Source organism: Dasypus novemcinctus, chromosome 13 (genome assembly GCF_030445035.2).
Source record: "Dasypus novemcinctus isolate mDasNov1 chromosome 13, mDasNov1.1.hap2, whole genome shotgun sequence".
In the NCBI taxonomy this organism is placed as follows: domain Eukaryota; kingdom Metazoa; phylum Chordata; class Mammalia; order Cingulata; family Dasypodidae; genus Dasypus; species Dasypus novemcinctus.
The window spans coordinates 40,175,766-40,464,123 of NC_080685.1; the positions used below are offsets into that span (position 1 = coordinate 40,175,766).

The window sequence follows — 288,358 nt, forward strand, 5'->3', positions numbered from 1 at the left end:
ATTTAATTTGCCTAAATACCTATTCTTAAATGAAATAACAACAACATGGGACAAACTAAGTGCAAACACAGCAGCATTTGGGGAGAAGTTGAAACTCTTCTTTTGTGAAATACAATTTTGAATTTTGTGATGGCAGTTTTATGCTGCCCTATTTAGGGGTCACAAGATTATAACTGTGATATATAATGTATTTATTTTCATCAACACATACCTTATATCCTTTAAAGTTCCTGGCACATAGAGAGGACCTGACAAATATTTGCTGAGGTTTGTTGAATAAATAAAAAGTGGAAATAAAATCTTGTCCTCCAGCATAACTGGGATGAATTTAGAAAGAAGTACTTTGCTGAAAGATAGAGCTGGCTTACTTTCAAATGAAGAGAAAGGAAAAAGTGCCCTAACTGGTGGTGCCTACTGGAGTGCATCTTCCATGTGTGTATTTCCTGATGCTAAAATCAGTTTATGGCCATGCTCCTTTCTTTGAGGTATTTAGAAAGCAAGGCAAGGTGTTTCTTAACAGGGCACCCCATCAAGACTAGGGGCCAGATCCTGACCCTAAAACCAACCCATTTGAAACAAGTGAGCCGGTTTCTCCAATAGACAACTTGTCAACCACTTCATGGGCTTCTCCAGGAGAAGAACAAGAGTCTCAAATTAGTCTGTGGTCATCCACTTTCACAAGTGCATATAAAGGAAGAATTTGCAAAGAGACTTGTGGGAAAGCACAATGGGATAAGGGAATTGCTTTCAGTTAAAAACTGTTTTCCTGAAAAGAGATTTAGAAACAAATGAGAGTTGGGAGGATTCCTGCAAACACACCAGGAGTTTGTAATCTTGTCTATCTATTTTATGCCCTTTACTCTTCATGATAGTCTATTCTTCTGCCCTATTGTTAGGAACTTCTGAGGGTTGAGTTTCTGCAGCTGTGTGGTACACCCTCATGATGATGAGGAAACGTCTGGGTCTTTCTGCAGGCTTTGGAGGATGATGTGTCCTGTGAAAGGATAAATAGCAAACTGATTTCATTTCTGCTTGAAGCTATCATAGCCATTTCAAAATGGAATACATACAAATTCTCTGCATTAGAAAAAGAAATGTGGTGCCAATTGTATATTTTCTTTTCTTTATTTATTCTCTGTAAGTCTGTCAGATGATAAATTGTAAATAACAATGATTTAAAAAAGCATACGACTGATGGAGCCTTCTTTCTGTGCAAACAGTACCAGCTCTGGGCTTTGTCACCCTTACTGGCTACATTTTAGGAGGAAAACGGACTCTGGGGACAAAGCCAGGGTGCGTGTGGTATGGATGCTGTTGGAAATTTGGACCCGAAGGGTATTGGGAATGAAAGTAAGAGGAAGAAAGACAGAGAGAGAGAGAAAGAAAGACCAAGAGAGCTAGAATCAGGGGCTCTGCGAATAATAACTCCTCAGACAACTTTATTGTTTACAAGGGGCTTTCTGTATACCCCAGTCTACGTGACAACAAGCAGCAACATGCAGTTATCTATCAGCATTACTCAAAGTCTAAGGAATTCAAAAAAACCTTATCTCAAGGTAGAAAGTCTAAGTGTTCTTTTTACTATACAAAGTATGTGCTCATCTTTTCTTTTAGCCTTTAACAGCTTCATCCCATTTGCCAGGAAATTATCGCATTCCTTAGGTTGCAAGCGTAGCCATGGAGATAGCACATCTCTCCTTGTGAGGCCACTGTGCCTCAGTTTCCAACAGGATGGCTGTTTCTTGGAGATAGCTAACAAAGGATTATTTACAAAAACCTCTCCCATATTAGTTTATTAGAAGAAAAGTCTATCCAAACACACTGGAGACTGAGATTTTATGTCCTCCATTTGTGCGTTATGAGAAATGTATCCAGAGGTAATTGGATATCCTTTATTGTTGTTGCTCTCAACAGAGTTGTCTTGGTTGATACACAGAAATCCCTTCTAAATCCAAATGTGTTCTGTCTTAGACCGTCCACATGTACCCAGAGCAACAAAAACTATGAACGACCAATACAGAACCAGTCTTCATAATAGAGATTAGGATTAAAACCACCTAAAATATCACTTCTTACTTGGTTCCTGACAAATAACTTTATATTCTTGATTTTCTGAGCAATATGAACATATATATTTTTCCAGCCATGACCACAATGGATAAAGGAATGGATATACACTCTCAGGGAATAACCATTCTTGGGGTGCACTCTCACCCCAAAAGTATCTGGTTCGACTCCAGAAGTAAAAGCCAGGGGTTTGAGTAGCTGTATGGTGGGAGTGAGAATGGGGGTGAAGGAAGAAAAAAGTGAAACAGGAAAATAAAGGAACATAGACAGCAGAGATGTTCAAAGAGGGAGAATTCTCCTGTTAACACCTATTGTCAAATTTTAAAGTTGGTTATCAGTGGCATAAATTGGTACACACATGATATGGCACTGATATATTATGCATATATCTGAATATAACATTTATTCTGAGGCCAGAGATTATGTCTGCTCCTTTACAGTTTAACTAACAATGGGCAGGACTCATCTTAAGTGTGGGAGAATAGCAGATGGATTTTGTCTCCATTTATAATGTCATATTTATTTTGTAATTGAAAAACAGAAATTTACACATCATGTGTTCTGGTCCTTGAGCCCTACAGAACAGTAATTTCTTATGTGTAGGCAACCTATGATCTCTTATCATCTAATGAAATAAATGGTTTTTGGTAGTTTGAGGCCAACCTGGATGTATAATGACTTGAAGAGAAGAGGAATAAAGGATGTGGACAAGACCAGGAGGCTACCGGCTCCACTCGTGGCTGTTCTTTTGCTCCAGTTTGCAAAATGAGCAAGTTAATTCTGGAGAGGTTTATAGGGGCCCAGAATAGAGATTTGTTATGGGGGCTAGAGATACCTTTACTCATTTTCGTCTACTGAAGGACTGATTTAGGCACCATAAAAAGGAATCAAAGCTGGGTTTCAGTGTTTAGGGTAGAGAGAAATATTTTATCTGAAGTAGTAACTAAACAGTCAGGTACAGTTGCCATGTTTACTGATTTGATCAGTGGGCCAAGAGCTGTCAGGGATAGATGTGGTCGTTGAGTACCATGAAAACAGAAAGGGCCTTGAACAATATAAACTCAAGGCAAACATCTGGGGATCATACAAAGCACACTTAACCACTCACCCATCAACAAAAATATATTGTGAGAGAGGCGGCAAGATGGCATCGGTTTAAGTGTGTACTCTCTTGCAAAAATAGCTGAGTGAGGGTGAGATCCTTCCTGAGTGAGCTGTTTTTTGGGAACCGAATGAGGCAGGAGCGAGCTGGACAAAGAGATAAATTGCTCAAGGTAAAACCACGAGTTTCTTACCCTTGAGGCTGGAAACTGTGGGACAGCTAAGCTCCACCCTGAAGGCAAAAAGCCACTGAGAGCTCCCCGACAACTCCCGGCCACCCAGTGGGAGGAAGTGTTCTTCAAGAGTGGAAGGGTTCTGGCACAGGGTGGAGAGGGGTTTTCTTTCTGTGGGTTTGGTTGCCTGGACCCCTTTTGAACTTTGAGGAACATACCAGCTGACTTGAGGTGGCACCAGGAAGAGGGGAGAGGCAAGTCTGCTGAGGCAGCCTGATTCACCTAACTGCCCTGGGATAGCGAAACTTGGCCTGGGAGATGGCAGAGTCAAGCAATTGACTAGTTCATGTGCTGGAAACTACCAAAATTTCAACTCCCCTAAGGAAGGCAGCCAGTAGGAAGTGCCCTGGGAGGAGGGGGTGGTCTGGAAGAGGGTTGAGAGTCATTTTTCTGTGGTGAGTTCAGTCACCAGGGTCCCATTTTAATTTCAAAAGGGAACTCTATCTGACCGGGAGAGGTAAGGGGGAAACTGCTCACACAGGCTATTGTGTCCTGCTGCCCTGGGAGAGAGCAATAAAAATAGAAAGGGGGCAGGGACTGATTCCTAATCAGCCTGAATTTGTCCAACTGCAGAGTCAAACCTGCCTGAGGGAAAGTGAGTAGATAGCTTTCTGAAGAGCCCACTGACCCAATGAGAAAGTTTAGTTCCATAGAGAAGTTTACACCTTGAACATACAAGGGCTCTGGTTCAATTCTCAGCTCCTCTTAGAGTAGTGATCCCCTGAGATATCAGACATCCAACTGATAATTTTGGACAGGGGAAATTATTTTTGTACTAGCTTCTCTTGGGTTTTTATTTTTCCTAAAAAAAAGTTAATTTATTTTTAATTTAACTTAGTTTACTTGCTAAAACCCACTTCAAACCTGCAGAAAGAAGGCTGTAGGGTAATTGACTGATGAACACCAGCAGCCTGAGAAGCTCCACAGGGGCCTAAGAAGAAAGGTTGTTCTGCCTTAGTTTTTGTTTGACTGCTTGCTTGTGTGTTTGTTTGTGTTGTTTTCTTGTCGCCCCCCCCCTTTTTTCCTTTTCAGTTAGATGTTGCTGGCTTGTTTCTTGTTTGCTCTGTATCCTCTTCCTTGATTTTCCCTTTCCTGTGTATACCAATTTTGTCTACCAACACTCTTTTCCTTCCTTCGTCTTTATCTTCTGCTCTCTGTTGTTCTTACATTCCACCTCTTTCTGTAGTCTACAATTTTCCTGATTTTTATTTCTCTCTCAGATACTCTGTTTTCTTTCTTTTACCAACTTTTTTCTTTTTTTTTGTCCTTTCTTTTCTCTTTCCCTCTCTCCTCATCATTCTGGCCTTCTAATTCATTCTACATATTCTTCTACGTTTTGTTTACCATTTCATTGTCGGTATTCTACCTTTTAAATTCCTATTACTCTACACTGCTTACATGAGTTAAATATTCATTTTCCTAAGTCTTATGTGGTTCCTCTTCTAACTTTTACTATTATTATTATTACTATTATCCTTTTTCTTTTCTTACCTCTTTGGCTTTCTCTGATTCTAATTTTTTTTAAGGTCAAGGAAATAGAACAAGAAGAACAAAGTGTCAAAGTGAAAACTTACCATACACACAAAAACAGCAGCTAAATAAAACCCTAGAGTAGCAAGAGAAGGAAGTCAACTGAATAAAATCAAGATAAAAATCTGACCAGACAGCACCAAAAACTTACAAACCATACCAAGAAACAAGAAGACATGGCTGGTCCCAATAAACAAACTAAAAACCAGGAAGAAATGCAGAACAGCAAACAACTAATAAAAGCTGTTTAAACAAGTATCATTGACCAACTTAATGAAGTGAAGGAAGAGATTAAGAATATTAAGAAGACACTGGGAGAACATACTGAAGAAATTGTAAAAATACATAAAAAACAAACAAACAAACAATGGATATGATGTTGATGAATGGCACAATCCAAGAAATAAAAAATGAATACATTGGAAGCACATAATAGCAGATTTGAACAGGCAGAGGAAAGAATTAGTGATGTGGAAGACAGTACATCTGAAATCAAACAGATAGTACAAGAGATAAATAAAAAGAGAAAAAGCCAGCAGACTTAGGGATTTGAACAACACAAAAGTGCACAAGCATATGCATTATAGGCATCCCAGAAGGAGAAGAAGGGAAAGAGGACAGAAGGAGTGTTGGGAACAAATAATAGCTGAAAACTTCCCAACCCTATTGAGGGAGATGGATGTATTTGTCTAGAAAGTGCAGTGCATACCAAACGGTATAAATCCCAACAGGCCTACTCCAAGACATAAACTTGTCAAACTGTCCAATGCTCAAGTCAAAGAAAAATACTGAAGGCAGCAAGAGAAAAGAAAACCATCACATACAAGGGAAACTCAATAAGATTAAGTGCTGATTTCTCATCTGAAACCATGGAGGCAAGAAAGCAGTGGTATGACATAGTTAAGGTACTAAAAGAAAAAAAAAACTTCCAGTCACAAATTCTCTGTCCAGCAAAGCTGACATTCAAAATAGATGGAGAGTTCCAGATATTCACAGATAAACAGAAATTAAGAGAGTATGCCTATCAGAAACCTGCCCCTCAGGAAATACTAAAGGAGTTCTGCAGACTGAAAGGAAAAAAAAAACAGAAGAGAGAGAGTTGGAAGAGAGAGTAGGAACAACTAAAAAGACAAAAAGAGAAATAAAAACAATATATGACATACATAAACCCAAAGAAAATATGGCTAGTGTAAGTAATTCCTTAAGAGTAATAACATGGAATGTTAATGGATTAAACTCACCAGTCAAGAGATGCAGATTGCAGAATGGATAAGGAAATATGACCCATCTATATGCTGTCTACAGGAAACCCACGTTAGACCCAGGGATTCAAGGAGGCTTAAAGTCAATGGCTGGGAAACAATCTTACAAACAAACAATAGCCAAAGAGGGTGGGAGTAGCTGTACTAATATCAGACAAAATAGACTTTAACTGTAAAACTATTGTAAAAGACAAAGATGGACACTATATATTAGTAAAAGTGGTAATCTTTCAAGAAGGAAGAACAATCATACATTTATGCACCTAACCAGGATGTCTCAAAATACATGAGGGAAGTGGACTTGGCCCAGTGGTTAGGGCATCCATTTACCACATGGGAGGTCCGCGGTTCAAACCCTGGGCCTCCTTGACCCGTGTGGATCTGGCCCATGTGCAGTGCTGATGCGCACAAGGAGTGCCATGCCACGCAGGGGTTTCCCTGCGTAGGGGAGCCCCACATGCAAGGAGTGCACCCTGTAAGGAGAGCCACCCAGCACGAAAGAAAGTGCAGCCTGCCCAGGAATGGCACTGTACACACAGAGAGTTGACACAACAAGATGAAGCAACACAAAGAAACACAGATTCCCGTTCCGCTGACAACAACAGAAGTGGACAAAGAAGAAGATGCAGCAAAAAGACACAGAGAACAGATAACTGGGGTGGGGGGAAGGGGAGAGAAATAAATAAATAAATGAATCTTTTAAAAAAATACATGAGGTAAACACTGGAAAAAATAAGTGGAGAAATAGATACATCTACAGTTATACTGGGAGACTTTATTACACCATTATCACCATTAGACAGAACATTTCAACAGAGAATCAATAAAGAAACAAAGAGATTGAATAATACATTAAAGGATCTGGGCCTAATAGACTTATACAGAACACTACTCCCAAATACAGTGGGATATATATTCTTCTCTAGTGCACATGGATCATTCTCCAAAACAGACAATATGCTAGGCCAAAGAAAAATTCTCAATGAACTCAGAAAGAATTTCTCTGACCACAATGTGATGAAGCTGGAAATTAGTAAGGGCCAGGGAACCAGATGAGGCACAAAGATATGGAAGTTCAACAACATACTCTTAGACAAACAGTGAGTCAAGGAGGAAATTTCAAAAGAAATCAAGGGAGAGGGGAAAAAGAGGTGTGATGTGGGGGCATTTTCAGGACTTGCAGTTGTCCTGAATGATATTGCAGGGACACATGCAGGACACTATATATCCTGCCATAACCCACTGACTGGAATGCATATGTAAACTATAATCCATGCTGTGTAGCAGTACTCCAAAATGTATTCATCAAATGTAATGAATGTGCCACACTAATGAAAGAAATTGCTAATGTGGGAGGAGTGGTGTGAGAAGTGGGGTATATGGAAACCTCTTATATTTTTTAATGTATCATTTTGTGTGATCTATGTATCTTTAAAATAAAATAAAATGATGAAAAGAGAAAAAAAAGAAATCGGTAACTACCTTGAAATGAACGAAAATGACAACACAGCATATCAAAACCTATGGGATAGAACAAAAGCTGTACTGAGAAGGAAATTCATAGTCATAAATTCATATATCAAACAAGAAGAAAGAGCTAAATTTGAATCCTAAGCATACACCTGGATGAATTAGAAAAAGAACAATGAACTAAGCCCAAAGGAAATAGAGAGAAAGAAGGAAATAAAGATTAGGGCAGAACTAAATGAAATAGAAAATAAGAAAGGACTAGAAAAAATAAACAAATCTAAAAGCTGGTTCTTCAAGAAGATCAATAAAATTGACAAACCCTTAGCTAGACTAACAAAAAAAAAAAAAAAAAAGAGGGAAGATGCAAATACACAAAATAAGAAATGAGAAAGGATATATCACCACTGATCCCACAGAAATAGAGTATCATAAGATGATACTTTGAAAAATTATATGCCAACAAGAAGGATAATTTAGGGGAAATGGACAAATTCCTGAAACACACAAGCACCCTACATTGATGGAAGAAGAAATTGATAAATTCAACAGACCAATGACAAGTAAAGAGGTAGAATCAAAAGCCTCCCAACTAAGAAGAGCCCTGGGCCAGATGGTTTCACAGGTGAATTCTACCAAATATTCCAGGAAGAACTAACACCAATCTTGCTTAAACTCTTCCAAAAAATCAAAATAGAAGGAACATTGCCTAACTCATTTTATGATGCCAACATTACCCTAATACCAAAGTCAAACACTGACACCACAAGAAAGGAAAATTATAGACCAATCTCTCTAATGAACTTAGATGCAAAAAATCCTCAACAAAATACTTGCCAATTGTATTCAACAACACATTAAATGAATTATACACCATGACCAAGTGGGTTTCATCCTGGGTATATGTATGGATGTGTCAGCATTAAAAAATCAATCAATGTTATACACCACATAAACAGACTGAAAGAAAAAAAATCACATAATCATTTCTATAGACACAGGAAAACATTTCAACAAAATATAGCACCCTTTTCTGATAAAAACACTGCAAAAGATAGGACTAGAAGGAAACTTTCTCAACATGATAAAGGGTATAAATGAAAAACCCACAGCTAACATCATATACTATGATGAAATCCTAAAAGCTTTCCCCTAAGATCAGGAATAAGACAAGGATGCTCACTATCCCAGTTACTATTTAATATTGTGATACAAGTACTTGCTCAAGCACTGAGGCAGGAAAAAGATATAAAATGCATCCAAATTGGACAGGAAGAAGTAAAAATCTCACTATTTGCAGATGACATGATTCTATACGTAGAAAGCCCTGAGAAATCTACAGCAAAGCTTCTAGAACTTATAAGTGAGTTCAATAAAGTCACAGGTTATAAGATCAATGTGAAAAAATCAGTAGCATTTCTGTACATAAATAATAAGTAAAAATACCAGTTATAATAGTAACTAAAAAAAATAAATACCCAAGAATAAATTTACCTAAGATGTAAATGACTCATACGCAGAAAACTACACAACACTGTTAAGGGAAATCAAAGAAGACTTAAATAAATGGAAGAATACTCCCTGTTCATGGATAGGAAGACCAGATATCTTTAAAACATCTATCCTACTCAAACTGATCAACAGATTTAATGCAATCCCAATAAAAATCAGCAGAGCATTTTTTACTGAATTGGAAAAACTAACTATGACATTTATTTGGAAGGGCAAGAGGCCCCAAATAGCCAAAAAATTATTGAAAATGAAAAATGAAATCAAATGAATCACTCTACCTGACTTTAAAACATACTACAAAGCTATATAACTGCATGGTACTGTCACAAGGATAGATACACTGACCAACGGAACCAAGTTGAGAGTTCTGATATAGATCCTTATGTAAACAGTCATCTGATATTCAACAAGGCCACCAAGCCCACTCAACTGGGAGAATGGCCTCTTCAACAAATGGTACTTAGAGAACTGGATATCCATATCCAAAAGAATGAGAGAGGAACACATCTCACACCTTATACAAAAATCAACCCAAGATGGATCAAAGAACTAAATATAAGAACCAAGACCAAAAAGACCATGGAAGATAATGTACAGAAGCATCTATAGGACCTTGTAATAGGAATGGCTTCATGAACTTCATACCCAAAGCAAGAGCAGTGAAAGAAAAGAAAAGATAAATGGGGCCTCCTCAAAATTAAAACCTTTTGCACCTCAAAGGAATTTGTCAAGAAAGTAAAAAGACAGCCTACCCAATGGGAGAAAATATTTGGTAACCATATTTCTGATAGGAGCATATATAAAGAAATCCTATATCTCGAAAATAAAAAGACAATTAACCCATTTAAAAAATAGGCAAGTGATTTGAACCAACACTTCTCTAAAGAAGAAATACAAATGACTAAAAAGCACATGAAAAGATGCTCACCATCACTACCTATTAGGGAAATGCAAATTAAAACTACAATGAGATACCATCTTATACCCATTAGACCTGTGGCCAATAACAAAAGAGTGGACTACAAGTCTTGGAGAGGATGTGGAGGAATGGGAACCCTCATCCTCTGCTAGTGGGACTGGAGAATGGTCCAACCATTGTGGAGGACAGTTTGGCAGTTCCTCAAAAAACTAACTATAGATCTGCCATATATATGACCCAGCAATTCCACTGTGGGATATATACCCAGAAGAATTCAAAGAAAGGACACAAACAGATATATGCACAGCCATGTTCATAGCAGCATTATTCACTATTGCCAAAAGTTGGAGTCAACCCAAATACCCATCAACAGATGAATGGATAAACAAAATGTGATATTATATACAACGGAATATTACTCAGTTGTAAGAAGGAATACAGTACCAACACATGGGAATACATGGATGAATTTTGAAGACCTTGGGTTGAGCAGGGCAAGCCAGGCATTAAAGGACAAATATTACATGACCTCTTTGATATGAATTAAACAGATCCAGCTCACTTAGAGAACTAAAGTCTGGAAGACAGGTTTACAGGAAATAGAACGGAAGAAGAAGATTGTGAACCAACACTCACATGGGTGAAATCTGTCATAAATTGAAAGTGAGTAGATTGCAGTGAAGGGATGTGACAGTAGTGTAGTGATACTGTTGGGTTGGGCGGTGCAAGCTTGACAGGGGCGTATGGTGGGGAGGATGGTTTGGATGGTCCGTGGAACTGGGGGAAGGGTTGAGGAAGGGAGCAGGTGAACACTGGGGATCGGTGGGTACATGGTTGAAACTAAAATGTTTTTTTAAAAAGATTTATTTATTTATTTCTCTCCCCTCCCCCCCACCCCTGCTGTCTGTTCTCCGTGTCTATTTGCTGCATCTTTGTCCGCTTCTGTTGTTGTCAGCGGCACAGAAATCTGTGTTTCTTTTTGTTGCGTCACCTTGTTGTGTCAGCTCTCCGTGTGTGCGGCGCCATTCCTGGGCAGGCTGCACTTTCTTTTGCACTGGGTGGCTCTCCTTACGGGGTGCACTCCTTGAGCGTGGGGCTCCCCTATGCGGGGGACACTCCTGGGTGGCACGGCACTCCTTGCGCACATCAGCACTGCGCATTGGCCAGCTCCACACGGGTCAAGGAGACCCAGGGTATGAACCGCGGACCTCCCATGTGAGTAGACGGACGCCCTAACCACTGGGCCATGTCCGCCGCCCGAAACTAAAATGTTGAGAAAACTCTTTCGGCAATATGACAAGGAAGGTTTACTGGTTTAGGTGTTGGATGGAGGCAGCATTGGGGACAGGGTGCACTTGGGACAGTCTTCTAGAGAATGTCCAAGTGATCATTTCATCATAGTGTATTGTATCAGAGGGGGGAGACCCATATAATAAGTGAGGAGGAGTTAGAATCCCATACTGGGGAGACCCAATATGTCCTCAAAGAGAAGGGTGGGTGTCTCTCCAGAATGTGGGCGGTTCCTAATAGGGGAGGGCAGACTAGTGTGTCAAGCTCTCAGCATTGTTGCAAGTATCTAGAAATCTTGTCCTTCAAGGAGTGAAGCCTGGTGGTTTCTGTGGGTCCTGAGGGGAGGGGGAAAGAGGAATAGAATAAATGGGAGAGGGAGTAGTTAAGAGGCAAAGGAAATGTTCTGCATGATCATGCAATGATGGATACAGGTCATGTTAAATTTCATCAAAAATTAGTAAAAGTATAAGTCTAAAGTGTAGACCATAATGTAAACCATTGACCATGGTTAGTAGCTATGTTTCAATATTTGTACATCAGTTAAAACAAATGTGCCATCCAAATGTAAAAAGGTTATTAATAAGGAAGGGGGAAAAGCGGGAGCATGTTGGGTATAAAGGGAGTCCCTATATTCTATATGTGACTTTACTGTGACCTAAAACTTCTTTGAAGACAAAATGAAAAAAGTAAGACACAGGGAAAGAATTGGAAGAAAATGCCATGCTATGTACAGGACAAGAGTTATTACAGTGATGAAAGTCAAAAACGCCAAAAATTTTTAAGAAATATTTTTCTTTTTTTAAATTTATTTTAGTTTCAGTTTTTCTAAATTATTATGTATTTTATATATTTCTTTGTTTAAACCTGTCATTACTATCTCATTTTCCTATTAATTGAATTTAGCAATATTCTTGTCTTCATATTTGAAGACATTTTGGATTACAGGTTTACAACTATGATAGGGAAGGATCATTGGTTTGGGGTGTCAGTAATGGGGGATACATGGGAGGAAGTTCACCTGGGTATACATATAAGGTATATAAATATGTTCAAATGTTCATGTTGCAGTGGGTAGAGAGTCACACAACAACTGAAAGAATATTGAATTCCCATCTTGGGGAGCTCTGCCACATTCTTTTACGGACAGCAACAATCCCCCAAATACAGGGGCAATGACTAGTGAAGAAGGAAAACCTACTGATGGGTCCTTGATATTGATGACCATGTTTATGCATCTTTTGCTCTTGAAATTGCAACTTAGCCTAGTGGTGTAGGGTGCCTAAGAGTTACCTCCTGAGACCCTCCATGTTAAATGTGGCCACTCTCTAAGTCAAATTCAGCATATAAATACATTACCTTTCCCCCAATATGGGACATGACCTCCAGGGATGAGCCTCATGGCACTGAGGGATTACTACCAAGCACTGGCTGGTGAAGTAACTGGAAAAAGACCTTGAATAAAAGAGGGAAATGGTAAAGACAAATGAGTTTATATGGCTAAGAGACTCAAAGTGAGTCAGGAGGTCATCAGAGAGGTAACGCTTATGCACGTCTCAGCAAGATCTCATAGGCAGCCAAAGTAGATACCATCCCTAATAGTAGGGCTCCTGAGGGCTCCGGAGACACCCAGGTCCTATGGTCGTGGCAGATAGTTCTTGCCAGTGGTTCCCACTTTGGAGTTTGTGCCCCTGAGTGTGACAGAGTTGGACTTAGATGTGACTTCTCTACAAATACCTGTTCTGTCCCTTTTATTTGAACCTATAGTTGATGCTGGAGTTGGTAGGTGTATGTCCAAGAGACTTGAATCTCTGAGCTGTGCTTGTGCCAGCTGGGCCTTGAGCCTCAACAGAGTTGCAACACTTACTCTCCAGTTCATTGGACTCACCCAGGACAAGTAACGAGGAGGTGAGGATGGACAACCACCACACCGAGAAACAAGAGAGTCTATAACTGCAAGCAGGACAGTCCAATTCATCAGCCATATGGGATCAAAGCCTCCTCTCAATTAGAGGGGAGTTGTTGGAGATTTGGACCCGAAGGGTATCAGGAATGAAAGAAAGAGAAAAGGGAGAAGGAAACAAAGAGAAAGAACGAGAGAGCTGGGATCAGGGAGTCTGTGAGTAATGACTCCTCAGACAACTTTATTGTTTACAAGGAGCTCTTTATATACGTGCCAGTGTACGTGCCAAGAAGCAGGCATACGTAGCCTACGTGCCAATAAGCATAAACACATAGCCTACGTGTCATCAAGCAGCAACACGTATTAACTCTCAGCATTACCCATAGTCTAAGAAACTTTAAAAAATCTTATCTCAAGGTACAAAGTCTAAGTGTTCTATTCACTACAAAAGGAATGTGCTCATCTCTTTTCTTTCAGCCTTTTACAGCTTCATCGCATTTGCCTGGGAACTCTTAATTACCACATTGCTTAGGTTGCAAGCGTAGCCATGGAGACAGCACTAGCATGGAGACAGCACATCTCTCCTTGAGAGGCCACTGTGCCTCAGTTTCCAACAGGAGTGGGCATCACCACCCCAGAATCCTCAGGAATGGGGAATAAAATATGGACTAGAGTAGATGTACTGGCATTCTACTATAGAGTTATTGTGATTCCAGCAATGAAAGAAATTATATTGATGTGGAGACAGTGGCCACTGGAGGTGCTGAGGTCAGGGAGAGGGAAAAACATTGGGGGCAATTTTGGGACTTGGAATTGTCCTGAATGACATTGCAATGACAGATACAGGCCATTATACATCCTGCCATAACCTACAGAATTGAGTGGGAGAGAGTGTAAACTACAATGTAAACTATAATCCATGCTGAGTGGCAATACTCCAAAATGTGTTCATCATTTGCAATGAATGTACCACACAATGAAACAAGTTGTCACTGTGGGGAAAAGTGGGAGGTGTGGGGAGTGGGGAATATGGGAATTCTTTATATTTTTTATGTATCATTTTATGTAACCTAAGTATCTTTTTAAAATAAATAAAAAATATATTAAAAATACATTTTGTGACCATTATTAAGCTGTGTCCTACAGATGATAAAATATTTTTAAAATCCAAAATTAAATTCTATCTGGCATCAGCAGAGCTTTGTTCTCCTGGTCTCAGTTAGCTCTAGCAGTCCAGCTTGTCTTTCAAAGGTTGCAGCACCTTGAAAGCAGCAACTTTAGTTGAAACGGTCAAGACGAGACCAGGGTTTCCTTACATGGCTTGGATGGAAACCATGGTGGGAGGGAGAGCCTGCCGGGTTTGCTCTGAGGACTTCCTGCCTTCACCTTCCTCAGAGTCAGTCTTATACTGGTTGCCACCTCCATATTGTGGTAACACAGAATCTCCAGTTAGATTCTTCTTTTGGGGATGAGTTTTTCATGACATGGTTACACAATTCTGTCTCCCCTCTCTTATTCTCTATACATGTCACTTCTGAGTTCCAGGATATTTCAAAAGGAGCTTTTCCTTTTCCTTTTCTAAAGGCTAATTTTCCTCCAGGACTTTTAGAAAATATTGCCCAATTGTGGTCTCTTACCTTATAATAGTTGAAAGTATGATAAGGGTGGGAGCTGAGTTCCACCGAAATAATAAAGAATTTTTATTTAGACACATAATGTTCAAATAAACAGATGTACTCATTCAATCAAATTTTATTAGTATTTGATAAATGTTTCTCTGGGATATTCAAAGGCCAGTATAGATGATCTCAGTCTCAGATCTTTCAGGGATCATTGCTGCTCATAAATAATTGAAACTCTGAAAAGAGGTCACGGAGTAGATTAAATTATATCCAGTAGCCTTGAGGAGTGTTACTCAAAGCATGGATTGGGTGACTGCCGGATTATTGTCAGTCCACGGTAAGTACAGAAATTTAAGAGTAAGCATTAGAAACTTCCACAGCATTAGAAACTTTAACAGCAGTTTGGCAGAGTACTTTTATGTGTGATGAACCCAGTAATAAAAATTGGGTACTGTTTTTGTATGCCTTTTGCTTTTCACGTCAATTTTCTAGTAAACGACTTTTATTGTATTTTCCAAAAGTGCCTTTCTGGGATGGCTGGAGAAAAAACAAAACTTGTCCTTTACCACTGAGCGTTTGAGATGCAGTGCTGCAGGGGTAACAGTACAAGACCTGTAAAATCCTATGAGGTTCTGAGAATCTCTGATTCCACGCCATATTCCAGATTTTGAAGGTTGTAATTCATGCATGATTCTACATAGAATTCTTAATACAGGCACTTCTCATTTTCCCAAACGTGATTCTCCAGACAAGAAGATCTGGGACCAGAACCTGTGCTGAACAGTGCCTAGGTCTTTTGGGATTTGCTTCCAAAAGGGAGTGGAAAACTAAGTAGATAATAATCCCAAAACTTTGGTTCTTAAACCCAAACCTTTCCCCTGAAACATAAAGCTTTGGTGCAAACACCCTGAGGAATTCCTGCAATGTAGTATCAACCAGGGACATCATGGAAACCGTTCCCGCGTGTTCCCCACAGATCCTGGACCTGAATGTCCTGGAGGGAGCGAGATCACCGGGACAAAAGGCGTGCGCAGCCACAGCCCTAGCACGGGACAACAGAGAGCGAGCAGGGCGGGAGCCGGGATTGGCGGCGGACGTGCGTCACGCGGCCCCGCCCCTCAGCCTACCTCACCCCACCGCGGCCGGGGGGGCGGGGGCCAGGCGCCAGGCTGCCTGCGATTGGTCGGCCGCGAGCCGAGGCGGTGACCCAGGGGGAGGTGGAGTCGCGCGGGGCCCGCCTGGGAGCGCGGGTCGCGGTTGTGGAGCCCCGGAACCTCGAGTCAGGAGTTCCCGACAGCTGTGGCGGTCACGGGCTTAGCTGCTCCGCGTTCGGGTGCAGGACGATGAGGAAGGTGGTTTTGATCACCGGGGCGAGTAGGTGAGGCCTCCCTGGCTTAGCGGAGGAGGCGGCGGATCAGGGGCCTGAGGGCCGGGACATCTGGGGCAGGCGACCCGCCACGGACCACCCTGGGGACGCCGCCCCGCATTTGCCTGCGTGGGGACGCGGCCGAGACCCTGGCTGGCTCTTTTGGGTTCCCCGCTGCGCGAAGAACGAGGCGTGGCGACCCCTTAGAGCCCTCAATAACTAGTGTTTTGAATGAAACATGACAGTGGAAAGCAAATGTAGAGCACCAGTCAGTGATGAGCGCCGCAGTGCTTTGGTCATCGAGGGAAAGGGGGCTCCCCACGAGCATCCCGCGCGCTCGCCACCTTTCCACTCCTCTACAGCAGATAGTCGGATAAATTCTATATTAGAAATGCTAATGGACAACTCATGTTTAGTCCAGTTATTGCGTCACTGAACTTTTGCAGACTGGGAGGAATACAAACTGGACAGCATCCTCATAAGTGACTAACAAGTCTCTAAAGAGTGGAGCTTCTCCCCTTTTAAAAATAAGTTAGGATCTTTTCTTCTGCCTGGGCTTCTGATCAGAGCTAGAATTGACAGAATCAGTTTTTTATTTTTGACCAGAGAGAAGTGTTTCTACCTGACTTCATGCCAAATAATGCATCTCCTGTGTGTGTCTTGCTCTCAGTGGCATTGGCCTGGCCCTGTGCAAGCGGCTGCTGGAGGAGGACGAGGAGCTTCACCTGTGTTTGGCGTGCAGGAACATGGGCAAAGCTGAAGCTGTCCGAGCTGCACTGCTGGCCGCTCACCCCACGGCCGAGGTCACCACCGTGCAGGTAGATGTTAGCAACATACCGTCAGTGTTGGAGGCCTCCAGGGAGCTCAAGCAAAGGTATGTCTCTTGTTGGCAGCTTTGCTCTCATGTGATTGTGCAACGTAATGTAGAATGGAATAAGAAAGGGTCGGAAAGCCTAAAAAGGACCAGGCACAGTGTAAGAAATTGTGCTGAGGAAATCCGTATGGAGTGAGTCCATTAGTTCTTAGTACCACATTCTCATTCATGATCATGGTCATTTTCTCTAATATTTATGAGTACACCCTGTCATGTGGTCAATTATAAGTCCTTAGTTAATGCAACCCCTTTCATATTTCACTGAGATTTTTATGTCTTTCCTCTGCTTAACAGCTTCATTAAATAGGTTGCTATTTAACAAGTGAAGAAACTGAGACCAGAGATACAATAATTTGCCTTTAAAGGTCATCCAACTTTATCTTGATTGGGTTAGGCCTAGAACCAAGGTATCTTTCCTGCTTCAGGGATTTTTCTCCAGGCCAATAAAGATTTGTGCACATTTGCACAGTAATTGTCATATAATAGGCATTTGATAAATATTTGGCATATGAAGGAATGGAGTCTTTGGATATATAACCCTCCCTGCAGAAAAGATTATGAAGTCTGTACTAGTCCATGTTAGGAACCAACATTGAATGTTTTTGTGATTATAGCCTTTAAGAAACAAGGAACTACTTTATGTCCCTAGACAGTAAAATGAAGTACAATAGTAAGGCCCTATCTTCTCGATAAAGGCATTTACTGACAATGATACTTTGTCTACATTTTATTTGTGAAACGATAGTTATTTGCATCTCCCTGTTCCAAATGCACAAGTTGCCAAACTAAGATGAAAGCTAGTTTCCTCCACTTCAACTCCTTTTGTTGGCCACAGTCCTTTGTGATTGTGATTTCTCTCTTCTTTCCTGGTGAGCTCTTAGAGTTTTTTTTGCCACATTATTCTTCTAAACAACTGAGGACATTTTCTAGATTTCACTTTCAAATAAATTTTGATATGTTCCACATTCACTGCTCCATCATAACTTAAAAGAGTCTCCAAGTATGTGAAACTGCACACAAAATGTCATTCAGATTCAAAATCTTTGAGTCAGGAGAGAAGTTGTGATAAGTTTGCAAGCATTTTTCTCCCAAACCTTAGCTAGCTGAGTTAGCTAGTTATATCTGTTAGGTATAGATTTCATTATATTTCCTTATTTAGAAGAAAAGAACCCTTATCCTTAATTAGTAATAGCCCATCCCAATATAGTTGACTTTTGAGATTTTTTTTGTTTTGACACTTTTGATATTAGCTACTCTGAATTATCCTCAAAGGTTCAAGATATTTAGTAATTTATCATTTCTATATAGCACAGATTTAAGGGAGTATGGCTGGTAGGTAGAAGGGAGCACTAAGGTAATAAGTGAGTTGTCCCGGCAGCCTCTCATCAGGATTTTAGTGCAGCTTTGATGTACTTATTCAGTCCTCAAAACAGCTTTCTCTGAGATGGGTAGAATTATCCAAATTTAAGAAATGTCTGTAGTGACATTCACAAAGTTGAGAATATGTGAATGTGTCCAGCTAGATCCTTTGCTTATATCAAGGATCTGCTGCACTTAATTGTCCAAATAGTTACTTTGCTTGTAGACCCGAAATAAATTAGAGTTGGGAGAGAGCTTGAAGAAGATCCCTTCCAGTTGGCTAAAAGTACCGTCCCTGACACATGGTTTTTTTATCTGTAATACTCTGTTCTAGTAGATATGTGCAAATGAAACCAAATAAAAAATAGTGGTTCTCTTTTATTTCAAACCGAGCAAATTACACAAACCATTTAATCTTTAAGAGTCATATGTTTTACTGAAACCAGACCTTAATATGGTATTCTGCTGCAATTTCCATTCATTGGTAAGCATTTTTCTCTCTTCTTAGTAAAATATGTTAATACTCTTAAATGAAAATTTGCAAATTACATAATGAAACAAGCGACAATAGATGGACCCACTTTGTTTTTTGTGGCACTAATATGGACCAGATGGCATCAATATCAGCATTTTAAACAGTTTAGTATCAGAGTCATCTGGCTGTCAGTTATTTATAGGATGATCAAGAAATGTTTGAGTGTAGTCTCTAGTAGGAACCATGTATGTATTTCAAGTCCCTTGATTTCCTGGATTATACAGGAGTCACAGAGACCTGAGTGATGGAAAGGATCCTAGGAGATATTCTGAATAATTATGATGTCCTGTGGTTATGAAGACAGGCTCTACTTGTCTTGAACCTAGTTCAAAGGGCTATATAGTTTGATTAAGGTTTATATAAATTTGAAAATGAGAAAGCTTTCTCAAGTCAGCATTTCACAATACCCTCCTTTATAGGTGGCCTGGAGGGAGCCTACCAAGAGTACCTTACTCTCATTCAGCTTCTATAACCCTGTTGTAGTCTTGTGAATTTTCATCATATTACAATTCCTAGCAGCTGCCCATAAGGTTATCTTAACATTCAGGTCCAGCATTAATAATTAATTGATACCAGATGATTATCAATATTTTTACATGTCAACTAGGAGAGATGTAAACTAAAAAACAAAACGATAAAGCTAAGAATTTTCTAAGACCAGAGGAGAATGAATTTGATAGGTATAGGGTTGCCCCAGTACCTAATTTGGACAGAAAATGTCATTACATTTCTGGAAAGGAGTATTGACCAGAGAGACGTGACTCCAGAGCTCATTGTAACTCCCCAAATTCTGTTTGAAGCCACCCTCAAAAAGGAAAAAAACCCAATATGCAAATCTTTACCCTGGCCAAAGAAAAACTGTAGAGAGAAAGTAGTAGTATAACACTGATGTGTTATATATTCTCTGTAGTTTGTTGTGGCTACCTTTTTAGTTCAGAAAGCATTTTTAAAATTCTAGTCATTCTAGAGATAACTCACAGTCTTGTCTTGGTGTTTTCCTTACAGGTTTCAGAGATTAGACCATGTATATCTAAATGCTGGGGTCATGCCTAATCCACGGCTGAATATCAGAGCACTTTTCTCTGGTCTCTTTTCAAGGTAACTTCCATATTCTAGATGAACTGACTGGAGGAGGGTCTTTGTTTTTTTGCCTAGTTTTACCCTGGCTGTGTTAAGTTGGGAGAATGAAAGGTGAGGGAATGTTGAGAAGTATGAAGACATAGAAAGATGGTGTTACTGCCACATCATGAAAAAGAGCATTTATCTGTTATGGGGAATGTTGCAAGTCATGACTTACAGAGTATTCTAGGTTTCCAGGACATTCAAATGAGTTGGACTTTTTAGAAGGTCAGTTTCCGGTCTGCCTAAATGTGTCTATGAGCAAGAACATTTCAGAATTAGGCAGAGTTCCCAGTGAGACTGAGGCTCCTTCAGACAGCATTTCCCAGCTATATGCCAGATGCTCTGACTGGGAAATGCAGAGAACTAAATACCTTCCTGGGAGATCCTCAATACATGTTAGTATAGTCACTTTCAAAAATTTTAACCACAACCCACGGTAAGAAATAAATTTTTATTTTGTGACCCAGTGCACTTATCAATAGTCTTGCTCTTACTACATCCTCTTGCTACATGCTACTTAGCACCATTACCTCCATTAAAAAAAAATAAAGCAGTGCTGATCTCAGCCTACCAAATTGCTCTCACAGCAGCACAATAAATTAATAAGTTTGATATTCTAAGGAGACCCAGTAGAAAAGCAATGTGTTTAACTTTGTTCAGCAATTATGAGTATATGCAGATGAAGCTCCCCAGCAGCATAATTATTTCCTCAGAACAGTTTACCTTTAAGCTGATTTGGAAAGAGGTTAAAGGGTGTGAGTAGAGGGTTTTGGGGAGACTCTGGCTCCTGTTAATAGTTTGAACTCTAAATGTATAATCCTAGGAACTGGGATGAAAGAAGCATTTCTTGAACACCTGCAAAATGATAAGCACAGTGTGAGGCAAAATACACAGATCTCTTTTAATACTTACAATAATTTGGCCTGGGAAATAGGTATTTTTATTCCTGTCATTGTAGAATCAAGGAAAGTATAGTATGCTGTGGTTTGGGTGGGTGTCTCTTCATAGTCTTCAAAGAACATAAATCACACAATTGTCTTTTGCTGTTTCAGAAAAGTGATTCATATGTTCTCCACAGCTGAAGGACTGCTGACCCAGACTGAGAAGATCACTGCTGATGGACTCCAGGAAGTGTTTGAAACCAATGTTTTTGGCCACTTCATCCTGGTAAAAAGGCTGTGGGCTTAATAAATTGACAGTGCCATGGCCCCGAAGGCCTGCATGGACACATTACAGCATTGTTTTGTTAAGCTTGTTCGTTTAGGGCTAGCATTACATCTTTGAATATTAAATAGTTTGCTCATTCTACTCTTAAAACATTTCTCACCTAAGTTGCTTGAAAGAGCAGCTTATATTTTTAATTTACAACATAAAAAATGGAGACTTCTAGTGACACTATTGTGCATCCCCAATAATGTTAGAAATAAGATGAAAGTTGCCATTTTCATCACTCATATTTAATATCATTTTAGAAGTCCTGGCCGTGTATTTAGAAAGGAGAAGTTATAGGTGGAGGAAGTAAAATGAATGTTATATGTATAGATGATGTGATTATATACCTAGAAAACCCAAGAGAAACAACTATTAAAAATAATAGGAGAATTTGGTAAAGTGGATGGTTACAAAAGGAATATGCAAAATTTGTGGTTTTTATATATAAAAATGATTTAGGGAATATGATAGAAGAAAAGATGCATTTTACAATAAAAATACAAATTACATGGAAATAAGCATAATTGTTTAAGAACTCTAGAAAGAAAACTTTGAAATTCTCTGAAGGTACACAGGAGTAGATTTCACATGAATCAATGGGAAAGGCATGCCCTGTTCTTAGGAAAAGTCAGTATGTTAATTCTCCGTAAATTAATCTAAAAATCTAAATTCCAGTGGGGTTACAGAGGAAGAATTAAAGGTGTTTTTTAAATGCATATGGGGGAAACGTATTTGGCTCAATGGATAGAGCATCCACCTACCACATGGGAGGTCCAGGGTTCAAACCCAGGGCCTCCAGACCTGTGTGGTGAGCTGGCCCACGTGCAGTGCTGATACACGCAAGGAGTGCCATGCCATGCAGGGGAGTTGTCCGCCATGTAGGGGAGCCCCACGCGCAAGGAGTGCACCCTATAAGAAGAGCTTCCCAGTGTGAAAATAGTACATCCTGCCCAGGAGTGGCACTGTACACATGGAGAGCTGATGCAACAAGATGACGCAACAAAAAGAGACACGGATTTCTGGTTCCACGGATAAGAATCTAAGCAGACACAGAAGAATACACAGTGATTGGGCACAGAGAGCAGACAACTGGGGGAGGAGGGGGGTGGGAAGGGAAGGAGAGAAATTAAAAACAAACAAACAAAAAAACAAAAGGAACAATCCTAAAAATAAAAAAATGCGTATGGAAAAATAAACATAACAAAATAGCGAAGAAAATACTGAAAAAGAAAAATTACATGGATGACTTGTCCTACAAAATATTTTAAAAATATTTTATTTTTAAAATACATTAAAATTGTTTGGCACTGGTGCTTGGAGAGTGATAGATTAATGAGACACAAAAGAGTGCTGAAATAGTCCTGGAAATACATTTGGTAACTTGACATGATAAAGTTGAAAGATTAGTGGGGAAAGGGCAAATTATTTAATAAAAGATTCTAGAAACTCTCCAAAGCATTCCTATTAAATAACTTCATGTCCATTCCAAAATAATCAATAGCTAGATGTTTATATTTAAGTATGAAAAGAAATCATACCTTAAAAATACCATAAGAAAAAAAAAATAGTACCTTGAAAAAGATCTTTCAGAACAACACAAGTAAAGGATGATACATTTGGCTATTTGCAAAATATGTACACATTAATATAAAATAGACCAGTAAGTTAGTAGAAAAATGGGCAAATAACATAGATTGACAAAAGAAAAAGATATACAGATTACTTATATGAAAAGATGTACATCTTTGTTGGTAATCTAAAAATGCAAATGAGACATTTTCTGTGTATTGGCAATTATTAAAGAAAAATGGTATTGGCTAGGGTGTGAGAAAATACTTAAATATTTTGTTGGTAAGAATTTAAATTGTAGCACCCTTTTGGGAGGGTAATGTGGCAATATCTGTCAGCACTTTTAATGCAAGTAAAATACTGATTATTTTAGGAATGTCTCTTACAGATATAATCTCACATGGTCCCAAAATACTTGTGTAAGAATGCTCTTTGCAAGTTAGCGAAAGTAAAAGCCTGGAAATACCTGTCTTCTCAATAGGGAAGCTGTATAATAAATTGAGATATCCATACATGGGAATATTATTAATAGGAAACCATGAATCGAATTCTATGGGACAGTCTCCAGTATTTTATTATTAGGAGGAAATAGCAGGGTATAAGATGTATGTGCTTTCACTTGTGTAAACAAAACAAAAAGATTTAGGCATGTAATATTTCTAGAATGATAGAGATGAAACTGAGAATGTGTGTTGCCTCTGGTGAGAGGAACTGGGGTACTAGGGTTCCAGAGATAGGAAGATTCATGCTTCCTTCTATATCCTTTGGTACTGTTTCTTTTAATGAGAGGCAGTATTTTTCAATGAAAAAAGATAATTAAAATATAAAATAGGATGGGATATAATTTTTACCTGATCTTTTTTTATAACCTTACAGAGATGCACTATTTAATATCTCCTTTTTCTTCTCATAATCTTATTCTATGTCTTTGCCTTCCTTTTGAGTTATTAAATTAATTGGTAATGATAGAGGATACTTTAATTAATAATATTATTGTTCCACGAATTTTTGATGAATGCTACAGTTTAAAAAGTTAAGTTATGAAGAAAATCACATATTTGGGTGGTGTGTTTAGGGTAGAAGAAATGACATGGCAGAGGAGAGTTGTCATAGGTACACTTACCACGGTGTCCTGGTGACATGACTTACCTTGGGTGTTCTATAGGCAGCCTTATCAGCATGGGTTCTGGAATCAAATAAAATAATGCCAAGGTTTATCATGCTTTCTACCCACTTCAAATTAGGCTTAAGAATGTTCACACTAAAAAATGAACTTGGACTCCAGGCTCAGGGGTAAATGCATTTTATAATTGAACCCATTCCCAATTTAATTATATATAAAATGACTAAACTTTTAGGGTTGTTACAGAGAGTAGAGATCATTTCTGTGATGCTCCAGGCACAGTGCAGTATTGCAGTTGATGAACAGTTAACTGATTTAGTGTTGTGTTTATGAATTGAGTTTTTTTTTAAATTTCTCTCCTCTTCCCCCTCTGCCCCAGTTGTCTGTTCTCTGTGCCCATTGGCTGCGTGTTCTTCCTTGTCCGCTTCTGTTGTTGTCAGTGGCACGGGAATCTGTGTTTCTTTTTGTTGCATCACCTTGTTGTGTCAGCTCTCTGTGTGTGTGGCACCATTCCTGGGCAGGCTGAACTTTCCTTTTGTGCTGGGCGGCTCTTCTTACGGGGTGCACTCCTTGTGCGTGGGGCTCCCCTACGCGGGGACACCCCTGCGTAGCATGGCACTCCTTGCGCGCATCAGCACTGCACGTGGGCCAGCTCCATACGGGTCAAGGAGGCCTCGGGTTTGAACCGTGGACCTCCCATGTGGTAGTCGGACGCCCTAACCACTCGGCCAACTCCACTTCCCATATGAATTGAGTCTTGATTGCACTGGGCTTATTTATTCATTGCAAGCATGTAGCACATCTGCAAGCTTTCCCAGTAAGTTAAAATCTTTTTATTTTAGAACAGTTTCAAATTTACCGAATTATTGCAGAGATAGTACAGAGAGTTCCTGTATAACTTCTACCCAGTTTTCCCTATTATTAACAGCTTACTTTAGTGTGGTACATTTGTCACAATAAATGAATCAACATTGCTAAGTTACCATGAACTAGTGTCCATATTTATTCAGATTTTGTCAGTTTTTACCTAACATCCTTCTTCATTCTAGGGTCCCATCCAGGGTACAGCATTATGTTTAATAGTCCTGTTTCCTTAGGCTCCTCTTGGTTGTGTCAGTTTCTTGGACTTTCATTGGTTTTGGTGATCTTGACAATCTTGAGGATTACCAGTCAGGCATCCTACAAGGATCCTTGTAAGCTATCCTTCAATTGAGGTATGTCGGATGTTTCTCTCATGGTTAGAGTCAGGTAATGTAATGTATTTTGAGGAAGAAGACTGCGGAGGTAAAGTGCTGTTCTCACCACATAATATTGAGGCTACTTAATTTCAGTGTGACATTGCTGATGTTAACCTTGAAAAGCTGACTTGAGGTAGTGTTTCTCAGGTTTCTTCACTGTGAAGTTACTCTTCCCCCCCCCTCACTTTTCATACTGTACTCTTTGGGGAAAAAAGTCACTATGCACTGCCTACACTTAAGGAGCAAGGAGTTGTGCTCCATCTCCTTGATGGAATATTTGCATAAATTATTTGGAATTCTTCTACCTGGGCGATTTGTCTAGGATCCTTCATATGTTTCTTTATTTTATTTGTATTTCAATCATTTGCTTATTTATTTCCATATGGTCTCATAGATATTTGTTTTCTACTTTGGGCTGTGAATACTACTTTATCTGGTTGCTCATACTGTTCCAGCTTTGGCTGTTGGGTGTTCTTTCAGTTTACTCCTGTATCCCTTTGATATATCCCATCATTGTGGTTTTTTGCTTTTATTTTAGTTTTTGTTTTGATCAATTTCTTACTCTATAGCTCTATAAGATGTTCCAGGCTCATCTTGTATATTTCCTGACTCAATCCTAGAATTAGTCATTTTTCCAAGGAGCTCTGGATCCTATTATTGGGGAATGATATTAGAGATCAAAATCCAGGTGTTAGGTATGTGTTTATTACTACTGAGATGTTAGTTGCTTTTAGTCCCCAGCAGACAGGGCAAGGAGATAAATGTGTACGTACTACCCATGTATGCATACATAGCTATAAATATTTTTGTATTTAATCTGCATTTGCATTAAGCTAAACATGTTCATATTGATGTCTCTAATCTAGTATCAAATGGATCATTCTAGCTTCCTGCTTTGCTTATCTGTAACTTCATACTCCAACAGTGAAAAACCTGGCTACTACCATTCTCCATTCATTTATTTCCTTGTTCAAATCCGGGATACATGCATAGTGGTTTTTAAATTGTTATTGCATACTCCCCCAATAGATTTTTTATTTTTTATTTTTTAATTTCTCTCCCCTTCTCCGCCCTCCCCGCCCTCCCCTCCCCCCGAGTAGTCTACTCTCTGTGTCCATTTGCTGTGTGCTCTTCTGTGTCCGCTTGGATTCTTGTCAGCAGCACTGGGAATCTGTGTCTCTTTTTGTTGCATCATCTTGCTGCATCAGCTCTCCGTGTGTGCGGTGCCACACCTGGGCAGGCAGTACTTTCTTTGCACAGGGAGGCTCTCCTTATGGGGTGCTCTCCTTGTGTGTGGGGCTGCTCTACGTGGGGGACACCCCTGCATGGCAGGGCGCTCCTTGTGCACATCAGCACTGTGTGTGGGCCAGCTCATCACATGGGTCAGAAGGCCCTGGGTTTGAACCCTGGACCTCCCATGTGGTAGGCGGATGCTCTATCCATTGAGCCAAATCTGCTTCCCAATTCCCTAATAGATTTTGATACGTTTTTTTTTGTTTCTCCTTCCTCCCCTCAGATTCGTGAACTGGAACCTCTTCTCTGTCATAGTGACAATCCATCCCGACTCATCTGGACATCATCTCGCAATGCAAGGAAATCTAACTTCAGCCTTGAGGACTTCCAGCACAGCAAAGGCCAGGAACCCTACAGCTCTTCCAAATATGCCACTGACCTCTTGAGTGTAGCTTTGAACAGGAACTTCAACCAACAGGTGAACCCATCTCCATGATACAGAAATGCCAGGGCAGTGGTTTCTTAATTACAGTTGATTTACTGATAACATGGCTGGCTTTCTTGCTAGGTCTTATAGTTTTAGCAGGTGGAATATTGTTTCCTGAACAGGATTGCTACGAGGACAAGATAAGGCATATATAAAATTGATAGAGTATATGAGTTTCAGGGCAGAGATAATTAGCTCGTGGATATTTAGTTATATGTGTTCATTCACCATTCTGTAGCTCTTGAAGGCAAATAATTTAATAAAATGATACTGATGACAATAATAGCTACCCTTTAAGTGATTGCTATGTCTCAGGTGCTGTACTAGACTTTTCAAAGATGTCATTTAATACCTCCCCCATCCCAGGGAGGTAGGACTGAGTATTCCCATTTTGACAAGATACTAATGTTCAGAAAGGTTAAGTAATTTACGAATGCCACAAACTAAGATGGTATTGTCAGAGGAGCCCAAATCTATCTGACTTTATAGCTTGTATTTTTTTCCACAAAACCATACTGTCTCCTAGAGTTTATCATACCAGATGCTATAGGGCAGTTATGAAGCCTCCTGTACAGTAGTGATTTGTGGTGAGACTCCAGAACTCTGTCTCTATGAGGATCATGGTTATGGTTTAGAGGATGTTTCTTGGAGAAGCTGACCCTTGTCAGTGATGCTGGCTCCTTGTGGCCATGTGGTCTGGAATGTAATGCCTCTTTGTATAACTTTGTTGCCTAGCTCTAAAATTTCAGCTGCAAATCTCAGTGGCTCAGGGATTACTAAAAATTACACAAAGCTCTTTCTTTTAAGAAAAGCTCTCTGTAAATTGGGGCTCTCTTTAGAACTTTATAAAATGGTGAGTCCTAGGTGGGGGACTTGATTTAGAGGTTTTCAGATAGAGAAGGTCTCTGTGGAAACACAACCAGTCCTTTGTTCCTCTGATACCAGGAGCTCCCACCTAAGCTAGAGGTAGGGGTCTTAAGTACCTGCAAGGAAACAAACACATGCTTTAGGTTTAGCTGTCTGTGTTTACTAGGCCAGAAACTACTTGAACTGCAAGGACAGAAACGTATATGTCTTTTTATCTTCAGTGCTCATTATGGTTGATGAACTGATCTCTGATTAAACCAATTATCTGGAAAACTCAGGGTAAAACGGGCCCCACTTTTCTCCCCCAGTTTCAAACTTAGTTGCCCATGTTGTTTAAACTGTGAGTTTCTTGAGAAAAGAGACTTTGTCTTACTAATTTTTTGCACCCTTAGTGTCTCTTGTGGTAGGTTCTCAGTGCACGATTCTTAAACTGAAATGGTTGACCCAGCTTTACAGACAACTCAGAGCATAAATCCTTCATTTCCTGGCTTGCTGGCTCATCTGTGTTATCTCCTTTATCAGCTAGGCTTTAGCTAGGAGTCAGTCATTATACATTGAACTAGAATCTTATTGCTGCCCCTCTCTGTGCTTCCAGGGTCTATATTCCAGTGTGGTGTGCCCAGGTACAGTATTGACCAAAATGACTTATGGAATTCTGCCTTCCTTTATATGGACACTACTGATGCCACTAATATGGCTGGTGAGTTTACTGTATCTGTTCAGTTTAGGGCCAAAAATAAGAGTTTAATGGTTGGTAAATGATTTAAGAAATTGAACCCCAAGGTGGTAGAATTCCATTTAACTTGAGACTTTTAAAGTTTACTAAGCATGTAACTTGTAACTTCTGTTTCATACTCTGTGATAGAGCTGAGTGTCCTCTTTATAGCACTGTTTCTTTTTTTTTTTTTTTTTAAGATTTTTAAAAAAAATTTATTCCCCCCCCGCAACTGTCTGCTCTCTGTGCCCATTCGCTGTGTGTTCTTCTATGTCTGCTTATATTCTTGTCAGCAGCACCAGGAGTCTGTGTCTGCTTTTGTTGCATCATCTTGCTGTGTCAGCTCTCCATGTGTGTGGCGCCACTCCTGGGCAGGCTGCACGTTTTTTGCGCAGGATGGCTCTCCTCTTGGGGTGCATTCCTTGTGTGTGGGGCTCCTCTACGTGGGGGACATCCCCGCATAGCAGTGCGCATTAGCACTGCACATGGGCCAGCTTCACATGGGTCAGGAGGCCCTGGGTTTGAACATTGAACCTCCCATGTTTTAGGTGGATGCTCTATCCATTGAGCCAAATCCGCTTCCCAGGGCACTACTTCTTTACTCACATGCTGTATTAGTAAGGGTTCTCTAGGGAAACAGAATCAACAGGATATATCTGTCCATAGTATAAGATTTTATAAGAGTCTCTTACGTGACCATGGGGATGCACAAGTCCAGGTTCTGCAGGCAGGCTGCAAACCAGGGTTTCTGATGAAGGTCCTTGATGAGTTTACGGGAGACGTTGGCTGTCCAAAGACGGGCTGGGAAATTCTCTCTGAATGGAAATTACTTCCCCTTTTAAAGCATTCAACTGATTGGATAAAGCTCATTGCTGATGGCAATCTCCCTGATTGATGTAGATGTAATCAGCTGTCTATGAAGTAAACCCACTGGTGACTAAAGTCCATAAATGTCCTTGTATTACAATTAGCCCAGTACTTGCTTGACCAAACAACTGGGTACAATTACTGGGCGGAGTTGACACATTAGCCTAACTAACTATCACACATGCCATAGGTCCCAAGGAGTCAGTGATCATATAATTTTGGAAAATCCATGTTAAACAATGTTAAGCTGTGTTCTCTGGGCTTTTGATGTGGTAGCATGTGTTGTTTTTTTTTAATATTTAAGACTATGTACTTTTTTTTTTTAAGATTTATTTGTTTATTTATTTCTCTCCCTTTCCCCCCCTCACCCCAGTTGTCTGTTCTCTGTGTCTATTTGCTGCGTCTTCTTTGTCTACTTCTGTTGTTGTCAGTGGCACGGGAATCTGTTTTTCTCTTTGTTGCGTCATCTTGTTGTGTCAGCTCTCCCTGTGTGCGGCACCATTCCTGGGCAGGCTGCACTTTCATTCACTCTGGGTGGCTCTCCTTATGGGTGTTGCTCCTTGCGTGTGGGGCTCCCCTACGCGGGGAACACCCCTGCGTGGCACGGCACTCCCTGTGCGCATTAGCACCGTGCATGGGCCAGCTCCACAGGGTCAGGAGGCCCGGGGTTTGAACCGCGGACCTCCCATGTGGTAGACGGACGCCCTAACCACTGGGCCAAGTCTGCCACCAGCATGTGTTAAAAGTTCCCAATAAGGGGAGGAAGCCTGTGCATTTTATAACCATAGAACCATGTGTTTTTTTTGGTAGTTTGTTTTTGTTTTTGTTTTTTTTTTGGCATGTTGCAGCACACATTGGAAAATGCTACTTTTAGGAAATGTCTTTCCCTTTTAGGGCTCAGGAAGAGATAGCCTCTCTGTTCTTTTTAATATCTCTCCCTTATGGCAGACATAGACAAAAGAAGGAAAGGAGGTATGTCTCCATGTTAACTGATTGAGTGTTGGCATTAAGTGACATTTCTTTTTTAGATGCCTTTATTTTTTGATACTTGAAAAAGTTATATAATTAGAAATGCATGTTTTCTTTTTTAATATTTAAATGAATAATGCTTTGGCAATTCTGTTCCAAACTAACAGAGATAAGTGGTTATCAAATGACTATTGTTTTTTTCCCCCTCAGCTTCGGTTTTTTGCAAATGCGTTCACTTTGACACCCTACAATGGAACAGAAGCACTGGTATGTTCTTAGAGTTTCAATAGCTTATATAGTGGCTTAGCAGATGTGAATTTTAAGTGCCCTGGTGGCAGAAACAGTTTCAACAGAAAATATAGAACAAGCTTTGAGAATAATTGAGATCCTGTTCAGAACTAAGTTACACTTCTAAGGCTAAATGCAGAGCATTAGGAGGGATGTTCGAAGTTTAGTATCTACACTGAATAGCATGATTGTAGGAAAAGTACTTCTTTAGAAGTAAGATATATCAGTAGCTAGAAGAGAGACATAGCAGTGGAATACAAGAGAGGTGGGAAATCAAGATGGTGATAAGGAAATCATTGAGAGATTCTCCCATCGAGAAGGTGCATCTTGCAGTTTGAGAGTAGGGGCTACAAAGTCCAGCTCCACTGCCCTGTTATGAAGATTCTCTTTCCTCTGCTAATATTAGAGGGTCAGGTTGTTTCTTTATTAAGAAACCATTGGGTTTCTCTAAATTATACATGGCAAGTGGATTGCATGCGTTTCCTCATCAAGGATCATCATACTTTTTTCTGCCGTACTTATGTGGTGTCTGAATATTTTTCATCTCATGCTCCAAAGGTAGCCTCTCCTAATGGATCAGAATTGTCATACAAGATGAAAGTTGCCATCCAGTCTTTCCACCATCTGGTTGAAATCCCATTGTATTAGAGTCAATTCCTTTTGTGTTTGTCTCCCTCACTCTGCTGAGCTACTTCAGGATTTTTGCAATTCATCTTTGAAACTTGAGGCCCTAGCACTGTAGTGCCTACACCCAGCAGGTTCTTAATTGAAACTAAGGTAAACAGTAAGGGAAATGACTTGAAGTACTTCTTTTGGTAAATGTTAGAGAAATAAATACATTTATTGTAGGGACACAAATTGATGATAGAATCTAGTGCTTTAGACTATTTTGAATTAGTTCTTTTTTTAAATAACTTTTTTTAATTCATTATTTTTAAAGAAGGTTTAGATTACATAAATGTTACATAAACAATATAGGGGATTCCCATGTGCCCCCCCACACTTTCTTTGATCAATAAAACCAAACAAAACATTAGAAATACTAATCCATAGTCCTTTAAGGATTACTCTTGTACAGTCTATAGCACTGAAATTTAAGCGAAGACGTCAAGTATATACTGTGTGGGGAAAAGTTAGAAGATAAGATCCCACTATCACTTATTAAGGAACTTAGAATCATTTTTAGAAAAAAGAACAAACATATAAAATAAAAAAATAAGACCTTCTTTAATCATGTGGTAACTACTCAGAATGGAGGAGGAGTGGGGAGCTGGAGTACTTGGAGCAGGTTTTGCTTACTAAGGAGGACTTGATCTGGGCTCTGAAAGATAGATGGAATTTAGATAGGATGCTCAGTATGACCTTAGTATCATAGTTTAAAAATATTTTTGTTATTGTGACCCTCCTATTGTTTCCTCAAATCAGCATGGGCAGGAGCCTATCACCTGAAGGTATAATGTCATTTACTATACACTGATGGTTGTAGATGCTGGTGAGTGTGGATGAGGATTTGAGCACATGGTATGTGGAGTTTGCTGCCCTTTCAGTCTTTGAATAATTTTTTTCTCCTTAAATGGGCTCAGCTTGAGTGGCCTAAGGCATAATGGTTAAGAGTGTGGGCTCTAGAACTGTGTTCTAGAAATTCATTCTCCAGTTCCTGGTTGTAAACTCTTGACACTTATTTTTTTTAAACACCCACCTAAACCTTTTATTATCTGTAAAATAGGCATTGTATAAAAGTAAATGAGAGAAGGCATATAAATTGTATAGTACAGAGTATAGCACATTGTAAAGGATTCAGTTTGTTTTAGCATTTACTATTTTAAGGAAAACTGTCTTAATATCCATCTTAATTAAAACAGCATAGTTCTGGCATGTGAATTGACAGATTAATGGAACAGAGGGTAGAGGGTCAAAAAATACACCCATAAACAAGTAGGAATTTAGTATTTTTATAAATATGGCATGCCAAATCAATGGGGAAAAGATGAATTATTCAGAAAATGAAAAAAATAGAATGTGATCTTTTTTTTATACCTTCCATCAACATAAAATTCCAGATGAATTAAAAGATCTATACAAAAAAATTAAGGTAAAAAATTACTAGAAGAAAATTTGGGGAAATTTTAAAAGTTTTGAGTGTGGAGGCTTATCTAAGTATTTCATGAATCCCGAAAACCTTAAAGACTGAAAATTTTGACTAAATAAAAATCCCAAAACCCTATTATAAATAAAACCCTAAGACTAATTACAAAGCAGAAGAAAACTTTTTTGCCACTTATATCATAGCCTAAGGGCTAATTTTCTTAATATAAATATATATGGAGCTTTAACAAATCAGTAAGAAAAATAGTAACCCATTAGAACAATGGGCAAAGGACATGAAAGGAAAGGGTTCTTAAACTGTCTTAATCATATGAAAAAACTTTCAACCTCACACATGATAAGAAAAATGCAAATTAAAGCTACAATGAAAAGTTATTTTCAACCCCAATTAGACAAGATTAGAAAGTTTGATAATACACTACATTGTCAAAGATGTAGGGACACTGGCCCTCTTCTGCATTTCTAGGGGGAAGATAAATTGATATAGTTTCTATTAAGAACTCCTTGGCAAGAGCAAACAAAATGCTAAATGCCCCTTAACCCAGCAATTCCATCCTCAGTATTTATCTTACAGATGTGCTCAAACATGTATGAAATGATATATTCATTATTCATTACAGCTTGGCTTGTAATAGCAAAGACTGGAAACAACCTCTGTGTCCAACAATTGGAGACTACTTATATAAACCATGGTACATCTATAAAATGGAATACTTTGCTCCCTTAAAAAAAGAAACAGCTCTACATGTACTGATATGGAAAAGTCTCTAAGGCACTTTGTTTATATGAAAACTGCAGAGTGTGGAATGGTGTATATAATATACTTACATTTGAGTGAGAAAAGAGAATGTGTATGTTTTTAAGAGAACAGATTTTTTTGGGAAGACTTCACAAGATACTAGTTAGCATGATTGCTTCCAGAAAGAAGTAGTTGGCTGGAAAATTGTTCACCTTTTGAATGCATGCCTGTTTATATTAATTAAATATGTACTGGGTTAATATCTATGCTTTACTCTGGCCTGAGCTGAATATCAACTCTGAATAAGCTAGCTATGAACTAAGCATGCTGTGAACTTTAGTCTGGGGATTAAAGATGAAATAGCTTTGTTTTGCTTTAAATGATTGCCTTACCTTCTTCCTTCAAGTTACAGTAGTGGTTCATGAAGACATCACAGGTAGCTAAAGACAATTGAGAGGCTTTGTAGAATTTTGGAGGCGGGGAGGTGCTCTGTAAAGTGCTGGTTGTTAATCCCCACTAGCCTCACTTGCTTTGGGCAGAAAAAAAATTTTTACATATTCTTTTCCTTTTCAGGTATGGATTTTTCACCAAAAGCCTGAATCTCTCAATCCTCTGACCAAATATATGAGTGCTACTACTGGCTTTGGAAGTAATTATGTAACATCTCAAAAGGTAAATCTGCTTACATTGTGACTTTGAGCTTTTGCTACTGGGCTGATGAACTGGTCCCTGCTTTCCTGACCCGCCAGCCCACCAGCATCTTGTCTTCTCTTCCCTGGGTCTTTGCTCTCCATTCACTGACATAACACCGGATTTTTATGTTTCTTTCTGCTTGTGAGCCTGGCACATCTTGTTCTCTCTACTCAGACTTCTCTGGCCCTTCCTCTCTCAACTGGTTGTTGCTTTGCTCATTCTTAAGATCTCAGCCTTCTGGGTCCTTTAGACCAGGTCATGTGTTGCTGTTACAGACTTTCTTGACATTTTGTTCTGTTTGATTTAGCATTCATCCACTCTTGAGCTCCCTTATTAGAAAATAGACTTCATGAAAATGAGAATTCCACCCTCTTTTCTTAGCAGGGTGCCTTGCACATGGTAGGGGCTCAATAAATGTGTTACAAGTTGGTTAAAATATGAAGTGCCTTTCTATGTAAAGCTCACTTCGTTTTGAGTGTTCCAGCACCAGTTTTGCTTGTGACAATTACAAGCTTTAACCGATTGCAGCAATTTTGAAGAGTCAAGGAATGAAGAACAGGAAAAAAAAATCAGTACTGTGTATATACAGATGCTGTATAATCTTCTAAGAAGAAATCAAACATAAAGTTATATATTAGAAAATGAGAAAATTTGTTTTGAACCTCAAGAACTCTTGTATTTTTATCATGCATCTGATTTTACTTCAGCCTCCATTTTTCACTAGAAAATGGAACTAGATTTTGGCAAATGAGTTATCTCAGTGAAGTCAAATAATTGGCACTGATGTCAGTCTGTAGTCAGTAGCATGAGCTGTCAGGGGAGCTGTGCTCTCTGTTTCCCCTGGTACCTGTTTACAAAAAATGAATTTCTACTGTTTTCCAAAGTGTGTTTTGTGGAATACTAGTTCCTTGAGAAGATTTGCAAAAAGGGGTTCCTCAGATAAGTTAAGTTTGGGTAATACTTAATATATAATAACTTCCTATTTTAGGGACACGTGCAACATATATATTACTGTAGTAAAGGCTTTGAGAAGTTGGTACAGTTAAAAGGTTCATGTGACATTGTTTAATCTTGGCTTTTTGTTTTTTGATTATATAACCTTTTTGTTTTTTAATTTCACAATACCTAATAACATCCCAAAGGTCAAACTCAGAAAGACTACTCAAAGTTAATAAGCTTAGTTTTAAGCCCTCAGAATTTGTTTGGACTTGCTATCTATTGATCCTAGAAGGAATAATTTGGTTATGGAAGAAAATGTTTAATTCTATAAATTATTTTATTAGCATTTTAAAGAAATGCATTGAAGAAAGTGTTTTAATCATAGATTAATTTGGGGAAGTCAGCTTTCCTCTCTATGGAAAGAAGGACAAAACTAGAAGATCTCTAGTGCTTCTTCCAGCTCCAATATGGAAAAACTCTAAGGCAGTTGAATGAATATTAATATTATTTCCCAAATGTTAAAAATTTTCTCTTTCCCTGTCTCTGTCTGTGTCCAAATTTCCCCTCCCACAAAGATACCAGTCATGTTGGACTAGGGCCCTCTCCAGTCCAGCTTGACTTCATCTCAACCAGGAATATCCTCAAAGATCCTATTTACAAATAAGTTCACATTCACAGGACTAGGGGTTAGAATCTGAACATGTCTTTTGGGGGAAAGGGGGGCACAGTTCAATCCATAATAGCCACACAACACTTCTACTTTCAGTCCATTGGCCAGAGCTTGATACTCACTAGCCTCAATGGAAGCTACACTGGAAAGTGTAATCTTTTATCCGGAAGGCAGTGTATGAAACCAGGCTCCTTAAGGAAAAAGGTCAAATGGAAGTAGAAAGGTAGAGCAATTGGAATTTCTAAAACCTCTTGATTTTCCTCTTTTGCTCTTTCTTATATCACATCTGGTTGGTATGTTCTATCCCTGAGTTATATAGGTGTTAGGTGGGACAGCAAAACTCAAATATCTTATTTTTTCTATTTAGGAGAAGTATCAATAGGTTGGGTAAGGGTTGAGTTTGGACTGAGGGTTAATATAGCCTCAAGTTCTCAGGGTTTCCTAATAGTCTACAAGCCTGCCACTGCAGCCCTTCCTGCTGACACCTTTCTTTTTCTTTAGTTCTCTTACACAGGTGGAATGCCTTCCTTTTATGGAAATGCTATTCATTTCCCATTTCCTTTTTAGTCATTCCTATTTTTGCTTCTTTCTCAGATGGATCTAGATGAAGACACTGCTGCAAAGTTTTATCAAAACTTGCTGGAACTGGAGAAACACATTAGGGCCACCATTCCAAAATCAGATAACCAGGGCTGATGACACTGAAACATTGCCTACCTCCTGTGCTTTCTGGAGCAAGCAGGCTTCCATTGAATTGGATGATGTGCATTTGTAGTGAACTATAAGCCGTAATTATCTCTTTTCCTTCCTTCAAGAATTATCTCAAAGACTGTATGTGTGTGCACATGAGAAAAAAGATTGATAAATTGAAGTATCAATTAGATATTCTCCATAATGTCACTTCAAAGTTAGTGGAGTCATCCAACAGAGTATCTGTTTATATCGCTGTACTGACTGGAGCCCTCACTAGACCATGAGATGAGGTATAGACTTGAAAAATGGACACACAAGCCCACACGGCCCGTTCCTTTTGGCCTGCCCATGGATGAAAGACTCTGAGTGGCACCCTTAGTTTTGTTCCTATTTCTTAGTCTTTTGTCTTTTTCTCCCTCCACATGCTGCTGCTAACGATTGTAAGGGCAGAGATAGCCATGTACTTAATCACAGGAGCAACAGTATATATGTGCTTGGGCCACTTGAATTATTTACTTTTAAAGCATCTTTAATTGATGTGCTAATATTGGGACTGGCTTTTACCACCATTGGACATTTATTCCAATATATGTCTGCTCTTTTCGTGATATTATTTTAATGGATGTAAACTTAACAGCACAAAAATTATTTACTCACATTAAGTTTCAATAAAATTTTCTAATCAAATCCTGGCTGCTGGTAGGATATCTGTTGCTATCAGGCATACTACAGCAGTGGAAGTGGCTAGGACTTCAGTAATTAGGCGAAACTTTTCCTATTAAATCATAAGGGATCACACTCAAGTCTTCATTTGATATGAGGACAAAATATTAAATGCCTAGATAATTTTCCTAAATATAACTAACCCATCACCTGGAACTTAACAAACAGTAGTTTTTTGGAATGCATTAATAAAAGTTATATATATATAGATGTATATATATATAATTTCCCCACTGGGTAGTTTGAATTTTTAAAAATTACAATTTCTCTAATTTTCTTGTTAGAGAATTTATCTTTTAGAGTTAAACATTATTCTAACTGAAATTGAGGACTGAGAGCCACTGGAACCTTCCATTGGAGTGAAAAAGTAGATTTGGAGAACTGAAAGTAAAGCTGTTTTTTGTTGTTGTTGTCGCACCATTCAGTCATAACATATGTGGAAGTAATACTTTCTTGTGTGTCTCAAGTTTCTCATCTATAAAATGGAGCAATTATTTTTCTGCTTCCTCTACTCATGGTAATGGGGTGAGGATTTAATGCAATAAAGCAGTAACATATAAGCCTTTCTGAGAATGATGACAAAGTTTTCATTAGAGATTAATGAGCCAGATTGGTTCAAATGCTGCAGTGTAAGGCACCGAGTGACCACTTCCTCTCTGAGAATTGGTTCTGGTTTCTAAGTGTTAAGACTTTATGCAGGAGGCAGGATCATGCTAGGTGAGGAGGTTGCAACATGGGCTCTCATATTGAGCAGATACTTGATCAAATTTGGGGTCAGCCATTAATGGTACAACTTTGGGGAGGTTACTTCAATATTTATGATCTCAGTGTAATTAAAAAATGTTGGTCACAGTGCCTACTTTACAGAATTGAGATTATATTCTAATAGATGCACAGTCATTGTGAACTGTTATTTATTCTGTTCTTCATTATGTACCCCAAAGTAGACTTTAAACACCTGAACTAAATTCTGACTGCATGCCTTTTATGATATATCTGTAGGTTGGTATGCTGCATATTTTCTGAGTTGGTGTATCCATTTTCCTCAAAATAGAAAAGAAATCATAGTCAACTTCCTTCCTGGGTGGTGTACCTCAAAAATTGATTCCTGCCATTACATGATCCCAGATTTCACTATTTATTGTCTGAGTTTGGCTACAAGATTGAAGATCTGTAGTTGGGACTCCAGGAGATGCCTGATTGCTTTTCTGTGAGGCCTTGGACAAGCACATTTTTAATGATATCCATGGTGGCTCAGTATAAATAATTACTTTGTTCCACAATTATGTAGTGAGCACCACTGTATGCCAAGCACTATTGCCTTTAAAGGATATAGAAGTGAATATGTGGGTGATACAGTGAGACATTCCAAAATCCATCTATTAGTGCCGGAATGAAAGAATTGAGAAAATTGGGAAGAGGCATTACTTGAAGAGAGAATAGCTGATTGTTTTTTGAGAATTGATAAAGCCATAATCATCAGATTCAGGAAAAAAAGACAAGTCCTAAATGAGGTAAACACAAACAAAAGCCTACACATATTGAAACTGCAGAGAATGAAAGAAACTGACTTGTCAAAGCAGAGAAAATAGATTACTAATGAAAGATTGACAGTTAGACTAGTAACAGACTTCTGGCTTCCAATATTGGTATTGAGAAGATAAGAAAATAATAACTTCAAAATACTAAGGGGAAATAAACCTACCTAAAATATAATTCAGGAGTGAGAGCAAAAAATATTTTCACTCAACAGTTGAAGGTTTATCTCTAATAAACCCTTACTAAGAATTTACCTTTGACATTCCTTTAAAAAATAAAAATAAAAGAAGACTTCCAGAAAATGTATTTGAAGAAGAAAATTGAACCCTATATAGGGAAGAAGTGAATGCAAGAAGGAATAGTGAGTAAGGAAATTTGCAAACATGTGGGCAAGTACTAAACATTGGCTTTATAAAGCAATAATAAAAATGACTTGTTTCAAGTATAAAAGCAAGGCCGCAATATGCAAGATGGGAGAAATGTTCAGAGTTAAGAAATTCTAAGTACTCATAAGATCAATTAATTTTAGTTGTTACCATTTCTCATGTGCTTATTAAAATTTTACTGGTAATCTTATGAACTAGAAATAAATATACAGTTTCCAAACCAATAGCTTTAAAAAAGGAGGAGAGAGAAAACCATCCAAAAAAAGAAAAGGGTAAAGAAGAGGAAATCCAGGGGAAAAAAAAAACCCCAAATAAACAAATATCCAATCTAGATTTTAAAATATCAAAACAAAATGAATGTAAATGAAATAAACATGCCAATTAAAATATGATAACAAGAGTGGATTTTAAAAAAATACCTGTTTTTTAAAGAAGGCTACTAAAACATGAACATAGAAAGATTGAAAGCGAAAGGATGAGAAAATATATTCCTAGTGTTTTAAGTGTCCTGGGCTGCTTAGGCAAATACCATGAAATGGGTTGGGTTAAAAATGGGAATTTATTATCTCATAGTTTTGAGGCTAAGAAGTTCAACAAGCCATCAAGATGATGCTTTCTCCTCAGACTGGCATTCTGGGGCTGGCTGCTGGCAATCCTTGGCCCTTAGCTTGTCACATGGCAAAGCACATGGCGGTGCCTCCTGGTCTCTCCCTTCTCTTCTGGGTTCCACTGATATCAGCTTCTGGCTGCTGGCAATCCTTGGTCCTTAGCTTGTCACATGGCAAAGCACATGGCGGTGCCTCCTGGTCTCTCCCTTCTCTTCTGGGTTCCACTGATATCAGCTTCTGGCTGCTGGCAATCCTTGGTCCTTAGCTTGTCACATGGCAAAGCACATGGCGGTGCCTCCTGGTCTCTCCCTTCTCTTCTGGGTTCCACTGATATCAGCTTCTGGCTGCTTCCTCGGTAGCTTTCTCTTTCTGCTTGAATTTCATTCTGCTTGTAAAGGACTCTAGTAATAGGATTAAGACCCAACCTGGGCCACACCTTCAATGAAGTAACCTTATCAAAAGGTCCTATTTACAATGGATTCATGAATGGATCAAGCTTAAGAACATGTTTTCTGGGGCACACACAGCTCCAAATCACCTCACCTGGCAAATACTAATGAAAAGAAAGTGAGTAAGGCCATATAATTATATCAATACTAGATAAAATAGACTTTAAAGCAAAAACATTTTTAGGGATTAAGAAAGTCCATATATAATGGTAAAGTCACCATGAAGGAATTATAAACTTCTATGTACTGCTGAAGCTTAAAAAAAATCCAAAAACCAGATGTTTACAGAATTTGAAATAGAAAATTCCTCAATTTCAATAGACCTCACTTAGTGATTAATTAATCACACAAAAAATTGGTAAGCATGTGGAAGAATGCAATAAGCTTCATCTAATCAATATATATCCTGAGTCGTATTCTTTTAAAGTCTACATGTGGCAATTTTAATATCTAACTGAATTTGTAGATGAACATATCAGAAAACAAAAGACTGAAAATTAATGAGTTAAATATCCTATTCAAGAAGTAAAGGGAATGGCCCAACCCTACTTTGGCATTTGTGGTCCTGAGTGTGATGGAGTTGGACTCAGGTGTGATCTTTGTTCACAAGCCTCTCCTGTCACTTTTACCGAACCTGTGGTTGGTGTTGGGGTTTAGTGTATACTCTGGGGACCAGAATCTCTGGACTCTCCATGTGATAGCCAGCCCTTGAGCCTCAACAGACTTGCAACTCCTATCCTCTGGTTTTTTGGACTTACCCCAGCCAGCTAACAGGGAGGTGAAAGTCAGCCACCACACCAGGGAGCCAAGAGTGCCTACAATTGCAAACAGGAGAATTGCATCCATCATCCAATTGGAATCAAAGCACCCTCTCGATACAGAGGTGGAGTGGACATAACCATCCCAGGGTCCACAGAATGGAGGAATAGAGTATAGATTAGAGTGGACTTACTGATACTCTGTTCTGGAACTAATGTGATTAGTAATGGAAGTAAATGTAGCACTGAAATGGAGAAAGTGGCCATGGTAGCTGCTGAGGGTGGGAATGGGAAGAAGAGATGTGATGTGGGGCATTTTCAGGACTTGGAGGTGTCCTGGGTGGTACTGCAGGGACAGTTACTGGACATTGTATGTCCTCCCATGGCCCACTGGGTGGAATGGGGGGAGAGTGTAAACTGTAATGTGGACCATTGACCATGAGGGGCAGCACTGTTCAGAGATGTATTCACCAAGTGCAACGAATGTCCTCTGATGATGGAGGAGGTTGTGGTTATGGGAGGAGTGGGGTGAGGGGGGTGGGGGGAATATGGGGACCTCGTATTTTTTTTAATGTAACATTAAAAATAAATAAATTAATTTAAAAAATTAAGTGATTTAACAAAACAAAACAAAAAAATAGATTGGAGGACCACCTGTGAATCAAGAAAAAAAAAATAAAGGGAATGGCCCAAGTCATGGGTGGGTTCCTTAGTTCTCCTGGACTGATGATGCCTTTGCCCCTGCAGAAGTTCTCAAGTTTGAATCTCAGCCCAAGACAGGCTTTTTGACATTCTTTTATCATTCTTCAATATACACCACACATTCCTTAGATAAATCAACAGATTTCTAAGTAAATCAGGTGGTCTCTGTCAGGGTTTTCTATACAATATTCTTTAGCTAGTACTTCCCTGATCTAGTTCCAAATTGGCCAATAACTGCAAGCTAAACCTTGACTATATAACTGCATTGCCAGCCAGTTTTTTTTCATCTGTAAAGTGGAATTAACACTTCATTGCAAGAATCATACTAATAATGCCATTTGTACCTATTACAATGCCTGGCCCACCCAAATATTATTTTGTCACTCCTTTGGTTCTATCTACCCATAAAGGTTAGAAAGAAAGGAAATGAGTCTATAGTGCTTTCAGTTACCAATAAGGAATTTAGTGTCATAGTCACTTGGTCTGAATTTGAATTCTGATTGCTCAGCTTATTAGCTCAGTGAACTCTTAAGTGTTTTCATTTGTTAAATGGTGATAGTAATAGCTGTTTAAGCGAGTTAATATATGTAATATATTTTGTACAGGATTTGATTAAGCATTCAAGTAAAAAAAAAAAGGAAGAACTTAGAGGGAAAACAAGCAAATCCAAAGAAAAGAAAAATAAGCAAATCCAAAGAAAGGAAGATAAAGATAAATACAAAAAATAATGTATTAAATAAAAATACAATAAAAAAACAATTAGTTAAGAGCTGGTTCTTTAAAAAAAGAGGCAAAATTCTGTTGAGATGAATGTAAGAAAAAAAAGAAAAGATACTGGGAGCAGAGGTGGCTCCAGTGATTAGGAGCCTCCTTCCCATATGGGAGGTCCCAGGTTTGGTTCCTGGTGCCTCCTAAAAAAAAAGAAGACCAGCACACAACAAACAGACAGCAAATGCAAACAAGGGGGTGGGGAGAAATTTAAAAAAAAAAGATACTAGTAATATTAAGAACAAAAAGAAGGACATTTAACTATGGAAGTAGAGATTTTAAAAATGAGAGGAAACTGAACATACCAATTTGAAATATGTAGCAAAATATTGTTTCCTAGAATAAAATGTGCTTTACAGATATCTCTGTATTTGCATTATATTAACATTGCATGTGAATCTATGATTCTTTCAATAATATTTTCAATTTAAAATATACTCCCTCTCCATATTTCCAGATTTCCCTCTGAACATTAAAAACAACAAACAAAAAAATCGCCACACAAATCATCTTAATCCTATAGAAACTGTTCCAAATATTTGTTTCCAAGATCATTTTATGAAGCTAGCATATCATTTATAGCAAAATCAGATAAAGACAACACTTGAAAGGAAAATTGCAAACAAATTCACATAGATACAAGGATCTTAAAACTGAATATAGCAATGTATTAATAAAACGAAACATGATGAAGTTGTCCTGGTACTAAGAATGCAAGGCTAGTTTAACACAAGAAGAGCTAATAATGTAATTCATTACGTTAAAGAAATAAGGAAGAAAAGTAATATGATCCCCTCAGAACATGTGGAAATAGACTTAATGAAATTCAACCCTCATTTATGACAAAAACATCATAACAAACAGTAATAGAAGGGAATCTCCTTAACCTGACATCACTAGCAAATACCTGTAACAACATCACAGCTGATGAAATATTAAAAGAATTTCTTTTAAAGATAGGAAGAAAATAAATATGCCTGTTATCCCCATTTATTTTCATTATTATGCTAGGATTTTTAATGTGAAGAGTGAAACAAGACGAAGAACTAAAATATCTAAGGATGGGAAAGGAAGAAACAAATGATTATGTGCAGATGACCTGATTGTCTTTGTTGAAAATTAAACTAATAAATAGGTAAGGATGCAAAATTATTTTTTAAAATCAATTGCTTTCTTGTCTATTAGAAAGAAGCAATTAAAAGACCAGTAACGAAAGAATAGATGGTCATACCATGAACTTCTATACAGCAGTTAAAAATTGATGACCTAGAGAAATTTCTGTCAATAGGGGTAAATCTAAAGGTATATAATGTTGAATGAAAACAAGTTTCAGAAGGATGCACCAGTTTGATTCACTCATAATTTAGAGCTATATTTTTATGTAAAAAGATCAAAACTTACAGAAATGATAAACATCAAATTAAAGAGAGTAGTTACTTTGAATGGGAGGTAAAGGAAAGTAGAGGAGAAACATTACATGGGATTTGCATGAGTGTCTATAAGTTATATTTGTTAAGTTGGATTGTGTTTATGTGTATGGTTATGTGGAACTTGATCCCATGTATAGATTCATGTTACCACCACCCTAATGAAGACACGAACTTTTCCATTACCACAAAGGAATTCCATTTTGCTACTTCTTTATAGTACCACCCACCCACCTGACCCATACTGTTGCTCTGGCAACTACTAATCTTTTCCCTATATCTGTATTTTTGTCATTTCGAGAATATTATATAATAGAATATAGTTTATAATATATAATATAACGTAAATATATAATACCTAACTATAAATACATAAATATTATATAAGTGGGATCATAATGCCCAAGAATACGTTGAGTCATAATATATGTTTAGTTTTGTAAGAAGCTGACAAACTATTTTTCAGAGTAGCTGTACCACTTTATAGCCCCCAACCCCCACAGCCTCCAGCATTTGGCACAATTACAGTTGTTTTGTTGTTGTTTTGTTTTGTTTTAATTTAGCCATTATAATAGGTGAGTACTGATGATATTTCACTGGGTTTTTTATTTTCATTTCCCTGATGTCTAATGATGTTGAACATCTATTTGTGTGCTTATTTGTCATCTGTAGCAGTTTGATATTGTTTATGAATTCCAAAAATAGATATTGGATTATATTTGTAAACTGTTCTGCTCCTCTGGGCATATTAGATTGTATTAACTTCAGGGGTTTTACTTTTACTTGATTAAATTATGATTAGGGCCTTGATTGGGCCATGTCAGTAAGTGGGCAGGGACTCACAAAATAAATGACAGGGCAGAGGAGAGAGTTGAAGTTTTGATGCTAGAGCGCCAGGAAGTAAACACACAGGAGAAGAATATAGATAGCTTCATAGACATGGCCGAGGCCCTGGGAAAAGAGAGAGCCTGATAGTCTGCAGCTGACCTTGTGGTGAGACCAAAGCAACTGAGCCCAGAGAGGAATGAGCATTGGCAGAGAGAATAAACTTATCCCAGCCTACAGCTGATACTGGAAGAAGCTGGGACCATGGAGCCTGAACCCTTGCAGACTTTGGCAGCCATCTTGCTCCAACATGTGGAAACAGGCTTTGGTGAGGGAAGTAACTTATGCTTTATGGCCTGGTAACTATAAGCTTCTACCCCAATTAAATACCCTTTATAAACACCAACAGATTTTTGGTATTTTGCATCAGCACCCCTTTGGCTGACTAAACCATCTGTATATACTTTTCTGAGAAATGTCCAGAAATGTCTGTTCATGTATTTTGTCCAATTTCTAATTGGAATGTTTGGTGATTTTATTGTTGAGTTTTGAGAGTTTATCACATATTTTAGATACAAGCCCTTTGTCAGAATTGTGGTTTGCAAATATTTTCTCCCAGTCTGCAGCTTACCTTTTCATCCTCTTGAAAAGGACTTTCAAAGAGAAGTTTTTAATTTTGACGAAGTCCTACTTATCAATTTTTTCTTTTATAGATAATGCCTTGGTGTCATATCTAAGAACTGTCTCATAGCCCTAGGTCACAAAGATTACCTCCTGTCTGGTTCTTTTAAAACTTTTACAGTTTTGCATTTTATGTTTAAATCCATGATCCATTTGATAAGGTATGATGATTTGGTTGAAGTTCTTTAAAACAAACAAACAAACAAAACTATAGTTGTCAACTTTTTTCAAGTTGTCAAATTTTATGAGCAAAAATTGTCCATAGTATTTTGTATCATCTTTTTAATGACTACAAGGTCTGTGGTGACATTTCCGATTTCATTCCTGGTAATGATATTTCTCTTTTAATTTCTATCAGTCTTGTAAATTTCTCAATTACATTGATTTTTTTTTTTGAAGAACAGTTTTTCATTTCATTGATTTTCTCAACCGTTTTCCTAATTTCAATTTCTTTGATTTCTGCTTAGATCTTTATTAATTCCTTCCTTCTATTTTCTTTTTTTGCTTTCTTGAGGTAGGAACTTAGATTATTGATTTGAAGATTTTCTTCATTACTAATGTAACTATTTAACACTATAAATTTTCCACTTAGAACAGCATTAGCGGCATTACATATATATTTTTTTAATTAGGGAAGTTGTAGTTTTACAGAAAAACCATGCAGATAATACCCCCTTAAACACACACTTTTCATGAATATTAATGCTTTGCTTTAGTGTGGTAACTTTGTTCCAATTGATGAAACAGTATTATTATAATTATATTATTAAATTAGCCCATAATTTACATTAGGGTTCACTTTTTTGCATGGTACAGTCTTAGGGTTTTTAAAATCTTTTAATCTAGTAGTGTGTATACAGCCTAAAATTTCCCTACATTCAAATATATAATTTAGTGAAGTTAGTTACATTTACAATGTTGTGCTACTATTACCACCATTCATTATCAAAACTTTTCCATCCATGAACAGAAACTCTGTACCAATTAAGCATTAACTCCCCATCCCCTACCTCCATCCCAGTGCCTGGTTACCTGTCTTTTAGTTTCTGATTCTGTGATTTTGATTATTTTAATTATTTCATATCAGTGAGATCATATGATATTTATCTTTTTTGTGGCTTGCTTATTTCATTCCACATTTCTTTACGTTCATTCATGTTGTCTTATGTTTCAGTAATGCATTCCTTTTCATGGATGATTAATATTTCATTGTATGTCTATACCACACTTTGTTTCTCTGTTCATGTGTTGGTGGGCATTTGGGCTGCATCCATCTTTTAATAATTGTGAATAATGATGCTATGAACTTTTGTGTGCAAATATCTGAGTCCTTTCCTTTGGATATATGCCTAGAGGTAGGATTATTGGGACATAATGGTAATACTTAAATTTTTGAGGAAATGCCAAACTGTTTTCTACAGTGGAGGCACCATTTCCCATTCCCACTAACAGAGGATGAGTGTTCCTACTTCTCCATATCCTCTCCAATACTTGTTATTTTCTGATTTTTTTAAAAATAATAGCCATTTTTTAGTGGGTGTGAAATGGTGTCTCATGTTGGTTTTCATGCACATTGCCCTGATGACCAATGATGTTGAGCATGTTTTCATGTGCTTACTGGCCATTTGTATATCTTTTTTGGAGAAATGTCTATTCAGGTCTCTTGCCCATTAAAAATTGAGTAATTTGTCTTTTTTTTTTCTGAGTTGTAGGATTTCTTTATATATTCTGGATATTACACCCTTATTGGATATGTGCTTTCCAAATATTTTCTTCCATTATGTAGGTTGTCTTTTTCATTTTCATGATGAAGTCCTTTGATGCACAAAAGTTTTAAATTTTGAGAGGCCCCATTTATTTAATTTTTCTTTTGTTGCTCATGTATTTGCTGTAAAGCCTAAGAAACCATGGCCTAACACAAGGTCCTGAAGATGCTTCCCTCCATTTTCTTCTAGGTGTTTTAATATATTGGTTCTTCTATTTAGATATTTGATCCATTTTGTGTTTGAGTTTTATATGTGGTATGAGGTACAGGTCTATCTTCATTCTTTGGCATGTGGATATCCAGTTTTCCTGGCACCATTTGTTGATGAGACTATTCTTTTCCTATCGAGTGGACTTGGCACTCTTGTCAAAAATCATTTGGCCATAGATATGAGGATTTATTTCTAAACTCTCCATTTTATTCCATTGAAATAAATCTGTCCTTGCGCTAGTACCATGCTGTTTTTATTACTGTAATTTTGTAATAAGTTTTAAGACCAGGAAATGTAAGTCCTCCAACTTTATTCTTCTTTATCAAGAGGGTTTTGGCTATTTGGGGCCCCTTATCCCTCCATATAAATTTGATGATTGGCTTTTCCATTTCTGTAAAGAAGGCTGTTGGGATTTTGGTAGGGATTGCATTGAATTTGTAAATTACTTTGGGTAGAATTGACATCTTGACAATATTTAGTCTTGCAATCCATGGGCATAGGATGCTCTTCCATTTATTTAGATCTTCTTGACTTATTTCAACAATATTTTGTAAATTTTGTGTACAAAGTCATTTTCAGCCTTGGTTAAATTTATTCCTAGACATTGATTCTTTTAGTTGCTATTGTAGAAGAAATTTAAAAAAAAAATTTCCTCTCTAGATTGTTCGTTGGTGCATAGAAACACTACTGATTTTTGCATGTGACTCATATCCCACTGTTTTGGCTGAATTAATTTAAATAGCTCTAGTAACTGTGTTGTGGAATTTATTGGATTTTCTCTATATAGGATCATGTCATCTGCAAAAGGGAAAGTTTTGCTTCTTCCTTTCTGATCTGGATGCCTTTTATTTAGTTTTCTTGCCTAATTGCTCTGGCTAGAATGCATTCTGTTTTTTTAACATGCTGGGCTTTTGTTTTCAGTGCTGTGTATTTTTTAAAATTTCCTTTAAAATTTCCTTTCCTCTTTTATTCATGAATTATTTAGAAGCATGTTGTTTAATGTCCACAAAATGATGATATTTTAATTTTTAATAATTTTTTATTTTATTTTATTATGCTCAGAGAATACACTCTGACATCAATTCTTTTAAATTTGTTGAGGTTTGCTTTTATAGTTCAGGACATGCTCTACTTTGGCAAATGTTTCATAGGCTCTCCTTCATAATATGCCTGCTTTTATTTATTCTTCAGAATCCTGTATTTGAAAAATAGTTTAATTGCAAAAACCCATTTTCTCATTCCTGTGACCTTTAATAAGGAACAATGATTTCATACTTGTGGTCTATAAGTAAAAATTCATTTCTTATCATGTACAACAATATAAAAAATCCTGTCTTCTATATTAATTCTCAGTCAGGCTGTATGTATGGGGATTTAAAAAGAATAGATATGGGACAAAGGAGGAAAAGGAAAGGAAAGCAGCAAGTATTTGATACCAAGACAGCACTTCTTTTCCCTCAGCTTACAACTGGAGGCAAGTTTGTTCCAGAGAGATTTATAGAGATATAGAAGTTCTATTGTAGAAGGGACTAAGGACAATTCATTCTATTCTTGGCCATCCTAGCCTTAATTCAGTCATTTGAAGGGACTTGCAGCTAGATTTTAGAGCCCAGGGTAGAAGTGGGTGAGAAAGTAGCAAAAAACCAGCCACGATAGAATTAGCAGATTATTATTGAAAGGATGCATTTTTCAACAGTTATCCAGGAATAAGGTGATAATATACTTGGTTGATATACTTAGAGGCATCAACAAAATGGTAATATTATGACAATTATGTATACTGTACATAATGTACATTTTAACAGCTCGAATAAGTGACTTCAATCATCCAGAGTTCTTTCTTCCAGTCATCTCTGTCACCTTCATCAGTTTAGCTAGTTTTTCAAAGGTTGTAGCAGCTAATTGAAAAGTGTCAGATTTCTGGAAATGTAAGTAACAAGGACTTCCTAATTTGGATGGAGTTGGTGGTGGGAAGAAGGAGCTTCTGGCCTTGACCCAGTGCTTTAAGCCTTCCTGGAGCTCACAGCTGTTTTGTTTGTCATTCCCAGGTTATAATGAGCACTGAACCTCCAAGACCCCGACCCTGCCCTGGTCTTTACAGGACTGAGCTTTTCATAGGACAGCTGTACACCAGGACCTCCACTCACTTTCTTCCCTCGTTTGGCACTGCCGAGCCCATGACCCTTCATATTGAGCCTATGTTTCCAGTCCAGGGATGGGACTATTTTTATTTCTAAGTCTTAAAGTTGTCAAGTACTGATCTCTTGTCCTTAGAAGGGTTGCAGTGGGAGAAGTGTAGAGGCTGAGTTCCATTCAAATCATGGAAATATCTTAACTATTCAGAATTCTAAATTTCAAAGAACCAAACATATTGATATCAGAGATTTATTTAGAAATTCTTGGTCCAATTGGCCAGCAATCTGAAAAAAAAAAAAAAATAGTTGGCTTCCTTTTTCATTCCTGAATGGGTGGAATTAAAAATGTCCCCTGATCTTTGCTCAGTGTTACTTCTATGATCATGTTATATACTATGTGTCATATATGTTAATCTCCCTTAAAATAGGGGAGATTATCCTGGATTATTCAGGTGGGTTTAATGAAATTACTTGAGTCATTAACAGCATCAGAAAAGCATCAGAAGTCAAGTTAGAGAGAATTGAGGTTTTAACATATGCTCTCCCGTGGGCCCTGAGGGAGGAAACTACTCTATTGTAGAGAACCACTTGGTAAGAATGGTGAGTGGCTTCTGGAATCAGAGGATGGCCCCTGGCTGACAGATATGAAATAGGAGCTAAGACCTATAGTACAAAGAGCTGGATTCTGCCATGGCTGTGAATGACCTTAAGAGTGAACTTTGTCCAGAGTTTCCAACCTGACTGATACCTTGAGACCCGAAGAAGAAACTCCCGTCACACTGAGTAGGACTTCTAGGACCTATAGTAATGTGAGATGATAAATTTGTGCTGTTGTAAGCTGTTTATATAATTTGTTATGATAGCAATAGAAAACTAAGACAATTCCTTACATCAAAATTAATTGAAGATGGATCAATAAAGAAAAAAAATTAAACTTTCTGCACAATGATAGATACCAGCCATTATGCATTTCGTCAAAGTCTGTAAGATTATATAGTGCAAAATGTAAACCATAATGAAAACTCTTGACAATGCTTCAATATTTGTTCGTTATTTGTAACAAATGTACCATTATTATGTAAGATGTTATTAATAGGGGGAAATGTGAGAGTGGAAAAATGTGGATATATGAGACTCCCCTATATGTTTGATGTGACTATTCTATAACCTAAAGTTTCTTCAAAAATAAAATATTCATTAAAAAAAAAGAAGACATGTATGTTTACATACATAAAAGATTATAAATCTTACTGTGATGAAAGGGCCAGTGCAAGAAATTTATTTTTGGCTCTGTTTTGGGGGAGGTTTTGGATTACAGAAAAGTTACAGCTATGGCAGGAGAGGAGCACTGGTGCAGTCTGTCAGTGGTAAGGGAATGTGTGGGGAAGGTTACACCCAAGGGCATGCCAATATGGAAAATGAATGTGTTCATGTGGTCATGTAGTGTTATCTCAGTGAGTGGAGACCCACACAATAACCAACATAATATTAAATTTCCATCTTGGGGAGGCCTGCTACATTCTGCAATAGAGCAGCAAGACTCTAGAGTCCATAGGCGGTGCCTAGTGAAAGAAGACAGACCAATACACCAGGACCTTGATACTAATGCTTTTAGTTATGAACCTTATTCTTGTAAAATCAAAACTTAGCCTAGTAATATATATTGCCTAAGAGCTGCCTCCTGAAAACCTCCTTGTTACTCATATGTGGCCTCTCTCCAAGTGAAACTCATCATACAAGCTTACTGCCTTCCCCCCCAGCATGGAAATTACTCCTGGGTTTAGCCTCCCTGGCACCAAGGGATTATTACCAAGCACCAACTAGTGATGCATTTGGAAAAAGACCTAGACCAGAAGGAGGAAATAAAAATGAGATTTCAAACTGAGTCAGGAGGTCATTCCAGAGGTTAGGTTTATGCATGTCTCAGGTGTATCTTGCTAACTGCCACAGTAAATGATGCCTCAAGCATGGGGGCTTCTGAGGGCTCTAGAGACATCTGGACACTATAGACAGTGCACACAATGCCAGGAAATTGCCACCCTATCAGTGGGCCTATGTCAACCAAGTTCCCCAATATAACAGAATTAGACTCATTTATAATTTTCCTAAACATGGCTTTTACACCCCTTTTATTCAAACCTATAAATAGGTTCAATATATGTCTCAGAGACGTATATCTTCAATCTTCATATGCTAGTTGAGCCCTGATTCTCAGCAGAGTTGTAGCCAACACCTACTCTCCAGGTTATTGGACTAACCTAGGATAACTATCAAGATGATGGTGATGGACAACACCCATCCCAAAAAACAAAGAGCTTCTACAAATGTAAGTGGGACAGTGCCAACTGTCTGTGCCATGGAATCTAAGCCCCGTCTCAATCTGAAGCAGAGTGGGCATCACCATCACCAAATCCTCAAGACTGAGGAATGAACAAACATAAGGCAGAAATGCAACTATGGACCAAAGTGGATGTATTATTCTAGTAATGGAAGTACTTGTAACATTAATATAAAGAAAGTGGTCCCCAGAGGTTCTGAGGGGAGGAGGGGGGAAGAATAGGTATAATATAGGGCATTTTGGGAATATTGGAATTGTCTGCATAATATTGCTATGATGGATAAAGGCCATTATACATTTTGTCAAAACCTATAAAATTGTGTAGTGTGAAGTGTAAACCATAATGTAAGCTATAGATCATGGTCAATAATAAGGCTTCAATATTTGTACATCAATTGTAACAAATGTACCACACTAATGAAAGATTTTATTAATAGGGGAAAATGTGAGAGGGGGAGGGGTGGGGCATATGGGAATCCCCTCTAATTTTGATGTAACTTTTGGGTAATCTAAAACTCCTTCAAATATAAAGTTAAAAATAAAAGTCTTGAAAGAAAAAAAAAGACTTTCTGCACAATAAATTTTCATAAATAAAATAAAATTCAAAAACAAACTGAGGAAAATATTTGTAACATATATAAGAGCCATTGGGTTAATTTGCCTAATATTTCAATAATGCATATAAATCAACAGAAAATATTTAAAGATTCCTAATGTCACCAAATGCCAGAAATTAAAATTAAAATTACAATGAGTTATCACCTTTCATTAATCATATTAGCAATATCAAAAGGTTTGTTCAGGGTGTGAAAGTACAGGCACTTTTATTTAATATTGTTTTGTTAAAAATTGTTTACTTCTTTGGAGATCAATTTGCCAATATCTATCAAAATTTAAAATACAGGTACCCTTAGCAGTTCTACTTTTTCAAGTTTATCGTACAGATATGCCTCAAAATATGTACAAAGATATCTACACTGATCCACTATCCCAAATCTAAAACCCTTAGTACTAAATGTGCTTCAGAACCTAAAATTGCTTGGATCTCAGAAAGATAAGATGGTACAAACAATACAGTATATTTTTTAACAACTCTCTTAGGAGCTAGGATATCACTTTGTAATCAAACCCAGTAATGTGGCAGTGAAAAACTTACGAAATCCCACTAAATTGCCTCACATTCCTTCAGCTAAAGTTTTGCTGCCAAATGATTATGAAAATACTCAGTTTTCTAAGCCTTTTTGGCTTTGGAATTTCAGATGAGTGATTTAAACCTATAAGAGAACACAGTCATCACAGTTTTTTTTTTTCTTTGTAAAAGCAAAAAAGAGTAAAAAGAACTCAAACATCTCTGGCGATAAAATTTAACACTATACTGGTATTTAAAAAGAATAAAGCAGGTATATATGGACTGATATTATTATGTGCAATGAAGTGTGTTTATTTTGTTTTCATTTGTATTGTACATACATATTAATACATATACACGTTTACACACGTGCATATATATATATATATACATACATACATATACATGGAATCTCTGGAAGGACACATAAAAAACCAGTGACAGTGGTTGTCCTGGGAAGATAAGACTAGACAAGAGGACTAGCACATGGACTTTTTATTGCATATCTTTTGTACTGAAGTTTTAGTTTATATATTTTGTTTTATAAAATATTTATTTATTTCTACCCCTCTCATTGTTTTGCAATTGCTGTCTGCTTTCTGTGTCCATTCACTGTGTGTTCTGTGCCTGCTTGTCTTCTCTTTAGGTGGCACCGGGAACCAATCCTGGGACCTCCCAGAGTGGGAGAGAGGCACTCTATCTCTTGCGTCACCTCAGCTCTCTGGTCTACTGCATCTCTTATTGTCTCTCCTTTGTGTCTCTTTTTGTTGTGTCATCTTACTGCACCAGGTCTCTACATGGGCCAGCACTCCATATGGGCCAGCACTTTGTGTGGGCCAGCTTGCCGCATGGGCCAGCTTGCCTTCAACAGGAGGCAATTGAACCCTGGACCTCCTATATTGTAGATGGGAGCCCAGTCGCTTGAGCCACATCCACTTCCCTTATTTTATTTTTAATGGACAGCATGTATTTCCTAAAAAGAAAAAGAAAAATTATAGGAAATCACAGGTTCAGATTTAGCTCTGTCTCCAGGGCTCCTCCACTGAGTTGCTACCTTCCAGGATGGTGAATGTTTGGAAAGACTGTCCTGAGAAACAGAGACAATGTGATAGAGAGAAATGGATTGAAATATTTTTTTAAAGGTTCAGGTTTAAGTGTAGGCAGATGGGGTGGATGACCTCTTCCACCATCAAATTATGTACATATTGTGTCAGTTCATAAAATTCCTTATTAATACCCAGATCATTTTCCCTTTCAGCCTGTAAACAAAGATATCATGAGAAATGAGCAATTTTCTGAAAGATGACTGCAAATGAGTACAGTGGGCTCAGTGCACTGTCAGTGCACTGACAGTGCAGCAGCCCCCAGCCTCAGCCAAGGAGCCCCAGCCATTTTCGGTGGAGGAGCAGCCTGGTGACCACAGGCTCAACACGGTCACAGCTGCCACCATCTGCACCATCACAGCCACCACGGCCTGCACCATCATAGCCACTACCATCTGTACCATCATCTGCAGCAGCACCTGCACCACTACCACCTTTATTAGTTCTACAACCACAGCCACAGCCACCACCACCTCTAGCACCAGCAGCAGCCTCACCAGTATCTGCGTGGAGCTCAGGGCAGCTCCAAGGCCGAGCCAAAGCGTCTGAAACAAGAGCAGAAACATGCCCTCCAGCAGGACGTGGAAACACTGAAGAAGCAAAAAGGTGATAGTGAACTACATGGTAATGCTGCAGAAAGAGAAATATCTCTACAGAGTCTGGCTTCTGATGATGCTAACAACCCTATTTCCAGGGTCCTCACGGGTAACCAGCAAATTGTAGGCACTAACCTGAAGCAGACTGTGAAGGCTGGCACCTTTGGGAAAGCAGGAATTAAAACCGAGAATTTCAGTCAGAAAAATTGTATGGACAAAAAAGAAGGGGAATCTTATGAAAATAAATCTGGAAAGAACCAATCCGTAGACAAGACCAATGTTGTAGCAATTCCAAATGGTGTTGTGACAAATAATTCTGATTATATTACTAATGGTTATATGGGCAAAGAAGGAAGTAATGATGGTAGTGGACCTGTGAGTGGAAGGAAAAGAAAGAAAGAAAAGGAAGCAAGCTAACTAGATATAGACAAATGATAGGATGATATAGAAAATGTAGCAAAATGTTAAAAGTTAGTGAACGTTGGTATCTGGGTGGGGGTATGTTGGGATTCTCTGTATGAATTTTATATTATTTTGGCAACCATGCTGTAAGTTTGAAATTCTTTCAAAATTAAAATTTCTTTAAAAAATGAAATGTGGGATCCTAGATTGCATGTTGAAACAGAATAAAGACAGTGGAAAAATGTAAAATCCAAATAAAGCCTGTTGTTTAGTTAATAACATTGTAGCAATATTAATTTCTTCATTTTGATATTTGTACTGTGGTTATGTAAGATGTTAATATTTAGAGAAGCTTGGTGAAGGACAAAAGGAAAGTCTGTACTATCTTTGCAACTCTTCGGCAAGTCTAAAATCATTTCAAAATAGATGATTTTTAAAGTCTGCTAAACTTTAAAAAAAAAAAGAATGAAAGAAATTCTAGAGCAAGGGGCACTGAAAAAAGCTAGAGCAAAATTGTCTGGACCCATGTTAAGAGGGAGTGATTCACAGAAAAAGCAAGAGATCTGGACTTGGAAAAGGCTAGGCAATGAGCTATGTGTTTGGGACCTGTCTGCCACCAATGTGTCACTAGGGGGCACAGGACTTACAGGGGAAAAGAAACTTAAAGGTCAGGGAGGTGAAGAGGGTCAACCACCACACCAGGGAGCCAAGAGTGCCTACAGCTGCAAGCAGGAGAATTGCATTAATCATCCATGTGGAATCTAAACGCCCTCTTGATGTAGAGGGGGACTGGACATAACCATCCCAGGATCCACAAGATGGAGAAATAGAGTATGGATTAGAGTGGACTTACTAGTGTTCTGCTGGGGAACTATTGTGATTAGTAAGGGAAGAAATTGTAGTAGTGATGTGGAGAGGGTGGCCACAGTGACTGCTGATGGTAGGGAGAGGGAAGAAGAGATATGGTGTGGGGGCATTTTCAGGATTTGGAGTTGTCCTGGGTGCTTCAGAGATGGATGCTAGACATTGTGTGTCCTGTCATGGCCCACTAGGTGAACTGGGGGAGAGTGTGGACTACAATGTGGACCACAGTCCATGTGCTGCAGCGGTGCTCCAGAATGTATTTGCCAGGTGCAGTGGATGTGCTGCAATGATGGAAGAGGTTGTTAATGTGGGAGGGGTGGGGTGGGTTGGGGGGTACATGGGGACCTCATATTTTTTGAATGTAACATTTAAAAGAAAATAAGAATTAAGAAAAAACAAACAAACAGAAGGACAGAGTAAAACTTCAAGCAAAGAACTGGTGACTGGCCACTATAATTTTTTTTTTTTAATTTGCAAGAAGAAATGCCTCAAATGTTGTTTTCTGAAGGAAAATATGCTTGGATGTATTTTCCTCCAAATATGATGAAGTGATTTAATGACTCTCATGATGGGTGATCTCTTGCATAGGTAAAAGAATCTCTCAACAGCTACACAGACTGACTGGCATTCAGGTCAAGCTGAAACCCAGAAAATTTCCCCTTTTCTCTCAAAATTGTGTTGTCTGATCTCTTCTCCCCGATACTACAAAGTCTCTGCTTTAGTCTTTAATGGACCTAGCAAAGCGGGGCTTGAAGTTTGCTTAGGATAACTGCTACAGGGGCTCAGGATTTGTAGTTTCTAAATTTGGTGGGTCTGGGGCTAGTAATGCTAAAATCTTCTGTGTCTTGCTCATATTATAGATTCTTTACAGAGGGAACCTTGAGAGAATCGAGATTAGATTCATTCAACCAGAGTTCAAAGGGAACAATGTCCATTTCAGCAGGGACAGATGAGGATAAAGCTGTTGAGGAGACCCTTACACATCCTAAACATGCTAGAAGGAAGATTTGAGGACTTTAACATATTGGGACTTTAACTTAGAGAAAGGAGATGCAATCTTTGCACTTTAAAAATGGATGAGGTACTTGTTCAAATTTAGGGATTTTGTGCATTTAAACTTGTTGCTTAACCTCTAGAGAGCTATAATGGTTGACGGGCCAGACAACTAAAGAACTGAGATAGGAAAGAGTTGAGAATGAATTTTTACTTTAGATATAGTGTGACAGTTAATTTCATTAATGACATGTTCTGGCCCATTCCAGAATCTTCTGGGAGGAAAAGTTTACCTGGTGAACATGGAATGAACACAGAGAGCAGTAGTTGTATCAGAGCAGTGATTCTTCAAGTGTGGAAACTTGGGGAGTCCCCAAAACTCTTTCAGAGGGCCCATGAGATTAAGAATATTTTCATGATAATGCTGAGACATTATTGCCTTTTTCCGTCTCATCTGTCATGAGTGGTTCTGTGGACTTTTCCAGAGGCTCCAGGGCACATGACAGCATCATCACTCTTAGAGCTAATGGGATGTGTGCTTGTACACTCTTGGGTTTCAAAAATTCTGTTTTAATATCTAATATGATAAATATAGATAGATATAACCCGCATAAACCACAGCTCTTTAGAGCCCTTGATAATTTTTAAGAATATAGAGTGATCTTGAAATGAAGAGTTTGGTGACAGCTGTATTAGTGGAACAATTCATTAGCTACTAGAGGAGCGGGAGCAGGACTGCCCTGAGAAGCTGTGGCCTCCTCCCCAGGCGCACAGTCACTCCTCTGGGAAACCACTGCTTTGGTTGTCAGGTCAAGAGGTTTAAAAGAAGAAAGGGGCTGTAAGTGCTAGAGGAGTTGTTCCCTGCCTCTCCCACCTCCAAGAAACCTCACCTGACCCTTACCAGAGTTATGAATTACTTGATTCAGATATTAAAGTAGTGTTATTTATGACATATGTGGGTCAGGAAGGAGCAGAAAATGTTACTGAGGCCAGAAAAATCTCTACATTTGGAGACAATAAAACTAAAGTTTTGAAGACATATCTAACCTTTGCTTAATGTTCTTCATCAGTACCTGCCACTGTTACACATAAAATAAGTCTAATGCAGATGTCAGTACTAACACATGTAACACATGGGTATGAAGAACTGCCTTCAATTCATCTACTTTTCTTCCCTAGTTGGGGATATACCTAGGATGGACAACATTCTTAAGGGGGCCAGTCTAAACCCCTTCTTGTCTGTTTGGTGTACAGTTTCTTTTTGGTTTATAGTTTTTCTCTTTCAGATTTTACTCTTTACAATTGTAGAAGAAGAAATAGGCTGATAAATATAATATTAGCCCAAAACTTACTTTAATGGAATAATATTGCCATTAAATTGTTGTGCTGAGTACATGAGCCTAAAAGCTCAAAACACTTTCACCAGGAAAAAGTGGCCAAAACATCTACATCCCATCAGCAGTGATCGCGTCATCCTGAGTCAGTGGTTCTTCAGCTGTAGAGAACATATGAGTCACTTTTCTGAAAGACGAAAAGATTTTAAAAAAGAAAAGAAACAGAAGAAGGCTTACTGAGTATGCTATCTAGTTAGAAAGCAGAAAGTTATTCCTTTCCTAGAGAGTGGTTTATGAGAGTTTAATGCAGTATGTGCCCGTCTCAATGCATGATACCAAAGGTGCTAAAACATATCACTCCTTTACCCCTTCTCTCATCATGTTTCTTGAAGGGTAATGGCTCAAATTTCCAAACTCCCAAAGAGTAACTCAAATTCTCAAATTGATATTTAGGGGCATATTCTGGAGAATATTGTTTTTAAAATTTTTCCCCACATGTTTTTTTTTGTTCTACAGTTAATCAGGTTTGTTTTTAATTGTGTAAGTAATTTATGAATACATTCTTCATAAAATAAATTAAAGCATTGCAGATAAGTTTCCTTTGACTGCCACCTCAATCCAGATTCCTTCCATCCTACCAGAAGCACCTTCTGTGCATTTATATACATATAAAAATAGCAACTATATAAATGGTATCAAGATATCTCATTCTACAGCTAGTATTTTTCAGCCACCAACTGTGTATATATTGATAGGTTATTACACCTAGATCTATCTGATTATAAAATGTAGCATAGTATTCAGTTATTCTACTGATGAACGGTTAGGTGGCTTCCAATCCTTGAGCCTGCCTCCTTGAGCATACCTAGGAGGGTTTCTCTCAGAAGGATACCCAAAAGCTGCATTGCTGGTTCCTGGGGCAGTCACACTTAAAATTTCACAGGACACTGCCTTCTCAAGGGGGCTATAAAAATTCATACCCAGGAGCCACATCATTTTATATATTCTGATTCCACCCAGTCTGATGGGTATGAAATATTTTCCATAGTAATTTTAATTTGCATGTCCCCGACAACTAGTGAGGTTGAACATTATTTCATTGTTTATTGACTATTGCTTCCCTCTTCCAAGAACTGCCAATTTTTATCCTTTGTCCATTTCTGTGAAGTTATTAGTTTTTTTTTAAGTGATTTCTGTGTAGTACTTTTTTATTTTATTTTATTTTATTTTTTACCTTTTATGTGTTGCAGATATTTCCCTCCCAGCTTCACCCTTGTCTTTTAACTTATGTAGTATCTCTTTTTTAGACAGTCAATGCTACCCGTCTCTTTCCTCAAAGCTTTTGATTTGGGGATCTTGCTTAAAAATCCTCCCTCATGATCACATTCTTCTATATCATCTTCTACTATGTTAATGGCATTTATTTGTTTGTTTGTTTATGTGTGCATGTATGCATTCCTTAATTTGCTCATTTATTTACTTACATTTAGCTTCTACCCCACACAGCATTTATTTATGAGGCAGGAATCTAAATCTATTTTTTAAAAAATTATTTACTAAGCCCCAAGTAGAATAGTTCCCCATCTTTCCACCAAGAATGCTTTATTATTGAATTATTGTCTAAAACTTAATCAGTTTATTCAATTTTTAAATCAAGAAATCTAAAGCCGCCAATCAGAACTTCTAATTAGCTTGAAATAGCTAGGGTTAACAATCTTTTTTAAAATTTTTTTAATTTTTAATTTTTTGTATTTATTTTTTTTAATATTACATTAAAAAAATATGAGGTCCCCATATACCCTCCACCCTCCTCACCCCACTCCTGCCCCCATAACAATAATCTCCTCCATCATCATGAGACATTCATTGCATTTGGTGAATACATCTCTGAGCACCACTGCACCTCATGGTCAATGGTCCACATCATAGCCCACACTCTCCCACAGTCCACCCAGTGGGCCATGGGAGGACATACAATGTCCAGTAACTCTCCCTGCAGCACCACCCAGGACAACTCCAAGTCCTGAAAACGCCCCCACATCTCATCTCTTCCTCCCACTCTAGGTTAACAATCTTGAAATGACATATTGTGAGTAAAGACAAAAAAGCTTTGTTTAACCTATACGTTCTATTTAGGGGATATGTTCAGTATTTTTTCCATTAAAAATAGTTGAATAGGTATTGTTATATTTGTCAGGAGTTCTTTGACCTCAAGCTGGGAATCACAGGTACGTATGCCAGACACTATATACACACAAACAGATATTTACACACACATGAGTAAAAAGAATTAGGTATAAGAAATAGATAACATATGGCATCTATATATTCAAAGGAGAATAAGGCATGCTTCTCATGGAATAGGGAAGAAATTCTGTTGTGGTTAACAAATTGCCTATGATCGAGCACATAATTTCTGTTCAGACTGAGATCTGGGCTAAGTTTCTCATTGTGAGTTCTCAAGTAATAGCATCTCTAGTCTTCTCTGGGGCTTAAGGCTCCTATGTCAAGCAGGACCACTGCCCCCTCCTCTAATAACCTCTTAGGTAAAGGAACAGTATAGCTCTCAATATATTTTTTTAAAGATTTATTTATTTTTATTATTTCTCTCCCCTTCCTTGCCCCCATTATCTGTTCTCTGTGTCCATTCACTGTGTCCGCTTGCATTCTTGTCAGCAGCACCAGGAATCTGTGTCTCTTTTTTTGTGTCATCTTGCTGCATCAGCTCTCTCTGTGTGTGGTGCCACTCCTGGGTAGGCTGTGCTTTTTTTCTGTGGGGCAGCTCTCCTTGAGGGGTGCACTCCTTGTGTGTGGGGCTCCCCTATGCTGGAGACGCCCCTGTGTGGCAGGGCACTCCCTGCACGCATCAGCACTGTGCTTGGGCCAGCTCACCACACGGATCAGGAGGCCCTGGGTTTGAACCCTGGACTCCCATTAGGTAGGCGGACGCTCTACCAGTTGAGCCAAATCTGCTTCCCTAGCTCTCAATATTTTTATGCTAGAAATTTCTTGGAAGCAGAGGTCTGCTCTTAGATTGCAGGTTTCTTTCCTATAGTGGGCACTCCATACACGGCTGATGACCTGAACAGCACTCCAGTAGCAAGGGAAATTAAGAAAGAAATTGTCCAGGTTGGTGTCCTGCATATGATAATGATTTCATAAGTATCTGATGGATGCAGCTTTTCAGAGACCTTTCTCTATGTCCCCACAGTCTACACTCCACCTTGATGTGCCCAGGGCAGTGATGACAAAAATGACATATGGAATTCTGCCTCCATTCATCTGCTGATCACATGTTGGTGAATAAGAAATATGCTTTAATTATAACAATGTATCCCCTTTGGGATCAGAGAAGATGAAGTTTAGGTTTGGGAAACAAAGATAACAGAGTTCCATTTTATGAATGTTTTAGGCATTTTCAAAGTTTATTTGAAAACTTCACCTTTGCCTAATACTGCCAATTCTAGAGGGTGCAGCTTGGTGGGTTTAATTGGCAGTCTTATTTAGCCCACTTATTGTTTTCTAAGGCAATATACCTCAGTAAGTGTTACTAGGTATGATGCAAACATGTTAGCACTTACTATCTTAGATGAGTTAGCCCTCCTTCCTTCACATTGGCTGCCTGGCCCTGGTAAGCATTAGCATGTGGGACCCTGAGAACATCAGTTTAGATCCGCCTTTCTTTTGAGTGTATTTCCCAAAGTGTGTTCTGCAGGAATCTACTGCTGCTGCAGTATGTTAGTAGGGAATAATAATAATAGCAAGCAAGCAAACAAACAAGCAAGATGGAAGGAAGGAAGGAAGGAAGGAAGGGAGGGAGGGAGGGAGGGAGGGAGGAAGGAAGGGAGGGAGGGAGGGAGGGAGGGAGGGAGGAAGGAAGGAAGGAAGGAAGTTAGTTCTCATGGTATTATGTTTCTGGGAATATGTCCCATGGGAATACTGTGTAACTACTCAAGATCTCTGTTATGCTAATATCATATTCTAATGTGTGAAGTCCTGGGAGGGTGATATAGGATGCAGTGTATCCCAAACGTGTTGAAACACAGACCCCTTTTGTGAGAGGATCTCATGGCAAGAGTGTTCCCATGAGTACACTTTGGGAACCATTGCTTTAAGGTAATGTCCTTACCTTAACAGAAACCAAGTCTTCATTGTTGTCGTTATAATGTTCCTCATTTTTGACAGTGCTTAAAAAAAAGATGAGGAGATAATAAGGTTAGTATGTTAACAATGGGCAGGATGGTGGGACTAGGCATGTTTTTTAGCCTCCAGTAACCAGTTTTGTACGTTCCAAATATCTACAATTGATGTACATTACTAACTTAATCAAAAAATTGAAAATTATGTTTTCATAAAATTGACTAAACTATCAAAAATATTGCAAGTAGTTAATGAATGACTTATTTTCCTTCCTTTGCTCAGCTACACTTTTTTTGGGAATGCCTTCACAATGACACCTTACAATGGAGCAGAAATGTTTTGGTTAGTTCTGGAACCTCAAAACCTTCCTCAATGCAGTGATTTTGAAGTAGCTGCTAACATTTATGATCAATGAGAAACAAACCTATTTGCCAACACTTGCTTGTATCATCTGAGGGAGATAGCTGGGTTCTGTACTTGGATGTTGATGTGTCTGGCCCCCTCCCTCCAGCACTCTATGAGGAGTCCCAGGTCCTTGTCAGCACAGGGTGAGGGCTCAATAGGGCTTAGTTTTTCTCTTGGTGTTTTCAGCACTAACCCAGTACTTCCTACTTCTAGGCAATTCATAAATGTTAGCTGGATTGAAATTAAGCAAAGGATTCAGAAAAAGGGGAACTTGGCCTCAGCAAGAGAAATCTTAAAATGATTTTCTTAAAATGCTTTGCATCCTTTTGAAAGTCACCAGGAACACTAATCACTAATGAGCAACCTATTGGGACAGCTCACCTTCTGCACATTTACAGTGTTCAGAGACAAGTCATAAGTATGAGTATTTATGAGTGTGCATGCTGAGAGTTCTAGGAAATAGAAGCAAGATCCCCAGTGATTCTATCCTGCACACACACATACTACAACGACCTTAGGTTTTTATGGTGAAACACAATTTAAAAACCAAAACAATCAGAGGGCAAAACAAGACTTTCTATGTGTAAGTTTTGAATTGTTCAATACAAATGGCAGGTCCTTTTGCAGTGATGAGGAGGGAAGAGATCAGTTGACAAAGGCTTTACATGTTAAGGAGGACTTGAGCTAGGGATTTCAGTATAGTCTGAATTTTTCTTGATGTGACCCATTCAAATCCGATGATTTGAGTGATAGAAGATCACTCAAGGCTTCATTTTAGTTCTAACACAATGTTTGGGTGAAAGACTTAAAAAAAAGAGGTATGTGTATGTATGTATCACACAAAACAATATACACACAGATACGTATCATTTTACCAATTCTAAAATTTATAATTTTTCATATTTTAACATCTTTGAAATTGTGATGCATCTAACAATCAATGGCATGTCATAGTTTAATTGGCAGCATTTTTTACTTTCTTATTAGTACATAAAATAATGGTGCAGCTCATAAAATATGACATCCTGGTTCAGATGAACTATGATAATCAAATTTACATACCAATGTACAAAGGCATAAATGTGAATATTTATATATGTATATCTATACTTGCATCTACGTTTGTGTTTGTATCAGAAATGAGGCTTCTCTTGCCATCCCATTCAGTAATCTGGATGACATGAACTGCAAGACTAGGCATAAGGCTTAGCCCTTCATTATCTGTCTAACCTGTGTTTGGTTATACCTGTTCTCCAATGCCATTTGGAAGCTAGACAATAATTTTATGCCAAACAAAGTCTAGAAAAGCATGTTAAATTAGTTTTGTTTGAGGGGTTTATTTAGATCCATGTGTCACCTTTCTATTTCCAAGGTCCCAGGGGACTAGGGATCCCTCTGTTGCCTTGACACAGGTTGTGTTAAGTTATATTAGGTAGAGCTTGAGGGAAGGAGACAGCTGTCATGTTTTTTCCCCCCTTTTAAAGGGGGAAAAGACACTGCTAATCAGTTTGTCCCACTTCTCTTCCTTCAACTTACTTTCCCATGTAGGCAGTCACTGAAGAAATGAAAAGTGAAGAGCAGGGAATTGGTAAGTTTTCTCCAGTGTAAGATAGCAGGTGGAGAGGGTCAGAGCCCCCCTTGGCTCCCAGGTACGACTCACTGACATTCTTATTTCCTTTCTGGTTATGGCCGTTCCAGCAAAATCCTGGGTCTTCGAATCCACTAACCAAATATCATAGCTCTACCATGGACCTTGGAAACAATTATATATACATCCCCAAAAGGTAAGTTATTTTCACTTTGTTTGACTAAAAACTTATAGTAGCAAGCCTTCTCCCCAAACATTTTCAGTCCATCCCCTGCCACTTGCTTCCTTCTCTCTTTAAGCTCCAGCCATACTGCTCTTTTTTCTCGTCCTTCACACCCTGTGCTTCTTCTCCCCAAAGGAACTTTGCTCCACCTTTTCCCCAGAAACCCTTTGCCTCACCCTGTCTCCTTTATCTTGCCAATTTCTCCTTGCCCATCAGATCTCAGCGTAAATATCAGGTCCTCTTAGAAGCCTCCCTTATCTCTACAGACTAGCTTGGGCCCCCTGTTTTAGGCTTTCTTAGCATTTACACTTCTCCATAGTACTCATCATAATTGTGATTAAAAGATTCATTGAATAATTACTTTCTTATTGCTTCACTCCCCTGCCAGAGTAAATGCTCTGAGAAGCTTATATGTGCATGCTTCCTATGTTCCCAAAGACACAGGGTCTTTAAACAGAAAAGGCTTTAATACATATTAAATGAGCTGCCAAATAAAGGATAACTCTGTGTTAACTGAAAGTGTCTTCCTTTAAAAGATTAACTATTTTTAAGCGATTCTAAGACCAACCCCACTATGACCATTTCCAGCTTTCTAATAAACAATGTTGTTTTGGAGGAAATAAACACAGAACACAGAAAAAAGAAAATCTTCTTAGACTTGGGACCATCTTCTGCAAAAAGTTCCATAATAAGAAAAGTGAAAATTTGTTATTAATTTACAGAAACTGGATATTATTTTATATTAGTTGCCTTCAAGCTTATTTTAAGCTTCTGCATTTTTTATTCTTTTGGCTCTTGTAAAAGCATAAGATGTGATCATCGATTGGAGTGGATGCTGGGAAGAGAGAGAGAATGGTGAGCTTTCCTGACAAAAGCCAGCCCTTCAGCTGTCTTTACTGGACTGGAATATTCACAGACATGAGTATAGCCTGGAGACCAACTGTCAGTGACTCACCATGACTTTCCTGCTTTCTGTAATGAGAGGGTAGTACATATGACATAATAGATGCTCAATATAGATATTTCTTGAATTAATGAATGAACATATTCTCAAGAAACAGCAATGAGTGTTTTTTTAGATTCACTTAAGGGAAATTTTAAAACTTCTTTCCTGTTATTTTCCATCTAGAAATTCAACTCTCCTTCCAGTTCCCCATTAAGAATCATTATGAGTTGCCTGTATCATTTCTAGCTGCCAAATACTCTATAGTGCAAAAATAAAAAGGTTGAGAAACATTGTGTGAGATGCTTCTGTCCTTTGACCAGTAATGAGAATGCCTCACTTGCCTGTGTCAGCCATTCAGATCCTCTGAACAATTTATTGGTCAAACTCCTGACCCTTTGGGACAGTCATCCAAGCTGTTTGGCCTCCTGAGGGCAAGTGTCCAGCCCTTTACCTCACACCATCCTGGACCTGTCTTCTGCTTTAGCCCCTAATGCCCTTTGGTCTCTTCGTTTCTTCTGCCTCGTCCCCTGACTGGCAACCACCATCCTGCCTATTATCTTGGATGTGTTTGGGAATGCTAAATAAGATTCAGGCTTTCTCATATTAAAACACTGACAAAATAACAAATAGAGAAAAGTAGGGAGAGAGAGGTTGATTCTCAGAGGAAAAATGATTTCGACTCCTAGAGCTACAATGTGGGTGTGATCTAAAATTTAGGCATGGAGTGGCTCCTGCCAGCAAGGGGAAGAAAATTTCAGTTTTCTCTCCTGGATGTTTCCTGAGCCTCAGGTGCATTGCAATAGATATTGCCCTCAATCTTTTCTAATTGACAATCTCCCATTGGACTCTTAGCCACTGGCTGATTTTTCTTCCCTCAGATTTCTCTTCAATTCCTAATTCTGCTAGAAAGATAGCCGGCAGCAGAACTAACACAATTCCTCCACTCCCAATGTATGTCCTTTCATTCCCATCAAGATGGCATCTTTTATACAAGCTGTTTTGCAGATCCAAGTGAGCCTAGCTTCCCAAATTCTTCAGATTTGTGCTTGCCTTGACCTTCCCAGGGTGATGTAGGACTACTGCTCCTTGTGAGCTCCTATTCCTGGAAAATGATATCATCTTCCATGCAGGTCTCCAAGCCAGGAACTTAAGTGCCATCCTAGAATCCTATCTGGTTCTCACATTCCAGATCTGATCAGTCACCTGGTCCTCCTAAGTATTTGTTTCTTAAACATTTTTCAACTCTGTACTTCCTCTATTTTTTTAAATATTTATTTTAAAGAAACTTTAACTTACATAAATGTTTCATAAAAAACATGGGGGATTCCCATAATCTCAGCAGAATTGCAATACTTACTCTCCAGTTCACTGGACTCACCCAGGACAACTAAAAAGGTGATGATGATGGACAATGACCATCCCAAGAAACAGAGAAAGTCTGCAACTGCAAGCAAAATAATTCCATTCATCTGCCCTATGGGATCTGTACTTCCTGTTTATCCCTACCACCCTGTCCTCATTTAGTCCCTCAAAATCTTTCCTGTGGACTGGAATGTTCAGTCTTATGTTCTGATTCTGGTTCTGTCCCTATGAATCACTTCTCTTTGTTGCAGCAAGAAAGATTTATCTAAAATCCGAATGGGATTATAAACTTTCCTTACTTGAAAGTTGTTAAGTAGCCAAAGTCAGACAAAATCCAAGTGACTTGGCATGGTACATAAGTAGGCATTCCCGTTTTTTCCTGTTGTCCAGTTTTTTTATTAGAAGCATCCCCCTTTATGCTAAACAATGTTCCATTTGAATAATATTGTATGTAGCTGCTGTAAGGGAAGGCCTTTCATGATCTGAGTTCTCACTTCTCCAGCTTTATCTATTTCTAGTTACAGTGAACTACTCATCAATTCCTGTACTTCCTCCTAGCCTGGAGCAAAATAGCTACAGCAGTTCAGGGAATCATATCCAGACATGACAGTGTCTAAAGGATGAAAGCAACGGTTTTCTCTGTGTCTTTCACAAGAATGGGGATATCTTTCCCAGGAGCCCTCAGTAGAATTCCCCTTGTTTTAATTGGCAAGAATTGGATCACATGCCCTGTTTTGACTGGCAGGGAGAATAGAATTACTGTGGTAGACTTCATTTAATCATAAGGGTAGAATAGATGTTAGGAAATAGGCAACAACTGTGACAGCAGTCAGTTTTTAAAAATTTTGTCTTTGGGTTTGTTTTTTCTGCTAGGAACCAAACTGCTTGAGGTCAGGTGCTATACTGGATTTATCATCCCATCTTTAGCCCCTAGCATGGTGTCTGGCTTGTAGCAATTTTTGTTGCTGTTGTTGAACTTTTGGATGGAAATAAACAAGAAGGATAGGTCGTAGGGAGAACAGGGACTTTGGAGCCTGACAGAAATAAGCTTGATCCCCAGAAACATATTTGCTGCCTGTGCAGGCTCAAGCTGGACTTCTGAAATTTAGTTTTCTGGACTTCAGATTTCTCCTCTTTCAGGTGAGCAATATATATATATATATATATATATATATATATATATATATATATATGTATTTATGTATGCATATATTTGCCTTAATCTCTCCATATATTCCTGATAACATATATAACATATATAAAGAGGCTGAAACAAGCACAATATTTCCCTCACCTACTTACCGTTTCTGTCATTTTACTCAAAGAATATTTTGAGGGATGCTCTTGTCACACTTGTGTGTATGTATGCATGTTGTGAGTATGCATATGCATCTGTATATAGGAATACCTGTAAGAAAAATAAGAAAAAATATCTTATTAAAAAAATATCATCCCTGCTATGGTCATCTGGAGTTTGTAAAATCATTGCTATTTGGCCTATGAGATAAAAAGTTTGTCTTAATCTAGTTTTTATTCCAGGATAGTGTTTCCAAAATATGGTTATTGAATTATCACAGTCCCTGACTATGGTTTATGGAAAAAGTTTTTATGGTCATATCATTTGGTTAAATTCAGCGTGGCATAATTAGTATATTAAAGATAAGGAGAAGTCTCATGGAAAAGAATTCGTTTTCATTATTTAACCCAGGCTTTCCCAAAGTTATTTTAGCCCTTAACACCTTTTTCTTTTTCTTTTTTTAAAATTATATTTTATTAGAGAAGATGTGAACTTACCAAACAATCATGCACATGTGTGGAATTTCCATATAACACCCCTCCACCAACACATTACATTGTTGTGGAACATTTGTTACAAATTATGAAATAATATCATCATACTATTACCACTAACTATAGTCTATAGCATATATTTGGTATATTTTCCCCATATCCTTCTTTAACTAGCACAGTACATCTTAGGCACTGATGAAAGAATATTACAGTACTGTGTTGACTATGGCCCACAGGTTATATTAATTGCATTTTCCCCATGTTTCTTTATATTCTTACGATCTTGCAATAGTGATTTACGTTTGTTCTAGTTCATAGAAGGACATTCTTGTATTTGTGCTATTAACCACAATTCTCATCCAACTCTGGGTTCACGGTGTTATTGAGCCCCTAGATTATTCTTTAGCTTTTTTTCAATTGACATATACATTCCTAGACTACCCTTTCCTGCCACAATCCCATTTATAAACCAACTGCTTTAGTTCTACTCACTATGATGTGTTACCATCGACTCTACCCATTTCCACACTTCTACAGTCAAGTTAATTAAAACTTCTACATATGTTAAGCATCAGTATCTCTTCTCAGCCCTCCTCTTATCTACTAATAACCTATACTCTAGATTTTAACTCCATGCACTTATTCTTCATATTTAGTTGATATTAGTGAGACCATGCAATATTAGTCCTTTTGTGTCTGGCTTATTTCATTTAGCATAACGTCTTCAAGGTTCATCCATGTTTTCATATTCATCCATGTTATCATATGTATCCCAATTTCATTTTTTCTTACAAAAGCATAGTTTTTCAGCTTATGTGTATACCACATTTTGTTTATCTATCATTGGTTGATGGACACTTGGGTTATCTCCATCTTTTGACAATTGTGAATAATTGCCACTATGACTATCAGTATGCAAATGTCTGCTTGCATCACAATTTTCAGTTCTTCTGGATAAATTCCTAGTAGAGGAATTTATATTTATTTAGCTTCCTGAAGAACTGCCAAACTGTCTTCCACAGAGGCTGCACCATTTTACATTCCCACCAATAGTTAAGGGGTGTTCCTATTTCTCCACGTCCTCTCCAATACTTATTGTTTTCTTTCTTTTCTTTTCTTTTTTTTAGTTATGGCTATTATATGCAGTGTGAGATGTTATCTCATTGTTTTGATTTGCATTTCCCTAATAGTTAGTGATGTGGAACAGTTTTTCATGTGCTTTTTGGACATTTGTATTTCTTCTTTGGAGAAATCTCTATTTAAGTCTTTTGATCATTTTTAAATTGGACTGCTTGCTCTTTTACTGTTGAATTGTATGATCTTTTTATATAGAATGGAAATCAAACCCTTATTGGATACAGATATAAAATATTGGTTTCCTAATATTTTCTCCCATTGAGTAGGCTGCCTTTTCACCTTCTTGATGAAATCCTTTGAATCACAAAAATGCTTAAGGGTGGTGGACTTGGCCCGGTGGTTAGGGCATCCGTCTACCACATGGGACGTCCGCGGTTCAAACCCCGGGCCTCCTTGACCCATGTGGAGCTGGCCCATGCACAGTGCTAATGCACGCAAGGAGTGCCCTGCCACCCAGGGGTGTCCCCCACGTAGGGGAGCCCCATGTGCAAGGAGTGCGTCCCATAAGGAGAGCCGCCCAGCGTGAAAGAAAGTGCAGCCTGCCCAGGAAGGGTGCTGCACACACGGAGAGCTGACACAACAAGATGACGCAACAAAAAGAAACACAGATTCCCGTGTCACTGACAACAACAGAAGTGGACAAAAAAGAAGACGCAGCAAATAGACACAGAGAACAGACAACCGGGGGGGGGGGGGGTGGCGGGGAGGGAGAGAAATAAATAAAATAAAATAAATCTTTTAAAAAAATGCTTAAGTTTGAGAAGATCCCATTTATCCATGTTTTCTTTCATTACTCCTGTTTTGGTGTAAGGTTTAAGAATCCACCACCTACCACCAGGTCTTGAAGATGTTTCTCTACATTTTCTTCTAGAAGCTTTATGGTTCTAGTTTTTATATTTAGGTTTTTGATCCATTTTGAGTTAATTTGTGTATAAAGTGTTAGATAGGGGTCTTCTTTCTTTCTTTTGGCTATGGATATTAAGTTCTCCTTGCACCATTTGTTGAATAGACTGTTCTGCCCCAGCTGGGTGGGTTTGACAGCCTGTAAAAATAACTTTACCATATATGCGAGGGTCTGTTTCTGAACCATTATTTGGTTTCATTGGTCTATGTGTCTATCTTCATACCAGTACCATGATGTTTTTACCACTATAGTAATATGATTTAAAGTCCAGAAGTGAGAGTCCTCCAACTTTGCACTTCATTTTTAACATGTTTCTGGCTAGTTGGGGCTCCTTGCCCTTTGAAATAAATTTGATAATTGTGTTTTGTATTTCTTTGAAAAATGCTGGTAGAACTTTTATCAGGATTGCATTGAATCTGCATATCAATTTGGTTAGAATTAACATCATAATGATATTTAGTCTTCCAATCAGTTCATGAATATGGAATGTTCTTCCATTTTTTTAAGTCTTCCACAATTTCCTTTAGCAATGCATTGTAGTTTTCTGAATACAAGTGCTTTATGTCTGTCTTTAGGTTTATTCCTAAATATTTGATTCTTTTAGTTGTTATCGTAAATCAATTTTTTCCCCTGAGTTCCTCCTCAGATTGCACATTACTAATGTATAGAACACTATCGATTTTTTTCATATTACTCTTGTATCCTACCACTCTACTGAAATCATTTATTAGCTTTAGCAACTTTGTTGTAGATTTTTTGAGACTTTCTAAGTATAGGATCACATCATCTGCAAATAGTAAAAGTTTTACTTCTTTCTTTCCTATTTGGATGTCTTTAATTCTTTAAGTCTTTTTCTTAAAAAAAGATCTAGCTAGTTGCTCTAGCTAGATCCTCTAGCACTGTATCGAACAACAGTATTGGCAGTGGGCATCCTTGTCTTGTTCCTGATCTCAAAGGGAAAGCTTTCAGTCTTCCACTATTGAGTACAGTGTTAGCTGTGGGTTTTTCATAAATGACCTTTATCATGTTGAGGAAGTTTCCTTCAGTTCCTATCTTTCATAGTATTTTTATGAAGAAAGGATGCTGTATTTTTTTCAAACACTTTTTCTGCATCAATCAATAGGATCATGTGATTTTTCCTCTTTGATTTATTAATGTGGTGTATTATGCTGATTGATTTTCTTGTGTTGATCCACCCTTGCATTCTTGTAGAAAACTCACTTGAGCATGATGAATAATTCTTTTAATGTTGGATTCAATTAGCAAGTATTTCGTTGAGGATTTTTTGCATCTGTATTCATTAGGTAAATGGGTCAGTAATTTTCTTTTTTCATAATGTCTTTATCTGGCTTTGGTATTAGGATGATATTGGCTTCATAATTTGGTAGTGTTCATTCTTATTTAAATTTTTGGAAAAGTTTTAGTAAGGTGAGTATTCTTTGAATGTTTGGTAGTGAAACCATCTGGTCCTGGGCTTTTCATTTTGGGGAGTTGTTTGATAACTTATTCAATCTCTTTATTTGTGATTGGTTTGTTGAGGTCTTCTGTTTCTTCTGGTTTCAGTGTAGGTTGTTCATACACTCCTAGGAATTTTTCCATTTCACCTACATTGTCTAATTTGTTAGTGTACAGTTGTTCATAGTGTCCTTTTATGATCTCTTTTATTTCTGTGGGGTCAGTAGTAATGCCCCCATTTTCATTTTTTATTTTATTTATTTGCATCTTCTCTCTTTTTTCTTTGTCAGTCTAGCTAAGTGTTTATCAATTTTGTTAATCTTCTCAAAGAAGCAACTTTCAATTTTGTTTATTCTTTCTACTGTTTTTATGTTCTTGTTTTATTTATTTCTCCTTTGATCTTTGTTATTTCATTCCTTCTTCTTGCTTTGGAAATAGTTTGCTGTCCTTTTTCTCATCCCTCCAGCTGTGTAGTTAGATCATTGGTTTTAGCTCTTTTGTCTTTTTTAATATAAGCACTGAGGGCTACAGATTTCCTGCTCTGCACTGTCTTCACTGATTCCCTTAGGTTTGGATATATGGTGTTCTTGTCATTTATCATGAGATATTTATTGTTTTCTCTCACAATTTCTTCTTTCACCCACTGATTATTTAAGAGTGTGTTGTTTAATCTTCATATATTTGTGGATTTCCCCCTTTTTCCCCATCTATTGTTGATTTCCAACTTTATTTCATTATGATCAGAGAAAGTTCTTTGCACAATTTCAATATTGCTAAATTTATTGAGGTCTATTTTGTGACTCAACATATGGTCTATCTAAAAGAAAGACCCATAAGCACTTGAGAAGAAAGTATATCCTGCTGTTTTGGGGTGTAATGTTCTGCATATGTCTATCAGATTTAGTTTATTTATCATATTATTCAAGCTCTCTGTTTCTTTATTGATCCTTTGCCCAGATGTTCTATCCAATCCTAAGGGTGCTGTATTGAAGTCTCCAACTATTATTATAGAGACTTCTTTTTCTTCCTTCAGTTTTGCCAGTGTTTGTCTCATATACTTTGGGGCATCCTGGTTACATGCATATACATTTATGATTATTAGTTCTTCCTGGTGAATTGCCCCTTTTGTTAATATATAATGTCCTCTCTTGTCTCTAATAACAGTTTTGCTTTTAAAATCCATTCCATCTGATATAAGTGTAGCTACTCATGTTTTTTTTTAAGTTACTGCATGTGTGGAATATCTTTTTTGAGACTTTCACTTTCAATCCATTGGTATCCTTGGTGTGGCTGTTTGATATTGTTTATGAATTACAAAAATAAATGTTGGATTATGTTTATAAGTTGGTCTGGCCCTGTGGGTATATTAGATTATATTGGATTGAGAGGTTTTACTATTCCTTTCTTAAATAATGATGAAGGCTTTGATTGGGCCATGTCAGTAGGATATTAAGTCCTTGGTAGGTGGGGACTCACAGAGAAACTGCACTGTAGAGACAGGAGTTGGGAGTTTTGATCCCAGAGCCCAGGAAGTAAACATGCAGGAGAAGCAGATACATGAGGAAAGAGAGAGGCTGCGGATAAGCCATTTGCCTGAGAGTTTACAGCTGACCTTGTGGAGAGAGGAAAGCAGCTGAGCCCGGAGAGAATTGAGCCCTTGGAGAGAGATGAGATTTATCCCAGACTACAGCTGATATTGGAAGAAGCTGGGACCATGGTGCCTTAAGAGGAAGAGGAAGGCAGAACGTTGGCAACCATCTTGCCCCAACATGTAGCAGCAGACATTGGTGATGGAAATAACTTACTCTTTATGGCCTGGTAACTGTAAACTTTCTACCCCAAATAAATAACCTTTATAAACAGATTTCTGATATTTTGCATCAGCACACCTTTGGCTAACTAATACACTTGGGTCTAAGGTGAGTCTCTTGTAGACAGAGATGGCTCATGATTTCTTACCTATTCTGCCAGTCTGTGTCTTTTGACTGAGGAGTTTAATCCAGTAACACTCAATGTTATTACTGTGAAGGCAGTTCTAACTTCACTTATTTTGACTTTTGGGTTTTGTCTGTGAAATTTTATTTTCACCACTATTTTTACACTTTTTGTTACTTTTACTGATATAATCTTCATTTCTAGACCCTCTTTCAAGCCTCTCTTTCCTGTCTTTTCGGACTGTAGCACTCCCTTTAGTATTTCCTGCAAAACTTGTATCTTGGTTATAAACTCTTTTAGTTTCTGTTTATCTGTGAATATTCTAAACTCACCCTCAGTTTTGAAAGACAGTCTTGCTGCATATAAGATTCTTGGCTGATAGTTTTTCTTTGTAGTATCTTAAATATATCATACCCCTGCCTTCATCTTCCATGGTTTCTGATGAGAAATCAGCCCTTAGTATGGTTGGGTGAGCCTTGTATGTGATGCATTGCTTTTCTCTTACTACTCTCAGAAATCTTTCTTTGTCTTTGGCATTTGTCATTTTGATTAATATATGTTTCAGAGTACTCAGAGGAGGTCTACGTGGATTTATTCTGATGGGAGTATGTTGTGCTTCTTGGATATGAATATTTATGTCCTTCAGTGGACTTGGGGAATTTTCTACCAATATTTCTTCAAATATTCCTTTTTCCCTTTTCCCTTCTCTTCTGGGACACCCATGATGCATATGTCTACATGTCTCTTGCCATCATTTAGTTCCCTGAGACCCTATTCAATTTTTTCCATTCTTTTCTCTATCTGCTCTTTTGTATACTCACTTGTTTTTAGGCTCACTGATCCTTTCTTCTGCCTCTTCAAATCTCCCAAATCTGCTGTTATATGCCTCCAGTGTATTTTTTTTTAGGAGGTACCGGGGATTGAACCTAGGACCTTGTACACGGAAAGCAGTTGCTCAACTACTGAACTACATCTGCTCCCAATTGAGAGTTGGGTTTGTGTGTGTGTGTGTGTGTGTGTGTGAGAGAGATACCTAAAAACAAATAATAGGCTGTTCCCACCTTGTACGTGGGAAGCAGGTGCTCAACCACTTGAGCAACATCTGCTCTCCCAGTGTATTTTAAATTTCATTTATTGTGCCTTTCATTCCCATAAGAGCTGCTGTTTTTCTAGGTATGCTTTCAAATTCTTCTTTGCACTCATCCAGTGCCTCCTTAACATCCTTAATCTCTTTAGCAATCCCACTGAATTTATTAAGGAGATTTATTTGAATATCTATGATTAGTTGTCTGAACTTCTTTATATCATCTGGAGGCTTATCTTGCTCCTTTGATGGGGCCATGTCTTCCTGTTTCTTAATATGTAATTTTTTGTTGGTGTCTTGGCATCTGGCTTCCTAGATGTATTTACTCTGGGTGCAGTATCTGCCTTTAGTGTAGGCTTTCTTGCCCTTTCTCCCTTACTGGTTGTGCAGTAGTTGTCAAGAATGTAGTTGGTACTGTAAGCTTCACATGCTGAAGCTGCCTGGGTTGCCCCAAGAACTGATGAAGTTTCTCCTACCTTTCTCCTCCTCCATGGGTTGGGACAAAACTGTAGTAGTATGAAGTAATTCAAGTTGTGCAGGAAAAGATTGTCTATAGTTGCCCAGAGAGGCTGATGAAGCTTCATGCCCTTTCTTCCCCTGCCTGGGTGGGGATGGAGCTGCAGATGTGGGTAGTAAACTAAGCTGTGTGGGTCAAAACTGACTGCAGTTGACCAGGTAGACTAATGTAGCTCTGGCCCTCCTCCTCCCCTGCCAAGGGTCGGGTAGACCCTCCAGAGTGCCAAATAATCTAATCCATGTTGGCCAAAAGTGCCTGCTTTTGCCCTGAAAGCCTGAGGAAGTACTGTCCCTATTGCCTTTTAAGGAGTGAGGATGGAAACTCAGGCAAAAATAAAATAGACTGTGTAGGCTGAAAGCACCTGCAGTTGCCCAGAGAGGCTGAGAAATGCAGCTCCCCTCCTATCCTATTGGGGGGTGGTGGTGGTGGTGAAGGAGCTATAGGTGTCTGGGTATCCAGTTTGCATGGGCTAAAAGCATCTGAATTTGCCCAGGGAGGCTGAAGAAACACCAGTCCCCCTCCTATCTTACGCAGGGTGGGGCTGGGATGGGGATGGAACTGAAGGCATTCTACAAACTAGTCTGTATGGGTCAAAGCACTTATAGTTGCCCAGAGAGGTCAAGGAAACACAGCTCCCTTCTTATCCTATTGTGGGGTGGAGATGGAACCCCATGTGTCCAACTATCCAGTTTGTGCCAGCTGAAAGTGCCTGAAGTTTCCTGAAGAGGCTGGAGGAGGTCTTCCCAGCTTCCTCCCTGCCAGAGGTGGGCCTGGGGCCTATGCTAGGGCTGCAATCTGATCTGGGTGGAAAGAAATCATCACTGTGATTTTCATTCAGTCCTGCTTCCCCTCAAGTCCAGAGTGGGGTTAAATTGGTGAGTATTGTTCTCTTTCTGACTTGGACAGGTTCAAATATTAGCTGTTCTTAGGATTATAATTTAGCCAGCTGAGTTTTCTAATCAGTAGCTGAAGTCAGTGACCGACTGTCTCTTCCTCCCCCATTTTTGGGAAATGAAACGTCCACATCTAGCCACAGAATAGCTCTCAAGATGGCTTGTGCCACCGGTGGAGGATGGGCATTGGCCTCCGTGGCGTGGTGTACTCTACTCATGAATCTTCACTGCAGATAGGCAGTCTCCTCCTTCCATTCTTTCAAGGATGTTGCAGGATGCTCTTGTATCCTGGAGCCCCCAAACAGGTGCTTTAGGTAGCTCTAGGTGATTACTTTCTTCCTGTGGAACAAGCTGACTCTTGGATCTCCTTACTCTGCTGCCATCTTGCCCCTCCTTCCGAGAACCCCTTTTTTCTTATAGCACTTAGCAACATCTCATGGAATACCCTTTGAGAAACTCTATAACTAGTTTTCTGGCCCTCAATATTATTTGCTTGGACCTGCCATTATTGTCACTAGGGAAGGTCATTGGTTTCTGTTGGGCAAACAAACTTTCAACTCTCAACCAAAATGCCTTGGTGGGAAATTCATTGAAAAGATGTGTTTTCATTTTTTATTTGTTTTGAGAAGTTTTTTTTTTTTAACACCTCTGGATTATGGTTGAACTTTTTAGTCCCCAAAGCCTCTACCAACTCTCATATTCTGTAGAAAAACTTCAAGATGACTTGTACAAACAATGTTTTTTTCCTATGTTACTACCACCATTTTATTTATTTTCTGTGATACCTAGGACTAAATAGTAAAGTTGGGGTAAACTGTGGCACTTTCTAACCTAGAGATCCTGATCACCTTAGTCAGATTTCAGGGAGGACATTCTTCCAAATGTGAATTATTTTCAACCTCCGAAGGGCTATGATGTAAAAGGAAAGTATGAGTCATAATTATTACTTGTTTTCTATCATGAAAGAATGTCCATTGAAAATCAGTTGTTATAATTAAAGATGCTTATCTTATTACTGCTTGGATAATTAGGAAAGAGTCTTGATTTTAGAAGTGAGGTCACTGTTGGTTTTTAACGAAGGCATTTGTATACTGTTTGATCATGACACCAGTAGTTAGTGCTTCTGCTAGAGGGACACAGGTATTAAAGGATCAGCAAAGTCCAGATCTGTCAGTTTTTCTGTTTATGAGAAGTTCCAATCACTTTGTTAAGGAATGGAGTTAGGACTGCAATAACGTCCTCAGGTTCCCAGGGATTCCCTGTATTACTACCTCATGCAACCCTAGCTCACTCGTCTCTTTCCTTCCAGGGCTTTTAATTCTTTTCCTATGCATGTCAATTGCCTTCCTTTTCAATCCAAATTTTATTAATCCCATTTTCCTTTACTGTTAGGACCCAAGTTGTACTTATTTTTGCTTTTATTTCTAGATGGAAATGGATGAAGACACTGCTGAAAAATTTTTACCAAAATCTGTTGAAATTTGGAAAACGTCTTTCGGCCACCATTCAAATCTAATATCCAAATTGAGAATGAAGCACCCTAAAACATGACTCTCTCTCACTAGCTTGCTGAGAGTACTTACTCACTCACTCCAAGTTGATGTGAATGTTTTCAGTGAACCATCTACTGAAGTCAGGGGGACTATTTTCTTTCACAGAAATCTCTGAGAAGTGTGTGTGTCTGAGTGTGGGAATGTTTGAGTGAATGTATGAGTATTTGTGTGAGTGTGTACACCATAAAGAAATAAGGGATACAACCTTTAAGAAAAATATCACTTGATTACGATATTTTACATGTATTATGAAAAATTATATCCAGTCTTTAATAATAACAAAATAGTTATTGGAATCCATAGTTATTTTGCTTATACTATCTATTTCCTGGAGCTAAGGAGAAAATAGGATGAAGATTTCAATGATGGCTATGTGAACATATGCTTGCCCACTTCCTGTTGTTCCCTTCACAGGTAAAAGAGGCATTGATCACTTGGTTTGGCAGTCCCAGCTTTTGTCTTTTGGTTTTGAACACATTGTGCCCATTGTCTCATTTCTTCCACCTCAGTATGGACAAAGAGTCCTCAGTAAGAGTTTAGTGATTTTTCAGTAGTGGATTGCATGATTAAAAATCTTTATATATCACTTGCATGCATTTTCTCTTTAGCACACATTTTTGAAAGAATATTTTATTAAAAATAATTTTGAGTTGAGAGGGTCCATGCTATTAATAGTATTGGGTATGATTCTACCAATGTGTGTGAAGTGTGTTTAGAGTCTTCATATGTATCTTTTTCCTTCTACCAGGAAGATTTCCTCATTGCCCAGTTTCATGGCACAACTTTAATGGAATGAAACTCGAGCAATTCAAAAGAATTTAATTAACTATTAGGATACATAGTGACAGATTCACAATAGTGGTAGGGAAGTGGGAAATTTATGACATAGGAAGGTGGGGAAATGACGTCATATAACATCAAATTAAGTAAACTATTTTCCCTATAAATCTCAAGTAGGCCATCCCATCCAGCCACATCTGAGATGAGGACCACACCGTAGATTCTTGTAGGCTTCTGGTAAATATGACTTAGCCCAATACCTCTATATAGGTTGGATTGAGAAATATTAACTTGGTGAGGTATTAAGATAAAAAGTTATATTTTCCCCTTAACTCTCAATATTGTCCAATGATTCCCAGGAACATCTCTTTTAAAAGTTTTGTTTCTGATTGGTATTTATTCAACCATACTTAGGTATTATTATTTATGGTTCTTTTTTATTCCCTGCTTCTCCAGACTGGTGGAGCTTATGGTTCTTTCTTACTCCTTATTTCTCTAGACCAGAAGAACTTCTGTTCTACAGCATATCACCTCAGGCTGAAGAGCAAGGCTATTGCACTGAATATCTGAATTTGCTCACTTGTGGGTGCTTGATTTCTTTAAGACCCTGGACCTAAAAGTGCAAGGGGTTTTTCATGATAGAGTCAGGATAAAGAATAAATGATAAAAGAGATGATGGTTTTATTCTGCATTCAGTTAAGTGGGTAATAGGTTCAAAATGCATTAGAGCTTTTGTTTTCTGCTAACTTATGCTATTACACATTTTTAATGTGACGTTTGGACCAGCTGGATGGGAAAAAAAGTTTACTAGATTCAATTACAGTGTGGCTCAAGTCTTAGTGGCCTTCATAAAACAATATATATGTTTATTTATTTATTTCCATCTCTCCCCCTTGCGGTTTGCTTGCTGTCTGTTCCATGTCCATTTGTTGCACGTTCTTCTGCGTTTTCGCTTGTCTCCCTTTTTTTCTGTTGCGTCACCTTGCTGAGTCGATTCTCCGCGGCTCTTGTGGGCCAGGAGCACTCTGTGGCGCTTGCTGCCCAGGCAGCACTCATGGCATGTGGACGAGCCTGCCTTCACAAGGAGGCCCCGGGACACAAACCCAGGGCCTCCCATATGGTAGATGGGAGCCCAACTGATTGAGCTGCAGCTGCTTCCCTCAAACAATAATTTTAAAAAGAAGTTTTTAGTACCTCTCATTTAACCTGGATATCGTTCTCTATATGTTGTGTTGTGACATTGACAGTAGGTTGGGAGACATTTAAGGGTGTGGGAGCACCAAATTATTTGTTAATCTTTTAATAAGACCTGAAAAGTTTGATGTGAGTGGGTTTAAAGTGGGAATAAGAAAACTACTTGGAAATGAAGAAAGCAAGAAGGGGGCTTCAGAAAGGAACACAGAGCTGTGACAGAAAGCAATTTTTATTTGTGGGCCACTTTATAGTTTATAGTATACATTATTACCACCAACATATATGAAATTAAAACATACAGAAAGTGCTATGCCATTTTGCCAGCAGGTGGCACTATAAGAATCTCTTATAGAAAGAAGGATAAAGGAAAGGAGGACACTTACTTTTCTTTTCTGGAAAAGTCCAGTCATCAACAAAGTAGATTCATATTTTTCATGGCATTAGAAATACCTGAGCGTCACTGAAGATATTTTCAGAAGATTTGCCTTTCCCCTCATTTTTCATATGCTAGCACTGTTTACTCAGTGTAGTGATTATATCCCTGTTAAAGGTGGGGAAAACCTGGAGTTTAAAATAAAATTCTGTCAAATATTTCTGTTTCTTTTTGTATTTTGTTTTACAGTTATTTGAGGAACACATTTCCACTGTGATTATATGTTATTGTGAGGCTATATTAGATGGTTAGAGAGGAAGTAACTTAGATGGTGAGCCTGTTCTCACATTCCTTTGCTTCCCTGGACTGTAAAGACTCCTCATGCCCAAATATCTCGCCAGTGCTAAGCAACCTCTCAGACTCAGGGGGAGCCCTGTGCCGGATATAGTGGGCATGTCTAGCCTTTTCAAACAACTCTAAATAGGTTGCCTTTGTGGGTTCAGCCTTGAAGTTTCTTGCCTGCTCCATGGGATTCCAAGTAATTTGTTTTCCAGCATCCTGATCTGGCTTTAGAGTGTCATCTGTTGATCTAGACTCATCACCGTGTGTCATTCCATTGTCACCGGCTGGGCTGGAGCCACGGCCTTGGTCTAGAGTGTCTGTGGAGACTTCTTGACCTTGACATAGAATAGAGGTATTCCTCTTGGAGTCTACACCCTTGGGCGGGTTTATGGAAGCTTTCTCTGGGACTTGTGGCTTCTCTTCAGTGAAGCCAGCAGCTCTGCAGTTTTGAGATAGTGATCGATCTTTGCTCCTCTTGGAAACTTTCATGCCAGTTGGATGGAAAGAAGGCATCTGGGACTTGGTTTTGCATATTTCTTGGGGCATATTGGTTGGCAATGCTCTGGGAAAGGAGGTGAAAAAAGAAGAGAGAGCTTTCAAAACTGATGGTGAGTTTCATATTTAGATCATTCAAGCTATTAGACTATGACCCCCTTTAATGTGGTATCAGCTGAGATAAGTGGGTGAGAATGGGGTAGAGGGTGAAAATGGATAGTGAGAATAAGGCAGGAATATCTCTTCACTTAAGAAAGGGAAGGAAGCATTTTTTTTCAGGGAGAGAAGGACTATTTAAAGAGGTCAAATTGGAAGAGGGATTCAATGCTACTTAAGAGATTAATAAATATTTTCTTACCTAAGTTTATTAGGTTGCAGGGCTCTGTGCTTCTGCCCATCTTGTGGTGGGAACACATAAGCATCTTTTGGTTTTTCCTGGTTTCCATTCCCAAAACAGGAGGAGAATTTTTTCTTGGTGATTTCTGCTTTGAGTACATTAATAAGAGAAGAAAAAAAATGCTGGAAACTGGTCTTTATAAGTATCCATGAATGAATACCCTTCCATCACATAATACACTAGGCTGTGTCTGCATAATGGAAGAAAACAGAAAACTGAAAGCAGTGCCCCAATGTTTACCTAGAGCATGTTACAGAAGATTTAGAAAAGCTTTAGATCAGAGGCTGTAAACTGGTGAGGCTCATGGAGGTTTTGTTGGAATGTTTTATTTGGCAAGCATGGTGTTTTCAAAAACAAAATAACTGGGTGTGAGCTATACCCAGAGATGGTGTCCTATTGTGTCGATCACCGCAAATATGTGACCTCCTACCCGCCTGTGGCTCTGGTTTTCAATGGCTGGTCATGAATAAGGGAATTTTTCATGTTTTGATTTGGTGTTTCAGCAATCATAGTCATAGCTGCTATAGAGGACCTGGTTTGTTTTCAAGACATCTTGAGTTGGTCATTTGTGGTTGAAAGTCTTGCACTAGCTTGCTCTAATGGGAGTGAGCATCATAAATCTACAAAAAGCCTAAAGTTGGCACCAGGCAGAGGGAACATGACCAAACAAGGGGCCTAGAATTCACATTCAATGTATAATGTCCTTGTTATCTGATCAGTCCCTTGTGATGTAGTCAGGACACAGAGATCAGCCTTTGTGAGCCCCTCTTCCTTTGGTGTCTCTGTGAGTGAGGGGAGTTCTTTTCCATGTAAGAGCTTCATTCATTTCCCATAAATGAGGGATTTTGAGCTAATTTTCCCAGCCAGGACACTCGTCTGTGTTTGAGATCTCTGAAACCACCAGGCTCAGAAATGAGCATATTTTTTTTTCTCTGAAACCTGAACTTTCTCCAGTGTTCTGCAAAGGAATGGCATCTTCTATCTAACCATTTATCTAATTTAGCACATGTGTTTGAATGCCTACTTTGTGCCAGGAAATATTTTCTTGACACTGGTTTTCTTTGCCCTTGAACAGATAGTCATCAAGCCCTGGCAATTCTGCTTCCTAAATGTCTCGAGATGCTGGTATTCCCCTTTCATTCACCATAACCAGTGCCTTATTTTAGACATTCAAACTGGACTGAACTTTAGAATTTGCCTAAGAGGTCTACTCTGACTCTAGCTTGACCTCTGTCTATTTTACCTTAAGCACCGCAGTCAGATTGACCCTTCAGACCTGTGAACATGTAATCTTTCCACTCTCAAACACTACAGGGTGAAATCTAAACTCTTTTGCAAGACCTATCAAGCTCTTCCTGATTGGAGGCACTGTTCCATGCAGCTTTGTCACTAACCGTTGCTCCTACACCTCTACCCCTCACTTCTCACATGCTTCACTCCTGCAGTACTGACTGAGCTACTTGTAACATTTCATTCTCATTCATGTGCCCTTGTACATACTGTTCCTTTGCTGGCAATGGCCTCTTTCCACATGACAAACTCCCCTATTCCTCCTCCTTGCTTGATATTCTGCTCACACACTACCTTTTCTGGGACTTCCTACCTGGGACTCCTTAATGGACATAGAAACTTTCCTATGCTCCCACCCTACTTTGTAAAAAGAACCTCCAATTTGGCCATTAACATTTTCTATCATAATTGTTTGCAAACACAGCTACCTTTCAATTTAAATGTGAACATCTCAAAGGCAGAAACTATACTTTTTCATATCTGTACTCAATATGTGTTTGTCAAGTCTGGTCCACAAACCATGTGTTTCAGAGTAATGTACCTCAGCATAATCTCAACCATAAAAATGTGGATCCCTGAGTCTAATCCCTGGCCTACTGATCTGAATTTCTATGGATGAGGCCTGGGAAAATGCATTTTAAGCAACCCATTAACCTGGTATATGGTTGACTCTGAAAAAGGATTTGTCAAATGAATCACAAAAAAATATTGCTGGCAAAATGTCTGACTCCATCTAATACTTAATTCATATTGTTTCCTTTCCTCTCCCCTGATTTTACTATCAGGAAGTCTGAGGCTCAGAGAAGACAGGACTTTTGAAAGGACATGGAAGCAGAGGCCCCTAAATCAAGGTTTTCTGCCTCCTTGTCCAGACACTTTCCACACCACCAATCACTGAGGTAAACTGTCTTCTCAGCATGGAGAGCCATTACTTCAAGCCTCAACTTTTGCACACTCTCCTGAGGATAGGTATCTGATCTCAGGGTTTTTTTTTTTTTTTTGAGAATGGAAGTGGTAGTCGATCTAATGTCTTCTAAGATCCTTTGTGAGTATGTGAGTACTCATTCAAGATTGGTGTAACTATTTATAACAAATGGGGACATTGATATTGGGAAGTTCAGCTACTTGCTCAAGGCGACCTTTCAAGCTTGAAGCTGGAGCTCAGGATAGTTCAGTCTGTTGAATATTACTCTTGGGTTTTGTGTCCAAAAATTAGATATGTAGATTCTACATTCTAATTTTTGTTTTTTGTTTTTTTTTTTTTTGAGGTACTGGGGCCAGGGATTGAACCCGGGACCTAAAAGATTCTATATTCAACCATAGCACCTAGCTTTACTCTGGAAAAATTGACATCATTTTTAGAGCTCTTTGTTTCTTGCTTTTGCCTCAAATAAGAAGGACTATAGTCTTGAAGAGCTGAGATATACCTATGTTAGGCTGAATATTGAAGTGATAAAAAATCTAATTATTTTAATGGAGGACAAGGATAAATAGTTACCAAAATTGCACAATTGTGACAACTTTAAATAAAGTTGTAGACAAGTTTCAATCCAGTGACCATCTTTTATCTATTGATAGTTAAGATTAAACATATATATATATACATAAAAGAGCAAATAAGTAACAGGTACTTTGTGTTTAAGTACGGTTAAAAGTGCTCACTGAATTCTCAGATAACTTCATGCGTTAGGTAACATCATTCCTGTTTTACATTTGAGGAAACAGAGCACATACAGATCCAGTAAACACTGAAGGCTCACAGCTTGTAAGTGATAGAGTTGGGATTCAAATTAACCCTGACAATCTGGCTCCAGAGTCTGTCTTCTTAACCATCCTGTTTTAAAGGGATGAAGATGGAATCATTGGGAAGGTAGTTTGTCCCTTGTTTTTATTGAATGGTTTAGACAGCTTTAGAGGAGCTGAGATTCTCACTCTAATGGGTAACTCTGCCTTCTGCAATGATGACCTGTTTTGAAGCTAGCAACATTACTCTTTTAAGTGATGTGTATGTTTGGAAAAGGTTAAGCCTTTGGAGCAGGAGTTTTTACAGGAAGGGACTATTATAAAGAACACGAGAACACAGCTTAATGGTAAAGGGAACTCTTTGGGGAAACGAACAAAAACATATACTCAAAGAAAACGCTATTGCCTACTTGGAAATTTCTAATCCCAAGCAAAATCTGCAGGCTTTAGTGTGAATATACTTTGGAGCACAAGGGAGTTAGGTGAGAAATTCATTTTCCACAGAGGAAAGGGAGGGCCTGAATCTCAAATTGGTGAGTATTAAAATTGCCTGGTGTTCCTGGCCCACTCCCCTCCCCTGTGGGAGCGAGGACTTCAGTCAGCTACTGCTATATGTACTGCTCTCTGACCACTAATCCTGAAGAACTTTCTTCTTTGGCTTTCCTTTCATAAAGCAGAAGGGTTGGAGAGTGATTTGTACATAAATAGATGCTCAAGAAATGGCTGCTAGATCCAAAACAGAGAGACCAAACATAAAAGAGGGGTAAAACCAAGCAACCCAGAAAATGTGAAAGAAAAGAAGAATGAGAAATAAAATAAGGAAGTGGGAAACTAAGGATTTAAACAAGAGAGCTAATTTGAAAGTCTGCAGTAACTAGAAGCCTGAGAAGTGTTAGCTCAAGAACATTTGTGAATGGGCTCCTCCAAAGAGCTGTGTAATTGGGAGAGGCAAGGGTTTGGCAGCCTAAAGTCCAGGTTAAAACGAGGAGGTATTGCTTCCTTGGTGTCTATGGTCCTGAGAGGGCCCCTGATTAGAGGAAAGGAGGTTACTCTCACCTCAGCAAGTGATGGACTTGCTGTGCTGCTCTGCCTCTGCCTGGTGCTGGAAGCCTTACCTTGCTGCAGCCTCTGCAGTTCCTTTTGGAGCTGTCTCTGCTCCCTGGTCAACCACTTCATGTGGTAGAGGCAGATATCCTCCAGGCTCTGCAATCTTTGGCTGAGTCGGGCTTCAGCCTGTTTCGCATACTTTCTCTCCAAATCAAAGTGCTTATACAACAGTCCCTTGGCCATGTGTTTCTCCGTTCGCTTCATGATCTAGAGGCAATAAAATATGATTCTCCCAGGCACCGCAATTAACCTGATAAAGCAAGACGGAGAGATTGACTCCTGGTTTTCAGTCAAAGATCTCTGTTTGGGACTTGCACATTTCTGAAACCACAGCCACCCAATCAAATGCAATTACTTTTGCTCTGTAGTGAAATGAGTTTCAAGAGTGAAATTAAAGAATTGAGGGTAAAAGCATTCATCTGAGCCTCAGTCTCCTTGTCAATAAAACAGGAATAGATAATAGGCTCCCCATGTATCTCCCAATTAGACTGTTGCAAAGATCAAGTGAAAAGTATCAATAGGTCTTTGAAAAAAAAAAACTTCTTACATATATAAGGTATTATCCATCCTATAAGAGGAGACACTTCTGCTATTCCATAAAGCCTCCTGAAGAGCCTGCTTAGAGGTATGGGTCAGGATGGGGAGGATTTGAGAACATAGAACAGAGCCATTATGGGCCTTTCCAATCCACTTACATATGCATGGCTTCATCCAGACTGTCATGTGCCAGGTGCTGTGCTAAGAGCTGAGGGTGCTCTTGAACAAAACATAGTACCTACCCTCAAGGAGCTTTCAGCATTGTGACTCTGGAGCTTAATAATGCACAGCAAATGTGAAAAATCAGCATCTCAAAGGGTGGACAGAGTGGAGTCTCCTGATTAAGAACTAGAACAGGCATCCAAAATGAGTAGTATGGGCAGCTCTGGTGAAACCACCTGGATTGGCATAAACTCTTCTATTCCTGCCCCAGGTTATATGCCAGACCCTACTTTTCATGTATCCTGATGCCCAATCCCACACCAATTTCTTTTCCCTCCAAGTTCTATAGCACTAATAGGCAGGGCCATATCTTTCCTTCCTTTTGAATTCTTTGTAATACTCATCTGAGAGCTAAAAGCACAATACGTGCCCAGAATATAAATGAATTGCTACCAATAAGTGTTTGTTGTTGACAATACAGGAAAAAGCTGAGTATTGAAAAGGGGGACACAAGGTTAGGACACAGAATAAAGCACATTTTAAGGCTGAGTATCGTCTAAACTTTTATTTAAAAACACAGTGAATAAATAGCACTTACCTACAAATCCAAGTTTCTCCCTGTGAAAATGCTTGTCCCTTTTGCTAGGCCTGGCTGAGTCTAGATTGAAGAACCTGCTTTCCTTCAGTAAATATGTGAGTGGCGTGTGTTTTTGTGTGGAGCAGGGCACAGTTGGAGATGGCTGAGAGGGAACATGTTGAATGTACTTGAAAGTTTCCTTCTTTTGTCACCACCCTTCCCGTCAGGAATGCTAATTCCCTGGGCCATGGGCACCAATCCCTGGTGGAGAGGCCAGAGCTCTAAACAGCTTTGAGAGTGAAGGAAACCTGCCAGCTTCTAGCCACCACCCCACCCCCTCTGAGGGGCCCACAGTGCTCCTTCTGGGCTGTGTCCATGGGAGCGAAGAATGAAAGCAAGGAGAGTCATACCGTTTGTTCTCTCTCTCTCTCTCCTTTTCTGCCTTCCTTGAACCCTCACAGCGCATTCCTACTTCTTGAAATCCAGATTAGACCCAAGATAAAGGAACCTGTTTTATTGTCATGATTATGCAAGTTTTATGCAAGAGAGTAATAATAATTATTATTATCATTATTGCCTTGCTGCACACCTGACTGACTTCTCTCAAGCCTCTGCTTATTAAAATGTTTGAAAGGGTGACGACAACTTTAGGCAGCTTGAAATTTAAATGAAATTTTGTTTTTTGTTTTTGGCAGCTGGAGGCGAATGTCAAGTTGAACTATTGGTTATGTAACAAGATGTTGAGTGGGACTTTCACTGTTGCCTTGGGGCCCTAGCTGAAAACAATAGGCACTAATACTGCACAGTCCAAAGAAAGCTGCCAATCCTGGGGCCTATTAATCTCCCCAGAGCCAATGGAGAGGCAGCTAGGCAGGCCCTATTACTCACAATCATCACCCAGCAAACAAGCTATTATAAGGAGATTACTTGGGAGAGGGAGAAGGAAAGTCACCATTGTTCTTTCAGAGGGAAGAATTCCTTTCACATCCCCCTGCCGGTGAGGTACTTCTCTCACTTCCAGAATTCAAATGAATGGGGTGGGATGCCAAGAGAATCATCATAGAGAATGGGGTACATACACAAGGGGAGACTGGTGTCACACTCCCCAGCTGGAGGTTCAATGAATTACAGATATTACAACTCCTGCCCCATCCCTTTGTTGCCCCCAGGGCTAACAATATGAGGGAGTATTCTGAGAACAGCTTGATTCCTGCGTCTCATCTTGAGAGACCTGAAGAGGACAGACTTGCTAAAATAATCCATGGCAGAAGGGCAAGAAAAGCTTTGTTGTGGGGTGTCTGGGAGGAGGATAGGGGCCACGTGCATTCTAGTTCTCCTCAGCAACTTTGAGAGTCCCAAAGAGGATCCCAGCAGTTTCCTGGCTCCATGTGAAGAAGCATCAAGATTATATGAGGGAGCAGAAACCACGGGGTTGTCCTGGAAGCCCCTAGGCCAAATAAGGTAATACTTTACCCGAGAACTCGATAAAAGCACAGGCAGGGCCAGATGGAGCCAGAGGCAGAGGTGAGCTGAGTGAAGGTGAACTTCATCATGAAAACCACATTGAGCATCACTGTAGACATTATCTTAAAAATGGAGGACAGCCGCAAAAATGAATCAAGAATAGTGAGGGAAACAACAGCGAAGCCTCAACACCACAATTATAACAGGAATTATATAGAGAGATATATGCTTCCCATATTCCCCTCCTCCTAGCCCACAACCTCATGGGGTGTAGGTATGGAAAGGGTAAGGGACTAGATCATGCTCCCAATTCCAACCCAAAGGGATGGAGAGGGAAGAAGGAAAGAGCCCATCATGCTCCTTCCCTTCCTATAACCCCCTTGGATTCCAGTGTGGAAGGGTTTAAATTGTATATGAGATTGGAAATTCAAAGTGGGCTGGATTTGTTATAACAGAAATGACTATTACTGTGTGGAATCTTCCAACGATATCATTAAATGACAAGAAAGAAGGCTAACACAGATAGTGATTGGAAATATAAAGCTATGCCATTCCTATAACATGTTCCTACTACCACCACCAGGAAAGGAAGAGGTTTAAATTTCTCAGTAGAGTGGTTATAAATAAAATGAATTTCAGCAGAATTTATTTCATTAATTCACATTCATATACTTTTCTATAATTCTCTCTTTTACATGGAGGTGGCATGCTTCTGCAGTCAAACACATCTGGGATCAAAGCATTAGTCTGTATAATAGGATGTATGAATTTAATGAGTATTCTTCTCTTATTCCCTAGTTTTCTTGTCTATAAAATGGATTAAGAGTATCCTACGTCATTGGGCTTTTGGTAGAATTGAATGAAAAATGTGTTTGGTGCATAGTGGATGTTCAATAAAAATTAGTTGCTGGCTTATGGTAAAGACAGAGTAATAGAGACTAGATTTACTCTCTTAACTAAAACAACTTAAAAAGCAGACAAAATTTATGAAATAATGTTTATTTTTTAATATTGCACATGAGGCATATGAAACAGTGGTCCTAGAGAGAGCAGAAACAAGCCAAAGATCCCTATGATTGCCTCAATTTAGTCCTAGAGAGAGTTTACAGGCAACAGCCACAGGAGAGGGCATCCAGGAAGTAAGTTGAGTAGACAACACTGGAATTCTACAAAGGCCAAGACAGCTAACATTAGCAGGGCAGAGTATCAGAAACAAGAAGCTCCATGAATCCCAAGCTCAATGAATCCCAAGCAAAAGAAACATGGCTAAAATTATTACAAGGTATATAATAGTCAAATTCTGAAAACAAGTAATGAAGAGGTAATCTTGAAAATATCCAGGAAAAAAGAACACATCACATACAGAGGAACACATAAGAATTACAGTAGTCTTCTTGTGTGAAACAATCATGCTAAAAGATAGTGGATCAAGATTTTTAAATTTCTAAGAAAATAAACGTCAACTGAGGGTTATATACTCAACAAAAATATCTTCAAAAACAAAGGAAAATTGAAGACTTTTTCAGCCATGCAGAAGGTAAAAGAATTCATCAGCAACAGACCTACAATTTAAGAAATATAAAGGCTGTCCTTAAAGTAGGAGGAAAATTATACCAAATGTAAATCCAAGCTACATAAAAGAATGAAGAGTATAAGAAATAGTATATAACTGAGTAAATATACTTTTTCTTATTCTTAAACCTATTTAAAATATAATTGACTGTTTAAAGCAAAAATAATAACAATGTATTGTGAGATTATAGTACATATAGAAGTAGAATGCATTACAACAATATCACAACACCCAAATGGGAAGAAATGGAAGTATACTGTTGTAAGTTCTTATACTCTGTGTTCACAATATAATGTCCCTTTAATCTAAAGCAACCACTAAAATAATACAACAAAGAATTATGGCTAACAGGTCAATAAATAAGATACAATGAAATAATAAAAATATTAAGCCCAAAAAAAGGCAGAAAAGGAGGAAAGAAGGCTAAAGAAAAGATTGTATAAACAGGAAATAATACCCAATGATATATTTAAACCAAACAATATAAAAAATCACAGTAAATTTAAATGGTCTTACCATCTTATCCAACAACATAGATTGTTAGGTCAAAAGAAAAAGACCCCACTGAATGATGTAACAAAAAATACTTTCACATAAAAACACAAATAAGAATAAAAGGATGGAAAAAGAGAAAGCATACCAACACTAATTAAAAGAAGTCAGGGGTGGTTATATTAATATCAAACAAAATAGTTTTCAGAGCCAAGAATATTATCAGCAATAAAGAATGGACATATTCCTTGAGAGACATAAAAAACTAGAGCATATTCAGGAAGAAACAGATCATCTAAACAGCCTTATATCTACTAAAATTTTTGGCTAAAGTTAAAATTTTTCCACAAAGAAAACTGGGAAATTCTACCAAAAATTAAGAAAGAAATAATACCAACTCTATACAAACTCTTCCAGGGTGCTTTAGTTTTCCTGGACTCCTATGTCACATGGCATAGGAGACCTCTTCTGGCCTCTCCCTTATCTTACAGTTTCCATTGACTTTCAGCTTCTTCTTCCTCTGATTTTCTTTCTCTCTCTGTCTGAATATCATGCTGGCTATAAGGACTCAAGTAATAAGATTAAGACCCATCCTTACTGAGACGGGCCCCACCTTAGTACCAAAAGGTCCTACTTAAACATTGGATTCACACCCACAGAATGGAGTAAGTTTAAGAAAATGTTTTTCTGGGGTACAGACAGCTCCAAATCATCAGAGGATATATTTCCAGTTCTTTTTATGACTCATGATACCCTGATTAATAACCGAAGATATTATAAGAATTGAAAACTATAAAATAATATTCTTTATGATCATAAAAGTAAATATTTGTCAGCACAATTTATCAAATAAAATTAAAAAAATGTTAAGATGGCAGTGGACTTGGCCCAGTGGTTAGGGCGTCCGCCTACCACATGGGAGGTCCGTGATTCAAACCCCGGGCCTCCTTGACCCCTGTGGAGCAGGTTCATGCGGAGTGCTGATGCGTGCAAGGAGTGCCAGGCCACGCAGGGGTGTCCCCCGCATAGGGGAGCCCCATGCACAAGGAGTGCGCCCCATAAAGAGAGCCACCCAGCACGAAAGAAAGTGCAGCCTGCCCAAGAATGGGGCTGCACACACGGAGAGCTGACGCAGCAAGATGACGCAACAAAAAGAGACACAGATTCCCATGCCGCTGACAACAACAGAAGTGGACAAAAGAAGAACACTCAGCAAACAGACACAGAGAACAGACAACTGGGGGGGGGGCGGATAAATAAATAAATCTTTAAAAAAATAAGTAAATAAAGTAAAATGACAACATTGGAAAATGGACTTTATAACACGTGTAGAAGTAAATGATATGACATTATACAAACGATTGGTGTAGATAAATAAATTTACTGTTGTGTGTTTATGTTATATGTGAAATGGAAATATTGAAGTGTGAAGCAAGATTGGAATAGGTTAGGTGTGAAGTGAGAATGAGGTCGTGGATATGGGAAATGACAGACGTGGAGTGTGAATTTTGAAGTAGCACAATACTGATCTAAAACAGACATCAGTAAGTTAAAGATTAATATTGGTAAAACCTTAGAGTGATTCCTAGAAATAAAAATAAGAGGTATAGCAAAAAAGCTAGTAGAGGAAATAAAATGGGTGTACTAAATAAATATTTATTTAACCCCAAAGAAAGCAGGAATGAAAAAAGAAAAGTACAAAAAGAGAAGAATAAATGGTAAAATACATAGCAGGATGGTAGATTTAAACCTAACTATATTAATAAGCACACTATTGATGTACTAATGGAGAAACATAAAAAAATATAAGGACACATAGTTTGAAGGTAAAGATGGACATAAGTATACCATACAAACTGTAAGTATGAGTAAGATGGCATGTCTGTGTTGATATTAGACAAAGTAGAATTCAAGACAAGCAGTGTTACAAGAGATTAAAAGGCATTTCATGAATAGAGGCAGTAATTCACCAAGAAAATCTATATTAATCCTAAATATTTATCTACCTAATAGTAGAGCATCAAAACTCATGAAGCAGAAACTGAAAAGTTCAAGGGAGAAATAGACAAATCCAGAATCATCAAAATCACAGAATTTTAACACCACTGTTTCTGTAACTGATAGAAAAAGTAGAAAAACAGGTCAGTAATGATATAGAAAATCTAAAGCTCATTATCAAGTGTTCTGATCTAATTGACATTAACAGAATGCTAAACCTAACTGCATAATAAACATTTTTCTAAGTGCCCAGAGAAATTTTCGTCAGGATATGCCATATGTCAGGCCAGAAAATTAGCCTCACCCAATTTCGAAAATTTGAAATCTTACAGAGTGTATTCTCTGACTACAGCAGAAGTAAATTAGAGATAAGTAACAAATCATTTATCATTTATCTTATTTACCACCTTATCAAGCTAGAAAAAGAAGAGCAAAATAAAGCCAGAATAAGTAGAATGAAAATAAAGATACTGGAATCAATGAAATGTAAAGGGGCATATAATTGGGAAAATTAGCAAAACCAAACTTGGTTCTTAGAAAAGATTAATAAAATTTTAAAATTCTGTCAGAGGAAATCAAGAAAAAAAGAAGGGAAACTCAATTACCAATATCAGGATGAAATTGAGGAGATTACTACATATCCTATCAATGTTAAAGGAATAACAAGGGAAATTTATGAACAAATTTATGCTTATAAATTTGACCACTTAAATGAAATTGATAATTCCTTGAAAAGCACAACTTAACAAAGACTGATTCCAGAAGGAATGGAAAACCCAGATAACCCAATATTCACAAAGTTTTAAATTCCTGATCAAAATTTTCCACAAAGAAAATTTCAGGCCCATATTGTTTCACTGATGAATTCTATCAAATATTCAAGGAAGTACTGATAAAAGTTTTCCCCAAACACTTTTAGAAAAACAGATAAGTAAAGAATGCTCTCCAGCTCATTTTATAAGACCAGCACTATCCTGATACCCAAATCAGAAAAAGATATTATAAGAAAAGGAAACTATGGACCACTATCTCTTATGGAACAAAGACACAAAAATCAGGAACAAAATGCTGGGAAATAAAATCAAGAAGCATGCTGTGTGGTAATGCTCCAAAATGTGTGCAGTAATTGCATTGAATGTACCACAGTAATGAAAGAAGTTGTTAATGTGGGAAAAGTGGGAGGTGTGGGGAGTGGGGCATATGGGAATCCCCTATACTTTTTAATGTAACATTTTATGTAATCTATGTATCTTTTAAAAATAAATAAATAATATATTTTTTAAAAAGAGAGAAATACATAAAAAGGATAATATCTGATTACCATGTAGGACTTATATCAGGAAAGCAGGGTTGGTTTAATATTTAAAATCAATAAAATTCACCATATTAACAGAATGCAGGAAAATATATATATTAATCTACATTGATGAAGAAAATCATCAGACAAAATTCAATATAAATAAATCAATATCAATATAAAATATCTTGGGATAGAGTGGAACATCCTTAACCTGATCATCTACAAAACATCTATCCTAATATTATACTTAATGGTGAAAGACCCCAAAAAATGAAAACAAATCATGGATGTCTACTTTCACTTCTATTTCATGCTGTATTGGAGGACCTAGGTAGTACAAAAAGCCAAGGGAAAAAAAAGGACATCTAGATTGGAAAGTATAGTAAAACTCACAGATGACTTGATTTTCTATGTAGAAAATAGTAAGAAATAGCATCTTCTATGATTTTAGCCAGATCACATGACAATAAATCAATATTCAAAAATTATATTTAGATAAACCAGCATAAAATATAGAACACTAAAATTTACATGCTGTTTACAAAATAATCATGAATAATAACAAATTTAGGAATATATTTAATAAAGTACAGAACTAGAAAATATGTCAGAGAGAAATTGAAGAAGAGTTCATAATGAATATTTTAGGCTGCTAATTTTTCTCAAAATGGTCAATATATTCAGTCCCAATCAAGATCCTGGCAAACTTTTTTTCTGGTATATATTGAGAAGCTGATTAGAAAATGGAAATATAAAGAACTCAGAATAGCCAAAACAATTTTGAAAAGGAAGAACAAAGAGAGACATTACTTGATTTCCAGACATGCTATAAAGCTCCAAATAACAAGATGGTATGGTATTGGAATGAAGAGAAACCTATGAGATTAATGTAACAGAAAAGAGACTTTAGAAGCAGACTCATGTACACAGTCAGTTGATTTTGACAGAAACATGAATATAATTTAATTGGGGAAAGGGTATTCTTTCCACAAATAGTGTAGGAACAATTGGGTATCTACATAGAAAAAAACCTATCCTTATGTTACTCCATACACACAAAAAATTAATTTGAATTGTGTTATATACCTTAATGTGAAGGCTAAAACTATAAAACATCTAGAAGAAGGATAAGAGAAAATCATTGTAAACTTGAATTGGGCAAAGATTTCTTAGATAGGAGACAAAAAGCCCTTATCATAAAAGACAAGAGAAATATTGATAAACCAAACTCCATAGAATTTAAATTCTTCTGTTTTTCAAAAGGCACCACAAGAAAAAGAGAAAAGGCAAGCAACAGCCTGTGAAAATATATTGACAACACATGTATCTGACACAGAATATACAAAGATCACTTACAACTCAAAAGTATAAACAACCCTATGCAAAAATGAGCAAAAGATTTGAATAGACAATTAAAAAATATACAAATGGCTAATAGCAAATGAATAAATGTTTAATGTAATTAGCTATCAGGAATTCCAAATGAAAACCAAAATGAGATAGCCCTTCATATTCACTAGCAAAATGTGAACTAAAAGAATGGCAAATCCTATGCTGGTGAGAATATTGAGCAATTTGAACTTGCATACATTGCTGGTAGAAATGGTGCAAGCGTTTTGGAAAACAGTTCCACAGTTTCTTAGAACACTTGGCATATGTTTACATATGTCCTAGCAATTCAGTCCTAGATATTCATCTGAGAAAAATTAAAGCATATGTCCATAAAAGACTTGTACAGGAATGTTCTTAGCTGCTTTATTTATAATAGAATTGCTAAACAAATTGTGGCTAATCCACACAATGGAATACTACTTAGCAATAATAAAGAATATATTATGTATATTATGAATATATTATCTGGATAATATATTCACAGTATAAAATGACTCTTACAGACATATTGGTGAGAGAAGTCAGACGCAAAAGAGTATAAATGGCTTGATTCCATTTATTTGAAATATTAGAACAGGCAAAATTAATCTGTAGGGATAGAAGTCAGATCAGTGGTTTACTGGCTTGAGAGATGTGGATGAAGACTGTTTACAAAAAGCAATTAGGGAACTTTTGGGAGAAGATTGAGGTGGTGATTGCATGTTAAATATATTGTAGTAATCAAAGACCTATGTACTCAAACGGTGTATTTTAATGTATAAATTGATTAGAGAAAACTAATTTCATCTTGCCAAACGGATATAAGGAAGGACTGACTGCTATGGGAATTTCCTTCTTGCCTTAACAACTAGAAAACCAAACAAACATATGAAACAACAGTTTTCAGATACTGGGCAATAGGCAATGTAAGTTTGTGATCCCTTGTGAAAAAGGAAACAAACTAGATGAGCTCTAAGATTGCTGCAAGTTTTAACTTGCAATCTGTTCCCAGGCTGTGGTGCAAGATAGGGGAACTGATGTATTTGAGTTGAATCAAGAGAGAATGGGGTTTGGTGAGGCTGAAGTGGCTAGAATTTGCTAAACAGAGTACCAGAGACAAGGTAAATGCACAGAGGGGTGGGAAAGGAGAGAGTGAAGGAGGGAGAGGGAGAGAGGAGGGAAGAATGATATCTGTAGAAAGGTCCCTTCTTTGGCTGAATACTGATCTGTATATGCAGGGATCAAATGTCCAATCAACTGGTGGATTATTAAACAAATTGTGTACATCCATAAAATGGAAAACTTTCAGCCAAAGAATAGAACCACGGATACATAAAAAAACTTGGATTATTCTAAATTTTTTTTTTTGCTAAGAAAAAGATGCTTGACACAAAGACTACATGCTCTAAGATTTCATTTATAGGAAATTCTAGAAAAGGTAAATAAGTGATGGGAAGAGATCAGTGGTTGCTTGGAACTGGGGTAAGGAGCATGGATAGATTTCAAAGGATAGGAGAAAAGTTTTGGGGGCTTGGTTTTTATTGTGATGATGTTTACATGGATGTATTCATCTGTCAAAGTCTTCATGCTGTTCTCTTAAAATGAATTTTATTGGATGTCAACTAGACCTTAATAAAGCTGATTTTTAAAAAGAACACAGGAATTATCATGAAAAGGCTCCTACAAATCAAATAGCTTTGGAGGTTACTGAGGCAACAACTCCCTGTTCTGAAAACTAATAATGGGAAAGAATCAAGCACATAGCCTGTCATTCTGCATAAACTGTATTTCATGGTAAATAAGAAGTTGATACAGGAAAGATTTTTAGAAGAGTTGAAGAAGGAATGATAAAAATAGACAAATTGCCATTTTGAAACTTCTAATGAAATAACAGTTCTGGGAAATTGTTCTCAGGGGCTGTTAAAACTTTAGGAGTAAGGTTGAGAGGAAACTTTACATGGAGGTATCAGGCTGACACCACCTGAGCCCAAGTAAATCTTAGCATCACTGAAGAAGAAATGCCAATTTTTATGTCATAATTACGCTAAGGAGGTATACTTACCTAAAATATTTTTTTTACCAAATTTCTAATCAAGTTTCTTGACCTGACTGATCTGACTGCTGGGTCATATAATGATGATGAAATTAATCAACATCTTTAAAAAGAGAAATCAGAATATGGTGTCTCTGACAACCAATAGCAAGATGGGGTGGGGTGAGGGAGGAAGTGAGACTGAGAAATAATAAAATAGTCTTAAGAGAAATAACAACCAAAGCAATATGAGGATTTGTTTTGGTCCTGAGTCCAACAAAACACGTGTGAAAAGTACCTTTTAAACAGGTGGGGAATTTGAACAGACAGCAGGTATTAATTGTTCTTGATAAACATATTAGTTGTGATAATGGGATAATGTTTGTGTTAATAAAGTTCCTGTCCACTAGAGATACATAACAGAAGTGTTAACAGATAAAATGACATGATGTGTATTTTTTATTTGCTCTGAAATACTCCAGCAAAAAATAAAATAAATAAGTGTATAAGTATCTGCACATGAGGGAATCGATGACACGAAAGTGACAAATGTTGATAATTGTTGAAGCTGGGTGATGAATGCCAGAATGTTTATTAGATGATTCTTCGTAATTTTGAACACGCTTAAAATTTTCCGTACTAAGAAATTAAGGCAATTAGATTAAGGGGAAAACTGATTACATTCAAAGGAGGGATATTCAGCCTTGTCGCTGACTTTTTGACAGCAATATTGGAAACCAGGATACAGTGGAATATTTTCAATATCCTGAAAGAAAACAATTACTAGTATAAAATTCTACACACAAATAAAGACACTTTCAGACAAATAAACAAAAAGATTTTGTCTTTACTAAATAAAGTTCTGAAGTATGTACTTCAGGCAGAAAAAAATGTTGCTAGATGTAAGGACTGAGAAGAAAGAGGGAATAAAGGCAAAGAAAGTGGTATATAAGTGGGTACATCTAAACGAATATTGGCTGTATAAAACTGGGACTTTAAAATATAATAAATGCATAGCAACAAAGCACAGAGTCTTCAAAGGAGTAGATAGAAAAAGTGTTCTGAGGTCTTTTATTGCTCAAAAGAAGGTAAAGTCATTCATTAACACTGTACTTCCACAGAATAAAATTAATGTTGTTATTTCTGTGGTAAATACTTAAAGGATTAAATAAGACAGTATGGCTTCCAAACTGTAGAGGACAAGAATTGAAATGTTAAAAAATAAGCCCCCCAAAAAACAAAAAATGAATCTAAAAAGGGCAAAAAAGGAGGGGGAAAGATGAGGCAAACAGAAAGTACAAAAAGAGATGGAAATTTAAATCCAAATACGTCAGTAATTATGTTTATAAGCAACTAAATGCTTCATGTAATAGTCAAGAATTGTCAAAGTGAGTGAAAAAGAAGCACTACTTGACACCACAATGATCAGAACTGTAAATGCAAATGGAAACAGTGAAATCATGTGGCAAGTGTCAGTTAAAGGATCACATTGAGATGATTGAATATATGTGAATATTGTTCCAAAAAACTATGCACACACAATATGTGAAGAAAAAATTGAGAGAACTACATGGAAAAACAGACAAATCAAAAACCACAGTCAAAAATGTTAGCTCACCTATCTTGATAATTGATAGAACCAGCAGACAAAGGAATCAGTAAGGATATTTAAATAGCACAATTACAAACTCAGACTTAAGGATGTATATAGAAAATCATCTTTGTTTTAAGGAAGTTTCCCAGTAGCTGCCACAGGACACTTGTGTTTATAATTCAACGACATGAACTTATTCACTTGGCCACACCTAGCTGTGAGGGAGTCTGGGCAATGTGATATTTTTTTCTGGACAGCCATGTCACCATCTAAACCTTTGTGGTTCCATTACTTTGGAAGAAGAGGAAAACTCGTTTTAGGAGACAACCAACAGTCTCTGCCACAGACACTAGTCATAAGGAGAATGAAAACTCAACCACTCTCATGTATCAGGTTACAATTAAAGAAGCACTAATTGGCACCTGTATTTGTTAAATATACAAATGCAGATGCAAAGTCTAAAATCATGTGGTAGTAATCACTTCTAAGGTGATTTTCTTAATGGTCAAAATACATGAATATTAATTTTTTAGATTACGTTTTAGTTTTCTCATTGCTAAATCAAATGCCCTACAATGGGTTTGCTTAAACAACTGGAATTTATTAGTTTTGAGGCTGGAAGTACAAAACTGAGACATCACCAGGGTGATGTTTTCTCCCGGAAAACTGGCAATCTGGGACCGATGGCTGGCAGTCCTCGTCCTTGGCTTTCTGTCACATGGCCATGTACATGGTGTCCTGTCTTGGCTTCTCAGTTCCGTTGATTTCTGGCTTCTGGTTCTCCCTGTGGCTTTTCCTCTGTCTGATTTTCATTTTGCTTAGAAAGGACCCTGGCAATCCAGATTAAAGCCGAACCTGATTCATTTGGGCCACACCTTAACTAAAGTAACATCTTGAAGAAATCTTATTTATAAGGGGCACACACTTATGGGAGTGGATTAAGTTTAGGAATCTGTTTATCTGGAGTGCATAGCTCCAAGGCATCATAGATTATATTTGAAATGAAGCTCACACGCATGCATATATACTACTCTCATAATGAGACAAAAAATCCCCCAATCTCTTCATGGACACCAAATTGAAAGCAACAGGCTAAGAGAATGATGCCACACAATGATTTCCAGGTTATGGCCCCTGTTTTGATTCCTACAGCCTCCCCCATCCACTCTGCACTGCTTGCATTTCTCCAACGACAAAGTGTATTGAAGGCTCTAGGTTTTGGCAGAGATATGTTTGTTTTCTCTTCCGTTTTCTCTACCTGGGCATTTTGTCCACCGTAGAGGAATAGGAGTATGCCAAGGGGGCAGGCAACCTAAACTCCCAGAGGGAGATAGGCCAACTTTTCTCTCTGCTTCCTTTTTAACACATGTAAAACATTCTACATTATTATGAATATCATATTATTCTTATATCCTTCAATGATAACAATTATTACATTGAGATCTTAGAAACTTCAGTACCCTTTAACTATTTATCAATTTCTCCCACTGGTGTGCAATCTCCTTAAGAGGAAGAGTATTTTTTCCTTATTCTTTTTGATATTTTCAGTATTTTTTTTAATATTTATTTATTATTATTATTTTTAATTACATTAAAAAAAATATATGAGGTCCCATTCAACCCCACCGCCCCCGCCCCCCACTCCCCCCACAGCAACACTCTCTCCCATCATCGTGATACATCCATTGCACCTGGTAAGTTCATCTCTGAGCATCACTGCACCCCATAGTCAGTGGTCCACATCATAGCCCAGACTCTCTCACGTTCCATCCAGTGGGCCCTGGGGGGATCTACAGTGTCCCGTAATTGTCCGTGAAGCACTATCCAGGACAACTCCACGTCCCGAAAACGCCTCCACATCTCATCTCTTCCTCCCGTTCCCCACACCCAGCAGCCCCCATGGCTACCGTTCCCACACCCATTCCACATTTTCTCTGTGGACATTGGATTGGTTGTGTCCATTGCACACCTATGTCAAGTGAGGGCTTAGATTCCACATGGGTACTGGATGCACTCTTCCCGCTTCTAGTTGTAGACACTCTAGGCTCCATGTTGTGGTGGTTGACCTTCTTCAACTCCATGTTAGCTGAGTGGAGTAAGTCCAATAAGTCAAAGTGTAGGAGCTGAAGTCTGTTGAGGCTCTGGGCCTGGGTGTCATATTGTCAGTCCAGAGATTCAAATCCCCTACATATATCTTAAACCCAGCACCAACTACAATTCCAATAAAGTAGCATGCAAGTCTTGTGAAAAGAGATCCCCTCTGAGTCCATTTCCATCACGCAGAAACACCAGCTCCAAAGAAGGGCCATCTGTCATGGCAGTGAACCCCTTCTGCCATGACCATAGAACCCGTGGGTCTCTTTATCCCTCAAAAGAACCAATACCTGGGGTTGTATCTACCTTATCTGTCTCTTAGACTCTGTTCAGTTGTACATAGGGCTATTCCTTCTGACAACCTCCAGACTCTTTTTTAGAGACTCACAGCCTTATAATCTCATTTCTCCTTTCCATTTCCCCCTTACATTAGGTCAAACTGCTTCCCAAAGTCATGTTATTATATGTAGACAGGTATATTCTGCTGTTCCGCATTGAATCTTTAATTCAAGGTCATTTTCTAGTTGCTTCTTCAGCTGGTATGTGGTAGTGATCCCTCGGTGCCAGGGAGGCTCATCCCCGGGTGTCGTGTCCCACGCTGGGGGGAATGCATCGCATCTACACGCTGAGTTTGGCTGTGAGAGTGGCCACATTTGAGTAACATGAAGGCTGTCAGGAGGAAACCCCCAGGCACAATGCTACTCTAGGCCTTGTTCTTATTGCAGGTGCATAGGCTCAAAAGTGTAGCCATTAGTATCAAGAGCCCACTGTTGGGCCCTCCTTCCTTCCTGGTTCTTGCCGTTGCACCTGGAGGATTGCCGCTGCTCTCCCAGGGCCCACAACAGTGACCCCCCGGCCAAGAGCCCAGTACCCCCCCAGCTGTTGTTTTTAATTGTTTCCACTATGAGTATATATAGACATTACCATATACCCTGGGCATATGCCCTGTATAACTCCCTGTCAACCATATATATCCTATCAATAACATCCCATATCAGTATTCCTCCGCTGCCATTGTTGAACCACTCTGTGATCCAAAACTTCCCGTAAAGTGAATCCCAACATAATGTCAGCTTCAGAAGAGTCTTAGATCACCAAAATTCATATATACAATATACAGTATTTCCCCAGATCCACCATAAAACCTTTTCCCTTCCACAGCAATAATCTTTTAACTTATTCATATCATATTTCCTGAAACTGATGTACAGATTCCGAAACTATAGTTTTCAAACAAGGTAACATTTGTGCTTACTATGTGGTCCATACTTTAGGTTGTACAGTTTTCTAAATTTTTTAGTTATCCTATGTTTTGTCTTATGGTTTTCATTATTAGTCTGTCGTCCCCTATATGTTTTTGGTGTTATATTAGCTGTTTTATATTCATCCTCGTGTACTCTCACATAACTCCTCTTTTGCCCCCTTATTTACCTTTGTTCCATCCATTGCACGTCCATTTTCCCTTCCCCTTAGGGCCCACAACGCCTGCCAATCTAATGCCCTGGGAGCCGTCCTTTCTCACGAGAGATACAGTTCTCTCTATTCGACGGCATTAGTCTTCCCCAGGATATGGGTCCACCCCACCCAATGGTAGAACCCACCTTGGCAAAATGAGCCTTCAGCTATTCCCTCCGGAGTCCGTCCTGCATCAGACCATACCCCCTGAGCGTCCTAACCAGGTAACCCTCCTACTTATACTTTGATACGTTTTACTCAACATTTAGTTCTCAACGAACTTCTGGCACTCTCCCATGTTTGTATGTTGCCCCTCCCTCCCACCTATTTCTTGGACCATATTACCCCTCTTCCCATCCCCAGCCCCCCTCAAACCCAGAAAACCCCACCCGAAGGTAACCCCTTGCCCCCATTTTGTCCCTTCTTTGTGCTCATACTTACCCCCAGCTCATCACAGATTCCACCCCTACAGACATTAACTCACATCCTTCCTCCACCCCCTGATTTCCAGTAAGCCACTTTTCCAGACTCTAGCTCTCTGAGGCAGTTAACTTATTTCATATCATTGAGGTCATATAGTATTTGTCCTTCAATGCCTGGGTTGCTTCACTCAACATAAGATTCTCAAGGTTCATCCATGTTATCACGTGCGATTGTAGTGTATTGGTTCTTACAGCTGAGTAGTATTCCATTGTGTGTATATACCACATTTTATTGATCCACTCATCTGTTGATGGACTTTTGGATTGATTCCAACTTTTGGCGATGGTGAACAATGCTGCTATGAACATTGGTGTACATATATCGGTTTGTGTCCTTGTTTTCAGATCTGATGGGTATATACCCAGCAGTGGTATTGCTGGGTCATATGGCAAATCTATGGATAATTTTTTGAGAAACTGCCAAACTGTCCTCCAGAATGGTTGGATCCTTCTGCATTCCCACCAGCAATGGATGAGTGTTCCCCTTTCTTCACATCCTCTCCAGCATTTGTATTCTACTGTTTTTTTCATGGCTGCCAATCTTATGGGAGTAAGATGGTATCTCATTGTAGTTTTGATTTGCATTTCCCTGATAGCTAGGGATTTGGAGCATTTTTTCATGTGCTTTTTAGCCATTTGTATTTCTTCTTTGGAGAAGTGTCTGTTTAAATCTTTTTCCCATTTTTTAAATGGGTTGTTTATCTTTTTGTTTTCGAGATATATGAGTTCTTTATATATGCAAGTTATAAGTCTCTTATCAGATATATGGTTGCCAAATATTTTCTCCCATTGTGTGGGTTCCCTTTTTACTTTCTTGACAAACTCCTTTGAGGTGCAGAAGGCTTTAATTTTGAGGTAGTCCCATTTATCTATTTGTTCTTTTGCTGCTCATGCTTTTGGTGTGATATTCATGAAGCCATTTCCTATTACAAGGTCCTGTAGATGTTTCCCTACACTGCTTTCTAAGGTCTTTATGGTCTTGGCTCTTATATTTAGGTCTTTGATCCATCTTGAGTTGATCTTTGTATAAGGTGTGAGATGGTAATCCTCTTTCATTCTTCTACATATGGCTATCCAGTTCTCCAGGCACCATTTGTTGAATAGGCCATTCTCTCCCAGTTGAGAGGGTTTGGTGGCTTTATCGAATATTATACGGCTATATACATGAGGTTCTATATCTGAACTTTCAATTCGATTCCATTGGTCTGTGTGTCTCTCCTTATGCCAGTACCATGCTGTTTTCACTACTGTAGCTTTGTAGTATGTTTTGAAGTCAGGAAGTGTGATTCCTCCTATTTCGTTTTTCTTTTTCAATATGTCTTTGGCTATTTGGGGCCTCTTTTTATTCCAAATAAATTTCATAGTTAGTTTTTCTAGTTCCTTAAAGAAGGCTGTGTTGATTTTTATTGGGATTGCATTGAATGTGTAGATCAGTTTTGGTAGGATAGACATCTTAATAATATTCAGTCTTCCTATCCATGAACAGGGAATATTCTTCCATTTATTTAGGTCTTCTTTGATTTCCTTGAACAATCTTGTATAGTTCTCGATGTATAAGTTTTTTACCTCTTTAGTTAAGTTTATTCCTAAGTATTTGATTTTTTAATTTACTATTGTGAATGGTATTTGTTTCTTGATTTCCTCCTGATCTTGCTCATTATTGGTGTATAGAAATGCTACTGATTTTTGCGCATTGATCTTATAACCTGCGACTTTGCTAAACTCATTTATGAGTTCTAGGAGCTTTGTTGTAGATCTCTCAGGGTTTTCTATATATAGGATCATGTTATCTGCAAATAATGAAATTTTGACTTCTTCCCTTCCAATTTGAATGCCTTTTATATCTGGTTCTTACCTCAGTGCTCGAGCCAGTACTTCCAAGACAATGTTAAATAGGAGCGGAGACAATGGGCATCCTTGTCTTGTTCCTGATTTTAGAGGGAAGGATTTCAGGATTTCGCCATTGTAAACAATGTTGGCTTTAGGTTTTTCATATATACTCTTATCATGTTCAAAAAGTTTCCTTGTATTCCGATCTTTTGGAGTGTTTTTATCAGGAAGGGGTGCTGTATTTTGTCAAATGCCTTTTCTGCATCTATAGATATAATCATGTGGTTTTTTTCTCTCAATCTGTTTATATGGTGTATTACATTGATTGATTTTCTTATGTTGAACCATCCTTGCGTACCTGGAATAAATCCCACTTGGTCATGGTGTATAATTCGTTTAATGTGTTGTTGAATACGATTAGCAAGTATTTTGTTAAGTATTTTTGCGTCTAGGTTCATTAGAGAAATTGGTCTGTAATTTTCCTTTCTTGTGTTGTCTTTGTTTGGCTTTGGTACTAGGGTAATGTTGGCATCATAGAAGGAATTAGGCAGTGTTCCTTCTGTTTCGATTTTTTGGAATAGTTTCAACAGGATTGGTGTTAGTTCTTTCTGGAATGTTTTGTAGAATTCACCTGTGAAGCCGTCTGGCCCTGGGCTCTTCTTAGTTGGGAGATTTTTAATGACTGATTCCATCTCTTTGCTTGTGATTGGTTTGTTAAGATCATCAATTTCTTCTTTCGTCAGTATGGGCTGCTTATGTATTTCTAGGAATTTGTCCATTTCCTCTAAATTGTCATTTTTGTTGGAATATAGTTTTTCAAAGTATCCTCTTATGATAGTCTTTATTTCTGTGGGGTCAGTGGTGATATCACCTTTCTCATTTCTTATTTTGTGTATTTGCATCTTTTCTCTTTTTTTCTTTGTTAGTCTCGCTAAAGGTTTGTCAATTTTGTTGATCTTCTCAAAAAACCAGCTCTTGGTCTTGTTTATGTTTTCAAGTGCTTTCTTATTTTCTATTTCATTTAGTTCTGCTCTTATCTTTGTTATTTCCTTCCTTCTTCTTCCTGTTGGGTTACTTTGTTGTTGTTTTTCTAATTCCTTCAAATGTGCAGTTAATTCTTCAATTTCTGCTCTTTCTTCTTTTTTGATATATGAATTTATGGCTATAAATTTCCCTCTCAGTACCGCTTTTGCTGCATCCCATAAATTTTGGTATGTTGTGTTATCATTATCATTTGTTTCAAGGTAGTCATTGATTTCTTTTGAGATTTCCTCTTTGACCCACTGTTTTTCTAAGAGTGTGCTGTTTAATTTCCAAATTGTCGTGTGAAGTCTGGGTCTCTGTCCCTTGCAAATTTCCAGCTTGACTCCACTGTGGTCAGAGATATTGTTTTGTATGATTTCGATCTTTCTGAATTCATTAAGCCTTTCTTTGTGGCCTAGCATATGGTCAATCTTGGAGAATGTTCCATGTGCGCTTGAGAAAAATGTATATCCTGCTGTGTTTGGGTGTAATGATCTATATATGTCTATTAGATCCAGCTCTTCTAATATACTGTTCAAATGTTTTGTTTCTTTAGTGATTCTCTTTTGAGATGTTCTGTCCAGAGTTGATAGTGGTGTATTAAAATCCCCCACTATAATTGTAGATGCATCTATTCTTTCACTTAGTTTTTCCAGCGTTTGCCTCACATATTTAGAGGCGCCCTTGTTAGGAGCATAAATATTTATGATTGTTCGATCTTCTTGACAAATTGTCCCTTTCACTAAAATATAGTATCCTTCTTTGTGTCTCACAATTGTTTTGCATTTAAAGTCTATTTTGTCTGATATTAATATAGCTACTCCTGCCTTTTTTTGGTTGTTGTTTGCTTGTATGATTGTTTTCCAGCCATTCACTTTCAACCTCCATGAGTCTCTGGGTCTAAGATGTGTCTCTTGTAGGCAGCATATAGATGGGTCGTATTTCCTTATCCAGTGTCCCAGTCTGAATCTTTTGATAGGTGAGTTTAATCCGTTGACATTCAGTGTTATTATGTTTAAAGAGTTATTTATGGTAGCCATATTTTGGTTGGATTTGTGTTTGTTATATTTTGTTTGTATTATTTTATTTTCCCCTTCTATTTTTGTCTTTCTTGTTGCTTTTACACTCTCCTCCATCTCTGAGTGTCCTGTTTTTTCCTTTCTTCCTGCAGAATTCCCTTAAGAATTTCTTGAAGGGGAGGTTTCTCGTTGATATACTCTTTCAGTTTCTGTTTATCTGTGAATATTTTGAACTCTCCATCATTTTTGAATGCTAGTTTAGCTGGATAGAGTATTCTTGGTTGGAAATTTTTTTCCTTTAGTACCTTGACTATATCATACCACTGCCTTCTTGCCTCCATCGTTTCAGATGAGAAATCAGCACTTAATCTTATGGAGTTTCCCTTGTATGTGATGGTTTTCTTTTCTCTTGCTGCTTTTAGAATTTTTTCTTTGTCTTGAGCATTGGATAATTTGACAAGTATATGTCTTGGGGTGGGCCTGTTGGGGTTTATGACCAGTGGAGTGCGCTGTGCTTCTTGGATATGTACATCTGTCTCTTTCAGTAGATTTGGGAAGTTTTCATTCATTATTTCCTGCAACACTCCTTCTGACCCCTTTCCCTTCTCTTCTCCTTCTGGAATGCCTATAATACGTATGTTTGAGCGTTTTGCGTTATCATTCAGGTCCCTAAGTCCTATCTGGATTTTTTCTACCTTTTTATTGACCACTTCTACTATCTGTTTGATTTCCAATGCACTGTCTTCCTCATCACTAATTCTCTGCTCTGCCTCTTTTAGTCTGCTGATATTTGCTGCAAGTGTATTTTTGATTTCTTGAATTGTGGTGTTCATTTCCATCATATCTGTTATTTTTTTGCGCATGTCTGCAATTTCCCCTCCAAGTGTTGTCTTCACGCTGTTAACCTCTTTCATTACTTCATCAAATTTGTCGGTGATAAATGTTCTGAGATCTTTCATTGCTTGTGCGAAGTCCTGCCCCCCTTCCTGATTTTCAGTTTGTTGATTGGATTCAGCCATGTTTTCCTGGTTACTGGTTTGGTTTGTAGATTTTTGTTGCTGTCTTGTCAACATTTTTTCTTGACGGGTTTAATCAGTTCCTTAGCTTCTTTGTCTAGTCTTGGAGATTAATTAGCTGTTGTTTTTGCGTAAGTGTTATATCTTCTCTTTGTCACTTTGTTCTTCTTATTCCAATTTCTTATTGCTAGTTAAGCTCACTTTAAAGGAAAGTATTAGTGCTGGGGAAAGTCAATTGTGTAAGGAAGGAAAAAGTGTGAAGTAGTATTGGTGATATATGTTTACAAAGCAACAATATGAGTTCTGGGAGGATGGAGGTTAGATCATGTAAATTGTGTAGAGTTATAGTAGTAGGAAAGTACCTATAATGAGGTAGACGACTGAATATGGGAGGAATGTGGTACGTACTAAGAGGCTATTGTTTTCGTGAGAGAGGGAAAGAGAAAAGAAAGGTAATAGTTTCAGGGACGAATACCAGATGGAAAACTAAACAAAGGTATTGGAAATTAAGAGTTAGACACTTTGTGGATCAAAGAAAGGGAGATGGAATATAGGAGAGATAGCAGATGGTGGAGGATATCAAGTTGTAGGGGAAAGGGGATAGTGTAGACAGGCTAAATCTATTCACAGAGAAATGAGGCAGTGGAGGGTGAGGAAACCCAGCAAATGTGAGGTATTTCCTGTAGGACCTATTGTATTGTTAAGGTAAAATAGTATAAGAAGAATATTGGGGACAAGAAAGAGAGGATTGAAAAAAAAAAAAGAACAAGAACAACAACAACAACAACAAAAAATAAAAAAAAAAAAACAAAAAAAAAAAACCAAAGAACAGAAACCCTGCCGCCAGGCTCGGCTGGGCTCAGCTGGGCTCCAGTCCCCCGCCCGCCGCCCGCTGCGGCTCGGCTGGGCTCGGCCCCCCCGCCCGCCACGGCTCAGCCGGGCTCGGCCGGACTCGGCTTCCCCGCCCACCGCCTGCCGCCGCGGCGCAGCGCTGCTCGGCTCTCCCGCCCGCCGCCCGCCGCGGCGCGGCTAGGCTCGGCTGGGCTTGGCTCCCTTGCCCGCTGCCCGCCGGGGCACAGCGCGGCTCGGCTCTCCCGCCCGCCGCCCGCCGTGGCGTGGCTCGTATCCCCTGCCCGCTGCCCACCTCGGCCCAGCTAGGCTACCCTGGCTGCCGCCCGCCGGGGCTCCGCGAGGTGCTAGCTGTCTCGGCTCCGCCTACCCAAGGAGGGAGTCCTCCACACGTAGCTGGGATCTCCGTGTATATTTCACAGATGGATCCTCTCTGTTACCTTCCCTCCAAATCGATGTCCAGACACCTCTGGACCAGGAAAAATCCCGAAACAGCCGGTCCCAAAGAGTCTCCGATGCCTCCCAGCCGATTCCCCCCAGGAGCTAGTAACCGGGAAGTTCACTCAGCCGCCATCTTGCCTCCCCCTCCTGAAAAGTCATATTTTCAGTATTTAGCACAAGGCCTGCCTCATGATAAGTGTCCAATAATGCTTGCTAATGTTGGAAAAAAAATAGTCAGCAAGTTAAATAAGCTCACCTATAACTTATGTAATGCACACTTTCAATTTTCCCATTAAACAATCAAGGGCCTTTTAATACTTCCCTTATCAAGCTAAAACAATGAGTGTTTTTGCAATAACGCCACAGGCCTTAGTAATATTTTGAGCTAGCCTGTCCTCTGAGAAAACCGTAGCCTGTAGGGTTCATCCAAGCTGGGTATGGTCAGCTCACTTGTCGTAGGTTGACTCATTTTCCCTCCTTCATGTTCCCTCAACTGCATTTACACCTGAGCTTCTTGCTCTTTGTTTTCTCTATTTGATACAGAAATAAACACTCTGTGAGTTTGTCAGGTTTCCGAAAACCAGCAGCCTTCACAAGAGAGAAAGGCGTGTAGCCCAGGTGTCCAGGCTGCGTTGTGTCTAGTGGGGATGAGAAGTTCCGGGAAAGCAGGGCGGGGCAGTGCCTCTTTATTTCTGGTAACCGTGCTTCAGGCTTTAATCACACAGTGATCAGATAACAGCAGTGGCCAAACTTATCAAGGACAAAGTACACAGATTTGTTGAACTAACACACTTCTAATCTCTCCATCTGTTTAATGGGTAACTTTGCACAGTACATGGATCTCCATAGTGATAGAGTCCTCTCATAGCCTACTACCTACAAAATTAAACATCTACCTTTTCTCTCCTGCTCTGAGGGCTGAAGAAGGACTTTTAAAGAAGACCTGCAGAACATTTTCTTTTGGGTTTGTATTTCTCAGTTTATATTTGTATCACTTTAAAAATAAAAACTGCTGTTCACTCCTGGGAGATATTATTTTAATGACCAAACACATGCTATTAATTACTGTGGTAAAATTTCTGGTAACTCGATATGTGTCTTAAAGTATCATCTTTACACTTTGATTGACTTACTTTTCTAATGGATATGATAATTTTCCCAGACCCTTGGACTTGTTACGCTCTAATTCCTTTTTCCCTTGACCCCTTGCTTATTACTAAGTCCTCTTGTCCTCTTGACTGCTCCATTACAAAGCTCCTTGCTTCCATTTCCTCCTTAATAGTCATTGCCCTCATCTTTAGTCCTTAACGCCTAAATCATGATAATGGACTTCTACTTGATGCTCTACATAGGTCACACTATTAGATTGATCTTCTGGTCACCCCATTGATTAAAACCTTCCAATAGTGTGTCTTTGTTTGTAAAATAAAAAAGAAACAAAACACAAAAATCTTTATCCTGAGAGAATTAGAACTTTGGTATGGAAACATAACTCAGCTGTGGTATGAAGGATAGATGGGCTCACATTCCGTATCTTTTACAAATACTGTCCTCCCAAACATCCTGATCTTCCTCCTCACTTCAAGGGAGCCAAGTTCAAATTTGAGTTGGATTATTCTGTGCAGAGAATCTGATTTTACCACCCTTTTAAAAATGATCCCATCTGGCCCTGGCCCGGTCCCTGAAATTGGCAAATGACACATTTCCTTGGTTTCAAAGTTCTATTCAGTCTTCCCTTGTTTAGGAAGAGACACCGGTGAACAACTTTGGAGACACAAAGAGCTGAATTTGGAAACTCCCAGAGGGAAGCAGAAATGCCCCAGACAAAATGTGCCTCAGTGTTCCCTCACTTGTGGAGGATAACCTATCTGTCTCCGGCTCTTCCCTTTACTACTGTCCCTTACTCATTTCCTCCATCTTTTGCACTGCAGCAGCAGTTCAGAGGCTGAAACTTCCTGTAATTTTCATCAAACATGTTACTACTTTAGAAACCTGAGTTCTTTCTTAACATTGTTCACTTGATGCCTTCCCATCTGTTCACTTCTTAAGGAATCCAAGAGACAGATTCCACTCCTGCTCTTGGTCCCACATTCTGGAATTCTATCACTGCCATGGTCAAGAAGTTTCAACCACATCCAACCATTATTATTTCTGGGTTAATTCAACAAACACTCAATGAGCATTACACCATGCTAGTACAAAAGGTGTGAGACACACATAAATAATTCTTGCCTTAAGAAAATGACAATCAAGTGGAATGAAGTACAAGTAAAGAAATGAAGTCTTGAATTGTTTGATCATGTCTTTAAAAATAGACTATGAACGTGATACAAAACTGGTCATATGTTTAAGAAAATTAAGATTAGAGACAAATGTTTTGAGTCTAGTGTCATTGGTCCTGGAATCATCCCAGGCATTCTAGTTAATGTGGGATTAAAACCAAGGCAGGAAGAAGTCAAATTTACTTTTTAAATTAAATTAAATTTAAAAATTTTAAACAAATCATTGTTATTGTTACATATTAATAAAGCATACAATTCATCCAAAGTGTACAGTCAATGGTATTTTCTATGATCACATAGCATTCATCACTTCAATCGTTATTAGAGCATTTTCATTATTTCAATAGTAATAATAATAATAAGCAAAAAACAGACAAACAAACAATAAAATTCCTCACCTCTCAATATTTGTGTGCTTTTCCCACTGTACATAGCTGCTATTTCTGGCTATTCTATCCAAAGTGTATAATCTATGGCTTTTAGTGTAATCACAATGTTGTACATTCATCATCTCAGAAATCAAATTTACTTTTTTAAAAAAGATTTTATTTATTTATTCCCACCCTCCCTGTTGTTTGTGCTCACTGTCTGTTCTCTGTGTCCATTTGCTGTGTGCTTTCTGTGTCTGCTCATCTTCTCTTTAGGAGGCACTGGGAACCAAACCTGGGACCTCCCATGTGGAGAGAGGAACTCAATCACTTAAGCCACCTCCACTCCCTGCTTTGTTGTCTCTCTCATTGTTTCCTCTTTGTGTCTCCTTGTTGCTTCATCTTGTTGCATCAGCTTGCTATGCCAGCCCATCATGCCAGCTTGCTGTCTTGCTCGTTTTCTCCAGGAGGCACCAGGAACCAAACCTGGGGCCTCCCATAGGGTAGGCAGGAGTTCAATTGCTTGAGCCATATCTGCTTCCCTCAAATTTACTTTTAACACATAAGGCCAGAGTTATTATTTTGCACATAGACATTTTTTTTTTAACTAGGACTATGAAGGTTATTCTACATGGTCTTTGGAAAAAAATTAATTTCTGAGGTAGCAAAGTGTGTTTTTAGCATTTTAGGTGAACTAGGTGGGAAATCTAATGGAGAGAGTACATTGAAGTGGAAGCCCCTGATCTTCTCTTTATATCCCATGCCATCTCACCTCAATCCCCATTTCAACAAAGACATGCCCTAAACCACTTCCCCTTTTCTGATTGTAAATCAGTATGTTGGGCCTAAGAAGACTGAGGTGTCAGAGTTTTCAAGATACAACATGTGTTTGGGGTGAGGATTTATTATTCTCTGAGGAATGGGCTGTACAGGTGGAGAGGGGCAGGGGCTCCAGATGGGGTGGATTCAAAGAGAGTATGGCAGCATTATAGAGAGAAGGATCAAGGACTATGAAACAGTCAAGGAATGAACAAACTAAGCCCCTTGTATGGTCAAGGAAGTACTTACTGTTACTTAAAGGATGATAATTATTATTTCCAGTCCCATGACTCTGTTTTGCTTTGAGACAATTTCTTGATCATCTAACTATAATATGGAACTGTTAAGTAGCTGGAATTTAGTTGCTTAGGTTGCAGAAATAACCATATGTGAAATTGGGTTATAGTTGGTATTTCAGTTAAATACTTCTAAAGCTCTTCTTCAGGTCTTATGAAAACCTGTTGTAGTTTATGAGTCTGGCACTGGATGGTGCTCTGAAACCACTCACTGTCCTTCTCTCATAGGATGCTCTAAACAACTCTGAGCAGGAACTTGGAAACAGTAGAAATGCTTCACCCCTGTGCTTCAGACCTGGTGAGTGAAATGAGAATGCTGCATCACCCGTTAGGCCCAACCAACGGGCCCACTTCTCTTTCCTTCCTTTTTTTTCCATAATGAACATTTTCTTCTCCAAAACCCCACTGTTGAATTAAATTGGGTTTTCATTTCCTAAGGTGACATGCCATTTTTTAAATGATAAAAGTTAGGAAAAATCTAAAAAACACACAAACTTTTTTTTCAAGAATAAAATGATGTAGCATGATTAAGTTCTCTCTTCTTGGATATAAAAAATGGAATAGAGTATTTTACCAAGCCAAAAAATTTAAGAAAATTCTAGACGGTCCTGCCCAAAGACTCTTGTTAACTCTTCTACCCCCAGAACCTACTGGGGAGTTAAATTCATAAAATGAGATAATAGAGTGAAAGGGTTTTTCCAAGACTATAAAATGTCAAACAAATGTAACTTGTGATGATTGTTATTATAAAATCTGCCTGCACAAGAGGTTTTAATTCCTTTAAATTGCTAAGGATGTTCTTATTCTCATTTCACTTATTTTGATCATCAGTTCGATCTTGATTATGGTTGTTTCCACATACTGATCTGCTAATGATCATCCTTAACAGGGAGAATGGAAGCAAACAGGAGCTAAGTTGTTCTGCCTCCTCTCTTCACCAGTCAAGATGACATCCCTCTGTGAGTAGTGGTATTATACTTTCTGCTTATGTGAATATTGGACAACCACCTCCCCTGCTAAAAACAAGAGCCTCCCTAGGTCTTGAATTTTCCTCCTTCCTTGCTTTCATCCATGCATTGCTCTCTGGCACTTGTCCTCACAGCCCCAGACCATATTGGATATAGACCCACTATAGCAGTTGGATATAGTTATGAATTCCAAAAATAGATAGTGGATTATGTTTGTAATCTGTTCTGTACCTGGGCATGATTAAGTTATGATTAGGGCTGTGATTGGGTCACATCATCAGGGTGTTGAGACCCTACCCACCAAGATAAAAGGCATTGCAAGGTACAGAGGAGGAGGCATTTTGATATTAGAGTTTTGAATTAGAGCCCCAGGAAGTAAGTACAGAGAGGAAAGAGAAGCAAGCCCCAGGAAGAGAGGACTTGAGCCAGGAGAAGAACACAGAGGAATAGAGATGGCTCCTTAGACACAGCAGAAACCCTGGGAGAGAGACATTTGCCCAATAGTCTGTAGCTGACCTTGTGGGGAAAAAAGAGGACCTGAGCCCAGAGAGAAGCAAGACCTGGGAAGAGAGGAACCCAGGAAGCCTGAACCCTGACAGACATTGGCAGCCATCTTGCGCCAACACTTGGAAATAGACTTTGGTGAGGAAAGTAACCTCTGCTTTATGGCCTGGTATCTGTAAGCTCCTACCCCAAATAAATACCCTTATTAAAGCCAGTAGATTTCTTGTATTTTGTATCAGCACCCCTTTGGCTGACTAATACACCCACAAAGAATTTTTTTTTTCTCCTTATAGTTGGAGCTCACTGTAGAGTGCCCCATGTTTCTGCTTTGTTTTGTGCTAATCCACTTTATTCCTCATTTTTAGTATTCTTTATTACAGAGCCAGCTTTTCATTTTGATGAACTTCCCACTCCTTTTAGATATATCTCTGAGTTACATATTTCTCTTCTCTGGACTTAAGTCTGCCTTCTAAGGGCCCATCTGACAACTCAGAATCATTGTTTTTTGTATTAATACACTCCAAGATGATGATTTTTCTTCTACATTTCACTCTCTCTTTACTAAGGGACAGTAGTAGCCTTTTCCCTACTTCTCTAGTTCATTTGTTTGTTTGATTTAAGTCCTTGAATTTTAGTTTATAGTAATTTTCCTTCTTGCTTCTGAGAGTCAAATTTGTTAACAAGGAACAGAAGACTACATGAGATTAAATTTAAAGAAACTATTTAATAATATAAGTAAAGTGCTTAGCAATGTGCTTAGCTCATAGTTATTACTCGCTAAATGGAAGGTATTATTATTAATTGAAGTTTCCCATCCATTTAGATTCTATACACTTCTTTTTCAAATATCTGTTCAATGTCAAACACTTGGTACTAGAGATGCATATTAGCAAGTCACAGTCTCTTTTCTTGAGAAGCTCAAAGACTAAAGAAGGAAACAGGGATCTAATAATTGTAAAACAATGTGATACTTCTAATTAGATATTGTTGGAAAAAACAACGATAGAAGAAGGATTGGGGAGGTCTTTGTGGAATAATGACCAGTCCTCATTCTGGGTTTACTAGGTACTAGTCACTATTTAAAACCCTTTGTATATATCAACTTATTCTTAAAACAACTATGTGAAGTAACTCATCCTCCTGCCCTTGTTAGAGATGAGGAAAGTATGGGCAGAGAGGTTAGGTTCATCCAGCTAACGGTGACTGAATGGGGATTTGAACCCAGGGCTTCTGGCTTTTATGGTTGCATTCTTAACTACTCTCCTGCTTCCATCAGAGTTTATGAGGAGGGGGCAGGTAGAGCAGATAAGACATTCTGGGGGATGGGGAAGAGGGTGTGCTGGATGTTGAAACATGATAGCATGTGGAGTCTTCATCAACTCCAGTTGGGTGTGGCAGGGCACACATGTGGGGCCTCAGGGGGCTCTCACAGATAGCTGGGAGGGGAAGAGGAGGACACCCGGGGCCTTTTGTTCTTAGTCCTCTGCTTTGGACATCAGGGTTATGGCTTGGGGAGGGGCAGGACCCTGAGACTTCCTTGGGAAGGGAGGACATTTGGGCACTATGCCATCTGGAGCAGGGGAGGTTTGCACTCCATCTTCTGAGTGACCATTAGCCTCTTTGCCACCACATACAGCTTTATGGAAAAAGGGCTTTGAAGGGTGAGAACAGCATCTTCTCACAGCAAGTGGCCATCCATGGTCCTGGACCAAGGACCACAGGGGACGAGGCAAAGTGGCCTTCAGAGCCCCCTTCTGTACACCTGCCATCTGAGGCTGGACTATCTGTGGATGTGACTATTGCTGATGCAGCAGGCTTCTTCTTGGCACTCAGGATGTTCTGCTGTCCTTCATCTGCTCCTGTGTTAAACAAAGTCCCATTTCCAATAATGTCTCAGGCAGAATGATTTGAGGGGTGTGTATGAGTCCCTGCTCCTCACAGGTTGGTAAAAGAAGATGAAAGGACAAGTGCTTCTTTCAGCATCTTGCACAGAACCTGTGTTCTGCCAGCAGCTGCTGTGCTGGGGGTCACGTCCCTGCACTCTTCTCCTCTCTCCATCCCCAAGGGAAAGGTGCCCCATGTCCCAGGCAGATGCTTTCTGAGTGTGTGATTTCAAGCTTGAGCCAGACGGGGAAAGGCTGCTGTTTATAACTAGATTCAGCTGCCTGTTACGTCGGTAATGGGCTCTCAGAGTCCAGATGGCTGCCCCTTTGGCCTGCTCACATCTGGCTGAGAATGCAGTGAAGCACGTAGCTTGCTGGGGTGTGGGCGTTGTCCATGTGGGGGACGTGAAGAGGAGAGGGATTTAAGGAAGTGTTGATGCCATGCTCTCCATGAGTCTGAGAACATTTTCTCCACTCTTGGGCAGAGCCTTATACCCCCCCCTCCCACCAGACCCCGCGCACAAAGACCAAAGCTAAAACTAGACATGTGACTCCACCCCTCCAGTTTCTGTATCCCTGTCTGTGATGGCAGGATACAGGGGCTTTCCTCAGAAGAAACTTGCAAAATTTCTAGAAATTTTAGTCAACCAATGTGTGTTCTGATACATAGTCTATCTATGGAGCTCTCCCTCGGTTCCCAAATCCCACAGATAACCTAAAAGATCAGGTCTACCTTGAGAATGTTTAGAAAATCCTCAGCCACATGAAGCCAGTGATATGCAGGGGTACCATAAGCCAATCTGAAATATGGAAATCAATTTTTGGTATGTATTTTTCAAGAAAATACCTGTTGTGCAGAACCATGGATTTTTAGAGTTGGGAGATGCTTTAGAGATCATCTGGTATTACTGTCTCATTTGCCTCATTTTCTGCAGAGGTGTAAAATGAGTTGTCTGAAGCTAAAAGCTAGTCAGAAGCAGAGCCAGTACCCATATCAAAATTTTCCAACTCGTAGCTTGGTATTTTTTACCCTAAGCACATCTAAACCTACATTTTACCCTCCAGCTACTGTGATAGATTAATTTCTAAAAAAGAATGAGGGCAGGCTATGGCAGACACACTAGGGTCATTGGAAGAGAACAATATGCTATGAAAACCAGGAATATTTTTGAACATATATTCATTCAACAAACCAGTGTCACATACCTATTATATGCGATCCCCTGCCACACTGGTCTGCCAGGGCTCTTTGGGTTTTCGGTGCTCTTCCTGGCCCTGGTATAAGTTGTCTGGTTTCAGACAGAATCAGAAGCAGGGGATTTTGACTGCAGACACTTAGAGGTCTCCTAGGCATCTTGACTTCGGATTTGGACCCTGAGTTTCTGACTCCTGCTATCTTTCTGCTAATGTTTATCCTCCCGCCACTGCTTAGATAATCTGGACCTTGGTCTGCTGCTGCTTTCTCTTCTGCTCTTTTGAGTGCTTTACTTGCTCTGGTTTTCTTTCTGCCTCCCATTTTCCAGACCAGGCACTCTCTCCCCACACACCCGCCAACACTGTCAAGCCACCTGCCCATCCCAGGACCCTTTGTTGCACAGGCACTTATATCTGACATATTCCTCTGGAGTTGCCTAACTCTTAGAATTTTCCTTCTTGTTACTTCCAAAGACAAAGTAAGAGATTCCTTTCTTGAGTTCAGAAAAGTCATGGACTGGATTGCCTCTGAATGACACAGAGAATAGAGATGTGCTTAGAAATAAGCAACTGAGAGTCATTTGGCAGCTGAGCCAGCTGGAACTTAAAGTTGAAGTGCTGAGAGATTTGTTTTTAAGCAAAGATATAAGATGGTTGATGGGTTGACAGAAAAAAAATTAAATATTAGTGAGAAAGCTCTGAATCATACCAAAGACTGTTAAACATTGCTCCAAAGTATCACTTTAAAACGAAAGGTTGTTTAGTAGTTGCTGTTATTTACTTTGTTTTATAAAGATGTTTTTATTTTTTAAAAAGGAGTAGCAAATTCGTGATAAAGTATCCGTAGAGTTTGAGCACAGCATCTCCACAGACATGGAACGAGAATATATTCTATAACACGTGGCACAGTCATCTCAACTAGTGGCAGCACATCTATTTAAATTTTAGCATCAACTTTTTGAAAGGTGAGTCGCTCTTTGAAGATTTACTCTTCAAAACTGAAGTGGCTGTAACAGCGGGGTATGAGGAATGAACAATAAGAGACAGGCGTGGGGATCAATTCCTGTACCCTTGTGCAATGGCTCCCAAACTTCACTGCACGCTAGAATCGTGGGGGGTTTATAAAAATCCTAGTGCCAAGGCCACACCCCATGCCAATTAAATCAGAGTGCCCCTTGGGGTAGGAACCAGACATCGGTCTAAACTTTCACAGCATTGGTGTGCCTGATAATCAACTGGAGAGCTTGCTAAAACACAAATTGCTGGTCCTACTCCCAGACTTTTAAATTCAGTAGATCTGAATTAAGATTTTGAATTACTAACAAGTTCCCATGTGAGTGAACCACAGTCTGAGGGACCACTGGGTTGCCATATAGGTCAAATGCCCTCGCTCTTAATGTTTGGAGTATTATAGTTGTCAGAAGATTGATGAATGAGCCCTGCCTGAATTTACCTCTATCCTTATAAGTTTTCCATGCAGAATCTTGTTTGAGTAAAAAGAATTGTTAATACCTCTTACCTGTCCTTTATCTGGGAGACAGCAACAAAACACATGAACTCTGTAAAGTAAAAGCATTCTGTTCAGAAATTTAGAAATAAGCTTTCCTTCCTATCTTGCATGCATTCTCCCCTAGAGGCAAGAGATCAAGCAATGGCATCACAGATCCGGGTTTCTAACATCCAGTTTATTGCACCCTAGACAACAATGATGCATTTGTACTGAGGAAAATGTACTTTATAAAACTAGTATCTTCCTGTGTTTTCAGGAATCTTGATAGAGCTCAGTTTTTGGAGGTATATGACTAGGTTATCCCTTGGTGGGAGTTTCCTTGCCCAAGGATTCTGGGGGTGGCAGGGAGGGAGACATCCACCAGGATCCAATGGAAGTTTATCCACAACCATTATGTGCCAGTGCCCAGAACGTGTGGGCGAAGGATTCCAGCCCAACTGGACCTTGCTCCTTGCTGTTTCTATTTTGGTATTACTTGGAAACAGACCACATCAGATTGGTGATACCCATCCTCCAATCACAACCTGTTGGTGACAGGAATAATCCAGCCCAGGATTTCTGGGGCTAGTTTGTGTTCTTTGACCGGTGAAAGCTAAATTCTACCAGGAAATTGCCCTTCAGGGATTCAGGCCTGGAGAGATTTAAAACCGAGCAGCAGGGCAACGAATGTAGCTCAGTGTCTGAGCACCTGTTTTCCATGTGTGAGGTCCAGGGTTCAATGCCTGGTATCTCCTAAAAAAAAGAAAACCAAGCAGCAGCTTGTCCAATCTGGCTATTTTGATCAAAGCAGTCTGTTCTGATTGAGGATTTGTAGAGATTAGGTGTTGGTGGATTTCCTTCATGCTTTAAGTAGAACATTATTATTTTATTTAACTTTCTATGACCTTAGCATTCAGGTGCCAAGGAAAATGGGGAGAGGGGATGTAAGTGGTTGAGGAAGATCACTGAATTCTGGCCCTTGCTCTATGCAGGTTAATCCTGCTAGATTTGCTAGAAAGACTGTCATCAAGGTGTGCCAGTATGGGGACCCACATCTAACTCCCGACAAAGGAGGCCAAAAGAGGCTCACTTGTATACATTTTACTCTGAGGTTCATGAGGGCTCTGTGATATGGGAATAGCCCAGTGTCCAAATTATGGACAAACAACAGTGTCCAGTTATGCTAAAAGGGACTGGGGACCTGACCTGATTCAGTGCAGTCACTGGAAGTGGCACATTTTCATTTCACAAATTATTATTGACCACCTTCTCTATGCCTTCTGTCATGCTCAGTACTGGAAATACAGATGCCAACTATGTGGGGCCCTGATCTCAAGGAGCTCACAGCCTTCAATTTTTAATATTATTATGTTTATTTCTATGCTCAAAACAAATTTCAGAAGAATTCATTTAAACTAAGTAGGAAGATTCCCATCTGTGGAAAAAAAATATTTGCCATGCTGTGATGGTTGATGTACTAATTTCTTCCTTCTACAAACATTTATTCTGCACCTAATCTGTTTCAGCACTTTGCTGGGTCCTTGGGATTACGATATTAACAAGGTGCAGTTCTTACTATTGAGGGGCATGCATTGACACCTCAAGTGAAACTTAAAATATAAACCACATGTTCTTAAGCACTGTTAGGACTTTAACTACCTTGTAGTTGGAAATTGGGTATGGGGACCTCTGCCTAAAGGGAAGAGGAAACATCTCCAGCAATTTCGACTAGTGACCCTTCTATTCTTCCCAGCTACTAGCAATGTTCTCACTCCTTTGGCTTTTAGTTTTTGGTCCACAGGAAATATAAAGGTAGCCAAAAGCTACAGAAAATTTCCATAGAGCAGGTGGCTGGGTTACTTCATTAAAAATACCAGTACTGTAAAATGAGTAGCATGTAAACTTTGAATCATGATGATAAAGACCCTTCAAAGCATCATGAGAAAGTATTTGCCTCTAGAAAATCAAGACTAATTTTATTTCTCATAGTGAGTAGGAAAAAGTGAAATGGAGTGGTTTAGTTAGAGCCACAGTTCTGGAAAAACAGCCAGAGTTCCACAGAAGCCTCTCCACCCCTCCCACCATGTCAGAGACGGCTGCTTTTGTTCACTGACATTTCTAGGCAGAGATGTTCTATGTCAATAAACATAACAGGACCTAAATGCATTTGAGGCAGCCCTGGGGAATCAGATGAAATGATATACTGTTTCGAGTCATGTTTATTTTCCTGAACATGATGTGACCCTTAGATGGCTACCCAGGGTGCCTCCTAGATATTAGGAACAAAGAAATTACCCCCAAAGTTGGCTTTGCTTACATCATTTTTCTGTTTATATAACTATTCCTGTCCTCAACATTTTTCCAGGGATCTGAGTTACTTATTGAATTAATTAGTCTGGCCTGGGAATTCTTTGCCCTCCCTTCCATCAAAACCTCCCCAAACAATATTTTCTCCAGTTGTTTCTACTTGTATAACAAAATTAGGCTGTCTATGGCTCTCAGGTCTTCTTACCAGTATTCTTATCACAACAGATCCCTGAAACCATGGTATCCTGAAAGGCCATTTTTAGGATATTAATAATACATAAAATACTGTTTTCATATTTGCATGGCACCTATTATAAAGTAATCACAGATAAGAACGGAGGACCCAGAATTGCTGGGGTCATGGGTTAAATCATGCTCTGTGGTGGAAATGGGATTTTCCCTAAAGGTAATTGGTATTGCCATAGCTAATCGTCCTGAGAAGGAGCCAGGGCTGGCAGCATAACTTGTAGGGCCCAGCGCAAAATGAAAACTGAGGTTCCCAAGAATTACTTCTGCATCTTTGCTTCATGCTTGAGCTGTGAGAATAGCTAGGGATGATCTTTTTTATATTTGCCACTGTGCCACTAAGCACACTGTCTGAAGATTTGGGGACATATTAGGCAAGGGGAGCTCTGGGGAAAAGTGGACTTTTTGTTAATCTGGAAAGATTAATAATAATAGCTAACACTTCTGAGTACTCATTATGTGTCTCACCCTGTTCTAAGAGCATTTAAAAAAAAAAAAAAGATTTATTTATTTATTTCTCTCCCCCCGCCCCCGCCCTGGTTGTGTGTTCTCTGTGTCTATTTGCTGCGTCGTCTTCTTTGTCCGCTTCTGTTGTTGTCAGCACCACAGGAATCTGTGTTTCTTTTTGTTGCGTCATCTTGTTGTGTAAGCTCTCAATGTGTGTAGCACCATTCTTGGGCAGGCTGCACTTTCTTTCGCGCTGGGTGGCTCTCCTTATGGGAGCACTCCTTGCGTGCATCAGCACTGTGCATGGGCCAGCTCCACATGCATCAAGGAGGCCCGGGGTTTGAACCATGGACCTCCCATGTGGTAGATGGATGCCCTAACCGCTGGGCCAAGTCTGCTTCCCCTAAGAGCATTTTATACATTCAGTCCATCTTTACTCCCACCCTAAGGCATAGGTACTACTGTTCTTTCCATTTTACAGATAGGAAACTGAGTCATAAAGAAGTAACTTGCTCAGGATCATCCAGCTGGTAAGTGATGGAACCAGGTTCTGGACTCAGCCATTCTGGCACCAATACCTGCATTCTTAACTGCCCACCTAGTACACACCGCTTCTAACTGTCCGGCACTAGGCTAGGTATCTTACATACGCATAAGTGGTAGGAGTTGTATTGTAATATGTGGATTTGGGGTGTTATTGTTTCACCCTAAGCAGAAAAATGGGATCTGCTGGTTAAATACTTCATAATTTACAGGATATTTTCATACACTGGGTCTCATTTCATTCTTTCTGCTATCTATGAGAGAGGTAGGGCAGGATTATTACAAAGCCTTGACTCTGACATTTACTGCTCTGTGATCTTAGGCAAATTAATCTCCCTAAAAATCTATTTCCTTAACCTGGTGTCCCCTTGCAGGTCAATATTCTATTTCATTTTCTATTTTTGAAATGCAGAAGAAATATGTTTATGAACTTCTATTCTTATCTTGGAGGAATGGGAGAACTTGCTCTGTTCCAAACTGTAGCATCAATTCCAAAATATTTCCAAAGATTTTCCTCATTGCTTCCATCTTACCTGTCAGGAGAATTGCGGGCCTACTGCTCCCACTGCCAACTGCCCTGTAGTTTCTCGACTGTGAATGGTAAGGTCAGAGAGTGGGGGGGCACTGTAGCAGGCTTTCTTTTGTGGCATAAACACTGCGTGATAGAAGATAGGAAATAATTGGCTTTGCTCTTAAGTATGGGTTTATTGGCTGTATCAAATGTAGTTCTGCTGTCTCCAAGTCCAAACTCCAGGCTGTTTTTCTTCTTCATGCTTAATTACAAGTGTTTTTAATTAGATGCGTTCCGTTAATGGCCAATTAAGTTTCAATTTGGAGGTCACATATGAGTACTGGCAGCCCCGTCACAGCTTGGGCTTTCTGCAAAGTGACCCGGGTCTGGGCTTCCATCTGTTTAATGTTGCTTTGCCCATTAAGGGAAGCTAATGCTCCCCTAATTGTTTGTCTTGGGAGTGAAACCAAGTTCTACCCTTCCCTCAGCAGCCTGCACTTTTCCCAGCTGTGATTGGAGCTGCTGGGCAGTGGAGGGAGGAGAATGAGGCCTCAGGAGAGGGGAAGACTGAGGGACCTTTCAAGAGAGGATGGGAGCCCAGAGGGATGGTTTCTCAGAAGGATTTAGGTTGGCCATGGTTTGGGAGCTGGCAGGGACTCAGATTACGCCTATGCGTCATCGAAGGGTGATGGTTTGTGTTTCTCAGGCCAGCACGTGGAGGATGCTTATTTCTTCCTAGGTGGTTTGCCTGGTATCAGCTCTCAGACCACCTGAGAGGTCTGGGAACTGTTGGTGCCATTCATCTGACTGTTTCATTATTCTCAGAATGTTGCAATATAGGGAAAGGGACTGGGAATTCTCCAAAATTACTATTTACTAGGTGATAGACACTGTTATAAACACATTCCCTGAATTACCTAATCTAAAAGTCACAATGTTATATAATGGGTAATATTTTTTTTTGTATTTCACAGAAGAAGAAACTGAGGCATAGAGAGATTAAATATTTGTCAGAAATGGGATGCTCCACTACACCACCATCTTCTTCCACCTCGCTAATTAGTTTGCTTCTCCCCCAGGACTGCAGCTCTTTGAGGTTTGGACCATGAAGTGTTCTCCCTAGCACAGTGCCTGGCACACAAAATGAACTGAGTAAATATTTGCTGAATGTCTGGCAGAATAAATGAGTCTTTTCACCCAAAGGGGTGAGATGCCTATATTCCTAAAAGGACTGAAAAAGCCAACGTGGCTTTTGGTTTCAAGCAGTGAAGACACATGCCTGCCATCAAATTTCTACACCAAGATAATACTCTAATCTTAGATAGCAGGAAGAACAGAAGTTAAAAGGACACAAGGGGGACAGAACAATGACATATATAGGATCCTGTTCTGGGTAAAAGACACTCTGTTAAGGAAATGCATGCCAACAGTAAATAACAATGGGGTATTTATTGAAAAAGAGAGGGTAAAACATTCAATGGAATATTTTCTCCTTTTTGTCACCATCATGACCTCCAGTCCTAACTAGAAATCAGCTCTGCAGTCTGCATGTGCTTTTACAGACCCTCCACCAATCCCGGGAGGTGTGAGGCATTATCATTCTCATCCTCCACATCAAGCAATTCGCTTCACACCATCAAATGCCAAGAGGCAGAGTTCAGTCTTGTCCACTGCCCAAGGAAGACAGCAGGGCACTGGTGAGATGAGGCCTGAAGCAGCATGTGAGTGAAAAAGGCGGTGTCCTCTGGGTGCGGTGTAAATGATATGTACTGATAGATAGGAATTTTGGAGGAAAAAAAAAAAATAGATTAATGTCAGCATGCAAGAATTTATTCCCTGTACCAGAAAAGAAGTATGCCTGAAAATATCTTTCTCCTGCTTATTCATTAATTAGAAGCAGAATCGTCAGTAGCCCAAATGCTATGGTTTTAAGGATACACAAATACTAGAATCATGGAAAATCAAAGACGAAAGAACCTTAGAAGTTATTACTCCTACTTCCTAAATTTGTAGTTGAGGAAACAGAGAGGCCAAGGAAGAGTGATTTGCTTAAAGTTTGAAGCTGGTGAGTGGCAGAGTAAGAACTAAATCCCAGGTCTTGGGACCATACGGCCAGTGTGCTTTTCCGTTACACCACATTGTCTCCAACCCACATTCTTGCACAACATCAGAAATCTTTTAATAGGTAGACAAGCTTCCCCATTCCCCATGTCTTTTTCTCACTCTCTCCCTCGTGTACTAGGAGTTGATTTAACTATAATATCATTATCAGCATAAAGAAAAGAGTCCAGCTTCCTCTCTCTTTTCCTTCTTTTCACTCCTCAACCTTTCCTCTCCTCTGCTCCGGTACCTCTTGTAGCTAAGTTAAGAGGCCCACTAAAGACTTACTTCCTCTTCTTGAGAGTTTTACATTAGGCCCCACTCTGGTTCTTGGATCAGACTTGCATTGTTTTTAAGTGAATAATTGATCATTGATGGAAATGTAAGCATATTTAGGCAGCTAAGGAAATTTATGGATTTTTAAAATAAAATTTCATTATTCTCCATGCGGGTTGCCTGTGCTATTAATAAGTAACTGAAGGATTAAACTAACAGTGCCACAGACTCACATTATGACTCTACAAGTGCAAAAACATCCCAAAAATAAAATTTAGGAATGACCTCAGGTTTCGGGTCACTAGAGGATGTCCCTGCCTCTGATAATTCTGCATGCTTATTTTTGTTTCTTTCATATTACAATGGGGTTAGTGAAGTCTTTAGAAATCAGGTGTTTTCCTCATGATAGAATCAGAATTTTGTGGACTGAGCTTGAGCTTTGGTATTGGACATCTTCAGTTAAATCCTGGCTCGGCCATTTACTTCCTACTTGTATAGCCATATTAAGTTACTTAACTTTGCTTGGAGACTCAGTTTTCTCCTCTGTAAAATGAGATTAATAATATCCCATAAGGTTTTTGGGTCAAATATGGTAATATGTGATGTACACAGCGCTTAGCCTACAGAAAGCCTTTGATAAATGTTGTTTTCATTATTTTCCACCTTCTTCCGTTTTGTTTACAAATGAAATCTCTGAGCCGGGGTGATGCTGAATGACTAATACATATGCACTTTATTTATTTATTTTTTAAAAAGATTTATTTATTTATTTAATTCCCCCCCCCCCCCCCCCGGTTGTCTGTTCTCTCTGTGTCTATTTGCTGCATCTTGTTTCGGCACGGGAAGTGTGGGTGGCGCCATTCCTGGGCAGGCTGCACTTTCTTTCGCTCTGGGCGGCTCTCCTTATGGGTGCACTCCTTGTGCGTGGGGCTCCCCTCCACGGGGAACACCCCTGCGTGGCAGGGCACTCCTTGCGCGCATCCGCACTGCACATGGGCCAGCTCCACAGGGGTCAAGGAGGCACGGGGTTTGAACCATGGTCCTCCCATGTGGTAGACGGACACCCTAACCACTGGGCCAAGCCCGTTTCCCACATATGTACTTTAATAGCTCAGGACTAGAAGCTACTCATCAGAAAGACACGGAAACAGACTAGGTTGAATGACCCTCATCTACCCCATCCTGATGCTGCTCAGTCCCAGACTGTCTTGTTATTCCTAAATGTGGAGGAAATATGTCTTCTTGATAAACAACTACTCCCATCTTAAGATGTAAACTTAAGATTTGAGCCTGACCTAAGTGTCAGCCATCGGGATTCTTCAAATTCTTTGGGACAAATTAAAGTCAGTGAAGAGACCCAACACTCCTCCTTTTTCTTCCTCTCTGCTCTTTACCTCCTGTTTGACTCTGCATATCTCATAATTGTCTAAACTTAGGCTTCCTACTAGGGAGACATGTTCAAAGAATATACAACTTCTCTGGGTCACAGTAACCCAAATACGATAGACATTTTGTCCTGGATGGGGCTGTTGTCCCTGCGGGAAGGCAGACAATAATTTCCTGCTTTGGATTCTAGGTTCACAGGTATAAATGGGAATTTGGACTGAAGGTTTTAGTTTTCTCAGGGTTGTAACAGTTGAGGACTTTTAAGGCTTCTTCTTTAATTAGTCCTGGGGCATTTCTTCCATGTACGCAGCATTCCATGGCAATCACATGGCATGTAATAGACCCCAAATAATAAATCATTTGTCACCTTCCAAACTGGCAAAGAATAAAAGAGAAAGAAAATACTCAGTTTGAGGTGAGTGCTTTCAAACTCATCCGACAAGTGGAAATTAACAACATTTAGAAGAGAAATTTGAAAATATTTTTAACGTGCAAATCTTTGACTCAGTAATTGCGCTGTCATCAATGCATTCCCCAATTGTTAAAATGGTTATTGTGATAGTATAACCACATAATAAAATATTTTATAGACCTCTAAGATTGTGTTTCTGAAGTCATATAATGACAAAGGGTTAAAATTTCATATTTAATGTTAAATAAAAAATTGGGAGTCAAATCATAATATATGATCCCAATTTTATAAAACTTATATTTCTACCTAAAGTAAATGAACCAAATACTAACAGCGTTCATCTATGACTACTGGGATTACTGTCAATTATTTTGTTTCCTTCCTTATTCTTTTCTGTATTTTCCAAATTTCCTACCATAAAAGATATGTTGTTCTTTAATTAGAATTTTTCTTTAAAAGGGAGAAATATAAAGGGGATCTGATAATTCTCTTTCTGATTTAGTGAAATATAAAATATTTTAGAGCACTTTATAAAAAATTCCCTTATGTTTCCTGTGGAAAATAAAATTGGAATTCCAGATGGTTCAAAGATTTAAGCATAAAAAATAACTCTTAAGATTTCCAGAGGAAAGCATTGGTGGATATATTTATAGTCTTGGAAAGGTTTTTTTAAGCAAGGCAGAAAAACCAAAGTCACATAGAAAAAATTTGATACATTTGACTTCACAAAGAAATAATTTAAAAAATCTGTTTGGCAAAAAATGCCTCCTATAATGTTAAAAGTTGATCCACATAGCACACATGACAACCAACTAACATTATAAATTTGAAAAGGATCTATATAAACCATTAGGGAAAATGAAAAGATGACTAATCCATTAGAAGAACATGAACAAAGGAGCCTCTGCTTTTGTTAATGGCAGACTAGGAACTTCAGACCAATTGTTCTGCTGTGGTCAACTAGAAAATTTACCTAAAAGCAGTGGAGTGCTTACAAAGTATTGAATAATTATGGGGTGAGATCGGGAGAAGACAGATTTCAAGAGGTTTGAATTCATATATGCTCTAGGGGCATCTGCCAATCTGGAAGAGCCAGTGAGAAGCTGAGTTTCTGAGCAGAGCAGTTGACAGCACCATAAAGCTAGAGAACAAAACTTGTAAGTTCAGGGAACTGTGGGGGCGGGGGAGGAGAGAGGGGGAAGGTGGATAATAAAATCACTACGCTTTGGGTTAGGTCCTTAAAGGGCTACATGCTAGTTTAGGTGTAAGGGTGTATTTCTTTCCAAGAAATACAGCTAAAATTCAAATAATCTCAAATCCTGAAGTTGGATTAATTTTCCTAATTATTTGTTGGAAACAAACACAGATCCTTTAAGGAGGAAGTTAACATGATCGTAGGCCTCAACTTATTTCCGTAATTTTTCATTTTCAATGTATCACACTCATTCAAAAATAACAAGGTCATGAGAAGAGAAAGCAATAGGACTAAAAAACTAAGAGACATAACAGACATAGAAATAAATCCACTAGGGCTACAGCTAATGGACATTTCAATACAGGTTGATATCTGGGGGAAAAAAAGAAAGACTGAGAATTCAAAATAAACTAAAAATGCATAAAAAGGAACGAACAAGAATTTCTAGAATTCCACTAAAATTCATTAAACAAAATTAGGCATTAGACAGATGTGTTTAACAGCAGATTAGAAAGTAAAAAATATATATATAGTGTACTGGAAAATATGACAGAAGAAATGATCAAGACTGAAGTATGGAGAGATAAAGAGATGGAAAATACAGAATAGAAGATAAAAGAAGCAGTGTGTAAGTAAAAAGATCCAATGCATAAGTAACTAGAATCCCAATAAAGATAAAGAGAGAGAATGGAGCAAGGAAAAGTCACATTTGAAGAGAGGGTAGCTAAGAATTTGCCTAAATGGAAGCATTTAGGAACTGAAACATTGTAGCATAGATTCAGTAATCTTTTGTGGTTACTTATTCTTTGATCTATAATGAGCTTGTAGCAGACCTGTGAACCTATTAAGACCAATTAGAAAATATGAATTAAAAAATAAGTGTTTGAGGTCATCAAAGAGCTACTAAGGCAGCCAAGTTTTGAGGAATTAGGTCCTAGGACAAAATGGAAGCTTATTAAGGTAAGCCCAACTTCATGAATTTTACTCTTCCCTTTTGGACATTTGATGATTCTTGGCACAGGGAAAGAGACTGAAAAACTTGGCAAGGGTATCTATTAAAAGGCATTATCACAGGGTGGGAAGATAAACATTAGACTTTGAATCTGCCAAGGTATTCGGAATTTGAGGAGACAATATCCTGGCATAAAGAAACATATTATAACAAGGCCTAGAGCAACTTTGTGCCTGGGAATTTCCTTCTGTCAGCCTTCATGTTACTCAAATGTGGCCAGTCTCGAAGCCAAACTCAGCATGTAAATGCAATGCCTTCCCCCCAGCGTGGGACATGACACCCGGGGATGAGCCTCCCTGGCAACGAGGGACCACTATCAACTACCAACTGATGATGCAACTGGAAAATGACCTTATACGGAAGGTTCAATGCGGATCAGCAGAATATCCATGTCTACATAAAATACCATGACTTTAAAATGCTGTTTGACCTAAAGTAAGGGGGAAATGGAAAGGAGAAATGAGTTTATATGGCTACGAGTTTCTAAAAAAGAGTCTGGAGGCTGGCAGAAGGTTTGCCCTCATGCACAACTGAGCAGAGTCAGAGAGACAGATAAAGCAGATACAACCCCCAGATATTGGTTCCTTTGAGGGCTAAAGAGACCCATGGGAGTTATGGTCATGGCCGATGGGGTTAACTACCAGGGCAGATGGCCCCTCTTTGGAAATGGTGTTTATGTGGGATGAATCTGGACTCAGATGGGATCTCCCTTCATAAGACTTTCATGCTAATGTGCTGGAGGTGCAGTTAATGTTGGGGTTTAAGATATATTTAGGGGATTTGAATCTCTGGACTGACAATGTAATAGCCAGATCCTGAGCCTCAACAGACTCCAGCACCTACAATCTGATTTATTGGACTTACCACACTCAGCTAAGATGGAGGTGAAGAAGGACAACCACCACACCATGGAGCCTAGAGTGATTACAACTGAAAATGGGAGGATTGCATCCAGCATCCAGGTGGAATCTGAGCCTCCTCTTGACATAAAGGTGCAATGGACACAACCAATCCAGTGTCCACATAGAAGAGGTGGCATTGGATTGGGAAAAGTGGACATAATGGACAAAGGGTATGGGGAAAGGCAGGAAGAGATGAGAGGTGGAGGCGTCTTCGGGACATGGAGCTGCCCTGGATGGTGCTTCAGAGGTAATCACCGGACATTGTAAATCCTCACAGGGCCTACATGATGGAATAGAGGAGAGTATGGGCCATGATGTGAACCAATGTATATGAGGTGCAGAGGTGCCCAAAGATGTACTTACCAAATCCAATGGATGTGTCATGATGATGGGAACGAGTGTTGTTGGGGGGGGGGAGAGGGGGGGTGGGGGGGTGGGGTTGAATGGGACCTCACATATATATTTTTAATGTAATATTATTACAAAGTCAATAAAAAATAAAAAAATTAAAAAAAAAAAAAAAAAGAAAAAAAAAAAAAAAAAAAGAAACATATTATAATGAACCCAACATTGTGCATGTTTTTTCCCTTGTGGATGTTCTAAATCTTGACCTGAAGAGAGGTAGGAAAGATGGGCACAGGGTGTTGTCTAAGAGGCAACTAGGTCAGTAGAATTTACATCATCTCATAGAAATGGGCATTCAAAAACTGAAGCTCAGGGAAGTGGAAGTAGCTCAAGTGGTTGAGTACCTGCTTCCCATATAGGAAGTCCTGGGTTCAATCCTTGGTACCTCCTAAAAAAATGAAACTGAAGCTCAGGCCCGAACAATGAAAAAAGATGTAGTAGAAACCATAGACTCTCAGATGAAACCCCTATAGGGCTACATCTTAGAAGTAGGGCTTAAATGAAGGTACAGTGAACTTTACAAAGACTGCAGGACAATTTCATATCAGCTCAGTTCCTATTAATTGGAGATGATTTACTCCATAATCTAGCTCCCTGTCTAGATCATCCAGAGGCTCTACCACCTTTCAAAGATGTTAATTATTCAATCGGAAGTTACCAGGTAACAGGCCCAAGAAACAACAACAACAACCAACAGAACAGACTCACATGTGACTCTGCTACTGAAGATATTAGACATGGACTTCAAAATAAGTCTGGTTAACATGTAATAAAAAATAAGAAAATGAAAGAAGATGAATAATTTCTTAAGAACAAATCTTAGTAGCAAAAATTACATTAATTAAAATTAAGGACGCAGCTGATAGTTATAGTGGATACAGCAGCTTAGAGTAGTTAATAGGAAGTAAAGTCAATAGAAAATAACAAATGAAGTACCAAGAATAAAAAGGAGAAAAGAGAATGATTAAAAAGCTTTGACGTATGTATATTTAGAGTCCCAGAAGGGGAAAGAGAGTATGAGACAGAAGTTGTAGTGAAGAGATATTGGTCAATAATTTTTACTGAAAAACCCACTAACTGACTGCCTTCTTTAGGAATGTGCAGCCCAGAAGACAATTTATTTACCAAAGTGCTAGGTATTCAATGGTGAAAGTATTGTTGAGAAGCTCACTGGTGGCTTTTCTTCTGTAGTCCAGGGCAGATGGAGATGTTGTTACAGAATGGGGTTCCCTGATAGCAATGAGGATGATATACTGAAGTAGTCTAGGAAAGACAGTACTATACTATCACAAGAAGGTGGGTAAACAAACTGCAATCAGTGGCAAAGTCAGAGAGGCACCCAAAGGGCCCAATCCACGGAGAAATATGGGTATGATTAATAGAATATAGTCCTCTATGGGTAAGATATTTGGCAAGTCCATAAGGTCATTACTTACTTTACATAACAAAAATTAAGGATGTGTGATCAGAAGGCTGATGGCACTTACCCCCATTAAAGTTACAATTCTGTGCCCAATTTCCAGACCTATTTTCAGATATGGTACTCATTGACTCAAGGAGAAGCCAGATCCCTACCAAAAAAGAACTCTGCAAAGATGTTAGGTATATACAGAAATAATTACCCAGATATTCTTTTAAAGAGACCTCTGGCCATTTACTTGGGTAGTTGTACAAGAGGCAAGGGTAAACACCAAGTCCTTTAGAGGAGTTTATGCAAAGGGTCTGAAGTGACGTAGATATTCAGGGACATAAAGTGACATCATGTCCACTTCCCCCTGTCCCTCTTCTTCATGGAGATAGGGCATATAGAGACAAGGTAATAAATCAAGTACTGGCCCAAGTCTGTCACACAGTACATTCTTTGGGCCAAGGCCCCACCTGATGGTAATTTCCATGGCTTCCACATGTTTTAAAGGACATATTTGTAGCTGGCAGAACCTCCACATTTGTTCCTTTGTTCATGGGATAAGAGCTATCATAGTGTGAAAGGCCATCTAAAAAGTTTCTGATCTTCCTCCCAAATTTGAAGAGATACTGTCCAAGACAGTTAAAAAAACCTATATTGCAGCCCAAGAAGAATGGCAGAGATGAGTGCACCCTAAAGACTTAAAGGTGGTGGTTTTCAACATATAACCACTTAATTTATCAGTCTGTTCCCTGCAGAAATCAGAGGATCATGACACATGACAGTGGACTATCTTTAACTCAGTTACATAGTAGCCCCAATTGCATCTGCTGTGCTAGAGTAGATTAACACAACTTCATACACCTAATATGTGGCCACTGATCTAAAAATGCATTTGTTTTTATCTCTATTAGAAAGGAAAATCAGAAGCAGTTTGCATTTCATGGAACAGACAATAATATACATTTATGATTTTGTCTCAGGGTCATGTTAACTTTCCTGCTCTCAGTTACAATGCAGTCCAAAGGGATCTGGTCCATCTGCACACTGTAGCATATCACAATGAGTCATTATATTAATTGTAGCTTGTCAATTTGACCAGATAAGCAAGAAGTGGAAAATATGATGAAGGCCTTGGTAAGATAAATGTGCTTCAGAGTACGGGGGATAGACTCTGCAAAGATTCAAGAATCTTCCCTATTAGTAGAGTTTCTAGGTTTTAGGAACCTGGGGCATAGAAAGATATCCCCTCCAAAGAAAGGACAAATGATTGTAGCTTACATCTTTCACCACTAAGAAGGAAATACTTTATCTGGTAGGCCTCTTCATGCTCTATCAGAAACAATATTCCACACTTGAGAATACTGCACTAACCCAATTACCAAGCGCCACACCAGGCTGCCATCTTTGAGGGGATTCCAGAGCAACAAAGGACTCTGCAGCAAATCCAGGCTGCAAGTGCAAGCATTCCTACTATGTGGGCCATATAATCTGGCAGACTTCATGGTAGTTAAGGTATCTGTGGTTGGAAAATATGCTGTCTGTGTTGCTTATGTCAAGTTCCAATTGGGAAACCAGATTCCAAGCATTCTGGTATATGGCCAAGTCATCTGCAGTGAAGAATTAGTTAGACACCATTTTAAAAATAGCTCCTGGATTGCTACTGGGTCTTGATAAAGATGGAGAATCTGTCATGGGACATTAAGTAGACATGCGGCTAGAGCTGTTCATAATGAGCTGGGGTTCTGTCAGACCTACTAAATCCTTTGAAAGCAATTCTAGTGGCAGTCCATTGTAAAACAGAATGGTGCATCTGTGACCAGGAATGAGCAGGGTCAGAGGGAACAAGAAGTTTGCTTGAGCAAGTAGACTGTCATGCCACTCACTACTCTTGCACTGGCACCTTTTCCTCAGATCACACCTCTGGTCCTTTATCTCCAGCTGATGGAGGAAGATAAAGCCTAAACTGGCTTGGTATGTGCATACAAGCAGAAAATGGACTATGGATGTATGATAACTCTTCTCAGGAGTGGCCCTCAAAGACACTGATGAGGAAAACTCTTCATAACTTCAAATGTGAGAGGAGATATGGCCAACAGTAAGAAAACGTGTTGAGTTATGGACAATGGAGAATGGCTTGGCTGGTTGGTAATGAGTGTGGAAGAAGAAAGATAGAAAGAATGGAGACAAGGAGATCTTGTGTAGAAGTATGTGGATGGGCAGGTAAGAGTAAGGGTAGGTGTATATTAGTTTCCTATTGTTTCTATAAAATTTTACTAAAGACTTAGAGGCTAAAAACAACACATGTATATTATATTACAGCTCTGGATTTCAGAAGTCTGAAATAGGTCTCACTGGGGTAAAATCAAGGTATCAGCAGGGCTCTATCCTTGGGCAGCTTAGTTCTCAAGCAGAGAGCCTGAGCTCTGGGCCTCTAGCCCATACCGCCAATGTAAGGGATTATTCCTTATTGGTCAACTTAAATTGTGGGCTCGTCAGGAGAAAAATTTCAGGATGATCTTTTGTTGCTTTTCTTCTGTTACCAATAGAATGAGCACATTTGTAGCAGAGGGTGGTGGTGGAAATGAGAGCGCCTCCCTTCTTTGTGCTTTCAGAAATGCAGGGGCTGCTTAGGCTTTTACCTTTTGATTTTTCAATGCCCAGAGGCCAGGTTAGTGGGTCTGGTGCCTGGAGTAACACAGCCTGGAAAGCTATGTACACATTGTACGCTCTAAGGGATAAACTGATTGACGTGTTTTTAATCATTTCTGCTTTATTGCTGTTTGTTCTGGTCAACACCATCGTCTAAATTAAGTTCACTCTTTATATAATGCCTCATTATGTGTAAAGTCAGAGAAAGCTTTTAAGATAGGCCTTTCTGCCTTTTAGCAGGACCTAATGAAAAGGAAGCTGGACTGAAAGTCTGGAGGCCACAGACCTAAGCAAGTCTTTTTCCCATTTTAAAATTGAGTTGTTTGACTTTTTATTGTTGAGTTGTAGGATTTCTTTATACATTCTGGGGTATTAAACCCTTATCGGATATGTTTCCATATAATATCTCATCGGATAAGTTGTCTTTTCACTTTCTTGACAAAGTCCTTCAAAGCACAAAAGTTTTTAATTTTGAGGGGGTTCCATTTATCTATTTTTCTTTAGTTGCTTATGCTTTGGGTATAAAGCCTAAGAAATCATGGCCTACACAAGATCTTGAAGTTGCTTCTTCATATTTTCTTCTGGGACTTTTATAGTCTTGGTTTTTATATTTTGGCCTTTGATCCATTTTGAGTTAATTTTTTACAAACAGTGTGAGATAATTCAGGGGTCCTCTTCTGTCCTTTTGCATATGGATATCCAGTTCTCCCAGTACCATTGTTTGAGAGACTATTCTTTCCCAATTGAGTAAAATTAATTTACCATACATATGAGGCCATACCCGATATTTTATTATACCCCTTAGAACAGACTTTACCCCACAATGTGTTGTCAAGGATATTTTAATGAGGAATTAATGGGGAAACATGGTGATATTGCAAAGAATATTTACATCATGCACCACAAAACAAGATTTCCTAAGCATTCTCCTTAAACAGTTTTGGCCCCAAATTAATTTCTGATTACATACATCTCATTCCAACTTTTTCTTCCTCTGCAACCTCTAGCCTATTCAGCTCAGAACCTCTGCTTGCAGATACACAGAGAAAAACAGAGGGCAGCACAACCAGCCCATCACACCAATTAGGAATGCCTCTTAGAGATCTCATCCTCAACCCCGTTAACTTATCAAAATATTTAACCCCCAACCTGTTCTTTTCTTAGGGGCTAATGGATAATCTGCTACTAAGAAAATAAGATTTTAAAAATCTCAGTTTGATCCTAGTATTCAGTTTGCAGTTTTTTCCCTTGTCAGAATTCCCACCCTATGTTTATAGCTTTTAAGGACAATCATTCATTAAACAAATACTGAAAACCTACCATGTCAAGCTACTGACTAGGTGTTGAAAATTTAGCGGTAGTAAAGTTGTTATTTTTATAGATCTTACCTTTTAGTGGGAAAGAGAATTAATAAACAAGTAACAAGTAAATAAATAATGGGGGATTGTGATAAACTGTATTTAGGAAATTGATACCGAATACTTATAGATATCTATTGTGTGCCAGTCATCATGCTAAATACTTTACCTGTATCAGGTCACTTAGGCTTTGCACAGTTCTGTAAAAGAGACACTGTTGTATCATTCTACCTTTGTAACAACCCTGTAAGGTAGGTGGGCCAGCTCCACACGAGTCAAGGAGGCCCAGGGTTTGAACCACAGACCTCCCATGTGGTAGATGGACGCCCTAACCACTGAGCAAAGTCTGCTTCCCCACCCTTAGTCTTGACAATGTTGATGGGTTGACTAAAGATCCACCATGAAGAATATTGACTGCAGAGATTAGGCAGGGTGGGGGGAGCTCTTACAGTGATGTAAATCTATAGTATCTTGCACATGTGTCCTGGTATTATTACTTTTTCTGTGTGTGTGTGTTTTCTTTCACATGATCATAAACTCCTGGAGAAGCAGGGATTGTGCTTATCAGTTTTGTGTGTATCCTCCAGTTGTAGCTCAATGCCTAGCAGAGTGAAAATTGAACTGAACAGAAGAACTATATTAGCACTAGCCAATAGAGACATAATGCATTCCACATATCTTGTTTTAAATTTCTAGCAGCCAACAAAGAGTAAGGAGAAACTGTTGAAATTAATATTATATTGTCAAGTCAACATGTAGTCAATATTGTCATTTCAACATGTAATCTTAATAAAAATTAAGATATTTTGCATTCCTCTTTTTATACTAAATCTTCAAAATCTGATGTGTGTTTTACATGTGCAGCACATCTTAATTAGGAGTAGCCATGTCTCAGATGCTCATTAACCACACATATCATTGATGGGCTACTCCATTGGTCAGCACAGGGCTATATTAATGAAACTAACTAAATATGAATGAACCCCAGAAAGATCAGAATAGGAGTTAGGCTCTCAGATTCCAAAACCACTTTGGACATGCTATATAGGTCTACCTTGACATATCTAATAGGGGCAAAGGATATCTTTCTATCATTGGCTTTTAGCATGGGTAGCTTCTGAAAGTAGGGTCAGTAAGGCCTAGTGGAAAAACATTTGTTTGGTATAGATCTCTTACTAATTATGTGACCTGGAGGAGGTAATAATCTTTGTGAACTCCAGTTTTCCTCCTCTGTAAAAAATGGGCCAAAAGAGAAATCTCTTGCAGAATTGAACTGTATTCACATGTATGGCCTAAAATAGGTGCTCAATAAATGATAGCTCTCATGATATATTTTATTCTATGATATCAGGGGTTCTATTTATTTGTTGAAATAAAAGATCTGACAAATGAGACCTCCCAAACATGTCAGTCATCTGAAAAGTATTGATGGAATACCCACCATGTGCCAGCTGCTAATCTGGGCACTGAGGACATGTCACTGAGCAAAACCAATGAGGAAGATGTGCTGTCTCCCAAACAGTCAGCACAAGGACCTGGTGGGAGTGACCTTTCTCACTACCTTCAGGCAAAACTTTCCTGTACTTTTTTTCCACATTGATCTCATATCAGAAGAACAGGACCAGAAGAATGTCTCTACACTTGAGGGAATACTAAACAAGCCTGGAATTACCCTGACCCCAGACTTTCTAAAAGGGGGTACAATGCTGTTTGGGCATACTGTTGCTATATGTTGCACATGGTGATTTTCCTTGAATATCATTATTTGAAAATAAGTAATTTTAAATACTATTTTATCATGAAAACAAACAGAAATAGTATGAGGCATAATGCAAATTCACATACATTTTTTTGAAAAAAAAAAACATGTGACTCCAAAGAAATTCCTGGTTGTAGTATGCATTTTGGGCTACATGCTATAGGTATTATGTATTTGTGCATTATTTTTATAGGGATAATTTAGTGGTTATGGGAAGAAGCCCATTAGACCATTCACAGTACTTTCTTCAATATATGGAAACAGTTTTGCACTCTGATTTCGTCGTGTAGGTTTTCTTAATCCTTTTGTGAATAGAGCTGAATGGATGCCAGATTTGGAAAAAAGAAGTGTTTTATGTCTGGTTTACTTCAATCCAATGGCATGGGTTCAAGGTAAGAGTCTAAAGATGCTTCCATCTCTGCCAGTATTTATAAATCAATAGGCTAGGAATTCAGTCAGTTCAAGTCCATTTCAGCTGTATTGTCTGCTTCTCTTTCATACAAAATGAATTTACCTAAAAGCTTCTAAAAGTATCAGGAATCATAACAATGTTTAATAAAAAACAAGGTTATCAGAGAGAAAGTACAACTAAGAGTGATTCAAATTCCCCAGTATTGGTAATGCCCATAATTACTGCTGTAGAGAGACTCCTTGCTCCCAGGAGCCAGTGAGCAGAGGAGTTTCTGGGTTTCAGGAAGACATGTTGGCAACAAGGGGCTATTGTCCAATCAAATTTGTTGCAGAATATTTTTGTGTGCTTGTATTAAGACTTTGAAATCTTTGCCAGTAAACATTGAATTCAAATCAACAAAACTTTTTTTTTAATGTTTGTTCAATTAAAGGTTGAGTCAGCCTTGGAGATGGCTGACATCCCTGCCAACCTGGCCAGATGAGCAATAAAATGACTCACATTTGTATAGAAGTTTATGGATGACAAAGCTCTTGCTGCCATCTTATTCTACCTGATCCCTACAACAACCCTGTTTGACAGAGATTGAAATATGTCTCCCAATATCTGTCCCTCTCTTCCCCAACACTAACAGAAATTGTGATTTTGCTCTTTAGGCATGGCTTCCTTTAGTTCTTTGAACATATTTAAAATAGCTTATTTAAATTTTTGTCTAAGAAGTACAATGTCTGGTCTTCCTCAGTGATAGGTTCTATTGATTACTATTTTTGCCATTTAATGTCCATACTTTTTTGTTTATTTGCCTGTCTCATAATGTCTCTTGTTTAAATAACATAATGTGGTTACTCTGGAAATCAGGTCTTCTACCTGCCTCACCCCAAAGTTTTTGTTTGTTGCTGTTTGTTGTAGTAGTTCATGTTTGCTTGTTCTGTGATTTTTCAGAACAAATCCTTCAAAATCTGTATTCATTGTTGTATGTGGCTTCTGAAGTTTATGCCAGGTTATCTTAGTAGTTAGCTAATGATTGGGAAGGAATTTCCTTTAAAAATGTAGAACAAATACACCTCCCAGTCTTTGTCAAAGGACTCTGTTTGCATGTGGAGCGCACCTTCAACACTGCCAAGTAGGTGAAATTTCTGCCCTAACCTTAATTTCCTGGTTATACAGAGCTGAGACAAAAGCTTGTGGCCTTCTCAGGTCTTTTCTGATCATGACCACAGCCCTGGATATGCACACAGTCCTACATATGCACATATTTCATAAATTTTTCAAAGACTCTATAATCATCTTATTCCCCATTAATTCCCTTATTCTGAAAGTCCTCTTTCCCTTGGTTAGGCTAATTGTTATTCATATCCTCAGATAGCTGTGAAGTTAAGCACTTCCTATAATTGTTTTAAACAAATAACCCCAGGGAAAAGGATTTTTAAAATATTAGCTGAGCTCTGAGGCCTCTCAAGTCACTTAAGCCTTACAAGTTAGATCTTAGAGGGAACCACCAGACAGGTCAAATAATTCTTTTGAATGAATTTGAGGGAGCACCAGCCTTGTTCTTCTGCCTCCAGTGGTTGCCAGGCTTCTGTTTTTAACTGCAGATACAGGTTGTTAGTTTTGAGGCTAATGTAGAGCTGGAGATCATGGGATGGAACTAAGGGAAGTTAAAATGTCACAAAGTTTGTCTTATGAATATTCACCTGCTATTCTTGAATAAATGCATCCTGGGTTGCTGTGAATGTTTGATTAATTTCCAGAGTTCTGAAAAAAATTGATACTTACACTTTATATTGTTACAGAGTTTACAGAATAATAATGCATTAAATACCACACTATTATTAAAACCTTGCATTAAGGTGGTACATTTGTTACTATTGATGAAAGAACATCCATTACCAAAAAGTTTCCATCCCCTAAAATAGAAACTCTATACAATTTAAATATTACCTCCATATTATTACTTGCAATCTCTCCCCTGGTAACCTATATAGTAGATTCTGATACTCTGAGTTTGCTTATTCTAATTATTTCATATCAGTGAGATCACAAAATATTTGCCCTTCTGTGTCTGGCTTATTTTATGCAACATGGTATTTTTAAATTTCGGTTCTTATATTTAGGTCTTGAGCTATTTTGAGTTGATTTTGGTATATGGTTTGAGACAGGGGTACACCTTCATTCTTTTGCAAATACAGATCCAGTTTTCCCAGTACCATTTGTTAAAGAGATTATTTTTTCCTAATTGAGCATACTTGGCAATCTTGTGAAAAATCAGTAGGCCATAAATGTGAATGATGATTTCTGAACTCTCAATTCATTTCCATTGGTCTGTTCTTGTTACAATACCTTGCTCTTTTGATTAGTGTGCCTTTGTAATAAGTTTTAAGGTTGGAAAGTGTGAGTTCTACAACTGTGTTCTTTTTCAAAATGACTTTGGTTATACATGGATCTATACCCTTCCATATCGATTTGATGATTGGCTTTACCATTTCTACAAAGAAAGCTATTGGAATTTCATTGCGATTGCATGGAATCTGTAGATTGCTTTGGGTAGAACTAACATTTTAAAATATTTAGTCCTCCAATCTATAAACAGAGGTGCTTCAATTTATTTAGGTCTTCTTTGATGTCTTTTAGCAATGTTTTGTATATTCTGTATACAAACCTTTTACACCCTTGGTTAGATTTATTCCCAGATTTTTTTCTTCTTTTGTGGCTATCATAAATAGAATTTTTTCTCAATTTCTTCTTCCACTTTTTCATTAATAGTTGTGGCAGTTTGAGATTATTTTATGAATCCCAAAAAGAGAAAGATTATGTTTGTAAACCAATCTATTCCTCTGGTTGTGATACCCTTTGCATTAAATCCAGTTGAGGGGCTGGATTAGACTGATTTAGGACATTTGATTTGACTATGTCAGTGAGGCATGACTCAGGTTAAGGCTCTGTCCCCTTTCTGGGTCTGATATAAATGGACACTCACTCAGACACATAAGAAGAAAGAGCACAGCCAGTTTTGATCCTGCCATGTGACAAGGCTCAAACAGCTGAGGCCCCAGGGAGAAATGAACCATTTTCTTGATAGCTTAAAGCTGAGATTGGGAAGAAAGCAGAATAACAGAGACTGATATAGGTGCCCCAGAAAGAAATAATCCCTATGCCAGGAAAGAGAGTAGTACATAATCATTTAAGCATGAAGCATCAAGAGGCTGGGCTCATGAGGAAATGTTGATCCTGGAGGGGAAGACAGAGACCAGGCAGAGATTGCCTGCCATCTTGCTTCAACATGTGGCAACTGACTTTGGTGAGAAATCACCTCTTACGGTGCTTTATGAGCTGCACTTTTCACAGCCTTGGAACTATAAGTTTTTATCCCAAATAAATTCCCTTTATAAAAGCTAACACAAATTCTGGTATTTTGCATCAGCACCCCTTTTGGCAGATAAGACACTAGTGTACAGAAACATTACTGATTTTTTTGGTGTCGTTCTTGTACCCTATCACTTTGCTGAATTTGTTTAATAATTCTATTAGCTTTGTTGTGGATTTTTCAGTATATATATATATATTTTTGTATAAAGGATCATGTCATCTGCAAATAAGGAAAATTTCACTTCTTCCTTTCCAATTTGGATGACTTTTATCTCTTCTTTTTCCTAATTGCTCTAGCTAGACCTTCCACTACAATGTTAGATAACAGTGATAGCTGTGGGAATCTTGTTCCTGATATTAGAGGAAAAACTTTCACTATTGAGTATGATATTAGCTGTGGGTTTTTCATATATGCTTTTAATAATGTTGAGGAAATTTCCTTCTATTAGTTTTATAAGTCTTTTTTTTTTTAATCAACAAAGGTTGCTGGATTTTGCTTAAATTCCATTTCTTCATCAACTGAGATAATAATGTGTTTTTCTTTCATTCTTTTAATGTGGTGTATTACACTAATTATCTTATGTTGAACTTTCCTTGCATACCTGGGTAAAATACCACTTGAGAATAGTGTATAACTATTTCAATATGCTGTTGGATTTAGCTTGCTTGTATTGTGCTGAGGATTTTTGCATCTATATTCATGAGGTATTGGTCTGTAATTTTCATTTCTTTATTTGTTTTTTGTATGAGGGTGATGTTAGCTTCATAAATGAGTTAGGGAGTGTTCCTTCTTCAGTTTTTTTTATTTTTATGAATTTGAGCAGGATTGGCATTAATTCTTCTTGGAATGTTTGGTAAAATTCACCTGTGACATCATCTGGTCCTGGGCTTGCTTTTGGTGGAGATTTTTAATTCCTGATTCAATATCTTTACTAGTTATTGAGATGTTCTATTTCTTTTTAAGTTAGTGTAGATAGTTTGTGTGTTTCTAAGAATTTGTCCACTTCATCTAGGTTATCTAATTTGTTGTCTTACAGTTGTTCATATAATCTGTTATAACCCTTTTTATTTCTATAGTATCAGTAGTAATGACCCCCTTTCTATTTCTGACTTTAGTTATTTGTGTCCTCTTCGTCAATCTAACTAAAGGTTTGCCAATTTTATTGATCTTTTAAAGAACCAACTTTGGGTTTTGTTGATTCTTTTTCTTGCTCTTTTTCCTCTATTTCATTTATCTTTTCTCTAATCCTTGGTATTTCCTTTCTGCTGCTTGCTTTGGGTTTAGTTTGGTCTTCATTTTCTACATCCTCTAGTTTTGAGATTAGGTCTCTGATTTGAAATGTTTCTTCATTTTTAAAGTGAAGATTTAGAGCTATAAATTCCCCTCTTGGCACTTCCTTTGCTGCATCCCATAAGTTTTGTTATGTTATGTGTTCATTTTAATTTGCCCATGATATTTTCTAATTTCCCTTGTGATTTCTTCTTTGATCTCTTTGTTATTTTAGAGTATGTTGTTTAAGTTCCAAATATTTTTGAATTTTACATTTTCCCTCTGGTTTGACTTCTAACTTCTTTCCATTGTGGTGAGAAAAGATACATTGTATGATTTCAATATGTTTGGATTTTTTAAGACTTGTTTTTTACCTCATGTGGTCTATCCTGGAAAGTGATCTACTTGCACTAGGGACAAATGTATATCCTGCGTGAAAGGTTCTGTATATGCCTGTTAGATCTAGTTGGTTTGATCATTGTTCAAGTCTTATATCCTTATTGATCTTCTGTCCACATGTTGTATCAATTATTGAAAATGGTCTATTGAAGACTCTTAATATTAATGTAGAACCATCTGTTTCTTCCTTCAAGTCAGTTAATATATGATTCATATATTTTTTGGGGCCCTGATGTTAGGCACATATGTATTTATGATTGTTATGTCTTCTTGGCAAATTGAGACCTTATCAGTACAAAGTGACCTTCTTTGTTTCTATAACAAATGTAAAAAAAAATTAAAATCAATATTATCTGATATTAGTATAGTTATTCCAGTTCTCTTTTGGTTACTATTTAAATGGTATATATTTTTTCCAACCTTTCCATTTCAACCTATTTATCTCTTTGAATTTAAGGTGAGTCTTTTGTAAATAGCATATAGTTGGGCCATGGCTGTGTTTTTTAAAATCCATTCTCCAATTTCTGCCTTTTGACTGTAGAGTTAATCCATTTACATTTAAAATAAGTACTGATAATGCAAGATTTATGTCTGCCATTTTACTATGTCATATTAGTAAGTCTTATACTATTTTTGCTCTTCAATGCTTCTGTTAATGCCTACTTTCATATTTAATTTTTTGTATTGTGCCATTTGAGTTCCTCCTCATCTTTTCCTTAATATATTTTTCATATGTTTTCTTGGTAGTTACCATGGGGTTAAAATTTAACATTCTAAATACATAAAAATTGTATTTTGATAATACCAACCTTACTTCAATAGTATACACACACACTGTTCATACACCTTTCTGCTCCCACCATTTTTGTATTACAAAAATTTTTATCTTTGTACATTGAATGTCCACATTTATAGTTATCATTACTTTGTATATTCACATTTTAGAACCTATAACAAATAAAAAAAGAAGTTACATGCCAAAAAATATAATGCAATATTATTGACATTTATATAGTTACCCATATGATTACCTCTACTAGATATCTTTATTTCTTTATGCCAGTTCAGTCCACTGTTTAGTGTCCTTTCCTTTCAGTCTGAAGAGCTCCCTTAGTATTGCTTGTAGGGCACTTCTAGTGGTGACAAATTCCCTCAGTTTTTGTTTATCTGGGCATGTCTTAATCACTCTCATTTTTCAAAGGCAGTCTCACTGGGTATAAAATTTTTGATTGGCAACTGTTTTCTTTCAGCACTTTAAATATTTCATACTCCTACTTTCTTGCTTTCATGGTTTCTGATGAGAAATCAACCCTTAATCTTATTGGGATTCTCTTATACATGATTCATTGCTTTTCTCTTGCAGGTTTCAGAACTCTGTCCCTGGCATGGAGAATTTAATTACTGTGTGACCAGACATGGTTCTCTTTGAGTTTATACAGTTTGGGATTCACTGGGCTTCTTGAATGTGAATATTTATGTGTTTCATTAAATTTGGGAAGTTTTTTGCCTTTACTTCTTTGGGTATTCCTTCTGCCCCTTTCTCTCTTTCTTTTCTCTTCCATAATGCATATATTGGTGTGCTTGATGGTGTTCCACAGGTCTTCTAGGTTCTGTTCACTCTTTTTTTTTTTTTTTTTTTAAATTTACCTCTCTGCTTTTCAGCTTGAATCATTTCAGTTGTCTCATCTTTGAGATCACTGATGCTTTCCTCTGCCACCTCCAATCTGCTGTTGAAACCATCTAGGAAATTTTTCATTACAGTTATTGTGGTCTTCAACTCCAGTATTTCTGATTTGGTTCTGATTAAGAATCTGAATAAGATTTCCATATTATTCATTTATTGTTTTCCCCATATCCTTTAGTTTTTCCTCAGTGTTTTCCTTTATCTCCTTGAGCATATTGAGGATCATTTTTTAAAAAGTTTTTGTCTGGTAAGTCCAAAATATGGTCTTCATCATTGATAGTTTCTGGACTATTTATCTTGTTCTTTTGGATGGGCCATTATTTCCTGTTTCTTTGTCTTGTAACCTTTCATTGTACACTATTCATTTTAATAGTTTAAAATGTTAATACTGGGGTTAGTCCCTGATCTGTCTGTTCTTTACATTTGTGCCCAGATAATGATATGATAGAGATTTTCTTGAATGCCAGGGACTAATCAGAACAAACTTAAGCAAAAAGCATTTTTCTGTCTTTGCAAATTGGCTCCACTTTGGCTGCAGGTCTCTTTCAGAATTTCCCCCTCTTATCAAGAAGATTAGCACAAGGCAAATATGAAGCACAGTTCCTCTCCGTCTTATCTGAACCTGCAAGGAGCTTCAGGGCCTGCTTCTTTTCCTGAGTTCATGCTTGCTCGTGGCCTCAGGTATTCCTCCATTTACAGTTTATAGGAGTTGTATGAATGACTTCTCTACTCCCTTTGAAACAGACTTTCACCCCCTCCTGGGTGCTACCTTATGTGACTTAGTGCTTTAGTCCTTTGTTCCAGGCTGCTTTGAACTAATTGTTTCTTACATTGCTTTAATTACTGCAATGGGTTCTCTGATGTCAGGACGAATTCTGGGACAGTGAACCTGTGATAATATTCTTAGTTCAGTTTTTCTGACCTCCTCCCAATAGTTTGGTACTGACAGTATGTGACATGGGTCGGTATTGCTCTGCTCCCACTGGAAGAGGGAAATGATTCACAATGGGAGTGCAAGCTGACTCCACTCTGTATTTTGGACAGGGTGGGAGAGAGGCATGCAAGGGTTCCAGGACCTTCTTCTCTAGTTTTTGAAAATGTGTTTTCTTGATTCAGCATTCACCAAGTTAATGCAGCCCTTAAACAGCTTTCTATAGTTTGGGGGAAGGTTATAGTCTTTAAGATTCCTCTGTCACTTTTAATTGAGAGGGGATGGAACAATATCTACCATCATATTGGCCTCCAGAGACCTGAAGTAGTTGATCAAAAGCAGTGATTTACCATCATGAGACAGGTTAGTATAGTAAGGGGGAAGGTATCTGAGGCTGTCAGACAACATGTATGAAAGACAACATGGCTGGCAGACCACATGGCCATGAAACCCTACCCGAAAATTTCCTGAGAAGATTGCTAGAAAGATCCTGTGAGACTGAGGTAGGCTAGATAGAGATGGGGTGGTAAAGCAGTGGTGGACAGGGCCAAGGTGGATGCTGTGGGAGTTCCCTTTTCCAGGTGGGTCACGGACCAGGGCTCCTTTCATAATTAACCTTTTCCCATGTTTAATCTTTCCACTTGCTACTATCAAATTTCTCATTATGGGTTTGTAAAATGCTTTGGAATGTCTTAGAAACTGTAAAACTAAAAGTGCATTTGCTAGTGAGTTTTAGCCCTAAACATGGAAGGAGGAAGTTATTGCCTCAAGGCCCTGAGGCCTGTTATCTAGAAAAATTGATCTTCAGTCCCTTCCATGGCTGGTATAACTGGGAAACTCTCAGGCACAATCTAGGACTGCTTTATTTTTTAATTTAAATTTTTAAATTTTTTTTACACTTTTAAAAATTAAAGTTAAAGATCACAAAAGAACATTACATTAAAAAACATTTTTAAAAATGTGGTTCCCATATACCCCACAGCCCATCCCTTCACCCCATCATTTTTGTAAATTGTATTTTTTTGAAGATATACACATCGCAAAAAAATGTTACATTAAAAAATATAAGAGGTTCCTGTATACTCCCCCCCCCCCATTTCTCCCACACCAACAATCTCTTCCATCATTTTGGCACACTCATTGCACTCAGTGAACACATTTTGGAGCACTGCTGCACCACATGGATAATAGTTTACCCTGTAGTTCACACTGTCCCCCAGTACATTCAGTGCGTTATGGCAGGATATATATATAAAGTCCAGCATCTGACCCTGCAATATCATTTAGGACAACTCAAGGTCCCAAAAATGTCCCCACATAACATCTCTTCTTCCCTCTCCCTGCCCTCAGCAACTACTGTGCTCATGTTCACCACCTCAATGCTGCAATTTCTTCTATTACTAGTCACAGTAGTTTTATAGTAGACTATCAGTGCATCCACTCTAATCCATATTTTATTCCTCCATTCTGTGGACCCTGGGATGGTGATGTCTACTCCACCTCTAGATCAAGAGGGGGCTTAGAGTCCACATGGATAATGGATGCAATTCTTCTGCTTACAGTTGTAGGCACTCTTGATTCCCTGGGGTGGTGGTTGACCATCTTCACCTCTCTGTTAGTTGACCTAGGTAAGTCCAATGAACCTTAGAGTAGGAGTCACAACCCTGCTGAGGCTCAGGGCCCAGCTAGCACATGGGCAGTCCAGAAATTCAAGTCCCCTGAGTATGTACCATCCCTAACACCAACCACAGGTTCAGTAAAAGTGACAGAAGAGGCATGTGTAGAAATGTCACGTCTGAGTCCAGCTCCATCACACTCAGGAGCACAAATTCCAAAGTAAGGCCCTCTGACATGGCACACAACTCCAAATCCATCTGCCATGACCATATACCCTGTGGGTCTCCATAGTCTTCAGAAGAACCAGCACATAGGGTTGTATCTACTTTGGCTCTCTCTGGGGTCCTGCTGAGGTGTGCATAAGCGTGACCCCTCTGATGATTTCCTGACTTTTTTTCGAAGACTCTTAGCCATATAAACTCATTTGTCTTGGCCATTTACCGATTTTATTCAAAGTCAAAAAGCAGTTTTTAACACTTGATCCAACATGTAGGCTGAGCTATTCTGCTGGTCTGAGTTGACCCTTTTATTCAAGGTCTCTTTCTAGTTGCATCACCAGTTAGTGATTGGTAGTAATCTCTCAGTGCCATGGAGGCTCATCCCCAGGAGTCATGTCCCATGCTGGAGGGAAGGTAATGCATTTACATGCTGAGTTTGGCTTAGAGTGTGGCCACATTTGAGCAACATGGAGGTTCTCAGAAGGTAACACTTAGGCACTCTGCAGCTCTAGGCCTAGTTCAAATTTCAGGCACACAGACTCATAAGCATAGTCATCAGTATCAAGGGATCATTGTTGGACCATCCTTCCTTGTTGTATTTGCCGTTGCACTTGGGGGATTATTGTTGTTCCACTGGGAATGTGACAGAGCTCCCCTGGGTAGGAACTCAGCACTCCCTCAGTTGAGATTTGTAACTGTAACTGCTATAAAAATACCCAACATATATCAGAACATTTTTGTGTCCCCCATATATATGCCCTGGAGAACTCCCCCTCACTCATGTGCCCCCCATCAATAACACCCCACACCAGTGTTTCTTCCCTGCCATAGCTGAACCTCTCTGTGGTCCAAAACTTCTTCAACAATGAAGCCTAATATACTGCCAAATTTAATTAATAGGAAATTGAAATATAGTATTGGGTCTAAAGTTTAGAAATAGAATACAGAATGATTTAGAAATACTAAAATAAAGTAAAAATAAATTGGTGTATTAATAAAATTTAAAATATTATTAAGCTTTGTTTCAAACATTTTGCCTTTTGTCACTGTAATAGGTGTTGCCCTGTATGTACAGTGGCAAGGCAATTTCTTTCATTTCTTCCTCAGTGTCTACATCCTCTTTTTTCTTCTAATTTTTAAATTTTGTCTTAAAAAAAGTTTTAGATCACAGTAATTCACACATACAATATAGGGAACTCCCATATATCCAACATCAAACCCTTTTCTCCTCCCAGCAATGATCTTTTTACATGTTCATGTCATATTTGCTGCAGCTGATGCACAGATTTTGAAACATAGCTATCAAACATGGTTACATTTTAGTTTACATTATGGTTTATATTTTAGACTGTACACATTTCTAAATTTTTAGCTTCCATATGTTTTACATTATGGTTTACATTTTAGCCTATAGACTTTATACACTTTTGGTGTAAGTTAACATGTCCTATATCCATCATTGCATGATCTTGTGGAGTACTTCCATTGCCCCCCAGTTGTCCTGCTTCCATCTATTCTATACCTCTCTCTCCCTCCCCTCAGGGCCCACAGTGATAATCAATCTTCACTACTTGAGGGACCAGATTTATAGATACTGTAACAATGCTGAGAGCTTGATATTCTAGACTGCCCTAACTAATTGGGAGACACCCATTCTCTCAGGAGACACAATTTCCTCTATTTGGGAACATCAGGTCTCCCCAGAATGTGAGTACACCTTAACATTCATTGTATGGATCTCCACCCAATGATATAACACACTATGACAAAATGAGCACTCACACACTCCCTAGAAGCTTGCCCCTGTACCAGATGACCTCCTCCTTAATTACCTTAAACAAGTAATACTTCCTTATTATATTTTTAAAGAGTTTTCTTAACATTGTAACCTCAAACATATACCTGACATTCTCCCATATTCAACTGTTCTCCCAAGCCCTCCCCCCAATCCCTTGGGCCATCTGGCCCATCCTCCCAACCCTAGCCTCCCTCAACCCACAAAGGCCCACCCAAATGTATCCCTGTACCCCCATCTTATCCCTTCCCTGTACAAATACTTACTCCAATCTATCATAGACTTCACCAGGTAGGCGTCAGTTCTCAACCTTCCTCTCCCCCTCAAATTCCTTTAAGCCTATTTTCCAGTCTCTAGCTCTCTGAGACAACTCAGTTTGCTTACTTCGTATCAGAGAGGTCATGTAGTATTTGTCCTTCAATGTCTGGCTTGCTTCACTCAACATAAGGTCCTCCAGATTCATCCATGTTATCACATGTGCTTGTACTGTATTCCTTCTTATAGCTGAGTAGAATTCCATTGTTTATATATTCCACATTTTTTTATCAATTTATCTGTTGATGGGCATTTGGATTGATTCCAACTTTTGGCAATAGTGAATAATGCTGCTGTGAACACTGGTGTGCAAAAAATCGGTTTGTGTCCTTATCTTCAGTTCTTCTGGGTATATACCCAGCAGTGGAATTGCTGGGTCATATGGCAAATCTATAGCTTACTTTTTGAGAAACCACCAAACTGTCCTCGAGAATGGCTGGATCCTTCTGCATTCCCACCAGCAGTGGATGAGTGTTCCCATTCCTCCACATCCTCTTCAGCACTTGTAGTCTTCTGCTTTTTTTATAACCACCAGTCTTATGGGAGTAAGATGGTATGTCATCGTAGTTTTGATTTGCTTTTCCCTAATAGCTAGTGATTTATAGCATTTTCTCATGTGCTTTTTAACCATTTGTATTTCTTCTTTGGAAAAGCATCTGTTCAAATCTTTTCTCCGTTTTTTGAATGGGTTGTGTGTCTTTTTAAATTTGAGATACAGAAGTTCTTCATATATGCAGGATATAAGTCTCCTATCAGATATATGTTTACCAAATATTTTCTCCCATTGTGTAGGCTCTCTTTTCACTTTCTTGACAAACTCCTTTGAGGTGCAGAAGGCTTTAATTTTGAGTAAGTCCCTCTTATTTTTTTATTCTTTTGCTGCTTGTATTTTGGGTGTGAAGTTCATGAAGCCATTTCTTATTACAAGGTTTCCTGTAGATTCTTCCCTACATTGTTTTCCAAGGTCTTTATGGTCTTGGCTTTTACATTTAGGTCTTTGATCCATCTTGAGTTGATTTTTGTATAAGGTGTGAGATGGTAATTCTCTTTCCTTCTTTTGCATATGGATATCTAATTCCCTAGGCACCATTTGTTGAAGAGGCCATTCTCTCCCAGTTGAATGGACTTGGTGGCCTTGTCAAATGCCATATGGCTGTACATATGAGGATCTATATCAGAACTCTCAATTCGGTTCCATTGGCAGGTGTGTCTATCCTTGTGCCAATACCATGCTGTTTTCACTACTGTAGCTTTGTAGTATGTTTTGAAGTCCAATAGTGTGATTCCTCCAGTTTCATTTTTCTTTTTCAATATGTCTCGGACTATTCGGGGTCTCTTTCCTTTCCAAATAAATTTTATAGTTAGTTTTTCTAGTTCTTTAAAAAAATACTGTCTTGGTTTTTATTGGGATTGCATTGAACCTGTAGATCAGTTTTGGTAGGATAGATATCTTAATACTATTTAGTCTTCCTATCCATGAACAGGGAATATTCTTCCAATGATTTAGGTCTTCTTTGATTTTCTTGAACAGTGTTGTGTAGTTTTCTGTGTATAAGTCTTTTACATCTTTAGTTAAATTTATTCATAGGTATTTAATTTTTTAATTTCCTATTGTAAATGGTACTTGTTTCTTGATTTCCTCCTCAGATTGTTCATCTTTGGTATACAGGAATGCTACTGATTTTTGTGCATTGATCTTATATCCTGCGGCTTTACTGAACTCATTTATAAGTTCTAGAAGCTTTCTTGTAGACTTCTCAGGGCTTTCTATGTATAGGATCATGTCATCTACGAATAGTGAAATTTTGACTTCTTCCTTTCTTATTTAGATCCTTTTTATATCTGGATCTTGCCTCAGTGCTCAAGCAAGTACTTCAAACTCAATGTTAAATAGAAAAAGTGATAGTGGGCATCCTTGTCTTGTTCCTGATCTTAGAGGGAAAGACTTTAGTATTTCACCATTGTAGATGATGTTAGGTGTGGGTTTTTCATATATACCCTTTATCATGTTCGGAAAGTTTCCTTCTATTCATATCTTTTGCACTGTTTTTATCAAGAAAGGGTGCTGTATTTTGTCAAATGCTTTTTCTGCATCTATAGACATGATCATGTGATTTTTTTCCTTCAATTTGTTTATGTGGTGTATTACATTAATTGATTTTCTTATGTTGAACCATCCTTCAAACCAGGAATGTAACCCACTTGGTCATGGTGTATAATTCATTTAATGTATTGTTAAATATGATTACCAAGTGTTTTGTTGATGATTTTCACACCTAAATTCATTAGAGAAAGTGGTCTGTAGTTTTCCTTTCTTGTGGTGTCTTTGTTTCACTTTGGTATTAGGGTAATGATGACATCATAAAATGAATCAGGCAATGTTCCTTCTATTTCAATTTTTTGGAAAAGTTTAAGCAAAATTGGTGTTACTTCTTTCTGGAATGTTTAGTAGAATTCACCTGTGAAGCCATCTGGCCCAGGGCTCTTCTTAGTTGGGAGGTTTTTAATGACTGATTCTATCTCTTTACTTGTGATTGGTTTGCTGAGGTCATCGATTTCTTCTTTCATCTATGTAGGCTGCTTATGTGTTTCTAGGAATTTGTCCATTTCCTCTAAAGTGTCTGTCTTGTTGGAATATAGTTTTTCAAAGTATCCTCTTATGATAGTCTGTATTTCAGTGGGGCCAAATATATGGCTATACAGGTAAATAGGTATTCCTGGAGCCCAAATTATGCTGAGCAGGTTGGAAAGGTCATATCAAAATCTGGATATAAAAACAAACGGTCATGGCAGATAGGGTTCACTGCCATGTCAGATGGCCCTTCTATGGAGCTGGTGTTTCTGCGTGATGAAACTGGACCCAGAGGGCATCTCTTTTCATAAGACTATCATGCTACTTTACTGGAATTGTAGTTGGTATTGGGGTTTAAGATATATTTAGGGGATTGAATCTTTTTACTGACAATATGATAGCCAGGCCCTGAGCCTCAACAGACTCCAGCTCCTACAATCTGAATTATTGGACTCACCTCACTCAGCTAAGATGGAGTTGAAGAAGGGCAACCACCACACCATGGAGCCTAGAGTGCCTACAACTGAAAGCAGGAGGATTGCATCCAGTAACCATGTGGAATCTGAGCCTTCTCTTGACACAGAGGTGCAACGGACACAACCAATCCAAGGACCTCAGAGAAAAGGTGGCAATGGAGTGGGAAAAGTGGACATGGTGGCTGATGGGTATGGGGAATGGCAGGAAGAGATGAGATGTGGAGGCGTTTTTGGGACTTGGAGTTGCCCTGGATGGTGCTTCAGGGGCAATCACCAGACATTGTAAATCCTCCCAGGGCTCACTGGATGGAATGGGGGAGAGTGTGGGCCATGATGTGGACCAATGACCATGAGGTGCAGAGATACCCAGAGATGTACTTACCAAATGCAATGGATGTGTCATGATAATGGGAGTGAGTGTTGCTGGGGGGGTGAGGGGTGTGGTGGGGGTGGTGGGGTCGAATGGGACCTCATATTTTTTAATGTAATATTTTTACAAAATCAATAAAAAAAAAAGACATTAAAAAAAACAAAAAACAAAAAACAAACAACTGAGAAAGGAAAAGTTTTTCCCAAGCTCTTTAACTTGCCCAACCCTCAGGGCCTTCTCTTCATAACATAATGGATTAAGTATTTTTTCCTGTACTGCTAAAATAAATACCTGTTAATTAACATCTTCATAGTAAAGGTGTAGAAATGAAAAGCAAAGTACTAAAAAGTTAAGTTCATTTGATATATTGCACATTGCTTTGGAAATGTTTAAAAAGCATAAAAAACTCAAGAGATAGACTCCAGCATTGTCAAACTCTTGGCATTCAAACCAGCCCTTCAATAAACTGTATTTTGCCTCTCCATTTGAGTTATTGGCTGAGTTTGTCACTGACCCCTAAAACAATAAAGGTAACTACATCTGGTGTTACTCTTGAAGTAGATGGAGACTACATTGCAGTTTCAGACTCCTGCACCTGCCAATGATGGCTTGATATAGTCAGATGTACAATGGATGTTACCTCCAAACTGGTACAGTTTCATAGTGCCAAAGGGTGCTATGCACCAGGCCAGTGGAATACTGAAACCTATCTTGCTAGCTTCTTTCTAGGGTCAGTGGTGCTGCAGCATGCTGGCTGTGTGAAGGACATAACAAGTGAAGTAGTAATTACCAAAGTGATGTAAATAGAACTTAAACACAATTGGCATTATGGCCTGCTCCCATGGAGAGATAACATGTAGGGATTACAGATCTGGTGCTTAAATCTATTAATTGCAACTCACAGAAACACTTATGCACTGGGTGGTGCATTACTTAGTATTAAGTACTGTACATATATTTCTCCTATTCTAGATACATGCCCAATGATTATTGTAGTATCTTTTCTATTTTAGATCATATGCAGATGGACATTGAACATGTTAAAAGTCCTGGTAAACTTCTTTTTCTAAATAGTTAATAAATGTGCCTTTAAGATTAAAAAAATCTGACAGTGGTTGTGAGGGAGGGGCAACAGACCTTTTAATTTAAAAAGCCACCAAATTAACTTGGGGGTGACCTCTCAGTCTTCGCTCCATACCAGGTGAAAGACATGCTTAACCCAGGTCTTCCTCCTAGCCCTTCCTACAGAATCTGTCCGACTCACATCCTGGGGAGGACTGGCAAACCCACATGCCATCCTGCCAGGGCTAAGCATTTCCTGCCAGAAGGGAAACAGCAAATGAGGTGGTAGGACCCACCACAGCTTAGCCCCTTTGAGATGGTCCATGGACAACCTTTCCTCACCTAGGACTTAGAAACTAGGTTCTAATCAAAACTTGGTAAACCGACCCCCCCCCCCCCAAATAAACAAACAGACAAAAAACAAAACAAAACAAAACAAAAGTCTCATTCTCAATTAGAGCCAAAATGGAAAAATCTTACTCTATAATTCTGATTACTACCACAGCTATTAAAGTTAAAGGAATTCATAGCTTGGTTTCCTTATCCTGAATGAAGCTCACCAGAAGTGCCTGATGGGATGTATGAGTGCCAGTCATTAGATGGACCGAATGCCTCGTCAAGCAACAAAGCTAAGTAGTATCTGTGTCAGTCAGTTGTTCCCTATAACTCTAACCAAAATGTCTGTTATTAGAGGGAGGGAAAACCAGATACCCCTTAAGAAATCTTGTCTGTTTTCATTTCCTATAGTTTCTTCCTATACAATAACTAAAAAGGCAATGCCTCTTCTCATTCCTCCCCTCCACCATAGGAACTGGGATTGGCAACTTAAACCAAACCCCATTTTCTTCTACAGTCCCTCCCTAGAGTTAACCAACAGCACAAAACAACTGAAGAAAGAATACTATTTCCTACCAACCTGGGGAAGATGCTGTCTTTGTAGGCACCTGGACTTTTCTACTTTTATGGACCAGTATCCTTTTAATAAGGCCATACAGCCTCAAAATTCTAATTAAAACTTATTTCTTAAGAATCAACATCTTATTAGCCATATGGGGACTTCATCCAGTTTCATGCAGGTTGCCAGATTCGTCTTCCTCTAACTGTGATAGAATAGCAGGGGGGTTTACACCTTGTCAGGTAGGGCCTAGTACCTCTAACCAGCAGGAAGTAATTATAGAAGAATGACCATCATCCTTTAGCACCCTTTTAAGTATAAAGGTATAAACTCTCTGAGGGGACAGATGAGGCAGGTTAGATAGGGAATCAGTAGACGAATCTGGAACCTGGCAGAAAAGCCACTGCCATTAAGTACATGGCCTTTGATACCCCCATGATGGCTGCTGGAAGACCTTTGTGAGATTCCCCCATTCAGAATGAGACTTCCTCCAGAAACCAGGAGAAGACCTGGATATTCTCCAGGGGCCTTATCATTGGACCTTCCTGGAGGAATGATGGGTGGGGTAATCTAAACAGCGACCACCTGGGACTTCTCCCCTGTCATTAGCAAAGGGACAGAATAATTAATGGTTTAAAAACAAGTGGGATATCAAACTGGCCTTGTTCTTGCTTTTTACTCCTGCTCTTGCCCTTTCCCCGCTGCTCTTGCCTTTCACCCCCTGCCTGGATCAACACACAAGTAAAGCTTGGGCATTTGTAATCTGTAACAGGGAATTATAGTCTGTAAATCAGCCCCTTTCCTCTCTACCTGAAACTCATAATTTGTTATTTTCTCCCATATTCCTTCCCTCCCTTCCTTAATAACTTACTGGCCTAGCTGACTTGGCTTACTATTGAAATAAATTTCCTATAGCTTAGCCAAGAACCTAGAGAAAATCCTACAACAAGACCTCAGCCAAGAGAATCCATTTGGAATGAGAACTCCATTTGGAGTCAAGGGGAATCCTTGGATACCTTCATACAAAAGGTCTTACCATTGGCCCCTGAGAGCTAACATGTGGGGCAACGAGTCAGAACAGGAAACTCCTGGAATCCCACCCCAACATTGTGAAGGGAAGGAGGAAAAACTTTAAAAAGACTTGACCTGGGGCCCCACATACCCATCTCATTAACACCCTCGGTCCATGCCTTGGACCATTTACTTTTCTCATTTTCTTGTTTCTTAATAAACTCTTTACTCCCTTGCTCACTCTATGGCATGTTCTTAAATTATTTTATGCAACATCAACCAAGAACCTAGAAGCCCAGAACCCAGAGTTTTCCACTAACAGTCAGACCACACTCCACCTGAGTTTGGAGGTCTAGGTCTTTATGTCCCACCCTGGCAGCAGCAAGCTGCATCAGGGACTAAGCTGCATTTCCCACTATTGCCTGCCATGATGCTGAGGGATGGGGGTGATAGCTTCTGCAGGGAAGGTGAAATTCAACAGTATTTACTGCCATTTACTAGCATCTTCCTTCTGCTTTTCCTCAGTTGCTGCACGGTGTTCCACTAGAAACTATAGTTTTAAAATAATTGATTCATACACTTCCTGCCAGTTCAGTAATTTTTTGGTGGAGGGACTCCCCTCTCCCCGGCGCCACTTCAGTACTAGTTGGGGTCTTTTCTGAGATGCAAAGGGGGCTCAGCCGGCCAAACACACTGAAAAGAAATCACTCTCCACCCTCTGGTAAGAATAACTGAAAAGATAAAAAGAGAAATAAAAGCATATGATATGTATAAACCTAAAGAAAATATGACTAATGTAAGTAATGCCTTGACAGTAATAAGATTGAATGTTAGGGGATTAAACTCTCTAATAAAGAGACACAAACTGGCAGAATGGATAAAGAAATATGACCCATCTATACATTGTCTACAAGAAACTCACCTTAGACTCAGGGATGCAAGGAGGTTGCAAGGGAATGGTTGGAAAACAATTCTACATGCAAACAATAACCAAAAAAGGGCAGGAGTAGCTGTATTAATATCATACAAAATAGACTTTAAGTACAAAGTTATTGTAAGAGACAAAGAATGACACTATATATTAACAAAAGGGGTAATCTGTCAAGAAGAAAGAACAATCATAAACATTTATGCATCTAACCTGGACACCTCAAAATATGTGAGGCAAACATTGGAAAACTAAGTAGAGAACTAGATCCCTCTATAATTATAGTGAGGGACTTTAATATATCTTTATTACCATCAGACAGGAAATTTTGACAGAGGGTCAATAAAGAAACAGAGACCTTGAATAATGTTAGAGGATCTAGAACTAACAGACATATACAGAACATTACACTCAAATACAGTGGAATATACATTCTTCTCAAGCACACATGTGTCATTCTCCAGGGTAGACTACTGGCTAGGCCACAGAGCAACTCTCAATGAATTCAGAAAGTTTGAAATTATACAAAGTAATTTCTCTGACCACAATGGAAAGAAGCTAGAAATCAGTAAGGGGCAGGGAAGCAGATTAGGCACAAAGGTATGGAAGTTAAACTACACATTCTTAGGCAATCAGTGGGTCAATGAGGAAATTGCAAAAGAAATCAGTTACTACCTTGAAACAAATGAGAATGATACCACAACATATCAAAATCTATAGAATACAGCAAAAGCAGTGCTGAGAAGGATATTTATAGCTGTAAATGCTTATATTAGGAAAGAAGAAAAAGCTAAAATCAAAGACCTAACTGCACACCTGGAGGAATTGAAAAAGAACAACAAACTAATCCCAAAGCAAGTAGAAAGAAGGAAATAACAAAAATTAGAGCATGTGAAATTGAAAATTAGATTAGAGCTAAATGAAATTGAAAATAAGAAAGCACTAGAAAAAAGTAATAGCACCAAAAGCTGGTTCTTTGAGAAGATTAATAAAATTGACAAACCCTTAGCTACACTAACTGAGAAAAAAATGAGAGAAGATGCAAATACATAAAATAAGAAATGAGGAAGGGGATAGTAACACTGGTCTCACAGAAATAAAGAGTATCACAACAGGATACTTTGAAAAATCGTATGCCGACAAGATGGATAACTTAGATGAAATGGACACATTTCTAGAAACACACAAGTAGCCTACATTGACAAAAGAAGAAATTGATGAACTCAACAGACCAATCACAAGTAACAAGATGGAATTAGTTATCAAAAACCTCCCAGTTTAGAAGAGCCTAGAACCAGATGGCTTCACAGGTGAATTCTGTCAATCATTCCAGTAAGAACTAACAGCAAACATGTTTAAATTCTTCAAAAAAATGGAAGTGGAGGGAACATTGCTTAACCCTTTTATATTGCCAACGTCACCCTAATACTTTGGTACATTAAGATGCCATAAGAAAGGAAAACTAAAGACCAATCTCTCTAATGAAACTGAACACTGAAATCCTCAACAAAGTTTTTGCTAATCATATTCAACAACACTTCAAATGAATTATATACCATGACCAAGTGAGTTTCATGCTTGGTATGCAAGGATGTTTCAACCTAGGGAAATCAATCAATGTAATACACCAAAGTAACAGATTGAAAGAAAAAAATTCACATGATCATCTGTACTGATGCAGAAAAAGCATTCAACAAAGCAGCACCCTTTCTTGATAAGAACACTTAAAAAAATAGGAATAGAAGGAAAATTCCTCAATATGATAAAAGGTATATATGAAAAACTCACAGCTAACACCATATTCAGTGGTGAAATGCTAAAAGATTTCCTTCTAAGATCTGGAAGAAGACAATGATGCCCACTGTCACTGTTCTTATTTAAAATTGTGTTAGAAATGCTTGCTCAGGCACTTAGGCAAGAAAAAGATATAAAAGGCATCTAAATTGGAAGGAAAAATTAAAAATTTCACTATTTGTAGATGACATGATCCTGTTTATAGGAAACCCTGAGAAATCTACAACAAAGCTTCTGGAGCTGATAAATGAGTTCAGTAAAGTGGCAAGAGAAAAGATCAATATGCAAAAAATCAGCAGCATTTCTGTACATCAATATTGAGTAATGTGAGGAGGAAATCAAGAAAAAAATTCCATTTACAATAGCATCTAAAAGAATCAAATACTGAAGATGTAAAAGACTTGTATGCAGTAAACTACATAACTTTATTAAAGGAAATCAAGGAAAACCCAAATAAATGGAAGAATATTTCCTGTACATGTATTGTGAGACTAAACATCTTCAAGATGTCTGTCCTACCCAAACTGATTTACAGACTAAACGCAATCCCAATAAAAATTACAACAATATTTTCTATTGAATTGCAAAAGCTAATTATGAAGTTTATTTGGAAGGGCAAGGGGCCCTGAATAGCCAAAGACATATTGAAAAAGAAAAATGAAATTTGAGGCATCACATTACCAGACTTAAAATATACTACAAAGCTACAGTGGTCTAAACAGCATTATATTGGCACAAGAATAGACATAATGACTGATGGAACAGAACTGAGAGTTCTGATATGGATCCTCACACATATGGTCAACTGATATTTGACAAGACCACCAATCCTACTCAACTAGGAGAGAATGGCCTTTTCAACAAATGATGCTTGGAGAATTGGATACCCATATCCAAAAGGATGAGAGAGGAATACCATCTCACAACCTATACAAAAATTAACTCAAGATGATCAAATATCTAAATATAAGAGCCAAGATCATAGAACTTCTAAAATATAATGTAGGGAAGCATTTATGAGATGTTGTAGTAGGAAATGGTTTCATATACTCTACATCCAACATATGAGCAATTAAAGAAAAAATAGATAAATGGGACCTCCTCAAAATTAAAAACTTTTGCACCTCAAAGGAGTTTGCCAAGAAAGTGAAAAGGCAGCCTACTCAATGGGAGAAAATATTTGGTAACCACCTATCCATAGGGGTCTAATATCCAGCATATAGAAATCGTACATCTTGAAAATAAAAGGTCAAACGACCAATTTTAAAAATGGACAAGAGATTGAATAGACACTTCTCCAAAGAAGAAATACAAATGGCTAAAAAGAACATGCTCAACATCACTAGCTACTAGGGAAATACAAATGAAAACTACAATGATGTATCTTCTTACACCCATTAGACTGACAGCTATTAAAAAAAAACAGAGGACTACAAGTGTTGGAGAGGATGTGGAGGAAAGGACACACTTATCTACTGCTCGTGGGAATGTAGAATGGTGCAGCCATTTTGAAGAACAGTTTGATGGTTCCTCAGGAAGCTAACTATAGAACTGCCATATGATTCAGCAATCCCACTGCTAGGTATACACCCAGAATTGAAAGCAGGGACATGAACAGATATATGCACACCAATGTTCATAGTGGCATTATTCACAATTGTCAAAAGTTGGAAGCAACCCAAGTGTTCATCAACAGATGAATGATAAGCAAACTGTGGTATATACATACAATGGAATATTACTCAACTGTAAAAAGGAATACAATACTAACACATGGGATAACATGGATGAATCTTCAAGACCTTATGTTGAGTGACATTGAAAGACAAATATTACATGACCTCACTGATATGACTTAAGCAAATTGAGCAGACTTACAGAGCTAGAGTCTGTAAGATATGTTTACAGGAGACAGAGGGAGTAGAGGGTGCTAAGCCAATGCCCACATGGGCAAAATCTATGATAAGTGGAAAGGTAGTGGTTGGGCAGTGGATGGGTGTGAGAGTGGTGCAGTAATGTCATTGGGTTTGGTGGTGCTGGTCTGTGTAGGGTGGGGGTTTGGGTTGGATTATCAGTAGAACTGGGGGAGAAATGGGGGAAGGAGCATGTGAACTCTGGGGATTTGCAGGTCTGTGGATAAAACTACAATGTTGGGAATGTTCTTTTGGCAAATATGGCAGGGGAGGGTTACTGGTGTAGAGTGTCAGGGATGGGGGGTATATGGGATAAGGTACACCTAAGGCATGCTACTATGGATAATGTAAGTGTATTATATGGAATAGTGTGTTATCTCACTATAAACAAGAAAATATCAAACTCCCATCCTGGGGAGTCCTCTTCTGTTCTCAATTAGAGGGGCAAGAATCCCTTGAGAACATAGGCAGTGCTTAATAAAAGAAAACAGAACAATGTGTCAAACACTCAATATTATTGCAAGTAACTGTGAATCTTATTCTCCAAAAATTGAAACTTAGTGGTTACCATAAGTTGTGAATGGAGGGAGAGGGAAGAATAAAATAGATGGAACATAGGACGTTTTTAGGACATTAGAATTGTTCTGCATGATCTTGCAATAACAGAAACAGGCCATTTTAAATTTTGTCAAAACCTATAAAAGTGTCTGTCCAAAATATAAACCATAATGTAAACTATTGACTATGTAACATAGTAAACTATGTTTACTAGCAATGTTTCAATATTTGTACGTCAATTTTAACAAATATAACCACCTGCATGTAAAATGTTATTAATAGGGGAGAGAGGAAAAGGGGGAGTGTGTTGGGTATATGGGAATTCCCTGTATTTTCTACGTGAATTTTCTGTAACCCAAAGCTTCTTCGAAGATATAATGAAAAAACAAACAAACAAGGCATTGGGGGAATAATCAGAAGAAAATGTCACTGTACATATAGACAACTGATCTTACAGTGATGAAAGATAGTGTCTAAAATATTTTTACGTTATTTCAAATTTTTAAATTTTTTTGTACTTTATTTGTATTTTTAAAGTCTTTTTTTTTCTTATTAATTTTATTTGGTTATTCCTTTTTGGAGAGGTTTGGGATGACAGATTGGCTGCAACAGTGGCAGGGGAGGATCACCAGTGTGGGTGTCAGTAATAGGGGGATATATGGGGAGCGGTACACCTTGGCCATGTCTCTAAGGCATATGAATATGTTCAAGTGTTCATGGGATGTAGTCTCTATAGGTGGAGACTCACACAATAACTGAAAGAATATTGAATTCCCATCCTGGGGAGTTCTGCTATATTCTTTAATAGGATGTCATGAATCCTCCAAGTAAAAGGGCAGTGCCTAGTGAAGGAAGACAGATCATAATGCCAGACCCTTCATATTGATGGTTGTACTTATGAATCTTTTCTTGTGAAATTGAAACTTAGCCTAGTTTATATAGTGCTTAAGTGTTACTTCCTGAAAGCCTTCTTGTTACTCAAATGTGGCCTCTATCTATGCCTATATTAAACAGCCATAGGGGTGCTGATGCAAAATACCAGCAATTGGTTGGTTTTTATAAAGGGTATTTATTTGGGGTAGGAGCTTACAGATACTAGACCATAAAGAATAAGATACATCTCTCACCAAAGTTTATTTTCATGTGTTGGAGCAAGATGACTGCTGACGTCTGTGAGGGTTCAGGCTTCCTGGGTTCCTCCCTTCCAGGGTCTTGCTTCTCTCTGGGTTCAGGGTTCCCTGCTTCCCAGGACTCCAACTTCAGTATCAAACTCCAACATCAAAACTCCAACATCAAAAACCCTCAACTCTGTCCTTTGCCATGCCTTTTATCAGTGAGTCTCCACCCACTAAGGGGTGGGGACTCAATGTCCTAATGACGTGGCCCAATCAAAGCCCCAATCATAACTCAATCATACCCAGGTACAGACTAGATTACAAACATAATTCAATATTTATTTTTGGAATTCATAACCATATCAAACTGCTACATTGCCAAACTCAGCCTGTAAATGCACTACCTTCCCATCAGCACGGGACATGTCTCCTTGCAGTGAGCCTCCCTGGCCTGAGGTATTATTACCAAGCATCCACCAGCAATGCATTTGGAAAAAGACCTTGACCAAAAGGGGGCATTATTTAATGCAAATGAGTTTTTACAGCTAAGAGATTTCAAATTGAATCTGAAAGTCACTCCAGAGGTTATGCTTATGCATGTCTCAGCAGGATGTCATTGACCACCACAGTAAACAGTGCCTCAAACAACAGGTCTCCGGAGGGCTCTAAAGACATCTAGACACTATAAGGAAGGCATACAAGCTCAGGATTTCAGCACACTGTAAGTGGGTCTTTACTTTGGAGTTTATGCTCCCCAGTGTAACAGAGTTAGATTCATTTATAGTTTCCCTATGCATGACTTTTGTGCCCTTTTAATTGAGCCTGTAATTAGCACTACACTTAAATATTTGGTCTGTTCATGTGCCAGTTTTACCCTGAATCTTAGCAGAGTTGCCTCACCTACTCTCCAGTTCACTGGACTTAACCAGGACAACTAACAAGGAGATGATGATATACAACTTCCATCCCAAGGAACAGAGAATGTCTGCAACTGCAAGCAAGATGGTTCCATCCATCTACCCCCTGGGATCTAAACCCCCTCTCAATTAGAAATAGAGTGGGCATCACCATCCCCAAATCCTCAAGATTGGGGGATGAACAGTGGACTAAAGTAGACTTATTATTATTCTATTATAAACTTATTATTATTTTAGCAATGGAAGAACTTATGTCATTGATATAAAGGCAGTGGCCACCAGAGGTTCTGAGGGGAAGGAAAGGGAAAAATAGGTGCAATATGGGGGCATTTTTGGGACACTGAAATTGTCCTGCATGACATTGCAATGATGGATACAGGCCATTATATATTTTGTCATAACCTACAAAATTGTGCAGGACAGAGTGTAAACTATACTTTAAACTATAGTCCACAGTTAGTAGCAATGCTTCAATATGTATTCATCAATTTTAACAAACATACCACATTAATGAGAGATGTTGTTAATGTGGGAAAGGGTATGTGGAGAAGGGGGATGGGCACATGAGAATCCCCTATATATTTTTTTAATTTTTAATTTTTTATTGAAGTATACCAATCATACATGAACACACATAAGCAATAAGTGTATAGTAAAGATTGTGAACTTACAAAATAAATGTACATAACATCACACAGGGGTCTCATACATCACCTCTCCAAAAACTCTTTGCATTGTTGTGAAACATTTATTACAAACTATGCAAGAGCATTATCAGAATATAACTACCAACTATAGTCCTTATCTTACATTTGGTGTATTTTTCCCCCAACCCATACTATTTTTAAAAAATATATTTTTGTTACAGATATTGTGAACTTGCGAAACAATCATACTGATGTGTAGATTTCCCATACAACTCCACACCCTGGTGGAACATTTGTTACAGATAATGAGACAAATATCATCAGACTATTACCACCAATCATGGTCCAGAGCACACATTTAAAGGTAAGTAATAAAAATACATTTTACAAGAGTTATAGTCTAAATTGTTGGAGAAGCATGAAGATATTATTAATTTTTCAAAAAAAGATACTTAGATTATACAAACCTTACAAAAACTATAAGGGAGGTTCCAGGAAGATGGCATTGTTGTAGGTGGGCATGTCCCAACTCTCTCACAAGAAATGCCTGAGAAGGGGCAAAATCCTACTGAGTGAGCTGTTTTGGAAATTCACAGAGCAGGAAGCTTCAAGTTATCAATCCCTGACTCCCACCAGCCAGGCAGTGGGAACATTCTCTGGGATGAAGAGGGTTCTGGTGAAGGGTGGAGAGTGGTTTTCTTTCTGTGGGTTTAGATATAGGGGTCTCCTATGAATTTCAGGAAGCAGACCAGCCAGAATTGAGGTGGCCCTTGGTTCATGCATGGAATCACTTGGTCAATGAGAGGCAGATTTTCCCCTCCCTATTTCTCATCCACAATCAGCAGAATCTAAGCATCTGTTCTCGGGTCCCTTGGCTGCCAGAGGCGAGGCCCCTGCCAGTGGAGTCCAAGACAGCTTAAACAGTGGGGTGTGCCTCCCCACCGTCCACCCCAGGGGTCTGACCTCTGAAGCTTCAGAATCCCAGATGATCCCCCAAAGCTGTAAGAAAGAAATCTTCTTCTGGAAGAAAATAAGGAGAAGAAAAGAATTTATTCTCAATATTGCAAGAAGGGTTGCACAACCAGAAAACGTGGCTGGCATGCTGAACGAAGAAAAATGACACCCCCCTATATTTTTTATGTAGCATTTATGTAATCTAAAATTTTTTTAAAAAAGAAAAAAAAAAAAAGAAAAAATGTTACTTCTAACTATAATCCATATCTTAAATTTGGTTTATTTTTCCCTAAACCCTCCCAATTGATAACACCCTGTATTAGTATTATGTATCTGTTATAGTTCATGAGAGAACATTTTCATATTTGTTCTGTTAACCACAGTCCATCTTCCACCACAGGATTCCCTGTGTTATACAGTCCCATGCTTTGTAAAATCCATTCAACTTACATACTTAACGGCTCTCAATTTCATCACAGAACTGTGCTGTCGTCAATATGGTCAATTTTAGAACATTTTCATAACTGCAAAATGAAAAATCCCATACCCCCAGGTGTCTTTTAGAGTTGATATAATATCTGCTTTGCCATTGTTGCAAAAAATATTACAATGTTACTTTTAATATGGTCTATAAATTACCTTAACTGTGATTTTCCTGTATATCCTCATATTCTTAACACTTGGTAGAAGAGGAACATTCTTATACTATTAATCACAATCTTCATCTACCACTGAAATCACTATGTTATATATTCCCTAGATTTTTCTCTAGCCTCCTTTCAATTGACATTTATGTCCACAGACTATGCCTTTTAGCCACAATCACATTTATAAATCAGCAGTGTTAGTTATACTCACTACACTGTTTTGCCGTTAACTTTATTCATTTCTGCACATTTACAATAAACTTCGTTAAGAATTCTACTCGCATTAAACATCAGCTTCCATTTTCAACTTATGTTCTTATGAATAAACTCCTGCATATCATGAATATATTCCTGAGTTTACCTCTGTGAGTTTATTCATAATATTTTGCTCATATTGTGAGACTATAGAATATTTGTCCTTTTGTGTCTGGCTTAGATCCCTCAACATCATTTTCTCAAGGTTTATCTGTGTTGCAATATGCATCCTGATTTCATTTCTTCTTACAGCCAGATAGCATTCCATTGTATGTATATAGCACATTGTGTTTAGTCATTCATTGGTTGATGAATGTCTTGGCTGTTTCCATATTTTAGCAATTGTGAATAACGTTTCTAAGAATGTTGAGGTGCAAATGTCAGTTTTCATCCTTACTTTCAGTTCTTCTGAATATATTCCTAGTAATGGGATTGCTGGATCATATGGCAGTTCTATATTCAGCTTCTCAAGGTATTGGCAAACTGTCTTTCACAGAGGCTGCCCAATTCTACATTCCCATCAACAGTGAAGGAGTGTTCCTATTTCTCCACATTCTCTCCAGCACTTGTAGTTATCTGATTTTTCTTTTTTTAGTAATGGCCATTCTGTAAGGTATGAAATGGTATCTTATTATAATTTTTGATACACATTTCCCTAATAGCTAGTCATGTTGAATACTTTTTCATGTGCTTTTTGTCCATTTGTATTTCCTGTTTGGAAAAATGTCTGTTCAAGACTTTTGCCAATTTTTAAATTGGGCTGTGTTTTTATAGTTGAGTTGTATGTTCTCTATGTAACATGGAGATCAAACCCTTATTGGATATGTAGTTTCCAAATATTTTCTCCCATTGAGTAGAGAGACAAAGTCTTCTGAAGAACAAAAAGTCTTTTGAATTTTTTTGACAAAGTCTTTTGAAGATCAAAAGTGGTTAGTTTTAAATGGTGTCTGGAGAACTGGATAGCCATATGTAGAAGAATGAAAGAGGATTACCATCTCACACCTTATACAAAGATCAACTCAAGATGGATCAAAGACCTAAATATAAGAGCCAAGACCATAAAAACCTTAGAAAGCAGTGTAGGGAAACATCTACAGGACCTTGTAATAGGTAATGGATTTATGAATATCTCACCAAAAGCACGAGCAGCAAAAGAACTAATAGATAAATGGGACTTCCTCAAAATTAAAGCCTTCTGCACCTCAAAGGAGTTTGTCAAGAAAGTAAAAAGGGAGCCCACACAGTGGGAGAAAATATTTGGCAATCATATATCTGATAAGAAACTTATAACTTGCATATATAAAGAACTCCTACATCTTGAAAATAAAAAGATAAACAATCCATTTAAAAAATGGGAAAAAGACTTAAACAGACACTTCTCCGAAGAAGAAATACAAATGGCAAGAAAGCACATGAAAAAATGTTCCAAATCTCTAGCTATCAGGGAAATGCAAATCAAAACCACAATGAGATACCATCTTACACCCATAAGATTGGCAGCTATGAAAAAAACAGAAGAATACAAGTGCTGGAGAGGATGTGAAGGAAGGGGAACACTCATCCACTGCTGGTGGGAATGCAGAAGGATCCAACCATTCTGGAGAACAGTATGGCGGTTTCTCAAAAAACTAGCCATAGATTTGCCATATGACCCAGCAATACCACTGCTGGGAATATACCCAGCAGAACTGAAAACAAGAACACAAACCAATATATGTACACCAATGTTCATAGCAGCATTGTTCACTATTGCCAAAAGTTGGAATCAACCCAAATGCCCATCAACAGACGAGTGGATCAATAAAATGTGGTATATACACACAATGGAATACTACTCGGCTGTAAGAACAAACACACTACAAACACATGTGATAACATGGATGAATCTTGAGAACCTTATGTTGAGTGAAGCAACCCAGACATTGAAGGACAAATACTACATGACCTCAATGATATGAAATAAACAAGCTGCCCTAGATAGCAAGAGACTGAACGATAGGCTTGCAGGAAATCGGAGGGTGGAGGAAGGATATGAGCCGATGTCTGCAGGGGTGGAATTTAAGACGAGATGGTGGTAAGTATGAACACAAAGAAGAGATAAAAGGGGGGCAAGGGGTTGCCTTTGCTTGGGGCTTTGCGGGTTTGAGGGTGGCTGGGGAGGGACGGGTGGGTAACGTTGCCCAAAAGTGGGGGGAGGGAGGGGTAGCATACGAACCAGGAGAGGGTCAGGTGTTGGTGGAGAGTAAAATGCCGAGAAAATCATATCAAAATATAATAAAGAGGGTTACCTGTTTAGAATGCTCGGAGGGGAGGGTCTGATGCAGGACGGGCTCCTGGGGAATGTCTAAATGCTCATTCTGCCAGAGTGGGTGACACCATGGGGTAGAAACCCAAGTAGTGAAAGTGGGGGTGGACCCACATCCTGGGGAGGACTAATGCCATCCAATAGAGGGAACTGTATCCCTCGAGAGAAAGGGTGGCTCCCAGGGCATTGGGGCAGTTGAGCAAGTTAGGCCCTGAACACTATTCCATCTATCTCTGGAAGTGGCTCCTCAGGAAACGGAGGTTGGCTATCACTGAGGGCAACAAGGTGGAAGGGAAAAAGGACGTTAAATGTGTGGAACCAAAGTAAATGGGGGGTAAGAGAGGAGTTTCTTGAGAGTAGACAAGGATGGATATAAAACATGTAATATTACACCATAACATATAGGAGATGACAGACTGATAATGTAAACCATAATGTAAAACATAGGATAACTAAAAATGTAAAGAACTGTGTATCCTAAAGTATGCACCATAATGTAAACACAGATGTCACCTTGTTAGAAAGCTAATGTCTCAGACTCTGTACATCACTTTAAGTAAATATGATATGAATAGGGCGTAAGAGTATCACTGTGGAAGGGAAAAGGTTTTCTGGTGGATGTGTGGGAGTGCTGTATATTATATATATACATTGCTGTGGTCTAGGACTCCTGTGAAGAAAAGCTGAATAATTAGGGGGGGGGGGGGGAAAAAAAAAAAAAAAAAAAGAAAAAAATAGGATGTGGAATTTTTTCAAGTCAACATTCTTTATCTAAGTTCTTTATCTAACTTTATCCAAGTTCTTTATCTATCCTTTAAACTCATCGCTATATGCCATTCCCTAGTAAGGGACCATGACATTATATTGGGCTTCAAATTTCGGGGAGTTCTGGATCACAGAGTGTTTCAACAATGGCAATGGAGGGATACTGGTATGGGATACCAATGACAGGTGATATATGACTGACAGGGAGCTGTACAGAACATATGTCCAGGGTGCATGGTAATGTTTGGATATACTCATAGTGGCAACAATTAAAAACCACAGTAGGGGGGGTACTGGGTTCCTGGCCAGTGGTGCTCTGTCGTGGTCCCTAGGGGAGCAGCGACAGTCTCCCAGGTACAGTGGTGGGGACCGGGAGGGAGTGAGGGTTCAATAGTGAGCCCCTGATACTAATGACTATGCTTGTGAGCTGATAAACCCAAAATAATAACAAGGCCTAGAGCAACTTTGTGCCTGGGAATTTCCTTCTGTCAGCCTTCATGTTACTCAAATGTGGCCAGTCTCGAAGCCAAACTCAGCATGTAAATGCAATGCCTTCCCCCCAGCGTGGGACATGACACCCGGGGATGAGCCTCCCTGGCAACGAGGGACCACTATCAACTACCAACTGATGATGCAACTGGAAAAGGACCTTATACGGAAGGTTCAATGCGGATCAGCAGAATATCCATGTCTACATAAAATACCATGACTTTAAAATGCTGTTTGACCTAAAGTAAGGGGGAAATGGAAAGGAGAAATGAGTTTATATGGCTACGAGTTTCTAAAAAAGAGTCTGGAGGCTGGCAGAAGGTTTGCCCTCATGCACAACTGAGCAGAGTCAGAGAGACAGATAAAGCAGATACAACCCCCAGATATTGGTTCCTTTGAGGGCTAAAGAGACCCATGGGAGTTATGGTCATGGCCGATGGGGTTAACTACCAGGGCAGATGGCCCCTCTTTGGAAATGGTGTTTATGTGTGATGAATCTGGACTCAGATGGGATCTCCCTTCATAAGACTTTCATGCTAATGTGCTGGAGGTGCAGTTAATGTTGGGGTTTAAGATATATTTAGGGGATTTGAATCTCTGGACTGACAATGTGATAGCCAGATCCTGAGCCTCAACAGACTCCAGCACCTACATTCTGATTTATTGGACTTACCACACTCAGCTAAGATGGAGGTGAAGAAGGACAACCACCACACCATGGAGCCTAGAGTGATTACAACTGAAAATGGGAGGATTGCATCCAGCATCCAGGTGGAATCTGAGCCTCCTCTTGACATAAAGGTGCAATGGACACAACCAATCCAGTGTCCACATAGAAGAGGTGGCATTGGATTGGGAAAAGTGGACATAATGGACAAAGGGTATGGGGAAAGACAGGAAGAGATGAGAGGTGGAGGCGTCTTCGGGACATGGAGCTGCCCTGGATGGTGCTTCAGAGGTAATCACCGGACATTGTAAATCCTCACAGGGCCTACATGATGGAATAGAGGAGAGTATGGGCCATGATGTGAACCAATGTATATGAGGTGCAGAGGTGCCCAAAGATGTACTTACCAAATCCAATGGATGTGTCATGATGATGGGAACGAGTGTTGTTGGGGGGGGGGGAGAGGGAGGGTGGGGGGGTGGGGTTGAATGGGACCTCACATATATATTTTTAATGTAATATTATTACAAAGTCAATAAAAAATAAAAAAATTAAAAAAAAAAAATGTGGTTAGTTTTGGCAGCGGACTTGGCCCAGTGGTTAGGATATCTGACTACCACATGGGAGGTCCACAGTTCAAACCCTAGGCCTCCTTGACCCATGTGGAACTGGCCCATGTGCAGTGCTGATGCGCGCAAGGAGTGCTGTGCCACACAGGGGTGTCCCCCACGTAGGGGAGCCCCATGCGCAAGGAGTGTGCCCCGTAAGGAAAGCCACCCAGCGCGAAAGGAATTGCAGCCTGCCCAGGAATGGTGCCACACACATGGAGAGCTGACACAACAAGATGATGCAACAAAAAGAAACACAGATTCCTGTGCCACTGACAACAACAGAAACGGACAAAGAAGAAGACGCAGCAAACAGACACGGAGAACAGACAACCGGGGTGGGGGTGGGGGGCGGGGGGAAGTGGAGAGAAATAAATAAATAAATAAATCTTTTTTAAAAAAGTGTTTAATTTTGAGGAGGTTCCATTTATCTATTTATTCTTTCCTTGCTCATGCTTTGGGTGTAAGGTTTAAGAAACTATCACCCACACAAGATTTTGAAGATGTTTCCCTATGTTTTCTTTTAGGAATTTTATGTATAGTTTTTATATTTAGGTCCTTGATCTATTGTAAGTTAGTTTTTGTATAAGGTGTGAGATAAGGGTTCTCTTTCTTTCTTTTGGATATGGGTATTCAGTTCTCCTGACACCATTTTTTGAATACACTGTTCAAGCCCAAGTGGATGGGCTTGACAGCCTTGTCAAAAATCACTTGACCATAGATATGTCTATTTATGAATTCTCAATTCGGTTCCATTTGTTAATATGCCTTTATGCCAGTACCATGCTGTTTTTACCACTGTAGTTTATTAATGGGCTTTACATAAAAAAATGAGAGTCCTCCAACTTCATTCTTCTTTGTAAGTATATTTTTGGCCATTTAGGGTCCCTTACACTGTCAAATAAATGTGATAATTGGTTTTTACATTTCTGCAAAAAAGGCTATTGTGAGTTTTTGGGGGGATTGCCTTGAATCTGTAAATAAGTTTGGGTAGAATTGACAACTATATTTAGTCTTCCAATCTAGGAATAGAATGTCCTTCTATTTATTTAGGTCTTCTTCGATTTCTTTTAGCAATGTATTCTAGTTTTCTGAATATTGGTCCTTTATGCTCTTGGATAAGTTTATTCTTAAATATTTGATTCATTTAGTTGTTATTATAAATGAAATTGTTTTTCTGACTTCCTCATCAGATTGCTCATCAGTAGTGTATAAAAACACTACTGATTTTTGCATATTAATCTTGTATCTGGCCACTTTGCTAAGCCCATGTATTAGTTCTAGTAGCTTTGTTGTGGATTTTTCAGGATTTTCTACACATAGGATATATCACCAGCAAATAGTGACAGTTTTACTCCTTTCTTTCCTATTTGGGTGACTTTTATTTCTTTATTTTACCTAATTTCTCTAGCTAGAATTTAAAGCACAATATTGAATAATAGTGATGACAGTAGACATCCTTGTTTTTGTTCCCAATAGCAGTGGGCAAGCTTTCAGTTTCACTGTTGAGTACAATGCTAGCTGTGCGTTTTTCATATATGCACTTTACCATGTTGAGAAACCTCCTTTCTATTCCTAGCTTTTGGAGTGTTTTTTTTTTTTTCATGAAAGGTTGCTGTATTTTGTCAAATGCTTTTTGTACATCAGTCAAGAGGAACATGTGATTTTTCTTCTTCAATTTATTAACATGCTATGATGCTAATTGATTTTCTGGTGTTAAATCACCCTTACTTGCCTGGGATAAAATGCACTTGATTGTGGTGTATAATTCCTCTAATGTGGTTTGAGATTCAGCTTGAAAACATTTTGCTGAGGATTTTTGTTTCTATAGTCATTAGAGAAATTGGTCCTTAAAAATTGTATCTTTATCTGGTTTTGGTATTGTTTGGTAGCATTTCTTTCTGTTCAATTTTTGTGGAAGAACTTAAGCAAGAGTGATATTAGATCATCTTTGAATGAATGGTAAAATTCACCCATGAAGCCATTTGGTCCTGGACTTTTCATTTTGGGGAATTGTTTTATGACTTTTTCAATCTATTTGTGATTGGCTTGTTGAAATCTATTTCTTGTATGGTCAATGTAGGTTGTTTGTGTGTTTCTAGGAATTTGTCAATTTCATTAATGTTATCTAATTTTTTTGCATACACTTGTTCATAGTTGTATTAGACAACCAAAGGGGTGCTGATGCAAAATACCAGAAGCCTGTTGGCTTTTATAAAGGGTATTTATTTGGGGTAGGAGCTTACAGATATTAGGCCATAAAGCATAGGTTACTTCCCTCACCAAAGTCTATTTCCACGTGTTGGAGCAAGATGGCTGCCAAAGTCTGTCAGTGCTCAGGCTTCCTCGGTTTCTCTCTTCCCAGATCTTGCTTCTCTCTGGGCTCAGGGCTCCTCTCTTCCCAGGGCTTGCTTCTCTTTCCTCTTTGTGCTTAATTCCCGGGGCTCTACCAAGTGGTGGGGACTGAACACCCTACTGATGTGGCCTAATCAAAACCCTACTCATAATTTTTTTTTAATTGACTTTGTAATAATATTACATTAAAAATATATATGTGAGGTCCCATTCAACCCCCCCCCACCCCCCCCTCTCCCCCCCCCCAACAACACTCGTTCCCATCATCATGACACATCCATTGGATTTGGTAAGTACATCTTTGGGCACCTCTGCACCTCATAGACAATGGTTCACATCATGGCCCATACTCTCCTCCATTCCATCCAGTGGGCCCTGTGAGGATTTACAATGTCCGGTGATTACCTCTGAAGCACCATCTAGGGCAGCTCCATGTCCCAAAGACGCCTCCACCTCTCATCTCTTCCTGCCTTTCCCCATACCCATCGTCCACCATGTCCACTTTTCCCAATCCAATGCCACCTCTTCTATGTGGACATTGGATTGGTTATGTCCATTGCACCTCTATGTCAAGAGGAGGCTCAGATTCCACATGGATGCTGGATGCAATCCTCCCATTTTCAGTTGTAATCACGCTAGGCTCCATGGTGTGGTGGTTGTCCTTCTTCAACTCCATCTTAGCTGAGTGTGGTAAGTCCAATAGATCAGATTGTAGGTGCTGGAGTCTGTTGAGGCTCAGGACCTGGCTATCACATTGTCAGTCCAGAGATTCAAATCCCCTAAATATATCTTAAACCCCAACATTAACTGCACCTCCAGCACATTAGCATGAAAGTCTTATGAAGGGAGATCCCATCTGAGTCCAGATTCATCACATATAAACACCATTTCCAAAGAGGGGCCATCTGCCCTGGTAAAAAAGAAAGACAAGAAGAAAGGAAGAAAGAAAAAGAGGATGGGCAAACGGTGGGGAACGGATAGGGGGAAGAGAGATACAGGTATACACGTGTCACAATTGCAACACTATCTAAAACAACAACTTCCCCCCGCTTTGCCCTAAAACCCCCGTCTGTCTGCCCAAATGTGTCTGCAAGCACCTCCCTTCCCACAAACCCCCAATAGGCCGCCCAGGGCCCACGAACTCCCCAGTACTGCAGATGCTCCCAAAAAAAAAAAATTAAATTAAATAAATTGAAAAACAAAAAAAAACAAAAAAAAACAAAGAACAGAAACCCCTCCTCAGGCCCGGCTCCGCCCGCCGCTGCCCGTCGCGGAGGCCTGGACCGGCTCTGCCCGGCTCCTTATGCTGCCGCGGCCTGGCCTGGCTCCACCCGGCTCCGCTCGCTACAGCGGCCCAGCCGGCTCCCGGGTCCACCTCCCGCCACTGCGGCCTGGACCGGCCCCGCCCGGCTCCGTACGCCCCTGGGGCCTGACCCGGCTCTGCCTGGCTCCGCTCGCTACAGCGGCCCGGCCCAGCTCTGGCGTCCGCCTCTTGCCGCCGCGGCCTGCACCGGCCCCGCCCGGCTCCGTACGCCGCCGCGGCCCGGCCCAGCTATGCCCGGCTCCGCTCGCTACAGCGGCCCAGGCCCGGCTCCGGCGTCCGGCGTCCGCCGCCTGCCGCCGCGGCCTGAACCGGCCCCGCCCGGCTCCGCACGCCGCGGCGGCCCGGCTCGGCCCGGCTCGGCTCCGCCCGGCCGCGCTCGCTGCCGGCACAGCCCGGCTCCGGCGTCCGCCGCTGCGGCCCGGCCTGGCTCAGCCCCACCGAGCGGGGCTAGATGCCTCGTCTCCGCCTACCCAAGGAGGGAATCCTCTACAGGTAGCTGGGATCTCCGTGTATATTTCACAGACGGATCCTCTCTGTTACCTTCCCTCCAAATCGATGTCCAGACACCTCCGGACCAGCAAAAATCCCGAAACAATCCGGTCCCAAAGAGTCTCCAACGCCGCCCAGCCGATTCCCTGCAGAAGACCCTAACAGGGATGTTCACTCAGCCGCCATCTTGCCCCCTCTCTCCCCTACTCATAATTTAATCACACCTAGGTACAGACCAGTTTACAAATATAATCCAATATCTATTTTTGGAATTCATCACTATATCAAACTGCTACAATAGTATACTCTTATGATCTCTCTTCTTTCTGTGCAGTCAGTGGTAATGCGTACCCCGACCCTTTTATTTTATTTGCATCTTCTCTCTTTTTTTTCTTTGTCAGTCCAGCTAAGGGTTTATTGATTTTATTCACCTTCTTGAAGAACCAACTTTTAGTTGTGTTGATCCCCTTTATTTATTTATTTTTCTCAATTTCATTTATTTCTAATCTATATTATTTTTTTCCTTTCCCTTGTTTTGGGATTAGTTTGCTGTCCTTTTTCTAGTTCATCCAGGTGTGCAGTTAGGTCTTCAATTTTAGCTCTTTCTTCTTATTTAATGTAAGCAATGAGGGCTATAAATTTTCCTCTCAACATTGCCTTTGTTGTACCCTATATGTTTTTTTAATAATTAATTTTTTTAAGGAGATTTAGATTACATAAATGTTACATAAAAAATAAGAGATTCCTATATGCCCCACTCCCTCCCCCTTCCACACTTTTGGTATGTTATATTCTCATATTCATTCATCTCAAGATATTTGCTGATTTCTCTGGCACTTTCTTCTTTGACCAACTGATTGTTTAAGAGTATGTTGATTAATCTTCATATAATTGTGAATTTTTCCTGCTTCCATCTATCTGTTATTGATTTCCAGCTTCACTCCATAATGATCAGAGAAAGTGTTTGTATAATTTCAATATTTTTATGTTTTTTGAGACCTGTTTTGTGACTCATCATCTGGTCTATCCTGGAAAATGATATATGAGCACTTGAAAAATATGTATATCCTGTTGTTTTGAGGTTTAATGCTGTATAAATGTCTATTAGGTCTGATTCATTTATCATATTATTCAAGCTCTCTGTTTCCTAACTTATCCTTTGTCCAGATAATCTAGCCAATGCTAAGAATGGTATACTAAAGTCTCCAACTATTATTATAGAGATGTCTATTTCTCCTTTCAGATTTGCCAATGTATGCCTCATGTATCTTGGGACACCAGGTTACATGCATAAATACTTATAGTTATTTATTCTTGGTCAATTACCCCTTTTATTAATATATAATGCATTTCTTCATCCCTTATAACAGTTTTGCATTTAAAATCTATTTTATCTGGTATCAGCATCACTATTCCAGATCCTTTTTATTTACTATTTGTATGGAACATCTTTATCCAACCTTTTACTTTCACCTGATTTTTTTCTTTACTTCTAAGTTGAGTCTCTTGTAGATAGCATATAGATGGCTCATGTTTTTTAATCCATTCTGTCAGTCTCTGTCTTTTGATTAGGGAATTCAATCCATTAATATTCAATGTTATTGTTAAGGTTTCATCCATTTTATCCTTTGGCATTCCATTGCCATATATTGCTATTGTTTGTCATTTGACCCTGTAAGTTATCCTTACTAATCTTCATTTCTACACTCTTCTCTAAGTCTCTCACCCTTGCTTTTTTCCTTCCAAGCTGTAGCATTCTTTTTATTATCTCTTATAAATCTGGCCTTTTGGAAACATATTCTATCAGTTTTTGTTTGTCTGTGAAGACTTTAAATTCACCCTCATCTTTGAAGGACACTTTTGCCAGATAAACAATTCTCAGCTGGCAGTTTTTTTCTTTCAGTACCTTAAATACATCATACCCTGCCTTCTCTCCTCTGTGGTTTGTGATGAGAGATTGGCACTTAGTCTTATTGAGATTTCCTTGTATGTGATGTGCTACTTTTCTCTTGCTGCTTTCAGAATCTGTTCTTTATCTCTTATATTTGTCATTCTGAATAGTAGGTGTCTCTGAGTAGGTCTATTTGGATTTATTCTATTTGGGGTGCATTGTCCTTGGATACTGATATTTATAGCTTTCATAAGAGTTGGGAAATTTTAAGTCATTATTTCCTCAAATACTCTTTTTGCCCCTTTACCATTCTCTTTTCCTTGTGGGGGCACTGATCATACATATATTTGTGTATTTTGTGTTGTCATTCAGTTCCCTGAGATCTTGTTTCATTTTTTCCCATTCTTTCATCTTTCTATTCTCCTGTCTTTTCAAGTTCAGATGCTCAGTTCTCCAAGTCACTAATTCTGTCTTCCACTAATACAAATCAGCTGTTACATGCCTCTAATGTATTTATAATCTCATTCGTTGTGTCTTTCATTCCCATAAGCTCTGTTAATTTTCTTTGCAGACTTTCACATTGTTCCTTGTATTCACCCAGTGTCTTCTTAATATCCTTTATCACTTAGTCATATTTTCCTTCAACTCCTTGAATTGATTTAGGAGATTTGTATGATTATTACTGATTAGTTGTCTTAAATCTGTGTCTTATCAGGCCTTTTTTTTTTTCCTTTTTATGGGCCATCTCTTCCTGTTTCTTAGCATGACTTGTAATTTTTTGCTGATGTCTAAACATCTGTATATGTTGGTGAATATACTCTGATCATCAGTTTCTCTTTCTTGCTTATGGTTTTGTTTCACAAGTTTTCTTCAATTTTGGTTCAACTTATTCTAGGTTTTAAAAATTGCCCAACTTAAGTTATCAAAATAGGGCCAGGGACTCATGAATGAGGCACACACAACCTCCAAGGGGACTGGGATGAGAGATTCCTAAAAGCAGTTTTTCTCCTTTCAGTTTTCTCGCTAGCCAGCTGATGGTGCTTGTTGGTCAATGCTTCCATAGAGGTGTCTCTTTCAACCTCCACTTGCCTGTGATTCTGGTCTGGTCAGAGTCAAGATTCAATGCAGGTTCTGCTGGCCAAATTCACTGAAGAGAAACCTCTTTCCACTCTCCACTGCACCCTCCCTCTTCCCAGAGAGGAAGACATCTGTTCACCTCTCAGTTGGCCACAGTGAGCCGTGGGTTTATCCAGGCTCTTCCCCTTGGGGGTGGGGAATGGGTGCCTTTCTTGGCCACAGAGGTTAGTAACTCATGTTTTTCATTTTGGATATTTTATCTCTCTGTCCCTTGTCCTCCTGGAGGATGTGTAGCACTCACTTGGTCTGCAGATCCCCAAAACACCTCCCTCAGACAGCTTTTTTGTCTTCTTCCATTGTTTTTGTGAAAGTGTTGAGCCTTGCCTGCCTACACTGAAATCATCTTCCCAGAAGTTCTATATCCACATATCATCTTTATTCATTGATATTTGATAATATCTGTGAAACAATGATATGGTACAATAGTCAGACATTATTTCATTGAGGATTTTAATAGGCAGAAATTAAGAAATAAGGAATTCTATGAAAATGGAATGAAATAAGCAAGGTTGTGAAATTAGAAATCTCTGCAGTATTATTGGGGAGAAATTAAGTAAACTAGGTAGTCTGAAACTGAGGATTTCCTACCATGCTCTATCAAATTAGCAACTCTATCAATTTGGTATGGCAACCATAGATATAGCTGGGCCTGGCCCCTTGGGGCGGATTACAGATTTGAAGTCCTGCTCATACAGATGCCCCAAGAGAGCAATTCAAGGAAGAGAGAAATTCTTGGAGAAGTTCCCAGCCAAGGATTTCATTACAGGAGACCCGCAACATATGTCACAGGAGAGGTCAGAAGCTAAAAACCAAGAAGTATAAAAACATAAAGCTAAAACTAGAGGGCAGGTCAGTGTCTGTAAATATGCCAATAGGTATGTAAATGGAGGCCATGTAAAGTATGAGGGGGGATAAAAGCAACTTCAGCATGTTGTACATTGACCCTCAGCTGTGGCCAGTCTTAATTTTTGTATGTGGTCGAGGTTCAGCCCCAAATGTTACCTCATGCTGAAGGACAATAATAGTTAGCAGTATTGATTTTTATCAGTCAATAATGAGGAAATGAAACAATTGCCACCACACATTCATAGAGAGATAAGATTTTTCAAAACAAAGTGTCCACTTCATGGAGGAAAAAGACTCTATAAAGATTCTTGGTAATAAAAGATTTTTAACCACGGAATGAATTAATGATCTCTAAGATTGTTCCCCTTTGTACTAGTTTAGAGCTGTGTATCCCAGAAAACATTGTAAATAAGATCTCTTTAAGATGTTACTTCAGTTAAGGTGTGGGCCTTAATCCTATTACTGAAGGCTTTATAAAGAAGGTCACACAGACAGAGAGAAAGCTGGAAGTTATTGGAACTGAGAATCCAGGAGATGCTGCCGTCTGTGTGCCCGTATGAAAGAAAAGCCAAGGACCAAGGATTGCCAGCACCCAGGTCCAGAACACCACAGTTTTCTGGGAAAAAATAATGCCTTGATGATGCTTTGATTTTGGACTTTTCCTAGCTTTAAAACTGTGAGCCAATAAATTCCCATGGGTTAAGCAAACCTATTACAACAAAGAAACTAAAACACCATTCTTACATTCTGTAAGTTTTTTCTTATGTTTCTTACTTCCTTCTTGACAAGGCTTGAAATCATTCATACATTGTTCCTTTTAAGAATTCTGAGAAGTATTCATAACAGTCACCATTGTTATTATTAACGTTACTATTGGGCTTTGATAAAAAAAGAGGCATCTGGTGTTGGATCACCATCTTCCTTCTCATTTCCAGTCTTTACAGGCCCAGAAGCAGACACAATGACCATTGTTTTATTTGTTGAAGCTGTTTCTAGCTCCTCAGCAAACAAACAACAATCTCATCACTTTCAAAGTCATAGGTAGGAATTGACTTTGGTGAGATATCTATTACTTCTGTTGATGATTCACTCTTTTTAATCCTTTGTGCCACTTTCTGCTGCTCTGGAGTATTCTTGCCCAAATAAGGTCTTCTTTCCACATTTAAGGGTTCATTGGATAAATGTGAAGGCCTTCCTGAAAGCTTCGAATTACTCCATCCATTTGTCCTTTGGTTATCTTTGTCACATTGTTCCATTTTCTGCCTTCTTATCCTTTAGTTTAACCTTCCTAATAATCTTCATTTCTAAACTCTTCCCCAAATCTTTCACCCTTGTTTTTTTCTTTTGGATGCAGCATTCCCTTTAGTATCTCTTGGTCTTTTGGTAACATATTCTATCAGGTTTGTTTGTCTGTGAAGACTTTGAACTCACCCTCATTTTTAAAGGACAACTTTGCTGGATACATGGTTCTTGGCTGGCAGTTTTTCTCTTTCAGTACCTTAAATACATCATACCACTTCCTCTTTCCTTCAAGGTTTCTGATGAGAGGTCAGCATTTAATCTTATTGACTTTTCCTTGAATGTGATGCTTTGCTTTTCTCTTGAAGCCCAGAAGCCTCTCTTTATCTCTGATATTTGTCAATCTGAGTAGTAGGTGTCTTGGGGTAGGTCTATTCAGATTTATTCTGTTTGGGGTGCATTATCTTTCTTGGATATTTATAATTATGCCTTTCGTAAGGGTTGGGAAGTTCTCAGTTATTATTTCCTTAAATATTCTTTCAGCCCCTTTTCCTATTCTCTTTTCCTTCTGGGACACCAATAATGTGAATTTGCATTTTGCATTGTCATTCAATTCCCTGAGACTCGTTCCATTTTTTCTCTTTTGTTTCTGTCCTCCTGTCTTTTCCAGCTCAGATGTTCTATCTTTGAAATTACTAATTCTGTCTTGAAGCAATTTAAATTTGCTCTATGTGCCTCTAATGTATTTTTTATCTCATCCATCATGTCTTGCATTCTTATAAGGACTGTTACTTTTCTTTGCAAGCTTTCAAATTGTTCTTTATGCCCTCTCAGTGTCTTCTTAATACCCTTTATTTCTTTAGTCATATTTTCTTTAAATTCTTTGAAATAATTTAGGAGAGTTGTGTGATTATCACTGATTAATTGTATTAAATCCTGTATCTCTTTAGGATATTTGGTTTGTTCCTTTGTTTAGGCCACCTCTTTCATAGTATGGCTTGTACTTTTCTGTTGCTATCTAGGCATCTGAGTATGTTGGTGTATTTACTCTGTTTGCTAATTTCTCTTTCTTGCCTATTTTTTATCCCACAGCTCTTCTTTGATGTTTAGTTTAACTTATTCTAAGTCTTTAAAATTTCCCAGCTTAAATTTTCAAAATTGGACCAGGGACTCACTAGTAGGGTACAGATTTTCTCCCAGGCATTGGATACAGAGAGCGAGAGCAGTTTTTGTCCATATAGTTTCCAGACAGGCCAGCAGATGGTTCTAGTCAGTGTGCCTGTTTGTGGAGGTGTTTCAGCCTGGGCTTCCCAGTGTTCCTGTGTAGAGTGTCCAGACCAGAGATTCAAAGCAAACTCTGCTAGGTGAATTCACTGAAGAGAAGCACCCTGGCCTCTCCTTCCTTTTCCCTTGAAACAGCTGACAGGGAGGAAAATATTTGTATCCCTCTCAGTCAGCTGCAGTGAGACAGTGGCTTTACCCCAGATTAATATCTTGGGGGTGGTGGAGGGAAGCCTCTCTCAGCTGCTGCTACAGGGGCTTGGTAACTCATGCCTGTCTTTTCAACTCTTTTGTTTCTCTGTCCCTCACCTTCCTGGGAGTTTTATAGCACTGTCCTGGTCTGCTGACCCTCAAAGCAGCTCCCTCAAACAGCTTTTTGTTTTTTCTCCCTTGTTTTTGTGAGAGCACTTTCCTCTGCCTGTTTGTCTGTCATCACCTCCCCACAATCCCTAAGGATGGTTTTTTAAAAAAGATTTATTATTTATTTATTTATTTATTTATTTATTTATTTATTTATTTCTCTCCCCTTCCCCCCTTCCAGTTGTCTGCTCTCGGGGTCCATTTGCTGTGTGTTCTACTGTGTCCACTTCTATTCTTGTCAGTGGCATGGGAATCTGTGTCTCTTTTTGTTGCATCATCTTACTGCCTCAGCTGTCCGTGTGTGTGGCGCCACTCCTAGGCAGGTTGGACTTTCTTTCACGCTGGGTGGCTCTCCTTATGGGGCATACTCCTTGCGCATGGAGCTCCCTTACACAGGGGACACCCCTGCATGGCATGGCACTCACTCCTTGTGTGCATCAGCACTGCACATGGGCCAGCTCCACATGGGTCGAGGAGGTCCTGGGTTTGAACCGTGGACCTCCCATGTGGTAGGCGGACACTCTGTCCATTGAGCCAAGTCCATTTCCCCCTGATAGTGTTTTGAAATACAGATATTTACTTCTCTTAGTACTTCCAATTATCCTATAATCCTTTCCTCATTTGGGTAGCTAGGTCATGAGTATTTTTTTAAAACTATATTAAAAGCCAAAATATTCAAAATCCTGGGCTCTGAGAAGATTTGTAACAGAAAATGTGAGATGAGTCAGATCTATTTCTCATTGGAATAGAAGGAGTAGGGAACTGGGGAGTGAGGAGGTGAAAGCCACAGAAAAAGCTAGGAATAAATAGGTCTTTGTGTCTAAGATGAGTTTGGAGGATCCAGCTGCAGAGAGGACCCATGGTTTCTTTTTTAGTTGGGGACCAGTGAGGCAGCAAGTCTCCAGAATAGAAAGAGCTAGGTAGAATATCTAGTCTGAGAGGTCTGAGAGACTACAAAAAACCCACCTTGTTCATTAAATCAGAGAAAAGCACAGATTTGATTAAGACCTTGGGTAGCCTGGCCAAGGCCCCCATGTTTTGTGGTATAGGTGCAGTAGTGTATTCACTCCAAAGTGGGCCATGGGAGCTGAGAGGGCTACGGTCAAGAAGGACCTTGGATTGAGAATAAGGGATGATTAAGTAATGGCTTGCATGGAAAGGTGGAAGGAACAAAACCAGCAGACATGTAACTGTTCCTGTTCAGAGAGGTACCAGCCCAGCCTGGGTGCTCATTTTCCCTGATCTGCCCACCACCTTGACCCTACTGGTCAGCCCCCAAAACCATTGCTTGAATCCACGTAATCCCTCCCTACAAATCAAACAGACCCTGAGGAAGTTGAAAGGTGGTGCTGGTCACTGAGTACAATTGGGAGCCAGGTAAAATGACAGCTTCCCACCAAACTGAGAGGGATGCATCAAACCAAAGAAAGACTCAGATCAGTACAGCTTGGCGAGCAAAGGGCACTTAATAGGGGGCTCGCATGGGGTTTTGCCTTTGATGGTCCAGAGTGGAGATCCTCTTTCTTGGAAAATCCAAGCCCGGTCATGGTCTAAATCCTCCTCAGTGCTGGCGGACAAACAATGTGGCACTTCTGAAGCTTGAATCCATATTTGGAACCCCCTTTTGCTTGGTATCAAAATTATGTCTAAAGAAGAGGCTGTTTATGCTAGCCTGTAGATTGATGAGATAAACCCAAGGCAGGGTCTAGCAAATATGTAAACTGAATTCTCAGAGTTGGCTGTCTCTATAGTGGACTACTGTGTGTGCCTATGAAGGGCAGAACAGAGCCAAGAAAGTCCAGGCCCTAGGGCCTCTTTTCCAGGTGCAACAAAGGTCAGTGACAAAGTGACTGCCAAAGTCAATAGAATTACTTTGGGTTTGTTTACTTGCGGTTGCTGAAGGTCTATTCGAAGGTGGGTGGTGGCTGGCAACTCTTGGTTCATTTCATAGAGATTCCAGGCAGTGCATATTGTCTCCTTTACTTCACAAAGCATTGTTAATGGCATTTAGGTTGCAGTGCGGTGAGTCAGACTCAGCAAGTGAATGGAATGAATGAAGATAAGAAATCCTTATAATTTAGTGGGCCCTGCTTCAAGGACTATTTGACTAGGATGGTATTTTTGTGTGTTTACAAAACAATTAAAAAAGTAAAACCATGCACAAACAAAAGCAACTTTGCCTTGGGTCAAGTGTCAGAAAGATTCTAACATTTCTATTTAGATTCTATCAAATTAGTAAGACTTACTTCAGGTCTTAATGTAGGTTTCTATTTGGTTCGTGTCATGGCCTTTAGTGACCTCTTCCTCTATTTAGCCCTTTTCCCTTCCCCTCAGGTCGAGGACACGCAGGAAGGAACACTTAGGACATCCCTCACGTCTACAAGCAACACCTTCCCAGCGCTGCAGTTTCTGGCTGCCAGTTGGAGCCTTTCTTTCACACTGAATCAATTTGTGTGAAAAGTCTTTGTCACTTGGTATGTGCTGTTGCTTCTGAGTCCACGTGCCGTCCTAGCAGAAGATTCCCCAGGGGAATCATGAGCAATCTTCCTGTGACCCTATGCCTGTGACCTCGCAGTGTGGCCTTTTATTCTGATATTTCTGGTCATTGCCTCTGAAACTCCGGGTAGAACAACTCCCTCTTAGGTGCACAAACTTCACACCCTGGAAAAAGATCCTGAATTACTATTATTTTAACTCTCTGAGGACTGCCTCTACCCTCTGATTTTCTTCTGGAGTCTATGCATGTGTGAATTTCTTACCTATTCGTATAACTTCTGACTGCATTCTGGTGAAGAAGAAGAATAAAAATTAAGCACTTTAGAGTTTTCCAAGCACTTTTTAAGTACTACAGATGAGTGGGTTTAAAAGAGCTAAATAACATTATACATTTGTTATAATTCACGAGATAGCATTCTCATGTTTGTCCAGTTAACCATAGTCCATCTTCCAACATTGGATTCTCTGTGTTATACAGTCCCATTTTGGGTACATTCCATTCAAAGTGTACACACAGTGGCTCTCATTTTCATCACAGAGTTGTGCTCTCATTACCTTAGTCAAGATATACTTCAATAAAATTTTATTTTTAAAAAAGAGCTAAATAACAAAAGTTCTGAGCTATTGTGTAGTAAGGGCATGCTAGGATTACAATTCTTATTCAGGGAAAATTTACTTAGGCAGCTACTAGTTCAAAGATTGTTTTCCTTACAACTATAGCCAGTTTATTCATCTTAAACTTTCCCAAATAATTAAAAAAAGAAACAAACCAATACATACACTTGTGTGCACATATGTATAGGCATGTTAACAAACCCCAAAATTGTGGCATACAGTTTTCAAGATTGCACTTTGTTGAAAGAGTAAACTTCAATCGTTTCCTGGTTTACACAAGTATGAGCATTAAAATTAGAAATAGGAGCTCAGAAAAAAATAATTGATGATGACTCTAAATTTTTAACAACTAGATACAGAGAGACTGAAAATTCTTTTACCTTAAATATGCCTTGTTCGAGGAAATATTCATGCCACAGAGTGAGATATAGAACTGCGTGGGGCACTGAGAAGAGACAGAGAGTGATCAAACCCAGGGTGATGACAAAGTTGCTTGCCTTAGTCATATCCCATGAACTACTTCTCTGCTTGCTGCTTAAGAGAAGTTTTTTGGATGCCCTGGGTGTATATATGTAATTACATGCATGTATGCATAAGTGTATATTTTATATATATATACTCTCATGATATACATGCTTATATTCATATGCTTAAGCTAGCTTTGCAGCAAACTAAAGTCTGTAATATTAGTGAGCATTTATTGAGCAGTTATAATGTGACAGGATCTTTGTTTAGCCTGTCATTTGTATTTTTCCCCAAAGTCCTTGAAATAAAATCTATTATCTCTTCTCCATTTTATCAACTCAGGAAAGTGAGTTTTCTGCACAGTGTTAATCTGCCCAAATAGATAAATTGGAAGTTGAACCTAGGACTGGTTTGGATTCTTTACCACTCTGCTGTTAAATCTCATTCTATAGTATCATTTAAGTCATTCTCATTGAACTCCTGTGATGTTTTTCTTTCAAACATGCCAGATTGAAAGCTATCCTAAGATGTTATTCTCACAGTATATCTGAAGCACATAGACTCTGAGTGATAATAGCCCTCAAGATTTGGGCTCCCAGAATGGATGGATCAGACACAGGGTCCCCTTGAAAAACAAGGCTGGAATGAGACTCCTTTTATCTGTGGGTTCTCCTCATTTCATGTACACTTGCATCGTCTCATCTGAAGGCTTCACATGCCTTTGGGTTGCTGTTCAACAATGGGGTGACTACCTGGTTTAACTTTCCATCTTTGTCATTCCTACCTGACTATTCCTCAGAATTAAATATAGAAGTCTCAGATTTACTTACTGCTGGTCATGAATGCTTTATCCTGGGGCATTGTTTATGTTGTTTCTGCCATTCACCTAGAAAAAGTCATAAAATGATATTCTTTAGATTTGTGCAACCCAGAAGTTCTGCATTTGACTCACCTTCCTATGTACTCTTGTACAATCTTGTAACCAATGCAGCTTGCCAATTAAGTCTGAGCTCCATGCACATTCTGGTGTCAAATCCACAGTTCTCACTTTTCTTATATGACTAAATAGTTACTTTTGAAGACAGGGCTAGTTATTTATTTATAATCCAGTGTTTCAGCTAGCCTTTTCTTAGGATTGCTATCTCCTGAATTATCCTGATGTTTAATTGAGCTCATTGATTTTCATTGGATGGCAGCATTTCCAACTTAAATTTCCACAAATGTGTTTATTTATGATTCATTTGTTTATTGCAAATTCAATATTGAAGCTCTGACCATCTTCCATTCTAATTAGCATCTTTCTCCCTAAGCTGTGCAAATTTTCAATATCAAATCGGTACATATAGATTGATAATTTTTGCATCCAGTTAAAATTCTGTCTTTTGAACTCCTTCCTTTTCATGTATTTTTCATCTGTCTCCTGGTACTTATGGATCTATAGATCTGGCATCATTTTTTAGATTTCTTCCTATTGACCTGTGTGCCCCATGAGGACAGAAGCCACAACTTTTTTATTTTGCATTTTTGTATTCCCAGCAAAGTCCCTTACATAATAAATACTTATTAATAACATTGTCTCCTTTGTTCATTTCTTTGTCCCTAGAAACCTAGAAAAATGCCTGGCACATATGTAATTGTTGAATGAAAATTTTGATGGTGTTTGTAACTGGGAAGAAATTGCTGAATAAGAAACTTATATAAAAGATCAGGCACAGTAGACACTCATACACCATATCTGAATTGGAATCCATGAGTTACAGTGAATGCAATGTATTATTTAGAAAATGCAGCATTAACAATTCATATTTATTCCAGGATGAATACTTGATACCCTTTCTGCATATTTTCCATTATGGAAAATCATTTGTTTGAAGGTTTCTGTGGTAGGTTGAATTATGTACCCCAATGAAAGACGTGTTCTTAATCTTAATCCGTGTTCCTGTGGGTATGAATTTATTTGTAAACAGAACTTGTGCAGATGTTTTTATTAATTAACGTGTGGTAAGCTGAATCCAGGTGGGTCTTAACACATATTGTAGGAGGCCTTATAAAGAGAAGAAACCAGAATCAGAAGTCAGAGAAAGCAGCAGTGAGGAGCCAGAAGCCAGAAGTTAGCAGAAACAAGAAGAGAGAGATCTCCATGCAATGGGAGGTAGAGACACAAGCCAAGGACCTCCAAGGATTGAGGCAAGCCAGTACTAGGATGCTACAACATGGCCTTGCTGTTGGGACTTTTAGTCTTCCCACCCACGAGCCAGTAAATTCCTGTTGTTACTTCAACTCATTGCATGATATTTGTCATAGCAGTCTGGCAAACTAACATAGTTAATGGAAGAAGGGGACTGTAAGGACTTTGTGAAATTATCCCTCTACCACCTAATCCCACACATGTCAAGTTATTTTCAGGAGATGAGAGCAAGGGAAGCAGAGGAAAGTCAGTTGTTATATGTGGCGTTTTTAGAATACACAGCCATTTCAGTTGGAGGAATGGCTACATAATTTGAGGGTCCCAATACGAAATGAAAATGCAAGGTTCTTTTACAAAATTGAAATGAATTTCAAGATGGCAACAGTAGAGCATTAAAACAAGTCAGGGCCTTTCTAAGTGCAGGGCCCTGTGTGACTACACAGGTCTCATACCTGTGAAGACAGCCCAGGCTCCTTGGAAGGTTTTCACTTCAGATCCTGTGGGCTTAGTTTAAGTTAGTCCATGGAAGGAGCAATCACTGTGGAAGAAAGAAGCTGCTTTTTGTTCTCCTGCAGGTTTTATCACTGGGAGTAACCATGCACCTAAATGGGGTTTTCTGTATTAAAGCTAGCAGAGCAATAGCTGCTGGGAGGAGATATAGATTTGTTGGTCTCATTAGACCATTGGAAGAGAGGACCCTGATGCCCTATCAGAATGAGAAAATTCCTAGGAAAAAAGCATGTAAATCTTGATCTACAGAGGACAAGGACATGGATCTTCACCTGGGAGCTTGGACGTGACTTTGCTAACATAAGGTATCTGAATAGGAGCCTGAATCCAGTGCAATTTTAATTTTAATGAGAGCCCTTAGTTAAGAGAAATGTGTTTGCCTTGGAAACATGAACTGCACATAAGAAATATCAGAGGCAGTGCGCATTATGGGGATCCTTGTCTAGTTACTGTGACTGGGCCATGGGTAGCTCCCTTCTCTGAGTCTGCTCCCTAAAATGAGGTGGAAGGACCAGACAATTCCTTAAGTTATTTTTCAGTGTCAAAGTCAAAAATAAGTCCTGCTTCTTTCTGCTAGTGTTGCTTTTACAGTTTATAAAGTACTTTTCACACATAATACTTCATTCTGTGATTGTTGAAATCTTGTCTCCCACCTTTCAATTTAGGCTCCCTGCACTTCTCCATATTGCTTTTTGGTACAAATTTCCTTGTTATAGATAATAAATGGGCTTCCTTTTGTCTCCAGTCAATATGTTTTTCTTATCCTAGGTTTACTTGTAGGGGATTCCTGTCTCAAGTATCTAGGTGGGTAGAGACACAGAACAAGGCTCTGTATCTGCAGACTCAGTGAGGGTGGAGACTTAGGCTTTGTGATGGAAAATGGTCCTCTTTCCTCCAGAAGTGGATATAAATAACATGTCAAGGGAAAATATCTGAAAACATTTGGACTTAATTCTAACTTGCATTATATTCTCTATATGCTTCCCAGGAAAGCAAAGAAGTACTCTTGCTGTCACCAAAGGGGAAATAAAGCAGACTGACTCCACAGAGCAACAACTTGGATGACAGAACAGGATGGCTAACTTTCAGAATGACATAACACATCCAAAATAGGCTTGGAAATAGCCCATTGCCATGACAAAATGGCAGGGCAAGGCCATTAGCACCAAGCTAGGGTGTTTTGTCACAAGTCTTCTGGCAAATTTACTTTCAGGCCTGGTCACATTGCTAGTCGCTGTGTTAAGCTGACCCCTTGTCAAATGTGAAGCAGTCAATAAAACTTTGTCATTATTTTAATTTAATTAGCATTGTGGAGATAGCATGATCTTTGAACCAGTCACACTTAAGTCTGTGTGAACCTAAAAGTTGGGAGCTAATTATAATAAAGATGCTGGTTCATAGATTGATTTAGGGATTTCATAATAAAATATATGTGAAAGATCCTGAAACTTGGTAGTTAAAAAAGTAAATAGGATGGAGTGGTCATAACACACTCATTTTCAAGACTGTATAGAATCCTATTGAATAAATTCATCAAAATATAAAAAAAAAAAAGTAAATAGGGTTGAATTCTTCACCATAATCGAAAGATTTAAAGACTTGAAAAGACAAGTGCAATTAACTGAAGAGGACCTACTACAGAAACTTCTTTGGCAGTATGAAGTCTCAGAATTCTATAACCAGAATTTGTAGTGAGATTAATGGAAAAGCAACGAGAGGAGGACATGGAATCAGAGTTATTTGATATCAATCACCAAATGGGTCAAGGAAAAGGCCATTAACTTGAACCCAAGGAATCTTCTTCAGTTCTTGAGCAAGAAAAATTTTATGGAACTTGAGGGAAATAAAAACAAGACAAAACCTTGGTGGTCATAAGAAAGATGTCAGAATTGATGAAGAGAACAGATTGCCCCCTATTATGTGCAAGACATTTAAAGTTATTTTCATGTCATAGTCTAACAGGAGATGTTGGCACATCCCAGGCACTAGAAAGTGTCAAAAGAGAAATACCACAGGAATTCAGATAGTTTAGGGCTGAAGAAATTAATGGGACTTGCCAAGGTGATGATGTTTGAGATAGTCCTTCAAGAAGAGTTCTTCAAATTGAAGACTGTAAACTTATTAAAATTTTAAAAGAGAAGAGAAACTATAAATGCTGAGAATTTAGTATTGTTTTGCAGAATATCTCTTTCAAAGTGTATACTAACTAGGTCAAAATGTGCTTTCACTATTGTGATTCATAGTCAAAAAGCTTAACAGACTTGCCTTAAAGGATGAGTGGGATTTGGACGTGCTTCTTTGAGTTCCTGTCCTTTCACTGAATTATTTCATTTCTGGAGGTACCCTTCCTTTACTATGCTCTCTTTCTTGTCTCTCTAACTCCTATTTGAACTGTAAAACTCTGTTTAGGCACTGCCTCTTATGAGATCTCTCCTCTCCACCCCTAACCTAGGGTAGTCGAGTGCTTTATCCCTGGGTTCCCACAGCACTCTGTGCTTATGTTTTTCACAACACTTATCATATTATATAGTAATTATGTTATACTTATCTGTAAAGTAAATGAGTTTCCTGGGCACAGAGGCTATGTCTTAGTCAGGTCCAGTCTCATGCATGTGTGATCTCTACAGTGGCACATAGAAGGGCCCCTGTCTTATAATGCTTGGTGGTTACTATCTTGAAATTCTTAATATTTTTTAAACAAGGAACCCTACATTTTCATTTTGTACTAGAGCTGAAAATTATATAGGCAGTTCTGGTCTTATTTACTTTAGCATAATTAGAAAACTAGTTTGGTCCATAGAATAAGAGATCCACAAATGAATGAACAAAAGATGAATGAAAGTGTGAATTAAGGTTTATCATGTATTGAGAGTCTACTATGTGCCAGGCACTGGGCTAACAGTGATCATGTAGGTTATGCCATCTAAATGTCTGCAGAGTGGGGAACAAGCAGGATTGGGTATGTGAGCAAAGATGGAGGTGGGAAAGTACAGGGTGTGCAGGGAAGTGGGGAACATGGGTTAGTTCAATTTGGTAGAAAGGGATGGAATTACTGGAAGATACATCTGGAAAGTGGTTTGAGCTCAGACTATGGAGGGAGAGCTGAGAAATTGGGCTTTATTCTGATGACAATGGAGGATTGAGGAACACTTAGTATGGGCATGAAGGAAAGTATTTGAGATGCTTAATATCATTTAGTTCTTGAAGAGATCATGGAAAACCTATTTATGATTTGGGAATGGAAATTTTGGAGGGTTCTTTATGAAGTCAGTGTTAGGCTGCATTTCATGTGTTTCTCCACAATGGTATGAAAATAATATATCACAAATCAAATAAATTTTAAAATCAAACATTTAAAGACACTGAGAGACTATATTGCAAGGGATCCTTAAGTGAATCCTTTTTTTAAAAAGCAATAATCAATTTGATTTACAAACTTGGAAAGGTATTTCTTAAAATATGGTTCATCCATGATTAGGAAATGGTTGAACACAGAATAAATTATCTATGAAACATGAATGTTCAGTTTTATAAATTAAAAAAGACAAAGACTGCTATAGTCACATTCACATTGGAAAGAGTATCAGAGCATTTCCAGGGATGGGGAACATGTTTCTCTGACAGAAGGTCTTGGCCACTCAATGTGAGATTTCACCAGAGGACTCAGTATAGGAACAAATTGTAAAACATGTGGGATGAATTCTGGGAGGAACAATGGAAATGGTTCTTCATAAGTCCTATCTAGCCCATTCCTCCTTTTACAAGTGACATAACTAAGGAACAGAGTGATACGTACCTGGGCTAAACTCATACTATGGTAGGGTTAGCACCAAGGCTGAAGCAATGCGGATTGTGCTGAATCCCAAAGATTGCTGATAAAATCCAGTTTTCTTTGTGTAAGACACATTTTTGTGAGTGATTAAGACTCATCATGGATTTGAACATTGCCTTGTGAATACAGTTTGAACCTTTAAGTTTACCCATATGTAGTGTTTGTGTTTTCATTTATTCTTTTCTCTACGATAATGGAACTCAAAATAGAACAAATAGGTTTTAGATCTTCAAACTGTGCCTAGCTAGCAATTTACAGCTATCCCTCTCTAAGCATGCTGTATTTCAAATATCTAAATAGAGATCAGAGTCATTTTTCTTTTCTTGCTGCCAGCTGATAAGTAAATAGAAAGAAAAAAAATAGCAAGAGAAAAAATAGAGGGAGAAATAAAAAGCTATTTGCTTAAAGTAAACTAGCTTATACTATGGCCTTGTGAGATAAGAAAAAAGCAGTTTCAGTCAGTTTCTCTGGTGATAAATCATGCACAAGAGATTAGACCTCAGAGGAGATAGGATTGGTGTAAGTGCAGGGATTTTTTTCATGGGGGATAGATTTTATTTCTAACCTTGGTAGGATGCATGCAACTCCTTCAGCAAATGTTCTTAAACAAATTCAAATCAACAGTTTCTGAGTACTTGCAGCATGCCAAGTCTTATGCCAGTAATTGGGAACAAAGGGAGTAAAAGGGACAAATTTCCAATATTAGCAGTTCATAGTCTGGTTGGGAAGCAGAGCAGTAAATAGGAATTCACCACACAGTGTAAGCGCTATGAAAAACATGACCTTGGACTGTTCTTGGAACATAGGAAGAGCTCGTAACCCAGCACAGAGGAAGAGGTGACTTGGTGATGTGGAAGTGAAGGGAGGATTGGGTTAGATTTGAAGGAGGAAGGTGCTCCAGACAGAGGAACAGTGTGTGCATGAAGACCTCTGCTCATTCTACTTGTGAAGTCAGGAAAACTTGACATTTCCCATCCATTTTTTCGTGTGATAAACCAAAGTGATTTCCTGTTCTTCTTCTCATCCTGTAAATTTTAAAGAATTCAGTGGATTTGTTAGAAGACTGAACTATTGAAAGATGGAGTCATAGAAAAACATGAGACTAAAAATGGAGAGCCCTGGTCTATAGACCTGGCTTTAGCTTTCATTGTTTACATGATCTTAGGCAAGTCATTAATCTCTTAAACTTAGTATTCCCATCTGTTAAATGGAATCAATAATGCCTATATACCTGCCTACATCACAGATACCTTGTACTAACTGATGTTAACAGTCTAGAAAGAACTATAAAACAATAGATTTTACATAAGCACATACCCCCTCCACACACATTATATAGTTCATTAAACAGTAAATAGGCTTTAATAATTCTTATATTCCAAGTGTTTTTCCCATAGATGGAGAGTAGATATCCATCCCCCATACTGCAAACCAAGTGATCGATCAGAAACATTAATCTAACCTGTCACTTCCCAGTTTATAACCCATTCAGTAGTTCCCCTTTGCTTATCTATTTTCAAACCTCTAACCTGACATACAAGACTCTCCAGATTTGTTTCCTTCTCACTTTTTGGTTTAATTGCCCACATCTTAATTCCTTTGTTCTTTAATAATACCGAGATACAAAATACCCCTTTCTCCTTCCTCCACACTTTCTTTGCTTATGCATTGCCCTCTGCCTGGAATGACCTTCTCACCTTCCTTCTCTTGGCTTGGTTTAGGTCGGCATCATCTCTTTGAGGATGTCTTCTTGAAATTCCCAAATTGGACTTTGTTCCCTTGTTTTTGTTTCCACAGCAGCCTACACCTACCTCAGTTTATTTCTCCAATGTCCATTTTCTGGACTTCCCAACCCACCCAATCTGTTAGAAACTTCTGGAAATTCTTTTCATCCAATTTGTATATGTTCTTCTACCAAAATTTAAACTCTTTCCATGCCAGGGGTGGGTCATGTTCATTTGTCTGTGTTGTCTGACACAGGGCATTGTGCATTAAAGATGCCACTTTAAAGTGAAGAGCTCAGACCTGCTACCTTAAGCACAACTGGGGAAGCCTCTTTAATGTGCATCTTTTCTTATGAGAAAGTGTAGGTTGAGAATTACCTAAAACACAGAATTGGCTCTGAGAAATAAGGTGTCAGTAGCGTAGAGGAAGCAAGAAGCTCCTGCTAGAGAGGGAGCTGAGTCCACCAAAAAGTCTGCATTTAACCTCTGCCTTTGGTCCTCCCTTGCCTTCTTCTCTCTACAGTTAAAGTTCTGCCTAGAATGTATTTCATCTTCTGCCTGCACTAAGGCACATTTTGAAATGCAAACACTATCTGTAACTATCTGAAGCTCCTACTGATTATCAAGGAGTTTCTATATCCATATATACCCCTTTAGTCTGTAAAAGCCTGGATAATGCACTGCAGCTAACCAGTAAAAATGGGTCCCAATGCAGAATCTCATGTGCTCCTCTCTTCTTCACTTGCATAAAAATATCCTTTTCCATTTTACTGGTGGTAAGAGTTTTAGATGTGTTTGTTATTGAGGCTGATCTTATAATTACAAAACCAGGAGTTAACTTTTGCATTCTTAAATATTCTTTTGTATAAATGTTTGATGCCAAGTATTTGTGTTTGGGAGCAGTGATCATAAAGTCCATTCAAAAACCATCCCATTTTTGATAAAACAGTGTTTTCCATACTTCATTCTTACTGTGCAGTCACATTTCTAATAAAACTCATGTATCTAAAGGGTCCCTTTAGGTTGTTCTCCTAAGTAAAGGAAGAGTGCGAAGGTGAGAGGAAAATTCAAGTCACCACTCTATGGAAGCAAAATGTTAACAGCTTCCCTTAGATTCTGTTTTCTCCCCATTACAAAACTTCCCTTGTACCCTTCCTCCCACCTCTTTCCCAAATCTCATCTTTTCATCCGTTAGGCAATAGTGGCTCAGCGGTGACTGCTTTTGTTCCACTGGAACTTATGAATGTACCAGACTGCAAAAGCCTCTAACAATTCCTGTGAATGTGACAATCCATGTGTGGCTTAGTTTTCTCTTTGTAGGGAGAGGGCCCCAAGGGAGAGAAGGTGGAATGACTCAGCCCCAAGGCGATCAGAAGGGAATTGCAGGCACTGCCCTAGGCATACACAGAAGCCTCTGGTTCTTAAATTTTATTGTGCTTAATCACTTGGAGGACTTGTTATAAATTCAAATCCTCCCCGACTAATCCCTAGAGATTCTGGATCTTGGCTACCATGAGGAGTGTGTGTACTGGATGATTAAAGAAAGAATTCCACAAGCTAAGAAAAGAAACACTATTTTCCTGATTTTCTCAGGATATGAAAATATTGCCATGGTTGGGGGCAGGAGAATGGAGAGAGGATTGATTCATTAGCTCAAATTTTTTAAAAAAAATTAATTTATTGAAGTGTATTACTTATACATAAATATACATGAACAATAAGTGTATAGTGATAGTTGTGAACCTTCAAAACAAACATATATAACATCATATAGGACTCTCATAACTCACCCTACCACCAATACATTGCATTGTTGTTAAATCTTTTTAACTAATGATTAAAGAACATTGTCAAAATATTACTACTAACCAAAATATTTTCCTCCAATCCACCCTATTATTATTATCTTTATATCATTTATATATGAACATACATAAACAATTAAGTGTAAAGTAAAAGTTGTGAACTTACAAAGCAAACATGCATAACATCATACAGGCGTCCCATACATCAACCCTCCACCAGCACCTAACATTGTCGGGAGATGTTTGTTACAAATTATGAAAGAATATTGTCAAAATCTTACTATTAATTATAGTCTTTGTCTTACATTTGGTGTATTTTTCCCCCAGCCCACCCTATTATTATTTTTTAAATATATTTTTAATGACAGAAGCTGTAAACTTATAAAATAATCATGCACTTGTGCAGAATTTCCAAACAACACCCCTCCATCAACACACCACAATGTGGTGTGTCACTTGCTACCGATAAAATAATATCATCTGATTGTTACCATGTCCATAGTGTACATTTGGCTCACATTTTCCATGCTGCCTCAGTATCAGCACAGTACATCTTTGGCATAGATGCAAGTATATACTATTATTACTGCTAACCGTAGTCCAGAGGTCACTCCAGTTGTATTTTTCCCATGCTTCTTCACATTCCCAACATCCTGCAGTAGTGATATACATTTGCTCTAGCTCACAAAGGATGCTCTTGCATCTGTCCCATCGACACAATTCTCATCCACCTCTTGGTTTACTGTGCTATATTCAGTTCCTAGATTATTCTCTAGCATTCTGTCAATCGGCATTTACATAACTAGACTACCATTTTCAGTCACATCCCCATTTATAAACTAGCTGTTACTCACTGTGTGTTACTATCCACTCTATACATTTCCATGCTTTTACATTAAAGCTAATTAGAACTTCTACATACATTAAACATCAGTAATACACTAAGTCCTCCTCTTATCTCCTTTAAGAATCCACCACCTACCACCAGGTCTGGAATATATTTTCCTACAATTTCTCCTAGTAGTTTAATGATTCTTACCATTATTTTTAGTTTTTTGATCCATTTTCAGTTAATTTTTGGATAAGGTGTGATATATGGGTCCTCTCTCCTTTTGGCTGTGGATATCCAGTTATTTCAGCACCATTTGTTGAATAGACTATTCTGCCCTAGTCGTGTGGGTTTGACAGGCTAGTCAAAAATCACTTGACCATACAGGTGAAGGTCTGTTTCTGAATCATCAGTTTGGTTCCATTGGTCTATGTATCTGTTTTTATGCCAGAACCATGCTGTTTTTACCACTATTCCTAGGTAATATAATTTAAAGTCTGAAGATGAGGGTTCACTTTTCCTTTTTATGATATTTCTGGCTATTCAGGATCCCTTACCCTTCCAAATAAATTTGATAATCATGTTTTCAATTAAAAAAAAAATGCCGGTGCAATTTTTTTGGTATTGCATTGAATCTGTATATCAATTTGAGTAGAATTGACATCTTCATGATATTTAGTCTTTCAATCCATGAGCATGGAATGTTCTTCCAGTTATTTAGACCTTTTGGATGTCTTTTAACATTGAGTTGCAGTTTTCTGAATACAAGTGCTTCACATCATTGGTTAAGTTTATTCCTGACTATTTAAGTTTTATCTATCATATTTTATTTTCACCACTCTTTTGACACTTTCAGTTACTTTTATTGATATGGTCTCCATTTCTAGACTCTTTTCTAGGTCCCTCTCTCCTGTCTTTTTTTTTTTTCAGGCTCTAGCACACCCTGTAGTATTTCCTGAAAATCTGGTCTCTTGCTTAGAAATTCTCTCAGTTTCTGTTTATCTGTGAATATTCTAATTTTGCCCTCATTTTTGAAAGACAGTCTTACTGGATATGAGATTCTTGGCTGGAAGTTTTTCTCTTATAGTATCTTAAATATATTAGACCACTGTCTTCTTGCCTCCATGGTTTCTGGTGAGAAATCAGCACTTAATCTTATTGGGTATCCCTTATATGGTCTGCACTGCTTTTCTCTTGCTGCTCTCACAATTCTTTGTCTTTGGCATTAGACATCCTGATGAGTATGTGTCTCAGAGTTGGCCTATTTGGATTTTTTCGGATGGGAGTGCATTGCACTTTTTTTTGGACATGGATATCTATGTCCTTCAATTGGGTTGGGAAATATTCTATTATTATTTCTTCAAGTATTCCTTCTGCCCCTTTTCCCTTCTCTTATTCTTCTGGGATACCTATGACAAGTATGTTTGCATGCTGTTTGCTGTCATTTAGTTTCCTGAGATATTGTTCAATTTTTTCCATTCTTTTCTTCATCTGTTCTTTTGTATGTTCACTTTCAGAGGCTATTTCTTCAAACTCACTAATCCTTTCTTCTGCCTCCTCAAATCTGCTATTACATGATTCCAGTGTTTTTATAATTTAATTTACTGTACCTTTCATTCCACAAGATCTCCTGTTTTTCTATGTATGCTTGCAAATTCTTCTTTGTGGTCATCCAGTGTCTTCTTTATATCCTTAATCTCTTTAGTCATCTCATTGAATTTGTTAAGGAGTTTTGTTTGAGCATCTGTGATTAGTTGTCTCAACTCCTTTATGTCATCTGGAAGCTTATCTTGTTCCTTTAACTGAGCCATAGCTTCCCATTTTTTGGTGTGGATTGTAATTTTTTGTTGGTGTCTTGGCTTCTGGCTTACTAGAGTATTTTTTCTGGGTGCAGTTTTTTCCCCCATAGTTTAGTGCTTCCTGCCCTTTCTTCCTTGCTGGTTGTGCAGTAGGAGCCAAGCATGTAGTTGGTGCTGTAAGCTATGAAGGCTCAAGTTGCCCTCATTGCACCAGGGACCAATGAAGCTTCTCCCAACTTTCTTCTTTGCTAGAGGTAGGGAGAGAGGCACAGCTATGTGGAATAATCCAAGTTGTGCAGGCCTAGACTGTAGTTGGCCAGAGAGATGAAGCTTCATGCCCATTTCTCTCCTGCCTGGGGTGGAGATGGAGCTACAGGTATGGACAGAAATCTGTAGTGCGGGTCCAAGATGACCACAGTTGCCCTGGTAGACTTCCAATTATTCAGTCTGCGCCAGTCAAAGGTACTTGCAGTTACCTGGATAGGCTGGTGCAGGGCCCACCAGCCTTCTCCCTGTCAGAGGTGGGGTTGAAGCCTAGTCCAAGGCTGCAGGCTGATCTGAGTGAAAGAAACTGGTTCCTACCATCATTGTGATTTTTCATCAACCCAGCTTCCCCTCATGCTAACCTCTTTTCAACTTGGACAGATTCATACCCTAGCTCTTCCTAGGGTTATATCTAATCCAGCTGAGTCTACTAATCAGTAGCCAAAATTGGCAACCAACTGTCTCCTCCTCCCCTCATTTTGGGAAATGGAACTTCCAATTACAGCCACAGATCAGCTCCTGGGGTGGTTTGCACTGCCAGAATAGGGTAATCACTGCCTTTGTGGCTTGGCCAGTAATTTCCTGGAGAGGCTTGCACAGGACCTCCCCAGCAGTGGGGCTGGGACCTAGGCTAGAGCTGCAATCTGATCTGGATGGAAAGAAGCTGCTCCCTACCAGCCTGTGATTTTAATGGGGTGGTAGACTTGGCCCAGTGGTTAGGGCATCTGTCTACCACATGGGAGGTCCGCAGTTCAAACCCTGGGCCTGCTTGACCCGTGTGGAGCTGACTCATGTGCAGTGCTGATGCACGCAAGGAGTGCCGTGCCACACAGAGGTGTCCCCACATAGGGGAGCCCCATGCGTGAGGAGTGTGCCCCATAAGGAGAGACGCCCAGTATGAAACAAAGTGCAGCCTGCCCAGGAATGGTGCTGCACACACGGAGAACTGACACAACAAGGTGATGCAACAAAAAGAAACACAGATTCCCATGCCGCTGACAACAGAAGCAGACAAAGAAGATGCAGCAAATGGACACAGAGAACAGACAACCAGGGTGGGGTGGGGAGGGGGGGAAGGGAGAGAAACAAATAAATAAATAAATCTTAAAAAAAAAAAAAAGACTTTAATGGATCTATCCCCTCACATAGGAAAGGTCAGTGTTCCCTTTTACCCTGGCTTCCAGGAACCTGAACAAAGGTTACTGGTATTGAAGTTCAATTTGCCTATGAGAGGTGGCCTAGCCTGGAAACCTAGCTACCTTTTATAGCAATTGGTTTTAAAAAAATTTTTTATTTTAAGATGAAAGATATGTTCTAAATTCCAAAAAATCCACTTACATAACCGTTGGGGACATGGTCTACTGGTAAATTGGTGACTGTCTGTACTTTTCTGTTACCTCTCAACCCAATTTTCAGTAGGAGGAAGTTTAAGGGAAGAGAAGATGCTGAAAGGGCTCAGCTGTGTATCTAGATAGAGTTTTAATTGGAATGTGAATCATATTTAGATAATATAGTAGAGCTTTGATGTAACCCCAGGTTCTCACCTATGCTGGAGTCTTAGAAGTGAGAGGTCCAGGACTTCTGCATTGCATATCTCCCAAAGTACTTCCCACAGTGTATTCTGTTAGAATGATATGTCCTGAAGTTGTAAAACATAGAGAACCTGAAGATACCCCAAAATCCCTTTGTATAAATGGGGACATATACAAAGTAACGTGGAAAGGACATGGAATTTGGAGTCAGACAAGCCCGGATCTCCATCAGACTTTGCTACTTGCTAGCTACATGAGAAGGTCACTTAACCTATATGAGTTTCAGTTTCCTCAGGTATGAAATGAAGGTGATAAAATCTATCTCATTAGATTAGTTGTTTTAATTGATGTGCTCATTTATTCACTCAACAAATATTTTAAAGCATCTGCTATCACAGGCATGTTCCAGATGCTAGTAATACAATGATAAAATAACACAAGGTAGATTCCATAGATTTCGAGGGGAGTGAGGTAATTACATAAGTAGTTGCCTTAGAGTAGAATAATTTCCTTGTTAGAGGGAAAGGGCACTCAAGCACATGTCAGGAAGATCTTACATGGTCTTGGGGGGATGGTACGCTACAAAGATAACCTAGAGATCTGAAGGAAGAGTTGGCCAGATAAGGGGTGGATATGAGCAGAAGAAAGAGCATGTGTGAAGATGTGGAAGTGAGTCACACAGCATGGCACATTATTCATTCAGATAATATTTAATGAACTCTTCTATTGTGCCTTGAGCTGTTTTAAGCACAGGAAATAAAGGTGAAGAACTCCACCTTCTCACTCTATTGAAAAAACAACTTCCCTCTTTTCTGTAGGTTCAGCAGCCACTGACCCCTTAAGATCTGATGGTGGGGAGGAGTGTTGGGGCCTACCCACCATTTCAAGTACTTAGCAAGACATTCTTTTTCCAAAATGAGATAAGGCTATCCCTGTGATAAATTCTGGTATGCAAAATCTCCTTGTTCATTTTTATTTTTAATTTATTTAAAATTTTATTACTTTCAAGAAGTCTTCCTTTTGCGAAAGAGTATTAATTAGGATGTATGTTCAGTTGCATGAAACAAATTTAAAATAATAGTGGCATAAATAAGACAGTTTATTCCTTTCATTTTTAACAATGCAAGCTAGTATGGCAGTTCCATTCTGGCCAAATAAGGGGCCAGAATTTCTCTTTTAGTTGCTGTAGGATGTAATGGTTGACTGGGTGTTCCATGATGGTTCTCCACCACACCCTCATTCCACAGTAGGAAGGCAGAGAGAAAGCAGAAGGAATGTCCCTTACTTGTCCCTTGATTTCCACTTTCATCCCATTGGCCAGAATTTAGTCACATGGCCATGCTTAGGGCATAGGCAGTTGAAGAAAATAATCTATATTCTGCCTGATCTTGTGTGTAGATAAAATCAGGATTTCTGTTCATTAGAAGAAGGGAAGAATGGATATGATGGGACAACTGGCAATCTCTACAATAGAAGACTACCTGATTTTAGAAAAAGCACCAGTCTAGAAAACCATGGAGCTAACTGTATTTTTACTTCTTTCTTATTTTCCTCTTGATTCTATATTCATTTTCTCTTCATGCTCCTGCTACAGGCCTAATTCAGGTCCTCCTGAATTAGCAGCAAGGAAGAATCATGAAAAGGTTTTTTTTGTTTTTTTAAAAAATGTATTAAAGTATATCATTCATACATAAACATACATAAACAATAAGTGTATAATAATAGTTGTGAACTTACAAAACAAACATATATAACATCATGCAGGACTCTCATAACTCACCCTACCACCAATACGTTGCATTGTTGTTAAACCTTTTTAACTAATGATTAAAGAGCATTGTCAAAATATTACTACTAACCAAGTTATTTTCCCCCAACCAACCCTATCATTATTATCTTTATATCATTCATATATGAACATACATAAACAATTAAGTAGTGTATAGTAAAAGTTGTGAACTTACAAAGCAAACATGCATAACATCATACAGGGGTCCCATACATCAACCCTCCACCAGCACCTTACATTGTCGGGAGACGTTTGTTACAGATTATGAAAGAATATTGTCAAAATCTTACTACTAATCATAGTCCTTATCTTACATTTGGTGTGTTTTTCCCGCAGCCCACCCTATTATTATTTTTTAAATATATTTTTTATGACAGAAGCTGTAAACTTATAAAACAATCATGCACATGTGCAGAATTCCCAAACAACACCCCTCCATCAACACACCACAATATGACACAATGTGGTGTGTCACTTGCTACCGATAAAATAATATCATCTGATTGTTACCATGTCCATAGTGTACATGTGGCTCACATTTCCCATGCTGCCTCAGTATTAATACAGTACATCTTTGGCATAGATGCAAGTATATACTATTACTGCTAACTGTAGTCCAGAGGTCACTCCAGTTGTGTTTTTCCCATGCTTCTTCACATTTCCAACATCTTGCAGTAGTGATATACATTTGCTCTAGCTCACAAAGGATGCTCTTGCATTGTCCCATCGACCACAATTCTCATCCACCTCTTGGTTTACTGTGCTATATTCAGTTCCTAGATTATTCTCTAGCATTCTGTCAATCGGCATTTACATAACTAGACTACCATTTTCAGTCACATCCCCATTTATAAACTAGCTGTTACTCACTGTGTGTTACTATCCACTCTATACATTTCCATGCTTTTACATTAAAGCTAATTAGAACTTCTACAAACATTAAACATCAGTAGTATACTAAGTCCTCCTCTTATCTCCTTTAAGGATCCACCACCTACCACCAGGTCTGGAAGATATTTTCCAACAATTTCTTCTAAAAGTTTTATGGTTCTTGCTTTTATTTTTAGTTTTTTGATCCATTTTGAGTTAAATTTTGGATAAGGTGTCAGGTAGGAGTCCTCTTTCCTTCTTTCAGCTATGTATAATCCAATTCTTTCAGCACCATTTATTGAATGGATTGTTCTGCCTGAGCTGTGTGAGTTTGACAGGCTAGTCAAAAATCACTTGACTATAACTGTGAGGGTCTGTTTCTGAACCATCAATTTGGTTTCAGTGGCCTATTGTGTTTGTCTTTAGGCCAATACCACACAGTTTTTACCACTATAGGTAGGTATTATGATTTAAAGTCTGGAGATGAGGGTTCACTTTTCCTTTTTACGATGTTTCTGGCTATTCAGGACTCTCTACCCTTCCAAATAATTTAATGATCATGTTTTCAATGTTTTCCTTAATGCTGGTGGAATTTTTATTGGCATTGCATTGAATCTGTATATCAATTTGAGTAGAATTGACATCTTCATGATATTTAGTCTTTCAATCCATGAGCATGGAATGTTCTTCCAGTTATTTAGACCTTTTGGATGTCTTTTAACATTGAGTTGCAGTTTTCTGAATACAAGTGCTTCACATCATTGGTTAAGTTTATTCCTGACTATTTAAGTTTTATCTATCATATTTTATTTTCACCACTCTTTTGACACTTTCAGTTACTTTTATTGATATGGTCTCCATTTCTAGACTCTCTTCCAGTTCCCTCTCTCCTGTCTTTTTTTTTCAGGCTCTAGCACACCCTTTAGTATTTCCTGAAAATCTGGTCTCTTGCTTAGAAAGTCTCTCAGTTTCTGTTTATCTGTGACCATTCTAAATTTGCCCTCAGTTTTGAAAGACGATCTTGCTGGATATGAGATTCTTGGTTGGAAGTTTTTCTCTTGTAGTATCTTAAATATATCAGACCACTGTCTTCTTGCTTCCATGGTTTCTGGTGAGAAATCAGCACTTAATCTTATTGGATATCCCTTATATGGTCTGCACTGCTTTTCTCTTGCTGCTCTCAGAATTCTTTCATTGTCTTTGGCATTTGACATCCTGATGAGTATATGTCTCAGAGTTGGTCTATCTGGATTTTTTTTTTAATGGGAGTATGTTGTGCTTCTTGGACATGGATATCTTGTCCTTCAATTGGGTTGGGAAATATTCTACCATCACTTCTTCAACTATTCCTTCTGCCCCTTTTCTCTTCTCTTATCCTTCTGGGACACCCATGACACATATGTTTGCACACATTTTGCTATCATTCAGATCCCTGAAACCTTGTTCAATTTTTTCCATTCTTTTCTTCATCTGTTCTTTTGTATGTTCACTTTCAGAGGCCATTTTTTCAAGCCCACTAATCCTTTCTTCTGCCTCCTCATATCTGCTATTATATGATTCTGGTTTTTTTTTTTTTGTTAAAGATTTATTTATTTTTTTCTCTCCCCTCCACCCCCAGTTGTCTGCTCTCTGTGTCCTTTCACTGTGTTCTTCTGTGACTGCTTCTATCCTTATCAGCGGCACCGGGAATCTGTGTTTCTTTTTGTTGCCTCATCTTGTTGTGTCAGCATTCCGTGTGTGTGGCGCCATTCTTGGGCAGACTGCATTTTTTTTCGCACTGGGTGGCTCTCCTTACAGCACGCACTCCTTGCACGTGGGGCTCCCCTATGCGGGGGACACTCCTGCATGGAACAGCACTCCTTGCGTGCATCAACACTGCTCATGGGCCAGTTCCACATGGGCCAAGGAGGCCTGGGGTTTGAACCACAGACCTCCCATGTGGTAGGTGGATGCCCTATCCATTGGGCCAAGTCCTCTTCCCCCCAATGTTTATAATTTCATTTATTACACCCTTTGTTCCCATAAGATCTGCTATTTTTCTATGTATGCTTTCAAATTCTTCTTTGTGCTCATCCAGTGTCTTCTTAATATCTTTAATCTCTTTAGCCATCTCAATGAATTTATTAAGATTAGTTTGAACATCTGTGATTAGTTGTCTCAACTCCTTTATGTCATCTGGAGGCTTATCTTGCTCCTTTAACTGAGCCATAGCTTCCTGTTTCTTGGCTTGGATTGTAATTTTTTGTTGGTGTCTTGGCTTCTGGCTTACTAGAGTATTTTTTTCTGGGTGCAATTTTTTCTGTAGTTTAGGGCTTCCTGCCCTTTCTCCCTTGCTGGTTGTACAGTAGGAACTAAGCATGTAGTTGGTGCTGTAAGCTATGGAGGCTGAAGTTGCCCTCATTGCACCAGGGACCGATGAAGTTTCTTCCAACTTTCTCCTTTGCCAGGGGCAGGGAGAGAGTCATAGCTATGTAGAATAAACCAAGTGCAGGCCTAGACTTTAGTTGCCTGAAAGACTGATGAAATTTCATGTCTCTTTCTTCCCTGCCTGGGGTGGGGAAGGTGCTTCAAGTGTTGGCAGTAATCTACGCAGTGCAGGTCCAAGAAGACTGCAATTGTGCTGGTAGATTTCTGATTTTCAGTCTATGCCAGCCAAAGTTACCTGCAGTTACCTGTATAGGCTGGTGTAGAGCTCCTCAGCCTTCTCCCTGCCAGAGACAGGGCTGAAGCCTAGGCTAGGGCTGCTGGATGATCTGCATGAAAGAAACTGGTTCCTACCAACACTGAGAGTTTCAGTCAGTCTGGCTTGCCCTCAGGTTGGGTCAGAGTCAAAATGGTGGATACTGGCCTCCTTCTGACTTGGACTGGTTCACACCCCAGCTGTTCCCAGGGTTATATCTTAGTCAGCCAAGTCTACCAATCAGTAGCTGAAATTGGCAGCCAACCATCTCCTCCTCCCCTGTTTCTGGGAAATGGAGCTTCCAGTTCCAGCCATAGAATAGCTCCTGGGGTGGCTCATGCTGCCAGAGTAGGATAATCACCAGCCTCCATGGCTTGGCCCGGAGAGGCTGGTGCAGGTCCCTGCAGCTTCCTCCCTGCTGGAAGTGGCACTGGGGCCTAGGCTAGAGGTGCAATATGATCTGGATGGAAAGAAGCCAGTCCCCACCAGCCCTGGGATCCTCAGTCTGCCTGTTTCCCCTTGTGCCAGGCGCGGGGTCAAGATGGTGGCTTCCAGCCTCTTTCTGACTTGGACAGTCTCAAACTTTAGCTGTTCTCAGGATTATACTGTAGCCCACTGAATTTACTCATCGGTAGCTGAAATTGATGCCCAACCATCTCTTCCTCCCCTTTTTGGGGAAGTGGAGCTTTCAATTCCAGCCACGGAACAGCTCCCGAGGCGGCCCATGCCTCCAGTGGAGGATGGGCACTGGCCTCCGGGGCATGGAGTGCTCTACTTATGAGTCTTCTCTGCAGATGGGCCGTCTCCTCCTTCCACTCCTTCAAGGATGTTGCAGGATGCTCTTCTGGTCTCTGGGAGCCCCCATACAGGTGCTTCAGCTAGCTCCAGAGAGCTCTGGGTATTTGCTAACTACCCCGTAGCAGGAGCTGACTCTAGGAGCTCCTTACTCTGCCACCATCTTGCTGGCTCTCTCCCCATGAAAAGGTTTTTAACAAACGGAGTTACATGATCAGAGCAGTATTTTAGAAAGATTCCTTGAAATCTACTATCAGGATATACTGAAGGAGATAGAGCCTGCATCTAAGGGATAAGAGAGCTGAGATGCAAGAAAAAGCATCTAAGGTGACACTAATGGTTATGACCTGAGGAACCACTGGCAAAAATTAAGTAGAAGCAGAAGAATATAACATCTTTAGGAGGAATATGAAATTTTTACTTTAAATTCTGTTGAGTTTAAAGTGATAGAGTTAAAGTGCTAGATAGACCTGCATTTATAGATTAGGTATTAATAAAATGAAGAGCATTAACAGTAGCTTTTGAGCACAGAAAATGCCAGGGATTGAGCTCAGTGATTTTGGAATTTTCTCATTTATCCTTAGAATTGGACTAAAGGGTAGATATTATTGTCAATCCCATTTTATCTGCGATGGCTTATGTGGCAGTCAGACTCATCAGACATTTAGCGTTATGGATAGAAGTTTAGAAAGCAGGCTGGGGAGGCAGCTGTGAAAAAGTATACAACAAAAGAGTAAGGATGAGGGGACCAGTGAGCACAGGAACCATGACTTGGGATGGCAAAATGACTATGTTTATAGAGCTATCATGCGTATATGACTTATTCTCTGTGTGTGTATGTGTAGTTTGAGACTGCTGATTTCAGGACCTAAAGACCTGATCTTAGGGAAGTTGTAATCAGTATCTTTAGTGCCCAGGATGTTATAGACCCAGACAAGAATAACCATTCCCTCACTCATTTACTCCCTCATTCATTAATTTGCTCATTAATTCATTCATGTTTGTGGAGATGCTATAATGTGTCAGTCATTATTCCAGGCAATAAAGAGTTGAACTTGATCTAGTCACAGTTGTTATAGTTTTCACAGTTTAGTGAGAAATAGTGTCCCGGCTTGTATGATTTGGGCCCTAGCAGAATGTTAACAGAGATGGACAGTGTTACACGAAGAAAGAAAAAAACTAGCATTAGGCTTAAGCCATGAGTGGTAAAACAACTGGGGTTGAATCCTGAAGCTCATGCTGCAAATCATGAGTGAGGTTGGAGGTTAAGAAAGGGACATAGATGGGAGATGTTCAAGCAAATGCAACTTATTTTCCATGGGATGACATCATTTCTCCAGAGCTACTGTCAATGGCATTCACACCTTAAAGGCAAAACCTGACACCAAGTGCTTATTAGATACTCCATTGGTGCCTAGACCTATTAGTCCCTGTGGGAGAATGAAGATGTGTCAGACGTTGTTCCTATGTCCGTGTATTTATAGTAAAGCAAGGAAGTAAGGGTTTATTCGCATGAAACCACTATATCAACAATCCAGAAAAAAATGAAACCAAGTGCTAAGTACAGTGGTCCAGACACTAAAGGTGCAGGAGTTCATGAAAAGAAAAAGTTAGATTAAGATGCTGCTGAAAAAAAAAAATGGGGTGGAGGGGAGATGCTGCTGGAATTTAAAAATAAATTTAAATCTGACAGACCAGTAAAATTCAACTCAAATTGATAAGATTAGCTGTGCTTACAAGAATTAATCTTAAGAGACTGTCTAATATGTGCCTTAGCAAAATCATGGTGGGTAAAGAGGTACAAGGAGGCAAGTAAAAAATGACAAGGGAAAACGTGTAATGGGTAGTATCATAGGCTTTTAATGAAGACTTAGTGTAAGCTATTTGATGGTACCTTGAAAACACCAGCAGTCCAAGTTTTAGAATGTATGTGGAGAAGAATGTATTTAGAGAAGTGGGGAGTTCTATACTAGAAGCCTAGAGAAAAGAGACCTAAAGAAAAAGAATTTATTATATCATCTCCAGCCTAATGCAGAGAATAAGATGCCTGATCTGGCTGATGTCATCCCCTTGACAGGTAACTATATGGAACTGTGTGTCTCCAGGTGTCAGTGTTGCTACCAGCCATTAAGGGAACTAAACCAAATTTTCTTATTCTGATCCCATACTCATTCATCATCTTAGTCTTTCCACATAGATTTTCTTAAAGGAAAACATGCCAGGGAAAGAAAATTATTGCCTGGCCATTAGAGTTCTCATTTAGATTTAGAAATATGGCATTGTGAATCAATGCCCTTGAGCATGAGTCTCTGGACTAAACTAAGATGGGAACTGGATGCTGGCCTGGGTAAGCCAACTGAGCAGTGACCCCCAGACAGGCTCTGCCAGATGCCTCCTCCTCTGCTGTAATTGCACAGAGTTCAGTGTAGACTAGAGAAGTCAGATAGGACCTTGTGGAGAACATCAGGTGTTTCCTGGACTTTGAAGGGGTGGGATTTGGAGAGGTGGTGGTGCAGAAGAAAGGGGATGTCATTTTAGTTGGAGGGAGGGGCAGCAAGGGCTCCTTCTGAGCAAAGGCATGAAGACCAAGACATGATAGAAGGAATACTTGGCAATTTTGCAGCTTATTGGGTACTTCTCAGTCCTGCAGACATTTCCTTCCTCTTATCCCATCGTTTGATGCCCTGTTAGACTCTTTTTTTCTTTCTAACTTTTTCAAATTATAACACTTGTAGGTTACAGAAAAATCATGCAGACAGTGCAGAGTCCCCATATACCCCCACCTTCAAACACACAGCTTTCCCCATTATTGAGGCTTTGTATTAATGTGGTATCTTTGTTACAATGATGAAACAATAATCTTATAATTATACTATTGACTATAGTCCGTCGTTTACATTAGGGTTCACTCTTTGTACTGTACAATTCTGTTTGTTTGTTTCTAAATTTTTATTCTGGTAATGTATATAGAACCTAAAATTTCCCATTTTATTCACTTTCTATTATACAATTCACTGGTGTAATTATTCTTTCCTCCTTGTGCTAATGATATGCCCGTGCCAGTTTCCCTATACCTTTGATCTAAAGAGATGGCTATTAATGCAGTGATCAAATGAGGCTCTAAGCGAGCTCTGTTCAACTCAACTTTTAGAGACATCATGGTCAGCTACTATCAGCATATACCCTTAAGGGAGATGAATCAGACCTGGAGGGTTGCCTGAGACTTCCTGCTTGAGGCTGCCTTCCAACAGCTTGTCCAGCAGCATACAAATTTGATCTAATGTGGGCGACTCAAAGAAAATAATTTCCATGATTCTTTCATAGACACACCAGACACATATTCAGGGTATTGTCATAAATATTAATATTCAGGAAGTCTTCATAAATATTCAGTGAATATGAATATGAATGGCAAAAAGATCTCCAGACAGTCCCCAAGGAGTTCTCTGGAAAGGAATGCTTTACCTCTCCACAAGCTTCTTCTCAGTAAGGGACAAATGAGAGAATGGAGCGAAGGCGGATGATGGGAGAGAAAACAAGCTTTCCTGTGCAGCTTTCTGGGTTGACTCTGCACCTCAACTGGTTTTACAGAAGTATAATCCAAACCAGATGGCTAGCTGCCTTCCCTGCCCCATCTAATTAAATGTGGATTTATGCTGACTTCATTCATGATACTTGATCTCTGATATTTATAAAGTCCATAGAGTAGGCAACCCTTGAACCCTTTCAGATTTTCCAGTGTGGCCCTTGAAGTCAGGGTGAAGGGAAAATCATATCATTATGAATTGCTTTGTTGCTGAGATTAAAAGGAGTTTTATATCGTTGGAGGCCTAAACTGATTTTACATGAAAGGATGCATGCTGGCATTTAAATCCTAGTTCTAATTAGTATGATAAATGGATTAAGATAGCAGCACTTTTTAAATTACATTTTTACTTTTAAAATGTTAATATTAACATTTATGACATTAAGAAGGGAATGACACCATAATCCCATTACTCAAATCTCCAAAGGTTATCTTACTCTCTGATTTCGTTCTATCTTTATTCAGATGTATAGATAATGTTTGCCCAGATATCTTTATAGCACATATGTAATAGATTAATATTTGATATAATTTTCTTCATGATTCTACCTAGCGCTCATACTTTTTGTTGTAATGACTGTGTAATATTACCTCTAATTATGAAGAATTTAAAGAAAAGTAACACAGGGAAGCAGACTTGGCCCAATGGATAGGGCTTCCGCCTACCACATGGGAGGTCCGTGGTTCAAATCCCAGGCCTTCTTGGCCCGTGTGGAGCTGGCCCACGCACAATGCTGATTCATGTAAGGAGTGTCCTGACACGCAGGGGTGGCCCCTGCATAGGGGAGCCCCACGCTCATGGAGTGTGCCCCTTAAGGAAAGCCGCGCATTGCGAAAGAAAGTGCAGCCTGCCCAACAATGGTGCCACACACACAGAGAGCTGACGCAACAAGATGATGCAACAAAAAGAAACACAGATTCCCAGGGCTGCTGATAAGGATTTTGGCAGTCACAGAAGAACACACAGCGAATGGACACAGAGAGCAGACAACTGGGGGGGCGGGGGGGGGGGGGGGAGGGGAAGGCAAGCGGGAAAGGGGAGAGAAATAAATAAAAAATAAATCTTTAAAAAGATAAAATAAAGAAAAGTAACACTCTGTCCCTTTGTTGGACAAGTTATTGACATTCTCTGGAGTGTTAATTTCTTAATCTGTAAAATGTAAGTAATAAAATCTCTATCATAGAATGTGTTTGTTGACTAAAATGAGATAACATATGTATAAGACTGTACCACACTTGGTCTATGGAAGGCTAGAATCGTGGTTATTACTTTGGTTACATTAAAGGTAGAGTTCAGTGGCACAATCCCCAAAAAAGCAATTACACAAGGCTTCCAGGGAACACACGGCAACCTAGTTGAAGGAGGTGTTTTTGAAGTGTTTCTTTGTGTCTTTTAAGGTTGTCTCCGATACCAGAGAGGGACTGACTCATTGTTACTTTATTTTATAAAGGGGGAAGCTATTCATTCATTTAATAAAGAATTAAATTCCGCCCGTGAGGAAAGCCGCCCAGCGTGAAAAGAAAGTGCAGCCTGCCCAGGAATGGCACCGCCCACACTTCCCGTGCCGCTGACGACAACAGAAGAGGACAAAGAAACAAGATTCAGCAAATAGACACTAAGAACAGACAACCAGGGGAGGGGGGGAAATTAAATAAATAAATAAATCTTAAAAAAAAAAAAAGAATTAAATTCCATATCACAGAACGAGACTAGGACCAATTACACAGTATGTAGCAGAGTTGAACTAAACTTTGGAAATTCATTCATTAACCAAAGAATATTGCCTAACAATATGAATTGTCAAAAACAACATCATAACATCCTTTGCCCTTTTCCTTTAATTTATTTTCTATATGATTTACCGGAGTGAATTTTTTTATCCAATCCTCCCTTACCCCTGCTCAAATGCTTCCAAAGGGCTTCACAGCACACTTGAAACAAAATTCTGTTTTCTTATCAGCCTATACATAGCGCTACAGCATTTGGCCTCTGACAATTTCTCTACCTTCTTTCTGCTTCTCTCTTCCTAGCTTATGCCTAGGACTCCAGGCCCACTGTCCTCTTTGTCATTTCTCCAACCTGCCAAGTTTTACTCACTTCAGAATCTTTGCACATTCTGGTCTCTCTAACAGGAGCATTCTTTCTGCAGGTATACATGTGCCTTAATCCCTCACTTTATTCATGAATCCACTCAAATGTTGCAGACCTTCCCAGGCCATGTGATATAAAACAGCCCAGCACTGTCTGCCCAATCCCATTGTTATTCTCTATCTCCTCACTCTGACGTATTTTTTCTTCATGGCAGTTTTTACAATCTGTCATTATATTATCTATTAATCTGTTATTTGGCCAGTATATATCCCTCTGAAATGTAAGCTCTTAAGGGCAGAGACTTCATCTCTTTCATCACTGTAACCACCCACACACATAAAATAGTGTCTGGAACATAGCAGGTATTCAATCACTGTTTGTTGAATGCATGAATGAGTGAGTGAATAATTTCAAGTTGATACACCTCATTTTCCCTGGGAATGGCCTGCAATGGAGCATGATTCATAAAAATTGTAAAACTAGAAGAGATCTGAGAAATCAACATCTACCTCCCTGCCTAAAATGAATGAAATTGTCCGAAATTTAAGTCACTCATTCATTGCTTATCGAACCTCCATTTTTAGAGCACTCAAAGTATTAGGGAGGATTAAAAAAATGATAGCTCCTATTAATATTAATGATCTTATCATCTAATTACACACATATATAAGACAACTTAACATATGTACAGGAGAGAGCACGTCTGTTTATAGCAGGAAGGAGATAGGACATAACTCCTTCCTGCAGCATGGTGTCTTACTTAAAAGCACAAATTGCTTGGGTTCGAAGTCCTTCTCTGACATTTGTTAATTTGAGAACTCGTTACCTAACATTTCTGAACCTGAGTACTCTTCTTTAAAATAAAGGTAATAATAAATTATAAGGTTGTTATGAGGACTGTGCTTATATTCATAAAGCAGTTAGAATATTGTCTTAAAAGTTGTTGCCTAATTTGAAATTTTAAGTAAATTTTAAAAACAGTGTCCATCCACATTTCAAAACTTCAAATATAAATTTCTCTTTTTAAAGATTTATTTGATTCATATATTTCTCCCCATGCCCTTGTTGTTTAAGCTTGCTGTCTGCTGGTCTTCCTTTAGGAGACACCAGAAACTGAACCTGGGACCTCCCTTGTGGGAGGGAGGCACCTATTTATTTGAGCTATCTCTGCTCCCTGCTTTATTGTGTTTCACATGTTTTCCTCCTTGTATCTTTTGTTGCATTATCCTGTTACATCAGCTCACCGTACCAGCCCATCACATCAGCTTGCTGTCTTGCTCATCTTCTTTAGGAGGTGCCAGGAACTAAACCTGGGACCTCCCTTGTGGTAGGCAGGAGCTCAAATGCTTGAGCCACATCTGCTTCCCATAAATTTCCTTTTGAAAGTACTTTTTAAAGAAATTTTTATTGAAGTAAGAATATAATGGGAAAATACACCAAGTATAAAAGTATATCTCAACAAATTTTTTCCATTTTTTAAATTATCTATTTTAAAAAAATACATAGATCACACAAAATGTTACATTAAAAATATGAAGTTCCCATATTCCCCACTCCTTACACCCCCACTCCTCCCACATTAACAACTTCTTTCATTAGTGTGGTACATTCACTGCATTTGATGAATACATTTTGGAGCATTACTACACAACATGGTATGTTGTCTATGTTGAGGTTCACACTCTCTCCCAGTCCATTCAGTGGGCCATGGCAGGATATACAATGTCTCGCATCTGTCCCTGCAATATCACTGAGGACAACTCCAACGCCCGAAAATGCTCCAATATCACACTCCCTTTTCTCTCTCCTTGCCTTTACCACCCCCTGTGGCCACCATCTCCACATCAATTATACAATTTCTTCAATTGTCAGAGTCACAATAATTCTATAGTAGAATACCGGTAAGTCCACTCCAATCCACATTTTGTTCCTCCATCCTGAGGACCCTGGGATGGCAATGTCCACTCCACCTCTAAATTGAGAGGGGGCTTAGATCCCACATGGCTGATGGATGGAACTCTCCTGCTTGCAACTGTAGACTCTCTTGGTCCCTTGGTCTTATGGTTGACCATCCTCACCTACCTGTTAGCTGACCTGGGTAAGTCCAACAAACTGGAGAGTAGGCATTGCAACTCCACTGAGGCTCAAAGCCCAGCTGGCACATGGCCAGTCCAGAGATTCAAGTCTCCTCAGCATACACCAACTCCAGCACCAACCACAGGCTCAACAAAAGTGACAGAAGATGCGTGTGTAGAGAGGTCACATCTGTGTCCAACTCCATCACATTCAGGAACACAAATTCCAAACTAGAGCCCACTGGCAAGGCACCAAACCCCAGAGCCATCTGCCATGACTGTAGGACCTGGGTGTCTCCATAGCCCTCAGGAGCACCACTACCTGGGGTTGCATCCACCTTGGCTGTCTTTGAGATACTGCTGAGATGTGCATAAGTGTGACCCCTCTGATGATCTCCCAATTTACCCTGAAGTCTCTTAGCCATATAAACTCATTTGTCTTTACCATTTCTCCCTTTTATTCAAGGTCTTTTTCTAGTTGCTTCACCAGTTGGTACTTGGCAGTAATCCCTCAGTGCCAGGGAGGCTAATCCCCAGGAGTCATGTCCCACACTGGGGGGGAAGGTAATGCATCTACATGCTTTGAGAGTGGCCACACCTGAGCAACATGGAGGCTCTCAGGAGGCAACACCCAGGCACCCAGCAGCTCTAGGCCTAGTTGAAATTTCAAGCACACAGGCTCATAAGCATAGTCATCAGCATCAAGGGCCTATCACTGGATCATCCTTCTTCACTGGTCTTTGCTCCTGCCCTTGGGGGATTGTCACTGCTCCTTCAGGGTGTGCTATAGAGTTTCACAGAATGAGAACTCAGATGTTGTGTGAAACTCCACCCCCTACGTCAATACCCATTGAACATCCAAACATATCTATATACCCTATCTGCATGCCCTGGAGAATTCCCTCCCACCCATGCATCCCCCATCAATGACACCCCACATCAGTTTTCCTCTCCTGCAGAGGCTGAACCCCTCCACAATCCAAATCGTCCTCGAAAATGAAGTCCAATATATTGCCAAATTCAATTAATAGGAAAATGAAATAGCAGCAATAGGTCTAAAGACCAGAAATAGAATACATAACAATTTAGAAAAAACAAAATAAAGCAAAAAATAAATTGAGGTATTAAAAAATGAAAAACATCACAAAAAAATTTTCTTTGATGTTTTGCCTTTCATCGCTGCAATAGGTGCTGCCTTCCATGCACAGTGGAAAGACAATCTCCTCCAATTCTTCCCCAGTATCCACATCCCCCTTTTTAAAAAAATTTTTGTTATGTCTTTAAAAAAGTTCTAGGTCACAGTAAAGTCACATATAGAACACAGGAAACACCCATATACCCAACAGCATATTACTTAATTCGTAAACCAAACAACCACTGATTTCCTTTCTGTCACTATATATTTATTTGTTTTCTAGAATTTTATATACAGGGAATTATATAATATGCACCATTCTTTGCATTTTTCACTTAGCATGCTTGTTTCAAGAATTATCTACATTGCTGAGTGGTGTCGAAAGTTCATTTACTTTTATTGCTGTATAGTAGTGTTATATGATATGGACATATTATAATTTATTTAATTACTCACCTGTTAATGGACATTTGAATTTTTTCACCAGTTTTGGACTATTGCAAATGAAGCTACAGTGGACATTCATATAAAAGTCTTTGTATGGATATGTGTGTTATTTTTTAATTAGAGAAATTGTTGTTTTACAGAAAAATCATGCATAAAATATAGAATTCCCATATACTACCCTATTATTAGCAAATTCCATTATATTTTTGTTACAATTCATGAAAGTACACTTTTATAATTGTACTCTTTACAATAGTTCATGGTTTATCTTAGGTTTCACTGTGTTGTACAGTCCTATTGTTTTTTTTTTTTAAATTTTATTCAAGTAATGTGTATATAACTTAAAAATTCTCCTTTTTACTACATTCAAATATATAATTCAGAGGTATTAATTATATTCACAATGTTGTGCTACCATCATCACCCTCCATTATCAAAACTTTTATATCACCCCAACTAGGAATGCTTTACAATTTTATTATTAACTCCCTATTCCCTACTTCCATTTCATTCCCTGGTAACCTATATTCAAGAGTCTGACTCTACTAGTTTGCTTATTCTAATTAGTTCATACCAGTGAGATCATACAATATTTGTCTTTTTCTGTTTGGCCTATTTTACTCAGCATGATGTCTTCAAGTTTTATCCGTGTTGTCACATGAATCAAAACAACATTCCTTTTTACAGCTGAATAAAATTCAATTTTGCATATATATCACATTTTGCTTATTCATTAATCTGTTGATGGACATTTGGGTTGCTTCCACCTTTTGGAAATTGTGAATAATTATGAACATTGGTGTTTAAAAATCAATTTTAGCCCTTGCTTTAAATTCTTTTGGATATGTAAATGGAAATGGGATTGCCAGGTCATATGGTAATTTGGTACATAAATTTCTGTGGAACTGCTAAATTGTCTTCCACAGCAGCTGCTTCATTTTACATTCCCACCAACAATGAATGAGTATTTCTATTTCTCCACATCCTCCCTATCATTTGTAATTTTCTTTTCTTTTTTTAAAAAATATTAAACATCCTAGTGGGTGTAAAATGATCTCTTTGCAGTTTTGATTTGCATTTCCCTAATGGCTACTGAAGTTGAGCATATTTTCATGTGCTTTTTGGTCATTTGTATATCTTCTTTGGGGAAATTTCAATTGGAATCTTTTTCCTATTTTTTAAATGGGCTTTTTTTGTGTGTGTATTGTTGTTGAGTTGCAGAATTTCTTAATATATTCTTGATATTAAACACTTATTTGATATGTGGTTCTCAAATACTTTCTCCCATTGTGTAGGTTGCCTTTTAATTTTCATGGTAAAGTCTTGTGATGGTCAAAAATTTTTGATATTTTTAATTTTGATGAGGTCTCATTTATCTGTTTTTTTTCTTTTGCTGCTGTACTTTGGATGTAAAGTCTAAGAAACCTCTTCAAGGAATTTGATAGTTCTGGTTCTTATATTAAAGTCTTCAATTCTCTTTGTGTTTATTTTTGTATATGGTGTGAAATAGGGTCCCACATTCAATCTTTTGCATATCTCCAGTTTTCCCAGCACCATTTGTGGAAAAGACTATTCTTTCCTGATTGAGTAATTTCCTGATTTGTCACCTTGTAAAAAATCAGGTGACCGAAAATGTGAGGAATGAATTCTTTACTCTCAATTCATTTCCATTAGTCTATATATCTGTTCTTGTACCAGTAACATGCTATTTTGATTACTGTGGCTTTGTAATAAGTTTTAAGATCAGGAAGTGTGAGTTCTCCAACTAATTACTTTTTTTCAAGATAGCTATGACTATTCATGACCCCTTATACTTTCACAGTAATTTGATGATTTCATAGTAATTTGATCTGCAAAGAAAACTATCAGAATTTTGATTGGGATTGCATGGAATCTGTAAATTACTTTGGGTAGAACGGTCATCTTAGAAATATTTAGTCTTTCAAATGATGAACATAGAATGTCCTTACATTTATTTAGGTTTCTTTGATTTCTTTTAGCAAAATTTTGTAGTATTCTGTGTATAAGTCCTTTACATCCTTCATTAGATTTATTCCTAGATATTTTATTATTTAGGTTGCTATTTTAAATGGAAAATATTTCTTGATTTCTTCTAATTGTTCATTACTAGTGTATAGAAACACTACTGATTTCTGGGTGTTGATCTTGTACCTTGTCACTTTGCTGAATTCATTTATTAGTTCTAGTGGCTTTGTTGTGGATTTTCAGGATTTTCTGTAGATAAGATCATGGCATCTGCAAATGCTAGGTACAGTTTTACTTCTTCATTTTCAATTTGGATGTCTCATTTCTTTTTCTTTCCAATTTTCTCTGGCTAGAACTTCCTCTACAATGTTGAATAAGAGTGGTAACTGGGCAACTCATAGTCTTTTATATTTGGGTGGGGTTGATAGTAATGTTTTCCCTTTCATTTCTGATTTTAATTATTTGCATCATCTCTCTTTTTTTCTTCATAAGTCTAGCAAAAGTTTTGTCAATTTTATTGATCTTTTCAAATAACCAACTCTTGGTTTTGTTGAGTCTCACTATTGTTTTTTTATTCTATATTTCATTTATCTCCATTCCAATCCTTGTTTATTCTTCCTTCTGATTGTTTTGGGTTTAGTTTGCTTTTCTTTTACTAGTTCCTCCACTTTTGAGGTAGGTCTCTGACTTGAAATCTTTCTTCTCTTTTAATGTATGCATTTATAATGATAAATTTCTTTCTCAGCACTGTTTTCCTGCATCCTATAAGTTTTAGTATATTTTTTAAAATTTTTGTTTTTATTCACTGCAAGATATTTCCAAGTTTCTCTTTTGGTTTCCTTTTAGCCCATTAGTTGTTTAAGAACACATTGATTAATTTCCACATATTTGTGAGCTTTCCACTTCTACTTCTGTTATTGATTTCTAGCTTCATTCTGTTAGGTCAGAGAAGATACATTATATGATTTCAATATTCTTGAATGTACTGAGACTTGTTTCTTTTACCTAAGATATAGTCTATCCTGGAGAATGATCCATATGCCCTAGAGAAGAATGTGTATTCTGTTGCTTTTGGGAGAAGTGCTCTTTATATGTCTGTTAGGACTAGTTGGTTTAGCATATTATTCAAGTCTTGTGTTTCCCTATTGATCTTCTTTCTAGTTGTTCTAGTTGTTATTGGAAGCAGTGTATTAGAGTCTCCAACTATTAATGTAGAACTTCCTATTTCTCTCTTCAAATCTGACAATATTTGCTGGATATATTTTGTATTTTCACTGTTAGCTACATGCATTCTTGTAATTGTTATGTCTTCTTGTTGAATTGACTCCCTTAACAGTATATAATAGCTTTCTTTGCCCCTTGTGACAGATTTTGACTTAAGGTCTTTCTTTAGCTGATAGTAATGCATCTACCCAGCTCTCTTTTGGTTACTATTTGCATGGAATATTTTTTTTGATCTTTTTACTTTCAACCTTTTTATGGCTTTGAATTTAAGGTTAGTCTCTTTTAACAGCATAGAGTTGAATCATGGCTTTTATAGCCATTCTGCCAATCTTTCCCTTTTACTGAAGAGTTGCATCCATTTCCATTCAAAGTGATAACTGATAATGCAGAACATTCTTCTGCCATTTTGCTATTTAGTCTTTTAAGTCTTATACCCTTTTGTCCCTCAATTCTTCTGTGAATGTCTACTTTCATATTTGTTTATTTTGCATGTTCCATACCGAGTCTCTTCTCATTTACTTCTGGATATATTTTTCACATATTTTCCTTTTGGTTATTTTGGAGTTAAAATTTAATATCCTTTTATTCTCTTAGCAGGGTATTTCAAAGAATAGTTCTGAAATTTGATGATGTGCAATTTATTAATTTTTTCCTTTATGAATCAAGTTTTTTGTGTCATATCCAAAAACTCTTTGTCAAACTTAAGTTCTCAAGGTTTTCTCCAAAAGTTTATAATTTTAAGTTTAAATTTAGGCTTATAATCCTTTCTGAGTTTATTTTTATACATATTTTTATACATAGTGAGAATTATGGATTGAAGGGTTTTTTGTTTTGTTTCGTTTGCATATATTCAATTGTTTCACTACCATTTGTTTAAAAGACTTTTTTTTTTTTCTGCTGAACTGGCAACTAACCTTCCTCAAAATACAGTTGGCATGGGAGGGACATCAGTTTAAGTGCACACTCACCATCTCTCTCACAAAAAACGACTGAGTAGGGGCAAGATCCTGCTGAAGTGAGATGTTTTGGGAACACACAGAGCAGGAGGCATCAGGGCATCAATCTGGAGAGAGCTAGACAAAGAGAAAAACTGCTCAAGATAAAATTGTGAGTTTCTTGCCCTTGAGGCTGGAAGGCTAAGCATCATCCTCAAGGCAAAAAGCTGTGGTGGTGAGCCCCAACTCCCCCCAGCCAGGAGGAAAGATCCTCCAGGAGTGGGAGGGTTCTGGTGAAGGGTGGAGAAGGGTTTCCTTTCTGTGGGTTGGTTGCCTGGACTGCCTTTGGGCTTTTAGGAGCATTCCAGCTGGTTTGAGGTGGCACCAGGAAGAGGGCAGAGGAGAATCTGCTGAGGCAGCCTGATTTATCTAATTGCCCTTGGATAGAGAAACTTGGCCTGGGAGAAGTTAGAGTCAGGCAATTCAATAGTCTGATGCTGAAAACTATCAACATTTCAACTCCTCCAAGGGGGAAGACAGTAGGAAGCACTTAATAAGTTTTCAAGAGCCTATTTAGGTCACCTAGGGGGAGGGTGTGGTCTGGAAGAGGGTTGAGAGTCACTTTTTTCTGCAGTGAGTTAAGTCACCAGGGTACCAACTGAATTTCAAAAGGGAACTCAATCTGACCAGGAGAGGTGAGGGAGAAACCACTCACACAGGCTATTGCGTCCTGTTGCCCTGGGAGAGAAAACAATAATAGAAAGGGAGCAGGGACAGACTCCTAATCAGCAGGAATTTATCCAACTGCATAAAGTCAAACCTGCCTGAGAGAAAGCGACTAGATAGCTTTCTGAAGAACTAACTGCCCCAGTGAGGAATTTACCTCAGTGGAGGAGTTTCTACCTTGAATTTAGGAGGTTCCTAGTTCAATTCCGGGCTCCTCTTAGAGTAGTGATCCACTGGGATATCAGGCATCTAGCTGATACAATAAGACAGGGAAAACATAGACATTATTCTTGTATTAGCTTCTCTTAGGTCCCTTATTTTTCTTAAAAAAAAGGTTATTTTTGTTTTAAAACTTAACTTAATTTACTCACTAAAACCCACTTCAAAACCTGCAGAGGGAAGGCTGTAGGGTAATTGATTGATGAACACCTGTAGCCTGAGAGGCTCCACAGGGGCTAAGAGGGAAGGCTGTTTTTCCTTAGTTTTTGTTAGACTGCTTGCTTGTGGGTTTGTTTGTTTGTTTTCTTGTTTTTCTTTCCTCTTTCTTCCTGCTGTCCCTTTTTCAATAAGGTATGGCTGGCTTGTTTCTTGTTCACTGTGTTTCCTCTTCCTTGATTTCCCCATTTCTGTGTATACCAGTTTTGTCTACCAACACTATCTTTTTTCCTTCCTACATCTTTCTATCTTCCACTTTCTGTAGTTGTACTTACATTCCACCCCACTTTGTTTAGTCCTCAGTTTTTCTGGTTTTTATTTCTAACTCTTATGTTTTCTTTCTTTTATTAACTTTTTAATTTTTATCCTTTCTCTTCTCTTTCCATCTCTCCTCATCATTCTGGCTTTTTGATTCATTCTATATACTTTTCTATATTCAGTTTGCCATTTCATTGCAGGTACTCCACTTTTTTAGTCTTATTACTTTGTACTGCTTACATCAGTTAAATATTCATTTTCCTAGGTCTTATACTGTTCTTCTTCTAACTTTTACTATTATTATTACTATTATCTTTTTTTCTTTTCTTACCTCTTTTGCTTTCTTTGACCCTAATCTTTTTCCTTCAAGGGAATATAGAAAATAGCAAGGAAATAGAATAAGAAGGACAAAATGTCAAAGGAAAAACTTAACACGCACATACAAACAGCAACTAAATAAAACCCTAGAGTAGTGAGAGAAGCTAATCAACTGAATAAACCTGTCAAGATAAAAAGATGGCCATATAACAACAAAAATTTACAAACCATATCAAGAAACAGGAAGACATAGCTCAGTCCAATGAATAAACTAAAAACAAGGAAGAGATGCAGAACATTGAAAAACTAATCAAAGCTATCCAAACAAATATCATGGACCAACATAATGAAGTGAAGGAAGAGATTAAGGGTTTTTAAGAAGGCACTGGGAGAACATACTGAAGAAATTTGTAAACATACATAAAAATAAAGGATATGATGATGAAGAATGGCATGATCCAAGAAATCAAGAATACACTGGAAGCACATAAAAGCAGAGTTGAACAGGCAGAGGAAAGCAGAGGAAAGAATAATCAGTGTGGAAGACAGTACATCTGAAATCAAACAGATAGTAGAACAGATAGATAAAAAGATAGAAAAAATCCAGCATGGACTTAGGGATTTGAACAATACCATGAAATGCACAAATGTACACATTATAGGCATCCCAGAGGGAGAAGAGAAGGGAAAGAGGTCAGAAGGAGTGATGGAGGAAATAATGACTGAAAACTTCCCAACTCAATTGAGGGAGATGGACATACATATTCAGGAAGTGCAGCATAACCCAAACAGTATAAATCCAAACAGGCCTACCACAAGACATACCCTTGTCAAGCTATCCAACACTCAAGACAAAGAGAAAATACTGAAGGCATCAAGAGAAAAGAGTACCATCCCATACAAGGGAAGCTCAATAAGATTAAGTGCTGATTTCTCATTTGAAACCATGGAGGCAAGAAGGCAGTGGTATGACATAGTTAATGTACTAAAAGAAAACACTTCCAACCAAGAATTCTCTATCCAGCCAAGATGGCATTTAAAAATGATGGAGTTTTCAAAATATTCACAGGTAAGCAGAAATTAAGAGAGTATGGCAATAAGAAAACTGCTCCTCATGAAATACTAAAGGGAGTTGTGCAGGTTGAAAGGAAAAAAATAGGAGAGAGAGAGTTGGAGGAGAGTGCGAGAACAGTTAAAAAAGACAAAAAATAAAATAAAAACAACATATGACAAAAATAAATCCAAAGAAAATATGGCAAATATAATTCCTTGAGAGTAATAACACTGAATGTTAATGGATTAAACTCACCAGTCAAGAGACACAGATTTGCAGAATGGATAAGGAAATATGACCCATCTTATATGCTGTCCACAAGAAACCACCTTAGACCCAGGGATTCAAGGAAGCTGAAAGTGAATGGCTGGAAAAAAATCTTATAAGCAAAGAATAACCAAAAAAGGGTGGGAGTAGCTATATTACTATCAAACAAATGCAAAAATATTGTAAGAGATAAAGATGGACACTATATATTAGTAAAAGGGATAGTCTTTCAAGAAGAAAGAACAATCATTAATATTTACGCATCTAACCAGGGTGCCTCAAAATACATGAGGCAAAAATATGGTGGGGAACTTTAATACACCATTATCACCACTAGACAGAACATCTTAACAGAGAATGAATAAAGAAACAAAGATTTTGAATAATACATTAGAGGATCTGGACCTATTAGATATATACAGAGCACTACCCACAAATACAGTGGAATATACATTCTTCTCAAGTGCACATGAATCATTCTCCAAGATAGACCACATGCTAGGCCACAGAAAATTTCTCAGTGAACTCAGAAAGATTGAAATTATACAAAGTAATTTCTCTGACCACAATGAAATGAAGCTGGAAATCAGTAAGGGCCAGAGAATCAGATGAGGCACAAAGACATGGAAGTTAAACAACACACTCTTAGAAAAACAGTGGGTCAATGAGGAAATTTCAAAAGAAATCAGTAACTATCTTGAAATGAAAGAAAATGAAAACACAGCATAACAAAACCCAAGGGATGCAACAAAGCTGTACTGAGAGGGAAAGTCATAGCAAAACACATGTATCAGAAAAGAAGAAAGCTAAAATTGAAGACCTAACTGCACACATGGAGGAATTAGAAAAAGAACAACAAACTAAACCCAAAGGAAGTAGAAAGAAAGAAGTAACAAAGGTTAGAGCAGAATTAAATGAAATAGAAAATAAGAAAGCACTAGAAAAAATAAAACCAAATGCTAGTTCTTCAAGAAGATCAATATCATTGACAAACCCTTAGCTAGACTAACAAAGAAAAAAAGAGAAAAGATGCAATACACAAAATAAGAAATAAGGAAGGGGCTATCACCAATGGCTCTACAGAAATAGAGAGTATCATAAGAAAATACTTCGAAAAAATTATACGCCAACAAGAAGGATAATTTGGAGGAAATGTACAAATTCCTAGAAACACACAAGCAGCCTACACTAACAAAAGAAGAAATTGATGAACTCAACAGACCAATCACAAGTAAAGAGATAGAATCAGTCATTAAAAACCTCCCAACTAAGAAAAGCCCAGAACCAGATGATTTTACAGGTGAAGTCTACCAAACATTCCAGAAAGAACTAATACCAATCCTGCTTAAACTTTTCCAAAAAATAGAAGTAGAAGGAGAATTGCATAACTCATTCTATGAAGCCAACATTATCCTAATACCAAAGCCAAACAAAGACACCACAAGAAAGGAAAATTACAGACCAATCTCTCTGATAAACCTAGATACTAAAGTCCTCTACAAAATATTTGCTAATCACATGCAAACAAATGATACCCCATGACCAAGCGGATTTCATCCTGGGTATGCATGGATGGCAAAACATAAGAAAATCAATCAATGTAATACACCAATAAACAGATCAAAATTAAAAAATCACATAATCATCTCGATAGACACATAAAAAGCATTCAACAAAATACAGCACACTTTCCTGATAAATACACTGCAAAAGATAGGAATAGAAGGTAACTTTCTGAACACGATAAAGGGCATATATGAAACAACACAGTAACATCATATACAATGGTGAACTCCTGAAAGCTTTTCCTTTAAGATCAGGAACAAGACAAGGATGCCCACTATCACCGCTCCTATTTAACATTATGTTAGAAGTACTTGCTCAAGCACCAAAGCAAGAAAAAGATACAAAAGGCATCCAAATTTGAAAGGAAGAAGTCAAAATTTCACTATTTGCAGATTACATGATCTTATACATAGAAAACCCTGAGAAATCAACAACAAAGCTTCTAGAACTTATAAATGAGTTCAGTAAAGTCACAGGTTATAAGATCAATGTGCAAAAATAAGTAGCATTTCTGTACACCAATAATGAGCAATCTAAGAAGGAAATCAAGAAAAAAACAGCATTTACAATAGTAACTAAAAAATCAAATACCCAGGAATAAATTTAACTAAAGATGTGAATGACTCATACGCAGAAAACTACACAACACTGTTAAAGAAGACTTAAATAAATGGAAGAATATTCCCTGTTCATGGATAGGAAGACTAAATATCATGATGATGTCTATCCTCCCCAAACTAATCTACAGATTTAATACAATCCCAATAAAAATAAACACAGCATTTTTTACCAAATGGGAAAAACTAACTATGAAATGTATTTGGAAGGGTAAGAGGCCCCAAATAGTCAAACACATATTGGGGAAAAAAATGAAATTGGAGGAATCACTTTACCTGACTTTAAAACATACTACAAAGCTACAATAGTCAAAACTGCATGGGACTGTCACAAGGATAGACATACTGACCAATGGAACTGAAGTAAGAGTTCTGATATAGAATACTGCATATACAGTCTTCTGATATTTGACAAGGTCACCATGCCCACTCAACGGGGAGAGAATGACCTCTTCAACAAATGGTGCTTGGAGAACTGGATATCCACATCCAAAAAAATGAGAGAGTCAGTAAAGAGTTTTAAAAAAAAATTGTATAGTCTAAAATATAAATCACAATGTAAACACAAATATTACATTGTTTGAAAGCTATTGTCTCAATCTGTACATCAGTTTCAGTAAATATGATATGAATCATCAATAAAGAGTTTAAAAAAAATGGGAGAGGATCACCATCTCACACCTTATATAAAATAAACTCAAGATGGGTCAAATATCTAAATATAAGAGCCAAGACTATAAAGACCTTGGAAGATAATGTGGGGAAGCACCTTGTAATAGGAAATGGCTTCATGAACTTCATATCCAAAGCACAAGCACTGAAAGAAAAAATCGTTAACTGGGACCTCCTAAAATTTAAAACGTTTTGCAACTCAAAGGTGTTTTTCAAGAAAGTGAAAAGACAGCACACACAATGGGAGAAAATATTTGGTAAATATATATCTGATAGGATCCTAATATCAAGCATATATAAAGAAATCCTATATTTTGAAAATAAAAAGACAACCCATTTAATAAATGGACAAGTGATTCAAATAGACACTTCTCCAAAGAAGAAATATAAATGGCTAAAAGGCACATGAAAATATGCCCACCACCACTAGCTACTAGAAAAATGCAAATCAAAAATACAATGAGATACTATCTTATACCCATTAGACTTGTGGCCATTAAAAAACAGAACTACAAGTGCTGGAGAGGATGTAGAGGAATGGGAACCCTCATCCACTGGTGGTGGGAATGTAGAATGGTCCAGCCACTGTGGAGAACAATTTGGAAGTGCTTCAATAAACTAACTATAGATCTGCCATATGACCCAGTATACCCAGAAGAATTGAAAGCAAGGACATGATCAGATACATGTGCACCAATGTTCATAGCAGCATTATTCACTATTGCCAAAAGTTGGAGTCAGCCCAAATGCCCATGAACAGATGAATGGCTAAGCAAAATGTGGTATATACATACAATGGAATATTACTCAGTTGTAAGAAGGAATACAGTACTAACAAAGGGGATAACATGGATGAATCTTAAGGACCTTATCTTGAGTGAGCAAGCCAGGCATTGAAGGACAAATATTACATGAACTTTCTGATATGAATTAAGCAAATCAAGCCAACTCAGAAAGTCAGAGTATGGAAAATAGGTTTACAGGAAATAGAAAGTGAGAAGAAGTTTGTGAGCCAATGCCCACATAGGCAAAATCTATGATAAGGTGGAAGTGAGTAGTTGTGCAGTGAAGGGATATGACAGGGGTGCAGGGGTACTATTGGGTTGGGAGGTGCAAGGTTGACAGGAGACTAGGGTGTGGAGGATGGATTGGACAGTCCATGGAACAGTGAGGGTTCAGAGATGGAACAGGTAAACACTGGGGATTGGCGGGTACGTGGTTGAAACTAAAATGTTGAGAAAACTCTTTTGGCAATACGACAAGGAAGAGTTACTTGTTTAGGGTGTTGGATGGGAGAGCATTTGGGACAAGGCTTACCTGAGACAGTCTTGTAAAGAGTGTGCAAATGATCGTTTGCCATAGTGTGATATATCAGTGAGTGGAGACCCACATAATGAGTGGGAAGGAGTTGGATTCCCACACTGGGGAGGCACGGTATGTTTCAAACTGAGGGGAGGGTGTCTCTCAAGAGTGTGAGTGGTTCCTTATAGGGGAGGACAGAATAGTGTGTCAAGCCATCAACATTGCTGCAAGTATCTATGAATCTTGTCCTTCAAGGAGTGAAGACTGGTGGTTCCTGTGGGTCCTTAGGGGAGGGGGAGGGAGGAATAGAATAAATGGAAGAGAGGGTAGTTATGAGGCAATGGAAGTGTTCTGCATGATCTTGCAATGATGGACACAGGTCATGTTAAATTGAATTAAAAATTTATAAAGTGTATGGTCTAAAATGTAAACCATAATATAAACTACTGACCACATAGTTAGTAGCTATGTTTCAGTATTTTCATATCAGTTGTAACAAATGTACCATCCACATGGAAAAAGGTTATTTATGGTAAAGGGGGAATATTTGGGTATATGGGATTCCGCTATATTCTGTTTGTGACATTACTGTGACCTAAAACTTCTTTGAAATCATTATGAAAAAAGTAAAACACTGGGGAAGAAATGGAAGAAAATGCCACGGTATTCAGAGGACAACAGTTATTACAGTAATGCAAGGCAAAGTGTAAAAAAAATTTCTTTAATATGTTTCATTTTTTATACCTCAATTTTTTTACTTTATTTTAGTTTTTCTAAATTATTATGTTTTAAAAATTTTTATGTTTAAATTTATCATTATTATCTCATTTTCCTATTAATTGAATTTGGCAATATTCTTGGCTTCATTTTTGAAGAAGTTTTGGATCACAGAAGGGTTACAACTATGGCAAGGAAGGATCATTGGTGTGGGGTGTCAGTGATGGGGGATACATGGGAGGAAGTTCACCTGGGCATAAATATAAGGTGTATGAATATGTTCAAATGTTCATGGGGCATTGCCACAATGGGTAGAATTTCACACAATGGGTAGAATTTCCCCATCCTGGGGAGCTCTGCCACATTCTCTTATGGAACAGCAATGATCCCCCAAGTACAGGGGCAATAGCTAGTGAAGAAGGATGGTCCATTGATGGGTCTTTGTTATTGACAACTATGCTTACGAACCTTTTGCTCTTGAAATTGCAACTTAGCCTAGCATTGTAGGGTGCCTAAGAGTTACCTTCTGAGAGCCTCTGTTTTGCTCAAATGTGGCCACTCTCTAAGCCAAACTCAACGTATAAATGCATTACCTTTCCCCCAGCATGGGGCATGACCTCCAGGGATGAGCCTCCCTGGCACTGAGGGATTACTACCAACAACCAGCTGGTATTGCAACTGGAGAAAAGACCTTGAATAAAAGGGGGAAATGGTAAAGACAGATGACTTTATATGGCTAAAAGACTTCAAAGTGAGTCAGTAGTTCATCAGAGAGGTAATGCTTATGCACGGCCCAGCAGGATCTTGCAGGCAGCCAAAGTAGATACTACCCCAAATAGTGGGGCTCCTCAGGGTTCCAGAGACAACCAGGTCCTATGGTCATGGCAGAGAGTACCCCTCAGGGCTCCAGAGACAACCAGGTCCTATGGTCATGGCAGATAGTTCCAGAGTTTGGTGCACTTCCAGTGGGCCCTACTTTGGAGTTTGTGCCCCTGAGTGTGACAGTGGGACTCAGATGTGACTTCTTTACACATGTCTCTTCTGTCCCTTTCATTTGATCCTATGGTTGGTGCTGGAGTTGGTAGGCGTATGTCCAAGATGCTTGAATCTCTAGGCTGTCCATGTGCCAGCTGGGCCCTGAGCCTCAGTGGAGTTGCAACACCTGCTCTCCAGTTCATTGGACTCACCCAGGACAACTAACAAGGAGGTGAGAATGAATAACAACCACACAAATGAACCAAGAGAGTCTACAACAGCAATCAAGAGAGTTCCATCTGTCAGCCGTATGGGATTGAAACCCCCTCTCAATTAGAGGTGGAGTGGGCATTGCCAACTCATAATCCTGAGGATTGAGGAAAAAATATCGACTAGAATGGACTTACTGGTATTCTACTATAGACTTATTGTGATTCTAGTAATGGAAGAAATTATTTCATTGATGTGGATACAGTGGCCACTGGAGGTGTTGAAGTTAGGGAGAGGGAAAAAGAGGTGTAATATGGGGGCATTTTTGGGACTTGGAATTGTCCTGAATGACATTGCAAGGACAGATACAGGCCATTATATATGCTGCCATAACTTACAGAATGGAGTGGGGGAGAGTGTAAACTATGGTGTACATTATAATCCATGCTTAGTGGCAATTCCTCAAAATGAGTTCATTAATTGCAACGAATGTACCATACTAATGAAAAGAAGTTAATGTGGGGGAAACTAGGAGGTGTGGGGAATGGGGCATATGGGAATCCCTTATATTTTTTATGTAACATTTAATGTGATCTAAGTATCTTTTAAAAATAAATGAAAAACATACTAAAAAAATAACAACAAACCAGTTGAGGAGGGCAGATGTGGCTAAAGCAGTTGAGCACCTGCTTCCCACATGAGAGGTCCTTGTTTCCATTCCTGGTGCATCCTAAAAACAAAAACAAATGAAAAAACCAACTCAGAGGAGCCAATGTGGCTCAGTGGTTGAGTGCCATCTTCCCACATATGAGTCCCGGTTCAACCCCCAGCCTCCAAAAAAAAAAAAACAACAACAAAAAAATGAAAAACAAAACAAAAAACCCAGTTGAACATATATGAAGATATGTAAATGGATCCATACTGACTTCCTATTCTGTTCACTTGATCTATTTGTCTGTCTTTACACTAATATTAGTGTTTTGATTACTGTAGTTTTATAATAAATGTTGATGTCAGGTAGTGTAAATTATTCAAATTTATTACTTTTTTGAGGTAGTTTTGGCTAATCTTGGTCCTTTGTAGTTCAGTATGGACTTTGCATCACCATTTCAGTTTCTACAAACAAACTTGCTGAGATTTTGATTGGGAATACACTAAATCTATAGATCAATTTGGAAGAAATAATATTTTAATAATATTGAACTTGCAGTTTTCTATTTTCTCTGCTTGTAGTTAGAGAAAAAATTGACTTCTGTATATTGTCCTTGTATGCTGAAAGATTGATAAACTCACTTAATAGCTTTATTGTTATTCTTTTCTTTCTTTTGCTTACTTTTGCTTTAATTTGCTCTTCTTTTCCTAATGTTTTAAGAGTAGAGGTCATTAATTCAAGAATTTATCTCTTTTCTAATACAGATATTTTAGTGCTACAAATTTTCTTTTCAGGTCTGCTTTATATACATCCCATAATTTTTTGATATACTGGATAACTCAGTTTTCTTTGAGTTTAATACATTTTCTAACTCTCTTTTAATTCATTATTTGAACCATGGATTATTTAGATTGTGTTATTTAATTTCTGAGTATTTGGGACTTTTCCAGATATCTGGTTTTGATTCCTCATTTAATGCCATTGTGATTAGATGGCATTTTTATATTGCATGAACTCTTAAATTCATTGACCTTTGTTTTATGGACTAAAATAAGTTCCATGTGCCCTTAAAGTGAATGTTTATTCTGCTATTGTTTAGTAAAATGTTCTATAAATGTCAGTTAGGATTATTTGGCTTTTACTGTTTTTTAAGTCTTCCATATTCTTACAGATTTTCTGTCCTTTTCTGTCAATTATTAAGAAAGGGATAATGAAATTTCAAGCTCTAATATGTATTTGTCTATTTCTCCTGAAATCTCTCTCTAGGGAGTAAGTGGTAATCACAGATCTCCCCTTATTTGTTTCCTGTCCCTCAGGAGTCACTTTTTGAAAATTAAATTTTATTGAAGTATGTAATTCATACATGAACATAATAAACAATAAGTACATAGTAAAATTTTCACAAAAACATATCATTATACAACGCTCTCATACATCATCTAACACCTTGCATTGTTGTGATATATTTGTTACAAACTATAAAAGAGCATCTTAACAATTTTACTACTAACTATAGCTCATATTTTATATTTGGTGAATTTTTCCCACAACGCACCCACTTATTATATATTTGTTATCTTTCAGGAGAAAATGTCTGTCCTTTTAACCACAGTCCATTATCCACCCGTGGATTCCCTGTGTTATACAGTCTCATGCATTTTACAGCTCCTACAAAATTGTTCACTCATAACTCTCATTTTCATCACAGAGTTGTACTGTCATCACCTTGGTCAATTTTAGAACATTTTCATTACTCCAAAAGGAAAAATCCCATACCACCTTACATCCTCCTATTGTCCCTTAGAATTGAAATAATATCTTCTTGCAATTGCTGCAAAACATTACAATATTACTGTTACCGATTGCCCATGTTACATTAGTTGTTATTCTTAACACTTTGAAAAAGTGTCAAGAATATATTTATATATTTATACTTTATACTATTAACCACAATCTTTATACTATTAACCACCACTGAAATCACTAGTTATAGTCCCTAGATTGTCCTCTACCTTCCTTTCAATTGGCATTTATGTCCACAGACTACCCCTTTCAGTCAATCACATTTATAAATCAGCAGTGTTAGTTATACTCACTGTAATGTGTTACTTTCAACTCTATCCATTTCCACACTTTTACAATTAACCTTATTAATAATATTACATCCATTAATCATCAGCTCCCATTCTCAACCAACATTCTATTTCCTAGTAACCTATACTCAAGAGTTTACCTCTATGAGTTTACTCATATTTTCTTCATATTAGTGAGACCATTCAATATTTGTCCTTTTGTGTCTGATTTATTTCATTCAACATAACATCTTCTAGGTTCATTCATGTTGTCATATGTATACTGATTTCATTTCTTCTTACAGCTTAATAGTATTCCCCTGTATGTATATAGCACATTTTGTTTATCCATTCATTGGTTGATAGACATTTGGGCTGGTTTTATTGCTTAGCAATTGTGAATAACACTGCTGTGAACATCAGTATGTGCAAATGTCAGTTCACATTCTTTCTTTTAATTCTTCTGAATATGTTTCTAGTAATCAGATTGCTGGATCATTTGGCAGTTCAATAGTCAGCTTCTTAAGGTACTGCCAAACTGTCTTTCACAGAGGATGCAGCATTCTACATTCCCACCAATAGTGAAAGAGTGTTCCTGTCTCTCCACATCCTTCCAGCATTTGTAATTTTATGTCTTTTTAATAATGGCCACTCTATAAAGTGTGAAATGGTGTCTCACTGTAGTTTTCATCTCCATTTTCCAAATTACCAGTGAGGTTCAGTAGTTTTTCATGTGCTTTTTTGGCCATTTGTATTTTTTCTTTGGAGAAATGTCTATTCAAGTCTTTTGCTCATTTTTAAATTGGGTTAGTTGTCTTTTTATCATTGAGTTGTATGATCTCTTTCTGTAGCATGGAGATCAAACCCTTATCAGATATGTGGTTTCCAAATATTTTCTCCCATTGAACAGGCGCCTTACACTTTCTCAAAAAAAGTCTTTTGAAGCATACAAGTGTTAAATTCTGAAGAGGTTCCATTTATCTATATTTTCTTTCATTCCTCATGCTTTAGGTGTAAGGTTTAAGAATCTACCACCTACTAGAAGATCTTGAAAGTATTTCCCTACATTTTCTTTAAAGATGTATTTATTTATTTATTCCCCCCCCACCGTTGTCTGCTTTCTGTGTCCATTCGCTCTGTGTTCTGTGACTGCTTCCATACTCATCAGTAGCACCAGGAATCTGTGTTTCTTTTTTTGCGTCATCTTGCTGCATCAGCTCTTCGTGTGTGCAGCACCACTCCTGGGCAGGTTTCACTTTCTTTCATGCTGGGTGGTTCTCCGTATGGGGCGCACTCCTTGTGCGTGGGGCTCCCCTATGCGGAGGACACCCCTGCATGGCACAGCACTCCTTGCACGCATCAGTACAGCACATGGGCCAGCTCCACACAGATCAAGGGGGTCTGAGGTTTGAACCGTGGACTTCCCATGTGGTAGACAGAAGCCCTATTCATTAGGCCAAATCTGCTTCCCTCTTCTAGGAGTTTTATGGTTACAGCATTTACATGTAGGTCCTTTATCCATTTTGAGTTAATTTTTGTATAATGCGGGCTTGATCCATGCTGTTTTTTGTTTGTTCGTTTGCTTACTTTTTACCACTGTAGCCAAGTAATAGGCTTTAAAGTAAGGAAGTGAGAGTCCTCCAACTTCATTCTTCTTTTTTTTTTATTGATTTTGTAAAAATATTACATTAAAAAAATATGAGGTCCCATTCGACCCCACCACCCCCACTGCACCCCTCCCCCCCCCAGCAACACTCACTTCCATCATCATGACACATCCATTGCATTTGGTAAGTACATCTCTGGGTATCTCTGCACCTCATGGTCATTGGTCCACATCATGGCCCACACTCTCCCCCATTCCATCCAGTGAGCCCTGGGAGGATTTACAATGTCCGGTGATTGCCCCTGAAGCACCATCCAGGGCAACTCCAAGTCCCAAAGGCGCCTCCACATCTCATCCCTTCCTGCCATTCCCCATACCCATCAGCCACCATGTCCACTTTTCCCACTCCATTGCCACCTTTTCTCTGAGGTCCTTGGATTGGTTGTGTCCGTTGCACCTCTATGTCAGGAGGAGGCTCAGATTCCACATGGTTACTGGATGCAATCCTCCTGCTTTCAGTTGTAGGCACTCTAGGCTCCATGGTGTGGTGGTTGCCCTTCTTCAACTCCATCTTAGCTGAGTGAGGTGAGTCCAATAATTCAGATAGTAGGAGCTGGAGTCTGTTGAGGCTCAGGGCCTGGCTATCATATTGTCAGTAAAAAGATTCAATCCCCTAAATATATCTTAAACCCCAATACCAACTACAATTCCAGTAAAGTAGCATGATAGTCTTATGAAAAGAGATCCCCTCTGGGTCCAGTTTCATCACGCAGAAACACCAGCTCCATAGAAGGGCCATCTGACATGGCAGTGAACCCTATCTGCCATGACCGTAGAACCCGTGGGTCCCTTTAGCCCTCAAAGGAACCAATACCTGGGGATTGTATCTACTTTATCTGTCTCTTAGACTCTGCTCAGTTGTGCATAAGGGAAATCCTTCTGACAGCCTCCAGACTCTTTTTTTTTTTAGAGACTCATAGCCATATAAACTCATTTCTCCTTTCTATTTCCCCCTTACATTAGATCAAACAGCATTTTAAAGTCATATTATTCTATGTAGACAGGGATATTCTACTGATCCGCATCGAACCTTCAATTCAAGGTCATTTTCCAGTTGCATTATCAGTTGTTAGTTGATAGTGATCCCTCGGTGCCAGGGAGGCTCATCCCCGGGTGTCATGTCCCACGCTGGGGGGAAGGCATTGCATTTAGATGCTGAGTTAGGCTTCGAGACTAGCCACATTTGAGTAACATGAAGGCTGTCAGGAGGAAATTCCCAGGCACAGTGCTGCTCTAGGCCTTGTTCTTATTTCAGGCCTATAGGCTCACAAGCATAGTCATTAGTATCAGGGGCTTACTGTTGGACCTTCATTCCTTCTCGGTCCTTGCCGCTGCACTTGGGGAACTGCCGCTGCTCCCCTAGGGACCACGGCACAGCACCCCCGGCCAGGGACCCAGTACCCCCCCAGCTTTAGTTTTTAATTGTTACCACTATGAGTATATCCAAACATTACCATGCACCCTGGACATATGCCCTGTATAGCTCCCTGTCAGCCATATATCCCCTGTCAATAGTATCCCATACCAGTATTTCTCCGCTGCCATTGTTGGACCACTCTGGGATCCAGAACTCCCTGAATATTGAAGCCCCAATATCATGTCAGGATCTCTTACTAGCAAAATGGAATATAGCGATGGGTTTAAAGGTTAGATATAGAATACGTGTTGACTTGGAAGAATTCTACATCCTATCTTTTCCTTTTCCTTTTTTTTTTTTTCCCCTAATTATTGACCTTCTCTTCACAAGAGCCCTAGACCACAGCAATTCATGTATGCAATATACAGCACTCCCACACATCCATTACAAAACCTTTTCCCTTCCACGCGATACTCTTACAACCTATTCACAACATATTTACTTAAAGTGATGTACATAGTCTGAGACAATAGCTTTCAATCATTCTTCTTTTAAAGATGTGTTTGGCTACTCGGTGCCACTTAACCTTCCAAATAAATTTGATTATTGGCTTTTCCACTTCTGCAAATAATGCTATTGGAATTTTTATTGCAATTGCATTGAATCTGTAAATCAGTTTGGGTAGAATTGACATGTTAACTATATTTAGTCTTCCAACCCATGAATATGATGTCCTTCCATTTATCTGTCTCTCTCAGTTTCTTTTTGCAATGTCTTGTAATTTTTGAATACAGGTCTTTATGTCCTTGGTTAATATTGTTCCTAAATATTTGATTGTTTTAGTCACTTTTATAAATGGAATTTTTGGGCAGCAGACTTGGCCCAGTGGTTAGGTGTCTGTCTACCACATGGGAGGTCCGCAGTTCAAACCCTGGGCCTCCTTGACCCGTGTGGAGCTGGCCCATGTGCAGTGGTGATGCGCGCAAGGAGTGCCCTGCCATGCAGGGGTGTCCCCTGCGTAGGGGAGCCCCACGTGCAATGAGTGCGTCCCATAAGGAGAGCTGCCCAGCGCGAAGGAAAGTGCAGTCGGCCCAGGAATGGCGCTGCACACACGGAGAGCTGACACAACAAGATGACACAACAAAAAGAAACACAGATTCCCGTGCCACTGACAACAACAGAAGCAAACAAAAGAAGACGCAGCAAATAGACACAGAGAACAGACAACCAGGGCAGAGGGTGGGGGGGAAGGGGAGAGAAATAAATAAATAAATCTTAAAAAAAAAATAAATTGAATTTTTTTCTGATTTCATCCTCAGATTGCTCATCAATAGTGTATAGGAACACTATTGATTTTTGCATATTAATCTTGTATCCCGCCACGTTATTAAAATGGTCTATTAGCTCTAGTAACTTTGTTGTGGGTTTTTCAGGATTTTCTAGATATACAGACATATCATCAAGGAATAGGAAAAATTTTACTTCTTCTTTCCTATTTGGTGCCTTTTATTTCTTTATCTAACCTAATTGCTCTAACTAGAACTTCTAGTACAATAGGCCTAGGGGTCACTGTCTATTGCTGCCAGATGTCCAATATCTTAAAACTCATTGTTTCATATATTTTTGTTTGATGTCTTATTTGTTTCCCTGTTACTCCATCTTGGTCAGAAGCAAAGGTCTGTATTGATTTTTGAATATTTGTTCTATTCTTACTGTATGAGATGTTAAAGTCTTACATTATGAATTTGGATTTTCTATTTCCCTTTTCAATGCTATCAATTTCAATTTACATATTTTGCAGCTGTTAAATTAGGTACTTAGTAGTTTGAAATCGTTATTTTCCTGGTTTACTGACTTTATCATGAATGTTCCTTTTTCTCTCTAGTAATTGTCTTGATTTGGGGTCTACTTGTATTACTATAACTACATCAGTTTTTTTTTTGCAGGAAGTGGTGGTGTCTTTTTGCCCCTTCCTGTATTTTTTAACCTTTCTTTGGTCATTATATGTACCACTGAATATCCTGCCACCCTCTTGCCCTCAGTGTTGATGGAGCTGGAGTCATCAGTGAAGAGGTCTTGTGCATCGGAATGGGGGAGGTTGGAGAGATCAGATGGGACTAACTGTGTTAGGGTTTCCAGAGTCTCTGAGCATTCATGCAAAGGCTCGCCATTCGTTGTGAGGAGGAAACTGGCTGGGTTTATGGAAGAGCAAGATTTGAGGGAGAGATCCGGAGTGTCCAAAAGCTGGACTTGATATTTAATGAGTTGCCCAGGGTACATCCAATGGTGGTCAGTGGAGTTCAAGATGCTGTGGAGGGCGGCAGACTTGGCCCAGTGGTTAGGGCATCCGTCTACCACATGGGAGGTCCGCGGTTCAAACTCTGGGCCTCCTTGACCCGTGTGGAGCTGGCCCATGAGCAGTGCTGATGTGCAAGGAGTACGGTGCCATGCAGGGGTGTCCGCTGCGTAAGGGAGCCCCATGTGCAAGGAGTGTGCCCCGTAAGGAGAGCCACCCAGCGTGAAAGAAAGTGCCACCTGCCCAGGAATGGTGCTGACACAACAAGATGACACAACAAAAAGAAACACAGATTCCCATGCCGCTAACAACAGAAGTGGGCAAAGAAGACGCAGCAGATAGACACAGAGAACAGACAACCAGGGTGAGGGGGAAAGGGGAGAGAAATAAATAAATAAATAAATCTTAAAAAAAAAAAAAAGATGCTGTGGACACAGTGTGGGCTAAGAGCTTCTAGTGGTTGCCCCAGAGTCAATTTGGAGGCTTCTGTCACCAAGGTGGTGGTAGCTGTCACTGCTTTTAAACAGGAAAGCCAGCCTCTTGCAACTGGATCCAGCTGCTTGGAGAAATAGGTGCTGGGTCTTGAGTCTGGACCAAGTCTCTGGACAAGGACCCCAAGTGCAAACCCATCCACCTTTGCATCCACATAAAGAAGGAAGGGCTTGCAGAAGTGTGACAAGGCTAGAGCATGTGCTGTTCCTAGCAAAGTCTTTAGTCTGTTGAAGGCAGCTTCTTGTTCTGCCCATGTCAGTGGGACACTGCCTGGTCCCTGGGTTACTTCATATAGTAGTTTAGCAATAAGGCCAAAATTGGGGATCCAAATTCAGAAGTATTCTGCAACTGCCAGAAATTGTCTCACTTGCCTCTTGGGTTGTTGGCTTGGGAATTGCCAAGATTCCCTCTTTTCAGCTGGGAACAGGGCTCAGTTACCTGGGGTCAAAATGTGTCCCAGATATTAGACCTGCTGTTGACAGATTTGGACCTTTTGGGGGGATAGTCATATTCCCTTTCTCCTAGGAAAGACAAGTCATGCTGCGTGTCAGCTAGAGAGTCCAAGTTAGACAGGCTACAGAACTGGTCCACACATGCTGAATGAAGGTACTTTTGTTTAGGGTTGGTTCCCTTAAGTCATTTCATAATGCTGCCCCAAAGAGGTGGGGGATGTCCTGAAATCATTGAGGGAGGACTGTCCACTTCAGCTGAGTTGAAATGGGTTCCTCCAGGAAGGTCCACTTGAAGGCAAAGAGAAATTAGGAACTAGGGTCCAAGGGGATGGAAAAGAAGGTGTCTTTTAGGTTGAGAACTGAGAACTGAGTGATGTTGGTTGGGATTTGGGCCAGAATGGTGTAAGGATATGGTATAATCGGGTAGATTGGGACCACTGCCCCACTGATTGCCTGTAGATCCTGGACAAGACAGTACTCCCCATTAGCTTTTTGACTGGTAAAATGGGCATGCTACAAGGTGAATTGCAAGAGACTAGAAGTCTGTGATTCAAGAAGTTCCTTATCAGTGAGCTAACACCCTGTCTTCCATTCCCCATTAGCGGGTATTGCTGAATCTGTGGAAACTTGGTGGGGTTCTTCTGAGTGATTTTAATGGGTGTGGCAGTCACTGCTTTTCCAGATGTGGAGGTGTCCCACAACAAGGGAAACCTGCAATTCCAGGCTTGCAGGAGAATGAGGTGGCTGATGCAAGCCACTTTTGGTACCCAGCATAAGGCGGACTGGCATAGCCCACAAAATTTTTGCCCCAATGCGAGTTAAAATATCGTGTCTGGGAAGGGGGCAGGGCATTCTGGGAGTATCAGAAATAGGTGGAAAAAGGCCACATCCCCTGTCACACACGGTAGAGGGAGTGTTTCTTGGCAATCTCCTTCCTGTCCTTCAATGCCTGTGACCCAGTGGGGGGATTTCTGGGCCTTCCCTTGATGTTTTGTTAAGATGGAATAAGTGGCCCCCATGTCCACTGAAAATTGAATCGTTTTTTTGTTGATGGTTCCCGCGGAGTGTTGGTAAGCTGCGTATGGTGTTGAACCCTAGGTTCTGTCATTTCGAATCCTGGATAGTGGCTCCCTTTTCCCTGAGAGATACCACAGCTCTGGGTGCCACAGCGGAGGGGCACTCCCTCTTCCAGTGCCCTGCCTCTCTGCATGTAGGGCATGGTCTGGGGAAGAGGGGTGTATAAGTCATGGGACTTGGCTGGACTTGTGGACAAGATTTTGCCCAGTGGCCCATCTTTCCACACCAGAAACACAGACCACCTTCTCGGCGACTGCGGTTTGGACCAATTGCAGCAGCGATTAAGTCTGCCTGTTCTGTAAAAGGCGGGCTTGTATCTTGGCCTTTGCCCAATCTCTTTTTCCTTCTCCTCTGCCACGGCCAGATCATGGTTGTTAAAGACCTCGAAGGCTGTGTCCATAAGCTGGATTGGTGGCGTTTAAGGACCTATAACCTATTTCTGCAGCTTCTGCCTGATGTCTGGGGCAGACTGGTTGACAAAATGCTTACTAAGCAATGTGGTCCCCTCCAGCAACTCAGGATCCATGTTCCTGTATTTTCTCATGCAGCCCACTAGCCTGCTGTGGAAGACACCTGGATTTTCTTCTGGTTTCTGGGTGAGCTCTCTCTGTTTTTCATAGTTCACTTGCTTTTTTATCCCTTGCTTGATGCCAACCACTGTGCACTTGAAGTGATTCTGCTGTTGGCAGTGCTGTCCATCATCATAGTCCCATTCGGGGTCAGCAAGCAGAACTGCAGTGGCACAAGGAGGAAGGGTGGCGTCTTTGACTGCCTGCTCACTGCCCCATTGATGGGCTAAGTCCCAAATGCAATGTTTCTCATCAACAGTGGTACAATTGGAGAGAATAATACCCACATCTCTTCAGGTCAAGTTAAACTGCTGTATGTTCATTTTAAACCCTTCTGAAAACTTTGCTGAATCCTCCAAATACTTCCCCAGTATCTCCTTTATTTGATTTAAATCAGTCATGGAGAAAGGGACATGTACGTGAACCCCATCTCTGCCTGCTGTGGCTACTTCCCTAAAGGGAAAGAGTGGTGCCGGGATTGAGCTAGCGCAGGCCCCTCCTTCCCCCTCTTACTCCTGGTGTTCATGTCCTTGAGGTGTGTAGGGGGTTCCCCTTCACATGTATTGTGGCGAAAGCAGAGGTTTGGGGAGGGAGGGCACCGAGAATGGTGGTGGTAAATAATGAGAAGGCGCAATTGGGGTAAGCTGGAGGGCTGGGTCATCCAGCATATCTGGGGAAGGATCCATTTCTCTCGGGGCAGGTCCGTGGACATCTTACTTAGGAGGACCCTGCATTTTCCTCTCCTCTTGGAGTCCTGGGAGAGTAACATAAAGGGAAGGATGTAGGGGATCTCTGTCCACATCACCTTTCTTTTGCAGAAAACGTTGAGCTGTAAAATGGTGTTATAATTGAAAGTCTCATTAACCAGCCATTGTTCTTTGAATTCTAGTGTGTACTGAAGCAATTTACGTTATACAAGAATACCATTCATTTGTGTTTCAAGTCAGACAAGCCAGTCTTTCCAGTGTGTGCAAACAACTGAGAAGGGAATCCCGGGGGATGGATTCTCCTTGTCCCATCCTGCCAGTGACCTCAGAGGCCAACAAACTAGGAGGCCAAGTGGAGGTTGCCAGGAGGCCTTCCTAATGAGTTAGGAGCCCAACAACCTTGGAGGCCAAGTGGAAAGCACAATGAAGGGAGGTGCTCACTTTACCCACCAACCCGTCGCTTCCAATCTGGCAGAAGAGGGGCAGCCCTGGGATATGGGGATAAGGAGTGGACTCACCCAACCGAGGGTACTGCTGTAATCTCCGTTGAGGGATCGGTCTCACTGGTCTTGGTTATGTTGCTCCCAGGTTTCAACATCAAATGTTGTCACCACCTCTTGGACAGCCTTCAGAATGAAGAAAGGCGATCTCAGTACAGTCCAATGTTCAGTCCTGCAGCTCGAACCTGGTCGGGGCACCAGTGAAGATTCCTTCAGTGTTACAGCTCAAGCCTAGCCAAAGCACAAGCGGCTGAGGTCCCAGGAAAGAACCTTTGATGCTATGACTCAAGCCGGGGCACTGGTGAAAGCACCCTCAGTGCAAAGATGGAAGCACAAGCCTTGGCTCACAGCTTGGCATTTGGTGTCATGGCTCCATGTGCATAAGCATTGCTGCTCGATGTTCCTCTGGCTGGGGTGAAGATGGAAGGTACGTGCAGGGCTTCAGGGCCACTCTTGATATAGGTTTGCTATATCACTGCCCCTGGGGGTGGACCCCTCAGTTGCGAAGCTCTGATTGGTCGATTACTGAGTCTGTGTGAGAGCATTGTTTACGGTTTGGAGACTAGATTAGCATATTATGTAAATAGGGTATCTTAACTGGGATGTGCTGATTGGCTGCTTATTAATTAAGGTAATGGATTCTATTGGTTGAAAACACTCATATTAGTTGCCTAAGGATCCCTTTTCCTATTGGTTGACTCAGGATCCCTCTGCCCAGGGGCCCCAGGCTCAGTTACCAGCCTGTTCCTTCAGGTAAGTGGGTTAAAAGGGATTTTTGTTGTCCTCTACCTGTCTCAATCTTGGGTAGGCCCTGTCTGCTAGGGATTTAGAGGTGAGGGTTTCTCAGTTTTCCTGTTTCTTTCCACCCATCAGTCAATTTGTGCTTTAAATCTGTGGTTGGGTTGGTATAGGATAGAATTGTCTGCCCCTCCCCCAAAGTAGAGGGCTTTTATCTTCTACCCTTCCCAAATTCCAATTAAGTCTTTGCCTGTGCCCCAAGGACAATAGTGTTAGTTGTCATTCTCCAAACAGCTTAAGTCTTTCTTCGGATGAAAGGACTCAGCAGAGGGGTGGTTCTGAAGTGACAGTCAATCAACACCTGCAAGACTGAACCACTGGAGAGGATTCTCTCTGATATCCTGTTCTTTTCCCAATCTTTTTGTGAGAGGACCCAGAGGAAGTTCATTGAAAGAGCCTGAGAGTGAGAGTGAAGTTCCACTGTGTCTGAAGTCTTTCATCAGCTATTCCATACTGATGTGCTCATTCACACTTGACCTCTAACAATTCATTACAATTTTACCTAATTTCTTCTTGCCTACTTTTATGGTAGCCATGCATTCCTCCCATGCCATTGATCTTCAGAAGGGCCTAACCCTATTTGGAATTCTGGCAATTGGATTTCCCTGTGATCTCAGCTCCCCCATGGGCTTGAAAATGTGTGATTTTGTGGGGTTTTTTTTTTTTTTTTAGCCTTTTCTTATTGTTAGAGTGCAAGCAACATTATGCTCTGCATCCTAGCTGGCAGTGGAAATCCCCTGAGTTTCAGTGTTTATAATATTTGGCCAACCTGTAGTTCATTCCCACTCCTAGAGGGTAGCACTGTAGAGATCCCAACTGAAAGCCTGTGCTGTTTACTCGCGTTTCATCATTCTTGGTATGTCCTGAATACCAATTTTTGTCTCCAAAATACCATAACACTTCCCCAAATTCTACTCTGCTTTTCAGCCATTTTCTTTTTAACTTCTTTGCTTCTTATATTACCAAATTCCTCAAGGGGAAAACTGGTGCTAAGAATTGGACTCACTTTTCTGCACCTCCCTTCTCTCAGAGATTTGGCCCCTCAAAACCTGGAAGAATCGACAGCCAAGAACTTACATTTTTGTATTCTTAACCGCAAAAGACTGAGGAAAGCTCTGCTGCCTCTCGGCCTTTTATCAGCTTCCTGCTGCCTCCCTCCTCCCTTCTATCCTGAGGCAAAAATTGGCAATGGATAAAGTTGGGCTCACCTTCTCTCTGGGTTGAATTTTTCTTCTCTCCAGGATAGTGGCTTTAGAGGTCCTGATTGTTTTGACAGTTCCATGATGTTTGAAAATATAGCCTTTTTGTTTTAAAATTTTTGTCGGAATTTTTAAATTGTTTTCATTGGGAGCATTAGTTTGTTGCATTCTGCTCTACGATAGCCAGATGAGGAAGTCTTGAATGCATCCTTAAATGTGGAAGACAAAAATTTTACTAAGAAAAAAAAAAGCTTTCTGATGGGGGTAGGTTTCAAAAATCAATTCAAACACTATATAGTAATTATTACATAAAAAATCTACATATTAAATAGCATAAAAATCAGTTTTTTTACATTAATTAGCTTTAACAGGGAAATAAATAAGACACAAACAGAGGATCAAAATCTTTTGCTTTTTAAAAAGGTAAAATGATCTTTTAGGCAGGGACTGTCATGAAGTGAGCTGTGGGAAGGGAGACAAGGGATATTCGATTGTGTTATGTGCATAGTTCCATTCCTACCACAAGATTTGGAAGTTATTCCTTTTATCAGATAGTGACATTTAGGGAGAAGAAAATAAAATTATGTATCTTTGGATCAAATAACAAATTTGCAACCTAACAGAAATTTAAATCAAATGCCAGCCTATATGATTACTCAGATAAATACACCTTTAAGAAAAATCCCATTTTGCAAATAAACCCTGTATCTGTGTCCTTTTCAACTCAATCATTTCTGGATTAATAAGACACTCCTCAGGTCTCATGTTCTGCCTTGAGTTCTGCAAGAAGATTTTGTGTTCTTTAGGATTTTATCTGGGGCCAGACTGCCTTGCCCTGGGGCTACTGTATACATAATGAGGTGCTTCTCCTTTAAGAACACATAGGATGGTTATGTCCACTCTGCCTCCAATAGAGAGGGGCTTAGATCCCATGGAGAAGATGGATGGGCCTCTCGTCTGCAGTTGTAGACTCTCTCTTTTCCTTGGGATGGTTATTGTCCATCATCATCTCCTCATTAGTTGTCCTAGGTGAGTCCAATGAGCTGAAGAGTAGGTGTTGCAACTCTGTCAGGGCCCAGCTGGCACATGGACGGACCAAAGATTTATGTTTCTTGGACCTACACTTATCAACTCAATACTAACTAGGTTCAAATAAAAGGGGCAGAAGAGCCATGCATAGGGAAAGTACAATTGAGTCCAACTCTGTCACACTGAGGAGCATAAACTCCAAAGTAGGGCCCACAGGCAAGCTGTGAAGTGCCTGAGTTGTCTGCCCTGCTTGTAGTGTCTTGATGTCTCCAGAGCCCTCAGGATTCCCACTATTTGAGGCAATGTTTACTGCGGCAGTCAAAGAGATCCTGCTGAGACTTACATAAGTGTAACCTCTGGAATGACCTCCTGAATCACTTGAAGTCTCTTGGCCATATAGACTCATTTGTCTTTACGCCTTCTTCCTTTTAGTCAAGGTCTGGACTAGAGTAGACTTACTGTTATTCTACTATAGACTTATTGTGATTCTAGCAATGGAAGAATTTTTGTCACTGATGTGGAGGGAGTGGCCACTTTAGGTTCTGGGAGGATGGAGGGAAAAATAGGTGTAATATGGGGACATTTTCAGAACTTGGGAATTGTCCTGAAGGACATTGCAAGACAGATACAGGCCATTGTATATTTTGCCATAATTTACAAAATTGTGCAGTACAGAGTATAAACTACAATGTAAACTATAATCTATGCTTAGTGGGAATGCTCCGAAATGTGTTCATCAATTGTAACAAATGTACCACACTAATGAAGGATGTTGTTAATGGGGGAAAGTGTGGGAGGGGTAGGGATTGGGGTATATGGGGATCCCCTATATTTTTTATGTAACATTTATGTAATCTAAGCATCTTAAAAAAATTTTTTTTAAGTATTAAAAAAAACACACAGATGTCTGGATTCTGGTGGATGTTTGAGTTCAGAGAGACAAGTTTCATGTTCTTGCTCTCTGCTGTCAAACAGATAAAAGAGATGTTTATCTAAATTCATACTGATGTCTCCCTATCCTCCCCCTTTATCCTCCCCCTCCCAAACCCCTACTTCCATCTCTCTACCCCCAACCTCCTTCTCCCATCAATTTCCATGTTACATTTTTCTCTTGCTGGCCTTTGCACATGCTGTTTGCCTGAAGTCACTCATAATGGCCTTCCATGGCTCATAGCAGAGTCTCTCTGCCTGCCTGGCCCTCCAGAATTACCTAGTTCTAATACTGGTTCCTCCACATTTAGTCTGTGACACTATGTATCTATAGAAATTGAAGATGCCCAATTTAGAGCTCTATTGGTTGCATTTTTAGTTTGGGTTGCACACAGTACACATGTGTATATATGTATGCATGTATGTGCATCTGTGAATTTTATTTAATATAGCAGAGAGATGACTGAATATGACAACATTGCTTTTTTAAAATAGTAATAACTGTTTTAATTTTTTCCCTAAATGATTGTATTTTCTGTATTTTCCCCCTCTAAATATAGTCCATAGTTTCCCCCTCTTATTATAGATTTTAGTTAACTTGATGATGTATTGCAGGGGAAACTATTTTTTTTTTTTTACATAATGAACATTAAAATTTAATACAAGTAGATTGTTTTAATGAAAAAGTTTTTTAGAGATTTTTTAGAAAGCTTTTAGTCTTACAGAATAATCATGTATAAAATATAGGATTCCCATACACTACCATACCACCAAGACCTTGCATTAGTGTGGAACATCTGTTACAATTGATGATAGCACATTTTTATAATTGTACTATTAAGTAAAGTCTATGGTTTAACTTGGGGTTGATGGTTTTTATAGTGTATTTCCATTATTTTTTTAAAAAATTATTTATGTATAAATATATACATATGTATACAATCCTACATTACCCCTATTAATCATATTCGTAGATATATTTCAGTGCTGTTAATTGCATTCACAATATTGTGAATCACCACCATTCATTGCCAAAACATTTCCATCATTCTAAATAGGAACTCTATTCATTTCACACCTTAACTTCCCATTCCCTATCTCCACCTTGTCATTTAGTAACCTATATTCTAGATTCCGATTCTATGAGTTTGTTTATTCTAATTGTTTCAAATAAGTGAGATCATACAATATTTATTCTCTCGTGTCTGGTTTGTTTCTCAACAGGATGTCTTCAAGTGTCATCCGTGCTGTTACATGTATCAGGACTTTTTTTCTCTTTACAGCTGAATAATATTCTATTGTATACATATACCACATTTTTAAAGTCCATTCATCAGTTAAGGACACTTGGGTTGCTTCCACCTTTTGGCAAATGTGAATAATGCCTCTGTGAACATCAATGTGCAAAATCTGAGCCCCTGCTTCCAATTCTTTTGGGTATATATCTAGTAGTGGGATTGGTGGGTAATGTAGTAGTTGCATACTTAACTTTCTGAGGGACCACTGAACTGTCTTCCACAGTGTCTGCATCACTTTACATTGTGACCAGTAATGACTGAGTGTTCCTATTTCTCTACATTCTATCCAACACTTGTTATTTTCCATATTTTAATAGCAGACATTCTACTGGGTGGCTTCATTGTGGGCTTGATCTGCATTTCCCTGGTGGCTAGTGATGTCTAGCATCTTTTCATGTGTTTTCTGGCCAGTTGTATATCTCCTTTGGAGAGATTACTGGTGAAGTCTTTTGCCCATTTTTTAATTGAGATGTTTGTCTTTTTGTTGTTAAGTTGAAGGTTTTCTTTATATATACTGGAAATTAATCCTTTATTGGATAACTAATTTCCAAATATTTTCTCCCATACTGTAGGCTTTCATTTTACTTTCATGATAAAGTCCTTTGAGTAACAAAAGTTATTGATTTGATGAGGTCCCATTTATCTATTTTTCTTTTGTTGCTTGTGCTTTGCACATAAAGCTTAAGAAACCATTGCCTAAACAAGGTCCTGAAGATACTTCTTTATGTTTTGTTCTAGGAGTTTCATAGTTCTGGGTCTTATACTTAAGTCTTTGATCCATTTTCAGTTTATTTTTGCATGTGGTGTGATTTAGGAGGTCCTCCTTTTTTTTGCAAATGGAGATACAGTTTTCCCCCCCCACACCATTTCTTTCCTAATTGAGAGGTCTTTGCCACCTTGTCAAAATCAGTTAGGTATAAATGAGAGGGTTGATTTCTGAGCTCTCAATTCTATGCCATTGGTATATATGTCTGCCCTTGTGTAAGTACCATGCTATTTTGATTACTGTGGCTTTGTAATAAGTTTTAAGATCAGGAAGTGTGAGTCCTTAAACTTCAGTCTACTTTTTCAAGATGGCCTTAGCTATTTGAGGTCCTTTATCCTTCTGTATAAATTTGACGACTGGCTTTTCATTTCTGCAAAGAAGGTTGCTTGACTTTTGATTGGAATTGCATTGAATTTATAAATTGTTTAACAATATTTAGTCTTCCAAACTATGAACACAGAATATCCTTCCATTTATTTAAATCATCTCAATTTCTTTTGGTGATGTTTCTTAGTATTCTGTTACAAGTCTTTTACATCCTTGGTTAGATTTATTACTAGGTATTTGATTCTTTTAGTTCCTTTTGTGAATGGTATTTTTTTCTTGATTTCCTCTGATTGTTCATTGCTTGTGTATAGAAAGAAAACTTTTTTTTCACATGGTAAAATGCATCATTTTCTCTTCAATCTCCTATTTATTTTCAATTGTGCTGTTTCTGATTCTTCCCTTGGGTGTTTACCAGCAGCATCAATGACATAAATAAACATGATATTATGTCATTATGTGGTTTTCGTACCTGCTTCTGCATCTTCCCATAAATTATTAACTTTAAACTTTATGATTTGCAGAGAGTGAGTTGGTTAGAGTGAATGCTTGATTTTCTATGATAAACTAACATATCATTTTTACTTTGTAAAAATCCTTTTCCATCAACCATCATTCATATAACAATTTATTCATTCATCAAGTTTTTCTTAAGTATTCACTCTGCATGTGTGTGTGCCCTTGTAGTGTACTCTTACAGTGACTTAATTAAATCTCAGAACAATGAAAAAGATGAAGTCAATAATTACCTTGTTTAACAACTGACGAATTGAGCTATGGAGAGAAGTAACTTCCCAGGGTCACATGGATAGTTATTGGAACATAAGTCAGATCTCAAAACTCCCTTGCTAATGTCCTTTCCAATAGATGGGAGGTCAACACCTATAATGTAAGCCATAATGATGACACTATGGACTGCTTCTACTGCCCTAAACCAACAAAAACAAAAATAATGAAAATAACAACAAAGTGAGTTAACATTTATTTAATATTATTTTTATGTTATGCCCTATATATATGCCCAATGCCCTGCATTGCCCTCTTTATATTTCATTTGAAGTACGTCCAGGTCATGACAGAATTAGAGTTAAACTGTAAAGTAAGTGTTTTAATCAGATTCATTAAGCAGTCATGGGAGTGGGAAGAGATTAAACTCAGGATAGTATCATGGAATTTTAAATCTAAAAGGATCATAGATACAACAAATGCTTTATAATTAATGAAGAACTTTCACATATCTTATCATTTTTATCCCAACAGGAACTCTGTGAAGTACTAGTGCATCGTTTTTGTTTTTTTTTTTTATCTTATTTTTTAAGTGAGGAAATTAATGCTCACTAATTGAGCCTGGCTAAAGAAACAGGAAGTTTTGGAACTGGAATAAACATTCAGTACTTTCATATACTACAGCATACTATCCAATTTTCTCTCTCCCATTTGCAAAATGTGAAAACTAGCCTCCAAGTGTGTTATTTTCCTAAGAGCAACTAGTTAACTCCAAAGCAGATACAATTGAGATAATTTAAGAATAATGTGGTGACAGTGAGTCTGTAGGAAGAGACAAGATGCAAAACAAAAATATGTTCTGAAGTTTAACTTTTTTAATAAAAATATTATCTGATCATTATGAAATATCAGCTGCAAAGGGAAAGTCAAAGATGAAGGCAACAAATCTCCTAAAATTTTATTTCTCAGACATAACTAGTTAATATTTGTTAAACATTATTCCAGACAGATATGTAAATCTATGAATATATAGAGATGGATGGATTACTAGATAGATAAATGAAAAGAAGTACTTTTATATGTTCATACTGTACAAATTATTTTAATATTTAAATATTAAATATTTGATATATTTAAATATCAAATTTAGTTTTGACAAATATTTCTTCATCAAAACTGATAACAGCTCCTAAAAGAACCCTCTCATATTAAGGGGAAAAAAAGATAATGAAAGCACTAAAGAGCTGGAACCATTATGTCTTGTTTCCGATATTTCACTTTTTTCAAGGTAATTAGTATAGTATAAAACATGAGGTGTTCAGCAATCCCACACCTCCTTTCATCTCCCATCTTCCCATTTCCTGATTATTGATTGTATTAATTTTTACTATGAAAAGGTTTATAACATTTCTATTATGTTTTGCAGTCCTAATTCTTCAAGTTGTTCGGTCTTATCCTGTATATAGAAAGAGATCCAATGCCTATTGCTTGCTCTTTTTATTTTTATTATTTATTGTAAAGAAGCTTTAGATTACATAAATGTTACACCAAAAATATAGGGGATTCCCATATACCCTACCTCTTTCCCCTCCCACACTTTCCACCATTAACAACATCTTTCATTAGTGTGGTACATTTGTTACAATTGGTGAACACATATTGAAACATTTCTACCGACCATGCACTATAGTTTACGTTATAATTTACACTTTGCCCTGCACAATTTTATAGGTCTTGACAAAATGTACAATGGCCTGTATCTGTCATTGCAATGTCAAGCAGGACAATTCCAATATCTCAAAAATGCCCCCATGTTACACCTATTCTGTCTTCATCTCCTCAGAACCTCTGATGGCCACTGCCTTTATTTCAATTTACAAGTTCTTCCATGGCTAGAGTAATAATAAGTCAACTTTTAACATAGTTGCCTTCTCCCCCTTATGTTTGTTCATTCCTCAATCTTGAGGACTTTGGGATGGTGATATCCACTCTGTTTCTGACTGAGAGGGGGCTTAGATCCCATGGGACCGATGGATGAAACTGTCTTGCTTGCAGTTGTAGATAATTGTTTTTTTGGAATGGGCATTTTCCATTATCATCCTTTTGTTAGTTGTCCTGGGTGATTCCAATGACCTGGAGAGTAGTTGTCAGTTAAAACGCTGCTGAGATTCAGGGCTCAGCCAGCATATGAGTAGACATGCTGGGTAGCGGTGCATCTGGAAAAAAGACCTTGACCAAAACGGGGAGACATTACATAAAAATGAGTTTTTATGGCTAAGAGATTTCAAAGTGAGTTGGGAGGCCATTCTAGAGGTCATGCTTATGCACATCTCAGCAGGACCTCTTTGACTGCCACAGTAAACAGTGCCCCAAACAGAGGGGCTCCTGAGGGCTCTAGAGACATCTAGACACTATTGTCAGGGCAAACAATCTCATGAATTTGGCATCCTCCCTGTGGGTTTTACTTTGGAATATGCGGTCACCCCTCGGGCTGAAGTGTGGTTTGCTGGCCTGGCAGGGGAGCGGCCACGGTAGGCCTAATTCCGCTGCCCCCATAATAGGGTGGTTGGTCGGACTCACCGCCACCCCTGAAGGAAGCTCGGCATGGGCGCAGAGTGCCCTCGGGTCTCCCCTTCTCGGCAGCCATGCTTCCACGGCCGCCCCTCCTCCCAGATGGCGCCACCCGATGCCTTGTGGGGCGGCACCCTTCTTCTTCCTTCTCCCTGCGCAGGCGCAGGGCAGAAAATTCCAGTCTGCCCTTTTCCCCTCCCCCGACAGCAACAACAGCCAGGCGTGGGCAGAAAAATCCAGCCCGCCCTTTTCCCTTCCCCCGACAGCAGCAACAGCCAGGCGTGGGCGGAAAAATCCAGCCCGCCCTTTTCCCTTCCCCCGACAGCGGCAACAGCCAGGCGTGGGCGGGAAACTCAAGTCTGCCCTCCACCCCAGCAACAGCAGCCACCAATCCCTAAACCCTGCCCCTTCCCCCAGCAACAGCGACAGCCAATCCCTAACCACCACCCCTCCCCCGTCCAGTACCGCCCACTGACCTTTCGCCGGCAACCAATCAGAACAGGGCGTGGCTTCGACCAATCAGCCTTCCCCAGCCCCTATAAAACTGTTGCCTCTCCCTCAGTAAAGTGGACTTGCGTGTTTACCTTGTCTCCGCAGTAGTTCTTCTGCCGTGCGCCCTCCAGTCCTGAGAGCCCCCGACAAGGGCCTGGCCTCCCTTGTCCCCAGTTCGTCGCCTGCTTCTCCGGGCGACCCCTTCGTCGCCTGCTTCTCCGGGCGACCCCTTCGTCGCCTGCTTCTCCGGGCGACCCCTTCGTCACCGGCTTCGCCGGGCGACCCCGTCAGCCGAACCGCGCAACCCCTTGTGAGACCGATCCCTCGTCTGCTGCTGGACCGATCCCTCGTCCCAGGTGGGACCGACCCCTCGTCCCGAGCTGGACCGACCCCTCATCCGCAGCCAGACCCCACCTCTACCGACCGAGCAAGCCGCCGCAGAATATAGGCTCCCCAGTGTGACAGAATTAGACTCACTTATACTTTCCCTACACATGACTCTTCTACCCCTTTTATTTGAACCTATAATTAGCACTATACTTGTTAAATATATGCCCCAGAGACTTAAATCTTCAGTCTGCTCATGGGCTGGTTGCTTGCTCTTTATATATCTCACCATGACAAATTTCTGGGTCTTTTCTTTTGCTTCAACTCTTGGTTGTACAAATATTATTGGTGAGATGTTTTTCAAAAAAGGTTCAAGGGTATCTTTTTTCATGTTTGAGAATGTTAACCTCTTGTGTTTAACATTTAATAACTTGGCAGGTTGTAATACTTTAAAAAAATAGATTATTTGAACAAATACATTTATTAATTTATTTTAGGAGGTACTGGGGATTGAACCTGGGACCTCGTATGGGAAGCAGACACTCAACTACTGAGCTACACTGCTTGCTGTAATATTGTTCTGACCCACTTTTCCTTGGAACTTGATAGATATTTCTCCACTGTCTTCAGGCATAAAATGTAGCTATTGTGAAGTCCAAGTCCTACCTGAGAGGGTAAACCTCTGTAGGTGACTGGTTGTTGCCTTGGTGTCAGAAAGAATTCCCTTCTTTACATTCTAACCAGACTATGTTGTCAATCATTTTGAATGTTTTTTTCTGGCTTTGTGGTAGGATTTCCTAACTGCATAATCAGTTCTTCCTTAATTTGGGAACTTTTCCTTTGTTATATCTGAGTGGTTTTCCTATTCTATATATTGTGTTCTTTATTTTCAGAACACTGATTATAGTTCTGTTAGTCATCTTTGTAAGTCATTAAAAAAAAATTGTTGAGCATCTTGTATATATCAAGCAATGTTTTGGACCTGGATATATAATGATTAACAAGGAGATATCTTTGGCTTTCAAGAAATTTGCATTTCAGTGTATTGATGTGCATATATAAAGGGTGATTATAAACAAATAAGATTGGATGAGGAAGAGAAAATAGGATAATATGATAGTGAGTGACAGGAATGTTCATGGATGCTTTAATTCAGGTTGTCAGGAAAAGCGCCTTTGTGACGATAACATTTGAATTCAAATCTGAAAAATAAGGGTGTAGCCATGTGAAATTCTGGAAAGTTGTAAAGAACCACTCTTTTCTTTGGTGAAGAAGGTCAACAGCGACCTTATTAATTCATTCATTATGGTAGTGGGGAGTAAAAGTGCAATTGGAATCTATTAAAGAGGTTATCCTAGGTTTGTATGTAGTGAAAAGAGAGATAATGCTTTTAAGAAATTTCTCTAGGAAGAAAGCTACTATAAGATGGCAGCAACAGAGGAAATACGGAGACAAAGAACATTAAAAACATATATATAATATTAAAGAATGTTTATATGTTCATAGGAATGGTACCATAAAGAGGAAGACATTGATTACTTAGGAGGGAAGTACTTGCAATGCAAGAGGGGAGAGGATTCAAGCACAAACACTCACTCTCCTTAAGTTGCTCTAGGAACACTTCTTCCATAGTAGCATGAGGGAAAGCAGAGTATCTAGGTAATGAAGCAGATAGTGGTTGGGGGTTGTGTTGGAAGATGAGGCAGTACTCAACTGTTAATTCTTGTTCCCTGAAGTAAATAACTGAGTGAGAGTGATAGAAGAGTTGGATATTTGAGAAGAAGATATGAAGTAGCCAGCTTATAGAGTGGGATGATACATTCTCTAAGTTTATCATCTTCTTTTTAATTGCTTAAATTTCTTTGTCTTTTTCTTCTTTACAGTGGTCATTATGGTAGAATATACAGCCTCCAAGCCACCTGAGTTAATTCATGTAAACCAGAAATCTTCAAAGTGCTGTGCACAAACCCACCCGTGCTCAAGTTGATCTACTAGGAAAGCAAGAATATATGCATCTGCCCTCTCTCCTGCCCTTCTTTTCTCTCATCCTCTCTAGAAGGTTTCTCCAGTAATTAATAACACATGGTCCTCCCCTCAAAGAACTAAAGATATATTGGCAGACAGAAACCAATAATTATAGGCATTCTTATAAATTTTATAATAGAGGTATTACAAATTGCTATAGGAATATAGAGAAGAACAACATGGAGGCCTGTAAAGAGGAAACTGGGATTAGACAAAAAAAATATTTTAGCATGTACTTGGATTTTACATCCATTATTTCATTAAATCTCTACAATTCTGTAAGGTAGGTGGTCTGATTTTCATTTTATAAATGTGGAAATTGAGGCAAAAAATTTGCCCAGTAATTTACCAAAGTCATCAAGCCAGGAAGTGCTGGATTTCTCTAGGTTCTTGGTTATGGTGCATAAAAGAATTTAAGAACATGCGAGTTTAGTTAGGCTAGTAAAAAGAACTTACTGGAAAGTGGGGGAAAAGAACAGAGCTTGCTGAGAAATGGGAGAGAAGGACAGAAATATGCACCAAAATTTGGGGCGGACTCCTTTAGTCAGAGAGCGCATATCGGCTTGTGTGGCCCCTTTAAAACTATTAATTATTCCTCCCCTTTGCTAACTCTAAGGGAAGGGGCCCCGTCTGTTATTGGTTACCCCACTAATGGTGGGAGCCAGTGGTGAGGACTGTTTGAAATATCTGGGGTCTCCCATTGGCCCCAGAAAGGGTCTCAACTGGGACCTCAAGGTTGAGGTCAAGGTCTTGGCAGAATCTTGCAGCCATGCTATCTGTTGGTCAGGCTATCTTTTGGTCATATTATCTATCGACCATATTGTCTGCCAGTCAGGCACCTTCCCCCTTCAGTATACTAACTTGCCTCAGTCTCACATCTCCTGAAGTGGTTGAGCTGGGATTTGAAATAATTCTGATGTCAAAATCCACACTTTTCCTACTGTACTGTCGTAAGAACTGTTACAGCCATTGTTAAAATTCCATGCCAATTAAAAGAGTGCACTGCATATACTTATCATTCTTTAGCTGTTAATTGAATTCAAGCAAATTGAATTGCATTAAATCAAAATGAAGGGAACTAATCAATCACTGTAGAAGATGGGTATCTAGAGAATTAAGTTTTACCCTGACTTTATTGGGGGCTTTGGTACTGCCTACTTCTATATGTCTCATCTCCAAAGTGAATGCTTGGAGATAAAGCTAAAATTCATTTCAACTCTTTATTTTTCTGTGAATTGTCTTGCCTGAGGTCATGCAGCTAGAGGATGACATTACAGTAAAATGTTTTCCGTTGACTTTTATTATAAGAATGTCCCACATATAGTCAGAGATGGAAAGGCAGAGAAATAAATGCATCAAAACAAAATATCATAAGGGAAAGAATGAGTAAATAAATGTTTTTCAACTATCATTACTGTTTCCTGGCTAAAGCAGAGACAAAGTAAAATTATAATAGAAACGAAATATCCTGTGCTTTAATTTTCAAGGGATATTGATTTCAAATGTTCCTGTCCCCAGTTCTTTGGGCAATTGCTGTTTTTGAGTGTCCCAATTGACCTCCTTTGTCACCTGACTCCAAAACGTCTTGAATGAATAGGCCTCAATGAATGCTTCTATCAAGCACAACTGCTGCCCTCATGGTGACAAAGGAGCATATTTAGCTCTTATTTTAACCTTTTTATCTGATCGAAGTAGGTGCTCAAAAGCCTGGGAGGACAAAAGTAATTACTTTAGATTTTTCAGCACAGACTGTTACCAACATAGGGGAACATTGACAGTGTTTATGGGATGCAAGGTGATCTCAAGCCCCTGGAATTACTTAATTGACTTCTCTTCTCTGAAATCATCTACTGGGAATCTCGGCCACCCTTGCATGGAAGGGCTCTGGACTTGGGTAAATGCCTTACAGAGGTCATGCTTTCTAAGAGATCCCCTAAAATCATATTTTCTCAGTTGGGCATTCCCATGGTACTGTTTTTCCACTCATTAAATTGTTTTATATTCTAAGCTCTGACATCCTTTTCTTTGGGATGGAGCTTATATAGTCTAAATCCAAAGCACTTTTACATTGCTGATGTTATATTATTTGGCCTCTGTTGCTATTCAGTACTCAGTGGTGAGCTAAATTGGAACATTTACCTTGGTGTAATTTGAGACAGGAAAGAGAATATGAGTTCTATTTGTGGCTAGTAGTTCTATAAGCTACCTTGATATTCTTTTCCATCTCCTTTTAGAAGCTTCTAAGGGCACCCATTGCCCTGTGTCATGGGTTGCAAGGAGATGATAATATGCAGGGTATTTGTCATTTTCCCTCTGGATTCCTTTTCTATCCTGTTCTGCATCCTTTAGACCTGAAGGCACAACTTTCTGGGCAGCAGCAACCAAGTCTCTGGCTTTTAATTCTATCAATGAGAAGAACTGGCAGGAGATCTGAGGGCAGGAGTTTAGAGATATTGGGGCATTTTCCCCCTGACTCCATTCCCTAAGGATTTTGGTTGGCAAAGGCTTAGTCCTTTACTTAAGTTTGTGCTAATTTCTTTGGTCTTTACTTACAGTTTCAATATCCTGGAATTCTAGTAACTACCCCTTCTTCTTGCTCTTTAAGGCCTAGAAAGGGTAGTCTTCCATGTTGCCTTATCCCTGCCACATTTGTTCTTTAAACTCTCCTTATTAAACTCTCTTAAGCCACCCCTTTAGGAAAATGTTGTCTGTTGCTACCAGGACCCTGACTGATGCAGATATATAGAAGCAGGAGTAAGTAGTGGGAAAGTATCACCAAGAGTTGTAGGCAGGAGACTTCCATGATGTCTCGATTTCTTTCCTCCAGCAACACTTCTGTCGACCAGAGTTTACATTGTACAGCCCACTGTTTTAAAAACAAACTATCATTTGGGGACAGGGCATTCTTCATGGGTATGTGACCTGTGGCTATACACAGAGCCCAGTACTTGGAAGGGTGCTGGACTTGGTTAAATGCTTTTGTTTTGCCATCTTGAAATTCCTCATAATTTTTAACAAGGGACCTGTATTTTTGTTTTGCATTGGGGTCTGCAAACTACATAGCCAGTCCTGTATGGCAAAGTAGAATGGAGGGTGAGGACAAGCCTATTCACTTTCCTTACCTAAGGGGATGTCTTCCAAACTTCCCTTTTGATTCTTCACCTAAAGAGGAGAAATACTAATCTGATTCTTAAGCTGCGGTTGTATCATCTTTACTCCAATGAAGAGGCACAATGAGGTCGGGCATATGTCTCTCTTTTTTGCCTCTTTTCCCCCAGATGCTCTGCTCTTAGCCTGAGTACCAGCCTTCTCTCTCTCTCTTTCTCTTCTGTTTTCCCCTTCCAAATGCAGAGGCAAAAGGACCAAGCCTGCTGGAGGAGCACCTGCTGTCATTGGAAGCTCTCTCTTTTCTTCTTTCTGTACTATTAGATATTCTCATCTCTTTGGTCTCCTATCTTTTGTGGCCCACTAGAAATTAGGGTTTGAGTTTAGAAGGTGGAAGAAGTCTGTCAAACTGGTCTTTGGGCCTTGGATCTTAGACAGTTAGAACAACATTGCTCATCAGAATTGTGATTTGGGGTATCAGATACATCCTGCTAATTAATTGGTACTTGGGTTGCCTTTGCTACTGATTCCTGTGAGTTCTTATTCATCTAGAACCTCATAGGAAGAAGAATTACTAATAAGCAATTGGATCAAAATGTAGAGACTCTCCTCCATTCTTCCATTACCACTTTAATATTTGGACCTATATCCTTCCAGACTGCCCCATTTGGATTATAAATTTATGCACACATCTCTTTTCTTAAAGTAATTCAGAGGATACTCTTTGTGAGTGTATGTGTATAGTTTCTGTGATGTGTAATTTTTATACTTAACATATCTTGATGATCTTTCTGTGTCACTGCATATTGACCTACTCCAGTCAATTTTTTATACCTGAATAGTGACCCATATTTCTATGGACTATGTACAATAAATACTTATACTGATTCCAACTATTTGCTTATTATATATAATCATCCTTGTGTCTTATATCCATATGTAAAAATTCTTACCTTAGTGTGATCTGCATTAACCAGATATATACTTTCTGGCCCTTTACAGAAAAAGTTTGCCAACTCTTCACGTAGAATATATTTTAAGTATCTGTTTTAATCTCCTTTATTGTTAATTCCATCAACTCTGCCATTTTCCTATTGAGTGAGACTAGTTAAGAGGCTATTGCCATAATCTAGTGAGAAAATGGTGGAGGCTTGGCACAGGGTGCTAGCAGAGGTGATGGCAAGGAGTGGTCAGACTTTGGATACATTTTGAAGATAGAATCAGCAGAAATTGTTGGTAGAGTGGATATGAAGTATGAGAGAAAGTTTCACTTCCATATGTAGAGTTGGGTAGAGAAAGAGGAACCAGCCAAGGATACTGAGAAGGAATGATCAGTGAGGTAGGAGAATGAGGGATCTTGGAGGTGAAGAAAGTGTAGCAAAAGAGGGCGGAAGTGACCAACTATGGTAAAACTGTACCTAGTTAAAGTGAGATTGTATTAGTCAGTCAAAGAGGTGCTGATGCAAAGTACCAGAAATCTGTTTAAATGTATAAAGGATATTTATTTGGGGTAGAAGTTTACAGTCATAAGGCCATAAAGCTTAAGTCACTTTCCTCACCAAAGTCTATTGCCACATGTTGGTGCAAGACGGTTGCCAGTCTCTGTGAGAGTTAAGCCTTCCAATTCCTACTTAGGCTTCATGGTCTCTGCTCCTTCCATTCTCAACTGTAGTTTAGCATAAGGCTTGTCTCTCTCCCCAGGGCTCCTTTCTTTTCTGGGCTCAGCTGCCCGGCTTGCTCCACAAGGCCAGCTATAAACTATTAGGTGAATGGCTTGGCTCTCCCCAGAGTTCCAGCATCTAATACTAAACTCCCTGTCATTTTCTGTATGAGTGTCCACCCACCAAGAGGCAGGAATTCAACATTCCACTGACATGGCCAATCAAAGCCCTAATATTAATTTGATCGAGTCAAAGTGAAACCTCTGAATATAATGCAATCAAACAGTATCACAAGCTCAGAGGAACAGACCAGTTTACAAACATAATCAGTATTTCTTTTTGGAATTCACTAACAATATCAAACTGCTACAGAGATGAAAACTGAAAATTGATTATTAACTTTAGAAACAGGTTTCAAAACCTCTGTTGACAAGAATTGCTGTGGAGTCATGGTGGAGAAAGCTATTTTAGAGTGGGTTCAAAAGAGCAAAGCAACACAGGATTTGTGGACAGCAAATCTAGATACTACTTTTGAGGAATGGAATGGTAGCACTTAAAGAAAATGGAGTCAAGAGATTTTTTTTTTTTTTTTTTAGGATGGGAAACTCAGCTGTATGTTTGTATACTAATGGACATTCTCAGGAGATGCTTGTCTGTCTCCTTTTCTAATCATCTCTCTGCTCTCCTGATGCTTCCACTGCCTCTGACGCTCATGCATCTGCACTGCACTGCATAGGCCAACTGTCCTGGAGAAATTCTCTGGACTTCTTCCACCTTCATTTGTTTTTTGTTTTTATTTCTTCAGAGCACTTCCTTCTAAAATGAACTCAATAGATAATTTCTCTTCCTACTTCACAGGGTTTGGGGAATCACTGATATTAGCTTAGCTCGCTGAAGGTGAAAGTGCTTTGAAAACTCTGAAACCATATACACACATTAAGTTTATTTTTAAAATAAGACATAAACTCTATCCAACAGCATCCAGTATCCAGTGTCTATATGTGATTGGAGTTCCCTTCTCTTATCTTTACAACCTTTGTCTTGGTTGGGACTTGATCTCCTCTCACCTAGTCTATGTAAGTAGTTTTCTAAATGGACTTACTGCCTCAGATGTTAGCTGCTTCTCTTCCACAGTCCACTACCATCAAAGTTCCCTTTCTAACATGCAAAGCCGCCTTCTCCTACTGGGCTGCAGGTACATTATCCTTCAAACAGTTATTTTTGTTTCTTTGTCTTTGTTCATACATTTCCTTTGTTTGGACCACCTATTTGTTTTCTTCTCTGCCTGTAATGAATTTATAACGATCCTTCAGTGAGTTCAAATGGCCCCTTATCTGTGAATTCCTCCACCCACGCCCAGGCAGAAGTGATTGTTCTATCCTCTTTACTTCCACAGCATTTTATATGTAACTCTATAATAATTTTTCAGGTACGTACCTGGTTTTCCCCTTAGACTGTGTACTCTTTGAAGGCAGAGATTAGGCCTGATTCATTTTTGCTTTCTCACTACCTTATGCAGTTTCTGGTACACAACAGGGATTTAATGAAATATATTAAATGTGCTAAAAGGAAGCTTCTCATGGTCTGACTTGGCACTCTCCGGGATGTCCATCTTGATAGGCTGGTGGTAGGTGTTGCTGTGGAAATGTCTTCACTATATGTTCCTTCTCTGAGCACTCTCTTTATCTGGAGGTATGTATTTGTGCCCTGACACAAATATATTATATAGGGCCCCTCTCTCCTAATAATGATGTCCCCACCACTACCATTCAGGCTCCTTAGGCTCTAGCAGCATGGTGAAAACACGTGAAGGTCAGTGCTGTCCTTGGGCCCATGGAGAAACCTTTTTCAAAAGGTCACGAAGACCAGCGGTAGAATGCCAGTGACTAATGTGAAAGCAGGGAAGATATTTTTGGTGTGAATAGCCTGTCTGCCCCTTCACAGGTGAATATACACTTATGTACCCTTTCTGCAATTAAGAAACAGGTTTCTGAACCCCTCAAAGGTTCAACAAATGAAGTTTTTTTGTCAGAGTTCAACCTGCAAAAGACAGAGAGAGATTCTGCCTGTTAGTAAAAGTGCAATTTCCAAATGCAATACATAACTTGAGTTATTTTCACAGCCCTGGCCCTTCTTTCATTCCAGATAATGGGGCTGACTGCTCTGGGTGGCCTTTAAGCCAACCCTGCTAATTAGCAAGAAGTCACAGACCTGGCAACCAAAATGGAAACACATCAGACCCCTAGAATATCCACTATCCTGGGAAAGTCTAAACTTAGGCCTTGCATTTTTGCATTTGGATTATATATAGATCCCTGTGCATTCAGTCATTCATCCACTGTTGGTATAATTCCTGTGACCCCAGGGAAAGAAGGGAAAGAGAGATAAGATGGAACCAAAGTGTTTGGAAGACTGAAGAATAATGTGACCTTTCCCTCAAGGCTTTGGTAAGCTATGGTCCAGTCACAGTTTTTTTTAATTGCTTTTAACCAGGGAATTTGGAAGTTGTTGGCATTTATTTATCTTTATAAATAGAATCTTCTTATGCTGCTTCCCATTTTCCATCTGGAACCTGCATCATTGGATAGGAAAAAAGAAGTTTTATTTGATTCTCTCATGCAAGAAGAGGCAGTCACGTAGCAGAGAGAGCAAGAGATGTGAGTCAGGGCAGTTGAACTTGAGTACTAATTCTGCCTCTTTCTTACGGAATGTCTTTGATCAAATTCCTTAAATTCTCTGAACTTCTGTTTCCTCTTCTTAAAATGGTAATAGCAATGCCTGTCTATTGCAAAGGTTTGTTGGGAGGATCAGATGCTGTTTGTGAGCTGTGAGCTGCTCTTCTCACGTACACTGCCATGAGTAAGAAGCTGTGGGCCTTTTCTGATGGGATATCCTCTGTCCCTATGAGGCAGCAAGGCTTAGGCATTACTATGTCTATTTAATAATGAAGCTTGAGTCACTGATCAGAGAGCCTGACCCGGGAATCAACCCATACATCTAAACACCATATCATTCTGCCTTTCAGTTTATTCTTTGGGTGCATGAAGGCAAAGTGAGTCAGCCAGTACAATTTCCTTAGAATCTATTCTCTATCCTTTGGAGGAATGAACATTATTTTGTTTTTGAAAAGATACTTATCCTTGAGTATCAGTAAGGGTTGAAACACAAATAGTTAAAGCACAGGAAACAGTGTCCATAAAATTGCAGCACAAACTGAGAGCATGAGTCAAAGAGTAAAGTATTAATTGGGAAAGCCTTCTTGTAAGAGGTGTATTTTAGGTCAAGTATGAAAAAGACCTTTAGCATTTAAGAGCTATGTGACCTTGGCCAAGTTACTTAACCTCTCTGAGCATCAATTTCTTCATATGAAATAGTCAAATATTAATGTATCCTGGAAAGGCTTATTATGAGGTTTAAATAATATAATACCGGTAAATACTTGGTAAAGAGCACATGTATGCACAATTAATGAAAGCTATTATTGGCATTAAACAACTTTAATTAAGTGTTTAAGGTTGGGTGACAGTCAAGTGAGCAGGCACTTTGTGCCTTGGAGATCATATGGCCAATAGTAGAGCCTCAGCTACTGGCTACAGTTCAGAAACAGGAAAAAATGAGTGAGGGCTTAAGATTATCAGTAAGATAATTCAGCGGGGGCCTAAGAGCAAGAACCAAGGCAAAAGACCAATTCTGCAGTCTGAGAGTCTCATACTGGAAGTTTGTGGCAAATGGAGAGGTGGGCAGTGCTCTTTAAATGTTGTCAACGTCGCTCTGAATGGGTCCAGGAAATAGACACTCATGGCACCTCCTTTCTGGCATGGAGGTAAGTGGGCCCAGCTGTAGAAAGAGGCTAGGGCAAGGAGGCAGGCATGACTGGAAGAGACTGTAGCCGCAGGAATGACAAGCTCCAAGGCGTGTGCAGTAGTGAGCCAAGTAGGGGAGAAGAGCAAATCAGAAGGCTTGACTGGAGTCAAGACCTGGGCTGTCGGGTGGAGGAGTTTGAATTTTATCAAATTGGATAGGGGAACATTGTTGTTATCGAGCATAAAAGAGAGAAAAAATGAAAAATTGTTTTTGACAAAGACTATTCAGATGGTTGTGAGATGAATGAACTAGAAGTGTAAGGTCAGTGAGCAAACAAACAAGGGATGGTTGGTAGAGAGATCAGGGGGATGTAGTGATCAGTTCTAGAGATAAGTGTGAAAAGTAAAATATTCAGAGCAGAGGCCGGAGCTGGAGCAAAGCAGGCCTCTGGGGGCAAATCAAGATACTGTCTTCTCCCGCTCTGGTACCTTTTCCACTCAGTTAGTCTTGCAAGAACAAAGGCTTCCAGAGAGGTCAACCAGATTACTTAAACTAGACTTGAGAAATTCGGCTGATCTTTTTCCCACATCTATGGTTTATGGAACTGAATAGGGAATGTCATCAAGAATGAAGAAGGCTCTAGAAGGTCCTCTGATCCTCTCAGGAACTCAACTGACAGAAGAAGCTCAGTACAAAGGCTCAGGAGCAGAGAGACCTGAAAGCAGAGTGAGTCCTTCAACCTCTTTTGAATAGGATGGGTCTGTCTTAAGCAGCGTCTTTATTTAGCAGGATGCCTGAAAATACAATAGGAGAGAAGAAAAAATTTGGAAGGGTGCTAATAAGGGGAAACAGGATATCCATGTCGAGGCCCTTTCAACAGAAGGGTGGGGTAGAGAAGGGTGCTTGCAGAATGTAAATATACCTTAGAGTGAGTGATGACAAGGATTGTCACTTCTTTTGGATCATCTTTGAAAACTTCTGAGATATTGTCAGCCCCTACACATCATGATTTATTTTTCCCGTGATATGTGGCATCTGAAAACTAAGTCAACAATATAGTTTACAACCTCACTAGGTAAAAAAGTTTTATAGAAACAGAAAAGGAAATGCCAAATTCTTAACCAGAAGTAGCCTAGTGTGTTAGTAAAAGCAGAAAATTATGACTTGGCATACTCGAGTTCTAATCTTCCCTGGAATCATGAGTACTATGGCCTTGTTTACGCCACTTCACCTCTCTGAAGACTGGCTTTATTTTTCATCCATGAAGTGAAGTGTTGGAAGATTTCTTCCAACTTTAACATTCTATAATTCTGAAATCTGTCATACTATAGAAGGAAAAATGCAGCAGGTCAAAACCTTTCAACATAAAAATGACTATATTTGCCTTGTTTTAAAAATGAAAAAAGAGGTTTGAGACATATTATAAATCAACATTTCAATTTAATGAAAACAATCTAGCCTGTTTTTTCCCCAAGGTATGGAGTATTATTTTCCTATGACTGATCAGATATGTAAATACACCAGAAAAATAGGATGATTTGATTCTCCTTTTTTGTTTTTCCGACTGCAGATTCTCCTTCTGGTTCTGGAATTTTGTTCTCAGTTCTTTTGGAAGATATCTACTTGATTTAAATTGATCTAAGACTACCCTCAGGATTCCTGGTTAAGTCTTATGTAGCTATGAATTTCAATTTATTTCCAACTTACCTGCCCAACCCCCTTCCTTTCAGCTGTTGTATTAGTTTCCTAGATGCTAAAACAGATACTGTACAGAGGGTTGACTTAACAATGACAATTTATTGGCTCATGGTTTCAGAGGTTATAAGGCTTGCTATTTCCGGGTTTGGTATCTTTTGGCTGGCCAACAATCTTCAGAGTTTCTTGAATTTTCCATTATACAGGCAGTGCACATGATGCATCTCCTCTTTACTCTTCAGGGTTCCTTTGACTCCCAGTTCCTGACTTCTCCCTGTGACTTATCTCTCCTTCTGACTTGCACTCTATTTTCAAAGGACTCCAATAATCCAGATTAAAACCCAACCTGACTCTGTGGGTCCATGCTTACCAGAATGAAGACCAAGGTCAAGAACTTGCCAAACTGGGTTACACAATTCAATCCACCACCGTTGCTATGATCCAAATTCAAGTTACTGCCCTTGCCAGTACCATGGTAATGACTGATGACAACACTGAGTTCAGAAGCAGGCGATTTCCCCAGCTTCTAAGTATGCTTTGGGGTTTAAGATTCTCAAAGAAAATGCAGGCTTTGGGACTAAGTTCTATTTTTCTTATGTAATTTTCTACTTTAAAATAAAATATATGAACTCTATTGCTATGCCATCTTTAAGGAATATAAATTATTTTGCAGAAATTCAGTCTCGAATCTTGCTCTGATTAGAGAAAAGCTGTCCCTGTGATTTTATTTACGTTTGAAAAGAAACAAACTATTGGTTTAAGGGCTTACAGTATGCCAAAATCTGTACACACTGCCTTATGTAGATTATCTCATTTAATCCTTACAAGAGCCCTAGCATACAGATAAATTTTTAGAAAAGTTATTCTCCTGTTACAGATAAAGAAACTAAAGTATAGAGTCTTATAAATAATCTCAAGATCACATAACTAGTATCTGGTGGTGCTGAGATTTGAAACCAGGTACATATGTTTAACCACCTCCCATACTGCCTCTGGAAGTGCCCAGAACCTGGACTTCAATTCCATGTGATTCTCTAAGAACTCATACTTCTTAGCATCCTTTTGTCACACAATATAGTAAAATAGTGATTTAGCAAAAGAGAACAATTACTTAATGGATTAAGAAATCATCTGAAGAGGACAAAGAGTTTAGCAGTTTGCGTTTTGTATATCAATCAAGGTGGCTTTCCTTAACCAGGGAACTCTTACCACAATAACCCTTACAAAATTAAAAAAAAGAAAACCTGTCTGGCAGTCTTCATGTGTGTATATGTTGTATGAGAAGTTGGGGGACATGAAAGAAGAGACACTTGAATGCCAACCAACCACGTTCAGGGCAACCCAAATGATGCATCTCTTCTCCATCCATTGAACAGGAAGAGAGCAATCTCAGTGCTCTTATAAAAGAATGCTGAGCTTGACTTCGCGATGTCTAAATCCAATCCCCAGCTATGCTGCTAAGTGTCTACGTAACTGGAGATAAGTCAACTGTACTTCTCTGAACTTCCGTAAAATGGAGGGATGGAATTAGCTGAACTCTAAGGTCCCTTTTATTGCCAATACTCTCATGTATTCTTCTAGACATCCTTCCTTTGGCAGCAAAGATGATGGGATGATAAACTTTGAGTGAGGGTAGAATTGAAATCCTGAACCTCTTAACCTACTTCACTCCTGCTTCTTTTCAAAATACCTCTCTGGTTGCCAGGTCAGGTACACTCTTCTGCCTGTTTATGTTGGTGTGGACCTATCTATTTCTCAAAAGTTTTGTAAGGCTTGAGATAACAGTTCCAGTAAAGAAAGTATTGAATTGGAAACAGAATTTTGGTTGTAATTTATAACTTCGGGTAAGTTCCTTCCTTTCCCCAAGGAAAGGAGCTTTACTCTAGTTGTACAATAAGGAATTTGAGCATGTGCTATTGTGAGATCTTTTTTTTTTTAAATAGAGAAGTTGCTGCTTTATAGAAAAAGGCAGAAAATGCAGAGTTCCCATATACTCCCTATTATTTTTCACTTTGCATTAGTGTAGTACACTTGTTACAATAGAAGGAAGAGTATTATAATTGTACTATTAACTATGTTCTATGGTTTACATTAGGGTTAACGGGTGTGAACTCTTTAGAAGGGTCTCTTGTGATAACTGCATCTGTATTAAAAATTCAGAGAGGTGCAAAAGATGCATCTTTGTAAAACTTACGTCTAAAAATGTTGAAGCAATTGCTTCTAATGTTTTAGTTAACTGCCCCACTATTTGGATGTAAGCCATCAATGATTAACTACCTAAGGGATACATTTCAGAATAAGATGTAGAATTAGTCATTCCAGAACCCCTATCTCTCTTATGAGTTCATTTTCTTCAGTCTTCTTACTTGTCTCCTAGTCTCTAACTCTTCCCAACTCTGGTACACCCTTCACACTGCCACCAAACCTCCTTCCTCAAATACAAATCGGATCATACTTTAAATCTTTCATCAATTCACCATTGTCTAAGGTAAGGTTCAAAGTTTTTAACAAGGCAAAAAAGACCCTTCACTATCTCCTGCCACTCCCTTTTTCACACTGACATATACACCATTCTTGGAACCCACTATTATTTTTCACATCTTCATATGTGTTCCCAATATTTGTTTTCCTATCTGTAAAATCAGACTACTAATACCCATATTCCATAGTGGATTATGTTAAGAGTTGAGTACATGGGAAATGGGCACCCAACCACGTGAGCTAAATCTGCTCCCCAAAAGTTCCTTTTAGAGAGGGAAAGAACTCTCATTATTTAAGAGGCAGATTATTATGGGTGCTTTTAGTTTGAAAAATGGAAGTTTCCTGGACAAAACTTGAAGGGTTAGAGTGAGACTAGAATTGCCAAACTTCTTTGCTTAAGAGATGAAGAGGAATTTGAAGAGTTGAGGTGAAAAATAAAAGTAATGAGAAGGAGCTGAAGGAGAATGAAGAGGGATCAGTACCAGGCAGGATGATAAATGTCGTGGTTTGGGCTGAATTGAGGGATTTTCCAAGATGCAGGACTTTCAGTGCTAAACTGGAAAAGTCCCTGGCAAACTGGAATTAGTTGATCACCTTAGCACCATGGCAGGAACCATGAGCATAAGTGAAAAAGCTTTTACAGAGAGACCTTTAAGTACAGAGATTTTTAATTTTCAGTTTTAAGCTGTTTGTTTTACTGAACTCTAATTTAGTTTCTCCCTCACCAGTCTTGCCCCAAATATTACTGAAGTCTGATATACTCACTACCTTGAGTTGATAGGACTGTGGGAAATGAAGGCATTGGGATGGGTTCTGGTAGAACAAAGCATGCAGGAAGTAGAAGTGCATGGAAGAAGAAATCAACAGAGTAGAGAAAAAGAATATATTTATTATATTAATATATTATTTATTATATTAATAAATAATATATTAATAAACACTATGTTTTTATTATTATAATTATATTATTATATTAATAAATAATATATTTATTATTTTGAAACCTATAATGAAATAATGGTTCAAGACAATAATTATCAATGGCAGTTAAATGTCTTAAGTTAAAGGTTGATAGAGAACTTTATAATGGATGGATCAGGCAACACCTGAACACAATGATTTGTGATCTTAACATCACAAAGGAGATTCTAGGTATTATGAGCTTTACAGTATGATAAAGCAAGAAGTATACAGTAACTACCAAGTAATAATTTTCCTTTCCAAAAAACCAGAATATGATGAAGCCTCTGGATCCAATTATCAACTTACAGGAAATATAGGAGCTAAAGGGCCATTCTAAACAACAGCATCAAGATGCAATTAGCAAGATTCAGAATGTGGGAAACTCTGCAGGACAAATGATTCAGTTCTTCAACAAAAGTCAAGGACAAAAGAGGGAAAGGTAATCTGTATATTATAAGAGACATTATAGCCTAACATATTCTGTGGACTTTTAAAAATCTCGATTGGCATAAATCAGTTGTAAAGAAAGTTGTAATTGGGGATATTTGGAGAATGATTAGATATTTTATGTTGTTAAAGGAATCCTATCATTTTAGATGTAGAAATGGTATTATGGTAATATGTTTTTAAAAGGAATCCTTATATTTTAGAGATATACATTATATTCATCACTATTTCTGTGTATTATATTAAGTATTTCTGTATAACAAATTACCACAAAATTAAAGGCTAAAAAGCACCCTTTATTATCTCATAGTTTCTGTGGATCAGCCACAGGCATAGTTTTGTGGACCCAGCTTAGTTGGGTCCTTAGCAAGGTTGTAAACAAAGTGTTTGCCAGGGACTAGGTCTCATCTGAGATTTAACTGGAGAAAGGTACACTTTCAAGTTCACATTGTTGTTGACAGGATTCAGTTCCTTCACAGGCTACGAGACTGAGAGTCTCAGTCTCTTGTTGGCTCTCAGCCAGAGGCTACCCTCAGTTCCTTGCCACATGGCCCTTTCCACAGGGAAGCTCACAACCTGACTCCTTTTACCTTCCAAGCCAGCAAGGGAGAAAGTTTCTATGCAAAATAGACATTACTATCTTCTGTTTTGTAATCATGTGAACATAATCATATTTTGCCATGTCCTATTGATTAGAAGTAAGCCACAGGAGTTGGGAGCAGGGCTCGGGGTTCTGTGGCCATGTGGGTGAGTCAGGTACTGGTGGAGTCACGTTGGCCTTCAGAATCCTGATATAGGCACTGCTACTTTCCCCTGACCATGCCATGTTCCTCACCTGGTCTGAGTATGACAGAGGCGTGAATATTTTTTCTCCTGAAGAAAGATTATTTTAAGTGGAATATGCTATTGAGGCTATCAAACTTGGTTCTACAGGCATTGGGATCTAGACATTAGAGGGTGTGTGCCTAGCTGTGGAGAAGAGAATTACCTCTCCACTCATGGAGCCCAGCAGCATTGAGAAAATTGTAGAGATTAATGCTCACATAGGTTGTGCCATGAATGGGCTAATTGCTGATGCTAAGACCTTAATTGATAAAGCTAGAGTGGAGACACAGAACTATTGGTTCACCTACAGTGAGGCAATCACAGTGGAGAGTGTGACCCAGGTTGTGTCCAATCTGTCCCTACAGTTTGGAGTAACGCTGCTATTTGGAGAAGTTGATGAGAAAGCACCCCAGCTTTTTCATATGGACCCATCTAGGTCCCTTGTATATTGTGATGATTAAGCAATTGGCTTTGCTTCAGAGGGTGTCCAGAATTCTTTGCAAGAAGTTTACCAGAAGTCTATGACCTTGAAAGAAGCCATCAAATCTTCACTCATCATTCTCAAACAAGTAATGGAGGAGAAACTGAATGCAACTAACATAGAGCTAGCCACAGTGCAGCCTGGCCAGGACTTCCACATGTTCACAAAGGAAGAACTTGAAGAGGTTATCGAGGACATTTGAGGAAGCATGATCCTCAGAACTTTTTGGACAATTTTTCTTCCAATTGCCCTCAAAATTTATTTCTAGTTCCTGTTTCTTGGAAAATCTCTAACTTATTTGCATTTTTAAAAATGATCTCTGTATATAAAGGCCATTCTGAAATAAAGAGAATTTTAAAATATTGGTTAATAATAAAAAAATAAAAGAAGTAAGTCACAGGTCTCACTCACATTCAAAGGAGAGTGATCACACAAGGGCACGAACACCAGGAGGCATGAATCACAGCAGCTACATTAGCGTCTGTCCCGCACACATGCTAATTTTTCTTTTTATGGATGACATAAATTATGACTGGGATTTACTTTAAAATAATACAGTTACAAGAGGACATAGAAGATATATATTAAGCAAATTTGACCATCAATTGTACATTGTTGAAGCTGGTGATTGATACACTTGTTACACTTTTTGTCTTTTGCATATGTATCCTAATATTCAGGAAAAAAACCAAAACAGTATCTACAAATAATATGGAAGAAGGTTATCAGAACCAGGAGGGATTAGGAGAAGTATGAGATGCCCTAAGAACCCTTAGAGAGGGAGAGGGTGGACTACAATGTGGACCACTGTCCATGGGGTGCAGCAGTGCTCCAGAATGTATTCGCCAGATGCAGTGGATGTGCCGTGATGATGGAAGGGGTTGTTGATGTGGGATGGGTGGGGGAGGGGTGGGGGGTATATGGGGACCTCATATTTTTTTAATGTAACATTTAAAAGAAAATAAAGAAGAAGAAGAAAAAAAGATCATTGGTAAAATTTAAGAACTTGGAATAATAGAAAGAAAAAAAAAAGAACACTTAGAGATACAAAGAAGGACTCTGGATTTCCTGGTGTACACGAGGTGGACATTTGAGCAAATTTTCACTTATGTTAAAAGACAAGATGTCTTCAGCAAGTTGGAGAGATTAGGACTATTTAGGGGCTGACATTTAGGTTGTACAGAATTACAGAGAATTCATGAAAAGTATTTGGTATACCATAGGTGTAGCAATTGGTTGTTCTCTTTACCAGATACCTATGAGGCACTATTGAAGGCATAGAAGTAAACCCATGCACCTCCTCTTCTCAGAGAATTTGTGCTTGTTCTTTCTTTTTCTTTCTCTTTCTGCCAGTGCCCAGGCCATATATTGTTTTTATATGCCCTTTAGGATATATATAACATTAAATCTACTGTATAAATTTAGTATTAATTGACTATATGTAAAAATATCAGAAGTGACTTTTTTTAACTTTTTAAATTGAGTTTTATCATTATACATGAACACCCATAAACAATAAGTGTGTAATAAAGGTTGTGAACTTACAAAACAAACATGCATAACATCATCCAGGGCTCAAAAACACCACTCCACCACCGCCTCGCATTGTGGTGGAACCATTGTTACAAACTATGAAAGAGCATCATTAAAATATTACTACTAACTACAGCCCATATTTACACTAGGAAGTGACTTTTAGTAACTCTCTCTCAGATCTCTGACCTTCTCATTAAGATAACAAAAAGTAACAAAGCTGAAAGTTAATAATAAACTCTGAAACCCCAAATTGCCCCCTCGGTCCTTTCTTGGAAGAACAACAGAAGGGATCCAGATGGCAGTTAGCCCACAATCACTACAATGAAAAGTGCTTTAATTAGTAGTAAAAACCTACCAGTAGAAGAGGAAATGTTATAGATATTCCTTAGAAAGCCAGAGTTAGGAGAGGCAAGAAGAAGAGAGGTGTGACCTTTGCTTGGCTGCTGAAATCCCTCTTATATTGGCAAGAACACAAACATGGGCAATTAGAGGAAATGCATGCTGTAGTGCTTGTTGTTATTCCTGTAGGTGCCTCTTAGCTTGCTGCACTTATCTCATTAATAGGTGATGAGAGAGAATACCCTGTTCCGGTCTTGCACATCCTGGAAATGATGCGCTCCCGGAAATGCACTGGGTGCTGAGAAAGTGATCCAAACAAGAAGTCAGATACATTCTGCTGTCATCAGAATCACTGCTATTTTGCATTTATCTTCATTTACTCAAGGTGAGAGCCAGAGAGAGTCAGATGATGGGAACAGAGGAGATCATGTCCCCATTTTGTGAAGCAATGCCATCAGAGCCCAAGGGACCCAAAAGTGAGTCAAATTTCATTGACAAACTCAGTTTGGTTTCTCAGATTTGTTCAATCACGTGTGGAAAAATGAAACAGAAAAGAGTCTATGATGATCTAGAAGGAATTATTTAATGCCTCTGCAAACTAAGTGTTCAACCTGGGGATAGGAGAGAATTTGGTGGAGAGTTCATAACATCTCTTTTTCTGTTTTCATCCCTAATCTTCCCTCCTCCCCACATACACATGCACACAAATGCACACTTTACTTTTTAGCATGAAATAAACATGCACAAACAAAACAATAGTGATATAGCATGATCTCCCTGATATGAAATAATCAGAATAAGCACATTCATAAGTCAGATTCTAGATTAAAATTACCAGGGGTCATAGTGTTCGGAATAGAGAATAGGAAGTTTATGTTTGATTGATTGAGTTTCTGATTGGAATAATGGAAAAGTTTTGTTAACAGATGGTGGTGATGGTAGCAAAACATTGTGGATGTAATTAGCACCATTGAATTATATATTTGAATGTGGTTAAAAGTGGAAATTTTAGGTTATATATATGTTATTACAATAAAAAACAAACATAGCAGTATATGACACAAACAGTGAACCTCAGTATAAACTATGGGCTATAATTATATCATAATAATATTATTTTATCAATTGTAATTAAGGTACCACAGTAATGCAAAGTGTTAGTAATAGGGAAAATGGGGGGAGGGGGAATATGGGAACTCTATATTTTTTTCATGATTTTTCTGTAAACCTACAACTTTTCTAAGAACTAATTTATAACAAAATATCATTGAAAAATTATTCCCAGTCACAAGAAGGCTAATTTTGTAGTCAAACAACCACCCTCATGGTGTGACTTAAGGGAATGTTGGGTAAAACCCTTGCTCAAAATATCTATCTTAATGATTATTAGTTAATAATTCGAGTTTTACTCTTAAGGTCTTAATAAAGTCTTTCTGGCCTCAAGTTTTTCTGTGCCAAAACTGGGAGAGCTGTCTTTACATCTTTTATGATATATCTTTGTCAATTATCAGCTGAAAGCAAGACCATGAAAGAAACAAATTGGGATGACTGAGGGGCCCAATGAGAGCTGATCAAAAGTCAGACAGGTGGAGCGCAAACAGACTCGTCCTCAAAGTCTGTAGCTCTCTTCTTCTCTTGTGCTCCACTCTACAGTAGAACCTAAGTCCTTAGAAAACCTGGCATTCCCCAGCATAAAACTTGACTTTCATTGGTTTCATCTGTTTATACTCGCTATTGTTTGACCACAGAGCAGGATTTCTCTGGGGACCAAGTCATGAGTCTTTGCTCCTGGCCCAGAAACTTCTTAGGATGTTGACAGTCCCTGAGCAGTACAAACAGTAGATGCTTCTACTTCCGCACATTCACCCCTATTCCAGTGTTGTAACCAGTTTAAATGATTACCAGGAAGATCAAAGGAAGACACTTGTTACTAAAGGGCAATATGATGTGTGGTGTGGAAGAAAAAGGGCTGTACTTTACAAGAGGAGGTAGGAGCAGGCGTTTATAGAAGAAAGCATATTTCTATTCAGGTCTATTTTACTACCAGTTAATAAAATCTGGCTTATTTCACTCAACATGACATCTTCAAGGTACATCCAACTTGTTGCATATATCAGAACTTCATTCCTTTTTAAGGTTGACTAATATTCCAGTGCATGTATGTATCAATTTTGTTTGTGCATTCCTCTGTTGATAGACACTTATGTTGCTTCCATCTTTCAGAAATTGTCAATAATGCCATTATGAGCATCAATGTGCAAATATCTGTTGGAGTTCCTGCTTTCAATTCTTTGGGGGTATATGCAGAGCTTTCAGAATTCTCTTTATCTTTGACATTAGACAGATTGATTATAACATAACAGTATGGATGTATTTGGGTATATCCTGTTTGGAGTTTGTTGAGCATCTTGGTTATGTATATTCATGTCTTCCATTAAATGTGGTAAGTTTTCAGCCATTAATTTTTTGGTTATTATCTCTGGCCTTTCCTTTCTTTCATCTCCTGGGATTCTGACAATGCATATATTGGTATACATGATGGTCCCACAGGTTACTGAGACACTGATTGCTTTTCTTCATTCTTTCTTATTTTTTCTCCTCAGACTGGATAATTTCAATGATCTAATCTTCAAGTTCACAGATTATTCTGCCAGCTCCAATCTACAGTTGAACCCCTTTAGGGAACTAAAAATTTCTGTTTCTATGGTCTTCAGCTCTGTTGGCTCCTTTTCATAATTTCCATTTCCGTCCTGATATTCTCTTTTTTGTTTATCTATCATTTTCCTGATTTCCTTTATTCATTGTCCATGTTTTCCTTTTGCTCTTTCATCATATTTTGGACTTAAAAAAAAAGTCTGTGGAAGGTCCCAGGTCTGATGCTCCTCACTGTGGGTTTGTTTTACTCTAATCTTCTCTTTTGCCTGGGCCTTTCCTTCCTGTTTCTTTGTATGTTTTGTCATCTTTTGTTGAAGCCTAAACATTTTGATATATTAATGTGTTATTGCTGGAATTTAGATTCTGATATGTCTGTCCCTTAAGGTTTTACCAACTAATATTATGATAGAGCTTTCCTTGAATGCCAGAGCTGACAAAAAAACAAGAGAAAAAAGAAAACACCCTTCCCATATATTGAAGAATGACTCATGTGAGTGTTCTCCTTCAGAACTTAGTCATACAATGAATTTAGAGAACAGTTCCAGGTCAAAGGTAGGAGCCTCTGTGGTTATTTCTGCACATGCATCTTGTCTTGGGCAGGTGTGTCTGACCATAAGAATTCCCTCATTTATAGATCATAGACCTTGGCATTGTACTATATGCCCTATGGTTAGCAAATCCTTGCCCCAGGTAGCCACTACTAGACTGCTCTCCCACAGCATTCTGTAAGAGAGCTCTGTGAGCCACATTCCACATACAGGAAAAGATCTGGAACCGCAAGTCCCTCAGTCCATCTAAGACAGATTAAACCACACACACATGCTCAGAATACATGCATGAGTATTACTCTGCTCTCTCTGGAACAGGTACCAGAAACCTACACTGTAACCTTGAACTGGCTCCATTCCAAGCCAGTGAGGGGATGGAGGAGAGGCTAGCCAAGGTGCCAAGACATCCTACTACTTTTAAGCAACCTTATTCTTGATTTGGTGCTTGCTTGCTCTGATAAAGCATTCTATCAAATATTTTCTGGATCTTGGAGAAAGATATTTTTGCCAGTTCTTGCTGGTTGCTCAAAGCTTTTGTGGGGGAATGGAAACTTGAAACTTCTTGTTTTGCCATCTTGATCAGGGCAGGTCTCCATTGGAAAAACAATGGACCAAGGGTTCCAGCCCATGCTCTCTGAAACCTATGGTTGAATTTGTGCCAAAAGCCATACTTCCTCAGGATCTTCCTAGACAAAGACAGACCCATTCTCCTCTGACAGATGACTTTGGCTTAAGGACTTCTAAATAACCTTCATGAACTTTCCTTAGGTGGATAGCAGTTTGGGATGCTCCTACCAACCTTCCTTTCCCCTTCTTCACTTGGGGTCAGACCTGCATCATAGTCTTATAACTCTCTCAGCCTATTCTGATGCCCTCCTCATTTCCTCTTAGAGACATTTCCTCAAACACTCAATCACATCTTGGCATTGCATTTGAGAGGACCTATATGAACACATTGGGTGATGCTTTCCTTTTGCTGACACTCCTCTGTTGGTTTCTCCTGTGAACACTTTTTAATAAATCACTTCCACACGAATTCTCATTTCAGCATCTGCTTCAAGGGAACTCATAGTAAGAGGGAAGTGTAGTGGGTACAGTGGGGAAACATAACAAAGAGAACTGAACCTAGTAAAATGATGGTTATGTTAAGGTTTGAAAGACTAGTGGAAGTTAAGTTAGAATGTCACAATCAGGGAAAGGGGCAAGTGATGATTACTGCAGCAATAGATGAAGGAAGAAGCCAACTTATGGATCCTTTAGTGGACCTTGCTAAGGATGTTCAACTCTCCCTAAAAAGATGGTTAAGACTTTAAACAGGGAGATGAAAGGTCAGATTTGAATCTTTAAAACTCCACTCTGACTTAGTGGAAGATTAATTGGATACTACAGTAGAAGTGGGAAGAGCAGATAAAAAATAATTAAATGGTCTGGGTGAAGGGCTAGGGTGGCTCAAACAAGGCAAACTATGGCCAAAAGTACAAACCCAGCTATGGCCTGTTTTTGTAAAAGTTGTAAAAAGAACAACAACACTAACAACAGAGAGAGAGAGAGAGACAGAGAGACAGAGAGAGAGAGACAGAGAGAGAATATGTACCAGAGATGTATGTGGTCCTGAAAGCTTAAAATATTTGCTGTCTGGACCTTTATGGAAAGTTTCCTAACTTGGGAAAATTTGGTTGAATTCAAGAAATATTTTGTAAGTAAAATCAATCAAAATTTTTGATCTATTGGATGGAGAAGATGAGAGAGAGGGTAGCATCAAAAATGCATCCTAAATTCTGTCCTTGGACCATTAACTGGATGGAGGTTCCCTTTACTAACATGGAATGTCAGGAGAGAACCTGATTTGAGAGAACCTGCAAAACATTCACACTGCATCAAAATTTACCTTTGCTCGATTTAACTAAATTCAATTCAATAGTTTGTGAGAGAAGATTATACAGATGAAGAAATTGCAATTTTTGTTCTTTAAGGTATTTTACAGCCTTGTAACAACAAGAAATTAAAAGTAAAGTAATGCCAGAAGAGTGTTACAAGAGAGGTACAAAAGAGGTTCAAAGGAAAAGGAGAGATTGAGATTTTATCCAATTTGAAAGAAACAGAAAATATTTTATTAAAAAGGTATCATTCAAAGTAGACCTTGAAATAGGACTAGCATTTCAAGAACCAGAGTATAATTTGAATTATATCAGGCTCTCTCTGGTGCCACTTTCAAATATTCACAGAAAATCCAGCAAAATATATTAAAGCTTAATTCTAATCTTCAAAGATGACCCATTCACAAAAAACAGCTGCACTTATTATATTTCTTGTTCCACTCCTATATATTTACAATACCTTTAACAGATTTGGATTTTCACTCTATTTCACTAACACCTTCTCCCAGAAACTCAGCTTTCTTGATCTTTCCTTCCCCTCCTCTTTCCAGGTGAGGTCACTTGTTATCTGATATGAACTCATGAAAACCTGAGAATTACAATGGCTAGAACAGAACTCTTATCAAAGGCTAGCATTTGGGAAAGGGTTAGATGGGATGGCTCACCTGTTGAAATCATAGTCCCTGTCCAAGAAAATAGAGTGGGCAGAATGGAGGTCTGTGTTCTAGAAGATTAATAGGGAGCTGGGTAACCACTCAACTTGAACAATGACTGACAGTATGTCTCAGGACACTGGGTAGTTTTGTTCTCTTAAGGTCTCAATAAGTGTTCCTGTAAGGGGGGTAGGGACTGTACTATTTATACAGAGAAAAGAAGCAGGAATGATTGTACTCACTGAACTGGAGACAAAAAAGGGACAGGTAAATCTAGTATTACTGAACTCTGCACCCTTTACTTTTTTTTTGTATTGTTGAAGAAGTAGTCAACTTTTAGGAAAAAAAGGCAGTTTATAGGGTGAAATATTTATTTTTAAAACACACTCTATCAGTATAAAGTGACCTTCTTTGTCCTTTCTGGTAGTTTTTGATGTAAAGCCTATTGTATCTGATATTAGTATAGTGGCCCTAGTTGTCTTGAGGTTACTATTTGCATATTTTACGTATATTTTTTCTATCTTTTTACTTTTCAACCTACTTGTGCCTTTGAATTTAAGGTGAGCTGTTTGTAAACAGATTATAGTTGGGTCAATCTTTTGTATCCGTTCTTACAAACTGCCTTTTCACTGGATAGTGTATCATTTACATTTGAGGTAACTACTGTAAATTCAGGACTTTCTTCTGCCATTTTGCTATTTGGTCTTTGTTAACCTCTTATCTTTTTTTGTCTCTCCATTCTTCCATTAATACCTATTTTCATATTTATTTGCATTTTTATAGTGTAACATTTTTAATCCCTTCTCATTTTCTTCTGTATAGGTTTTTCAGATTTTTTTGTGTGGTTACCATTGGGCTTTAATTTAACACCCTAAATCTATAACAGTCATGTTTGTTTTGATACCAGCTTAACTGCAATAGCATACACAAACACTGTTCCTTTACCCCTGTCCCCCCCCCTTTTCATTGTACTTGTTATAAATTAAATCTTCATATACCATATGTACAAAACCATAGATGTATCATTACTTTTTATGCATACAAATTTTAGAAACTATAAGAACCAAAAAGTGGAGTTACATATCAAAAAATACACAACAATAATACTGGCATTTATAATTACTTGTATGGTTACCTGTTATAAAGATCTTTATTTCTTTATGTCTCGTCATTCCTCTATCTAGTTTCCTTTCCTTTCAGTCTGAAGAACTCTTGTAAATTGCTTGTTGGACAGGTCTCGTTGTGATGAACACCCTCATTATTTTTTAATAATGTCTTAATCTTGCACTAATTTTTGAAAGACAGTCTTACTAGAAATAAAATTCCTGGTTAACAATTTTTTCGTATGTATTTTTTTCTCAGCACTTTAAATATTTCATCCCACTGAATTCTTGCCTCCATGGATTCTGATGAGTAAGCACTACTTAATCTTATTGGGGCTCCTTCATACTTAACCCACTGTTTTTCTCTTGTCACTTTCAGAACTCTTTTCTTGTCCTTGGCATTAGACAGCTTGACTGTAACTCCTGTTGGGTTCCTTTTAAAATTTTCAATGTCTTTATTGAAATTCTCATATTTTTCATGCATTTCCTGATGTGCTTTAGTTCTTTCTCTGTGTATTCTTTTATCTCCTTGAGCATATTGAGTATCATTTCTTTTAAGACTTTGTCCAGTATGTCCAAATTCTTCTATTCTTCATTGATGAGTTCTGGATTTTTATCTTCTGCCTTTAGATGGGCCATCATTTCCTATTTCTATTAGTCTTGTAATTTTTTTTGCACTTAACATTTTAGTTTACTCTGAGATTTAGTCCCTAAGCTGTCTTTTCCTTAAATTTGTATCCAGCTTAAGATATGAGAGAGATTTTCCTAAGTGCCAGGAGCTAAGAGAAACAAGCAAACAAACAAATCCCTTTCAAGGTCTTTGAAAATAGGCTCTGTTTGGGCTGGCTCTCTCCTTCAGAGTTTAGCCCTCCTATCAATAAGACCAGCCCAAGGTGGAAAGTGATGTGCAGGGTCCTCTCTATCTTCTGAGTCTGAGTCTTGTCCTGGGCTTGTGCTAACTTGCTCAGGGCTTTAGGAATCCCCCATTCATAGAAATACAAATGCCCCCTCTGTTCCCTATGAAATAGGCTTTGTCCCTCCAGGGAGCTCTATTTTATGTATTAAAGCTGGCAATCCTTTGCCCTTGGATGCTTTGATTTTAATTGTTTCTTACACTGCTGTAATTGTTGTCAAGTGGCTTCTCTCTGCAAGGCAAGTTCTGGGAGGATCAACCAAAGAGGAGTTTCCTAGTTCATTCTTTCAGGCTGACGCAGGATAGATTGTACCAACACATAGGCACCCCAGTATGTGAATAGTGGTTACTCTGCTCTTTCTGGAGCAGGGACTGGGCCCTACAATGGGAGTACAAGTTGATGCCACACTGCACCAGGGAGGGGTTGAGGGAAGGGATAGCGAGAGCATGACCGCTTCTACCATTTTTAAAGCTTCGTTTTCTTTTGTCTTTTTTTTTTTAATCACTGAATTTCAGGTTTTAAGTTTTTACAAATACTTTTAGAACAATTCAGGTTAACTATGGTTGTGGGGGAGAACAATTCTTACATGAAGAGCTCTATTACATGCTTCATTTTTCTGCAAATACGTCCATTGGCTGGATTAACAAACACTGTCACAGGAACAAAGTGTTGACAAAGTGTTGTTTTCAAGTCATAATCACTGCATTTATATTTACAAAAATCCACGGATAAACATGCATTTCTCCTTTATTAGGACTTAAAGAGATGTTTAAACATTAAGGCAGTGAAGATTGTAAAACATAATGAAATTCTAAATTAAGGCTTTATTTTGAAACCCATATTCATAGGCAAACTGTGAGCAAAGCAAACTGTTTCATCTACTAAATTGAGTTCATCTGCCCAGGGTATATGGTCTTTACTCATTACCAATACTTCCTCTGTATCTGATGTATGGGAAATGAATTAGTAGCAACACCACCTTTTTATTTCAAGAAATTAGTCCCCTGGCTAGGTTTTTTTTTTTTGAGGATTTAGCCCTCAATGGCACAAGTATGTGCAAAAGAAGGGACAAAACGTTTCTTTGGAAACTTAGAACACTTACAGACAGCACTGATTGTTACTTTTCTTAACTGCCAACAATTAAGGATCTCCAAAATGCAGAAAACCCTAAAAGCATACCTGACCATGCTCACAGCTCAAAACAAACAAAAAAAAGTGTTCTTGATGATTGAAACAATAGGTCTTCACCTTTTTTTTTTCTCTTTGAAGAAACTTGTTTGGTATAACTTTAAGAAAAGGGGGGGGGGGTGTGCGGGAAATGCAGACTACCATATTTTAGGTGCTTCTATTCTGTAATTGCTACCCTCAAGGCACAAATAATAAAACCCTTCAAGCTACAGTTTCTTGATTGCACACTCACCCAGTTACTGCAGCTCTTTAACTGTTTGCTTGTAGAATTTGAGGACGATGGCTCTGCCAGGTTTTGCTAGTTATTCAAAGATTCTTTGGTTGAATGGTACCCTGGAGCATCTTATGCCACCAAGTTGGTCAACTGGGAGTCCCAGTGAGGATTATTTAAGCCTAGTAAAAGAGATGTATGGATTGAGCACTGGAGTAGGAGTTAAGACTTCTAGGACTAGTTTAGTTTCTACTTCTAACTAGCTCTGTATTTTAGGTACTGTGAGTTAATCTCCCTTGACTTTAGTTTCCTACTTTGTCAAGCAAGTATATTTGACTATATATATGCCCCTAAAATGATCAGCACAAATTTCATTGTCAGAGGCAAAAATGGTTGTGTGAAGTTAGCTCTATCTTAAATTATAACACTGGTACTTCGGAATCTTCTCTTTTCCACTATGCCTCAGTTTCTTCGTGTGGAAAGTGTACTCCTTTGCTACCTCTTCCTATCCCTGGACTGTTAATACTGAACCTGTCTGGGGGAAGTCCCACAAGTTGTGCTGAGCTGATTCTCATTTCTATTAAATAATCATGCAGGGAAATAGACTTGGCCCAGTGGTTAGGGCCTCTGTCTACCACATGGGAGGTCCGCGGTTCAAACCCCGGGCCTCCTTGACCCGTGTGGAGCTGGCCCATGCGCAGTGCTGATGCGCGCAAGGAGTGCCGCACCATGCAAGGGTGTCCCCCGCGTAGAGGAGCCCCACGCGCAAGGAGTGCGCCCGTAAGGAGAGCTGCCCAGCCTGAAAGAAAGTGCAGCCTGCCCAGGAATGGCGCCGCCCACACTTCCTGTGCCGCTGACCAAATAGACACAGAGAACAGACAAGGGGGGGGGGTGATTAAATACATAAATCTTTAAAAAAAAAATAAAAAATAATCATGCAAATCCAGCATCCCTCTCCCTCTCCTGGATTCCTTATGTAAAAGGGCAAAGAGTCCCTGCCCGCATAACTGTCAGGTCGAACTGCTGTTTCTTTAGTTACATTGGGCTATTTAACAGAAATCTAAATGACCTATTTGATAAAGATGATTTGCTTCCAGATGATTTTGACTACATAAGACTTTGCTTTATTGTATTTACAAGAGCATGTTCTTCCTAAGGTATCCTTTACTATCTTTTTTATTTATTTATGTTATTTTAATTTTTTTATTTTATCCCCCCCATCCGCATTGCTGCTGTTCTTTTTGCACTCGCTGTCTGCTCTCTGTGTCCAAGGGCTTTGTATTCTTCCATGTTTGCTTGTCTTTTTCTTCTTGTTTTCTCTTTAAGAGGTACTGGGAACCAATTCCCAGACCTTCAGTGTGGGAGTCATCCAATTTCTTCCACTGCTTCATCTCCCTGGTCTGCTGCGTCTCTCACTGTCTTGCCTCTGTGTCTCCCTTTGTTGCGTCATGTTGCTGTGCCATCTCTCCATGGTGCAGGCCATCAGCTCTCCAGGGCGCAGGCCACCAGCTCTCTGTGGTGTGGGTCAGCTTGGCTTCACGAGGAGGCCCCGGGAATCGAATCCAGGACTTCCCATATGGTAGACGGGAGCCCAATCACTTGAGCCACATCTGCTTCCCATCCTTTAATATCTATCTGAGACTATGAGCTTTCAAATATAAGTTTGGACTAGATCTCTGACATGGCTAATATGAGAGAGATGCTTTTGCATAAACAGGAGCTTATATTTTGGAAGAATATATTATCATTTTTCAAAATGATAAATGTTTTCTATAACTGTGTGATCATTTAAACCCTGAAATTGCCAAGAGACAATAATTGTCCCCAAAGCAGATTCTGTGTACAGCAAGATGACCATAAGGTGGAAAATGAAATGCCCCGTAATACCATGTCACTGGGCACATTTCATTTCTTCCTTTTTATTCATGAAGAGTGTATCAGTGCACAAGCCACAAACAAGTGTTCACTCCTTCTAGAATGGTTCAAGTCTCCAGTAAATTCTATGAATTCAAAATCAAGATTCTGCAAGCACTAATTCTGGAAGGATGGGAAAAGAGGAATTAAAAATGCTTATTAATAAAGAAAGAGGAAACACCTTTTCTGAAAAATTGGCAATGAAATAATTTCCAGGTAAATAAGCAGCTTTGAATGTAGTAATTTAAAAAAATTAGCTCTTGACATTTTCCATTAGATTACTAAGATCCAAATTATCTGATCTGAGCATACATCTGAAAGTCTGAGGCTGTAAACCATTTCCCACTGACAAGTGGATGACACATACAAACATTTCTCCATTTGAGAAGATCCACTTTACTGACTTTTCTTTATTGATCTTTCCTCTAGACGCTCCCATCTTGGGGTTTTTTAAAATGACAATGAAAAGTGGAGGATTGATGTGGCATCTGACTGTCAGGTTTCTCTTCTTTTTTTTCAGAGAGGAGAGAAATATGTTTGTGTCTTAGGTTGGGATGGAAGAGGTATAAAAAGTTCATAACAGAAAGGAGTGACCACCATGTGTGGATATCACTTGACAAAATGTAAATAGAAAGTTTTACTATCGTATATGGCCATGGATTAGACAGGGGCTTTCAAAATGTTGTCTCTAGACCATACCACAGCATCAACATCACCTAGGAACTTATAAGAAAGGCATTCTCTGCCCCTACCTACTGAATCAGAAACTCTTGAGGTTGACACCTACAAGCCCTCCAAATAATTCTTATCATGCTACATTTGAGAGCCACTGACTTAGACCACATCAACCCCCATACAACACTCCCAGAAAAAAGGATCCTCATCTGGTGGAAGGATTGGGATCCATAAGGAGAGGATAGCAGTCAAAATTATAATGTCCAAGGAGCTGTAAGAATAAGATGGCTATAACCTGATATGCAGGATCCAGAGATTACCCCTTGGTTTCTGACTGATGTCAGAGCAGGTCTTTTAAATAAAGTTGAGGTGAGACCGAGTAGGCATGTGGCAGGACTTCTGGGCCCACAGCCATCAGGGTGGAGACATTCCAACATCAATTCCTGATCAAGAGTTTCCCAGAGTCCCACCCATGATTCTCCCATTTCCATCCATGACCCTCAAGTTCTCAAGGCTCCAATGCCGGCACCCACATCCTACAGTTAATTAATTAATTAGTTAATTCAAATAAATATACATTTATTGAGCATCTATCTTGTGCCAGACTCTGATATGCCGCAAGAATACCAAGAGCAAATGAGACATATACCCATGCCTCTCGAGGATTTTATAATCTGGCAGGATAGTGAGGAAAATAGACACAAAAATATAATATTAGTACTTTTTGGAAGTTAAATAATTCACAAGGTATTATGGGAAAACATAAAGTGGGGGATGGGCTGGTAGCATACCTAACTCAGCTGGCACATGCTCACGAGCTCTACCAAGTGTGACACCATTTTCCATTTTATACCTTTTTATTCTAAAACTGTTTCTTATTTGGTGGCTTGGAAACACTGATTATAAAAGGAAATTTGATAAATTAAGATGTTATTATGTATTGGGTAAGGTAATGCTAGCTGCTATTGACAGAGAAATCTCAAAATTTCAGTAGCTTAATAGAATAGATGTTTATTTTTCATTCACTTAAAATCCTAATTGGTGGCAGAAGAACTCTGCTCCAGGAGCCATTCAAAGACCCAAGCTGGCAGAACTTCTGCTGTCTTAACACATGACATAGTCTGGACTTCGACAAAGGGGAAAGAATGCTAGCCAGCAGATGGGGAAAGAGAAAATGGAAGGTGGCCCAGGAAGGTTTCCAGACTAGGCACATACATATATCACTTCTGTCCAGATTTCCTTGCCGAGTTTTCACATTAAGTGAAAATAAGGCTGGGATGCTGGGAAATAAAGTCTAGCTGTGTTCCCAGGAGGAAAGGGAAATGGGTTTGGCACACAGCTAACCAATTTCTGCCAATCAGGCCTTCTAATTTCTCAGGACAATAGAATGGAGGAAATACTAGACATTACCTTGTCCTCTGGTTTTCAAGCCTGTGTGATCACTGGTAAGCCTTTTAGAAATCTAGACTACTGAATCATTCTCCAAATCTCTGAGGTCGGAGCTACAAGTCTATCATTTTGAGAAGTTCCTTGGGTAATTATGATGCTCAACCAATATGGAAACCACTTTTCTAGCCTATCCTACTGCTTTAACTCCTAAGAAAGTTGGAGCATGTGGGGAGCCCTGCAAAGCAGGGTCCCTGGAAGCCTGCAAAGCAGGTTCTAAGTTTCACAGAAGTGGAGGGTAAAATAAAAGGCTGAAACCATCCCTGCTGCCCTTCCTCATCTTCCCATTTCAAAATTTGTGAACTGTGACAAGGATGATGGGCAGTGCCAACACCTTGCAAATCCTCAGAGTTGGCGGGTAAGGGCCAACTGGCTTTGGGAGAAAACTGAAACATCAGCTCCTGTATCAATGATTGCCTTCAAATGTTTTTCCATTAGCTTTGTGAGTGTAGGCCGCTCAGTTTTTATGACTCGAGCCCAATAAGCAGTTTGTAAGCCCTTTGGTGTGGCTTGGGCAGCAGCACTAGGTGAGAAATGAATAAGTGCAAAAAGTCTTTCCTGACTCTATGGCAAGTATGCCATGAGCCAAAACAGGGACATGGATTTCATTGATTTCATTGCAGAAGTTTTCAGAAATAGAGATCAGTAAAACTTGAAGAGCAGCCGAACTTTTTGCGGGCAAAATGAGAATGAGGCTTATAAGGCAAGGAGGAATAGGCTCCAAAATACCACTAGGAATGGTTTGTGGCCCCATTTCAGGAGTTCGTACCCATTGGGAGGTGGCACAGAGGTCCAGTCCTGTCTCATAGAGGGACAGTTGAGACTATTACCCCTCTGGGATAATAGTTGACATTGGGGGGTATTTGGTAATATTCCTTGTGGGTGAAGAGTAACCTTGGGGAAAACCACCCCCATTTTTTGTCGGGGCTGGGGCTGGCCCCCGCACCCATTTCCCAATGGTTGCTATGGATTTCCTCCACTAGAAGGCATTTTGGGTTTGCACTCACTGGCCCAGTGATTACTTTGTTGACAGCAAAAAGGTGAAGTGACATCCCCAAGATCTCATGGCCAGGAAGCAGCATAACCAGGATGGGAAGTCAGATTTCTCCCTATACCATGCCATGTCTGGTTTCTTGGTAAAACTAGAATTTGTTTCTCTTATGAACTTCCAAAAGTTCCTTTTCTATGCTCCATACACATGAATTTGTATTCTTTTAGCTTTTCTTTTCTTTTTTTGTCTTTATTTATTTTTTTTAATATCACATTCAAAAAATATGAGGTCCCCATACACCCTCCCCCCACCCCCCCACTCCCCCCGCCCCCACAACAACAATCTCTTCCATCATCATGAGACATTCATTGCATTTGGTGAATACATCTCTGAGCACTGCTGCACCTCATGGTCAATGGTCCACATCATAGCCTACACTCTCCCACATTCCACCCAGTGGGCCATGGTAGGACATACAATGTCCGGTAACTGTCCCTGCAGCACCACCCAGGACATCTTTTAGCTTTTCATATCATATTGCTTGTCTTTCCTCCTCATCATCAGAGAGATTATTCTACACAGTTTTGGATATAGAAATCAGGAGAATTGGATTTTTAGCCTTGGTTCTTTCTCTAATCAGCTCTAAATCTTTGGGAGAGGTTATGCAAGCCTCAGTTTCCTTAGAGCAAAATAATGTTATAATAACATCTGCCCATCGAACTTGTAGAATTAAATTAGATAAATATCAAATAAGAGAAACAAAGTATTTTTACCCTGACAAGGGTGACACAAATATATAAGAAAGATGTTTGTACTTTGTAGTGGTTGTTGTTATATCAATTTTCCTCTTTCATCAAGACCCTGATAAATTCTTCTTAAAAGTTCAGCCTACAGCCCTTATGGATCATCTATTATTTAAAAGACTATGATCTAAGATCTAGAGAGTCTTGAAATAAAACAGAAATATGCCCTGTCTTAGTTTGCCAAGGCTGCAATGATAAATACACTGGATGGCATAAACAACAGGAATTATTGACTCACAGTTTTAGAGGCTGGAAGTCCAAAATGATGGTATTGGCAAGGTCATGCTTTCTCCAAAGTCTGTGGAGTTCTGCTGACTCCTTCCCAGAAATCATCTGTCACATGACAATCTGTGTCTTCTTGTCTCCTCCCCTGGTTCCTACAGACTGCATCCTAATTCCCTCTGTTTACTAGGATTCCACTTATATTGATTAAGGCCCACCCGGATTCAATTAGCCTCATTGTTTTAGAAAAAGCCTATTAAAAAATGACTTCTACCCATAGGACAAAGTTTTAAGACTTGAAGATACCATTAACAAATGAGGCTGCACTCATAGGACCAGGGGTTAGGACTTGAACATGTCTTTATGAGGTATAGAAGTCCATCTATCCCATGGCTGTAGGACCCTCATGGAATTTCAAAGCTACTTAGGGAGATACACTATGAGCACATATACCATATCCCCCAAAGATCTCATAGTATATAAAATTGTGTACCTCACTCCTGGAATATTTTCCAGGATACATGTATTCTGCAATTCAGACTTCTCTGGGTCATTGATACCATGGAAAATGTAAGGAAAGCTTGGGATCCTATCCCCAGAAGAGTACATATACACTAAGTCTCAAACATTGTGTAAAAATATGATTTCTGGAGGTTGATAGACTCTGAAAACTCGTCTGTTGACTCCCAGCTTAAGAAGCCCAAGTTTGGAAGAAGGTAAGAGGCAACCATTAGCCACCTGAAGGGAAGAGGGCATTCCTTGGGGTCTTTTTGAGAATACTCTGGTCACTGGTCTCTGGGCTGTCCCTGTGGCTCACTTTAAACAACAAAATATGGTGGAAGTAATGCTGCACCAGTTCAGGACCTTAGACTTAAGAAGATGTGGTAACTTTGCTTTTCTGTTTTGGGGAACCCAGAGTTGCCACGTAAAAAATCTACCTTGCTGAAGAGATGCCAGGTGGGAAGAGAGAGAGGTCCAGCCCTACCAACATCCCAGATAAGCCCAGCTTTCCAACCATCCCTGCCAAGGTTGTCCCACTCAGCCGAGCCACCAGAGGACTGAAGCCTCAGCAGACTCCATGCGGAGCAGAAATGCCCAGCCGAATCCCATAAAATCCTGAGAGATAATAAAAGGATTCTTATGTTAAGCCACTTTTTAAAATGTGGTTTGTTATGCAGCAAAAGTAGGAAATTAAGGAAGTAAGGAAGTCTGTGCACAGAACGGTGTGATAATTAACTGGCCTAGAATCATCAACAAAGAAATGGGAGATGCCGAGATCATGCCAGGCTTTGAGAATAACAAGAAATTATTAAGCTCTCAGGAATCTCTCCTGGAAGCAAGGTGCATTATATTTTTTAACAGGCTCGTGTTTGGGCTGAAGGGGATAGAGGGTGCTAAGAGACTAGCAAGGCTAATCTCACTCTGCACTCACCAACACCCAAATGACTCTTGCGTGCGTCAGCCCAGACTTGCTTATGAAATCAGCTCAGACTTTCTCTAGCTCAAGGAAAGCTCTGCTTTGTGAGCCCAGGGAAAGCAGCAAATATCGAGTCCTTCTTTGTGTCTCTTGTAGATCTTTGCTTGCTTATTCACATAATTATTAGGAAAGGCCTTACTTCCAGCTTTTAGAAGATGGGAAAAGTGTTCCTCTTTGGAGTAAATTACAAAGCCTAATCAATTTCCTCCTTTTGGGGACCTTGAGAGAGGACAAGGAAGGAAAAAGACTAGAGATCATCTATTCTTTTTTTAAGTTTTGAATGGAACTTTTTATTAGCTACTTTCACAAGCTAATGGAATACTCCCAAAATTGGTTTTCAGACTGGCTAATTTGGGCACATCAAGGCCAGCAAGATGTACAAATTTGAGGTTGGAAGGGATAGTGCCTGGGATGGCATAAAACTAGGGCAAAGACAGAAATTCTTGGATGTCACTTCTACCATCTCTACCCAACCAAAGCTTCTGAGAAGCTATGGGGGTGATAGCAAAGCCTCACACTCAGATACTGGGATGTTGTTCTGGTTTTATTTCTGACACTGAGCAAGGCTTTGGGAAAATCGTGTTTCTTTTCTGTAAAATTAAAGAAGTTAGACCAGAGCAGTGCTTCTCAAACCTCAGTGTGCACACAGATCACCTGGGGATCTTGTTAGAGTATAGATTCTGAGAATTTCTAAGAAGCTCTCGGGTTATGCCAATGCTATTGGCGCATGGACTACAATTTGAGTAGCAAGGGACCCACTGCTCCCTCAAGTCCCCTTTTAGTTTTGTGATTCTGATTCCATTGGTTCTTTGAGTCCTACAACCATGAACTCCTTCTCCCCCATTTTCCCCCAATATCTCCTCTACAATGCAACCATTTTATTGTTTACAGATGCCCATGGAACTTCCATTTGGATTCTTTCCCAGGCAGCAAAAACCAGACAGGACTGTAAGAAGAATTTGAATCCAAAAACAGTAGAAACTTGGCCTTTAGCAAATCAGCTCAGCAAAGTGACACCCAACATTGCAAGCTCTTAGCAATGTGCATGTGAATGACTTTTGACACCCATTTGCTAACACCAGCTTAATACAGACATATGGGAGGATATCGAAGTAGAAAGCTGCCCTTTCAGATCACAGCAATTATTACTATGTTTCCAGGAACTCCTTTCTCTGTTTCCATAGCAACTCAGATCAAATTAGCTTTACCAACACCGAACAGGTTTGGTTTGGGGAGGGAACAGTGAGACCATCCTCAAGTAGGAATAGCTAGTTGGCTGCACAATCTATTTCACCTCTCCTTTTACCTTACTCAGCCTTGCATGCCATTTATTGGTATTTGTGAAGGTCATAAAAGATTTTTTTCTCATT

General features: G+C 38.9%; 2 protein-coding genes, 1 long non-coding RNA gene and 1 pseudogene across 9 annotated transcripts; 3 read left to right on the forward strand and 1 right to left on the reverse strand.

Annotated features, from left to right (window-relative positions):
- Positions 1–16,072: 16,072 nt before the first annotated feature.
- HSD17B7 (hydroxysteroid 17-beta dehydrogenase 7) lies at positions 16,073–55,391 on the forward strand. Of its 4 annotated transcripts, XR_011645467.1 has the most exons (10): positions 16,073–16,281; positions 16,940–17,143; positions 20,043–20,135; positions 21,212–21,326; positions 26,818–27,012; positions 28,484–28,588; positions 30,650–30,706; positions 34,146–34,244; positions 43,512–43,635; positions 54,270–55,391. XR_011645467.1 is itself a non-coding variant. In XM_004449391.5 (9 exons), the coding sequence occupies exons 1-9, from the start codon at positions 16,247–16,249 to the stop codon at positions 54,315–54,317; spliced, it is 951 nt and encodes a 316-aa protein (XP_004449448.1). In that variant the 5' UTR covers positions 16,073–16,246; the 3' UTR covers positions 54,318–55,391. The 4 variants fall into 4 exon arrangements, 3 of the variants coding, with proteins under 3 accessions (XP_004449448.1, XP_004449446.1, XP_004449447.1); XM_004449391.5 differs by lacking the exon at positions 43,512–43,635; XM_004449389.5 differs by lacking the exons at positions 43,512–43,635; positions 54,270–55,391 and adding an exon at positions 49,458–49,779.
- Positions 55,392–79,852: 24,461 nt separating this feature from the next.
- CCDC190 (coiled-coil domain containing 190) lies at positions 79,853–87,473 on the reverse strand. Of its 3 annotated transcripts, none has more exons than XM_004449386.4 (4): positions 87,255–87,473; positions 85,966–86,164; positions 81,779–81,905; positions 79,853–81,487 (listed from the first exon to the last, which is right to left on the reverse strand). In XM_004449386.4, the coding sequence occupies exons 2-4, from the start codon at positions 86,159–86,161 to the stop codon at positions 80,908–80,910; spliced, it is 903 nt and encodes a 300-aa protein (XP_004449443.2). In that variant the 5' UTR covers positions 86,162–86,164; positions 87,255–87,473; the 3' UTR covers positions 79,853–80,907. The 3 variants fall into 3 exon arrangements, with proteins under 3 accessions (XP_004449443.2, XP_004449442.2, XP_004449444.2); XM_004449385.4 differs by having other exon boundaries at positions 85,966–86,207; XM_004449387.4 differs by having other exon boundaries at positions 81,779–81,902; positions 85,966–86,207; positions 87,255–87,471.
- On the forward strand, positions 80,980–211,459 carry LOC101416905 (uncharacterized). Of its 2 annotated transcripts, none has more exons than XR_011645468.1 (5): positions 80,980–81,533; positions 113,260–113,329; positions 113,921–113,990; positions 164,469–164,611; positions 211,090–211,459. It is a non-coding gene; the product is annotated as an uncharacterized lncRNA (long non-coding RNA). The 2 variants fall into 2 exon arrangements; XR_009188594.2 differs by lacking the exon at positions 80,980–81,533 and adding an exon at positions 110,145–110,230.
- Positions 211,460–267,954: 56,495 nt separating this feature from the next.
- LOC101416480 (proteasome subunit alpha type-5 pseudogene) lies at positions 267,955–268,666 on the forward strand (annotated as a pseudogene).
- Positions 268,667–288,358: the final 19,692 nt, after the last annotated feature.

What these genes read in the sequence shown, in the direction of transcription:
- HSD17B7 (XM_004449389.5), top strand. Translation starts at nt 16,247, where the DNA reads ATGAGGAAGGTGGTTTTGATCACCGGGGCGAGTAG. An exon ending in TTCTCTGGTCTCTTTTCAAG is followed by an intron (nt 20,136 to 21,211) that starts GTAACTTCCATA and finishes TTGCTGTTTCAG; the next exon opens with AAAAGTGATTCATATGTTCT. An exon ending in ACAATGGAACAGAAGCACTG is followed by an intron (nt 30,707 to 34,145) that starts GTATGTTCTTAG and finishes TTTCCTTTTCAG; the next exon opens with GTATGGATTTTTCACCAAAA.
- CCDC190 (XM_004449386.4), bottom strand. Translation starts at nt 86,161, where the DNA reads ATGAAGCGAACGGAGAAACACATGGCCAAGGGACTGTTGTATAAGCAC. An exon ending in ACTGCAGAGGCTGCAGCAAG is followed by an intron (nt 81,906 to 85,965) that starts GTAAGGCTTCCA and finishes ATGTACTCAAAG; the next exon opens with CAGAAATCACCAAGAAAAAA. An exon ending in CTGCAACCTAATAAACTTAG is followed by an intron (nt 81,488 to 81,778) that starts GTAAGAAAATAT and finishes CTCCTTTCCCAG; the next exon opens with AGCATTGCCAACCAATATGC.